The 247777-nt window shown below is 33.6% G+C and overlaps 9 protein-coding genes, 3 long non-coding RNA genes and 2 other non-coding genes across 35 annotated transcripts; 7 read left to right on the top strand and 7 right to left on the bottom strand.

The window, feature by feature from the left end:
• Positions 1–16028: 16028 nt before the first annotated feature.
• LOC105347503 (calcitonin gene-related peptide type 1 receptor) lies at positions 16029–48385 on the bottom strand. 2 transcript variants are annotated; one of them, XM_034454785.2, is made up of 13 exons: positions 47967–48385; positions 36194–36508; positions 35097–35950; positions 24104–24207; positions 22722–22813; positions 22287–22437; positions 21655–21805; positions 19859–19925; positions 19472–19538; positions 19222–19304; positions 18940–19063; positions 18674–18715; positions 16029–18553 (listed from the first exon to the last, which is right to left on the bottom strand). In XM_034454785.2, the coding sequence occupies exons 3-13, from the start codon at positions 35542–35544 to the stop codon at positions 18230–18232; spliced, it is 1653 nt and encodes a 550-aa protein (XP_034310676.2). In that variant the 5' UTR covers positions 35545–35950; positions 36194–36508; positions 47967–48385; the 3' UTR covers positions 16029–18229. The 2 variants fall into 2 exon arrangements, with proteins under 2 accessions (XP_034310676.2, XP_034310675.2); XM_034454784.2 differs by having other exon boundaries at positions 36202–36508.
• Positions 48386–58757: 10372 nt separating this feature from the next.
• On the bottom strand, positions 58758–79856 carry LOC105347501 (uncharacterized). 15 transcript variants are annotated; one of them, XR_002201689.3, is made up of 4 exons: positions 75514–76302; positions 72550–73468; positions 68801–68889; positions 58758–59273 (listed from the first exon to the last, which is right to left on the bottom strand). XR_002201689.3 is itself a non-coding variant. In XM_034454786.2 (4 exons), exon 4 carries the CDS (start codon positions 65686–65688, stop codon positions 64081–64083), a length of 1608 nt encoding a protein of 535 aa, XP_034310677.2. In that variant the 5' UTR covers positions 65689–65695; positions 66981–67144; positions 68801–68889; positions 79681–79788; the 3' UTR covers positions 63628–64080. The 15 variants fall into 15 exon arrangements, 11 of the variants coding, with proteins under 11 accessions (XP_034310677.2, XP_019930569.3, XP_019930568.3 ...); XM_034454786.2 differs by lacking the exons at positions 58758–59273; positions 72550–73468; positions 75514–76302 and adding exons at positions 63628–65695; positions 66981–67144; positions 79681–79788; XM_020075010.3 differs by lacking the exons at positions 58758–59273; positions 72550–73468 and adding exons at positions 63628–65695; positions 66981–67144 and having other exon boundaries at positions 75514–75765.
• Positions 79857–88061: 8205 nt separating this feature from the next.
• LOC105347499 (cyclin-dependent kinase 12) lies at positions 88062–97882 on the bottom strand. Of its 2 annotated transcripts, none has more exons than XM_011456616.4 (10): positions 96772–97882; positions 95775–96458; positions 95336–95506; positions 93001–93137; positions 92620–92790; positions 91755–91944; positions 91214–91375; positions 90674–90868; positions 90269–90400; positions 88062–90115 (listed from the first exon to the last, which is right to left on the bottom strand). In XM_011456616.4, the coding sequence occupies exons 1-10, from the start codon at positions 97422–97424 to the stop codon at positions 88846–88848; spliced, it is 3765 nt and encodes a 1254-aa protein (XP_011454918.3). In that variant the 5' UTR covers positions 97425–97882; the 3' UTR covers positions 88062–88845. The 2 variants fall into 2 exon arrangements, with proteins under 2 accessions (XP_011454918.3, XP_011454919.3); XM_011456617.4 differs by having other exon boundaries at positions 95336–95485.
• A 14-nt stretch (positions 97883–97896) lies between these two features.
• On the top strand, positions 97897–109068 carry LOC105347500 (inositol polyphosphate 1-phosphatase). 2 transcript variants are annotated; one of them, XM_034454790.2, is made up of 7 exons: positions 97917–98043; positions 99541–99624; positions 101752–102037; positions 103058–103175; positions 103839–103985; positions 104819–104987; positions 105182–109068. In XM_034454790.2, exons 3-7 carry the CDS (start codon positions 101822–101824, stop codon positions 105678–105680), a joined length of 1149 nt encoding a protein of 382 aa, XP_034310681.2. In that variant the 5' UTR covers positions 97917–98043; positions 99541–99624; positions 101752–101821; the 3' UTR covers positions 105681–109068. The 2 variants fall into 2 exon arrangements, with proteins under 2 accessions (XP_011454921.3, XP_034310681.2); XM_011456619.4 differs by lacking the exon at positions 99541–99624 and having other exon boundaries at positions 97897–98043.
• Positions 109069–109413: 345 nt separating this feature from the next.
• LOC105347497 (uncharacterized) lies at positions 109414–129014 on the top strand. 4 transcript variants are annotated; one of them, XM_066073186.1, is made up of 8 exons: positions 109414–109430; positions 120354–120651; positions 120890–121053; positions 123548–123671; positions 124229–124395; positions 125238–125580; positions 127559–127813; positions 128107–129014. In XM_066073186.1, the coding sequence occupies exons 2-8, from the start codon at positions 120564–120566 to the stop codon at positions 128442–128444; spliced, it is 1479 nt and encodes a 492-aa protein (XP_065929258.1). In that variant the 5' UTR covers positions 109414–109430; positions 120354–120563; the 3' UTR covers positions 128445–129014. The 4 variants fall into 4 exon arrangements, with proteins under 4 accessions (XP_065929258.1, XP_011454917.3, XP_011454915.3 ...); XM_011456615.4 differs by lacking the exon at positions 109414–109430 and adding an exon at positions 109895–110054 and having other exon boundaries at positions 127562–127813; XM_011456613.4 differs by lacking the exon at positions 109414–109430 and adding an exon at positions 109895–110054.
• Positions 129015–135044: 6030 nt separating this feature from the next.
• On the top strand, positions 135045–149296 carry LOC105347496 (uncharacterized). Its single transcript, XM_066073185.1, has 15 exons — positions 135045–135645; positions 139930–140096; positions 142108–142210; positions 142486–142571; positions 142748–142909; positions 143099–143192; positions 143505–143583; positions 143853–143983; positions 144460–144686; positions 144843–144900; positions 145152–145366; positions 145603–145690; positions 145887–146001; positions 146649–147709; positions 148611–149296. Exons 1-14 carry the CDS (start codon positions 135525–135527, stop codon positions 146860–146862), a joined length of 1860 nt encoding a protein of 619 aa, XP_065929257.1. The 5' UTR covers positions 135045–135524; the 3' UTR covers positions 146863–147709; positions 148611–149296.
• Positions 149297–156213: 6917 nt separating this feature from the next.
• LOC117684083 (cell adhesion molecule 1) lies at positions 156214–161280 on the top strand. 2 transcript variants are annotated; one of them, XM_066073757.1, is made up of 5 exons: positions 156214–156333; positions 157113–157395; positions 157524–157663; positions 158353–158572; positions 160641–161280. In XM_066073757.1, exons 2-5 carry the CDS (start codon positions 157308–157310, stop codon positions 160730–160732), a joined length of 540 nt encoding a protein of 179 aa, XP_065929829.1. In that variant the 5' UTR covers positions 156214–156333; positions 157113–157307; the 3' UTR covers positions 160733–161280. The 2 variants fall into 2 exon arrangements, with proteins under 2 accessions (XP_065929829.1, XP_065929830.1); XM_066073758.1 differs by lacking the exon at positions 156214–156333 and having other exon boundaries at positions 156879–157395.
• Positions 161281–162520: 1240 nt separating this feature from the next.
• Positions 162521–163767, bottom strand: LOC105341318 (uncharacterized). Its single transcript, XR_010710309.1, has 2 exons — positions 163433–163767; positions 162521–162793 (listed from the first exon to the last, which is right to left on the bottom strand). It is a non-coding gene; the product is annotated as an uncharacterized protein (transcript).
• A 4409-nt stretch (positions 163768–168176) lies between these two features.
• Positions 168177–175514, top strand: LOC136272430 (uncharacterized). The gene is made up of 4 exons (XR_010710433.1): positions 168177–168334; positions 172585–172878; positions 173221–173357; positions 174286–175514. It is a non-coding gene; the product is annotated as an uncharacterized lncRNA (long non-coding RNA).
• An 8144-nt stretch (positions 175515–183658) lies between these two features.
• Positions 183659–186588, bottom strand: LOC105346234 (uncharacterized). Its single transcript, XR_010710160.1, has 2 exons — positions 186528–186588; positions 183659–183927 (listed from the first exon to the last, which is right to left on the bottom strand). It is a non-coding gene; the product is annotated as an uncharacterized lncRNA (long non-coding RNA).
• A 5385-nt stretch (positions 186589–191973) lies between these two features.
• Positions 191974–204205, top strand: LOC117684085 (uncharacterized). The gene is made up of 4 exons (XR_004597952.2): positions 191974–192125; positions 198904–199187; positions 199528–199664; positions 200634–204205. It is a non-coding gene; the product is annotated as an uncharacterized lncRNA (long non-coding RNA).
• Positions 204206–214352: 10147 nt separating this feature from the next.
• Positions 214353–216547, top strand: LOC105346235 (uncharacterized). Its single transcript, XR_010710250.1, has 2 exons — positions 214353–215323; positions 216053–216547. It is a non-coding gene; the product is annotated as an uncharacterized protein (transcript).
• Positions 216548–217837: 1290 nt separating this feature from the next.
• On the bottom strand, positions 217838–219366 carry LOC105346236 (brorin). The gene is made up of 2 exons (XM_011454730.4): positions 219063–219366; positions 217838–218143 (listed from the first exon to the last, which is right to left on the bottom strand). Exons 1-2 carry the CDS (start codon positions 219322–219324, stop codon positions 217884–217886), a joined length of 522 nt encoding a protein of 173 aa, XP_011453032.3. The 5' UTR covers positions 219325–219366; the 3' UTR covers positions 217838–217883.
• Positions 219367–222234: 2868 nt separating this feature from the next.
• Positions 222235–229900, bottom strand: LOC105346237 (inhibin beta A chain). The gene is made up of 2 exons (XM_011454732.4): positions 229341–229900; positions 222235–224324 (listed from the first exon to the last, which is right to left on the bottom strand). The coding sequence occupies exons 1-2, from the start codon at positions 229642–229644 to the stop codon at positions 223528–223530; spliced, it is 1101 nt and encodes a 366-aa protein (XP_011453034.3). The 5' UTR covers positions 229645–229900; the 3' UTR covers positions 222235–223527.
• Positions 229901–247777: the final 17877 nt, after the last annotated feature.

The following is a 247777-nucleotide window of genomic DNA, read 5'->3' as shown; positions in this document are numbered from 1 at the left end:
TTATACAGGTGAAGGAAAACCGATCTCGCTCTTTTTATCCAATCCCTGTAAAAACACTATCGTGTCGTACTGAGTGTTTCTATTGGTGTGATCTATATCATCTTTAAATGACGAATTAAAAAAAAAAGAGAATATAGTCCAATAGCAGACATTTTCTGGGTCGTGCAATCGCCTCTTTCAGCGCTAGAAAATTTATCTCATCCTCCATCTCAATGCTCATTTCTGGCTTCATTTCTTACAATATATTAGAAATATTTTGAATTTTGAGAAACAAATGAAGTGACAGACAGACCGTTGTGTAGAGATTAAGTTAAAATGATGATTTTTGCAATGAAGAACAGAGAGAGAGAGAGAGAGAGAGAGAGAGAGAGAGAGTCCTTTATTCATCTACAAGAATAATTTGGATTTGTCTCTCTGTTTGCCTTTTCGTGTAGTGCAAAAGTATTCGGTTACTAGATAGAACATTCACAATGGGTAAACATGGTGACTTGTCTCGACCAATAGAAGAATTGTAAGCCCCGAACACACGTTTAAATGGTCATATCCAATGTGGAAATAGCAGAAAATTTAACCCGGAAGTTTTGGATACAATTTCTGCGTTTTATTTTCCTTCTTTAAAACATGAGTATGCATTTAATGATTGTAAAAATAGAAAATCCTCATCCCGCTAAAAATTATATTGGCAACGATATATATAATCGACGCAAACCCAAATTCAAAATCTCATAGACACGCGTCATTGATATCTTTCTGCCCTGTTAATATGAAATGCTATGGGCCTTAATGTAATAGGCGATACCTGATTTTTTTTTTCCAATAATGGATGTTCATCTCGATATACTTTATTTTATCAAATTAAATATCATTTAACAAATATAGTCGTATTTATTTACATATATTATATTTTCGATATTTACTTTATTTAAAGTATATCGGAAACGCCAGTTGGCTCAGAAACAAGTTCTCGTAAGCCTATCATATTAAATAAGACTTTTTGATACGCTTCCGTAGATAAAGGCGGGGATAATGGAATCATTCATTATATAATTATACTCTGTTGGGATAGTGAAAATACCACCAAGGGGACAATATTCACTGTCTAGGACAAGGTTTTCCCACACGAGTATATATAGAACCATCATGTGTCAAACAGCCACGTGACGTAGGCATGTACATGTATATTTCATTGCTAGCCACCCAGGCATGGCTCTTTGAAATCAACAAGATTTGTCTGGATTTTGAGCTAAGACTAGCTCTAGGTAATCGGTGCATATTTCGCTTAAAACCATGTCATTTTTAACTTTTTTTGACGCAAGAAATAGATCGCTACATCCTGTTGAAAGTCCAAGGTCTTTTAAAAATGGTTCTAGTGAGTAATTATAACCTTTTTAACAGGAGCTTGGACTTAAGGTAGTTGTGTCAAACAGCATTATGACGTAGGCATGTATATTTCATCGTTGGCCACTCAGCCATGGGCCTTTGAAATCAACGTAAAAATGGTATTTTAAAGACTAAATATTATTTTTTTTTAAACCATTTATGATAATTTTGTAGAAACCAACGATTTATTGCGCTCTTATCCTCACTCTATCAATTTGGATCGAATTAACGAATATTGTTTCTTCAAAGTGGATGTATAATTTTGCAAAATTTTGAAAAACAGATCATACATATATGAAACGTACATATACTATTCAGCAAAAGCTTTTAATGAAATTATGGAAGAAAATGACTGGTTTCCAAGGTTACTTGATAACCATTACACAGTGGCCATAACATACTCACAAACACATGCAGAAATGAACAGAAGACCTCCTTCATTGTTCTTGACGTGAATGACTGAGGAACTATCTTGTATTGCACAAAAGTGACAATATTCTGTATTCAGGACAAAATGCTTCGAAATACGCCCTCCTTCTAAAAAGAAATAAATATCCAAGCAGTATTTAAGTGGTTCTTTGTAAACGTGCTAATTTTCATTTTTTTTAACGTTAAAATACTTACATACTTATATTACTTATGATTAACTGTAAGAGCCGTGTGTAGGCCGTTCTGGTTTGTGTTTTTGAAGTAAGATGTAAAACTAAAGTTATGTTCAACTGTTTTAAGAGCTTGAAGGCTTTTTGAAAGAGGTTGTGAATTATTGCTACTAACGTTTTACGCAAATTAAAAGTACGTACCAATCAAATTGAAAAACTTGATAATGAAAATATTTTATATTTTTGAGTGGGTTGCTTTTGGGTTTGTTCGGTACTACATGTACATGTAACAGATAGTGCTAATTAAGAGTACGTACATGCATCAATCAAATTTGATAAGCTAAAAAAAAAACGCGAAAAACTATTCATTGTACAAATGGTACCAAACTTTTAATTACATTAATACTAACTAAAATAGTGCCTGTTTGGGAGAGTTACAGTTGAAATTGATACCCCCGAAAAAAACAATTGTCAACCGACGTGAAGCGGAGGTTGATAACGTTTTTCGAGGGGTGTCAATTTTAACTGTTGCCCTCCCAAACAGACACTATTCATTTCATTATTATTGAATGTCTTAATCTTAAAGAAAACATAACTGACTTCTTTAGGAATGACATGATTCTACGGCGAACAGTACGCGCATAATTTACGCGCATTTAACAATTCGCCGTGTTACGCGTTGCCAAATGTGTTGCTACCGCTGAGAATAATAGAACGGATTTTAAACTGCGTCTAAACCAATCGGATTTCAATGATTAACAAGAAAGTAAAGTATGATAATAGAAATTTTGGGAGGGGGGGGGGTGAATTATAGTAAACAAACACAAAACAGCAGAAACATAGGACTTTGTAAGGCTTCGCTCCTCTAGATCTGTGTTGACACTAGTCGAAATAAAAGAATGCAAAGAAAAAATATTGGGATCTGCTACTACCACAACAAAAAACGCTGAGTAACCCGTGGGGTTTATTACTGCATAAACAGGACTTCAATGTGTACAGGATAAAGAAATAGTTATATGCTGTTTATACATGTAAATGTATACTAGTATCATTTGGCGCTCTGACCTAGACATTTTCAAAAACATGTGGTTGAAATACATGTATCATAGCATTTGTAACTCTGTTTGTCTAACGCCACGGTGTGATTTTTTTCTAATGTTATGATAGATGACTTTTTTAAAATGTTGGAAGTAAAATATGCATCATTTTATATTAATGGATTGCTTTGATAATGATGGCGTTTAATGAATGAGAATAATAAATCAAGGAACTTAATCAAAGGATTGAAAGTACTGAAATTCAATATGCATGCAAAGATGTCTGTTTACTTTTATTGATATGATTTGTAAATGCTCAAACCGAGTTGACATTCCTCGTACGGGTTAACATTAAATCTACACTTTTTTCGTACAAATTATTACCAAAAAGAACAATGCAAAGAATAAATGAAATGTATCGAATACTAGCTACATTTTATAATTCGAGTATTCGGTTTGTTACTATAAATGATGGAAAGATTCATTTATTTTGAACGAATTCCTAACGAAGCACAAGTTACTTCTCGATTGTTATCCATATTTTGACAATGCAATATCTTACCTCAATTGTAATGAATAATTGTAGTATTTGTTATAAATGGCTAGAAAATGATTGAAGGAGATATAATTATACATGCATGGTTTTTTTTTTCATTATCAACTCTGTACTGAGTTTTGGTATTTTTCTAATGATGCACAAGTTTTTGAATCAAATATCACTTTCTCATAATAGATAAATGAATAATGAAAAAATGAATTTTTTGGATTTGAATTTTTCTTGAAAAAAATGATGAAAGGTTGAAAACTGGTTCACACTCAAGCACTCAACGCCCTGAACAAGTCTGAACAAGTTGCAGGTGCTCCGTAAATTATAACTTTTCAGCAAGTAAGAATCTGTAGCTTTCATGACGTTCGTCCGATTTTTTTCAGACCGGTGGCTACAGACCTGCAGCTAAGTCTGTAAACGGGCGAAACGCCGATATGACAGCAACTAAGTATTGATTGTCGTCACAATACGCCTAATCTCAATATTTCATAGGTTAACAGTCTCATTCAATACAAATGAATGTTATGACTATCTTATGTCTCGACTTGACTGAAAATGCTGAGCGTAATGCTTTGGCCGATGACGTTTAAAAAAATTATGTTTCTGCAGCGCTCGTTGTTTTCATTCCTGCACAAACCCCAAAGAAAGGGGGGGGGTTAAACTATGATTATTTTTTCTGTTCCTAAAGTATTTAATAACCAGAAAAGTAAGTTTTTTTGTGTATTCTCCATATCATATTTCTAGCAGCTCTTCGTGCAATAATGCATTACATCTACATGTATAAGCATCGACACATCGTTAAAACAAAGTCAATATGAAAAGATATACTGTACTACCACATAGTTATATATTATATTATGATTAAATAAGTTTCATTGGGGGTATACTCAAAAAGACAGACGTGTACAGTAAGTAGGTAAGTAAGTAAGTAAGTAAGTAAGTAAGTAAATGATTTATTATAGTGACATGTGTTTTATAAATATATAATGTATAAGATATAATACCTTAATGAATAAACACCCGGCCCATCGGACATATATGTCACTTTATAAACATGAGTATACAAATAATATTAAGTTTACGCATTGTTATTTTTTATACAGGATAGACTGTCTGCACATAAAAGCTGAATATACAAAAAAAATTTCAGTTTGTTTAGGAAAGTAAGATAAGAGAAAATCAGTGCAGTCTGAATCTGACATGTCTAGTAATCGATTATTAAAGCCAATATTAGTAAAGAATTCGGTTTTAAATTTTGAAAAAGATGAAAATGAAATTCGTCTTCTATTCTTCTACAGATCATATACTACATAGCCAATCGTTTACTTCCTCCCCCCTAAATCGCCCTGTTTCTATTCTGATAGGAAGAACACCAATTGTGCTAATATAGATCTATGAGGTTTGGGTATGTCCATTGTAACGTATTTTTCTAAATTAAAATCACTTTTAAAAGACATGTAAGTTCTGAGTTTTGAAACACTTTGTAGTTCATTATGCCAGTCATTCACAAATTTCTGTTGAAGTTTGATCTCGTTTAAGTTCAAGATAAATATAAAGCTACTAATGAGCATTTTCGAGTCTTTAAATATATATCAAAGGGTCGGGGTACAAACAAGAGCTTCCTGCTTCTCAATTTCCAGTACTTTTAGTACTTTGATTTTTATCTGTGTACCCGTCCTATCGTATTATTCGTCAAGAAAGGTATCCTCCAATACAAAATCTATGTGCATTCAAAGACAGAAGGGGAATTACCGACAAAGTCTTCGATGTATATTTATATATCTATCGGGGTATAACCGAATCATCACGTTATTGTGTCAATATATCAGATTTCATTTAATGCATGGCGTTCCTTCATACATGCCTAACTTTCAATGCCTTTTAAACACGGCAAATTCCTCAACTACGCAAATTGCAGTAATTATATCATTGGATTGGTTGTCGGTGTTCATTGTGTACATTAATGCACCGATATAGATAGTAAATTCTAAAATAAAAAAATGTTTTATTTCTGCAAAAGTTTTTGACGCCCTTTACGAATATATAACTTATAATGGCTATGGGTTTTTTTTCAAAATCTTTCGTGCACTGAAAAAAAATACAATTTTACATTTAACACAAGAAGATCAAATTTTTTTTTAGAATTATTATAAATAATCTTTAAAATCTTGTCAATATTAAAATGCAAATAAACAAGTGTCCTTCTTTTAACTTACGGGTCAATATTTGATAGCTTCCTGGTGAGTGAGGAGAAATAAAATGGAACGAATTTTGAATTATTTCACTAGGTGATTTAAAAGTGCAAATAAAACAGCTTAATGAATATTAATGAAAAGGATTTATTGGTAAAAACTATTCATACGACAAAGATTTTAAGAAAGATGAAAACTTTGGCTTTAACTTGCATTGTTGTTTTGCTCTCTCTCTCTCTCTCTCTCTCTCTCTCTCTCTCTCTCTCTCTCTCTCTCTCTCTCTCTCTCTCTCTCTCTCTCTCTCTGAGCGAGTGTAAAGCTAGATCAGCATATATTTTATTGTCTTTATTGTCTTACACGGTAGCATTTCTTTGACAAAACATGTCACGTATGCTAAATGACACATATAGAAATGACACCCATATAATCTCCTTAGACCACCAGAGCGACCCTCATACATGAACGTTGTGTGCGTTGTAACATACTTGTCATAAATAAAAACTATAAACAGAAATTTAATTTTATTTGCAGAGAATTTTGACATATTTTAAAAGCAATAAAACCAAAAAGGGGTTCAGAGTTATTAGGTAGTACTTAGGCGAAGGGCGGACGAATTTTAAAACTATCCAGAAATAGCCTCTTCTTAAACCGCGTAACAACCCAAAATACGTATGATTTGCAAGGGTGATGTAATATTGAATAAAGGAAGAAAACTACATCGCGGAAGATAACATTGTGTTCAAAGTATCAAGATTCATTTTTTAACAAAGTAAGAGGTAAATATATCATAAATATATAACTAACATTTTATGCCTGCAAAATAAAATCGACATTGTACTCCAATTTTTCAGAGTCAAATCTGGATTTGGTGAAATAAATTATATCAATGACTTTATTTCTTTATTGATTCACTTTATTTTCTCAAAGTAGCAATAAAATCACCCAGGTTTAGCTCGCGAATTCATAAATCAATTCTGATTGTTTGTGTTGTTAAGTCCCTTACTTTATATTTTGAATGATGCCTTTATTAACGAAGATGCCAAGATGTTTTAGCTTTTGACACAAATTGAATTTGTTATTTTTACCCGCTACTGATTTTATTTTGTTAATTATTTGTTGTAAAGTTATTTATGTATTACTATTATTTATTGTATCTTTTAATTGAACAGATTGTAAATATGAACGCAGCATAAATTCATTATTATGTGGTTATAAATTTTGCATTTTAATATCGCTGATTCATTTAGACTTATAAGTGAGAGCAATGTTGGGCTTAGTAACACAGGTGAGCAATTTGACCCATGGTCCTCTAATTCATCAAATCATATATGTATGTACAAAATTTCAAATTCACTAATTCCTCAAACGTTTATCCTAGTTAATCTGAACAAGACACATCATATTAAATGTTAAGAATCCATCAAACTTTTACAATTTAATACCTTTTACTATAAATGCCGCGCATGGAAAAAAGAGAACAATATGTTTAATTTTTATATTTGTATTTTTTAATAACTTTACATAATCTGATACTTGACAATCTATTTTTATTTATTTCCCTGAACCTAAAATACGAAATGGACACTTTTGTGTCATGAACATTGAAACCAGTTTTGAGGATAAAAATACTAAAACTTCCTCTTATATATTACGTTCGTGTGTGTGGGCGCATAAGAACCAGGGGGCGCGATGCTAAAGTAACGTGAATCGAAAGTTATATCTGAATTCAAAATTGATGACAAAGATTTTTTTTCTAAATATACATTCTCTGTGATAAGAAGTAAATAGTTTGACTTTAAATATGGATGGTCAGGAATCGTAACTCCTCGGTCATTTCCGCTGGCGAACGTTAGCAGATTAAGGATCTTATGACCTACAGAAACTAAATTTGATGCATGTTAAACAAATTGTAATTATGAATTCATTTAATTCACAAAATATTCAATTTTTGTAAAAGAATTAACAAGTCAATGCTGTTTTGGAAAACACTAATCATTGAACAATAGGAGTTGAAGACTTTTTGAGAGATGACAGATCTGAATTTCTATGTTTAGACTTCCGGTATAAATCTTGTTTAATCTCATTTTTGTATTTTTCGTTCTATTCTTTGTTTGTGTATGTTTTTTTATGTTTTGTATTTTTTTGTTTTTTTTGTTTTTTTGCTTGTTTGGGTTCTTTTTGGATATTTTATCTAATTTGTACTATGAGTTCCATGTACATTGTAGCCTAACAGAAGACTATTAAGTAAATGATATAGTACAAGGTACATGTAATTATGACAAAATTCATTCGATGCACACTATCAAGACCTATTCCGATTTTCTCTGGTATATGATTTTACATATATTCTAATCAGTTTTTTAATAAAAAAAAAAAGCTGCACAAGGAATTAACTTAATAATAGATAATCGAGTAGAAAAATGAACAGATGCAAATTACACGATTACAAATTCATGAAAAACTCTCCAAATAGCTATTATATATCATGCATTGCATGACATTATGACGAGCCAATGCAGAAAATGAATGACTTTCTCTTTATTAAGAAAGACAAAACTGGGCGTTGCGTGATATCTATTGACATCATGCAAACATGTCCTCATATTGCATCTCATCTGTTCTCTTTTTTTGCGCACATACTCTCTCCAGAAATGTTTCCAAGTTTGTATTCAGCCCCGCATGTACATGTATTAGACGTGAAGATCTTTATGTCAATTTTGGTCAACTTTTGGCAATGATCAATCAGCAGTTGTAAGCCATAACTATTGTTTTCTTTTCCAGATTTACGCAACCACTTTCTTCATATCAATACACAACAGATAGGGAGTCCACAATCATCTTTAAACCAAAATGTTAAAAGGAATAAAAATTCTTACTTTAAAAAAAAACCTGGAAAACCCCCTGATATTAATGATATTTTTTTTAAATTTTGTGACGTTGTCCACATAGAATGCGAATAGATACTATCTCTGTTTTTGTATTAATGTCAATCGTTGCTGTTTAACTATGTTTTAAGTGTTAAAATTAAAATGAAATGTTCTTTCTTAGAACGTTAACAGTGACTCGTTTTTTTTGTGTTTTTTTAAGGGGGGTGGGGGTTGGGGGGTTTGTTTGTTTGTTTGTTTTTGTTCCATTATCAACGTCAAGACATTCACAATCTCTATTCCAATGACATAAACAGAGTATAGTTGTAACGTTTATCAAACTTTTCTTGGAATCAGCTTGATGCGTGACATTGATATTTGACCCTCTCTATCATAGCTAATGTCTCAAAATGAATATGATATGTGCTTTATTACACGTAGATCATGTCTGTAGATCCAGATATAGACACAGTTTCCTCTTACTTTGTTCTTGTAGCAAAATAACACTATTTAATGTAAGTTCTATGTAATTATATTTAGATGCTTGTTGTCATATCTCTGTATAGAGGAAATAAAGAATGATCTCCGGTCCTATTTAAAACAAAATCTAATTGGTTTTTTTTAATTTTAAAAAATGTTTCACAAACGTAAGTTAAAAAGTCAAAAGAACCATCACTCTAACTAGTTGTTACAAATCACAACAACATATCATGCTGCCTGTGAGTGAAAATAAATAGGATAAAAAGATGAAATATATATACATTGTATCTTAATATATATGTCATCTTTCTTCAAAATAACAAAACAATTAATCTCAAATATCCAAAACACTTTGAAATCTGTTGAATCATGGCGGCCAGATTTGACCCTTATTGTAAATATAAAGTTCAATCTGAATTGATTTCATGAATGAACCATACATTTTAGCTTTAAGGAGGTTGGATGGTCAAAAAATTACCCATCAGATCTGCCTGAAACTTTTAATTTTTAAAATATTTTTTGCCATAAACTATTTTTTGGTATTTTGAGTTTAAGATTTGAATGTTTTCCTATATCTTTATATATACCTCTTCTTCTTAAAGGATATAAATATAGTCTAAAAATGGCCACAACCATCCAGCCCTCTTGAAAATACAGACTTTGATCACTAGTGTTTAAATATTTCTATGATTTATCCTTGGAAGAAAATCATGACACACCTTCATGTCATAAGAAAGCTTTGTGTAAAGTAAGGGCTTCCAATGTTTCTCCATAAGAAAGATATAGATTGCACCCACGGACGGACGGAAGGACAGACGGACAAGAACAAACAAACTTTGTTTGGGGGCTTAAACTAATAAATTGTTTCTGTTTTAAGTAACACGTTGTTTCATTTTTTTCCCAGTGTGGAGTGAGCAGAGGTAATTCTTAATAAAATAGTTTCATTAAACAATGCAAAATTATGTAAATTAATTTGAGGGTGTTTCTTATGGATATGAGCAAACCAGTTTTTCAAAAAAAACATCAACTAAAAATTATAAGGGTTTTAACAGAAACTTTAAGGTTTAGAATGGATTTTATTCCATTTAAATTCATCACTTATAAAAGTTATCCGAAATAAAAACGAATGTACGTCGTTAGTTTTGATCAATTTCATTTAATTGATCGTCATCATCACCATTTAACAAGTTGACACAACATATATTAAGACTTAATATATAAAAAAAAAAAGTATAAAATAAAATGCCACTTGCACAATAAGTCAATATAATAAATAAAAAATTCATGAGAATTTAACATAGACATAGTCAGACATGTAATGGAATTTACTTTGTAACACAACGAAATAAAAAAAGATCGAATTGTCTATAACAGAAAACAATTCCCGTCAGCAGTCGCAACTTTCGGGCCTTTTCCGTGCTCTGCCGGAAAGGCCCGAGAAGCTACGATTTTTCCTGTTAGTAGCAATCGCAACTTCTCGAGCTTGCCGGAAAGGCCAGAGAAGTTGCGATTGCGTTAGTAGTTGATTCCCTTCTTAATACTGGGTTGGAGCTGACAGAATGCATCTCAGGCCCATTGTTTTCGATGCTCTAACGAGACTACTAGATCGTTCAAATTTACTTAATTTTTGGTTTTTCTCTAAAGTTGTAAAGATTCGCTGAAACGTGTAGATCGAAACCGGTGTAATCTGCTCCATTGTCCATAGTATCTAACACATTTATGTTTACACTGATTACATGTATATAATTAGAAACTTGCTTATTAAGGATTAAAACTTTATTTATCTAAAAAATTGAGAATCAATTATTATCTATTACATGTGTACACAAAATTGGAATACCCCGTATTTCTTTCAACAGCATTTACTGAAACACCGATAAAATAACTTCGTTTGTAAAAACGCACATATTATTATACGCTATAGATGTACGAAACATGTTATTGAATGGGAGTATTCCATCAAGTGTACCTAAATGTATGTTATATGTTCTTGTTGTGGTACACATACATAGTTATGTTAAACTTTAAACAATTAAATACAGTCCTATTCTGGTTCAGGAGTAGTATCATCTCTTCAAAAGTATAAATATTACAATCAAAAATGACATTTAGGAGCAGAATCGATACGTTCAAACCATGTATTAGCGGGCGTTAATAATAGCTCACAACGCGATATGATACAAGAATACAGATATTTCAATACATAGCAGAGCAAAACGCACTTATTCAGATAAATAACGAGTTATTCTATAAATAAATGAATGGTATGACTACCTACATTTGGGTCATGAACATTGAAACCAATTTTGAGGATAAAAATACTTAATAAACTTCCTCTAATATAATATGTTCGTGCGTGTCGGTGCATAAGAACCAGGGGCGAGATGCTTAGACTGAAATATGATCATTACCTTATACTTGAAATAAAAGTATTTATGGAAAAGTAACATGAATCGAAAGCTATATCTGAATTCAAAAATGATGACAAAGATTTTTTCTAAATATACATTCTCTGTGATAGGAAGAAAAAATTAGTTTGACTTTAAATATGGATGGTCAGGAATCAGAACTCCTCGGCCATTTCCGCTGGCGAACGTTAGCAAATTAAAGATCTTATGACCCACAGAAACTAAATTTGATGCATGTTAAACAAATTGTAATTATAAATTCATTTAATTCACAAAATATTCAATTTTTGTAAAAGAATTGACAGGTCCATGCCGTTTTGAAAAACACTAAGCATTGAACAATAGGAGTTGAAGACCTTTTGAGAGATGACAGATCTGAATTTCTATGTTAAGTCTTCGGGTGTAACTCTTGTTAAATTCTTAAATTGGAAAAAGTATGTTTCATTTTTGTATTTTTCGTTCTATACTTTGTTTGTGTCTGTTTATTTATTTTTTGTATTTTTTTTTTTTTTTTTGCTTGTTTGGGTTCTTTTTAGATATTTTATCTAATTTGTACTATGAGTTCCATGTACTTTGTAGCCTAACAAAAGACTATTAAGTAAATGATATAGTACAAGGTACATGTAATGATGACAGAATTCATTCTATGCACACTATCAAGACCTATTCCGATTTTCTCTGGTATATGATTTTACATTTATTTTAATCATTTTTTTTTAAATAAAAAAGCTACACAAGGAATTAACTTAATAATAGATAGTCGAGTAGCAAAATTAACAGATGCAAATTACACGATTACAAATTCGTGAAAAACTCTCCAAATAGCTATTATATTTCATGCATTGCATGACATTATGACGAGCCAATGCAGAAAATGAATGACGTTTTCTTTATAAAGAAAGACAAAACTTGGCGTTGCGTGACATCTATAGACATCATGCAATCATGTCCTCATATTTTTATTTTATTTTTTTTCGCACCCAGTCTCTTCAGAAATGTTCCCATGTTTGTATTCAGCCCCACGTGTATTAGATTTTTATCAATGATCAATGCAATGATCAATCAGCAACTGATAATTGTCACTCGCGCGGTTTTTTTAGAATTAGCCCGAATTGTACTACTTTCAGTACCTTGATTTCCATTTACATGTATAACTTTAAAAAGATATACTTAAGCCATTGATACTGTTTTCTTTTCCAGATTTACGCAATCATTTTCTACATATCAATACACAACAGACAGGAAGTCCACAATCATCTTGAAACCTAAATGTTAAAAGGAATAAATATGCTTTGTTTTTATATACTGAAAAAAAACCCTGATATTGATAATATTTTCTGCGACGTTGTCCAAATAAAATGTGAAACTATATCTGGGTTTTTTTTAAATGTCAATCGTTGCTGTGTAACTATGTTTTAAGTGTTTATGTTAAAATAAAATGAAATGTTTGTTCTTAGAAGGTTAACAGTGACTTGTTGTTGTTGTTGTTTTTTTTGGAGGAGGGTGTTTGTTTGATTAGTCTTTATTTCTTCCTTTTTTTTCCCTTTTTTTAATTGTTTGTTTGATTGTTTTTTGTTGTTTTTTTGTTCCATTATCAACGTCAAGACATTCACAATCTCTATCCAACGACATAAACAGAGTATAGTAGTAACGTTTATCAAACTTTTCTTCGAATAAGCTTGATGCCTGACAGTAATTTTTTATCCTCTCTATCATACCAGAGTCTCAAAATGAATACAATATGTGCTTTATTGCACGTAGATCATGTCTGTAGATCCAGATATAGACACAATTTCCTCTTACTTTGTTCTTGTAGCAAAATAACACTATTTAATGTAAGTTGTATGTAATTATATTTAGTTGCTTGTTGTCATTTCTCTGTATAGAGGAAATAAAGTATGATCTCAATTCCTATATAAAACAAAATTTTAATTAATTGTTTGTTTTTTTTTAATCCTAGAAATAGTTCTACAAACGTAAGTTAAAAAGTCAAAAGAACGATCACTCTAACTAGTTGTTACAAATCACAACAACATATGCCGCCTGTGAGAGAAAATAAATAGGATAAAAAGATGAAATATATATACATTGTATTTTATATATATCAACATTCTTCAAAATAACAAAACAATTAATCTCAAATATCCGAACCGCTTTGAAAATTGTTGAATCATGGAGGCCAGATTTAACCCTTATTGTAAATATATAGTTCTATCTGAATTGCTTTCATGAATGAACCATACATTTTAGCTTTAAGGAGGTTGGATTGTCAAAATATTACCCATCAGATCTACCTTAAACTTTTAATTTTTAAAATATTTTTGCCATAAACTATTATTTAGTATTTTGAGTTTAAAATTTTGAACATTTTCCTATATCTTTATATAGACCTCTTCTTTTTAAAGGAGATAAATATAGTCTAAAAATGGCCACAACCATCCAGCCCTCTTTGAAAAGACACAGACTTTGATCACTAATTTCATCTTCCAGAGTTTCCATTATGAATGAATTACTGTGTGTTTGATAACAGAGAGGAGAGTGATGTTTGATAACAGTGGGGAGAGTGCTGGCGAACCTCTGACGTCATGGCCAGAGCTCATTAACGCTAGCTGCTGGACTCAGCAGGCTGCATTTATCTCTGTGTTATCAGTGAATAATTTAATTCTGGTTGTAACGCGCTTTCTGATTGGATAAAAAAATTATTTTATATCGTATAAAGAATGTTGCCTACGTCATAGTAAGACATATCAATACGCTTGACGTTACGTTTGAATTTTGTACAATTTTACGTCAATTTAAGGGTCAAATGACCGTTTTTATCTACAATGAAGAGTAAAAAAATTAAATTATAAGCAATGAATTCAATATTTATTTGTTTTATACGATATAAAATGGTTTGAAACAGTTTACGCTTTTTTATAAACCGCTTCGCGGTTTATAAAGCGTAAACTGCCCCAAACCATTTTATATCGTATAAAACAAATAAATATTGAATTCATTCCTTAAATGCAGTAAAACCTGACCAGTGTTCCATTAATTCCAGACAGAATCTGATTTTTCAGAGATATTTATAGGATATATAAAGTTCATAAAAATTGTGGCACAAATCCTTTAAAGGGATTTGGACACAATTTAGATCAATTTTTAAAAAAAAAAAATTTATGTAAAAAATGGTTAACTGGCGCATTATAAATGATTGACCAAAATATTGAATGTTAAAGTCAAGTTACAAGCGAGATACAAAGGTAAGATTTGGTTGTTATGTAAACAAAGCTTGAGTCTTATAGCTGTTTACAAATAATGTAATGTAGATAATTACCATATCTTAGACAATATGACATGTTAAAAAACAATTTAAACTAATTTAATATCTTTATAAATACTATTATCAACGCGCCTTGCTAGATAGAACTCTTCTGTGCTAAGAGATAAACAAGTTAACGTATACAAAACGAAAATAGAAACTTTTTCCGCTAAATTTACAAAACAAGTTTAAGTCATTATTTTATCATATTTTTCGATATTTAATAATTAAACAACTGTGTTCAGACTTATGAATCATGTTTTAGGTAAGCGCTATGCTCTATATTGTTTTGATTTCTTTTTATGTCTATTGTTTATCTGTTTTAATTGTGTTTCGGAACTTTTGTTATCGCTTTGATTTTATAACATGCTTTTATAATTTGTGTATTTCATTCATTTTCTTTATAAGACACTTTCCATCTTGCGGCAATTCAATAAAGACAGTTTTTACTTAAATTTACGGATTTTATTTTGATTCATTCAGGTGCTGTGGAAGCAAGTTTCTTGCAATTAGACACAGGTTGATCCTTGAGCTAATTTCCCCAAACAATTAGTCACGACGGTGAAAACCAGTGTGTGTGACAAGTGGTCAACAAAAGAAAGATACATTTGATTGAAACTTACACCAATACAACACATATGTAAAAAATGACAATATTCGAGCTTTGTTTAAAAAACAAAGTTTTATGAACTCTGTATCTTGCTTATAACTTGATGTTTGACGTTCAAATTATGACATAGCATTATAAACTTCTATATTTGTTCGAATAAACATTGAAAATGAAAAAATATAAAAGTTGAAAATTTTAAGTCAAATCGTGTCCAAGTCCCATATTTCTATGATCTATCCTTGGGTAAAAATCATGATACACCTCCATGTCATAAGCAATCTTTGTGTGAAGTTAGAACTTCCAAAGTTTTTCCATAAGAAAGAATTGATGAATTTAAATGGAAAAAAAATATCCATTCTAAACCTCAGAATTTCTGTAAAATCCTTCCAATTTTTAGCTGATGTTTTATTTAAAAAATAAAAATTATGTAAATTAAATTGAATGTGTTTCTTACAGATATGAGCAAACCAGTTTTTTTTAAATAAAACATCAACTAAAAATTGGAAGGGTTTTAACAGAAACTTTGAGGTTTAGAATGTATATTTTTCATCTAAATGTATCACTAGTACAAGTAGTCCGAAATAAAAACTAATGCACGTAGTCAGTTTTGATCAATTTTATTTAATTGATCGTCATCATCACCATATATAACAAGTTGACACAACATATAGTAAGACTTAATATATAAAAAAAAATTAATGATAAAATAAAAATGCCACTTGCACAATAAGTAAATATAATAAAAAAGAAATTCATAAGAACTTAACACAGACATAGTCAGACATATAAAGGAATTTAACTTGTAACACAACGAAATAGAAAAAGATCGAATTGTCTATAACAGAAAAAAATTCCCGTTAGCAATCGCAACTGCCGGAAAGGTCCGAGAAGTTGCGATTGTTCCCGTTAGCAGTCGCAAATTTCGGGCCTTTTCCGAGCTCTGCCGGAAAGGCCCGAGAAGCTGCGATTGTTCCCGTAAGTTGTTGACTCCCTTCTTGGAGTGGGCAGAATGCATCTCAGGTCCATTGTTTTTGATGCTCTAAATAGAATACCAGATCGTTCTAATTTATCTAATATTTTTGGTTTTTCTCTAAAGTTGTAAAGATTCGCAGAAACATGGGTGTTATCTGTTCCTTGTCCATAGTCTAACACATTTATGTTTACACTGATTATATAATTAGAAGCTTGCTTATTACGGATTAAAACTTATTTATCTAAAAAAAATTGAGAATTTATTATTATCTCGTTGACAGTAAATTGGAACCTACCGTATTTCTAACAACAACATTTGCCGAAATACCGATAAAATAACTTCGTTTGTAAAAACGCGCATAATATTATACGCTATAGATGTACGAAACACGTTATTGAATTCATGGGAGTATTCCTTCAAGTGTTACCTACATGCGTTATATGTTATTGTTGTGGTACACATACATAATTATGTTAAACTTGAAACAATTAAATACAGTCTTATCCTGGTTCAGGAGTAGTATCATCTCTTCAAAATATAAAATATTAAAATCAAATAAATAAAAATTCAAATGACATTTAGGAGCAAAATCGATACGTTCAAACCATGTATTCGCAGGCGGTAATATTAGCTCACAACGCGATATGATACAGGAATACAGATACTTCAATACATAGCAGAGCAAAACGCATTTACCTTTAGATTAATAGCGAGTTTTTCTATAAATAGATGAATGGTATGACTACCTATTATGTCAAAAAATCCGCGGACATCACACTTGCTTTGAAGAAATAATAAACGATGTAGTATTTTAATTAAATGAACATCGTACTGTAAAATTGGCTTTAAAAAAAGTCCTTAGGACAAATATTTTCAATTCGTCATACATGTATAAAAATTTTCTCAACTAATGCTGAGTCAATAGATTCATGGGGGGGGGGGGGCAATTTTGGTGGATAGCTTAAATTTTACAGGTTCTTTGTGATGTAATTGTGTGTATTATCTTATACTTTAAGAAAGAAATATGACTTTATAGCCTTAATTTATAAATTAATGGAGGATGTTATTTCATTGATGAGAGGTACCCAAGAATTTCAGAAAAATTTAGCCACCACGAAATCTAATTATTCTACAGTATCTAAGTATTGTACGTATGCACTTCGAGATATTAAATGGGATTTCTAAATCCCTTAGAACTAATATGTCTTTACATCGGAGTTCATTAGAAGCAAAATATACTGTACTACAGGTGAAATAATCTAAACACGCTCAGTTACAATGAAATCTTACTATTTATATGTTACATGTTCACTGTTCGGTTTATACGACAAATAGGGACAGATTAAAACAAATAAATAGAATGATTCAATAGATCGATTATTCTATCGACCGGTTGATTGACAGATCGCTTGATGATTGATTTATTGATTAAACGCCTTTGGATTTTTACGCAATACTGTCTAGTTTTCGTTGATACTGCAGCCATCAAATAACAATTTACCAGTTTCTCATGAAAGTCTTTACAAAGAAATATCCGCCTCCATTTGTTTTCGCCCCTTTCGCCCTCGTATTCAACGGGCGAATATAAGACAGCGATTTCAACACCATTTTTTTTAAATTACTGAGTGAATAAGAAAGAGTATCTAATATATACTGTGTCTGGACGAATTCAAGACGAAGCGAAACCCTTTTTTCAGTGTATGGATAGGCGAAAATAGTCCTGCATACATTAATTCTTTGTGTACATGATCAAAATAATAAGTATTCGATTCTTCAAGAACAAAAAATAAATGATTGTTATTTAAATGGTTTATGTCACCAGTACAGTCAAATATTCACTTCAATTCCGACTCCATTAAAAATCCATTTTCTTGTTTATCGCCAGAAAAAGACGATTCGTTGGAGTTCAATGGAACAGTTTCTGCTTTCCCGTTTGACACTGGGTCATCTTTGTGCAACGAGTCACGGTTGAACGAGTCTCGAACATATGAGTCACGGTTGAACGAGTCCCGCACATAAGAGTCTCTGTTGAAATCCACGGCAGTGGAAGTTCGCACCTGCGTATACACAGTACCGGAAGTAGTACTGAGTTCGCGCCGAGGCCTGTATAGAGGTCTACCGGAAATGCGACTGAAGCAGTTCTTCAGGTGCCCATGTACCTTTGCAAAAAAAAATGCAGATAAACAATTTAAATTTATTTAATCTAAATAAAAACTCAATAAATAAATAATTTTGAGTTTTAAATTTAAAGTATTAACTATTATTTGAAAATAACATACCTCGCCATTAAAGATACAAAATATCAATGAAACGAATGCACCCTGAAATTTGAAAAAAAAATGGATAAGTGACAAATCCAATCTTTTTTATTAAGTTTTAAATTGTTATATCGAAATATAACATTAAATTATCAAACTGAAGTAGACAAAGGTTACCAAAGATAAATCTGGCCTTTACATTTTTGTATGGATAAGCAATACAAGGAAGGGGTTAAATATTACAAGGACGGGTTATCTTTCTATCTTATCACCGATGAGAGCAGTACCTGGGTATGTTGGATAACTATTCGGAGCACCTCGTACCACATTGTATTAGCGGGTCTGTAAATGACTGGGCCCCATTGGATTCCGAAAAGCGGGATGAGAACAAAAGTGGCCTTGATAGCTCGCCTGAAAAATATTTGAACATAATGATTAAAAAATTAAGAGACTTGAACAAACATTTTTTATTCGTCCATATTAAGATAATGTAAAATTCAAAATTATTTCTAGTACACTGAATAAAACAAAGTTATCCAAGCTTTACGGCGAACACTTTTGACACGCACCTGTAGCCACTAGGTTCGTTGGGATGAGACTGTAGTTGCGTCAAAAGAATATACAGGATGTTTCCGAGAAAGAACACATTGGCCTGCAGAACGAGGGGATATTGTTAAAATATTGATAGTGTGGCATATGATTCACGATGTAAATTAATATAATGTGCTTTAGATAGGCCAACGAGTTGTTATTTGCTAAACCCCAACAAATTATGAAATGGAGATATGGTAACAAGTATATTCATTGAAAATTACTTACAAACAGACATAGAAGGTTAGGCGTATAGATCAACCACTCGAATCCATTGATGTTATTGACCCAGCATCTTATGAAAAAAAATGTTCATCAAATATAGAAATAATATTCCAAATGTTCAGGAAATTGCAATGACATGTACTAAAGAAGTAGTTCTCTGGGTAAGGAGTTTTGTGCAGCATATTATTCAAGAATATTTCTCTCCTTGTTTGATGGATATCAAATTATAGGGTAGATAAATTATAGAAAATAATTGTTCCGTTATTGGTCGTTTATTGCCAGTTTTCTCGTGCTAATGACGTTAAAAAATCTTCTATTTCGGATCACAAAATCATCACACAAACAAACAAACAAACAAAACACTCAGACAAACAACTAAACACCACATACTTCTGGTCGTATTCTGACACGGAGGCCTTTATGATGGCGTACACGATGGTTGATATCCAGGGGCCACCTTTTTTTGAAAAAAAATTGATAATATTAGATAAAATATTCATAAATTTACAAACCGACTGAAAAACTGAAAATCCCATTTTGCATTTATCAACTTATAGCAATCGCAACTTCTCGGACCTTTTCGACAAGCGTAAAAACAGCTATGTCGAATGTTCCCGAGAAAGTTGAAACTGACTAAATGGTCAGATAATGAAAGATCAAATGATGAGAAGTTCAAGATATTAGAAGCGTACAATAACGACTTTAAACTGTAAAGGGCATTGACGCTTTATAGAACCTTCACATCAGGTAAAATAGTACGAACAAACAAAAAAAGGAAAAAAAAAAGTTTTTAATTATTGAATTATAAATCTTATTATTTAAATTACCAGGACTAGTGCTGTATTCATTTTCATGTTTTTAATCATATTCAAAATCTGCATAAAATTTACATTGAATCCAAACAATACGAGATATCTGTTAAAATTTCAAATATCTTTTACATCGGTATCTCTAGCAAATTTTTGCAAACTGAAAATATATCAGCACTGGGAAACTGGCGAAAATTTTATTCCCGTGAATGTACAAGAGATGCATTCATCTTAATACAAAAAAGAAGATATTTCCAGTATTTGGTGAGGAGAAAAACGCGAGAGATTTGCCGATTTACTACAAAAAGCGATGACAGTAGCGGGGCTTATGGGGCAATTATTGAACCTTAATTTGATCTTGAGTTGCTAGTCGACTCTTCGCTAGATGTTAGGGCATGCGACCGATGCCACATCAATCCTTGTAATTTGACTTATACCGCTCCAGATAATGAGCGGAGATATCGAAACGTCGTTATAGCATTATACTATTTGAAATTAACACTGTCAGCTGATATAAAAAAAGTTCTTAAGAGATCCGAAGATACGGGGAAAAATGATTTACTTATTTGATTCAACTGAAGATGACCAGGGGGAAATATGTAATTTATTTCTGAAAAAAGACTTATGGGTTCTTCATATCTTTGGGGAAAAGTTTCGGTTACCAGCCTAAACTTATAAATTTCATATAGATATGGTATTCTAGCATGCTGTCGAGTTAAAAACAACAGAAAAAGATTCAATTTTCGGGGAAACCAGAACAGGACATGGGAATCTGTAGACCGGAGCTGGAGCTGTATAACCACTGTGCTACATGTACAGAGATAGACTACCCAAATTGGCGATACGTATAGACAGTTTCACAATGGGTTGAAATTGCCACAGCTGTGACGTACTAATTATAAAAGGTAAAAGTCACGGGGTGTCAGACTGGATGGTCAACAAATTGCATGCCAGATCTACCTACGAATTCAAAAACTGATGTTTCTCGCAATAAACTGTTTTTTGGTAAAAATAAAATAAATAAATTCCAAATCTTTTAGCTTAACGATTTGGATATTTTTTGATATCTTTATACAGAACTCTCTTTTAAAGGGGATTATTGTAGTATAGTCTAAAAATGGCCGATACCACCTAATATTCTCTTAATGTTGGACGATAAAAAGGGCAGATACGAAAACATATTAAATAAAAACATATTAATTAAAAACATATTAATTAAAAACATATTAAATAAGTAGACAAAAACAAGTACATGTCTGATATAAGAAAAGGTAGTTTTATAATAGGATGTTGACCACTGACCAATTCCAATGAAGTAGTATATGATAGACAAAAACAAGTTCCAGAAAAGGTAGATTTGTGACTTTGAAAACTCACCAATTCCAATGAAGTAGTAAATGATGAGCGATTTGGGGATCTCAAACGCTCGGACGATAAGTCGATGGAGATAGAACCCCTCACAGAACATCCAGAAGTAGGTGGCGGACTGGGTGTAGCGCTTCAGGACGTACAGAAACTTGCACCCTCCCTTAAAACAAGTTTCAAATGGCGAAGTTTATAAACAAAATATAACTTTATCGTAATTGACTGGGTTTTTTTCCTATTATATCATACATGCGCAATATACAACTCTCTCTCTCTCTCTCTCTCTCTCTCTCTCTCTCTCTCTCTCCCCTAACGATTCACTCCTTGTTAACATTTTCACCTCTCAGAATTAATTTCATGATGATATGAGACACCTAAAATTGTGAAGCGAATTTTTAGAAAAATAAATAAAAATCACAAAAATTTTAAGGAGGCTGGATGATCAACTAACTATATATACATGTACCTTAAAATTTTTAAACATGATATTTAGCCCCATGTTTTTTCATTTAGTAAAGAAAAAATAATTCATGTTAAAAATTTAGATATTTCTTATATATTTATTCAGAGCTCTCAGGGGTATGAATCAAAAATTCACCACGACCAGCCAGCCCTCTTAATCAATGCAACTTTCCATGTGGTACCGTGTTTTGTTGCACAGCGCTTTCGTCTCCCGGACTGTTCATCCTGTCGGACACCACGATGAAGTCCCACAATATCGCTATAATGGCACTCGCTATGAAGGACGAGAAAAAGCAAATATGGAGCCGCACTCGTTGTTGGATCCGCAGTTGCCTTAAAGATTGTCACAAAACATAATCTCATTCAACTAAAAAAATAAGCATTGATGTTGCTATCGTCTAATACAATTTTTGTTTAATTCAATTTTTTTCTCTCGAAATTGTTTAATAAGTTTTATTTTTATATGCACATTTCCTTCAGTTTACGCTTGAAAATGCTGATTCAGTTTTATAGGTGAGAGAGAGAGAGAGAGAGAGAGAGAGAGAGAGAGAGAGAGAGAGAGAGATCAACTAAATGTTCAATATTTCGTAAGATTACACTTTTTAAAATTCCTTTACCTGAATGCTAGGAAGATAGCACAGGAAGGAATCAGCAGAGATAGACTGATCAGGTTACAGCCCAAACCAAGGTAAATAAGCACCATCTGATCCTAGAGAAATAAAGAAAATGTCATTATTTTTAATTGCCTTGGTCAATCTTTTGATAACATCAGAAACATACACTGAAACTTGATCCGAACAAGATTCTCAAATTAAAGATCGAATGCTTCGGTTAATCGATTATTAAAAGTCTTTTATTCTTCATTATGAAAGAGCAGGATTTTTTTTAAACATGAAAAGTGGTTAACTTAATTCAGAGCATGATTGAAAGAAACGGATGTATTATTTATTCAAATGAACGATTTTCAAGAACAGAAGGATTATGAAAAATTTAATAGTAAAATGGAGATGAGTTTGGTATGTACCAATTATTATGCTATTATGAAACATAAATCGCGTCATCCTTGAGTAAAATGGAGCCTTAGTTTTCACGGTATCAGAAAACGTTTCAATTACTCACTTTAAAAATATGATAAATTTTCAAGAAAACCGACAAATTTGTGAAAAAAATTGTGAAATGAGTAATGATAGCAGTTCATCAATGTTTAAGAGTTGTCTTCCTTATTAGATAATCGTTGTACCTTAATTACTGCTCTATAATCCGGGCTATTGACGGAATATGTTATTGATTGACGTAATATGTTACAGAAACACACGATAATGCTAAAATTTTCGAATTAATGATACATAGGAATCAGTATAAAATGAGCTTATGAGATCTAGAGTATTAGAGAACCGACGATTCCTATTAAGCGGAAGCCAACGAGTGAATTCAATGTAAAAATCTTCTGGCGGCCATGTTCAAAACACGTTGACAATAAATCTCGTCATTTATCACTCTAGCTTTAAATCAAAAGAATTCGATTTATATTCGTCCAGTAACGACTTCAACAAATGCTTAATCACACGAGAATCTCCCAGGATTCCTACGTATTGAAAAATTTTCTGTAATAATTTTTAAACACACTTTGACCTTGGCAACAGGAAGTTGTTCTAAACTCGCCTTGACATCGACTTCTTTTAAACCGACCTTGAGCTTGACCCTTTAACTAATTATGAACACATATTGGCCTTATCTTCAGTGATTTGTTTTCAACTCGCCTTGACCTTGATTTAAACAAATGTAACGAGTTTGGAACGCACTTTCTGTTATTAGTTTTGAACTTGCCTTGAACTTAACCTCTGTAGTGTTGCACTTTATCTTGATTTTGACCTCTGTAATTAGTATCGAACACACCTTGATTTCTGTGATTAGTTTTTAATCTTATCTTGACCTTGTCTTCTGAATTTGATTTTAAACTTACCTTGATATTGACCTCTGTAATTCGTTTTGAACTCACCTTGACCTTGCCGTGGACACAGGTGCTATAGTTGGACCATTGTTTGCCTGTGTGGGGGTGGACGTACCAGGTACCATTCGGCCAGCACACTTTGTAGGCCGTCTCTGCAATGGGGATTAATTAAGGTTGTCAATTTAAATTTCTTTCAATCAAAAAGAAATAATCATAAATACAACTTATTATGTCGTTCTTACGACTAGGTACTGGTACGTTCTACAACTTAACTCGTGAGATCGACTTAGAATCTTGTAGGTAGACTTAAAAATAATTTCAGTTGGCAGCAGTCATCGCCCATTCATATGATATGTCTCAACATTTTAGCTGGTTTAATCAACAATATATTTTCGTCACCACATCTTTAAACTTATAATTTTATATTGATATTGAATAACTGAGAGCTTAGCCACAAGCTGATCATCAAGCATGCAATATTTTTATTTCATAAAGACCTTTGAAACGTTTTTAATCTATATGAACGAGTACGGGAATTTGATCGTCAAATTCCACTTCAGTTTTAACCTTTAAAGAAACGTTTTCGAGACCTGTAAGCACCTATTTGATTCATTATCTACTTTATTCCCCCTTTAGATATAAGTCAACAAATGACATTGCTTTACTGAGCGTGCTTGTGAACGCCACTGTTTAAATCAAACGGTGAAAGGTTTCTCTTTATACGATTTCTTTAAATGAAAAAGTTCTTCAACTACACATGGTCCATAGGGGCCATAAGGCGGAAAGTTGATCACAATTTATTGATTACCAATCCCGAGCGAAATTGTATAGAAAATGGCGACACTACGAGATTAGCGGTAACTACGTTACGCAACTCTGAAGTATCGTAAAGAGGCAATTGACACACTGTAATTCGATTATAAATATCCAATTTGCTGTCATAGGTTTTTTTGAGACATTCTATGACGGATTCAGTGACATATCTCCGATCAAGGGAATGTAATCCAAAAATATCCCATGGGAACATATTAACCTCATGAATAATCAAAATTAATTTTCAGCAATTTTTTAATTTCTCAAAGGACGAGTGTCTTTTCTTTTGCGCATAAAATTGCGCAACGCACATGCATGTGAAGAAATGCATTTCAATTGCAAAGCCCAAAGATGTTTGCTAACTTTCTTATTATACATGTATATATAATTTTGTAAAGAACTTCCAAAGCTTAATTTCGAAAGCTTAATTTAATTAATGAATTAATTAATGGGTGTTCCGAAGGTTTGTTGATCTGTACGCCTCCCCGTTTTAAGATTTGGGCACCAATGTATTATATGTCGAAGATTCCTTGCACAAATTGGATTGTAATTGTCGGTGTTAGCACAATAAAGTGTCCTAAATAAGTGTCAAAATTGAGTGTCAAGCAAACGTCACTGCCGACCTTGGATTATGCATGATTATCAATATATTATAAAACAACAAATTTGGACATTAGGAAATGATGACTGATTTGTCATGGCTATTGCCTGTCATTTTACACTTTTTAAATAATTCAGTCAGGTCTTACAAGTTCAGTTTGATTTTAGTCACAATGCTATTTTACAAAATTTTAATGTGGATATTGTATATATAGGATTGTGGCAAATTCTAAACAATTCCTTCAAATAAGTTAAGGCACTCTGTTCTTTTGTCGTTATAATCATAACTGTTTAACATGTTTTTAGGGTTTTGTTTTGTTTTGTTTTGTTTGTTTGTTTGTTTGTTTGTTTGTTTGTTTGTTTGTTTGTTTGTTTGTTTGTTTGTTTGTTTGGGGGGTTTTTTTTGTTGGTATAATACTTTCTCATTTATTACCTGAAAAAAAGATCATTCTAATTCCTTAAACAATGTGTTGTATTGTGTCGAGAGGAGCACCGCCCTATCAGCTATCCATGAATCCAAAATTATGGTACTATTCTCTTGTCTGTTTCAGTCTTAAAGAGGCATGGTCACGATTTTGGTCAAAATTTTGTTTTCCGTTTTTCATGTAACATGTAACAATGCTTCAGAAGACATGTCTAATTATAGTTGATTATAAACTTTGAGTGTCTGTCTTCGAAATATAAGTGAGATACAGAGCTCACAATTCTTTGTTATGTAAACAAAACTCGGATTATGTTTTGTTTACATTTAGAATGATAATAAGAAAATTCAGGTTTAGACATAAAATGAATTTGAAAATTCTAGGAAATGTTTATTTATATTCAAAAAAAAGACTTTTCACCGGTATTGAACCAGTATAAACAAAAACAAGGCACATGCCTTGTTTACAAAGCAACGAATTGTGAGCTCTGTATCTTGCTTATAGATTTAACTCTACGACCGACACGACACTCAAATTTTGGTTGATCATTAAAAATGTATTACCTAAAGCATTATAAACAATAAAAATAGAAATATTAAACCTTGACCAAAATCATGACCATGTCCCTTTGATTAACATTTGGTTTGGTATACCAATTTGCCATATATAAGCTAAATTAATAAATGACTATTCCATTTCCTCAAACAATGTGTTGTAATGTGTCAAACTGAACACTATCCTATCAGTTAGCCATAAATATATTTACAGATATGCAATCATTGTTGATTTTTTTACAGACAGTTAATTAACTCAAAAGCTCAATTATCTTCTATTTCTTTGCACTGCACTTGATGAAATTATGATAAATTGAATAGAACACACCCAAGATGTCAGGGATTTTTCGTGTATATGATAATGGTAAAATAACGCCAAAAAGCGTTCTTTTCAAAATTAAAACAACAAAATGATATATTATAGGCCTCAAGTGAAAGTTGCTGTAAATTGTCTCATTTTTGATTCAGAGAGAGAGAGAGAGAGAGAGAGAGAGAGAGAATAAAAACACTTTACGTAAAATCTGCATATTATCTACTCAGCTTCTAGCGTTCTGTTTTCGAGAAAGAGAGAAAAAATAAGTAAAGACGCGTACTCAACATTCTTTAAGTGCTCTCTCCCATTTTCATGTAGCCCCACTTGTTACTGCTGAATGGCATTGAAACGTGGAAGCATTCTCGGTTTTTTCTTTACTTTTCTATAATTGCAAAGGAATCCTGTTTTTTTTTTAATAACGTCACGAACCCTTGTAGCTATACAGTACTTCATGTTACAGCAAAGTCGTACTTTTGTCACGTGTCTTATTCATTCTCTCACTCTTTCTCTCTCTCTCTCGATCTGTGTTTATTTTCTCTCTCTATCTCCTCTTCTTTCTTTCTCTCTCTCTCTCGCTCTAACTTTATCTCTCTCTCTGTTTCTTTGTCTCTCCTCCTCTCTCTCAATATTTCTCTCTCTCTCTCAATTGTTCTATCTATCTTTCTTATATACTCTCTCTCTCTCTCTCTCTCTCTCTCTCTCTCTCTCTCTCTCTCTCTCTCTCTATGCAACTGATATGAGATAAATAGTATAATAAACTTTGAAAATTATTATCATTTATTAACATGTCATGTCTCTCTCTCTAAGAGGATTTAAGGCACTGTTAAAACAGACTTTTATATCGTTGTAAGGATCTTGAAAAGACAGGCATCACCTTCACTGGTCTATAAATCAGCTAGTTGACTTTTGATGCAGAAGGAAATAGTTATTGAAAATGGAAGCAGTTGCAAAAAAAAAACATCTGCTTTTTCCCGTATAACACAACTCATCATCCCGCGATTTCCGTTGAACTTTTACACGTGCAAACAGCGGGAATCAATTATTCATAAAATTTAGTATTGTAGAATTTAGTTAGAATTTCACTTTATTGTGCAATCAATCTGATTTGCGAGGGGAAAAAGAAATAAACAGAAGCAATAAAATGTCACTTTTTTTAACTATCAATACAAGCTTGTTTCGTATAAAAACTATGATTTTTGTAAAAGAGTACTGAGGTTTTGTTGAAGCCTTTTGCCGAGTAAGTGCGTTTCGATGAACACAAATTGTAACTTACCGTTTTCAAAGTATAAAATTACACCTATGTCATTAATGAAATATTCCTTACTCATTTTGTTTGTTATTTGAACGATTGAAAGCCAGACTTCATTAAAACACTCTCAGATCATGCAACATTTTATGCCATTTTTTTTCGGTGCGAAAGTTTTTATTTAAAATCCTGAATGTTTGTTAGTCTGTTATTAAAAAGAACTAGTTAAAAAAATTAATATTCAGTGTACTAATAAAAAAAAATGTTCTCAAAGTTGTGTCTTGAAGAATTATAGAATATATATCATATGGTTTTAAAAAAGAAAATAAAAAAAAAATTCAAGAGCAATTCAAACTCAAACTTTAGTATACAAATAACTTTTCTTTGAAACATTGCTCCAATTATTATAACCTTTTAGTTATTAATGTGTTTTTTAATGTTTATAATTTGTGTCCATTTTGCGTCCTATTTTAGCAATCAAACGCGTAACAAAAGCAGTACGTTGATTTTTTTCCAGACGTCAACGATTTTTATTTTTCATAATTGGTGCGAAAAACTGAATTAAATTATTAAAGTTATATTACCAAATATTTTTAAGGCACTTTTTTCCAGAAAACAACCAAAAAAAAATCACCAATGTAAGGAAAAAGCCTTTGAAAGTATACTACCATGGAGTACCACGATAAAGTGATGCAGATAAAAAATCAAAGTACTGAAAGGACTCATGGGAGTTGAACTTAACAGATAGATGCGTTTCAAGAAAATAAAAAGCTACTGCATGCTTTCAGGTCCTGGAAATTCTAAAACATGATTGTATCTAATACATAGCATAAATATATGACAAAAATTTTTACGTATATAGATAGTGCGCTTTAAATACGTTTGATATAGCTGTTTAACCTTTAACCTTTATAATAGCAGCGTAAAAATGAAAATGATTGCCATTGGGTTTAACATATAACATAAAAATATCACTAATGGTTTGTTAGAAAATATCAGAGTTATCGAAATCGATGTCAAGATTTGCGGATGGAAAACACACGCACATATCTCGTTGGATAAAAAGCATATTACTCGGGCGTTCCTACATGTATGCAAGACATGCGAATGTAATACAAATGTATTAAGATTGAGAATAAACGGTTTCTGTACTGATAAAAATAGAATTTCTTGATACATCATACAGGTATATTGACCAACAAAAAATGCATAAAAGACTTGAATGTTTGGTGTGAAAAACGATAGCAAAACAGTGGAAGACCTTTATATTTCAAAGATTTCTGATGCTAAACGTCACTCTGAAAAGCGCAATAACTCTTTTAAAAAGGTGGGTTTTTATATACTTCGCATAACATTGATTTTCTGTTTCGTCGTTTAATCTTACTTGGTGACTTAATAACCTCCAAGCCCCCTCGAAAAACTGGCTACATTATAATATTTGCATTATATTTCTTTTAAATTACGGGTTAATGTGTCTTTCCATTTATTGCATTATATTTCTTTTAAATTACGTTTTAATGTGCCTTTCAACAGAAATTGCCTGTGTTTCTTGTACTTAAGGGGCCTGGATGATCGTTGACACTTTGGACTGTATTAATCTCTTTTTGAAGAAGATCTTCGTATAAATATTGTTTTAAAATGCTCAAATTTTAAACCTGAAATACTGTGGTCTCATCAATATTCGCTGAATACCAATTTTCGTGGATTTCGTGGTTTAGTTCATCCCCGAAATTAAATGTTCATTGAAGTGCAATGCCAAGAATTTATGTATCCTTGAAACTGTAATTGCACTTTATCCACGAATTTGATGCCCTTGAATATTAATTAAACAACAGTACCGTAATTTGAGTTTTTCTTTTCGAAACAATTACAATTATAGTTTGAGGCTTAAAGAAATATCTGAAATTTTGATTAAGATCTTAAAGTTAGTTTCTTGACAATATGTTCCTTCATACAACGTTAACAGCCCTACGGTTCTTGTATATAAAGATTAGCCTCTTGATGGATGATAAAACAGAATTTAACAATTGTAATCATCATTCAACGTAATTGTTTCCTTCTGAAGATCAGAAGCTGTTCGAAGTCCAGCATTTCTGGAGAACTGTTGATTTCCTGTCGGATTGTTTGACACGAATTCTTTAGAACGTCCTTGTAAAAAGGGATCAATAATCTCAATCATTTTGACTTGATTGCTATTACTCTTTTGTAATTAATAAAGGATTGAGTTGTACAAGCAGCTTCTAGCAGCGAGACCTGCAGCTGTGGGGATAATGAAATGTCTTGTTTTCTATAAATGCGTGTTCTCTCCAATACTTGTGATTTTATTGTAGCATAATTTTAAGTTGAATCTAGTTTTTTTTTCATTGTATGCATAAAAGTATTCAAATAATGTTTCCTTGTCTCAGTTTTAATTTTTTTTCAAAGTATATTTCTAACAATATTTTTGTACGTCATAATCAAATTAGAATATAGTTACATACACATTTGATTTTTCAGTTTTTAATGTAAAGAATGGTTAATACTGGTATTTTGATACTTAGTCAAAATGTGAAAGTCATATATTGAGATACAAGCAAGACAAGATACAAGATGAGATACAAGCAAGAGTTTTAATGTTTTTGTTTTGTAAACAAAGCTCTCGAGTCTAAATGTTATATTTTACATATGCGTTGTATTAATACATGTAAAAGTTTTAGTTGAATGTTACTTTCTTCTGTTGATAATATTATTGATAAAGAATATGAACAGTTTTATCTTGTTAGCTACGAGTCATTTTGTTAAAAAAGTGATAATTTCTTTACTTAACAATTGTAAACATAATATGACCCCAGCTTTTTTTACTTTAGAAATAAACAGCGATTTAATTTTAAACATTTCATCGGGATATGAACTTTGTTGGTCACGTGATCAAATCTATGAAGCCCGAAGGGCTTCACACAATATATTTTTGTAGATTTTTAATATTAAGTTTTGTTCTACATTCGTAAATCGGGGTACATATTTTACATGTACCACATTTTTTATAATACTGTCAGTTACCTCCTGGTTTTTAGTTCTTCCCTTGCTCTCGAATATTTATGCAATTATCCATAGTATTAAAAAAAGATGTTCTTGAAAAATATAGTTCAAGGTACTGGTACTCCTAAGATGAAGATATGGTCCTCACAAACCACGTGCACTGAGACAAAATCATTGATTGTTTTTTGTTTTTGTTTGTGTGTTTGTTTTTTGTTTGGTTTTTTTGTTTTGTTTTTTTTTTTTTTTTTCGGGGGGGGGGGGTTTGGGTTTTTGTTTTTTTTTTTGGGGGGGGGGGGGTGTTCTATTGTTCATGTCTATGTTATTTTTTTTTTACATGTTTCCGGATTTAAGAGTTATCGAACCTTGCTAAAGACAAACACCATTAAAGATTAAGGTTAAGGTTATTCGTTCGTCATTACGGTTGCACAGCTTACGCTCTTCTGTTAACATAAACTTGATCAAGATTATAATTTAAAATTTATAAAAAACAAAAAAAAACTACGACTAAATCAAGAAAGTCATAGCGAGTTTGTTCTTATAGATTTTTAAAAGAGTCATAACACAGTCGACACAGTCATAATTTCAGGAAATTAATAATGGTCAATTTCACCATAGTAATGCAATTATAAAAAAAATGCTTAATTTATCTGCATACACCCACTCTTACCCTCCTCATCCCTGTATTATTAAATGAATAAGAAAAAGCAATTTCATAATCGAAATAACTTTAACATTAATTTCATTCAGATATTCATTTTGCGTTACTCAACAAACAGAAAATGGGTCTTATTCAACCACAATTTAAAATCCAGCGTTTCCTAGTAAGCCTTCTAAGTGAGTGATGAAAAGATTCAATTGCCAAAAACTCTTATCAAAATCGGCACCATAAATTTCAAATCGAAACGAGATCGGAAATGAATTACTCGAGTGTGCGATAGAGGTTTTTCAATGTATCTTATCTAAGGTGTTGATATTGCAGACATTGCCTATGATCCCGCGAAATAAACTTGCAAGCAGACGGCAAAACAAGAAAAGAGCGGCAGAGAGAAATGAAAGAGCAGCCAGAAATCCTGCCGACAAAACGAAATAAACATTTACAAATCTATTTCAGCATGTCAATTTCGTTGGAAAAACATACCAACCTGAAGATTCGGTTCTTTTCCTTGGTATCTTTGTAGATATACAAGTGAATTGGTGTCATTTGTTCAAATCTGTTTTGTGTATGTTTTCAAGACCACAGGCTTTGAAAGAATTGTACATTACTTGGATTAAGAGGGCTGAATGGTTTTGGTCATTCTTAATACCATATTAATCTCCTTTAGAAGGAGAGTTCCGTATAAAGATACATTGTATAAGAAAAATGAGAAAATTTAAATTTAAAATAATTGTAATTTTCCTTTACTAAATAAATATTTTAACGCCAAAAAATACCATATTTAAAATTTTTAGGTAGATATGTGTATTTTATTGACATTCCATTCCCCTTAAATAAGAAGACTGTTATAATGGATTATACATTATAAGTAGTGCGTGTAGTTACTGTCAGATTATTGAGAATCAAATTGAATAAATTGATTCCTAATAATCTTTTCTATAAAGAACAGTTCCTTGAATTTACATGCATCTTCAATCATGTTTTACAAATACATAGCGTAATGGAATTTAACCGGATATGACAGATACCGTAGAAAATTTAATATAATGAAAAATAGGAGTGAATCTATCTTTTTCTTTTTTTTTCTTTTTTGTCTTTTTCTTTTTTTTTCTTTTTTTTTTTTTTGGTCTGAAACAGGAACTATTCAAAATTATATTGCATTAAGCTTCATTATCAAATTACTTTCCAAGCTCATTTTAGAAGGTGAGGATTATTAAGAATTCATCAATTTGGAAGTTTCCTGACAGAAGTTTCTAAATGTTGACGTCATAATTCCTACCAAATAGTATTAAATCTCTAAACTATCACTCTTTTCTTGTTTTAAAACTCCATTTGTTAATTCTCATATTCCGAGTTTCTTCGTATATATAATACTGTTGCATGTTCATTTCTACATAAAAAAAATAGGATTTAAAAGTAACAATCAAATGACGTAATTCATGAAAGTGCCCGACCGGTTTGTATCTCTTATTGCGTCCAATTTCATCCAGAAAGCAGGAATTAAACACAAATCCGTTTCCCTCTTTTTTACCGTGTTAAGACGTCTTTAATAAATCCATAGCACGTGATCGTCCAATTAAACTGTCAATCTTTTTGTTCCCAGACACAATTTCATCATCGAATTAAGAAGCAGACAGAACATAAACGCCATTACAGCTTCTACTTGCGCATTTTCATTTTCATTTTATCTTTTAAAGGAAATCTATTTCTAAGAATTTCTTGACTATTTCTATTTTGGCTCGTTTTGGTCTGTTTAAATGCCAAGGTGGCGTATACTTTCTTGGGTAAAAAAAACATGTGTTACGATCAAACTTAATTTGGCAAACATACATGTATATCCACCTTACCAAATTAAGGAGGCTTACCCATTAGATCTACCTTAAAATTTTAGAGATGTTTCTTTTGCTATAAACGATTATTAACATAAGAAAAAATCTAAACATTTTAGCTTTTAAATATGACTATTTTCTTATATCTTCACACAGATCTAGAATTCTTCTTCTGAAGGAGGTTGACTTAGTCTAAAAAATGTCCACGGCCAATTAGCCCTCTAAACAGAAACAAGACATCAAAACCATCTGGCATGATCCGTAACTGAATCAGAATAGCATTGGTTTTAGTTGCGAAAACCTGTGGCTAACAAGGTGTGAATTCTAAACATGTAAATATAATTGTTTGTGACCAAGAGTCCAGTTTAATATCGACGTGTAAAAACGCAGAGTAATCCTACACCATATTCTCCGTACAATTAATAGCAGTTCAACTCAATCAGGTTGGACATGCAAGTCTTTTTTTTAACCAAAAAAAGGAAGAAAACGAAGGATCCGAATAATTTTTTTTAAAAGCAGAGGACAGAGTATCGCGTTCCGTAAAGGAAATTGAATCTGAATGGCGAACACAAGCTTATTAGATCTGCTGAGAATTTGCATGTATAATAGAAAGACGTGTATACAATGACGATGTCGTGAAAAAATTGTTTTGATGGATGGGAAAAACGAAGCTAGAATGCTCATTAAGGAAACCTTTTTAAGATACTGAAACGGTAATGGCAAGAGCATCAATTTCTCTCTCTCTCTCTCTCTCTCTCTCTCTCTCTCTCTCTCTCTCTCTTTCTCTCTCTCTCTCTTGTTGCCTTTACAATCGAGAGACGTACATGTAAATAGATGATAATAATTTTCAAAGTTTATTTTACTTTTTATCTCATATCAGTTGCATACAAAGAGAGAGAGAGAGAGAGAAAGAGAGAGAGAGATATTGTTTAGAATATTTGCAGTAATTTTTTTTTCTTTCTCTCTTTCGTGATTCTTAATGCACAAACGTGCATGCTTCCATTATTGTAATGCAATTTCTTATTATCGAAAAAGTAAAGAGCTTTTATGGCAATTACAGATGTTTTGGCAACTTAATGGAAGACAGGAGATTATTGGCAAAATGTACATGTAATAGCCTGTTTGATTTTTTGGGGGACATCTTTTTAACTCCGATAATATGCATTATCCTTTGCTTGAAACTTAATTTTATCTGTCAAATTCTTATTTGGTAATCCATATTTTGGAATTTCATCTGTTGTTCAATTTATCTCATTTTCTTATCTATACATGTGATTAGAGTTTGCTATGTGTGGAATCTGTGCGCTCATTGGTTTTGTGTGCATCCTCATACTAACGAATTTACCTCCCCGTGAATAAAGATTTAATTTTAAAAATAGAATTAAATATCAAATTCATTCGTATTTTCCCTACAGTTTACATGAGCGAACCTTACATGTTATTGTATACTGCACAATTGTTTGTTTTACATTTTTTTTTCTCAGAATTATAACTGAATCACAAGTCTTTGTTCCAGGGAAAATAAATGAATCCATCAAATAGCAAGTGTTAAAGTAAACTTCTTAAAAAAAAACGAAACAAAAACAATTACCTTGATCGCTTGCATGTTCGACGTACGACGGACATGAGATATATGCCGTACTTCCGGCCGAGGTGTCGTCAAAGCAACCGAACCCATCCCATGTCCGTGGACAGTGCGACCAATTCTGTGACGCAGTCGGCAGGTTCTGCTGACGTAGACAACATTTGGTGGCCGTCTGGCAACACGTCGTCCACTTTTCACATTCACTTTCACTGAGAGGCTCACAAATCTGTGTCACCATGGAACTATTATCCAAATCGGCCCTGTACACAGATCCGGGTGGATATGAATATTTAAAATTTCCCTCGGGCCCAGCTTTCAACACCGGTCCAGCTCTTGTAAAATCAAAACGGAGTTGGGTTGCTTCGGGCTTAAACATGTACACATAACAGAAAGAACACGTGAGGACTTTGAAGAGGGGGACATCGTAGCTCATGTGTTGATAGCGACAACTCATTGTGGCTAAGTGGAAGCGTTCTAGTCTTGAATCACCCAGGAAATGTCCTCATTCAAAATGACAAATTATCGGCTTATCAGGCCGAATTTTTTGATCTGCCTGCCATTTTTTTTTCTCTCCTCTTCAGGTGAACAGCATGAAATAGCAAATATACAGGACACGGGAGATGGGGTAGAATTTTACACAGTGAGAAGAAAAAAAATGTGTTCACTCTCTGTCGCTGTGAAGAATTAGGAACTTAAATCACTTTGACGAGCTTGGCAGCTAGAGAAGACCGCAAACTCTGGTTTGCTTTTTTCTCTTTCTCTGTGTTCTGTCACTTTGCTCCGATTGTAGAAGTGTTTGATGTATATACTACTCAATAAATTCTTTCTCCTCTTATCAGCCAAGAAAATGCGTTCTTCTACTGAAAATTGAAAATGGCACTTTGCAGGTTTTTCTTTTTAAAAAGCAAAAATGTCAAAACTTGTAGACTTAATCCAATAAATGCGTTGCAATTCACAATGACAAGCTAAGAAAAAACCGCGAGAGAGAGAGAGAGAGAGAGCACTTGACGTGAAGAGCATAAATACATTCGCGAACCGTCGCACTTTGACGAGCGCAAGTTCTTAGACACCTTAAATTAAAGAAAGTAATCACAAAAAAGTACCCTCTTACACGTGCCAATATTCTTCGATATGTCTCTGACTCAAACAATGCTCGGAATCTGTACGGTCGGGATTCTTTTTTTTTCTTTCTAAAGTTGTCGTTGGAATTGCATTCTGACGAGCTGGAATGTCGAATTTGCCGATAACATCCGCCGATAGATTAAAAATGCCGGAACCGCTTCTCGGATTCTGTTTTGTATCTTAATTTTTCTGCCTGTCTTGTCCTATTGGAAAATGTTCCATCTTCATTTTTTCCCCTATTTCTCTTTTTCTGATAATAATTATTCTTTATAATCCCATTGCCGAGGATCAAAGAGCTGTAATAAAGAAAACAATGAAAGAAAAATAAGGATAAGATATCCCAAAGTTGCTTTTGTCATCTGTTGTTAATGATTTTTCTAAATTGGAAATGAGAGGGGGTCATTACTAAAAATAATTTCTTAAATGATATGAAGAAGCTTGATCTTTTGAAGAATCGAAGCAGAAATCCCTAAGCAATTGAATATAGGTTTGTTTTATTATGAATAGACAGCTGATACTCCAACAAGTCTAAGTAAGTCCATTCGTCATTCTTTCTTCATATATTCAGGTCAACGTCATATGCCCTTACATTATCAATTTAACTACATGTGTGCGAACAACAGATGTTGCTGTCAAAACATCATAATTGAAACGATTAAGAAAAATAAGAAATGTTCATCTTTGTTGATGTTATCTAATCTCTGGTTTGTTGTTTGGTGTGTATTGTGTTTCTTTTTTCGTAACCGTATTGGGTTGGAAACTAACTGCAACTTATCGAACCTTTCCGATAGAGTTCGGAAAACACGTGTTTATCCGAGCTTTGCCGGAAAGGCCCGAAAAGTTGCGATTGGGGGAAACTTGTTAACATTTTTTAGAATTTCAATTGAATGAAAAAATGACAATAACAGACCATGAACCATCTCAAAAACCCATAAAACGAAATACTAATTCAAAGCAGAGCAACACGGACCTCCAAATAGATAGAGGTAGGATCAGGTGCCTACATATTGTAGGAGGAGTGGGCATCCTCTGCTGACCGGTCACACCCGCCGTGTGCTCTTTGTCGTAATCGGGAAAAAAAATCGGAAAAGTCCGTAGACAATTTGGTTATTAATTATGGTCTAACAATTAGTATGAAAAACGTCAGTCAGCATGCGACCCAGTGGAAGATTGTATTTGCTGACAAGGTCATTGTTTCGACCATAGAATTTACGGAAAGATGACTTCAAGCGAGACTGTTGATAGTCCTGTTTTATCAAGTTGTTTGTCAGTAGCTTGCTTCGCCTTAAAAACTGTTCATACGAAGAGCATGCCCTTGCCTATCAAATCAACTGAGAGACAAAAACACCATATGCAGGTGATGAAGGTATATTGCTACATAAGTAAGGAAAGTTGACTATAGAAAAATTGAATTCAGTTTTCCCCGGCTGACTTTTGTCTTCGTTAATGTAAAAAAAAAAGCATCAGATGTTGACTATCTATTTAGATCCCTTTACGTTCTTACATTGTTTGTTTTTTTTCGTTTTGTTCAGATTTTGATTAATCTCTTTTTTATTAATTTGGTTTCTTTTTTGGTAGGCTGGTGTAGTGGGGTTTGGTAGGGTGGGAGGTTTGATTTTGTGAGCTAGGTTACATTTGAATTCAAACAAATGTTTCAATAGAATTTTTTGATTAATTATTGTTAAGTATTAATGTCATTGACAAAGCATTGAAATTTCAATGGATTACAAAATAATTATAGAGACACTAAATAGTAAAAAGATGACTTCCATATGAAATGTTCCCAAGTCAAATGCACATTGTTTGTTTGTTTATTTGCATTTGGAGTCAGAAGGGGTCCAGAAGCCCCCCCCCCCCTCCCCATCCCTCGGGTATTTAGATTTATTAAATTTACATAGTAGAACAATTTAAAATATGCTTTTGAACCCCATCCCCCCACCATGGCCAACAAAATTCTTCTTCAGACCGTCCACGTAAAAATTTTGGGATCCGCGCCTGTTTATAAAGCTTAGAACTCTACTTAAGCTGTTAGACCAATGAATAAATCGGCTCGATATCAAAAACTGCATTGTTCAATTCGGTTGAATGAACAATTATACATTGACAATATGCTATTAAACACGTTTTCATAATTCTAATAATCGATACACATTAATCGATTATGATACATTTGTCTATATTTTAATCAAACATTCGAGCTATCCAACAATCGAATATGAAAATAACAAATTAGAGATTTTAATAACCAGTCTGTGTTTGATTTCCGTTTAGATATTTACTTTTGGAATAATGGTAACGATAATCAATTGTACATGTTTTCATTTAAGGTTCATTCTAAGTTCGAAAAATCTGTAAGTGCAAGATCAAAACGCGACCTTTGAGTATCTTTATCGTTACAATTTGAATAAAAGTTAGTATCGGAAAGGTAATCCGTAATGCTTTTTCTAATTAAAAGTTGAATATTAAAAATTTTAAATTATCAATAAAAAATGAAAATAATATTTAAAAAAAAAATAATAAATTGAACAATTTTCCTTATAATGACATAAGAAGTATCTTAGATATTTTTCGCACGAATAATAACAGAAGAAGAAAACCATTTGGAATATCAAGTAATTTTACCTTAAACAAAAGTCTTTGCCGCGTTAAAATTCGCGAATCTGCGAATCGCGAATTCGCGTTAGACTGGAATCAAACGTGGGCTCGTCTAACTTTTATGGCCCCGGGGCCAGTAGCCTGTTGCTTTTTGATCGAGCGACATGTTCAATATTGTAGATAAATAGAAGCGAATCATATCTCTATGCTGTGATGAACTGTAACAGTTATAAAGAATATGTCATGATTTAAAGACGTACATTTGTCAGGTGTTTTTTTTTTCAAAATTCAACTTTGCGTTCAGTTTATACAGAACTCCATTGATGAAGTCATTTCCTATGATTCAACATTCTAATGTATTAGTTCAGCATTACGTAAGAGCTTTTTAGTTTTTTCATCCAATTTATTCTACAAAAGAAATTTACTTAACATGTGTTTGTCTCCTAAAACACATATTTCAAAGCCGAAAACGACATTTCTTTTCTGCACTACCGGAAGTACATAAATTTGGATGTCGCACCCGATGTGTTTATATATCCATGAGGATAAAGCTTTAAATTGTGCTGATATGTAACCCATGTATAAAGTACTTTTCATGTGTTTGTCTTGTAGAAACACACATTTCATAGCCAAGGTCGACAAGACTTTTCCTCAATACCAGAAGTATGGACAATTTCAGTTGAATATCGCACCGGACGTATAAACCTTTGACGAAGATAAATTTGTTTGCCTAGAGCTTTAAGTGCTGTAAACAATCTTGTACGATACAGTGCATGTGTAGTTTGAATAAAGTGATAACCATGATATTTTCTTCTTCTTACTTAATAATAATAGATAAACATTGGTAATGTCAAAATTCAATAGCAATTATAAACAATTATGCAAAAAAAGAAGAGAGAGCCAATTTAAAGCCCAAGTCCATTTCTTCTTTTTCACATGAATGTAAATGTGTATTACTTGAATATTGTTCATCAATTGTTTTCCTTCAAAATAAGTTTTAACTTAACTGATCACATTGAAAATTCACGTGGAGCACATTTGACGGATGAAACCTCTGATAGGAGCTGATATTCTCGAAGCCAAATCAGAGTCAAGCACGATATAGAGTGGTCGAATAACTCAGTTAAAATAATTGGTAGATTTTGGGGGTTTTTTATAAAAAAAAATTCGCAATTGAGAATCAGAGGGATTTCGCCAGACCAACGCTAATCAAATAAATCCAAATTGTCTGTCAATCAAGAAATAAAAGTCTTGTTTGCATGAAGCCAGACAAAGGAAACTGGATACTTCTTTTAAGGAAAACTGCATGAAAAGAGAACCCGGTTATTTAAGTATCATCAACAGTAATTTCTATTTATAAGAGATTCAGCGTAGGATCTGGCTTTTGATGACAAAAGAGTGCGAACCTGGAGTGGTACTTTTATGATTTTTATTTGCTTAAAAACGATTTATTCTTTGTAAATCAGGCCATATCTTATCCAGAGTAGAAGAATGCGGGACCAGTCAGGTTTTTTCTAAATTATTTAATTTTTTTTGGGGGGGAGGGGTCCATAAGTCAAGACAAAACCTATTTTATCAGGTTTCATAAAATGAAAATGTCGGATGATTATACAGATAAAATGATATATCAAAATTGTCAGAACGTATATTACACTATTATTACTATTACTTATTACTATGGTTTTTAATAATGGTATATCGCTTGCTTCCATTTTCATAAATATTTTAAAATAAAGAATCCAAGGATACCAAACAAAAAAACAAAAAAACTGAAATTCAATGAAAAATTTAAAATGTGTCTATTATTAGAAACAAATAATTACGAGTTGCTTTCACCTCCTTCTTGAGATAATGGAAACTAGAGGATGTTTCATAAATATAAAGGAGTTTTTGAATTGCTTTCATATGTTTTATTCTTGTGTAACCGGAACTTTTTGACAAAGTTGCCCTTTAAGTCATAAATAGCTACATTATACACGTGCAATAGAAAAACTAAGTGGTATTCTGGCAAAACGAAGGAAGGCTTTTTCAGCCCACAAAGTTATTTTTTTTTCAGGAAACCCTTGACACGCTTGTGTAACCCGGATGAATCAAATCCATGATTTAGGATATACTCTTGGCCATCTGTTGACTTCCGTTCATACAAATATTGCGTAATTTTATTGGATTTGAATTTCATACGTGGAATCCAAAGAATGCCATAACTTTTGTTTGCAATGCATTATCAGTATGAAATACGAGCATTGTCTAGTTCTTCCGCCATATCGTTTTGAAGCTGTTCTCTTCCTAACTTTTCACAACATTTACTAGAGATATTTTCTTTTTCTTTTCGAAGAAAAAAAGTTTATGATTCAATGCATTGACAATATAGATCTTAGACTTTAAGTACGTACGTGAATCGAACCAACGTCTAAAGTTTAGAGAAGTCACACCACTGCACCATACGGGCAAATCATAAAAACAGCTGTAGAAACAGAAGGAAATATCTTTCATATAAAAGAAAAAAACATGAAAAAAAATTTGAAAATTGCATTATAAATTTGTGTTACATAATCAGTTTCGTAATGTCTATGTTACTCATTGAGAATTTAAGTAATATAATGTATTAAATCTGTCGAATCAAAATAGTGCTTTAGATGATGCTGGGTTTCACCTTCGATCGCGATTTCATTTTAATTTTGAAACACCTAAAAATCCACGTTTAACTTACTTATCTTGCTATCACAATGACTATATCGACCCATCAAACGCATTATCTCGATATGAGCTGACTTTAAACTTTAAATATTAATATTGAAAAGATATATTCACACATATTTTAGAATAATGAAAGTGAATTGAACGGAATTCCTTAAAATTACGAAGGACTTTCGTATAATAAATTATTACCGGAATATAAACATTTTCTCTCAAAAATATTCGTAGAAAGCAACACTTTTTAAAGAATGACTTTTAATTAGCGTGTAATTCCATCTCAATGGAACGGAACGGAATAATAAATGGCAACCAAATTTACTAATGCATAGTCGAATAACAGGGGCGTTTTATGAAATTCTCATTCCATATCTTTTGAAGCATGCCAGCGTAAGAACCCGAGACCTCAAAATGAGTTGTCGCTACATGTGTATATCCAACTCATTCATAAATCTCACCCTCTTGGCTCTATTTGTATCTAACAGTCGCCGTATTTCCACATATCTTATTCCCCTCTCTCGCTTATACCAGGAAGTGGGGCCAGATGTTAATGCGTAGCTAAACATCATTTGGTTGAGTTATAAACCAATTTACACGCTCAGAGAGGACAGAAACGGAACGCTATATATCGCTTCGCATTCCACACATGGCACGCGGTGATCATAAACAATGGAATTATCTAAGAATTTATTTTCTACACTGATTTATTTCAATGTTGTTGTTTTCTTTTTTTGATCATTCGCAATGAAAGTAGGAGCTTTGGGTTGAATCAACACAAGATGCAATTTTTCAATGTTCAAAGAAAAAGAAAAGATTAATGTGTAAAGGTGATGCCCATTAAATAAGAATTATACTAACAAAGAGACGGACGGACACACAAACATTTAAAATAAACGGTTTGTAAATTTTACCCCCCCCCCCCTTCCACCTCCGACGCCTTACCGATGAGCTATCATGGTGTCTTATCAAATAATGGAAACTTTTACGTATATCTATTTGTGATAATGCCATCATATCAGTCTTTAAATTAATCAAAATAGTGAAGCTAAGATGGATTAGGTATGCGATTGAACACTGTTCAATCAACAGCTGTTGCGCAATCTTCAGAGAACTCCAAATTCTCTGTTTACCATTTAGAAAATGTATTAATCGTCCTTTTTTAATCTCAAGTTTTAACCGTGAATCTTTCAAATCCGACATCTAAGATATCGAGTGTTTTTGTGTTTTAGTGCTTCTTACACATTCATAGTACGTACGACATTTCACATGACCAAGTCAAAATTTGGGTTTTTTTTTTAAATAATGGTTCCTCCACACCTTTGGATAAAAGTTTTGCATGAAAGCTCAATCTTCAAGTTTCGATAAAAGTATTTATTAGAGATATTGATTTTTAGCAAGCGTTGGACTTAAAAATGACAAAGAATGCTGTATTATTTTTGGTGGGGGGGGGGGCACTATTCCTAATATCTAAACTCCCTTCTGTATTCGAATTTTGGACCTGTAGGTTAACTTGGTATGTTATCACCGTTTTGTCCATTGCGCTTTAGAGAAAGACATTAAAGTTTGGCGATGTAAACAGTTTAACAATGAGTTGAAATCGCAATATCATAAAAAGGTTAAGGGTGTCGAGGCCCCTTCGTTAAAGTCTGACATTAGCAGATGAATTATTTTGAGACCATAGCATCTTACTGCAAAGAATTATTTTTTCGAGTAAAGATTGGTAAAATAGTATGCTTTGTCCAAGGATCTTCTCAATTTTACTTTTTGCTTAATTACTCGTACCTGGATGATTACGTTGAAAAATTGTGCGAGGTATTCAGAGTGACTTCCGAGTGGAGAAACGATATCAACGTTCGCCAATCATTATTCTCCGTAGGAAATTAGTTTTCGTACATGCGAATTTTTCAAAGTGCAAAATTATAATGTTTTATTAAAGAGATCTTGGATATTTTTCCTTTCATCAATTTTAATTGTACTTCTTTCACAGGTATATGTAGTTTTATTCAAAAAGTTTTAATGTGACGTAAACAATAACTTGGGACAGACTATATAGTCAACATAGCGCAGCGGTTCGTGCCGCTTTGTATTCATACGCGTCAACTTACTATCTTCATTGAAACAAGCCTCGCAACACAATTCAGATGAATATAATGGACTCTAAGAAAAAAGGACATTACAAGAAATAATTGACTCCTATATCTTATTAAAACCTTGTACAGAAATGACCGCTATTTCACCCTAGAGATTTTCCTCCCGGTGTTCGAGAATAATATCGGATACTTCTTTTTTTACAAATTAAAACATACGGTCATTCGATGATGCCGTGGGCATTCTTCCTTTTCCCTCTAGTTCTTCGCATTCAGTGTTTATATAGGTTAGAAATTGGATGACATGCAACGAATTCCGGTTTGTTCTTTTTTTTTCTTCAATGTGTAAAACTTGCAAGATTTTTTTCTTATTTTTGAGATTGTATACCTAAAAGAATGAGTTTTTGTTTGATAAAATAAGGGAAATTGAATTCAGAAATGTGTTACTCATCGAACACAAACGACAGAAACCCCATGTATAAAAGTATCATATGAAGAAAGAAGCAATTTGCCGTAGTCATACAATATACAATTCAAGCTAAGATATCTCGGCATGATAGATATTATTATTGCATTGTAGGATATACATGTATAATTTATTTAGGTTATGTATTGGACATGGCACAATCTTTTTTCAGCGAAAAAGTATTTTTTTTACATGAACAATGGTCTATTGTTAAAAAAATTCAAGATTATCAAGAAAAAGATAAATATTTGTCAACATACCTCGTGCACATTTATAAAATCAAATTGGTGAAATCTTAAACAGTAGTTTATAGGATTTTTTTAAAAATAAAATTACAGAAATTTGAGGAGTAATTGATAGAATTCAAGGAGGAAAGGTCAGCATCATTATTCAGGAAATTGAATTTGAATATGAGGCCCCGACTTCACATTTCTTCAGTTATTGATTTTGGTATGTACCACCAATTATCTCTTCACTTACGACTTAAATACTATTTACTTGGGACGCCTATTCCACAAACAGGATTAAAATTTGCTGATTAGCTGTTATTTATTTATTACATTTATATACAATCGTGTAACGAGTTACGTATGCTAGTGGTCGGATCAGAGAGAGAGAGAGAGAGAGAGAGAGAGAGAGAGAGAGAGAGACTAAACGAGGATGATTTCGATTTTCGACTTTGTATCCTTTGCGCTTAAAAATAAAAACATATATTAGTTTTAAATTAAACAGATAAATTGAAAACCAGCGAGACAGCAATGTGTAACAGTTTAAGGTCAAGGTTATCGTCATTGGTCAAGGTCAGATTAATCTTTATTGAAAAGTGATGACAATTAAAGAGCATGTGTTTCATGGTCGCGTTTTCTTCTTAATCTGCACTCAGAAAGACACTATCAGGATGGGTTTTTTTTTACTCTTTCTGACCACAGGAATTGTCCACTCGAGAAATCGATCTGACACCAGTCTGAATGAGTCCTGCGATATCAGCTATCGAAGCACAATGCATGTTTCTGCCCATTAAAAGCTATCTCGAGGTTTAATGAAAATTTTTAGCCTTTGTAATCCCCGAGAACAGATTTCCCGCAATGGATCCAGAGAAAATGCGGAAGGGAAAGTGCTTTCGAGTAGAAAACACACACACTCTTGAAGTGGCGAGAGGTTCGCATTATAGGGAAAAAACAAAAACTTGGGGGGGGGGGCATCTAAGCAACAGTTCATTACATTACTTCGCCATCAAAGCTACTCGTCTTTACGGGGGGGTTAATATTGACTGTTTTTGAATTAATGAAAGGTCTTAACACTACACACAATGTCCACAATGATCCGCCAGTTTGATAAGATATCTTTTTATATTATTACCATAAAGCCCCATTTCAATGACCAAATTTTCATATTTTTCACAGCCCGTGCGGAAAGCACTCTCCGACCATTCAAAAACAGCGTAACAAAATTAAAAGTATTAAACATACTTTAAATATTTGAGTGAGGACAAATTGATTTGGGACGTATTTAATCAAAGTTTTGGATCAACCCTTTTCAATTGTTTGCTCTGGAGAGATTTACAATATGCTTTATATCCCATTGAAGCAAACGGTTACATGGTGCTCGTAAATTTCCAGTTACTGTGGAAAGTTTAATCCGGAACATCTGTATAAAGCCTCCTTAATATTAACAACGATAAATTATGACCGCGCGCGTTGTGTATATTTCCCACCTCCGTCCACTTGTATATTTAGTTATATTAAATATTTTCTCGGGGAAATTAAAATATTTTTCCGAACCATGTTTGGCTATCATCAAGGCGCTTTTGGGACACCCTAGCTTGGGGAAAAAAATCAAACCTGAGGTTTTGATTTAGATTTCTTTAGTAAAAATCGATATCACAGCAAAAAAGTTCTTTATATGAGTGCACAGGGGAATGTTACACCTTGCAATCGAAGGGTATAACTGTCAAACAGCTTGACAAAGCAGGTAAAACAGGTGTTAGGAACTGCCTTTCATATTGTTAGTCATACCGTTTATTAACCTGCATCGACTTGATTTGACTGGGGTCGAGATGACCGACCCCTGAAATTTTTGGACTTTTTTAAAATTCATTAAATTTATTTATTCTCTTTACCGTTTGATCCAACCCTCCTCTGGAAACAATCATCCGTAGAAAATCATCGATCCGTGCCTTTATACTAGTATGTATATAATACATAAAAACAAATAGTCATTATTTCAAACCAACATTATACATTATTTTTCGTACTTTTTTTTCATACAGGTTGTTTAATTTTGAACCTCAGTGTAACTTTTGCACTTGTAACATTAACAATTAAATTTCAATTTTAATAAATAAACAATAACATACTTATACTTAACAAAATGAATCAAAACGATTAAGGGACAGTATGATTGCAGTGACAACATTGATATATGGGCGAAGATTTTAGCTCTGACTATTAAGAATGGCCTGAAACGTCAAACTTCTTTACATAGACCCGATTCTGTACATTACAGGCACGTAGCATTGGGGAGGGGGAGGGGTGCAGGGGGGGGGGGGTCTGGCCACACTTCTTTATTGCGCAGAAAAGATTTTTCTTAATTTTACATAGAAAAAATGAAATTAATATGGAGTTGCCCCGCCTCCCCCCTCCCCCCCCCTCCCCCCCCCCCCCCCCCCCCGGATTAGGATTTTCAGGATTTTGGAAATTAAAGTGGTTTTTATTTTTTTTTGCTTGTTTTTTGGATGAGTCGCCCCCCCCCCCCCCCCCGCCACTTTCAAAAACGATGCTACGTGCCTGCATTTCCGGAGGATATGATACATAGGAAAAATCGCAGCTTCACACGGGACCTCAAGCAAAAGTCACGTGACCTACACTTTTTGGTCTTTGTAACTTTTTGTTCATAGAAGCATAACAATTCTATAGGTAGTTTATGATTTTAAAATAGAAGAAAATATATCAAATTGTGGATTCAATCTCATCGATTAAAGAAATGAAAAAAAAAATGCAAGACGACATTTTTGAAAAATTTATGTATGTACTACGAGTGTTAAATGCCAGCAGTTGAACTAATATCCTAGACTTGTAATATAGCATCAGCTGATTTTGAAAATAAGCTCTTGGAATATATATGTAAAAACTATACAAGTGTTTAATGTCAACTTATATCATTTACAAGAATCGGATGATATCTTTAGACGATTCTTGATAACAAAGCATATTTAATCAGGCTCTTATGCAAAGAGCTTGGCGCAAGAAATCAAGTTGGCCCTTCAGGTGACAGTCTGACATATTTGGTGTCCCCATAAGATGCCACGATGACAGCGTTTGAAGTGTGTAATTGATAAATATTTTGGTAGCCCTTAATACACCGTATTTCCCGTCAAAAGTCGAGATAAAAGCTCCCAACAAACAAGCCTTACCCGTCGACTTCGTGTGCTTTAGAAATCTTATCTCTGGGGTATAATGTAGATATTCAAATCGGATTTCGTGTTAATTACGGTTCCTTAAATGTTCAGGTAGAACTCTTGAGATAGAAAATGGGCGAGTGTGCAAAAGTGAAATCTAACTACTGTCCACAATTACATGTATATGTATTATATTACACATTTGAAAACCAATTATGAATTTTAAAATTAAAAATTAAAAATGAAATTGCTTGACGCTTGATTTAAGACTACAAAATGGGTATTCATCTTTTTGCTTCTCTTACTTATATTAAAAGTAAAATTAAATTATTCTTTGATTGCCATTCCATAATAGTATTCGGTATGGATTTTTAAGCCTTTTTTTAGACTTTTTTGGTATACTAAAATTATATTGTTATATTCAGATAAATAAATTCCGACATGTTTTAAGACAGATGTACATACATGATGTATTTTTTTTTTAAATGACGTTGAAATTCAAAAATTATATTTACCTGTGGGCAAAGTCTTTTCCGGGTCCTCCTCTTTGCCTTCTCACTCAGTCCTAGCCGCTGACCACTCTATATATATACTACGAGGAAATCTTTGCACATTAAAGCAACCCCCGGCGTTTTAAAATCAGCGACTAGAATTAACTGTCGGTCTAACAGCAGTGAAAACTTTTCTTCTGTCTTATCGATCAATCGATATAACGCCCTTTCTCTCTTTCCTTTTCTCTCAATCCCGGTTCCCCTTCTTTTATCAAGTAAGGGTGGAGGCTTATAATAAGTAAAACGCTTTTCCCCAAGGACTGTTCTCCCGCCAGCCAAAATTTACTCTTCGGATCTGTGTTAAATGTTTTTCAAATTCCGATTAAGTCGGCGACATTTTTTGGTCATTTATATTTCCTCTGCTTCATGATTTATTTGACTGATAAGGGACAGACTTGCAATTATAATGACCGTGTCGGTAGAAATTCCACTAAATAAATATTGACTTAGCAGGTTCCCGTTTTACTTTTGAGTAGTGTTATCAGTATTTACTTATTTACCGACAAAATATATATATATTAAAGCCAACCCACATCACATATTAAAATCCCTGGGAACCATCAATTCTTAATAAGATCTTTCTATGTATACATGTTTTTCACTTGGCGTGGTTTTTTCGCGGTAGTCTGTAAATAATTCTTTTGCTTTCTTTTTTGTTTCGTCTTAGTCTGTTTTCTTGTGTAATTTTAGGAGCAAATATTTCAAGCATTTGTGAGGAGAGAGAAAGGAAAAGAGAGGTGAAAAGAGAGAGAGAGAGAGAGAGAGAGAGAGAGAGAGAGAGAGAGAGAGAGAGAGAGAGAGAGAGAGAGAGAGAGAGAGTTCTCTGTTGGTTTTTAACTTTTTTTTTCCTCCCGCAAATTAGCTATATTTTGAAGTAAGCCTTAAAATCAGAAAAAAACATAGTTCAAGAATGCTTTTAAGCAGAAGTTATTTTCCACTTTCAGAAAAAGAAAATAAATCAGAGTAGTACATTGAAAGACTAATAAAAAGCTGCCCACATGCTTGTCAAATGTTTACATAGTAATTACATAATCACATTATAAGTTTGCATACAAAACTATAAACGAAACACCAGCTTGTCCCATTAAACGGAAAGGGTTATCAAAAAGATCGTGGACCAACGCCAAAAAACAAACAAACATACAGAAAAACAAGACAAATGTAACCCGATGGATTGCTAAGAATTTCAATTTTGAAATATCTGTTATCAATATTTTCGGTAAGTATGGAAAAATTTTAATGTAACTAGCTCGAGTGAAAGATTAAGGAGACTCTAAAGTCAACAAATTAACCATCAGATTTACAAAAAAAACTTTCAGATATGAATTGTTTTTCTACGTTTTTTTACTTAGAAGGCAAAAAATCTATAAATATTGAATTGGTTATTTTACTATATTTTCATATAGAGAGCTCTTCTTCTAAAAGAGATCGACAAGGTCAATAAATGGCCACGGCCATCGAACCCTCTTAGTATAGGCTTACAATGTTTTTTTATTTCATGAAAAGTGACAACGGCACAAACAAAGCACCAGCGTAAACGTCAGAACAACAGGCGTGCGGAAGAGCTAGAGTGTTGTCCCTTGGCATCTAAGCTCTTTTTTTATGTCTTGACGCCTAATCAGTATTCTAACAAAAACAAAATTGTGTCAGGGAAACGGTGCAAAATCGTCAAAAAAAAATCACTCGTCTATTTTAAGGGTCCTCGATACCTTGTGACGTTTACTTTCTTCGACAGGACATCACAGCATGGCGATTTCAACACATTGTGAAAAGTGTTTGTACACCTATTGTCACAATGGATCTCTTTTTATGTGGCGCAATGGGAGCAGCCTTGGTCTGCTGACCCACAGGTTCCGGATCGAATACTGCAAGGGGTTATTGTTTTTTCTGATTAGCGATAAATTTTCAGAAGTTGATTTTTTCTCATAGACCAAACTTTTTTCTGTCATTTTCAAGTCAAACGCATTTTAGAATTCCATCTCTAAGAAATATAAAAGTTTCTGCTTATATGATGAGATACTTTTTCCTAAGGTTTGGAGAACCCTTAAAGCGCGATCTTCTATCGTATTTTTTTTTATTATCGACAGCATATATCCCTGTGATAGTATTAGGTACATTTATTTTCTCCCTCGTTTCACTCCTCCAAAAATAAATCTTTTCTTGTCTAATTTAAAAAACAACAACAAAAAGAAATAGGTTAGGTGCGTTCGTTACAAGATCGCATTTAATGACAATTTGACACAAAACGTATATATATTCGCATACCATATAGACAAACATGTAAATTGTGCAATACAGTGTACAGTGCGGGCAGGGAGGGTTACTATCAACTACTAACAATCTTGTAACGAACGTGGCAATGACCAAAATCACACATGAAAAACTATTTATACTACGCGCCGAGTCACTCGTGCGTGACGAAACTACTACTAATAATAGAATAAAGATTTCCGTAATGTCGTAAAATCAAAAACGTTAAGAAATTCATGTATATGTATTATTCTTCCGTCGTTGATTATGCTTTCTTGCTTTTTTTAAGTGTTTGATACGCCTGAATAAATCAGTTTTGAAAACTCGATATGATACGTCGGATTTTTGGAAATGAAACCGTTTTTGTTGGTAATTTTTGCCAAATTTAATAAGATAGTATTTAATTTACGATGCAGAGAATACATTGTATATCAACGGAATCTACCAAACACTACGAAACTCTGAATTAAAATGACGTTAAAAAGAGCTAGCATTGTGTAAATTTTGCAAAATAGATTTTTCACAAAATAATTTTTGTTGATATTGATATTCCATACCGCACATTCCATTGTATAATTTTGGAGTGGATGAAATCCCATTGTGATCACAAATGAAATTTTAGATTGTCTGTACATTAATATCAAGGTCTACGGTAACATCTCTGTCTTTGTAAGAATTCTTATTTGTTTTTGGATATAACCATGTTTACGTCGTTAAAACGGCATGCCCAATTCAGAAGAATGTGTTTTGAACAACACTTTTTGAAACATATATTTTGTGGAACCTAGCAGAACAAAGATGGTAAAAAGAGAGAAAAAAAGTGCATTATGCACGTTTTTTTAATTTTATTGTTTTCTCAGTTTCACCAATTGGTACATTAATGCTATAACGACATTTTCAAAATAAATATGTTATCTTTCTTCTGTTAGATGGAGATAGTTTGTAAAACTAACTTAATTTTAAAAATAATGGTATATAAAATACATTTTCTTTTTTACTTTCAAAAGGATATTTTTTAAAAATATTTGTACTTAATCTAACAAAAAAATCATGATATATCTGCGTTGTCTCTGAATTGTATTCATAAACACATTCATTTGTGTATTGGGTTGGTATTATACATTTTTTGCTGTTTTTGAGGTCAAAACGATGATTTAGCTACCCGAGAAGTGCAATATTCACCGAGCCGAAGACGAGGTAAATATTATACCTCTCGGGTAGCTAAATCATCAATTTAAAAATGGGCACGTTAAAAGTTTGTGTTCATTCTATAACGTCGTAAATTTTGAATTTACTGGTTGGGTATAAATGCAAAGTTTACAACATGACATCAGTTGTCATTTTGTAAAATTTGTATCTACACACATCCGGTAAATTCAAAATTTACAACATGCCAACTTTATCATGTTGTAAATTTTGTATAAGTTACACCCACCCAGTAAATTCAAAATTTACAACATGACAATCCATAACTTTAATATAGTTGAAAAATCATTAACATTCAGGGTCATCACGATTTGTTTTGTTTTTTGGTCTTAATTGGTTAACTTCTTCCTCGATCAAGAGAGAATCATGCATCACGTTTTATCAATTGATTACGTGGGGAAAATGACAACTTGCTTTGCAGGAAGAACGACAGAAAAGAAAAGTAAAGCAAAGCTTTGTCATAAATCTACGGAGTTCTCGAAAGGCGGACAGACCTCTTGAGACATTGACGCACTGGATGATGGGGTTTTTTTTTTTGTTCGTAAGAGAATTTGAAAATAGAAAGAAACTGCATGTTAAAAAAGAAACAAAATCTTGAAGTTCAAACGCCCTCGTTTTCGTGATCCTTTTTCAACCAGGCCGACACCTGTTATATCTTCGACTAACGCCATTAAACCCGTTTTTTATGTGTTCGTTTAATTTCTTAAAGGTTAAAAGCTCCTCCGTGTCTTGGCGAGTTCTCACGAGTAATTACTTACCATGATAATCTATTTAAGTTCAATGAATAAAAAAAAATGAAAGACAAAATTACAGTATTACGCCCTTGTTATGTACACGTACACGTATTTATCACACAATCGTGTCGGAATGAGCCAGTGCTCACTTATTTTGCAACAGTAGTAATATAAAATATAAATTTCTCTTTTTTGTGAACTTTAAATGCTGAAGAAAAATGGATAAAAGGTGAAGTTTTATTTTTTTAAAGCAGTTTTAGTGGTTTTATGTTCTGATTGAAAAAAAAAACAAAAAACAAAATAATTTAAGCTTAATGCTTGTTGATAATTATTTAATGATATTTTAGAATTAAAACCTGTTAACTAATTGATGATATTAATTAAAAAAATAATATGCAATGTATCTTTTGTTCCTACTTTGTTAAATCTGAGTCAAAAATCTTTTCTAAGAAACACATGTACTTAAAAACTGTTTATGAATTATTGAAAGATATTCTAGCAAATTACCAGGTTCCGGTTTAATCAAAATAAAGTGAGCCCCCGTAATGTACGATAGACAACTCTAGTTATAAAATGAGACAACAGGCGAATGCCTTAGATACAGTGGCTGCATTGTTTGCATGGATGAATGGAGTTTTTTGTTCACTTGGGCATACCGATATATATGTACATTTAAATTTGATTTGATTAATTTAAAAACATAATAACAAAAACTCAATAATTTCAACAGCTTTATGCAACAAGCACTGCCTACATTTATACCATTTCAGTTGTTTGGGTTTTTTTGGTTTTTTTTTTTGGGGGGGGGGGGTATTTTTTGGTGGCCTTTATTTTTTTGGAAGGGGGGGGGGGGGAGTCGCAATGAATTCAAATAGAATGACACTTGTTTAATTAAAAAGACATACACTTTTTGAAAATAATATTTTTTTTTAAAATCATTTGAAATTGGAGTGGATTATTTCCTATAAAAGTTAATTCTTTCTGTTGTGTATACGTTACTTCTAAATTGGCCAAACCATGAATTGAAGTTTGTTTTTTTTTTTATATTCGTACTCATTTTATTTAAAAATATATTCTTTAACATATATCTTTTTAAAACAAAAAAATGGTGTGCGGGTCTTTTAGCGCTTCAGTGCTTGTACTATGACCTATATGTACTATTAGTACTTGTATGATTCAACTTACGAATAAATCGCTTGTCTTTCTATCAGTTTGCTACCTTTTTGCTCCCATGTAATGCTATTTTTCGTAATTAATGATTTATCTGGCATGCAGTAAGATTATTTAAAACTCTTTATGTAGACAAGATCGATCAGACGTACAATTATACATCAGATTGGACAGAGTAATTTTATATCTTGCAAAAAAAAATTTTAAAAATAGCATTGTTCAATGACGTAATTAGTAAGATATTGTAGGTGACGTAAAAAAAAAGATTATTTTCAGACAAACACTGAAGTAAAATGCCTAATTTTGTTATATTTACTATAAAAATATCGATATATAGGAAACATGTACGTCATGGAAGAACAAACAAGATTATCCCTATTTTAACCAAAATATCATTTTACTTTGAGAAATGGAAACCATGTAAAGCTAGACTTTTGTAAAAACATTGCACTTAAAAAGATTATTTTTTTTCTATAGAAAAAAAATACAAAATAAAAAATGGAAATTTAAAAAAAAAACTAAAAGTAAATTTAAATCTTATACCTGATTATAGACTCAGAATATTATGTTCGCGATAAGATATCATCACAAAAATCTGCTCTAATTCTAAGGGACGGAATTCTTAAAAACAATAAATTAATAACAGATTGATAGAAAAGAATAGATATAATTATAATTAAACAAGGCTTTTTTCACTTATATACAAAAAATATAAGAAGAACCATTGCATTGGCTTACTGTTCACATAAAAAAGAATTGTGAGTTCTGTATCTATCTTGTAACTTAACAACTGCGATTTAAAATTTGGTCACTAATTAGAAATACCTTTATAAAAAAAAGCCTTTTGTAAAGTTAAAATATTATATAAATTTTGAAATTTTCTCACTGAAACCGTGCCTCTTTAAGATTACTGGTATTTCATCGGGCTACAACAGATGGCATCAATCTTCTCTCTTTTAAATTGGAAAACTGTAAATTAAAAATGTTGAAACCCTGGTCGTATGGTCTCACTTGAGACCATCGTATCAATCAATACTACTATTATATTAAAATAATAGACTCGATTTTGTGGGCTTTACTACCGAGAAATCGGATGAGTACTGTCTTTTGTTTTATATAGGTACTTGAAGATTACGAATTTGGTTTTTTTTTTCTCAATCAAGCTTCGCTAATTAATAATCAAAGAAAAATTCCTTTAAAAAATCCGGAAATCATCAGAATTTTTTGGATTTTACAATCCTGCGCATGCGCATTGCATTCACGCTAAATCACGGGAGGCTCTTTAGTTTATGTTTCCAAAATATCACATTTGTATGGATAAACTCAGAAACGATATTACAAATACGTGTAAATTTTCATTGAAAATTTGTCATATATTCATCAAAGGAAATACGGGAGATAACTCTAACTCAGTGCATTTAATATGAAAAATCCCGAGAGTTCCGAATGTCAACATGGTGTGTAAATTCAAAGCGAGAAAAAAGTTGGTGAAAAGTGTTGAATTCTTCATTAGTATGAATTAAATTTTTAGATGAAAGATATGTACATCCTCAAAATGGTTTTTTGTGAATAATTAGACTGTTATTTACGATGCAGCTTCATTAATTTTCTCCAAAATCGCTGGGAGCGATTCTGCAATTGTTTGCTACAGTAATACGGGTGTATATATATAGAAGACGTTTTAACTGTGGTGAAGGCCCGTCCCGAGATTTTTCAGTAAGATTTTCTAACTAAGGAGAGTGTAGTGAAATTAATAGCATTATTGTAGGCTTAAAGCTTGGTTATGTAAATGTCAACAATACGGCGTGTCGATGCATCTATTTCGTAAATGTCCGATATCATATGTTACATGCCAACACGTGCATGCACGGGTCAAAGTCTAGTAGCATAAAGAAATGCTAAGTAGTTCATTTGGGCGATGATTTCATGACAACTGTAATCTGCTTTGGCATTGATAAAGACGAAGTTACATGACATTGCGTCACATGTAATCTGATCAGAACCTTATTACGTCACTCATAATGCACCCCAATCAATAGGCGTGTGTATGTACACGTGCTTTTAATTGAACGCGCTTCTTTTTCAATAATTCTCTTTCTCTCTTTCACTCTCACTCTCTTTCACTCTCACTCTCTCTCTCTCTCTCTCTCTCTCTCTCTCTCTCTCTCTCTCTCTCTCTCTCTCTCTCTCTCTCTCTCTCTCTCTCTCTCTGATCGAAATTGTCTTAGCGGATCAAAACTCTTATTTTAACCAGATTGATATTATAGATTATTCACGAAAGGTCGAATCGATGGTTTTTTGGTCGAGATTTGATGGAAATGTCACTCATGAACAATGAACTGCTACTGAGATTTTACTACTTTGGCAAATTGCGAATGTAATTTTCTGTGACGCTTCGTTACCATGTCGACCCATGAACATGATTTTAAACACGAATCCTAAGCCATTATCATTTATCCTCGCAGTTGATGTTATATTGTGAAAAAATGATGAATAAAAATTCGTTCTACAAAACATATATTAAATATGTTTTAAAACGGAGTTTATCTTTGTGCCTATTACACTATGGGTTTGATATTAGGTATATTTAAACGAAAGTCAGTTAGTTTGTGTACCTAGAAAAAGTACGCATGCGTATTCAGTCTGATGTTATGAAGGTTTAAGTGAGAATCGCTCAAACTCGGTAGTGTTATATCATGGGTAACATTGTAAGTGTAAACATATACATGTGATCTTCTGTAACCAATTATGCATCAATTTAATTTAGTCAATAGAGTTTCTAATTCCATTTCTATTCAACGATGAAGATTAAACGAAGCTATGTAGTTTAGACTTTGTCTCTGCAATCCTTTGGGTCCAAAAGCTAAAGAGCATGCATTTGTGAGCCTTTTATATCATCTCGGCAATTTCAATTTAGGGTGTTTTTTTTCAAGACTAAATAAAAATTCAAAATAGCCCAATAATGCAGAAAAAATATGTCATCGTTCCATTGTATACAGCTAGGGTATTGTTTTCTGGCGGGAATTTATTATGGAGGCTGGTTGGATAGCAGATTATCCATCAGTTCTACCTTAAAGAGACAGTACGGCGTATCTTATCGAAAAACCGACTTGAAAAAATTTTCCGATCGGGTTCGGTATTTTTGTACTACTCATGAATGTATAAACTTTCAGAAAATTACAAAGTTCTCCATGCAATAAATCTAATTATTTCATTAAAATTAATAATTACGTATAACCTATCACATAAACATCGCATGCGTATTTACTGTAAACAAAACACATGCAGGGCTCGCGAAGAATCTCCTGGACAGGTCTGTTGATAAAAATATGTCTTTTCTACTTCTCATAGGTAATAACTGTTCAAAGTTTTAAAATAACCACAATTATTATTTTGTAAGCATGTATTTCTCGTGTTTATAATAGGAGTTGCTACAACCTTAATCTATTTTTATAAATGAGGCCCCTTGAGGGGTTATTTGACATATTTATGTCTATTCATTTTAAAATGAACCTAAATTGGTAAACCATTTATAAATTATCGAGTAAGTAAGAATGTGTTTCATTTAGAGAATCGCTTTAACCTCGTTTTCCATGATGACCGTAATGGGACGAAGATCTTGTAGTTTTCAGCACGTGTCAATTACTGTCAATCAAAGTCCACGTGGTACAAATAAACGATATAAGGTTATTCCGGTTTGTACGACCTTTGAATTTCCGGAAGCTCATAATTACGTTAATTACGTTAATTAAGTATGTGAAAGGGATTTTATTGTATTTCAACTATAACAATACACGTTATTTCTTATTTCCTAGCTATACAATAGGTAAATCTGAAGTTATTCACACTTGTGTTTTCAGCTGTACTGTCTCTTTAAATTTTTAATGAATTTTAAGTTATAAATAAGTTTTTCATAGATAGATATTCCATACATTTTGCTTAAAATTTTGTGAACATTTTAATCTATTTTTTAATCGGAGCTCTTCTGCAAAGGAGATCAATATAGTCTAAAAATGGCCAGAACTATTGAGCACCTTTAAAAGGAAACATTACAAGGCATCATGAAATCTCGGAGTGACACTTCAACACGTAATTTATGATATCCTTCTGTCAGTTTAAAATATAGATATATCAATAAGGATAAAACATCTAAACCAAATAAATATACATCCACCCCCCACCCACCCCCCCATCAAAAAAATGAGATAAATAAAAGCTAACTTGAATTTATCATAAATAAAAACACACATAATACATGTAAACAAAATAAATGTACATTCATCCCCCCCCCAAAAAAAAAAAATAAGGTTAAAAAAAGCTAGCTTAAAGAAGATGGGGGAATAAGATGGCGCATCTTAAATCTTTGGTTTAGTCGTAAAATGCAATTTCAAATTTAACATTTTTTCAATTAAATACAATATGATTTCCGACTATATTCAGTTTGAAATATTTCAAAAAACGATAAGAAAAAAATCACCAAATCTTTAAGTTTTGGTGGTATCGAACACACAAACTAAAAACCCAAGTTCTATAAAGTTACCTAATGCCTGGTGCTCTAACCACTGAGCCATTTCATTCACAACAAAGTGCGATGTTTAAATGCTATATGAGACGTTGGCCACGAATGTACGGACTAGTATTATTTTTCTAAACCGTTCAATTGTTGAGCTACAAAATGACAGTTTTAAATGTCATCTTTCCACATTTTTGTTGATTAAAATCGGTTTAAATTTCATTTAACCGCATTTAGACTATGACAAAAATATGGAGCTCAGACCCACTCTATGAAAGAAAAGGCTTTGAAGTTATAAAAATTACACTATTTGGAGGTTTTGACACCCATACGCCAGTTTTAAAATATTTAAGGGTTACAAACCGATGTTACGTTAAATATACATTGGTTTTAACTAATTATTTTTTTAAAAAAGTATCAGATTTAATGATATTTTAATTTTGCAGTATCTAATTATTCCTCAAATGGGCATGTTACACGCCTTATTCACCCATCTTCTTTATCAAAAATAAAAACACACAGATGATTGCATTATATTTGAATTCATATTTATTTTGATAACATACATAAAAATACAAAACTTTGAATCAGTCTAAGTAATGTTTTTAAATACAACATAAAATATAATATTTCTTTTGGCAGTGTGAATTTTTCCTTTTAACTGGAAACTATTGCAATTGAAATATAAACGTTTTCTTCTCTGAAAAAGAAACAAAACCTATGTTATTTTGGAAGGGCGGGTCCTTATTATACAAAAATAACGTCACATCACAACCAACGATGCAGTGATATAAAAATAGACTTTTAGTTTTAAGAATTTCATTTTGAATCTCATACGGTTACACAAACAAGGCAGATATATTCAGAAGAAACTGTTTTATGAAATTCAAATACAAAGTACTATCAAATTTTCCATGACATCGAAACAACGAACACGGGAATTTGAATTAGAAATATTGTAAAGTGTTAAAACAAATAAATTTAATATATGAAATTCAGTTATTATCAATTTTCAAGGAACCATGACATCGAAACAACAAATACGAAAGCTTGAAAATAATCATAACTGTGTTAAAACGATCCGGTTTGGTATTATGTGGAAATAATTCGTCCTGCAATCTTCAAAAGTGTTGTCCGTCGGTCCATGATGTTAGAAGCTGTAGTAGTCGTCGTCTGCCGTTAAGCTTCGTTTTCCATACATTGCCCGCCATTTTAAGTATTTGGACGCGGTCCATGCATTTGGGTCCATTGGCTGAGCTTGCAACTTCCGGGCGAGCAACATGTAGCGATTCTTCGGGATCGGGATTCCGAATGGTTGTCCATCGCAATCTGTGAAGAGCAACGTCATCAAGCAAACGGCAAAGATCAGGCAAAATGATTTTCTGTTCATCTTCTTCTCTAAAATCAAAACATTCAACGTTAATTATTTATCTCTAATTTTTTTGAGAGAGGAAATGATTATTTTGGATTATAGAAATCATATTTTTCAATGTTTTGGTTCATCTTCTTTGTGTTGTTTTGCTTTTTTATCATCATGATCATATATTTCTATTCTTATTTCTTTAAACGTAGACACTTTTCATCAATATACACATGTAATGTATTCTGTCAATGACCATTATACTGTTACGAAAATTAACAAATAAATGTCCCAACCTTTGGTTCATATGGTAAAACAAAGCAAGCTTTAAGATCTTAATGCATGTATTTTTCAAACATATGGTACATGTACACTAGATTTTGGTACATGTTGGTATTTGTTTTTAATTGTCAGGCTTCAAAACCAATCCGTCCGCGGACTCTAAACTTATATAAAACTTGAAATGGACCAACACAACCATCGTCTTATCATGCCTCTCTCTCTCTCTCTCTCTCTCTCTCTCTCTCTCTCTCTCTCTCTCTCTCTCTCTATCTCTCTCTCTCTCTCTCTCTCTCTCTCTCTCTCTCTCTCTCTCTCTCTCTCTCTCTCTGATCCGACCACTAGCATACGTAACTCGTTACACGATTGTAAATAAATAACAGCTAATCAGCAAATTTTAATCCTGTTTGTGGAATAGGCGTCCCAGGTAAATATTAATTAACTCGTTAGTGAAGAGATAGTTGCTGGTACATTCCAAAATCAATAACTGAAGAAATGTGAAGTGGGGGTCTCATATTCAAATTAAATCTCCTGAATAATGATGCTGACCTTTCCTCCTTGAATTCTATAAATTACTGTTAAAGATTTCACCAATATGATTTTATGAATGTGCACGAGGCATGTTGACAAATATTTATCTCTTTCTTGATAATTTTGAATTTTTGTAACATTAGACCATTATACATGTTAACAAAAATTACTTTTCCGCTGAAAAAAAAGATTGTGCCATGATATTCCGAATCGTCCAATACATAACCTAGATATATACTAGTACCCTACAATGCAATAATAACTATCATCCTGAGATATGAAAGCTTGAATTGTATATTGTATGTCTCTCTCTCTCCTCTCTCTCTCTCTCTCTCTCTCTCTCTCTCTCTCTCTCTCTCTCTCTCTCTCTCTCTCTCTCTCTCTCTCTCTCCCAAATTACAAAAATGACATATACATGTATACATGCACATTTTCTTAAATCATTTGATATTCATATACATCTCAGGGTTCAATTGATGTTCATGATCATTTAATAGTATGAAAAAAAACAAAACAAGAATTCTCCTTTGAAATGCCCCATCTAGCTTACCAGGTTTCAGTAAAAGGCTAAAAAAGATTTTTTTTAAAAGGCTACGGGGATTTTGCATTGCAGACGACACGAGAGTACCCGGATGATTACGTTGTATAAATGTGCGAGATGCCCCAAATGGAGAACACTTCTAATTACAAATTTCCGTAAGATTTTCTTTATCGTTTCTGTTAGCTTCTCTGAGTTAAAACAGACGATGTGTCAATGAGGAACGTTGGATTTTTTCCATTTTATCGATTTCAATTGTACTTAATCGACAAGTATGTTTGATTTCATTGAAAATTGGCAAAAGGACAAAAACAATAATTTGGGACCGACCCGACTATAGTAATTTTCGTCGCTCTTTCATCGATTTGAAAAGAAAAAAATAATTAATACTGTGAATTCCTTTTTATACGTGAGCTCTTCATTCAGCTGTTTTGTATCAAATTGCGAGAATATATTACCACTATTTTTTTATAATTTCCTATACTTAAAAAATATCTGAAAATAAAAGCGAGATTTCAAAATCCGTGAGGGTTGTTTATCGCGATTTTACGCGGAAATTAATTCCTCGCGTTTAATTAGGAATCTACAGTAGTCGATATATATATGATAAATATAAATTATGCATACCGTAAAAACCTTGGGGAAAGTCGCCTTGCTTGATGGCTTCTGGAAAGACCTTCAGGAATGAATGGATATATGGAATCGGGTGTCATTTATAAATGAGAGATCTACATGACGTAATGGCTTACAGACAACAATCGTCTTACACGAGCTATACTGTGAAGAATACCGTGTATCCGTGAAAATCATCAATTGTGGTACAAAGTTTTGGACACGTCCGTGGATCATTATGTATCATTATGTATTCTTCTTATATGATCATTATCGGATAGAAATCTATAAAACACAATATGCTCTCCTTAATAAAGACTCTGCAATAGGTGAGGAAGATACACGTGCGTTGGTGCTTTTTTTGTTTTGTTTTTTTTTAGGGGGGAGGGGGGGGGGGGGGGTTTGGGGGGGGGGGGGGGGGGCGGGGGTATGTTTGGTGTTTTGTTTTGTTTTGTTTTCTTGATTGTGTTTTTTTTTGTTTGTTTTTTTTGGTGGGTTTTTTTTTTGGTTTTTTGGAGGGGTTTGTTATTAGAGCCATTTTAACAGGAGCTTGGACTTTGGGTAGTTGTGTCAAATAGCAATGTGACGTAGGCTTGTCTATTTCATTGCTGGCCACTCAGCCATTGCTCTTTGAAATGAACAAGATTTGTCTGGCTTTTGAGCTAAGGCTATGCAATCGGTGCGTATTTCGCTTGAAACCGCGTCATTTTTAACTTGTTTTGACGCAATAAAATAGATAGCTTCGTCCAACCGAAAGTCCAAGGTTTTGTTAAAATGGTTCTATTATTTTAACACCGACTTTGCATTCATTGAAATATATGAGGAGATTTATGAACACTAACCAACTGGTAAATCAAAAAATACAAACGATATCTAGAATTTGTTTCTTCAGTGTCATACTCGAGGAGATTAAATTGACTCAAAGAAAAGTTGTCTAAGGCAATCATATAAGCTGTGGATGGATTTTTATTTACAAACGAAGGACATAGTTTTTTCAGAAATTATATTTCATATTGGAGATATTTTTTTAAATATGTGATAGATTTTAGTTTTATTATGAAAACTATTAAAAAACCGTCTAAACATTGTAATATTTTTATTTAATAATTCCTGCATATGTGGTATTATTCGAATATATATTTAAATTTTCCAGTGTCTTTGTCTGTGATAACACTACGAATCGATTTTTTATGTATAGTCCAATGCATTTCATTAATGACTGTTTTAAAATATTTAATCGTACAATTGCTGAAAATTATATAAATATAAGTAATAAGGAATCATTTTTTGAATATTATGAGGAGATCGAATACGGTCGGGCGTACATATTGAAATCTATCATAATGTCATATGTGCTTTATTGGGTTTGATCACCCCGACCGTATATGATCATCTCATATTACTTAAAAAATGTTTTCTTATACATGCGATACCATACAATGTGTGTGTGTGTGTGTGTGTGTGTGTGTGTGTGTGTGTGTGTGTGTATGTATATATATATATATATATATATATATATATATATATATATATATATATATATATATATATATATATATATATATATATATATATATATATATATATATATATATATATATATTATACACACACACACATTGTATGGTATCGCATGTATAATGCAATATAATAGCATTGAAACAGCAAAAGGTAGCATCTATTGATTCTGTCATTGTGTGTGTGTCTGCTTGTGTTTCAAAGAAACTTAAGTATGTCAGACCGTTGAAAATTTGACAAAAATTATTATCATTGCTCGAGAAACGTGTCGTCTGAAAATGAAAATAAAACAAGAGGCCCAGGGGCCACATTGTTCACCAGAGCAACAATAGCCACATTGTATAAAGGTGGTATGGGACACCTCCATATTGTGACGTACTGGTGCACCACACCACCTTAATATTTCGTTGTATGGAAAATTGGTTCCTCTTTCTGTGTAACGTTTTGATTGACTAGGTTAAAAAAGATTTTAATTATTCGCCAACATACGTCAGATTATATTTTGGAAATATTCGCCCCCATTCTATTTTCTCCTCTTTTCCCTCGTTGTCAGCAGGCGAATTTTAGACTGGGCGAATTCCAATGTTCTAAGTTATCTCTTAACTAAACAAGTGTATCTGGGTGAATTTAAGATGGGGCGAAACCGTTTGTTGGTGTAAAAGGGCGAAAATAACAAGGGGCGGAAATAACCCTCTATACAGTATGCATTTTTTAAACAATATTATCGACCTATAGATCCATGCATGTGAATCGCCAAAAAAGGACTGTGTTGTTTACATTATCTTATTATCAAATTAGATAATTTAAATTCCTACGCAGTGATTCACATGAAACAAAATTCTGATTGGTTTAAATGAAACAACTTTTAAGTTAAATCAATAACTGATGTGCACTCAAAGGAAAAAAAAACTCTGTTTGCTTATAATTTTTAATTTCACAAAATATTAAATCATCCCAAAAACCTTTTTGTAACATATAAACCCATTAGTACATGTACTTTGGCTTAAAGTACGTAATCATGTTGGAATACACACTTACACACACATACTCTCTCTCTCCTCTCTCTCTCTCCTTCCTCTCTCTCTCTCTCTCTCTTAAACAATGATTACAGTTTTTCAAGGAGTCGAACATATATATCACTTACACACATATATACACAGCAGAACTTGAAATACTATTAGTTGATTCGAGTTTATCGTTTGATAAAATTAATTCACGAAACGCATATTTAATTCATGTTCAAAATTCTTTAAACAAATATTTGAGGGAAAGAAAAGGAGATATGCGAAACGATTTGATGCATAGAACACTTGGACGTTTCGGTTTTTTAAAAGTTAATTTAAGGTAAACCTACGTGCACTATTTCATTATGAGTTTTTGGCTTTGAATTTCGTGTTCATGAAATAAACCTCTTGGCATCTCGAGCGACGAAGAAGACTTTTGTTAAATGTACATGCTGGGTTTATATGATACCAAAAGATGCGGAAGCCAGCATCGTGAATCATTTTCAAAAGTATCAGCTGATTGGCTGTGTTTCCGTCGCCATGGAATTCCAAGTACAGTTGAGAAACGTCTTCTAATTGGTGCGTGTTTATCATGTTAGGCACGCTGGACCACTCAGCGCCCTCTATATCCGCTTTCAGGATGGCAATCGGTTCTGATTGGTGGTTCAGTTTCGCCCGGATTTGCGTCAGTGGCGCCACGTAACCGGCTTGAAACTTCCGGTAGCTGTCCCCAAGGCCGATCCGGGAAAACCACACACGTGGTCCGTGTTGATGAGTATCGAAGGGTGTGGTGGGGTCAAAGGCGTACACTTTACAATTATACGTAGCGGCTACTTCGTCGTCAAAAGACAAATCGTTGAACACTCCGAAAGAATACACGATGCATGGAGGCTTCATCTTCAACATTTGGTCGTGGCAAACGTTCCACCCCCCATCCGTGATTCGGCCGATTCTTAATATATGCTGACAGAAAAATTGAGTAGTTTCGATGTAACTGAAATACAAGTCTGCAATTTGGTTGCCATTCAATTTTCTTATGTTATCTATGGATGGTAAATCTACTTTCGCAACTCCTTTGGATTTATCCCTGAGGTCTGGCTGGATAAAGTACACTGCGTAGCACTTATTAAACTTGTTCGTGGCACAGTGAATCAGCTGATCAAACCACGTGATTCGTAACCCAATGCTATATAACATTCTCAAGCGTTCCAATAACAGTATATACACTTCCGCGTCTGTAGTTTTAGGATCAAAATGAAGTTCCAACAAGAGTTGTCGAACTTTCTTTATGGAATTATCTCGCACCATCTTGTCTATAATCTTGAGTTCAGACGTGGAATTAATGGACAGTGTCAGAACGTCAACCGTACCTTGGGTATTGTTGGTTTGCTCTATCCACGACTGAAGAGTATGATTGCTCGACAGTGGAGTGTTATACACACGGCATTTGTAGCGCGATTTCATGTCATCTGAAAACGTCTGCTCGGGAAACGCTTTGTTGGACAGAAAAACGGCGCAGTTTTGTTTGGGACTATAAGCGGGGTCCCCACACACATACCAGCCGTTTCGTTTCACTTCACCTGCTCGGTCCTTCAAACCACAGAAAATTTGAATGGTTGTGACGTAACGATGGTAAAGACAAGTTATGACGTCAACGGAGAGGGATTCCAGTTCCTTCCTGTCGGGTATCCTTAAGGGGAGATCTCCAAACCCTATAAAGTTGTCCGGAATTGTCAAGACACAGTTTTTGTCATGAGCGATGGTGTATGGTCTGATTAATTTTTCGTATTTTTTCGCATCACTTGGGTCAAATTTCACTTCTTTTGGAGGGTTGTTTTTATGTGTGATGTAATCTGCGATTTTCAGTTTTGGTGCTTCCTGGTCATAACTTTCAGTGTTTCTCGTGTAAGTTATGAAATACATAATGGCTAATATCATTGCAAGGAGGAAAACGGCCGCAGTCTTCTTCATCTTGGAACTACAAAAAAAGAATCGATTTCATTATTAAGATATGATATTGGTATTAATTATGTCTTCACTTATTTTTGATTTTACATGAGTAATTAGAATCAACAGATTTTGCTAAATCCTTGAAAATCACCGTAAACAGACCGATTTCCATTTTGCAGCTTCTTTTAATCTAAGGAAAAGTTCATTCAAAGAAAATCATTAATATTCAGCACGACGTAGAAACGTCAACATCTCCCGGAACCAGTTAAAGGTAGCAAACGAGAGAAGTGAAAAGAGCGAGTTTGATTGAATTTGTGAAAGAGATCAAATGTTGCAACGCTTGACATACCACAGTAATCGTGTACTATATATTTTTGGTTTTCATCGCAAATTTAAAATAAATTCAAATGAAACCAACAATTTTTCAAAGGGCAAAGATAATTTAATTGCAAAAAAAAATAACTAAAACATATAGAACTGTAATTAAAATTCTGGCTTGAACAGATGCCATACAATTATTGCAGATATCCAATGTGCAATGTGTTAAATTAGAAGTTTAAAATCAAAGATTTCTATGCTTATCTAAAGTACAGTGTTAGGGAATTCGTCTGGAACTGCATCCGTCGTGTGCAGTTCGCCATTGCCGATATTTTTTTGACGTAAACATCGTCGACATTGTTGACATCTCGACGTTGACGATGTTGAAACGATATCGAGTTTACATCGTCGACATTGCCGATATTTCTTAGACGTTGGTCGACGATGTGGACTCGATGTCGATTAACAATGCGTTGTTGACGTTGTCGAATATGTAAACAAGAAAGAAGGAACACAATGTCGACTCGATGTTGGTAAAGCATTGCGATATCGACGATGCCAACGGTGTACACAGGATATAAGAGGTACGATGTAGACACGATGTCGATCAACACTGCAATGTCGATTATGTAAACAAGAAAAAAAGGAACACAATGTAGACACAATGTTGGTCAGCATTGCGATATTGACAATGTCGTCGATGTAAATAGGATAAGAAGGTACGATATAGACACGATGTCGACTCGATGTCGGTCAACACTGCGATGTCGATTATGTAAACAAGAAAAAAAGGAACATAATGTAGACACAATGTCGACTCAATGTTGGTCAGCATTGCGATACTGACTATTTCATCGATGTAAATAGGATAATGAGGTACGATATAGACACGTAACGACTCGATGTCGATCAACATTGCGATGTCGACGTTGTAAATAAGAAAGAGGGCACTGCAATGTCGATAATATTGATAAAACATCGTGCAATGGACATACTTCTGTTTCCGAAGGTCCTTCAAAATGCAATTCCAGAGAAATAGAACCAAGTGATGAAGAAATCCGTATTAATCATAGGATTTTAAAGATGGACAATAACAAACAACAAAGCGGCACAGACGAACGTGGCCGGTAATGCATCGGGCCTCCGGGCTGAGGATTGACTAAATAAATACAATTCAGAATAAGTATATATAAGAATCTAGACAATAAGAAAGGGTAACAATTGACATTAAAAAAATGACATCAAGTGAATTGTGTGCCAGATTCACAGGTATTAGGCAACTAGACTCGATGAGTCTTTGATTACCCGGACACAAAAGGCATAATTATAATAACGCAATGTTGTTTTAAGAGATTAACAGTTCTTAGGAAAAACTTCTGTTTGATTTGTAATTACAATTAAATGTAGAGTCTGCCAGGTGTCAATTACTGATTCACTTTGTAAACATTGATACGGTGTGTTCCCGTTTTGCACACATTTGATAATTGGGTATAGTACAATAGATGTGAATTGTGTTGTGATAGCAATTATAGTCTGCTTTCGGTCAAAGATTATATCTGGATTTTTACCTGTGTTTTATCGGGAACAAACCATTGATACGTGTGACAATAAATGTTGTATTTAAAAGTTATAGTTCAAAATAAAGTTAATTACAGTTTAGTCAATTTTTCACTGTGGTAATATCCCCCCGGGTCTGTTGTACAATACAAAATCCCCGTAGACATCACATTTTTGCTGTGTATTGAAACCTGATGAGCTATAGGGGGCGTTTCAAAGAAGAAATCTTGGAAATCTGTCATACTTTTGAATGAACATCGTTTAAACCCTGAGGTATTTATAAATATCGAGTAATTAAGCAAAATGTAAATCGAGGATATCTTGGGACAGAGTATAATAATTGCTCTGTAGGGCAGCACAGTTCGATTGTTTTTGGTCTGTAATAAGAGGAAATTTCCATTCTGGTCTTTTATATTACTTTACTAAGTTCTCTTATAGCTAGATATGTTACAGATCAGTTTTAAAAATTAGAAATCTTTGATTTTAAAGTATAATGAATGTGTGAGTGAACCGATGGAGATATATATATATATATATATATGTGTGTGTGTGTGTGTGTGTGTGTGTGTGTGTGTGTGTGTGTGTGTGTACGATCTGGTTCATGTACCGATTGTCCTAGAGCTCGAGGCTAATCTTAGCATGTAAATGAATAAATACAATCTGCATTTCGATAATTAAACTAGTCTATGCGTATGTTCAATTCAATCCGTTGCTTCATTACCAAAACAGGTTCTACGGAATCAATAAACTAAATATCAAGCAGCTGCAAGCTATAATTAAAAATAATCCATTCATAATAGAAGTACATGCATACACAAGTATATGTTATATTCAATCGCAACTTCTCGAGCTTCGAAAAAAAACCACCAAGTGTTTTCCGAGCTCTATCGGAAAGACCCGAGAAGTTGCGATTGTATGTATATTTTTAAGTATATACAAGGAAGTCAACATCATGTGAACATGTATATTAAGTTAATCTTCAACACATATAAAACATAAAAATTGAATCAAAGATTAAGTCAATAAGACCGATGTTAGGTAAAAAAGAATAAATCAGTCAGCAAATTATGCAATGGGGGTTTGTTTTCTTTCTGAACAATTAACAAAATCAAGTAGAAAAATGATTTTTTCCGACCTGAAAGAAAATTCATTTTCTGTTTCGTTTTTATTTAATAAACCGAACCGTACATATAAAATTACTATTTTACTTTGTGAAAAAAATTCTTGTTCAAGCGGGCAGAATAATCTACCTACATACCTTGTCTTGATATCAAGAATTCAGCGCCAGCTATTAACGTACATGTGTATTGGATTGAAAGTATATCCGACTACCCCATCCATACAGGCCTACAAAACAGAGACAAAAACCCGTCACATTTTGCCTCAAACTGAGCTATCATTATAGCCATCTTCGCTAGCCAAGGCCGGGTGGCGATCCGCTCTGCTACTCTTTTCTCTTGAAAGGTTACATTGAAATAAATGTTAAAACGAGTTTGGTCCCTGTGCATCCAAAGGGGACCAAGAGATGAAAAAACACACACACATGCACACAAACACACGTGTTAAAGTCTGCAAACAAAACTCCTACAATTTCCTTTTTTTTTTCAATGGCTCTCAATAACCCGGAACTTTTCTCTCCTTCAACATATTCCGGCATGCGTCACAAACGAGCAATTATAGTAAGTAAACAGTTTGTAAACAGAAGGCCGACCCGCAGGCCTTCTCACAAGATTTTGGTCAGTCACGTAACATCATTTTTGAAAGTGGGGGGAGGGCAGATTCATCCAGAAAATCTTCACAAGGAAGCAAAAAAAAAACATAGGTTCCGTGAAGCGTAATTAGGAGTATTGTGTTTTATGTGGAGTGGGGTGGGGTGGGGGTGCAAGTTTTCGTAGAGTCTTTCGGGACGCATCAAATCCTGCTCGGTAGTTAAATAAATTATTTTTTTTAATTGTATTTCTCGCATGGTTTTCGACAACTCCCAAAATTAAATATTTGTGTTTGAATTGATATATGAGCAATAATTTCTCTTCTTAAATTATAAGAATCATGTTACTAGCAATAAGAGCACACAAAATGACAGATGACGTATATTCATGAACGCGCTAAAAATACAATTGTGAATTGCAACCACTATTGAAATAAAACCACTATTGAAATAAATTATTTCAATAGTGCTTGGAAATGCATTTCATCAGAAAAATCATCTTGCAACCACAATTGAAATAAAACCACTATTGAAATAAATTATTTCAACAGTGGTTGGAAATGCATTTCATTAGAAAAATCACTTTGCAACCACTATTGAAATAAAACCACTATTGATATAAATTATTTCAACAGTGGTTGGAAATGCATTTCATTAGAAAAATCACTTTGCAACCACTATTGAAATAAAACCACTATTGATATAAATTATTTCAGTAGTGGTTGGGGACGTATTTCATTAGAAAAATCACTTTGCAATCATATTGAAATACAACCACTTTTGAAGTAATGATCTTAATAGAGGTTGGGGATGTATTTCATGATAAGAACTACTTTACAGACACCATTAAAGTTCCACTACTATTAAATTTATTTTTTTAAATCGTAGATGGGGATGAATTACTTTATGAATATAACTATGTAATCACTATTGTAACACATTTGGAAAGAAAGAAGTTGTATATCATATTTGCAAACTTTTTTGAAATGCAAGAAATCTAACAAATAATATCAAATACACAATTATGTTACAATTTTCACTGCTGCGTAGAAGTAAATAACCAATTCTCGCAGATAAACATGCATATACAATAGTAGTAAAGACTACAATATAAATGTACTTATTTTAGGATTTTCATTGTTGTGCAGAAATAACCAACCCTCGCAGATTAACATATAGAATTGTTTTCATATTTTTTTTCTTTACCTTTTTCTTTCTATAGATGGAAATTGTAAATTATTTTTACTAGACGACAACGTTGTAAATTGCAAGAAACCCCTGGATATTAAAAAGTAATTTATAGCTTATATATCATTGTAGATTAATGTAATAATGAATATCACTATTAAGATATATAATTTTAATAATGGTTGGGGATTTACTTCATTAAGACCAATATTGAATGAAATAAATTATTTCAATAGTGGTTGGGTATGCGTTTCATCATAACCACTATTGAAATAAATAATTTCAATAGTGGTCAGGTATGTATTTCATTACAACCACTATTGAAATAATTTATTTCAATTGTGGTTAAGGATGCGGCTCATTACAACCATTATTGAAATAAAATATTTCAATAGTAGTAGGATATTATTTTAATGACTATTATTCCGACTGTGCATAACACTTTCTGTTCCAGATGACAGGTGGTATGGGAAACATTACCATATAGAGGTAAATCAAAGAACACCATAATAAAATGGAATTCATCATCTCATAAGACATACTTCTTTTCTTAAGAAACTACCCTAGCAAAAAGGAAAGTGTTACAAACAGACATAATAATAGACATAAAACTGAAATGCATCACCAACCACTATTGAAATACTTTATTTCAATAGTGGTTGAAATGAAAGGTATCCCCAACCACTATTGAAAGAAATTATTTCAATAGTGATTGAAATGAATCGCATCCTTTACCACTATTCATATAATATATTTCAATAGTGGTCGTAGTGAAGTACACCCCCACCCGCTATTGAAATAATTTATATTAATAGTGATATTTATAATGATATTTATCAACAAATAATTATTCAATATACATGGGGTTTGAATAGAAGTTCTGGCATTTACAAAATGTTCACAATTGTGCAAATAATATACATTATTATAGGACATGATATGTATTTAGAAAGAGAAATGTAAAGGAAAAAATATAAATTCACAAAGTAATATTAATAAAGAAATTCATTCTAAGCTACGGTTGAAAGAAATAATTATAATAGTAGTTGTACTTCAACAGTGTCTGTAAATTGATTTTCAAAATGGAATACATCCCGGAACACTATTTAAATATTTTATTTCAATAGTGGTTGTATTTCAATAGTGGTTGTAAAGTGATTCTTCAAATGAAATACATTCCCAACCACTATTGAAATAATTTATTTCAATAGTGGTTTTATTTCAATAGTGGTAGTGGTTGCAACAATGCTCTCTTGCCTATACCTTTTGTAAAGGAATTGTGATTTCTATTGCAATACCCTAAACATGTCCCGAGGATATATTCAATATCAAAATATCTTATAAAAGCACATTCAGTGAAACAGTCAGTCCGGATTGTTTGTGCGTCTTCAAGCGCCATAATGGAATTTGGAGTTTTTATTTGATCGAGACGTCATGCTTGTTTCAGGGGGAAATCTTTGATTCACCAAATAATCTAAATGCTTTCAAATTTCAAGGCCTAAAAAGGTTACTACATGTATATGATCGACTTACCCCTTTTCAAAACCCTTGAAGTTTTAAGTCTTCCGGATAGATTATAAAAAGTGTCGGTTTACCATCGCCATGTATTGGTTTAAATGGACAAAACGCAAGCAATATCATGATTACGCAATTTTCCTGTGCTTGTTTTAGTATTGCAAGTAAAAACAAGTTATATCGAAATAAGAAATAGCCAGTAATTATACGAATAGGTCTTTCAAATACATTTTGATATTTTGTTTATTATGCGACATCATACAAAATATCTATACATTGAAATCAATTAAACAAAATGGCGTCTAACCATAATTAAAAAGAGAAGGAAATACAGATTAGAAATAAAATGCACTGGAAGCTTGTTATGGTGATTTTTTTTTCAAGCAAAGGAGTACTCAGACCCCCTCCCCGTTATAATACAAACCCCAGAGATAGCATTCTAATTCTATCCACTAGTCAACCTCAATTTTCCTGCGAATAAATTACCATAATGCAGATATAATGGCGACCTACATATCCGAATAATGGAAATCAATGGAAACCATGCTACAGTAAAGGTTCAAATGAAAAAAAAAACAATAAAAAATGATAATAACCTTTTGTTTAAAGAATGCACGTCCTCCCACAACATTCAGAAAGATGGATGAGCACTGGTCGTGTCAATACCAGTTTTGACGGATTGATAATATTGACCCGTTTTCTTATGAAGGTAGGCAATGTTATGGGTGATTGAATTCCGACATGCCGACTTGCCCAGTTTTTAGCTTTAAATACGAGGCATGTCTTTTAACGGCCCAGTGACGCTAGTCTTTTTAAATGAATAGGGTACGGGGTCGGGTGACAAATGTTGACGCTCGCCTTCAAATTGGCAACAACAGATATTACTTTAATTAACTATTTAGTAAACCTTGTCTCTTTTTCACATGTGTGCCAGGCAATACAAGCTTCGATATTTTGTCCACAAAATAAACATGCATGCGGCATTTCAATGATAATTTACAGCTTGCATTTTACAATCCTTTTTATAACGTGGTGAAAATCTCTCCAACCTTTTGGTTGGTGTATGATATAATAGATTGTGCAACAAAAAACAAAACAGAACAAAACCCACTTCATTTATTTCATGCAATGAGCAATTGCTAAACTTTCCAAAAAGTTTATATCTTGAAGGGTTTTTGAATTGACAAGAGAGACTTATAAACCAAATACAAGAATTATTCGATTGCATAGTGCAGAACTTTGGATCCGCCAATTAAATAACAAATAACAAATATTGGGCTTCTTTGCCTCGCCCTCCATTCCTTCTAAATCGCTTAACTGTTTACAAAAAACTGCCAAGTCAATCGCAACCTCTCGGGTCTTTCCAACGCAGAAAAAAAACAACATTCCACGTGTGTTCCGAGTTCTATCGGAAATTCCCGAGACGTGTCATTGTCACGAGATCGTTACACCTGGTACGAAATATTCTCTTTTCCAACGTTTAATTCATTGTATGATTAACGAATATAAGGAGACCTGCAATGAAAACATTCATGCGATTCACTGAAATATTTTTATAGTGTTTAGACATTTTAATTTAAGATAAAAATATTTTTAGAAAATTATTTTTTATCAAATTCGCCTTCAAAGGAACTTCAGAGACCAGTTACGATTTAAGACTCAATGCAAACAGTTTTTTGACCGTAATAGTGGTGATAAACGAGTTATATCCTAAAATCAAAACATTTACACGTGTAAATACCGTATACTTGCGTACTGACCATCCATGCCCACAAACCTGCATGTTTGACCATTTCCAACATGCGCGGATCCAGAAATTTTTTCCAGGGGGGGTCCGAAGGATAATTGTGTTTGCCAGGGGGGGTCCGAGGCATATTTTCGCGATAATTTTACTATGTAAATTTAATAAATTTTCATTTTCCAGGGGGGGTCGGGACCCCCCCGACCCCCCCTCTAGATCCGCGCATGTCCAAATTTAGACATAAGATACATGTAGTTATAACCGTATATGCATGGTGGACCTCAAAATACAAAACCACGTGACAGAACACGAATACCAGTCAAACAAGAGTAAACCATGAATGGGGTAATACTGAAATGTGTGGATGAATGATTGAGTAGTAAATGATAACTCAAAATAATACTTAATTGTAATCAGCTGTATCCCTGTTATATGAGGAATCCATGAATTGCGCTGATATTTATTATTACCTTAGTAGGGGGTGGTAATGTACCCCCCCCCCCCCAAAAAAAAAAAAAAAAAAACCCCAAAAAACCAAACAAACAAAAAAAAATTATAAAAAAAAACCCTAAAGGCACAAAACTTTATGGTGGTAAGAGATTCGTTCATATTGTGACGTACTTCCTATCAAAATAAACAATAAAATTCAATATAATTTTACAGGTTTTTTTCTTTTCCATAATTGTTACCTAACAGCGTTTACTTCAAACCTGTAAGTCATGAGTTCGAATCCCGCAAGGGTCTTTCATAATTTATTTTCCAAAAAAAAATTTAAAAACACATTTTTTAGTCAAATATAATAAAATGAAAAATTCTAAAAAGCCGGTGGGTGTATTTTGATTATAATATAGTTTTATCAACATTAATATCGACAGATGTCCCATTACACCTTAAATGTCATGCATCAAGGCTTGTTTCAAAATCATTATGTTTCATATTGATTAATTCCGTTTTAATGTCATTTGCGCTAGCGCGAATAAAGGTCAGGATTTAGATAGGCTTTCGTCTGCAATCCTTCACACATCCTTAAATAATACATTACGGTATTTTCATATTCTGTGTTTTAGAGCTATATGTTGAAACCCATCTTCGTTAGCCAAGGGTTTTCGGTCCACTTTGCTCCCGGGAGCAAAGTGGACCGAAAACCCTTGGCTAGCGAAGATGGTTGAAACCAAAAAGAACATAATGCGTCGATCTACAAGATTAAAATGCATTTTTATTCAATTTTAAACAGTGTGTCATCTTTTCCCCACTTAGATCCCCATTAAATATTCATGGTTCATGTTCATAAAACGCTAAAAATAGCATAGATCTACACAACTGCAGTATACTGAGTATATGAATTTGGCATTGGCGATTTAATATTCTCTAGACTTGATTAAAAATTGGTGGCATCGCGGAATTAAGTACTCGCAGAGTAGGAAAAAAATAAAAACTACAGTATGTGTATATCAACCCTAGCATCCTTTATTTTGTATTCTCTATAGGAAGCCTAGTTACTATTTCGATCCAGAATTGGTGTAATTTATGAATGTTTGTCTTGTTCAACGAACAATGTCAGTTTGTTCAACTATTTAAAGAGGGTTTAATTTACTCAAAATAATCTATCAGGTCCAAAGTCATCCACACTGGCCTTAGTAAGAAATAATTTTGCAACATTACGTAGATCCTAAGGATTTTAACCCTCTCAGAAAATTAAACATAAAAATCATATTAGATGTCTTAAATTCTACGCTATATTTACAGATGTTCATTATTAATGGCACACCAGCTAGCACACTCCATTCATAAGAGCGATATATTTATTTATAGTACGTACGTTTTTCACACAGCATAATGATGGTAATTTGTGCGGCATCAATCAGATTGGTGCAGCATAGCGTCCAATGTTCAGCAGATGTATGCATCCCTCCAGCCGAGGATAAAGCAATTTACAACACCCACGGGTTAAAACGATGACCTTTCCCCCCACATATGACTATTATTCACACTCCCGCGAATATCACCGTTTTCCTTTTTCTGCATACATATATAACGTAGATTCCGCTACTTTAGTTTTGCCTTCTGCATTTTCTATGTGATAAATGTATGGATGTTACAGTGTATAATCTATCACGCAAAGTTCCGACATTTAATTGCTTCCTGTTTTCCAATCGCAACCTCTCGGGCTTTTCCGGAATTTAAGTTTTTTCCCATAAAGAAGTGTTTGTTAAGATGGGCGCTAGACTTGTTTAGTACATGTACATGTATCAGTGATATAACATAAAATATACTAAACAAAGGAAAAATCAAACTACGCCAACACGCGCATGTTAGAATTAACGGGAGTAATGAAAAGTAAAAAAGATTTTGAGAACCCAATGAGTCGGGACACAGAAATGTATTTTTACATGGATGACAAAATCAGGAAGACGAAATAGGAAACGAAGTAAAAACAATCTGATTAAAATAAGATTTTTGATCCGCTCCACAAAGTAGCGACATCGATTTTGTCGGATCGGATCAGAGATCTTATTTTAATCAGATTGAAGTAAAAACTTCATAGTTTTAAGAGGGCTAGATGGTCGTTGCCATTTTAAGTCTATACTAATCTCCTCGAAAAGAAGAGCTAGCTCTGTATAAGGATATATAGGGAACATTCAAATTTTAAAGCAAAAAAAACAAACATTTAGGGTTATTTTTTACTAAATGACAGATTATGGCTAAAAGTGCCTTATATATATATATATATATCCAAATCACAAAAGTATTTTCTCAGTGTCCGGTAAAAATATAATAAAAGAAAAAAAGCAAAAAAAGCAACACTAACTGCAAAACATAAAAATATAATAAAAGAAAAAAAGCAACAACAGTTAGTGTTGCTTTTTTTCTTTTATTATTATATATAATATCCCGTTTATTATTTAAGAGGACTGGTTAGTCGTGGCTATTTTTAGACGAAATGATTCTCCTTTTAAAAGAAAAGCCTTGTTCAAAGTTATGGAGAAACATTCAGATATTTTTTTTTATTTACTTTATGTTCATTTATATATACCTGCTAAACAAATCATTTTCAAGACATTATAATATTTGACCATAAGAAAATATAAAATTTTTCCATCAATCACCACAATACATTATATTTATCTAGCACAGAAACGTTGCATTGTATTACTTCAACACATACTCTCTCTCTCTCTCTCTCTCTCTCTCTCTCTCTCTCTCTCTCTCTCTCTCTCTCTCTCTCTCTCTCTCTCTCTCTCTCTCTCTCTCTCTCTCTCTCTCTCTCTCTCTCTCTCTCTCTCTCTCTCTCTCTTTGGAAACACATATCGCAAGGGAAAATTAATTGTGTTTTGTTTCCATGAATATTTATAATTCTCAATCTATTGATCGCTGATTGAGAAACAATACTAATTAATTAGTTTTGAAAACAAAGATCATGTTATGAAACTATGCAGCTGTTGCAGTTTCGTGCGCTCAAGTATTAATGTCATTGGTAAAATTTTGATGATCCAATCGAAATTGGCCCACGGTTATTTAGCACATGCTAAACTGGCCGATGGGTTCTGACGATAGCTAAATGACGTTTACTCGTTGGTCGAATATAATGTGGCCTCAATTTGTACAAAAAAATATACCGCAAGCAGAATACATGTACATGTAATTGCGAGAATATTTGTGACGACTATTCCCGGCTAAAATTATATTAAAAAGTATATATTATATAATCAGTTTTTTAAAGCAAAAGATTATAACTTTAAAAGATTTTTCACAACCTCGGAGGGAGAGAGTTTCCGAGAGAGTAAAATACGGATCAGAAACCTTCGGCTCGCAAAGATGGCCACGTCCTTTGTTACCATAGAAATATTCGGGGGAAATAGTAGTATCTTGGTCTGATATGTTGTTTAAAAAAAACGGGAGACAATATTAAAGCTCTATGTAGCATAATCTTTCCTCCTCTTTTGATGTCTAGCTGTTATAATTACTTTTTCGGAGCCATGCAAGTAAAGCCCAAATATGATGAAATAGGCGTCGGAACCGGGGGAGGGGGGGGGGCTTCTTTTTTTTGCAAAGCAAAACTTTTTCTCGCAGCAAACACAATTGTTCTTAAACTTACCTTAAAAGATAGAAATATTAATAGTGCTAATATATAAATAATGCCTGTTTAGGAGGGTACCAGTTGAAATTGACACCCCTCGAAAACCATTGTCAACCGACGCAAAGCGGAGGTTGACAATGGTTTTCGAGGCGTGTCAATTTCAACTGTTATCCTCCCAAACAGGCACTATTTATTTTATTATACTAAATGTCTTAATTTTATAGATGTTTTTACTGCTTTTATGTAGAAATGACGTTAATTTCACGGCGAACCGTACGCGCATAATTTGCGCACATGTAACAATTCGTTGTGTTACCCGTTGCTAAGTGTGTTGCTAACGCTGAGGGTAATAGAACGGATTATCTGCATCTTAACCAATCAGATTTCAGTATTTAACATGAAAGTATAATAATAAAAACTAGACTTTGACCCGTGCGTGCACAGGTTGAGATTGTATCTGATAGTGGACATTTACGAAATAGATACATCGACTCACCGTATTGTTGCCATTTACATAATAAAGCTTTAACCCTACAATAATGTTATTAATTTCACTACACTCTGCTTAGTTAGAATAATCTAACTGTGTCTCGGGACAGGCCTACACCACTTTTAAAATGCCTCCTATATACCCGCGTAAGGTAGCAATGATTTTTAATATTAAATGCACTGAGTTAGAGTTATCTCCCGTATTTCCATTGATGAACAGAATAATCATTGAAAATTTAAACGTACAATGTATTTAAAGTATTGTTTCTGAGTTTATCCATGCAAATGTAATATTGTGGAAACAAAAAACTAAAGAGCCTCCCGTGATTTAGCGTGAATGTAATGCGCATGCGCAAGATTGTAAAATCCGAAAAATCCATATGATTTCCTGATTTTTTTAAAGGAATTTTCGTTGATTATTAATTAGCGAAGCTTGATTGAGAAAAAATAAAAACAAATTGGTAATCTTCGAGTGCCAATAATTTTTAAAATATATAAAACAAATGACACTACTCTTCCGATTTCTCGATTAAAGCCCAAAAATTCGAGTCTATTATTTTAATATAGTAGTATAGATGTTTTCATGATTTTGGAAAACACATTTTTTTTGGTAGGTAAGATTTTTTTGGAGTTATAGGTATAAACTAGCCCCCCCCCCCCTCCCCCCCCCCCCCACGGATTAGGATTTTCATGATTTTGGGAATTTTTTTTTGCTTGTCAAGATTACTGATGATCAGTATAGCCCCCCCCCCCCCCCCACACACACACACTTTTAATTTGCTTCCGATTCCACTGCATCTTTTACTTAAGTGCAGGTTTATATATCATGGCTTTTAATGCGACGACACAAAAGTTATTTCATACAAATAAACATGAGATTAAAATAAGCATTATATACATTTTTTTTTAATATCGTCGGTCCTAAAACACCCCCAGGCCGTGTAGACAAATTATCATACTGCGCTAGCGCGGGATATTCAATTTTTCTGCACAGCCTGTGAACAGGACATATTCAAAAATGAGCATTCAACAGGCACGTAGCATCGGGAGGGGTGGGGGGAGGGGGCTGCCCCCCCCCCCATCCACTTTTTCTCGCAGAAAATAATTTTCTTAAATTTATATAGTAAAAATTGAATTATCATGGAGTTGCCCCCCCCCCCCTCCCACCCCCACTTTTTTGGGAGTATGTAAAAAATTGAAATGGAAATGAGAGAAATCGAAGTTATAAGTTATAGATATACTACGCCAGATGAGTTTGCCCCCCCCCCCCCCCAACTTTCAAAATCGATGCTACGTGCCTGTTCAATGCTTGAGTGTGTAACACAATTATTAAAATCAAAATGTAATTCGATGGTGAAAATAAATTTCTATTCATTTCAATATCACATTTGACTTTGTATCTAAGTACATATACCTTACCTTGTAATGGCAAATGGTTCAGGATAACCAACAAAAATGGTACCTAAGTCAACTATATTGGATAGATGGAGTAGTAATTTCCACTATGGAATTATAACCAGAATACAGTTGAGACCCCTCTCCCAAACCCTTTAGCTTGCAGTTTTTCATAACTATATAAATACATGAAATTCTTCCTGCTTAATATGTAACACGGTATGACGAATAGCATCTTGACATTAGCAGGAAGGAAATAGATATCTTAAGTTTGCCCATCATAACCCCCCCCCCCCCAGTTTTCTTTAATTTACATTTATAAAAAATAATTATCATGGGGTTGGCCCCTACTCCACTTTTTAGCGAGGATATAACAAATGGAAACGAAAATAAGGAAATCAACGTCTCCCTCTACCCCCCCCCCCCCCCAACCGCACGAATTAGAATTTTTATGGTTTTTTACGTAATTCCTTTTTTTTCTTATCAAAAGTTTATGGAGGAGGTTCAACATAACATCCCCCCCCCACTCCACAGTACAGGTTCACGTAAGAATCAGGCAAACAGTGATAAGTCATATATTTCATATTGAGATGATAATTTAATTTGAGACAATACAAACAAGTGTTCTCAAAAAAAGATAAAATTTTTAGTGAATCATGCATAATTGCGAAGCTGTGTTACTTAAAATAGTTTCACTCTACCACAGTCTTTAAACACAATGAAAACACTATGATACAAAGATTTGACAGGATTTCCCGAAATTCAATGTCAATTCATTTATTCAAAAAATTTAGTATGAAGAGAAGACAATGCCCTCTTTTTTTTTCTCATGTTACAGAGGTACTATCACATTGGTTTCCATGGCAACCATGACCATAATTAGCCATACAGTCTTTAAAATTAGAGAAAAACGACCACTCTTATGTCTCTTTTTTTAAAAAAAGCAAACATAATTATATGACTGTGTGTTATGAATAAATGAATAAAGGAGATTCTATAGAGTCTATAGAGATTCTATAGAAACCCTCAGGGGGGTCGGGTGGGTAGAGGATGGGGGTGGGTGTGAGTGTTAATAAATTGTATAGTTTCCGTTTTATAGAGGTGCTATATTTACAAATTTAAGTCTACATTAGTTTAGTAGTATTGAAGAAAAGGCTTAAAATGTTCAAATGTTAATTAATGCACAATGACTGTCTCAGTGGGGATGAACAAACACAAGGATTGCAATTTAGGTCAATCAAGACATGGATGACCAAATTATAAATACCGGCAAGTCAAAATTTATTTTATAGCTTTGTTCAGGTTAGCTAAATCTAGTTTTAGTATCATAGTTTACAGTTTTTTTTTAAGATAAGCTAAAACCTAGTTTTTTGCTTCAGATTATGGATAAGCCAGTATAATAATTTAGAGCTTTGCTTAGGTAAGCTAAAACCTAGTTTTTGGCTTCAGATTATGGATAAGCCTGTATCATAGATTACAGCTTTCCTTCAGGTTAACTAGACATGCTCAAGTCTCTGTGTTTAATAATCAATGCTCTCTTTAATTAATACCTTTAAATAATGTCATTTAAGTATGGTAAAGAGCAGAAATTATAATTTCTGAAATACAGTAAATCTTGCAAGAAATATAAAAACATTAATACAGCATAGACACTTGAGCGAGTCTACAGGTTAACTAAAATAGTCTTTTGACTTCAAATTAATAGAAAGAGCAGTATAAGGTTTAAAGCTTTAGTTCAGATTTGCTAAAATTTAGTTTTTGTCTTCAATTTATACATACACCTGTAGGCTCTCATCTGCTTAGAGCCACAGAAATTAAACATAAGCACCAACCCTTTGCATCTCATAGCTTCTAAAACAATTTGACTTTGACTAGCGATATTCAATATATACTAGTTTGACTTACCTTGAATGTAGATTCATCCATCACCTTTCAGATTCCTTTCACTTGATCAACACTTGGAAGGACACGTAAATCTAAAGGCATTCTATCACTAAATGATTGATGAAAAAAGAGATTTCGAACAATCAACAACAAAAAAGATTTCCTCGTCATTTAATATTTATTAACTTATATGATTGGCAAGATAGTAGCATTTCTGATTTGTTTTCCTTTATAATTATTAAATCTTTGATATTAACAACACTAATCTTTTTTATTCAATTGATGAAAGTATCAAAGATAATTAAGGTGGAAATGTTTTGCATCAACTGCTGTTTGGTAATAAATTAATATTGTCCTATTTTGCCCCAATTCACACAGAGAATACAGAACCCATGATGGGGTCTTGATAAGGGGTGGCCAGAGGCCATGTATCCTTTTATCAGCCTCTCCAAATGGATAATTTCATCTCTTCATTTGCAAATTATTGAAAGCCTTGAATCATTTATCAAATAAGCTCACTGAAACCTTCCCTTAATTGTTAATTTAAGATAAATTTAATTTTTTTTTTTTTAATCTGATATCAGACATGTTTTGCACCAGATGGATTCGAACCATCACCAGCAGGACTGGTCACCCGAGTGATGCAGTTAAATCTGTTACAGACATTCCCCCATTCATTTTTAGTTCCATAAGCCACGTAATATAAAATATTTAAACAGAATGACGCAGTAAAATATGGGACAAACTCTCTCCCCCCCCCCCCCTTCCCTATGATCATAATTCCATATGTCCATGCAATACAGAGTCTGTGAAGTCTGTGACAAAATTTCCCTTTTCCTTTTGGTTAAATCAGTCAAATACAATGCAATACAAATTATGGTACCAAAGTGATGCCCTGCAAAATCTGTGACAGAATCGCCCTCATTTCCTTTCCATTTATCCGTCTTCAAATAGATAAAAGAACTGGTTCATTTCCTGTTCTTTTCATTCTAAGAAAATTTCAACATAGACCAATCTTCATTAAATTTCATTCATGATACTATTACTAAATACATGAAATATGGTCATAAATTTTGCTGGGCTCAATAAAATTAGGTTTTACAACATAAAAATTTTTGGACCATGGTGCTACCAACAATGGGTATTTTTTTTTTATAAAATTGGATGGAAATGTGAACTCAAAAACTGATGCTGAACAAGGAACATATATGCCCATCACAGTGTGTTAACTTCTTTGCCCTTTTTACTCTTTTACACATAGCATATGAGACTAACTGTTTTAACACGCATATTGTTGAAATAAAGATGTCCTTTGGTTGAAGATGCAGAGTCCTCCATGACTTTTGATGCAATCTAAACATTATCCAAATGTACTTGTTCTACTCCTAGTTAAAACCCACTCCATTTCCAATTCCTATCCCCTCAAGCAAATATCAAAATTTCATAACACTTGTAAATCATTCCTCCTTGACCTCCCTATGATGCACACATTGAAGCTGAACTTTCTAACATTGCAGGCAAGATTTTATAATATGGATTTTGCTCCTTCAACACGTTTGAGAGAGTTGAAATAAGAACTACATGATGCGATTACATCTAGGTGTAGTCAGCATTGTCATCCGATAAAATGTATAACATTGTCATATATTACCTCGTCATGTATTAACAAACATGTATTAATACCAACCTCTGCAAAATATTGCCTGACAAATCGATCTCTCTAAGCAACCAAAAGATTTTTACACAAGAAAATTATCCAATCAATTCAAATGTTGGAGATATATTCATATTTACACAAATTTTTGACCAACTGTTGTCAGACAACAAATTCATTTTATTTTTTTGCAAGTGGGAGGGTGGTTTCCCGTAAAAAATCCTGATCATAGAAAAAATGCCCGAGTTTTATAACCTTCATACGCTAGGCCATTTAGTTATATCCTTCCTTCCTTTGAAGAGTTCATAATCCAAAGACTAGATTTCATATTGAACAACCTACCAAAGACAGATACATCTTATCCTTTGACTTGTACCTTCATCCCCATTCCTGCAATCCAAAACTTTCATTGTTTTAAAACCAAACATCCTTTAACTAAACTGTAGAGCCAACTAGGTCAAAGTCAAATATTTTCTACACAACTATTGCAAACTCAATAGTTTTTCAACATTCATATGAACTTGCAAAATTCCTCTACAGTTCCGTTCGTTCTTGAAAAAACAAAGACTGAGGAAATAACTTCAGATGATATTTATAGATTTTAATAATTCTCTTTGGAAAATTCAACAGTGATAATCATTATTCTGTTTTATGAAATGTCAAATATCCAGTTGGCGACTATGCAGTTCTCACCCGTCTTTAATAATGACACAGGTTTAGCTGCTTTTGATTGGCTATTACCGTTTTTATAAAAAGCACTCCGAAATCTACCACCAATAACCACAAGCAGCAGCTAGTATGTTGTCATACAAATCTGCTATCATATACAGTTACTCCTGCTTTGGACTGCAGACAGAAGTTCATTTACTTTATCTTTTGTGAAAAGTTCCAATATTAACCATGTTTAACTAAGATCATACATCTTCCTTAGACTCTCAACTTTTCCTAACCCTTTCACCTGCAAACCACATGACATACTCGATGGCAATCTATCGAACACTCTTATATTGAATACATTCCAAGTTAAGACCTGATTTCTGCCATAAAAACAACTTGAACCTACAATTTGAATGTTTCAGAGCAATTCGGTCGTGTGCAACACCAGTATCCCACAAAAGACCACTAAAATCAAAGATATTCTAAGTTTAATCATGAATTCACAATGACCTTAAAAATTTGATCAACTTTCATTACATTAAAATACTAAATTCTGTTGGAAATATAGGCCATATTTTGGATTATAAATCAGAAAATTGCAGGTATTATCTTTTCAAATGAAGGATTAAACAACAAGCTAGTCTACATGAAACCTGTCTACTCAATAACTTGTTCAGAGTATGGATGTATATAAAATTACTTCGTTGAAATTTGTTAAAATTTTATCCGTGTCCTTCATACATATTGTACGGTATTTCAAAAGCAATGTTTAAGCGCAAAATCAACATTAGATGGTATTACCTAAATTACACTTGAACCAGTACACTCAATAATCTGGGAAATTCTTCAACTCCCATCTCAATTATTAAGCTAAAAAAATGCCCATCAAATTTCCAACCTGGGCATGATGATCGTTTAAGCATCTATGTGATCCCCGAATCTGTATCAGCTGCCACCAATTGCATCAATAATCCACCTCAAAACAGTACCGCCCCTCCTTTATTTAAATTAATGAAATAAGATTCTCAACACAAAACAAGGAATTCAAATTCATATTTCAAAAGGTTTGCTGCGACCGAGATACAAATGGCCAATGCTTGGGTTTGAACCTTGAGTCGGAGAGTTACCGTCAATCATCCAATCAAAATAAAGGATCAACTAACTTGTCAGGAATCTGAAATGCCCAGTCCCAATAAGACTTCCATTTTCAATTATTTCAAATCAGGTGCCCTCCATGAAAATTTGGACAAAGAAAATCTCCACAACTTCACTGAAATATAAACTTCATGAACAATTTCACATAACATTCTCCACCGAAATGTCTAATCTACCTCAATTAATTATAACAACCAACTCAAACAAAGAGATATCGACTCTGCAAAGATATCTTAGCGCTCAAATTTTTAAAGTCCATTTTACTATAGCCATGTTTTGTAGGAACAAAACATATCCAGTCATATTGGTACTTCTCAAGTTCATCCTTTTCTGAATAGCAGCTTAACCATACATAAAAATTTAACAAATATAATCTCCTCTACCTCAGCAAAATACAACCTTCATTTCACAAATCTACCTAAAACAACTAGGACAATAACCAATATTTTTTAGACTGCTGCAGCTTGGCGTATAAAAAAAGGGACTTATAAATGTCCCAACTACTTACATTTCATGTAGGCTGCTCCTCGGCCATCTTCTTCTTTCTTCAGTATAAGAAGTTCTTTTTTTTATTGAATTAACTCATAGCAATAACATCCTGTTAATTTTTTTTTTTTTGCATGAAGTTGATATTTTTAAAATTCATCTTACTGTTTCTTTTTACCCCCAAGAATGATTAATAAGAACATTTCATGTTTAAGAGTTATCCCCCTTTTGTTCATGACAAATCAACTTCCTTGGCAAGTAATGTATTTATGAATACTTTGCATATTTTTTTTATATTATCATTAAAAATCTCTCTTTTTAATATTCTTGCACAAAAACCTGTTTAATCTGATCAATTATTAGCAAACCTTCTTAAAAGCAAACAACTTTCTTTAAAAATTCTGTCAAAAACAGGTTTTTGGCAAGCAAATTTTGTTTTACATCCGGAATCAAATTCATTTTTTTTTTAGACGGAATCTTCGATCTTAGTACGTATCGATTTGTACAAACAGGATCAAGGAAAAAAATATCAATGAATCCTAATGTCACAAATAAAAATGATCATATTAAGAAAAAAAAATAAATAAAGGGAGATTTTGTAGACCGCGACAATCTCCCCATGCTTAGACAATAAATCCACTACCAGGTCTAGAGACCTAGATTAGTGGCCAAAACCCACCTTAAAAACGTCAGCATCAATGTGTGCAGGCCCCCTTTGTACTCGGAGCTTCCGTACCTACGCAGTTCAAGCCAGTTTGTCCATTTATCAATATTTTCTGTCCTATTCAACATATACAATGTCTTCAATCATCAAATGATTAACTCCCAGAATGCACTGTCACAATTCCCACACAAACACCGAATTTAACACATTTGAATATCCTACGAAAAAATCAGGACCTTTTACTTTCATTCTTTTTGGGCATTTGTCTTCGATTTCAGAGTCCTCATTTCTGCATTTTCTGTTTCCTTTTAGTCTTCAATGTCTTTAAGGTCTGTCTAAGTTCAAACATCTTTTCTTCCGAATGTGCAACGAAATATCATTACAAATGTACAATTCATCTACTGTTAGCCATTGTATCAACTTCTTTCAAGCAATGAAAATTTTCAACACAAATAATTTACTACCAATCTTAAAAATTCATCAATATAAACTTACTTGAAAGATAGAAACAATGGCTTTACAAATAGGAACTCTAATGTACTTTGAGATGACATGTACTGCATTCTTAAAATATATAAAGATATTTTCAAAAGCATTATATTTTAAATTCCTATTCACCCCTTCCCCTCCAAAAAAAGAAACTTATTAATGAAAGTAAAACACTTAAATTCCTTTTTCTTATGATAACAAAGAACCTCATATTTCCCCTCATGAATTTGTCTCAATAATTAGGCTTATGTAATTTTTTCAAGTTACTAAATGAAAGTGAACATTTTGAATACCATTTCATTTTAAGAATATTAAAATTTGGGTATTGGTAAAATTTCATTTTTTCACATTCATGAATTCAATAAGAGTACACAATTAAAACTGGTTCTAAGGATTTTTGTTTCTTAATCAATTAAAAATATTTCAGAGAGCCAAAAATAAGGTTTTCTTGAACCTGGGACAGACTACAATAATAATCATATCTAACTAAACTTAAATATTTCAAGACTTGGTATTTAAGAAAATAAAAAATTAGAATTTTACTCAATATGTTACATAATCCCCCAAAGATTCAAAGTCCAAAAACTGATTCATTGAACACATTGAAATTTGAAGAAAAAATATTATCAGTGAAATAAATTACCTCCCTTGTTTTTTTTTTCTTTTGGCATTGTTATATGAAAATATACAATGTTAATATTTCTTTTTAAAGTTTACCTTATACACTGTACTTGAGAAGTAAAATGGATACATTAAATCAATTGCATATACTCTTACAGGTACAACTTATATGTGAATGTGAATATATATACCTTTAAAATAAAGCATTTCAATAGAGAATGCTTCATTGAACAATGCATAAAATATTCATTCAGTTTGAACAGTCTCATTATGTACAAAATAAGAACAAATGATTTTTTTCTTTTGTTTTACAATTACTCATGTACATAACACAATAAAGTTTCGATTAATTAAAAAAGATATGACAATATCCCCATTCTAATACATGTACAATAGCCAGCCATATTTTCAGAGCAAAACAAATTAAAAAATTTACAGCTTTTTAATAAATTATAAATCAACTTACACAAGATTGCACTACAATTGTACAAAAAATACAAGAATTTATCAGATTACCACAAGCCAACATGTAACTTGCCCCAGTCATCAAATTTTATCATCGGCATCTGGTTTTGTTCTTTGTAAATTATTCTTTCTCCCAATATTATTTTTACTCAAAAGTTAATTTTTTGGTTTCTAAAATATACCCATTTTCTACCTAAAGTTAAACAAAATACAGAAGTATCTGAATATGTATATTATTTTTTAATGGAAATGACGTTTAATTTACAAAGTACAAAAACAGCGAAGATCTGCTTGTCCTCCAAAGCATCCCTGATAAACAAGATTGAAGCATTCAACATTATGAGATTTTATTTCAGCACACAGTAATACAATAGAGACTGAATTTCCCTGCAAGTTTTTGAAATACACCTGCTTTTGATGGCCGTAACATTGCAATTATTCACAATGGATCATTTCCACTTGTTCTCTTTGAACTAGGATTAAGCATGGAAACTTTTTTTCAAAATGAAGTTTTCTCCAGAACCATATTAATTAAGGAAAACGGATGCACACAGAATAATGACACTGAACCTTCAACACAATCACTCATTCTCTCTCTCTCTCTCTCAACAAAGTTTTGTCTCTGAGGATATTTCCAACACTTTCACACCAAACAAAATGCATATTTTACTTGTACATACTTTTAATGCAATCTATGAAAATGAACTTGAAGCTCAATTTCTGAGCCCAAAATTTCCCCTCCCAACCATTCATCTTTCAGTAAACAAAGCACTTACAAACACTATCATCTCTATATATAATTTTATCTAATTGCACCCATTGGAAATCACAGATAATTGAAAACAAACATCATCTAAGAACTTTAAAATGGGCATTTTTTTTTTTGAACTGAAATAAACAGCTGTTTTTTTAGCACCAATGTTTGAAATAGGGCTTATCAACTAAATCCAGATAACTTCTTTAAATGCATTTACTCCTAATGCAGGCAGTAGTATCATGCATCAATTAAATACCAGACTACTATACAAAGGAGGAAAGAACAAGCTTGTTTTTGCAACAGGAACAAAAAAAAAATACATGTACAATGGATAATTAGTTAAAGATTTACGGTAAACTAATTCCAGCTACCCCTCCCCCCTCGGTGATTCCCACTTCGGCTGGAGGAGTGGGGTGGGGGAAACCCCCCAACAGGTTGATCCATCAGTGAAGGAATGCCAGACTTTGAGGATGGAGCTGAAGAACCACCAGAGGAGGCTGCTTTGTTCTTCAGTATACTCTTGGGAGGCTTGGGGCCCCCCTGAGCTGCTTCCGCATAGGATTTAGGGGGAGGCCTCCCCTCCCCTGAATACTGTCCATAATAGCCAGCTCCCCCACTTGGAGGGGGGTTGAACTGTCCACCATAGCTTTCTCCTCCAGAAGAGAAACTCCCCCTTGCGTTTTCGTCAAATACTGCACTCCCTGAGTAGCTGCTGGATCTAGTGTAGTCGACTCGGTCTGTGGAATAGTAACTCGACTCAGATTTACTGTAGGAATCTGTGTGGGTCATGCGGGTTTCCGAGGCCGATATTTCTGTCCCTCCCAAACTCACACGCATTCCTTGTTGAGCCAAAAGCTGTGCCAATGCAGCCTTCACACCAGCATTTTCACCGCCTCCAGAGCTGTTGCTATTATCTTGGCTGTAAACAGTAGAGTTACCCTCTGTTAACCCTCCCCCTTTGTTCCCCCCAAACATATTGCTAGAACTATGATTACCATAATCGGGCCGAAAGCCTTCGGCAGAGTACGCAGAGCTTTGGTTCCCTGAAGTGTCTGCCCTCCCGGGCACTGCCTGGTCAGCTACACCCTGATCTTTGGAGAACCGAGCTGCAAGCATGAGTTGAGCATTCAGGTTACTCATCAGCTGCTGAGTTTGCTCGTCCAGTGTCACATTCACACTCTTGGCTACATCAGGCACAGACATGCCCTTCTGTAAAAGTGCAATCATCTGAGTTAGCTGATGCCCTGCCTCTTTCCCATCTTGATCCGTGGCAGGCGGTGCCTCTACTGGCGGTTCTTGGGCAGCCACGTCCAGTCCTGGAATTCCGGAGGAACCACCGGCTTTCTCTTTCCTGTTGAATATTCCCCCCACTGGTGCTTTGCTGTTGCTATTTGCCCCCGACTGAGGCTTGCCTTTGGGCGGAAGTGTCCTATCACTCGATAAAGACCGTCGCATGTCTTTGACCTCTGTTTTTCCAGCGATGGACTGTGCACTAGCTGAGGCCACACTTCCCTTGGAGCTGTTTCCCTGTGAAACTGATGGATCCTCTCCTCTCTTCTGAGCCTCTTTCATATGCTTCTTCCGATTCTTGCACCACATTTCATGGCAGTCCTGGTCTCTAGGCAGACTAAAAGGGGCAAAATAAAAAATGATTTAAAGTACATTTTCATGAAAAAAAAATATTTCTTAACAATAATCAAGAAAGCAAAAATTTTAATTTGTTACATCATACAAAAGCAAAAATCTATCTAGGAATTCTAGATGGATAGGTTCAACTTACTCTGGTGGCGGTATTCTACTGGGTTCCACCTCCCGAAGCCAAGGGCAGATAAGTGCAGCCTCAGCTGTGATTCTACGAGAGGGGTCCAAGTCCAACATCTGATCCATTAAATCCAGAGCAGTCTTTGGCAAGCTTTAACAAATCATCACAAGCATATAGGAAAAATTAATCTTATATTTATAAATTACCTAATTTCTCCGCAAATAATTTTTGCTCGACACCTTTATGGATATTTTTTTTTTAAATTTACAGAAAAAAGAGTGTAAATTGCACTGTCAGTGATATTTGCATACCAGCTTGTAAAATAGTGATCCTAAAATTTACAATTTAGCAAGAAAACTAAGAAGATTGGTATCTGAAATCATCAGCAATAAAATAATCCTGATTGAGTGTAACTAGACTTACAAAGAAAACTCCTCCCTTAGCCTCCTTCTGTACTGTTTCTTTGGCTTGAATGTGTGGAACAATGGCAGCTTGATCACGTCAGGCCACACGGCGGGACAGGGGGAGCCACAGGTCTTACTGATCAGCTCCAGTTGGGCGAACTCCTGGCCTGCCTGGAATATCGGCTTCCGGGTGAACAGTTCTCCCAAGATGCAGCTGAAATTGATTCAGAAAAAATTGTTTTTAATCATCAGGGAACATTTTTTTTTTGGACCATAAGGTGTGAATGTCCAAGAAAGACTATCAAGATTCTTTATTGTTACTAACAACAAACACATACTCCTATATGATTATATAGAAATGATTTCACTGATTATATATTTTTTTTAAATCATTTCATCTCAACACACAACATTTAATAACAATTGAAGTAAAAGATGAATGACAAGTTCACTCCCTAATCAAAAATGGCAAAACTAATTCAAAACTCCAAAACACAATTCATTTTAATTGTTTACTTTTAATCTGTTGTTAAAGGATACAAAGCATATTAATGTTTACCCGATACTCCAGATGTCGATGGCTGGTCCGTATCTCTCCTCGCCCAGAAGTAGCTCTGGGGGTCGGTACCAGAGCGTGATCACCTTGTTTGTGTACAGTCTGTCCTTGTCCTCGGCGTCATACAGACGTGCCAGTCCCCAGTCTCCCAGTTTTATCTGACCCCTGAAACAAATCACATTATGTTACCGTGATGGTCGCCATCTCAAGGCGGGAACCAGAATCTCCTTCCTAGTGGTAAAAAACCTTGCAAAAACTGGGCAAAAGTTTGAACCCATTTCCATTATGTTGATTACATATCCATTTTTTTTTCATCCTTTACTTTTACCTGTATTTAAATCAAAATTACTAGAGTTACATGCACGAGAAAAAATTTGAAAAATCTGAAATTCAGAGAGACAGACATGGTGATGTGAAGAAATTCTCCTCCTCTCCATACCATCTTCGAGATGGTTTTATCATTTTAATCCAAGGTGGCATTGTCCAATTCAAAGTACTGTAAACAAAATCAACAACTCCTTTTTAAAAAGAATTCTCGACTTACCTGTTATTCAGCAAGATATTGGAACACTTGATGTCTCTATGCAAGAAGTTCTTCCTATGGCAATAGTTCAAGCCATCCAGTAGCTGTTTGGTAAATGAGGCAATGTGTTCCTCCTTTAAATGGCACATCCCAGACTCCAGAATCCCCATCAGGTCATGATCCATGTATTCAAACACCAAATAGAAGGCACCTACAAAGTTCAGAACGAAAATGACTAACTACATTGGTCATATTGATTGTCATAACTAGTTGATGTGATGAAAAGGAGAAGGAGAGGGGTGTCTTGTTTAATTATATTGCGCATGTTTTATTTCACATTTCTTTCAAATTGTTAAATCACTTTTGTGCATAAATTCTCCCCAGATTTGTTCTGCATACATTCAAATGAACATCCCTCCATGCACTCGAAAAAAGTGTTTGCCTAAGTGGCAATAGTTCTCAAAGAGAAATTTTCAATCTGTTACTGAAATGCACAACATTTCACCAAATATCTGTCTCCTGGGTCTAGAGTTCTAAATATGTGACAAAATTCACATTTTAACAAGCATATATGATTAATATACATGTGTATAAGCACTAATCTCGGAGATTTCAACATTGAGAGTCATACCGTAGATTCCTAATAAACCGTGAGAAATGAATATTCCCGTAAAATTGCGAGAAGCACCCTTCACTATTTCTATTTCTAAATTTATTGTCATTATTATTTGAGAATTGAGAACTTTAAGAAAAGGGAGAAAAGGTCTGCATTTGCGAATTTATATTCTCATGATTTTGATACAAAACAGCGGAATCACAGAATTGAGTACTCGCGTAATACAAGGAATTTACAGTAACCATGAGGCCTACATTCCTGTGCCCCTACCTTTGTCTTTCTTGAAGTCGAGTGCATCCTGCTTGTCTGTGACAATCTCCTTCAGGTTGACTATATTGGGGTGGTTCAGCTGCCGCAGGATCTTGATTTCCCGTACAGCCGTGATGGGAAAACCCTCCTTCTCATTTTCCAGTCGCACCTTCTTCAAAGCCACCAGCTCATCTGAAAACAATTGTTTTATAAAACATACTGCTCAAATTCAAGACCATATAATAATAAATTTCAAACTAATTTCTCATTGAGATGTAAGCGATTTTTTGAAACTTAAGCTTTTTTTAACAAAATTAAAAACTTTCATATTCTATTTCTTTCTGGATCTTAAATATTTGTATACAATAGACCATGTGGTCAGTTGACCTTTGACCTACTCACCTGTGAAGGTGTCTTTTGCCTTGTACACCTGACCATAAGTCCCCTCGCCAATGATCTCGATGATCTTGAACAGGTCAACACATCTCTCCCCCCAGTCTCCTTTGACCCTCTCATCAAGACGTCTTTGTTGACAGATTCTACAAGAGGGGAAAAAATCCTGTGATACATTTTCTACTTTCTATAAGTGTTACATTGTACCTGTGAAAACTATGTACTTCCTACTTTATTTTAGTACAATGACACTTCTAATACACTCTTTGTGTAGCCAAATTGCGTGTCTGAAGAAACAAGAATGTTGCTCAACATAAAATCTGGCATTTCTTTAGCTGTCTTGCTTGAGTGTATAAACCATTAGAGATTCACCACCTCAAAAAGAAGCAACACATTTCAACATTGGTAGTTCTATACTGCTAAAAGTGGACAACTCATTATTGACCAACTGTTTCTTATGAGATATATGGTACAACATTCAGTCTTTCCAAGCCATAATCTTAACAGACTTAAGACCAATTATAATATTAAACTTTTCTCTTATAAACTTTAACTTTTCTATGGCTAATTGTTCCTGCTGAGCAAAATGATAAATATTTAGATAGAAAACAGTTACTTTCTTCCCAGAGTGCACCAGACATCCCCCCCCCCCCCCCCCCAAAAAAAGAAGAAATTCACAATGTATTTCTGAACCCATGGAGAGCAAGAAAACATACAATAAACAGATAATATAAACATTAAAAATAACCATCTATCCACAAGGAAAAAGTCAGTGTTATGTTTTCTCTGTGGCAACTATTCTGTGATTTCACTGTCTTACAAGACAAGATAATGCTGGTATGCACATTAAAAAACAAAACAGCAATATAAAGAGGGGCACCCTGGTGCTTGCTATAAAATCATTCAATACTGTGTTACGTCATGTCTGATAAGGTTTCTACAAGCTGGTTTTCTCCAAGTTTTATCAACATTGTAGTTTTCATAAATTAATATAGAGAATTAGAGATCTGAAACCGAGACATGACTATCTCTCTGCAAACATATGGTTCTTGCCAGGCAGATCAGCATTTGTATTCTATGTAACGATTTATTAGAATTACTTGGTGTTTAATTATGTTAATCATTCTCATTTTGCTCCAAAATAAAAACCCAGAATAATTTGTCATCTTTGAAAGAGATACAATGTACCTTTTCTATTTGGTTAGCTTGGTTTGACCAAATTCATATAAAACATCCTATAGAGATCTACAGAGGAAGTAAAATCGCTGTCCGTTTTTCGTACTTGACGGTAATTAATACAGTGTAGCCCAATGCCAGACCCAGGGCATTCATAGAGAACACTCTAGCGTGAAAGAGGGCCAACTTGATCTCGCTGTTTGTATATAAATGTATAAATCATGAAAGAGATACACACCTCACTAAACAGCTGAGGTACAGAACATGACAAAAAACAATATTACCCAGACTGTCGCCAAACTGAATAATAACCTATCACGCCTTCAACTTAAAGCTGAACACCGCTCGTAAATAGGCACTGTCCGCCATATTTCTCTTTAATCACTGCTGTCTCTACAACCCTTATATAAGGGACAGACCTCTAAACAGTTCAAAGTACTTCGCTGTAGAGGTCTCACCTGTGTGGACGTACATTTTGCCTCGCCGTGTTACTCGGTCGCGATGAAATTATCAAATTTTACGCACCTTTTTGAAGCCAGGAGAATACTAACATCAAATAAATTAGTCAATGCATTATTTACGAACAGAAAATGAACATAAGATAAGAAAAAATGTATAAAATCTAAAGACCACGAAAGGAATACTACATGTCGGCCACAAGGTTCAGGTGTGCAATCGGGTGTAACGAAATCGAAGGGTTTATATACCAGGTATCTGTGTGACGGTGCCTATTTACGAGCGGTGTTCAGCTTTAATGACTGACCTTGAACTGAAATACTAAAATTTGACCTTGACATTTCAAATAACAAGTCTATATCTTATTAAATCAAAAATAAAAGAAAAAGGTCAGAGTTAAAAACAGCAAGACTGAAAAAAAATAATACACACCCCTGATCTATTGAGGTGGTGGGATGGGCCATAAACAAATAAATAAAGATACCTGGAGTTATGATTGACTATCTATTCACATGACAAAAGGAAAGCACGCACAACTTAATTTAAATCTGGTAAAAGTCTTATTAACATGAGGAATATTTACAAGACTCAAGATATTTATCTAAGAAAAATTCTGACCCTAACATTTTAAAATTGAAGCCCGCTTGTTTGCAGTTATATTTTCTCCTAAATATTCGTGAAGCTTTTAGATTAATATTATGAAGATGCTTACTTTGGCTTTTTAACTTTTGGGGCCAATTGTTGGGACATGTCCCTTTTGGGTGTGGGTTCTGGCTCGGGGTCAAACTCTGGCTCCGGTTCGTCCATCATTGGCGGCATAGGGAGGTCGGTGATACGCTTGCGGTGCTGAAGCTCCTGCTTTCTGGTAACGAAACGACCATAACTTTGAATGAAACAAACTGACCTGTAGCACATCTTCTCTATTATTAAACAAACTACACAAACTTAACCTTCCTTAATTACAAAAACCCTTATCTCTTGAAAATCATGATATCAATTAAGAGCGATCTCTTATCTTTAATAGAAATTCGAGGACCAATATCACACATATTAAAACTCTTTTGCTGTATAACATTTAACTCAACTTTATACTCCTTCATCAGAAAGACTTATTATAATTTTTTAATTCTGAGATGCAACGTCAACCATACCTATATGGACTAGGAGTACCCATGCTTTCTACTGGAGAAACTCGAGGCAGGGGTAAACTGGGACGTGGAACAGGAGGTAATTCTGGTTCTGCTCGGTGCTCGCGGTAATCTGGTCTCCGGTCCTCCATTTTACGCACCGGGGGCAGATCTTCTCTATGGTAGGGCATCTTTGGCGGCATCTCACGAATCTCCTCTCTGCGAGGCTCCATTCTTCTTGGTTCGAGGTCCCTCTCCTCCCGTTTGATGTCGGACTTCATTAAATCATCTGGTCCCCTGCTTCTTCTGCTGGAGGAATAGGGAGGCGACCTCGACCCATAATCCCCTTTACTGGAATTAATAGCGGATGAGTTCCTGTCTGATTTGTCTTTGTCTGAGGAATGATTTTTATTGCTGGATCTTGAGTCTTTAGAATCACGTCCTTTGGCAGCAAGCAGGGCGGCTTCCTTTGCCTCCCGTGCTCGTCGATGTTTTGAAAGCTCTGCGGCAAGAGTGTTTGTTGCATACTTGGAATGCGAGAGTTTATTACTTGAGCCTCGAGATGGACTTCGAGAAGAAGACCGCCTCTGTCGATTTGATGTGGAATATCTTCCCGGAGATCGTGATCGCCTTGTTCTGCGAGGACTAGGGGAACGGCTTCGAGAAGATCGCCTGTATTTGTCATTTTTTTCTGGGTATCTACTTGAACTGAAATATAAAAAGTCAACTTATTATTCAGCAAAACAATATTAAGAGCAGTTTTGATTCTTACGTTTACAAACCAAATTTTACACTGAATTTGCTGAAATTTATAAAATCTTCAAGCTTTGAGAGCAAATTCCTCAACTGATCTACAACTTTATCTTAAAATCTACATGCAAAGACAGAGGAATACTTTTCAAACTAGTTGTTAACTATTTCATCTTATCTACGATACAGTAAATAACAAGAGCAATATATAAAACATACAAAAAATCAAGGTGATGCAATTTCACTAACACGCCACATGTACTTCAAGTACCTGCTATATTTTGATTTTCTATTGTATGGACTTGGTGACCGCGATCTGTAGCGTTTCCTTGGACTACCCACAGGGCTTGCATCTCTGTCTCTGTAAGCTTTCGGGGGATTCGCGTACGCTCTTGGAGGTTCCGCAAAATGCCTGGCAGGCTCCCGAGGATGTTGCTCTGGGGAATAAGGCCTCTTCTTCGTTTTCCTTGACGAGGAAGAATAAGATTGCGGCGGAGGACTGTCTCTAATCACTATTGGAGAGTTACTTTGGCTTCTGTCGTATTTGTACCTGCGGAGTTCAGTGGCAGGTGAAATTTCATGATGGACGTCCCTTGACCGCGAAGATTGCGTGGCTGGCGGTGGTGTCGTGTTTATTTCAGAGTCTGAACTAATGTCATCGTAATCCACAATCGGCTTTCCACGGGTCTGATCATTCACAGAGTCTCTTTCTTTAGATCGCTCTTTCCTTTTGGATTTCTTCTGCTTTACTTTCTTTTTCCTACTGCGACTTGAGTCACTGTAACTGTCTTTCTCGCGTACGTCTCTCGAGTCACGAGAATCCCTTGATTGTTCGTGGTAGTCGTTTGCCACCATGTGACGATATGATCTTGCATCATATTCTCCAAAATATGCCGAATCGCCTGCCGGAGGCTTGCGAGGCATTTTATCTTCTTCAGACAATGTAGTCTCAGTTGCGGATATCCATGACGAAATTTAGAGTTACCTCCTCCTGAATAGAAATCGAAGAAATCTCACTTCCTTATTTGAACGAATATTGAGCTGTATTCCAAAATTTCAAGTAAAGATCACTTTAGTAGAAACTTTCCCATCCGCACAACACTGTGTTGTTGATGTCAAGACGAACAGAACGATGAAATTTTTCTTCAAATATGGCGACGTAATATTGTCGTTGTCAGATATTGTACTTTACCAATGTTAGCAAAATAACGTTATGGTACAAGAAAATTAGAATAGTCTTTCCACGAATCGGTTTATTACAATCAGTTTTACTTTTAAACTGTATTTTGAGATCTTGATGTCTTAATTTTACAACGATATTTTCTGATTTTCTCCTAAGTAATTTAGGTACCCTAACACATAATTTTAGTTATATGCCGAATTGCATTGTGGGTCAAACACACAGTTTGATGACGTAGTTCTCACGGAAGTGATAGCAAAAAGTAGTTTATTCAACAATTTTGACATTTCCTTGACTTTTTAAAGATGTAAACAGAATATGTGCTCTAAGAATTTAGACAGATAGCATTCACACAAAGACACGGTATGTTCATATATGATTTAACACATGACTACATCAGCTGTTTCTTGTCTCTGATTATGTTACAAAGAAAAAGAGTGTTATCATTAAGAATTTAACATGATGATGTATTTTGTTTTTGCCAGGGAAATTTTCATTAAGTTTTTGAGGGCAAATAATTATTTCGGATAATTGTTATTATGGAAATCTTTTGTATTCATATTTGCCATGGTTGTTTTATCGTTTGCAGTATGTCTGTCCGAAGATATTTTATTATTTATAAATGCAACACACTTTCTTGAATTATTCGTTATTTATAAGTAACTCATGATTCAAACGCTGTTTATTCAACAGTATAAAAAAATCCCAAGATTTTCCCTTTGAAACGCCCCCTCTTAAGCTTGTCAGGTTTCAATACAATGGCTAGAAATAAAATGTCTACGGAGATTTTACATTGCATCAAAAATGAAATTACCCAAATGATAATATTGAAAAATTGTGCGAGGTATTCCAAGTAACGTCCATAGGAGAAAAGATGTAAACATTTCCCATTATCAATCTCCACAAGAAATCTGTTTTCGTTCTTGTGAGTTTTGCAGAGTGAAAAAATGATCCTCGATGCTCCCGTTTTAATGATGTTTGGCTACTCGTTTTTAATAATTTTAATCAGATTGAACTGTGTCAATAATTAAGGATTTCTTGGATCTTTTACCGTGCATCGATATTTCAATTGCATGAGTGTAGTTAATTTCACAGGTATTTGTATATTTATGAAAAATTGTCCAAATGTGCTGCATATAAATATCTTGGGACAGACAGTCACAGGCTATAAGAGATTACAAGTATAATGCGGATAATTATAATCATGTTACATGTAACCTAGCATAATTTTATTGACTTTTAAATATTCATCAAAGTTAATTTACCCGTCTGTAAAAAAAAAAAGAACCTTGATTGAGTTGATGCTGAATAATTTAATTGTTTTTAAAGTCTTGGGTTGATGTGTCAAATATCTTCTGAAATCAGTTTTAACAAAAAAAAACACGTATATCCGATTTTTCCGTGTGTCACAAAATTTGCAAAAATTAGGAAAGTCTAGCTGTATAAGTTTTAATTTGCGACAGTAATTTTTGCGATATAAAAAATTAGACCATCGCGAAATTACTGAATATAAGGTAGTTTTCTAATAAACATTTACACCAACATCATTTCCTTTCCATTATTTGTGTTAAGTTCAACTAGCTCAAACTGAAAGACCCAGGGGTTTTTATCACAGAATTTGAAGAGAAATATCTCAGAGCTAGCTTAATTATTAACTGAAATATACAACTTAATTGTCCCCATTCAGGGGATAGGGTGACAAATAGTTTGTTATTATATAGGGAAATTTTTTAAAATATTTTTTTTATATGGGGGGGGGTGGTGGCTATCATTCTACTGGTACAAGGTTTCCCATTAACTTTTCTTTACAAGTAAATTATTTAGCACTTATTGTAAAGAAAAATTAATTCTCATGTGCAGACAATAAATCTGCCTCACCCTTCTTCAGATCAGCAATTTTACGAGGGTCTGATTATAACTACTACCTGGAGTTCAGACTCTGAGGTAATTTACTTTAAACCATCGAAAATCAATCAGAACTAACTGATATTAAACAATCTTTATGTTTGTACCAGTATTCCAACATTTGGTAAAAATTGTCTGTCAAGATGGCAAAATATTATTCGATATCAGATTTTATTGATTCGGTCTCTAGAAATGTGGTCAGGTAATGAAGTATGTCACCGAAAATTAATTTATTGAAAGTACATTAGATCAGATCTGATTAAGCATTCATTTAGAATCACATTTATTCAAAGCATAGAAATTAATCTTAATTGTAATTACATTGTATGTTCAGCATGCATGCAAAGACATTCCCTTATATATTCATGATCTAGCTTTCTTAGTTTTCTTCGTACATGTATGTTAATTTTTCTCAATTAAACAACACCATACACAAAAAGAGATAGAAACTCTGGGGGTTTTTTTTTTTAAATAAAGCTATATAAATGTTTAATTACATCTACATGTACTTTAAACAATTCATGATTTTTTTTCTAATTTTTAATGAACAATTTAATCTACTTGATCTGTCAGCCATTTTTGATGAAGCTAGGACTATAGAGTAGGAATTCTGGGATGCGCTGTCAACAAAAATATCAAAACAAATGTTAGCTAGCTCTATAAAGAATCCCTCCCCCCCCCCCCCCCCCCCCCCCCCTTCTGAGCCTAGTTGGGAAAACTCAAACTCTGCTTTGTTCATGCATGCATCCTCATTATTTAGTGTCAATGGCAATTAAGCCAGCTAGGCTTGATGTTAGATCGAATAACAATTCAATTGCAATTTGACCTACAAATTTCAAATCAAAATTATTGTGATTCTCTGAACTGCGATCTTAATTGAAATTAATTAATAGAACTAAAATTAATTGATAATGTTATGTGCATGGTATTTCTGTGAAGAATATCCCATCCACCACTAGACAGGAAATACATTAAATTATCTCAAATGACAGAAAAAGTCCTCTAACAGGTGTAAAAGAGGTAGTAATTACCTGAATCCAATGTAAAAAATTTTGTAATATTTCGTGTAAAATGTTGGTTTTAGGATACTCAGTTTTATTGGTCTATAAGGCAGAAATAATGTTTCTGAGAGGTAATTATATTATAAGTCTACAAAAATCTATGATCTTGATGTATTGTGATGTATGCATGTACCCTGTATAATTGTTATTGTACATGTATGTAAACTGAGAGGATTTTGGGGCTTCTGAGTACATGCTAAGTCAAAGTATTGGTTTTTGGATTATTTTCTTTTTATGAACTAAATGAACTCAAAGTTTTTTCTGATTATTTGGTATGGGCTTTATGTATTGACATTTTGATCGATGCTGAGAATTGTTGCCCATGCACAAATATTATTTATTTAATTAACTGGTTTTGTTTGAATTCTTATTCTATGAGCATGCAATTCCTGCAATAAACATTCAGTAGTTAAAAGAGCCCTCATGTATATTCTGTGTTTGTTTCAAATTCAGCTCTCTACCTCATCAGGGACGCATTTAATATATATTCTTGGAACTGCAATTTATGAAATTACTTTAATACATTAAATATGCATAATATGATTGAAATGTGATAAAATCTACTTATTAATAATATTATTGGGAATTTACCATTCTATTGAAATTTGGCCTTCTGGTGAAATTTTCGATTATTTATGGTATATATTTACAGCTATAATTTCTGGAGCAATATACTAAGATAATAAAGTTACACATTAGCCTGAAAGATAAAATTTCTTTGATACTTTTACTAACGATATTAAATTCCACACCTAGCTAGCTCATGATAGGAGAGGAACTACTTACAGGCACGTAGCATCGTTTTTGAAAGTGGGGGGGCCAGACCCATCCAAAAAATCTTGACAAGCAAAAAAAGGGAAATTTAAAGTTTTCCAAAAATCCTCAAAATCCTAATCCGTGGGGGGGGGGGGGGGGGGGGGGGGGGGGGGGGGGGGGGGGTAGACTCAACTATACTTCCAAAAAAAAATCCCCCCCTGGCCCCCCCCTGATGCTACGTGCCTGACTTACTGCGTAAAAATTGTGAAAAGCTCATGTTGCAATGTAAAATCAATAATCTAACACTATACAGAATATAGCCTTCTTTTTTTCGTTCTTATCTTTCCAGGAAAAATATCCATATTTCGTGGAGTGAACAGGAGGGAACAAGAAACGTTGCGTCAAGAATCTGGGAGAAAATGAAGGTTCCAGCACGGAGTTTACTTCAGGCGCTGGTGAACGCCTCCGAGAAAGGTGCCAAAATTGCCAGGGTCATCCGAGCAGAGTCCGCGTTACTTGAATTGCTGGTTCAGGAGAAAGCTGGGGACCAGAAAAATCGCCGATTTGTTCAGGATTTTAAGACCTTGGCCGATGTTTTGGTGCAGGAAACCGTTAGACACGATCTTAGTGCCCAGGTAAACAAGATTTATTTATCATTCTGGATTAGATCATAAAGATTCATGCATATCACTTTTTCATACAAGCAGCAGATTTTTTTTCTTCAATTCTTGCACTATCCAGCTACTTTTTCTTTGACATGCATATTCCCCTATTTCCCTGACAAGTGGTAATCTCGACAATGAAAGTCACTTTTACCTGTTTAATTTTTCAACTTTTTTTTATTTTGGTCTTGAAAGATATGTGCATGGAAAATTGTTTGGTAAAGTTAATGAAGCATTCATTGTGTGATTTATTGAATAACATAGGTGATACATTTAGAACCATTTTAACAAGAGCTTGGACTTTGGGTAGGTGTATCAAACAGCAATGTGACATAGGCCTGTCTATTTCATCGCTATCCCCTCAGCCATGTCTCCTTTTAATCAACAGGATTTATCTGGCTTTTGAGCTAAGACTACTTATTTCACTTGAAACAGACATGTCATTTTGAACTTGTTTGACACAAGAAATAGAGAGCTACGTCCTACTGAAAGTCCAAGGTCTTGTTAAAATGGTTCTATATGTGTCAGTGTATTATACTGATCAAAGTACTAAGTGGATGTTCAAAATTAATTATGATCTCTATAATTGCTTGGGTCTTATGTGATACATTTATTTACATGTATTTATTATACTAATAATTTGATTTTGATCTGAACATATTTTTATTGTACAAAATTACAACTGGGATTGGGCACAAGTTCAGAAACTTAGACCGCCCTCTCCCATTATTATACTTATCATAATGTTAAACTAAAATCGCCCCAAAAAGCAATTCCAAATTAATACCGTAAATTTCAACTGTGAAAATGAACTTATTTCCACTAAAAACTGCATCAGCTTCACTTTTCAAATTGATTCTCTCAAATTTTTCCTCTTAATTGAACAAAATGATATAATAAGAGAAAAAACTGCAATTAAATTTTTAGTGTGCTATTATTTAGTAATTTACTAATACTGGTAGGTGTAATGACATTAATGTATGTTGGTTTTAGTTTCCGGGCATTGGCGCTAGTATTTATGGAGAAGAGAGCAACAAATTCACCAATGTTCTAGGCGAGTCAATTTCTGTGCAGGTACTTCAAGACCAAGAAGCGACAGCCCAGCTCTTATGTAGGTATAAAAAAATATGCAAATATTGATTTTCTCAATGAAATTTACCACTGCATATAATCCCTCATCACTCAGGTAAATGCTTCCCATTCTGTCACGTAATACAGAATAGGAAGTATGATTTGTGGATTCTTCACCTTTTTGTTCTGATTTGTCTTTGACATGCAAATAACCCTTGTCAAAGTCCTGCTGTTAGTATAAAACTTTTTATCTCTACTGTGATTCGTCATTACTTTTGAGCATCAATTTTTGCAGATTTAATAAAATCACAGTTTCAGGGATACGTAAATTTTGTGGACATTTATGATCCTATCAACACGATATGTTATTAGAAATTGACAGACTGACTAATATGTCTAAGGTTCTGTACTAAAGTAGCATTAGGTGTTGTTGAGATGAAGATTTATGCTCACGAACATTGATGAAACCACACTAATGAGATCTGATAAAAATTTATAAGCAGCCAACTCCGATAATTATTGAAACTTTTTTGAAGGCCCTGGGGCCATAAAACTTAGACAACCTTAGTCTCACTTTAACAAAAGGAAGATAGAGTGGGAAAGGGAGACTGAAATCAAAAGTGAGCTCGTCTAAGTTTTATGGCCCTGGAACCTGATATCTTATGTCTGTAAGAATAATGTTGCACTGGTATATTGCCTGTAGGTTCTGTGCTAGATGACAACATGGCTGCTGCCAGGTTGCTGGCCAAGGTTGCTCACGAGGAGGTGCTGGTAGACGCAGGTCCGGAACTGGATGATGTGGATGTAGACCTGGATCTGGAGGATCTCGGAGTCTGGATTGATCCGATTGGTAATTCTACAGCTTTCATATTAAGAAAGAGGGTTTGATGGTTGTGGCCACTTTAAGAATACATTGTACTGTATACAGGGAAATATTCGCCCCCGTTTTATTTTCGTCCCTTTCACCCTCGTTATCAGCGAGCGAATTTAAGACTGGACGAATTCCTATGTCTCAAACTATCTTTCTTTATTCACAATTTTGATTGGGTGAATTTAAGACGGGTGAACTGTTTGCAAGTGAAAAAGGGCGAAAATAAACAAGGTGAATATAATCCAGTATACCGTATACAGTAATTCTGCGATTCAAAGATTTACCATCAAATCGCGAGAACATAAAAGCGCGAATGCCGAAATTTCATCTTAGTTTCTGGTTTTTACATGTGTCCCAAAATTAAAAGCGAGATTTTAAAATTCGCAAGATGGACTTCTCATGATTTTACGCAGATATTAATTCCTTGCGTTTAATTAGGAATTTACAGTATAAAAGAAGAAGAGCTCTGTAAAGGGATATAGAAAAAATATCCAACTTTTAAAGCTGAAATATTTGGAATTTTCCTTTACTTGATCAAAAAATCATCTCTAAAAATAGAAAGTAGAATTGAACACTGTGAATAATGAAAGTACCCCTCACAGATTTTAAAATTTCACTTTTATTTTCTGAGAGTTTAGAATTATAAGAAATTAGAATAAAAGTTCCACATTCACGATTTTATATTCTCGTGTTTGATACAAAACAGCGGGATTGCAGAATGAAGTATTAGCATAAAAAAAGGAATCTACAGTGTCTGTGGGATTCTGTAGCAGTAAAACTGTAGATATTAGTAGAAACTTTGAATTTTTCAGATTCCACGGCCCAGTACATCGATGGTCTGTGTGGTATAATCAATGACAAAGGCCTGGTGTCGTGCGGTCTGCAGTGTGTGGTGGTACTCCTGGGCGTCTACAGTAAATCCGCGGGGCTACCCCAGCTAGGGGTCTGTAACCGACCGTTTGCACAGAGCACGGGAGAGAAGTCAGTATAGTCTCTACTTTTGACATGATTGTTTAAAAATTTGTTTAAATGTACTAGTTTTGAAAGTGGTATTTGACACTTAGTTACAGCTATGATATTTGCTGATGACAGAATATATTAAAGATTGGAATAAGCTGACAAAATCTTACAGTGCATGAATAACATGTGGACTGTTTTTTCTGTTACCTTAATAGATGGAAAGGGGATCTGATGTGGGGTGTAGCAATAGGAGAGACAAAAGTTTTCTCCCTTCCATCTGCAAAAACCACCAACAACAAGCAAAACCTAGTAGTGCTGATGAGTCAGAGCGAAAAACCAGACGTCCAGAAAAAATTCAGAGCCTCGTGTTCTGTCCAACATGCGGCGGGTGCAGGATACAAGCTTCTCTGCGTCAATCAGGGTATCGCGGATGCTTATGTTCTGTCCAAGAGTAGCACCTATATGTGGGATTGCTGTGCCCCCCATGCGATTCTTCTGGCACAAAATGGAGGAGTCATTAGTTACAAGAGTTTATGTGACTTCAATGGTGACCTTTCATCTTGTTCAGAGTTAAGCTTGAACCAGCAGATTACTTATCACCATGACAACCAACCTGGTTCTGGTTCCCAAAGATGGTGCAACCGAGATGGCATTGTTGCATATTGCTCTTTGGAGGCATTACAAGCAATAATAAAAGCAAACAGAGATAATTGATCATTCAACCAAGGAAAGACAACTGGTTTTTAATTACCATATTTTGCCATGTAGATCATTTTACCTTTTCAAAAAGTAGTTTTATATAGTATGTGTTTTGTGTGGTAAAAAAAAAGGATAGTTATCAACTTCTTGTGAAAAATACATTAGAGTTCATCCCAATTTCACATTGTAAATTCCATATAAGCCTCAATGATAAAACTGTACATGTTAATTTATTTATGTACCGTAAATGTTGAAAAAATTGTATGTACTGTACATACCAGTAAATATTTTTGAAAAATTAAATTTACACCAAAAAAAAAGCCAATAGAATTTGAGGGGAAAAAAATTTTGTTTAGCACTCTGAACAATATCCATGTATTTTAGGAATTCTTTCATATTTTTGTAGAAATAGCAGACACAAACACTTTGTTAACAGTAGAATTGAAAAATGGAATGTCAAAGTCAGGTTTTTGTTTGTAATAGCAAAATTGCACAAATTTTATTCAATTTTCAAAGATTATAGATTATTTTCATGGGTTCCTGACTGAGCCAAGGTTATCCAAATCTAAAATTTGAATATTATATTTAAGTAGTGTTGCTGTATGGTTTTTTTTTCATCAACGCCCAATTTTTCTTAATACAGGGCAAAATACGGTAAGTTGTTTGGGTTTTTTTCCCAAACTTAGTTATGTTTGCAATTTCAGTATACCTCTTTTACCATACAGCATTTACTCATGGTGACAATGGTATTCCAGATTTTTGTTTGCAATGAGAAGAAATATTCACATAAAGGTATTGAAAATCTGATTCCTTCAAAGATAACACTCCAGAGTGTAGATTTACAGTTTAGTATTACTCGTATTTGAAAATAATTAAGATACGATTTTTGTGTTTACACATGGTCTGCTTTCGTTTTTACTCGTACTTTTTTTCCAACTTCTTTTTAAATTTTTATTTTTTTCCCCTCTTGACCAGTATTTAAACCCTCCATTAGGTGTGTAGTTGGTCCATTTCAAAATATATACAAAATATATGTATTTACTAACTAGTCATGTGATTAAATCATGTATTTTATTACTGCAATTTTTCTGCTTTAGTTATATTATTGATTTTAGATTATTCAGTTTTTATGGTGCAAGTTTTGTTCACAAATAAAGTGTTCTCATTACCGTACATGTATATGATACTATGACATCATCATTTGTGATGTCATCAGTTATTTTTTACCTATCATCTGTAACAGGATGGGAGAAATAATGACGGACCAGACCTGGATTGGAACCCGTGCCCCCTGAATCTCTAGTCAGGTGCTCTACCAACTGAGCTATTTGGCACCGGTATTCGAAACCAGTCTGACTGTCATAATTCTATCTGTATTTCAAATGTGTCTATCATTATGTATCAATGTCAAAGACAGTTACTCGCACATGATAATAAGGAGGCAAGAATTTTGATACCTGTATATATGAAATTTAAGTGGTTTAAATTTTACTACCCCCCCCCCCTCCACATACACGATCTAAATGTTTTTGGTTTTAACCCCCCCCCCCCTTTTATATAGACATTATTCTTGCATTGATGGCACTTAATTGATAGGTAGGTTTGATGATAAGAATCAGATTTAATAGGTATCTATGTCCATTTAGAGACTAAAAATATGTGTAGAAAATATTACTCTAACAGTATTTTATTATATGAATACAGTCAATTGGTGATATTTCATAATAATATTGATGTTTATTTATTATGATAGTATTGATGTATATTGTTGTTGTTTTTGTCTACTATAACATTTTTATCAGTGGTTATATGCAAAGCAAAAGAAAGCATGGCAGTTGCAAATTATTTCATTTTTGTTAATTAAGAGTTGTACAGTATCTGTGTTTTGATTTTATGATTAAGGTATTTTGCTGGTGTACGTGATGCTACAATGACGGACTCGAGCAAGCCTTGTTTTTTTTTTAATACTCGCACATTAGTTGCCATAATATTTGTATTTAATACATGTACTTGTTAAAATAACGAAATGATTATAGGCGTAAGGGAGGTAATTCGCAGTGAGAGATTGTGATCTAGCTAGCTTTTACAGAATAAATAGCTATAAAAGAATATAGTAACTGTAGAAAAAAATTAAGATGGGGGTATAGAGTAAATGGAGAAGGTAATTGATGAAAGGGGTAATTCTTTATTTTAATATTAAAAGACATAGATGCCTCCTCCTGAGAGAGAGAGAGAGAGAGAGAGAGAGAGAGAGAGAGATTTTATTTAATTGCCCTTGTAAATTAGGAAGAGATAGGTATAGGCAAAAGAGTAGATAATATTGCTATTAAACTACATAAGATTTTATTGAATTCACATTTGCCAATATACAATATGCATCAAGATTTTTTTTTTTTGTTCATTTGAATTTTTTCACTTAATACAATGGGAGCCTTATTAATTTACCAGAAAAATAAATGCATATCAGTGTACCTTGAAAACACACAAGTAAATACCTCATTATAATGTTATATTTTACAAATTTTAAAAGAATATCATCTACTGTTTTTTAACTATCTTCTTTTTTAAAACACTGCCATTGTTGCTCTTATATATATCTTTTTATTTAGCAAAAAATAAATTTAGGAAAAAGTAAAACTTCTTCAAAGTCTGATTTATATAAAAGAGGTTTATACAGAGATTAAAATGAATGTACCATATAAAAACACTTCCTATAGATTACTTTAAGGAATCATTCTTTGAGAATTATGGGATTAAAATTTTGGTTGGGGTGTGATCAAATCGAATAAAGCCTGAGAGCTTTATGAGCGATGTGCATGATCATGCCCTAAATGAAATGATCACCTCATAATATTCAAAAATTGATTTGTTATTACTCATATTTACATAGTTTTCAGCAATTTTAGAAATATTTGAATATAAATAAGCAAACCCCGCTTGTGCCCCAATTGTAAGTGATTTGAATTTATTGGACTGTATATATAGTACAAAATTGGTACATAGTGATATCACAGGAAAAGACACTGAAAAATGTAAATATATCCAATTACTGTGATGTATGTCATTTTAATGTAGCTGTAGCTATATATTGCTTGCGTTTTAGCTGTGTAGATGCTTTAGTAATGTATTTATATAAACAATTCATTTTTAGTAGAATGAATTTTTAAGAAAGATGACCGAAAAATTAAATCGCCTAAGTTAGTGACATTATCCCATTTAAGCACGCTTGGAACGATGTCTCAGTTTAAAATAGTTTTACTCTATGAAAGATATATACATGTACATGTACTTGTAACCATTCAACATGCATATTATAATATATATAAAAAGTATACATATATATCCTATTGTGTATGTTCCTGTATTTGATATTTTATAATAAAAAGTTTATTATATTACAAAACAGGATGTTTTAATTTAAATATAAATATTTATCACTCCACACAAAACTTGCTTATATTGGGAATGAGAAAGTCCCCTTGCATTTCCTATTTTCTGACTTTCAATCTCTGAAAAAAAAGAGAGTAGGGAACAGTAATTTGCTTCAATTTTAGCCACTAACAAACAAGGCGGATTTTGACACTATTGTAAATATGTCAATGGAAATGCTGACCAAATGAGTTTAAAAGGCCCCAGATTAAACATTGATTGACCCGGCAGGGGTACATTGTGTATTCTAACACTCGCAGACCCTCCCCCCTGTGACACTTTTACACAAAATCACGGCCGTGACAAAGGAGGGGGAAAAACAGAAGGTCGCTAAAGGTATAGTGTAAGATGTTTATTTTGGTTGGATTCTCTCTGGCTTCAGTTTTTTCTTCCTTTGAAAAATAATGCTGTTAAGATATTTTTTTTAATTTTTAACATTTCATGCAGCGGCGGTTTTATCGATGAAGCTGATAAAAGCGCGCGTTCTGAGATAGAGAATTATTCATCAACACGAACCGACCCAATTATCTCTGCTTCATTTCGGGGGCAAGTGTCAAAGGTCGTTTTTGTTGCATAACATTTCATTTACCCGAGGGCATCCGTGCAAAGCATGGTAAAAGAAAAAAATAATGCAAGTCAATTCTGTTTTATTTTAAATCGAAAACAGTGCACTCTGCGATTTTACCGCACGTGAGGAAAAGACTTGAACCCCCCCCCCTTTTCGCGCTGACTTGAACCTCTCCAAATCTGAGTTGCTATGGAAACGAGATCATTTTGTAAGTAGGATGTTTACCTGAATCTATTCTAAGCCAACTTCCGAAGGAAACACACACGCGATCGGGGGAGTGTATGTGTATACTTTTATCTTTCTATAAAAATCATATACACATATTAATTTATAGTGTAATTGGAGGCAAGAACAGAATTTTGGGGGATTGCAGAAAATTTTACTTCAAAAAGGTAAGTATTTTATAGTTATTGTGTATTTGGGTGAAAAGTAGCATTTATCCCGTTCACGGTTCACACTTCAAAGAGAAACTCTATATCTCAAACGGCTTAGGATATCCTCTCGAGGGGAAAATTCACAGCGTTTCAAGGGATCGATGATTTTAATTAAAAACGTTGCCATCGAGGATTTCTAAAACCTAGAAGTCAATTGACCCCCGTATTATATCAGTATAGCTTGATCACTTGGGACATATATTGAAGATCGTGTAAATTCAATATCTATACACTGGACAACATCATAAAGGGATTAGCTTTATCTACCGTTTCCACCGGGGCTCTATTCCACTTGACTTGGTGTCTGATGATAAAATACCCCTCCCGTTTAATAATACGTATGTGCATGTGCGAAGGGGTCGAGGGAATGAAAGGCCTTTGTTTAGATAGAGAAGCGCCCGAGTCTGTCAGTTCCTTTGTTTACTCATGCAGAACATTTAACCCGCTGGGTGCAGTGTGTAAGAGGATGTAGAGATTGGCTTGCATGGAGAAAGGGAGCTTTGTAAAAGGAATTAATGTGGCAATATTCTCTTGATTTTTAGGTATGTTTTTATGTTAAATAGTTATTGTGCATTGCAACTAGAATGTGATAATTGATGTTTTTTCCTCTCTTATTGTATCTAATAACTGGGTGGTATTATTTTCCTTTCGATAGTTTTTCCCCATGGGGTCTTTAAGCAATGGAAAAAATAAAATAAAAAGATAAATGCTACTGTCTCAATGATTTCTCATGCTCTGTTAATTAACCTTCCATTTTATAAAACACTATACAAGTTGTTGAATTGTGCATCAATGATTTCTGCTTGGAGGACCAAATTTTCTTCTCTGACCTGAGCTCCCATCTATTTATAGATTACAAATTTTCCTGCACCCTTCCCCCAGGCCCTTCCCCACCTAACTATTAGAAAAATATTAATGTGATGTGTTCTATTTAAAGTATATTATACATTCATTAATTATAGAAATTAAGTTTGAAGCAACTAATGAATTAATTAATGATTCAAAAAGTACTGTGCCATATTCTTTTATCTATACTGTGTGTTTGTACCGTAAGAACAACTTAAGAGGGCTCAATGGTAGTGGCCATTTTTAGACTGTAACGATCTCCTTTAGAAGAAGAGTTCTGTATAAATACATAGGAAAAATAACCAAATTTTAAAATGTATGTAAAATTTATGATTTTTTCTTTACTAAATAATAGTTTATAGGTAAACAAATTATATCTGAAAGTTTTTGGTAGATTTGATGGTTAATTTGTTGACCCTTGAGCCTCCATAAAATGAAATTGATCTACAACTGGCTCTCCATCTGTGACCAACCTTTTCTCATGTCGATTTTCAGCCTCAAGTCTCAGTATTGACCTCAAACTTTTGCACTTTTCTTTGAATGATAGAAGTTGAGAACTCAAGTGAGTTCTTTAAATTTTTTAGTGATGTATTAAGTTGAGAACTCTATTGAGTCCTTTAAATTTTTTGGTGAAGTATTAAGTATACTCAGCTTTATATTTCTATCAAAAATTTATCTTTGAGCGATTACTGGTTCTTTTAAAGCTACGGATACTATTTGCATCAAGGAGAAAGCGTTAGTTGAAAATTCATGAAAGAGAATTTTATTTAGCTTATTTGATGCTGATTCAATCCGTAACTTCATTGTAAAATAAAGATAGATTAGGTTATTAAATACTGCCAAATAAGACTAAATAACCAGTGGCAAAAGATGCAAAGAATCCTAGTTCAATTCCCCTGGAGACCATCAAAGCAATTTTTAAGCTTAATTCCTTCAATGTTCCTTTTCCCCCGTTTTCTATTTATAAGGAATACTAGTACATAAAATGCTAAATCAGAGATATGTCAGATCGGCAGAGGAAGAAAATGTAGGAAACTCGCAATCAATTCCAAGAATGACCATTTTAACTTTCAAATCCGCCGTAAAAATTACATCCCTGTATTAAAATAGCCACATTGTTTCTGCATGAGCACTCATACACATTAATTTTGAACTTTATAAGATTTTACGATGCAATATACTTTTAGCAAGAAAAATTGGCTTTGAATATATACTTTACTCTTCTCAACTCTTCAGAACATTTAGGCAATGAAAGTCTGCAACCCCATGCACCCACTTGCAATCACCCCCCTACCCCCCTACCCCCCCCCCCCCCCCCCCGTGACCTACTTGCTACCTCCTCTCAACCAATATGGGACCCCACCCCTACCAAGCCTTACCCTACTACCCTACCCAACTCCCCATCCCCCCTCTTTCCAGCTCCTAATATATATACCTGACCAACCAACCAGTTTTTGGACTTCTTCTCAAACCAACCCCTTACACCATATATGTACCTCGCCCCCCTCAACACCCCAACCCCATCCCCCCAAAAAAACTTTTCATATTTCAACTTTTCCAGTAAACCAATGTTAACCCCGAGGCACTCCCTGAGATAAATCATCGGTTCTATAAGTGCCAGAGAAATCCCCACACTGATGTTTTTTCTGACACACACACTGTTCCTCCGGTTTTTCAGATAATGATTGTTTGTTCGTGGCTAGTGACCTGGGGCCTACTGGCAAACATCAATTTCTGAACCCTGGCTGTCAGATTATTAATCACTGCTGGTGGATTACCCCCCATCCCCTCCTCCCCTGACTCCCGCCTTATCTAAACATTACATTGTTTAATGGAAACGTTCTGGTCAGGTGTGTAGTGAGAGAGATGGTATATATTGCCGATTTTCTCCATTACATTGCATTATTTATAAGATGCCACAGAAACCTAGTTTGTTTGAAATTACTTTGAAACTCACTGTAGATAGAGTTTGTTACCTAAGTACTCGCAATACTGATTATTGATACTGTACTATTTGATATCCCTAATTGAATATCTTATACGGCACATCCCCTGACAATGAGTTTGACAATTTATCATTCAATTAAACAATTGTAATGAAGCTAAGAGTTTGAGTGAAAGGGAATGAGTTTATTCTTAGAGAAGAGAGAGAGAGAGAGAGGAAGTGAGGGTTGATTACTACAAGAAAAGATAGAGGATGAGAGCAGAAAAGAGATGAATCCATGAGGAAAATAGAGAATAGACAGAGAGAGAGAGAGAGAAAGGAGAGAGAGAGAGAGAGAGAGAGAGTACATCCTGAGAGAGAGAAAGAGAAAAAAAAGAGAGAGGGGGTTGCTGGGGAGAGTTGATTCTGATATGAGCGAGGAGATAGAGTTTATCAAATTTTTTTAAAAGATATAAGATTCTGAGAGAGAGAGAGACGCAAAATGAAATTCAATATACAGGAAGAAATGAGATGGGTCATTAACCTTTGATTGAGGGAGAGAGAAAGATAGAAGGAAAGGAAGAGAGACATACCTGAAGCCCATTATAATTGCCATAAAAATATTATCAAAGAGACATATATATATAGAGAGATATTTTATTCCCCCTATGATTATATTTAAACACTGTTGAAAAAAACATTGACCCAATTCAGTAGAGGGATGTTCCCATCCTCCCCCCTTTTTTTCTCCCACTGACCCGATTTTCAATGACTTCAGTGAATGCAGTAATTGTGTCCTCCCCTTTTCAACTTTTTATTTTGTTACTTTGAGAAAATGGTGGCAGCCTCCGTACTGATTGATTTATGAGATTTTTCTTCACTATAGGGCAGCATTTAAATGTCAAGTGTGTCTCCCCCCATTTGTTCTCCCCAGTGAGACCTTTCCTGACCAGCTAATTGCACCGACTTGATAGATGAGGGTTTCCAGTTTCTCAGCTTGAAGTGAAACCATTTAAAAATCCAAGTGTGTTGACAATGGATTCGGTTACATAACACTTTACATGATAGAGATCCTGTATCAATCAAACGTTTTGTTTGGGTGGGTTTTTTTTTCTCAAATGTTTATTGTGCAATTATCTCTGCTTTCTCAGTTATTCACTCTGTTTGATTTTACTGGTAGTCCCTGAATTTTGAGCTCATTATGTAACTAAAGACCTTGAATTTACAATGGCATGTCTTTTGTATTGGTGTTGAACCTTGCTATAATTATGTTCTACAAATGTTATAGATTAGTGAACCGCAGGTCTCTTGTATGTGATGAATTTCAGCACTGCTGAGGTTACTTCGAAAACTGCTTGGTATTACACGCATTACTCATCTTTTAATTAGTACTGGTAATCATTTCTGCAATAACTGGAAATCTGTTATCTTAATTGCTGTTTAAGGAGGCTGGATAATCAACAAATTTATCGTGAGATCAACCTTGAATTTTTTTTCAAATTATGAACTATCACTTGGTCAAGAAACATTTTGAAGTGAAAGCTCTAAAATTTAAATCTAATTTCTATAGAAACATTTTAACAAGACCTTGGACTTTCGGTTGGATGTTGCTATCTATTTGTTGCGTCAAAACAATTTAAAAATGATGCGGTCTCAAGCGAAATATACACCGATTGTGTAGTCTTAGCTCAAAAGCCAGACAAATCTTGTTGATTTCACAGAGCTATGACTGAGTAGCCAGCAGTGAAATAGACAGGCCTACGTCACATTGCTGTTTGACACAACTACCCAAAGTCCAAGCTCTTGTTAAATTGGTTCTATTTTTCTAGGCTCATTCGCTGCTCTTCTTTTGTAGGAAGTTGTATAAAAAGTTTGGTTATGGCAATGTCCACCAAGAGTCTCTCTGATTATCGATGGATAGAACAAAAATCATTGAAATAGACCAAGTTTTCCAAAAAATTTGTCAAAAGCGGATAAATTGTGAATTTTAAAAGGGCTGGATGTGATCAAGAAATTAACTATCAGATCTACCATAAAATTTCGGACGTGATTTTTAGCCATAAATTATTAATTTTTTGAGTAAAGGAAAATTCCTAATATTTTTATAAGTTTTTTTCATAAATTCAAAGCTCTTTTTTAAAGGAGGTTGATACACAGTAAAAAAAAATGGCAGGGACCATCCAACCACCTTAATTGATATATAGATCAGCAATGAATTTTGAGATTTTAGTTTATATTGAAGTTGCTGGATGTACACTTGTCCCTATAAGAGTTGACATCATCAAAAACTCGTCTAATTTATTGAAACAAACACAATTAACTTAAAATTTAAATCCTCAAGGATGGGTAATAGCTAAGAAATATGAAAGTAAATGGAATATGTTTATGATTTTTTTATAATTTTGCTTAAGAAGAAGTAGGAGTAAATTTGTTCAGGATTTGACGAGAATTCATGGCTTTAGCTTTTTGTCTCTTTAATGCTTTTATACTTGATGCACCTTTTCAAATTGGTAAAATTATTAACACAGAAAATGCAAAAATGATGTAATATTGTGGGTTTTTTTTAAGTTTTACTCAAACAGCTCTGCACTTTTGAAAAATCCATTAAAAATTATCTTGTGGAGTTGTATTTAAGAAATTAAGAAGCTCGATCATGCACTTCATGAAATGTTGAACTTGACTGTAAACCTCTGACTAAAGCTAAATACACTGGAAGATGCATCGTCGGAAACCCACGGTCGGTCTCGCTTCTCTGGTAAGAGAAGCAAGACCGACCGTGGGTTTCCGACGATGTAGAAGATGGGGAAAAGGGAAACTTGTATGAATGAGATAAAAGTATAAGTCTGTTCCTAAATTGAAATTGGATGTTTTCAATTTTTAAAACAAGCTACAGCCACAGGAAAACGGTTTTAACGGGGCTTTTTCGGCACATTTTTTTTTTCTAGCTTGGCATACATATCAATTAAAAGCAAAATCTTGCCAGATGTTGTAAGGGCTGCTCTCAAAGATCACACTTCAGAATCTTGTAGTGCTTCCCTCTGCCAGATGCCTTTCTAACCTTAAACCTTAAGATACACACCACAAATTAGATTGCTATATTTCTATGGAAACCCATCTTCAAATGATTTTTTGGACTCTCCACATGAAATCTGACTGTTTGGTATAAATTATCAGTTTTCTTTGTTAGTGTGTGTGTGTTTGTAATACATTTGGTCTCCCCCTTGCTGTGCTATTGAAACTTGCATAAGAAGATATAATTTAAAAGTAGTGGCAGAAGGAGTAAGCATTAATACATGTAGCTAGGGGGGAGTCATTTTTCTCAGTTTCAGGGGGGAGGTGTCATTGTTTTTCATTATCTCTGGATGGGTCTAAGTATACATGTGTACACAGATTATGCATAAGTTTTATTTATGATTTGGCTTATGATATATTTCTGTTCAAATAAAAAATTCTGAAAGGGGAGGGGATGAGCAGAATTGAAGAGGGGAGGGGGGATGACATCAAGAATCATTGTTTATCCCATTCCCTGGATAAGTTCCACCAATGTGTCAGGATTCTGCTAAGTTATGATTTATATTCTTCGGCATGTTATTCGATTCAGGTAATTGCCGACAATGGGCGCCCACCTGATGTGAATCTATAAAGACTTTGATCGTATAATGTTGTACATGCCAAAAATGTGTTCTTTTTAACATACACAAATGTAAAAGATAGATGAAAGGTGAAACAGCATTGCATGCATGCAGTAACTGTTTTTGATCGGCAAGTCACACAAATCCTTCAAATACTTGAAAGAAAATTGTATTATTTTTTTTTTCGTTTTCTGAAATCCCGAATTACAATTACGGTGTTTATTGTGTAGAACTAGCACTAGTTGTACTGTACATGGTTCAAAATCACACTTTTTCAACCTACCGGTAATCAATACTGTAAATTCCTAATTAAAAGCGAGGAATTAATAGCCGCCTAAAATCGCAAGATGAACTTTATTTTGCAGACATATGTAAAGAACATGCATCTATGATAAAAATGAGGTGTTTGCGATTTCATGTTCTCGCAATTTGATGGAAAACAATTGAATCGCGGAATTAAGTACTCGGCGCGTAAAATAAGGAATCTACAGTATATTAAATGACCATACCCACAGGGTCTAGACTTGCAAACTTTGATTCAATCAGAAACAGTGTTTCTTATATTTGGAAATGAATTGATGCTCACATTTGACAAAAGAATAAGAGGTGTCAGGAATCATCAACAGACTTTGTAAAGTATAAAACTTTCCTTTGGATAAGATGTATGAAAACAGCTCTTTGTTACAAATACAATACTGTATAAATAGTCTATTCTCTATAGATTATCACATGTAATTTTCTGAGAAGTCATTCCCATGAATGCATCATTGTAATTTTTTTTTACAGTTCCATGCAACAAGGGTTTTATATTTTGTTCATATATATATAGGATGTAAAGGGAGAGACCGATGATCTAATCTATATATACAGTGCATTATGAATTGATGGTTGTTAATTTTTTTTTTTCAGAAGTATTCTATGCTGTTTTTTTTCTAATTCTTATTTAATTTCTAATACAATGTATATATCTGCCATATTTACAGAATACTAAATATGCCAACTTTTATCAGGATGGGATATATTAACATTTTGGAAAAATTAATCAACTATGTTAAATTGTCTGGAATATTTCTTGGTGTGAAGTTGTCCGTGCATGAATGTATTTTTTTAATTTTCTAAATGGTCATAGAATATATATTAGTATCAGCAAACCAGTTATCATTAGGAAATAAAGTTGCTGCAAAAAATAAGTTCAATGACATCATGGGTTATAAATGCGGTGAAATAAACCTTGGCGACTGAAGTAAAATTTGATATTTTTTTATTTGAACCTTTGTCTCTAATGAGTAGAAGGCTAAACTGGTAGTCCGAATTAGGGGTTTTTCCTCACTACGCTGATTCGTAAATACTTTCATTTTGTAGAGATGTTTTTCGTTCCTGTAAGGTTTTTGTTCTAATTAAGGAATAATGAATCATTCTTTGAGTATTATGAGGTGATTATTTTGGTCGGGACGTGGTCAAATCCAATAAAGCCCTCTAAAGGGCTTTATGATAGATTTGACCATGCTCCGACCTATATTATCACCTCATAAGATTCCTTAATTTACTTATATTTATATTATTTCTAATTTCTACACTTTAAAACAACATTTTATCAACCACTATTTTTTCATGTAGCACATGCAATATATTAAAATTACTACGTGGCGGTGCAGCCAACATGGTTTTCGGTTATGCTATAAGACACGCCCATTTTGTGTCACTCATCTTTTATGAAATTAATATTCGGTTTTAGGCTTCAAAATTGATTCGTAGCGTTATCAGTAGGACAAAGACAGTAGAAAATGTAAATATCATAGAAATGAACTTTAGTACCTCAGTGGATATAGAATAATTGTCAGAGTGATTTTTTTTTTACTATTTTCTTTTTGTATCCCTCAATACATGTATTTCAAACTTCGGATATCTCATACTTTTAGAAGGTAAATTTTCCTGATAACCAGCAAGCTTGACAGACTGCATGTATTTGCTGCAGGTGAACAGAACTTTGATGCTTCATTGAAGAGCATTATATTTACTTAAGGCCAATATAAAGACACTTTGATATATTAAACAGATGTAGAATATCTGGCTGAAGAATGTTTTTAGGTTTTTTCTTCTCTTTTTTTTTCTGTCTATGAAGATGCGTTGAGTTTCAAACAAAGATATATTCCCAGACTGCTGCATGGGGAAAATGTCAAAATAAAAAAAAGGCTTCATAGAGGTGTAAGTTAGATGGAAGCTTGAAGTTGAAGAACTGCCAGTGTGTGTGCGAAAAACCTACTGTAAATGACATCATATCTGATAGGTTGAAATCAAAGATTCGAATCTGACGGAGATTAAACAGCTCATCGTTGTGAGCTTGTAAGTCGCAGCCAGGGATCTGGATTTGGGTTGGCACGGCTTCAAGAGAATGCTGATAATATTAGCTCAACACTGGGGAAAAATTGCTTTGGGTCAAGGAGGTACATGGATGTTTCTATATGCAGAACAGTTTTGTGCCGCAAAAAAGTGCTGTTTTTGGAATGGATCGTGATCTCAGAGGATTTTGATAAATATTAAGTTAAATGTATCGTCGACTGCTTAAATTTGATTGTTGAATAAGTTGAAGAGACATCTCTCTCTCTCTCTCTCTCTCTCTCTCTCTCTCTCTCTCTCTCTCTCTCTCTCTCTCTCTCTCTTGCCTTTCTGTTTTGAAACTGCAGACCTTGCTCAAAGAATTTAAAGCTCTGCATATCAATTTTCAACCAATGACCCATCATGATGAATCTCTCTCTCTCTCTCTCTCTCTCTCTCTCTCTCTCTCTCTCTCTCTCTCTCTCTCTCTCTCTCTCTCTCTCTCTCTCTCTCTCTCTCCCCCAGTTTTTTTACAAGCATTAATGCAGAATTGTTTTGCATTTGATTTCACACACCTGCCAGTTTATTTAATATTGGGTTAACCCTTTGGCACAGTTATGAGCTTTGGATTATGATGTGGAGCCTATAAGTCTTTAAGAAGCAGTTAAATTTAGGTCTCAAACATGTTGTGGATTATACGTGTTAAATATGATGGAGATTTTATGCAACATATAAGACTTGTTTGTGTATTTCTGTAGGTATCATTATACCACCCAGAAAATTTGATTAATGGTGTATAGCTTTTGATGCAAAAATCTTCAGATAGTGATGTCACTGCGTTCATATTTTTTGAGATATAGTTGGCCTAAGCTGCCACAAAGAAAAGTGATGTATGTGCCTAAAGTTTATATGAGTAAATGATATGCTGGGATACCATTTTGTTGCCAGACTCATGTGTTTGACACTCAGGTTCAGGATCAAAACAAAAATTAAGTGAGCAATCTTTGAGAAAGTGATATAGAAATATTCCATCTGTTTTCAATTTCTTTACATCCCAACTTTATCTGTGTCATGTTGCATCACTGTATATTTTTTCAAAGGCTTGTTTTTATCAGAGCATGCAGTTAATTGGAGATATAGGGACAAGACATTTTCACATAGTGAGGAAAAGCAGAATATTTCAATTGAATCCTGGTCACTGCACCATATATAGATCAAAGGAATTTGGAGCATTATGTGTATTAATTCAGATAACAAAAGTATATGCAAAGCCTTAGACGAGGGGATTAAACTAGAGAACCCAGCAATTCAACAGTTGGGTGCTCTACCACTTGGCTTCCCTGAGGGTTGATATCCAGATATCATGTAGGGAGTTTAAACATTTTCCTTAATAATGTGGTGCTCTCCTTGATATCTTATGAGATATAGCCAGATATTTATGAAAACCTTCAATTGAATGCATCTACATTGTACTTTACTATGCCAGTTTGACTTTAGTTATAAATTAAGTTAATTTTAACCATTTTCTTTTATTTGTAGGTGCACTGAATTGTCCTGAAATCTATGATACTGCTACTTTGGAGAATTTATACTAAATTAGGCATCCACAATGAGTGACTCTGAGCCTTCTGGGAGTTTTTGATCTGACTGGAACAAAAATTTCCAAAGTCCTACAGAAATGAGAAACAATCACTGGAGGAACACAACATCTTGTTTGACCTTGTCCTTGACATTTGACCTTTGATCGCCATGAAGTCGTTCTGTGAACTTTCATGTACTCTGTTATTTCTGTGTGGGTGTATGTTTATGTCTGTGGAATGTCAAAAGAAAAACAAAGGTTAGTATATTGCATCTAAGGAATGAAATTAATTAAATTTTCCAATTCATACAAGTATAAACTGGGTTGAGGCTAGTACATGTATAGACTCTTTAATAAACCATGTTAATGATGATGTGATCTGAGCAAAACTTAAAACATTCATTTCCTAATGTATGGACTTCAGCATTCAGATGAAAAATCTTTAAAAAATCTAATATATCTGTGTATATTGATGCAACATATCTTTTCATGACAGCACCCCGCTGGAAGCCGAAATCCAGGCCGTACAATGGAGACACCATTATCGCAAAATCCTCGGGGAGCAACATAAAGCTAGCCTGCCCTGCCTATGGCTACCCTAAACCGACCACTACATGGTACAAGGAAGATGTGCTGTTTGATGCAAGTCAAAGACCAAAGGTGAGATTGACCATTGATTACATTACATTCAGGACATCTCCTTTAGATGAAGAGAAGGAGATGGCTTTGTTTGGGGGGGGGGGGGTCTTGGTCATGTAGTAGGAGAGAATTGAGGAAAGCATTATTTTTAATAAACTTTCAATCAAGAAATTTTAACAATCCTTTATTTTGAAGGAGGAGGGGACATGTTTGGTGGGGGGGATGGGGGGGGGGTAGGGTTCAGGTTGTAATAAGATGAGAGATTGGATGGGGGAGCATTAATTTTAAGAAATATGCAACAAGCTACCATCGTCAATCTCATCAGGAGAAGGAGACTTAAGAGAGGGTGGGGGGGGGGGGGGGGAGGGGGATGGTCATGTAGTAAGTGACAGATTGAGAATAGAATTAATTTTGAAGAAATGTTCAAGAAGCTGGGGGGGGGGGGTCATGTAGTAAGTGACAGATTGAGGATAGAATTAATTTTTATGAAATGTTCAAGAAGCTTGGTTACCATAGCTCATCATCTTATTACCGGTAACCATTTAAGGATAAAGGAAGAAGAGGGTTCTATTATTTCTGTCCTTTGGCATTTTTGTTTACTTATATTTGTGGGTAATGCCAGCTTTATATGATGTACAGGTATGATATAAGTACATGTCGTTCTTTAAGAGTACCACGGTACAATTTATTAAATTTGATGTATGATGCAGATATTAAAAAAAATGGAAGCAGCTAGCTTTTCATGCAAAGAAACAGTTAAATACAGGAAAATTTAATCTAAAATTCCAATTTTTTATCCATCATGTGCATGGTGTCTGTTTTGGCTAATTTAGTCAATCACAGTTTCTACAATGGAATGTACATGAAGTCTGTGATCTCTCACCATTAAGCATTAAGTCCTCTCAAGTATGGCTGCTATTTAGTTAACTCATGTCTACAACCTCTTCATCCATGTTCTCAAAGCAGTTTCTGTCAACACAATGTAGTCTAACTGCTTTGAATCAGAATTCTGTTTGCACCATATTGTCAGAAATGGGCGTTTCCAAATAGGTGTTTCCAAGCTGGTATAAAAAAAAATATTCCTGGAATTCGCTTCAAGCTCACCTTGTCTCAATTTCCTGAGGGTTTCCATTCTCTCTGTTGAAATAAACATGAGATGACTGGCAAATCCTCTTTATTTACTTTATCTCACACATCTAAGTCCTAAAAATCTTTTGAACATGAGTGAAGAGGAAGATCCAAGTGAACACTGACTTCTTCGCTTAGGTTTTTTTTTCTGGATCCTTGGTCGAGGATCAAAATGAGATACTTAACATACATTGGATTAAATCAATTGATGATTGGAGGTGCTCACTGTTAACTTGCCGTTGTTTTACTTTAACAGCTGTGCTTTTATTAAGACTAGTTATTCGACCTTTTCTTCTTTCTTTTTTTTTCTGAGTTTCATGGTTTATTTATTGTGTTAATGTGTTCATCTGAGCTCTCAGAATGACTTTCCTGGCTCATGTATGATTGCTCGATACCAAAAGAATGTATTCAGTTGAGTTATGAGAAGATTCACTATCTCTCTCATTATCAGAGAATGCATTCAATTATGGTTTTCATGGAGCGACTCATAATTGCTCAATGCCAAAAAACAGGGTTCAGTTGAGCTCTCCAGTAACAACTAATGAAAGATATAAACATATCATAAGCTGCTCTTTGCGTTTTGTTTTCCAATTTTTACTTGCTGACTGTATATTGTCAGTTTTTACAAAGTATTTATCCAAAACATGTTTTATTATCAGTTATGTTCAAATTACAAAACTTCTTTTAATTACCTTTAAATACCTGTTTTATCAGGAAATTTGAATAATAAATCACTGAAAAATTGTTTTTATATTTAATACTATAATTCTCTGAATCCATTTCAAAAATCACAAAAAGTATAATTATGTTGTATGCAGGGAGATATTTGCCATCGTTTTATTTTCGCCCTGTTCGCCCTTATTGTCAGCGAGCAACTTTAAGATTGGGTTAATTCAAATGTATCGAATCATATTATATCTCTCTTTGAAATAAATCTGTTTTCAATTTCAAAATGGGGCAAAACTGTTTGCATTGGTGAAGAAGGGTAAAACTACACAGGGTGAAAATAACCTCTTATACACTAGTATACACGTATATAATTTATGAAATGATAGCACAAAAAAATGAGCACCTGCAGTTATGTTATACAGTATATGGTCTACAAGGATAATAGGCGGCCTGAGTACTGTATATTCCTTATTTTCGCAATTACTTCATTCCACGCTTCCACTGTTTTGTGTCAAATTGCAAAAAATTTAAAATTTCAAGGGACAATTTTTTTGTTAAGAATTTCCTAAACTGTCTAAAAATTAAAAGCAAGATGTTAAAATCTGCAAGTGTTGCTTCTCGCGATTTTATGTGAATATTTATTCCTCATGTTTAATTAGGAATCCACAGTATTTCACCATGAAAAAAATAAATGTATGACACGATTCTTTTGTTTCAGACGAAAGCTCGTTATAGTTCCTTGATCCTTAACGATGTTCAGGAGGCGGACAAAGGAAAGTACAAGTGCGTCGTCCAAAACACCGAAGGCAGCATCAACTTCACGTTCATCGTCGATGTTATACGTACGTACCAATAATCATTGGGGGTGGGAGGGGATTTAATTATACATTTATTTCAATCATATTGATAGAAAGATGAAATAAAAAGCTATGCGTGTTTAAAGCTATATTTATATTTATAGCCAATTTTCAAATAAAGCTAAAACATATTGATTTTTTTTCATTTACTTATAAATAGTTTTATTTAGTTTAATAGTTTAACAAATCATATCAGAAAATTTAAGGAATATCTGATTGATATAATTTGTTGACCATGCACCTAGCCTGATCTTTAATTACTGTAAACCAATTTTTATTCGTGGCAACTTTATCTTGCGATTAAATGCTGATAAACTGGTTCGCGACGACAAATGTTCACGACCAAGCCTTATCCAGACCAGTATTGTAAGTTATAAAAAACTATGGAAAAAGGATTGGTTCGCAGCGAGAAATATTTGTGACAACAAGGCTCTCGCTGACCTCGCGAAAAGTTCTCGCACGCGAATAAAAGTTGGTTTACAGTATTGTTTCAATTGAAACAGAAATCAACTGTTCAATATATCTCAATCTCCAATGTATAGGGACATCTTGGCCACTGGTGATACAGGAACCAAAGAACGCCACGGTAATGGAGGGTGAGAAGGTGGAGCTCGAATGCCGCGCCCTGAACGACCCAGACGCCACCACCCAGTGGATCAAAAGAAACAGTGACTCGGGCTCAACGAGCGGTGCCGCACCCAACGAAAATGTAATTACATCATGACAGCAGTTCTGTTTTACCATTTATTGCATTTATATACCGGTACTCTATTACAATGTAGTTTTGTTGCATTGATAATAATTTATTTACAACTTAATCAGGCACTTACATCAGTATGAATGTAGTTGTAGCTGGTTTATATACAGCTTTGAAGGTAAGAAGGAAAGAGGAAGACTCTGGCATCCCTCCCTCACCTAAACCACACAATTAATACATTACGGTTCCAACCCCATCAAATTATTATTCCAAGGGAATTACAAATTATGAATTGTTACCGCATTCAGCCATGATCATATTTAAGGTCAGACGACACGTTCCTCAATTTTAGATAACTTTTTCCAGGAATTTGTTAATGGTTTACTACTACTTGGACAAGCTTTCTTGCAAAAAATTGGGGTACCTTACCAGGCATTTCTGCAAAATACTATAGTATGCAATTTCCTATATAGTCTTCTTAAAAATACACTTGACCTGCTGATATAAAAATAAATACATCTACAGCACAGCTAAATTCACGATATTAGAACTATATCTCCACCGGGGCGGGGCTTTGAACTCACGACCTCTAGAACCTATAGGCTTCTTGCAGTGAGTGACCACAGTTCTAACCACTCGACCATCTAGACATATAACCAAATCCAAGTAAATTTTGATCATTTTCAAAGTAATTATAAAATTTATTAATATTTTTATTGGAACTCTTTATTACGAGGAGATACAAAAAAGATTCTCGAGGAACCGTTGTCTGACCTTAATATCATTTTACACGCTGCTCATCTCACTTGTAAAACCATGTCAGTTTGAGCAAATATTTTGTTTGTCACTTTCAGAGTCTTCAAAATAATGGTCCAAAACTAGTGATCGAGAGTGCTAGAGTGGAAGACACAGGCAAATACATATGTATGGTGGGTAACTACATTGGAATAAAGTCGGTGGATGTCTGGGTGACGGTTAAACAGACTACCACTACATCAACTACCACCACCACCACAAAACCACCGACTACCACCACCGCTTCTACCACTACCACCACTCCAGCTCCTACCACTACCACAACCACTACCACTGTGGCTACCACCAGTACACCGCAGCCAACCACTACCACCAGTATGGAGGTGATCTACATCGGTCCTATGGTACCGGATACAACAGATGACGAGGATGTGTACGAAGGTAACGTCTTGTTCACTACCGTAAGATTTTTTGGTCTCTTTATTGAGATCGTATTTGAAATGCCATAAACTAACTTAGATTGAGGAATTTTTTCTTCTAATGTGTGTTTCTTGGTGAGGATCAAAAGAAATTCTTAGATATGCCCTCAACCTCAGATTGCAGATGTGTATGTGGGTTTTGTACTGAAAATTAATTATTTATAATGGGCAAATTTTTGCCTATTGATTAAGATATCAATAGAGGTTCTTTAAGATATGCCCTCAACATTCTCATATTAAGGATGTGTATGTAATTGTCAATATGAGGTAACATATTTAACTATTAATATTCAATACATTACATAAATGATTGATGAAAATCAGTAGTTTTTAGGTCACCTGAGTCACTCAGGTGACCTATTGCAATTGGTCTTCGTCCGTCGTCGTGCGTCTGTGCGTCGTGCGTTAACAATTTTACATTTTTAACTTCTTCTTGAAAACTACTAGGCCAATCGTTACCATTTTTGGTGTGAAGCATCTCTATGGTAAGAAGAGTTTAAATTGTGAAATTCATGACTCTGCCACCCCTGGGGTGCTACGGGCGAGGCCAAATATGCAAAAAAAGCCAAATTTTCAAAAATCTTCTTCTTTACTCCCACCCATGTGAGGAAAAAACTGGTTGCATGGTTATGATGTCCATGAAGCCTTCTACCAAAATTGTGAAATTTATGTCCCCTGGGTCAGGGGTTCAGGCTATAGGGTGGCGCCAATGTGGCCATATAGTGAAAATGTATTAAATCTTAGAAAATCTTCTTCTCTACTACCATATATATTTTTAAAAAACTAAATGCCTGATTATGATGTCCATTAAGCCCTCTACCTAAATTGTGAAATTAATGATCCCTTGGTCAGGGGTTCAGGCTCTAGGGTGGGGCCAATGTGGCCAAATAGTAAAAATGTATTAAATCTTAGAAAATATTCTTCTCTACTATCATATATATTTGTTAAAAACTAAATGCATGGTTATGATGTCTATGAAGCCTTCAACCTAAATTGTGAAAGTCATGACCCCTTGCTCAGGGGTTCAGGCTCTAGAGTGGGGCCAATATGGCCAAATAGTAAAAATGTATTAAATCTTAGAAAATCTTCTTCTCTACTCCCATATATATTTGTTAAAAACTAAATGCATGGTTATGATGTCCATGAGTCCCTCTACCAAAATTGTGAAATTCATGACCCCTTTGTTAGGTGTTCAGGCTCTAGGGTGGATCCCCTTTACCTAAATTGTGAAATTCATGGCCCCTGGGTCAGGGGTTCAGGACATGAAGGGGGGGGGGGGCAATATGGCAATATAGTGTTAATGCATATAATGTTTAAAAATTTTCTTCTCTATTCTCACACATCTATATAAAAAAAACTGACTAATAATTATGTTTACCAGGAAGACCTCTACTGAAATTTTAATTTTCATGTCCCCTCAAGGATGGGTATTGACTCTAGGGCAGGGCCAAAATGGATGTATAGATGTTAATGCATATAACGTTAAAAAATTATCTTCTTTACTCCCACACATCTGAAAGGAAAACTGAATTCATGATTTTGTAGACCAGATCTTTTAGTTTTTCACCAAAATTGTAGGTTTCACAGTTCTTTTTGAAATGTGGTCGTCATTACAAATTTATACTTTTTCTACTCCAGTATGAAACCTAATTAATTAGATGCATATATGAGACTCCATGACAAGTTTGTGTATGGGATATATGCTACTCAGGTGACCGTTAAGGCCAATTGGCCTCTTGTTTTTCAAGGGTGTTGATTGTTTAGTGATCTATTACTAGACTCTCCGTGTACACTATGATGCAGTATTTCTTATCTAAACCTCTTTCTTATATAAGATGATGAGGGTTTTAATGTGAGCTGAACTTAAATATATTACTGATTCATGTATTAATGAAATGGAAGTCGGTGTCTGAGTGGGTATGATTTATCTTCTCTACAAGGAGGAAGTGGAAATGATGTGGAAAAGAAGAAGAAAGACAAGAAAAAGAGAAAGAAGAAGAAGAACAGGAAGAAGAAGAAAAACAGGAAGAATAAGAAGAAGAAGGAGCGACAGCAGGAGAGAGAGAGGAAGCAACAGCAGAGGGAGAAGAAGAGACAGGAGGAGCTGGACCGGATGAATAAGGAGACCGTTCACAAAGGCAATGGTGACTTCCAAGACGTGAATTACCCCCACATCATTCATCCCAACAGTCAGGGTACATTACAGTTATTATTAATGTGGAGAGAGAGAGAGAGAGAGAGAGAGAGAGAGAGAGAGAGAGAGAGAGAGATTACATCAGTATATGGAGGTGTCTCATACCACTTTAAAGTATGAAGCAAAATGACATTAGAAATTTCTAAATAGTGAGCCATCTTTGAACAGAAAATTTATCATGCTCTTTAAGCTCTTTAAGGGCATGCATATATGTTGAAATGACTGAATTTATAGTTGTTATAAACACTTCGTAGATCTTAGATGTGTTCTATTCTGTGTTTTTATCCAATTTAGATCATTTTGAAACATTTGAAAACATTGTCCCCAACCTTTATACAACACCACCTACTGAAGATGACAACGAATTCTTCCCGAACGGAAACATCAATGGTGATCTGGGCGATTCGGATAATACGTTTATCAATGATCGGCTTCCCACCAATAACGATCCGTTCAGCGAATTTCCGGAAGGGCAGCAGCAAGAGGAAGAGGGCATGAGTGCATGGACAATTTACATCATCGTCGGTCTTGTGGCAGGCGGTGTGCTCCTCGTGGGGCTTGTGGCGATAGTGGTAGCGCTTTGTTGTAATCGCATCGAAGATCGCAACGGATACAAACATACCTCAGTGTAAAGTGAAAGTAAACAAATGAAAGTAGAAGAGCGATCGAGGAGAGATCTGCAGTTATAAAGATATATTGATATATAAAACTTGACAAACCTAACAAGGTTGGTTGTTGACTCAATCTCTCTCGTGCAATGACACAAATTTCTGTGCCTCACAACTCAAATCAGTATTGGAAAATTCGAAAGACTCGAAACTTTATACATGTATTATTATGTCTATGTACTGCCCTCACTGCACTGCCGCAAACTATGATTTATTTTGTCTTTGTCAAGCATGCCATTGGGCAAAACATTGTCTTTTGGTTTTTTGTCTCGTTTTTAAGATTATTATATCTCGTATAATTTATGATTTACCTCTGTATTAAACTTTCGTTTCATTAATTGTCATTTGGTGCATGTTGTTGAATGTCATAAACAGTCTATTTCAGTGCAATAATTTATTAATATGATATTAAGGCATATTTTCTACCCGTTCTACTAAAAGTGCAAACACCATGAAAACTCAAAGCATTTATTTTCTCCCTTCAGACTTTCATTGTATCCGAATATCATTTTAACATCTATAACTTCATTATTATTCTATTTTACATAGATTTGGCCACATAAAATTAATTCTCTGGTTCTCAGGCCAAATTTTCCAAAATTAGATGAGGGAGGGAGGCTTTTTTTTTTCTTTTTTATTGGTAAAAAAAACAGATGAGGGAGGCTTTTTTTTTATTTGGGAAAGAAATTAACTACCTAAAATTTAAAAAAAACAAGATTTTCTTTATTCAAGCAGCTGTTTTATTATTTAATAAGGATAGCTGTTAAATATTTTAACAGATAAAAACACCCCAATGTATGTTTGAAAATACAGCTCAACTTTCAAAGTACAACAATGATATTTAATATTTAGATCAAATGAAAAAACATCTATTCTTTTATAAGTGAACTGTTTGTTTTCATTTTTTCTGCTTCTTTGCTCTGGAGCATTGAACATCCTTCCGTTTTTACAAAGCTGTCGTTGTGAAACAACACAATCATGACATATTGGGTACTATCCTTCCTCTTTTTGTCTTTGTCTTGTGTCCAACAGTGATAGCATATTGGGGGGAATACACCAGAGCTGTACATGTAGTAGGGGGTCTCAATTGGAGATGCACAGGCTAAATTTGATCTCATATAAACTTTCTATAATTTGTCGCATATTGAGGGTGCTTTCTCAGGATTATCAGGTTTTAATTCCTGAAGTTTAGATCAACATAAAAATTGATAAAGTCCAATGATTTTTGTAAGCAAGGTACTTTCTTGGGCACCAAGTTTAGTAGCACTATATAACTTATAAGACTCTGGGTTTCTGGCAATCTATGCAGGTTCCCATTTGTTTCACTGTTTTGCAGTCAGAGCAGATGACATATATGATGTTTACTCTAAAATACCTGGCACTGGATCCGGAAAGTTGTGTAACTGGCTAGAGATATCATTATGGAATCTTGGGGCCAATCATATCCGACAGTTACTGGGACCACATTTCTTCACAGTTAAGAAGAAAGTCCTGAATACACAGCAGTTATCGTCAAACCCCCGAGTTTATAATGGTTAAAATCGCGGCGTCCAAACTGTTCTTGTGCTTGCCAACTGACAAAGAAACGAAGGCACCAAGTAATTTTTCTGGGGAGGTCCAACTTTCCCAATCGAATTTTATCGATTTCACGCCCATGTACAGGTTTAACAAAAAACATCCATCGGAAAAACTCTCAATTATAGTCCACGGTAGAATTAACAGGGTTCCATGGCGGATACAAATCGAAACAGCAGACATTTTGATTCGTTTTGAGTCCAAAATTTCCATCGACCCCATTTTTACTAGTATCGTCTATATCATCGGGAGGTTTGGATCATAAAGTTTTTACTTACGAAAGTAAGCGACTCGATGATTAAGACTAAACCGGAAGCTGCGTATGAGAAACGAAAGTAAAACTATATGCAAACCGAAAGCGGAAACTTTTTTTTTCCGGATTGGTCTCCGCATTATCAACTTTTTATTTTATTGAAAATGCAATAAAATTTGCAATGCGGCACCCTCAAAACGGATGCGCGCGGGCCTGAGAACCGTAATTTCAATTTTATTTAGCCTAATTTGATCATGCAAATAAAAAAAAAAGATATTAAACATTTTTATATCATAGGAAATTATCACAGTATGTTGATTAATAAATGTCCATATTTTGACCAACTTTATGTTTTGGTGCTATTGGAGATTTTATGAATGAGTCTTCACTTAGTTAGATATTGTATACACATGCTGGCATCGATTTGCGCTTCTGGAGGAGCAAAAGTTATCTTTCTTTACTAAGGTGCATCTTCCTACTGAATTACCAGTTATTGGAAATGATGACCAGTCCAAAGCAATGAAAGTCTTTGCATTTTACTCTGGTCTACTACATGTATTAGAATTATGTTTTGTAAAAATACTTATTAAATTCCCTTTTGAAATTTTTTATTTATAATTTTTTTTTTCGAAGAAAGAGGGTGTTAAAAATGGTGTATATATTGTTTTGAGAGGGAGAAGGAAAGAATTTTTATCCTGCAGTAAGCAGTAATGTACTATATAAGCAACGAAATCAGTCAAACTGCAAAATGACGACATTTAAATGAAATGGTGATATTATGATTAAGACCTATTAGAATTCAGGGAGTCCTCATCAAGCTAGTCCATTCAAGCACATGGGTTCCACCGCTGCACACATAGAACCATTTTAACAAGAGCTTGGACTTTGTGTCAAACAGCAATGTGACATAGGCCTGTCTATTTCATTGCCGGCCACTCAGCAACGGCTCTTTGAAATCAACAAGACTTGTCTGGCTTTTGAGCTAAGACTACGCAGTCTGTGTATATTTCACTTAAAAACAGTGTCAGTTTCATCTTGTTTTGATGTAAGAAATAGATAGTTACATTCTACCGAAAGTCCAAGGTTTTATTAAAATGGTTCTACTTGATGTGACTCTACATCATGGTGGGAATGTCCCATAAGGAGGGTAAAACCCAATCTCTTTCTCTCGTTTGCTAGACAATTCTTACCTGGTTACAGCCTTAAAATCTGTTTTATTATAACAAACAGTTTGATTGTCCTACAGTTATTATAATTCAGATTTTGTGACCAAATTAGTCTTAGTGTGTGTGTAAGTGTGTGCATAGGAATAGTTTAAGTGCATGTGTGAGTAATTCTTAAGGTACAATGTCAATCTGTAAAGAGAGATAACTTCTTCTAATGTAAATTACATGTACAATAAAACTTTGTACCATTGTACTGTCAACAATATTCGTCAAGATGGAAGGTTTCGGAAATTCTTTGGTTTTCATTTACTGTCCATTTTTTTTTTTTTGGGGGGGGGGGGGGGGGGGGGAGGAGGTGAATAATAATCATAAAAAAAATTCTAATTGATATTGAAAAATTTTTGCTTCTGTAAAATAGAGGGATGATGCAACTTAACCAGTACGAAATGTATGTTTTAGCAGTTATGAAAAGACTTGTGTTGTAACTGTATTATAGGTATCGGAATAACTTAAAGGAAAGTTTTTGCTATTGTATTATGAGTTTATTGTTGTTCATCTTTGATATAAACAATATCCATTCACTGTAATTATGAAGCTTGTCCAATACCTCAATTTTTTTTACGAATTTCAGACAAAACAACAAAACACCGCAAAGTTTTACTTTAAATCTCTCTCGAAAATTCTAATTGAATGATCAATTAACATCAGTTTTAGAGATATATTTATGTTATTTATTTCTTTAATATATTAAAAGTCATTTTGAGGTTAGTTTGAAACAAATATTGTTCAGTAATATCCTTTCAAGATCAAAAATGTTTAGGATTAGTTTGGAGAATCTTGATATTAATTATCAATTATATCATAAATCATTTTGTTTTGTAACTCGTCATAAAATCTGCATGGCGATGTAGTTTGTCGGATATATCGGACGTATTAGAATTTAAAAACATTGACACTTAGTGTACGATATGCTGCTTCTTTAATACCATTTTATTGGTAAAATCAATCTGATGCCAAGAATCCCCCCCCCCCCATCTTGTCATTTGAATGTATAGAAAGTTATTGAGTGTAATTAGAAAGAGTCCGGTGTTACTACCTTATTGCATGAAGAGGTTTTATATTTACCATAGTAATAACTTTAATACTGACATATACAAATATACTCATTCGATTTTGTCCATATGATATTCACTAATTTTATCCTGTTCTTTATCCATTATATATATTGGAACACTATTCTTTATGTTGTTCATTTCATAGATATCTGAATTTTTTTTTAAAAACCTCAGTTTTGTATTTTGTTGATTTTTATTTTTTTTTCTGCCAGAAATCAGTTGTCATCTTAAAGTGATTGTGGTTTTACATTATTTTTTAGTCAATCAGAAAATTAAAAAGTATTAAAACTGTAAATACAATTTTGTGATTTCTTAAGCTGAGTTAGATTTAAGTATATGAAACAGATATCTCAAATACCATGTGTATTGGATATCTCAAATACCATGCATATTGGATATCTCAAATGCCTTGCACATTGGATCACTAAAAAAATACCATGCAAATAGGATATAAAATTATTTTAAATATCTTTCATAATGGATATTTCAAATACCATGCATATAAGATATCTCAGAGACCTTATATAGTGGATATCTCAGGTGCCATGCAAATTGGATATTTTAAATACCTTGCATATTGACTATCTCAAATGCCCTGAACATTGGATGACTTAAATACCATGCATATAGGATATCTTAAATATCTTGCATAGTGGATATCTCAAATACCATGTATATTAGATATCTCAGATACCCTGTGTAGTGGATATCCCAGACGCCATGCATATTTGATATCTCAAACAAGGTGTATTGGATATCTTAAATACCATGCATATTTGATATCTCAAATGCCATGAGTATTGGATCACTAAAATACCATGCCTATAAGATATCTTAGATATCTTTCATAGTGGATATCACAAATGCCATGCATATTTGATATCACAGATACCCATATAGTGGATATCTAAGATGCCATGCATATTGGATATCTTAAATACCATGCATATTGGATATCTCAAATGCCATGAGTTTTGGATCACTAAAATACCATACATATAGAATATTTTAAATATCTTTCATTGTAGGTATCTCAAATACCATGCATATTAGATATCTCAGCTACTCTATATAGTGGATATCTCAGATGCCATGAATATTAGATATCTCAGATACCCTATATAGTGGAAATCTCAAATACCATGCATATTAGATATCTCAGATACCCTATATAGTGGAAATCTCAAATACAATGCATATTAGATATCTCAGATACCCTATACAGTGGATATCTCAGATGCCATGCATAATAGATATATCTCAAACAATGTATATTGGATATCTTTAAAACCTTGCATATTGAATATCTCAAATGCCCTGAACATTGGATGACTTAAATACCATGCATACAGGATATGTTAAACATCTTTCGTACTGGATATCTCAAATACCATGCATATTTGATATCTCAGATACCCTATATAGTGGATATTTCAGATGCCATGCATATTAGATATCTCAGATACCCTATATAGTGGATATCTCAAATACCATGCATATTAGATATCTCAGATACCCTATATAGTGGATATCTCAGATGCCATGCATATTGGATATCTCAAACAATGCATATTGGATATCTTAAATACCTTGCATATTGAATATCTCAAATGCCATGAATCAAGTTTCATGCATATTGACACAGTATAACTAAATATCACTTTTTATAAATGTCCTTAATCATGAATCTTAGACACCTGTCAGATACTATGCCTATTTTGTAGTATAAATCTTAGACATCTGTCAGATATTATGCCTATTTTTTAGTATAAATCTTAGACATCTGTCAGATACTATGCCTATTTTGTAGTATAAATAAGGTGCAGTGATCCCATGTTAAGGAAAAAAATACCACTGTGAAAAATTACTGATTTTCCTTTATAAACTTGGCAAATGGCAACAATAATATCTGACTTTGCTTCGCAAGGTATGATGAAGTTGTGTGTAATTTAAAAAGTAATTTATGATTCTCTTTGAAATATGTATATCCCATCAATCAAACTTGTTGTGAAAAAAACATAGGAATGATAAACCTTAATTTCCCTTGGAGTAGAAAATTTGTGACTGAACAGGGAATCGAACCTTGTACCTTTGCAGTACGAGAGAGAGAGAGAGAGAGAGAGAGAGAGAGAGAGAGAGAGAGAGAGAGAGAGAGAGAGAGAGAGAGAGAGAGAGAGAGAGAGAGAGAGAGATTGTAAATGACAATACAGACTAGGAGGCACCGACAATGTCCTCATAAAAAATCGGCACTGATTATTGCACCATGGGCCAAGCGGAAAAAACATCTTCAGATTTATCTTAATTTACAAACAAGATAATAATTAGAATTTGAACTTAAAAGTGCATATGTACTAGCAAAGTTGGTAGGCGTTAACACCATTCTATCAAACGCATTAGTACAAAATCCTGTTTACATAAAAAATTATTGTAATCTGTTAAAAGTCAATTACTTGTTTTAAATATTTAAATCTGAAAACCAACAGGTAATAGTATTTAAGGCAAAGACTCATGTAAACCGCACAATATTTTTTTAAAAAGTTAAATGCTAAAACAAACGTTTAAATGTGTAAATAAAACTTGAATTGCCCTGCGCGGTGTCTTTGGATTTGAGTTGTGGGTAAATAGATTTCATTGACTTCACTTGTGGTGATTTATTGGACATCGTAAAAGTCCAGTCTTAGGTATACACTGTGGAGAGGCACCGTAAACTCGAATATCCGCAAATACTTAATAGACAATCTTTGGTGGACGCACTCACTTCGGACAGCAAAGCCTACTGCTGAAGAAAGACAGAAGACAGAAAGAAAGAAAGAGAGAGAGTAAAAAGTCTGAACAAGGAAATGCTAGAAAAAATATAATCAATAATTGCTTTAAAAATACTTCATCGGTTTTTTTCCCGCGTTTATTCTATACTCTTCATTGACAAATCGCTGAGATGGACTCAAAAGAAATTGTTTTCCGAAACTTGAACATAAGTTTGAAGCAAAAACATGTGCTTAAAAACATCAGCGGTGTGGCTAAATCGAAGGAGGTATTGGGAGTGTATGGGCCAAAAGGTAAGAAAAATTTGCAAATTTTGGGGTTAACATGTAGCTTTGGCGATGTCAAAGTGTTCGAACCCCCCCCCCCCCCCCCCCCAAAAAAAAAAAGAAGACAGAATTAGATCATTTCGAAAATAATCAAAATACAGGGTATATCAATGTATAGAGTCATGTGTCTTCTACATTAAGGAAGGAGTCTTTTCTGGTTTTCGACTTGTCAAACGTAAATTTGATTAATTGTTCATTAAATCAAGATGAAAGGAAATTAAAATACTATATTTTTCTTTCTTTTTTACTATCATACAACTTGGCATAGAAAAATGTAATCAATGTTTAGAATGGAACAAGGACTATATTTTTGGCGTAATATTGGCGTAGGAAAATATCACATGTTGCGCAATTCAGAATTGCTGCAGATTATATATATATATAATGAGTCTGTTTTAGCATTTTAAAAACAATAACAATAATGTTGGATTTTTTTTTACTAATGTGAACTAATAATATGATACTTGGGTTTCAGAATATGTTTTTAAAATATGATTTAAGAAATGAAGATAATAATTTTTCTATTGATCGACGTATCAAAGAAAAAATTGACCGGAAAACTTCATCAATGCGCGTAGCGCATTGATGAAAAAGTTTTCCGGTCAATTTTTTCTTTGATACGTCGATCAATAGAAAAATTATTATCTTCATTTCTTATCATTTAATAAAACATTTTCAAATAAAAAAATGTGAAGTGTCATTGATCAAAAATATAAATAATGTAAATGAAGCGGCGCGTATGAATACAAAACAACAACAGCAACAATATTCAAAATGGATTCGCTTTCAGCTGATGCAGAGCTACTGGGCTGAATTTAATGGATTAAACACAAATAGAGAGTTAAAATCTGAACCGGCTGAATTGAAAACGGAAGGAAAATACATGCGATAGCTTGTGATATCATTCACTGTGCAGAAAAACTCGTATTAAAACTAGTTTTCATGTGAGATCGCTGGAATATGCAACTGGACATAACCATCCAAGGAAAAGCGATCGTGGACGAAAATAGCTGATATGTCGACAAAGAATAGTATGTATAAGCGACTTTTGTAAACTTTGTGGTAACTAGATAGCCAGTGATGTACTTAAATGGTATATATCTGCCGCTTGGAATTCACCGAAGGAGTTGATGCATTACTCATAGCTTTTCTTTACGACGCTTATTTTGATGACCGATCATCTACGTGTGTAAATTTAAAAATTATCGTTACCAAATTTGAACAGCAGTGTTACCGTGAAAGTTTATATGCCTATATGTTCGTTATGATATTGAAATCCTTAAAAGGAACAGCCAGCCTCGCTGTAAATGTTGATTGATCTCAAGCAGACGAAATCGTGAGAAGACGCTTAATTTTCTATTTCGTGAATCAAACAAAGTGTTTTGTTTATTTTTTAAGGTTAAACTTTCAAGTTTTTATATTCACAAGTTTGCATTTTGTTTGCTGACAATAAAATAGACACAACTTTACATTTTGTTGACAGTGTTTATCTTGGAAATTCCCTGTCTATAAATAGTGTTAGATCAGAGCAGTTGAGAAAAGTAGATCCGGCGAAAATTTTATTGATGCAGGTATCAAAGAAATTTTTCAACCAATCAGAAGCGCCGATATCTCATCAAACGAATAAATATTAAATGATTTGCCTATCAAATAACACTTTTATAAGCTTTTTAAAGCGCCCATTCTATACATTGATTTTTGTGAAAAAATCACTAAAATCAGATTTTCTCTCTTATGAAACGGTCAATATATTAGCTTTTCTGTCAATTTATATCTTTATATAAAGTCTTCATAATACATAAAAATTAGAAATATTTTATTATTGGAAGCATAAAAAAATAATCAAAATTTCTTCAAAATTTAAGAAAATTAGAGGAAATGCGGGCTAAGCAATATCAGTTTTAGTATAAATATTTATTCCAATTTAGTAGTATAAGCTGATAGACACTCTCATGGTCTATGATTTCATTGAAGATTTGAATCTTCAAATCTTAAACAAATGTCTACAGAACTATAAAGAGCTACACTTATTTTTATCACTCTTTACGTTGAGGAAAAAGGTAGTGACCTTGACCTGACCTTTATCCGAAAGCAAAAAGGTCAAATTTAATTAAACTGATAGAATCATTAAGTAATATGATCCGTTTGACTGTGTCAAAATTTCATGCATTTCTTATTATAAGAAGTATGTTTGATAATGAAAAGACTCCTTCCTTAACTTGTGGTTTTCTAAAACTTTGCGGGAACGCAAATTCGTGGATTTTGTTGTTGAATTGATTCACGAAATTGTTAACACGAAATCAGAAGTATAAGGTAGCAATATAGTTAAGGTAAGGTTTGCGGTTACAGGGAGATAACTCACACATTTTCATTGTGACGTAACACCAACTACCCTTTATTTCAGTTATGACGTCAAAATTTATATGACGTCAAAATTGATTTCAGTTTTCTTTATTTCGCGGGGTTTTTTAGTTTCAATGAAAAAATAAGAGGACACAAGCATTTTATCAATTTCCACGAAAACGAAATCCGCATCATATGGTTTTGAATAGTGTTTTAGAAACATCAGATTACACATATTCTAAGATACGTTTTTCCTGAAATCGGTGGACTTGGAAAGGTTTCAAATAAGATGTTTTCGTTTACATAATAGTAGTCCAAAATTAAGACTTTTGTTGCATTTTATTCTATTTTTAGATAGTTCATCAGAAATTATTAAAAGTGAATCATGATATTAATAGTGATATTATTTTCGAACATTTTAAGCATAAATAACCCCCATAATAGTCACATATAAAATGTACATATTTTCACGAAATTGTTTACATTTCATCAAAATGAAAATTGGAAATCATGAACTTTGACCTTTTGTAGTTATAAAACGGGACGGGCAAAATTCATTTGAATTTCATGAGAAAAAAGACTTTAGTATAGTAAACAAAATGGTATGTAACTTTGGTACAACCTCTAAAAAATGCAATCCGCAAACCTTACCTTAAATGAAGTTGAGAGGAAGGCAACAGCTTACCCATTAAATTTGATTTTAACTTTAAATATGATTTTTTGGGGGGCAATAAACTTTTTTTTATTAGTGTAGAAAAAATCCAAATGATTTAGCTTTTTAATTTGAACATTTTTCTACATCTTTATAAAAAGCTTTCTAAAGGAGGTGAATATAGCCTAAAAATGGCTACGGCCATCTAACCCTCTTAATGCCTATTACAGTTTAAGGGAAACTGTGCCAATTTTGTAACATGAATAAGATTTCATTAAAAAAAAAGATGTTCTATCTTGTCGCAAGTCCATTCACAATTGAACAGATATAGAAACACACACTTCTTAGAAGAAAGAAGATGGGTGAACTGCCCATATCTGGATAGATAAGATACTATAAAATTAAAATATGAACAAAACTCATAATTTCTTTTTAAATTATTAAAAACAATATATATTTATCTTAATATCGATTTATAACCTTTAAATATGTTAAATTTTTAGAATAGGTTGATTTAAACTGGCGTATGCGTGTCAAAACCTCCAAATAGTGTCATTTTTAGAACTTCAATGCCTTTTTTTTATAGAGTGGGTCTGGCCTGCTCCTTATTTTTGTCATAGTCTATATAAGGTTGAAAGGAAATCAAACCGATTTCAATCTACAAAAACGTGGAGAGATGACCCACTATACTTTAAAAATGTCATTTTGTATCCCAACAATTTAACGTTTTAGAGAAATACTACAAGTTCGTAAATTCGTGGTTGAAGTTGCATTTAGCATTTCACAAAAAAGTATGTTGTGACTGAAATGGCTCAGTGGTTAGAGAATCAGACATTTGGTAACATTATAGATCTAGGGTTTTTAGGTTGTGGGTTCGATACCACCAGAACTTAACAAAAAAAAATTTTTCTTATCGTTTGTTAAAATATTCAAAACTGAATATAGTTAGAAATTGTGCTTTTGTAAACTTGTAATATAACATCATCTAGTATATTTGGTTGGAAAAAAAATTAATTTGAAATTATATTTTACGATAAAACCAAATGGGCATTTGCGCTGTTCCCCCATCTTCTTTGAGTAAAGGATTGCATTTTTCAAAAATAGCCTCCTAGATATATACAAGCTACATTGAAACGCAACAAATTCATGCAATAGTTTTGAAATTTAAATTGAAAACTTGTAAATGACTGAATGATGATGGTAATATTCTTTGATTAAAAAAAAATTAAATTCATATTATTTTCTCTTTTGTGTAGGTGCTGGGAAAACCACTCTGGTTGAAACTCTTGCAGGGCAACTCAAACCATACATCGGTGACGTTCTATTGAATGGAACCCCAATCGAGCACGCGCAGACGGAAGTGGTTTTGGTGCAGTCTAATGACCTTCATCTGCCATTGTTGAACGTGTTCGAAACACTTAAGGTAAAAGTATTTTTTAAAGATTTAAAGCATATTTGTTAGGATCTGAAATTCAACGAATGGTTGTTTTATATAGGAGAATAATTTGCACGTGGTTTGAGTTCCAGTCAAAGAGAGTAAGCTCTCTTACGTTCGGTTAATTGCCAATCATACTTCCCCCCCCCTTTTTTTCACTTTTGTATTGTCACTCTCCAATGCATGCAATGTATGTATTATATGTATTATTGTTCAATTGATTCTTCTCCACACTGTAATTTATGCAGTTCAGAGAATAAAGAAATTTTCATTGTCACAGTCCCAAACTCTAACATTCTAAATTAGTGAAAAGAAAAGCGGGTTGTCGTAGTGAATTCCGCGGGCCAAGATAAACAAAGTGTTATCAGGCATTAAGTACATGCATTTCCTGTCACATCATTTTAGATATCTACGCATCCCTTGTTGAATTCCCATTTACGGATAAATAAAGAGACCATTGCACCTCCCAATAAATTCATTTGACATTTGCGTGTCAAACTTCGTGGGGCGTTTGAGTGAAATGACCACTCAAGTGAATTATTTAACGTGAATTCGCTTGAAAAGCTTTCACGTAAAGATAGAGAGAAAATCAAATTCATCTTGACTTTAACACGAATGTCATGTTAATCTACGTCATGTGATAATGATAATCTCATTGAAATATTCACGTGATCGACCCGATTTTAATTTTACGTGATTTTTATTTCACAAGTATTGTGCCTTGCGTGAAATTCACGTGACAAATCAGTCTTGGGGAAACTACTGGAGATAAAAGCAGCAAGTAAATCGTGTAAAATATCAATAGACAGACAGTCTTTAAACATTGTACGTTTGTTGATAGGATTATCAATCCTCTGTACAAACGAATTCAGTATAAGCAAACCTTTGTTAAATAAGGACGATACGCCACGGCCGCCTGTACAGACGGAAAGGATTACGGCCATTTAAGTGCGTCAGTCTCTTCGAAACGTTTGATTTACAGGGCGCGACAAACGCTTGTAAACTTAGAAAGTCAACAGGATTTAGAGACTTCTTGACCAAATGTTGATTAGTGCTTCACGCTTGTTGTGTTCCTCCGCTACCGTGAGAAATCGACCATGCGAGTCTCGGAGATAAGGCGTTAAGTATTCATAAATGTTTACGATGTACATATGTATACGGAAACTTTTCGCTCCGATTTTGTTATCTTTGTAGCGTTTATCATACAAGTCGTTGAAGTCAACAACCCATAAAATGAAAAATGTAAATAAAGACATTTTCTTATCTGTATCAATTAAAATGCCATGGTACAATTATTTTTCACATAGTTTTCTACACAATCGCTCTTTGCAAACTCCGGAAAGAAACGCGTGCAAAAAGGACTAATTACCTCTTTTACGTTAAATAACGAAACTGTTGACAGTTTAATTTTTTTTTAGTGTAACAGAGTGGCCGATAGAGCGACCACAAATTTGCTGCACAGTATGAATATGTAACCGTCTTTTTGATATGATTTTTGAAACCATTAAATTATCAGTAAACATTACATAAATGCAAAAGCACAGAGAGTTGGATTCGACTTAAAACGAATTATACAATACCTACAGTATTGAGGTTTTCCGAAGCTCAAATTCATTCCTCTTACCATAATACCACTGCAATTTACTTGGTTTTTGCATGGGCGAAAAAAGTATATGATTTCGTATGAATGTTTATCCACAATTAACGCTTATATGTGCATTAGGTTCACAGAACAATCGGTTGCTTTGCTACTATATCTCTTACATATCCAATAAAAAAAATCAGTCTCACAACAAATCATTTCTAAGATTTGACCGAAAAAAGAGCGGTCGTTACGTTAAGGAGTCTATTCAATTGCTGTTTGATAATGTTTGATAATGATGTAACTAAGAAATGTCAATCCCGAACATTCAAATAAATCTATCAATTTTTTTAACCAATTTCAAAGCAACAAAAGAGATTTTAAAAAATTCGAGAGCAAACACTTTTATTTTTTCAGTACACGGCGTATCTAAGACTCACTGAAATCTCTCCCAAGGACCTAGAACTTCGAATACGTCATGTGATTGACTTATGTAATCTTCACGCGTACAAAGACCTAAGTAAGTACCACAGAAAATTGATGAAAAAAATATTACCCTGATGAGGACTCAATTATGACGAAATACATGTGCCAATTTAATTTTTTAAAGATCGTTAGTTTTGCCGTAAACGTAAACTCTACGTCATGATTTACTTTACGTTAATATTATACTAAGTAAAATTTTCGAGTTACATGCACCCTTTAGTGAAATAAGACATTAATTTAATCCATTGTAGTGATTTAAATATTTTTTTCCGTAGTAGAGCAAGGTTGCTTTTCAAATATTTTTTCCAGTGGTCCAATTTCTTCCTGTTCCTGCACGAAAAAGGACGAGTCTGGCATGTGAGTTACTTCTAAACCCCTCGGTGCTTATCATTGATGTGAGTAAGACTTTGCATGCCATTATGAACAAGACTCCCGGAATCATTTTCGTCTGACTTAAACTTGAATTTACTTATAACAAATTGCTAGATAAAAAAGATATACCATAATTTTTGTATTATACCGTATTTCCGATAATTCATGATCATATACAAAAGTTGTTTTTTTTAAATAGGACCCGGTTGATCAAATGGACTTCAAGGATGCACTGGACTTTCTTAGATTATTACGTCATTACGCCGAGAAATATGACAAAATTGTGGTGACGTCATTGGCTGCCGCTCCCAGTGCGTTCTACAGCGTCTTTCATAACCACCTCTTCTTGTACAGCGGCCATGTAAGAATGACCATCATCAAATTCTGAAAATAGAAGTAATTCGTCATTTGAAATTAAACCACGATTCGATGACCATTTTGATCAAACTGTTTATGACGAACTTCGGTCAAGTAAAATCTGAATTGGTCGAGATCTCGTTACTTCTTTAGAAGAAAGATAAAACTTTTTTTCATTTTTCTCTTTGATTAGATAGCCTTCTATGGCTCTGCAACGGAGCTTCCGAATTTCCTCAATGATTTATGTCTTCCTACGCCACTGGGATACAACCCCGCGGACTACATGCGTGAGTTTCAGTTGATATATGTATATCATCTCAGTATAAGCCAAAATAAAACAATGGCTTAATCTCAAATAATAATTATGAAATTTTTAACGATTTTTCAATAACCTTTACATAACATTTCATGCGACGCATTAGTTGTTTTTTGCAAGTGTAAACAGTCACACAAAAGAACTGAAACGAAATAGTGAAAGGTTAAAATGCTAAATCCAACTCAGTGAGAAGTTAGTTACATGAAGTCATCGTAAAGTATCTGTGCTAGCAACGATTATGTTATTATGACAATAAATATTATAACAATTCGATCGTCTTTAGTCGAGTTACTGAATGAGAATACCCTGAATGATCGCTCACCAATACAAGAGAAAATCGTACAGGAAATGTACAGGAGAAGGTACATTGATATTAATTTCTAAATTACAACTTTAAATATCAAGATAAGACTGATGTGAATTTTTTAAGATATGATAAAATATTATAAATTTAATTCAAAAAGTATGTGCTTTTTTGCAGTTAAGCAAAATTAATGAAGATGTGTAGCATGTGTTATTATGAGAGAGAGAGAGAGAGAGAGAGAGAGAGAGAGAGAGAGAGAGAGAGAGAGAGAGAGAGAGAGAGAGCACTTCTTGTTCAAGGTTTATTCAACTTCGATTTATATTTTAGACAAGAACCCGGATGGGAGTGCAAGTCTTTTATCAACAAATATCCGATTACCTGCCATCACAAACACAGCTCACCGCCCCCTAGCGGACACCATGCAAAGAAATATGATACGACTGTTCATCTTCATCACGGTAGAACATTTTTTGCAAAAACTTTATTTTTTGATTGTCTGTTTTCCAGATTGGTTTTAAAGGGGTATAATTGCCTCGGTTTTTTTTCCTGTGTGCAATTAATTTGAAGGATTACGCATGGGCATAAACTAGTTTAACTGAATTTGCATCATTATTGATATGCATTGGATATGTATTGGCAATCTCTCACCAGAGGGCGTATTACGCTGCGCTACGCTACAACTATAAGTGGAGCGAAGCAGGAACGATAACTCTGGGTAGAGATTGATGTATTGGTGGATACACTACTTGTATTTTTTAAAAGTATAATTTGTGAATACATTATTAAATGTTTTATCCCCATATATATTTTATCTTGTGAGTTTAGATACATAACCAAGATGACACCCTTTAACTTAAGAAGAGAACATTCAAATTTTGCTGACCATCTTCATTACAACCGTTTATTTAATTATATTCTTGATTTGTTTCTACAGACGAAGTTGAAGTTTTGGTGGAAAACTCCACACTCCACCCTAGCGTGTTTTCAACATCGTTTGGTCATCAATTCAACATCCTGTTGTGCAGAAATTTTCACAATGCTCGACGAAGGATCCTTAATCCAATCAGTCTCATTCAAAACTTCTACATTTTAGCAGTTTGTGTTCTAATATGGTGGAGACCGGAAAGGATAGAAACGGAAGTGATGGACCGGATGGGACTTGTACGTCACTTCCTGTTTGCAATAATTTGAATTTCATGGCGTTATTGGCTTTGTTATCTCTCATCTGGTAGGAATTAAATAACAATGAAATAGCAGTTTAGCAAATCATTCTTTTTTGTTTTGTTTCTTTCTTACATCAGGTCGTTCTTTTTTCAGTTTTTCTTTACCGTCGTGCAGTGGGCTTTCTTCGCATTGTTGGATGCTATTTTGACATGTAATTTTCAAATTTAATTTCAAACTTTGAACATATTACTGCCAAAAATAAACAAATAATATACTATGAGCACGTTTTGTTAAAGAGTACATCCATTTTTTGTCGATTTGAACATATAATAAATACGATCTATCTAATAAATAGGACTGAAATTTCGAATTAAAATTGTTCATACTAGTAGAATGATTAAAAATAAAATTAAAAAACGTTAACATTAATTTAAATTGGACTAAATGTCGATGTTCTTGCAGTTCCCAAGGAAATCAAGGTCATTAACCATGAGCGGAAGTTTCGCCATTATCGTCTGTCTGCTTTCTGTCTGTCCAAGTTTCTGAGTGAGATTCCGCTGGCCATCATACAGCCCTGCGTATATGTGTCGGTCATCTACTGGGTCGCCAATCTCAATGGCGTCTACGCCTTCCTAGCCTCGACTGGGGTCCTCATTGTAGACGTGTTGGCGGCGCAGGTTTGTAATCCTTCATCGTAGGTTTGTAATCCTTCATCGTAGGTTTGTAATCCTTCATCGTAGGTTGTAATCCTTCATTGTAGGTTTGTAATCCTTCACCATCAACACGGTTTCCATTTAGTGAATAATTAAAAATGAGTTCAAAAAGCTTTCAAAAATTTTTATTATAAAAGAAGTATTCGTAAAATAGAAAAATAAACCTTTTTATGAATTATTTCTTTCGACTGCTTTGACAGAGTATTGGAGTATTCATTGGGTCGGCCCTTCAACCTCCTTGGACAGTAATGATTGTCTCCCTTGGATTGCTCTCTATGATGTTATGGGGTAGGATAGGTTGATCCTTTAATTTAATTTCTTTTCGTTGACTATTGTAAAGCAGCAATAGAACGATGCAAAATTGCCAAATTTATTCAACATACTTAGTACTGATTGAAATTAAAAGAATTCGCATTGCCGAGTTGCTTTTTTGAAGACATTTAGACAAAATGAAGTTTGTTATCTACATATTGTTTGTATATAGGTGGCGCTTTTAATACTCCTCCATCTTGGTTGAGTTGGGGAAAATATGCGTCGTTTTTCTTTTACGGACTACAAGCTTTAATTGCTCTTGAATTCAAGGACGCTCCACCAATCAAGTAAGTACCCGCCACTTATACATGTACATGTACACAAATCAAGTTAGTACCCGATACTAGTATTTGTACACAAGTCAAGTTAGTACCCGATACTAGTACATGTACACAAATCAAGTACGTACCCGATACTAGTACATGTACACAAATCAAGTAAGTACCCGATACTAGTACATGTACACAAGTCAAGTTAGTACCCGATACTAGTACATGTACACAAATCAAGTAAGTACCCGATACTAGTACAAATTTTGATCAGGTTTATTGCCTACAACTACATATTGCAAGTAATTAATTTATTTTAGTTCATGGTTTCAAAACAGTTTATTGACCCCCTCAACTTCAAAATTCGTGCAGGATTTTAGATGATATATGAATGATTGTACATGTAGAAAAATTATTTTGATACAATAATCATATGTGTATTTTTAAATAAATGAAACCTTAGTTATAACATTATTGGCCTTTACTATGATATACATTTTCTATGCTCTGTGCAAGGTAATTTCAGAATTTCTTTCTAATTGTATCAATTTATAGTTGATTTAGTAAATTCGCTTTTAGAAAACAAAATTCTCTTTAATATTGATGCACAACAAATGATGATAAAACCACAAAATATAAGCATTTTCTACTGTGTTTCAATACAGATGTTCACCAAACAGCACACTTCCGGTTTGCAATATGGTTAACCCAAACACCAACCGGACCGTGCAGGAATTTGATTCTGACGTCATTCTAATGGTGCAAAAAATCACGTGGCCAGTTTGGCAATACGTCACTGTGTTGCTGGTTATATTGGTGGTCACACGAATTCTCTGGTACATCGTGATGAGAAGGCAGAAACTGCACTGGCACTTATGAGAGAGAGAGAGAGAGAGAGAGAGAGAGAGAGAGAGAGAGAGAGAGAGAGAGAGAGAGAGAGAGAGAGATTTCACACTGTACTGTGTATATTAGATGTCCCTTTTGTTACTTTATTTAGACATTAAATCTACTTAAAAATGGAATGTAAAAGAAATCAATTCTGTGTTGCTTTATATAGTATGACTCTTATCTTCAATGCGGAAATAGGTGAATTTATTATATCTTGTTTCACACGGAAGATTTTGTCGGAAATAAAGTCTACTTTTACAGCACCTTCACCCCCACACAATGAACTTATAGACTTCTTATTAGGTAAATGCATTCATTTATAATGCACTCCCTTGCCTTTTATCAAGTTTAGAAATAAGGTCAGAGTTTTCGAATCATATATAAAGACCCAAATCAAAATTAAGTTAACAGACTGCACAATTGTCCATTTTGAAAAGTGTTTAGGTTATTTCTCAGCAAAATATCATGATGGCCGTTACTGGAACCTTGCTGTGCATGATGTCAGCAGTATTCGCAACAGGTCTTTTGATGCTGTGTGATTCTGCCGTGGTTAAAACTCGATCACCTTTATACCATCCACCCAGTACAACTCTGCTAACTGGAACACTTTATTATTTTGGCACCTATCCTACCATGCCAACTCGACAAAACTACTGTATTCGCGACGGGAAGAGGTACTCGGTGGGATAATCTATTCATACCAACCCTTGTGCTTACTGTTTCTGTACAGTAGGAGGATATATTTCCTGTCGGAACTATGATTGCAATATGCAGTACCCTTGGTGTGATGACTACTATTTTGAGAACCCAGACGACTGTTGTGTGAGATGTCCAATAGGTAAGTCAGGCAAAGATCCAGAGATGGAGGAGTCAGGGGTTTCCTTTTGAAGATGTTAACTTAGTAGTTCCAGGATCTATGAGTTAATACTTTAACTCTGAAACTTTAGGACCAAATTTGATTTGGTATATAATATTATACATAATTTCTTACAGCCAAATAGTATATGACAAGGTTTTAGAAAATGACCGACTTTTGCATATCATCGCCAAGCATCTGAATAATTTAATGGCATGACCCATTTCTCCATCCAATGACCATTCGCTAAATACTATATTAAGTGATGTTTTCAATCATTAAGAATTACTCTCAACTTCACAGCAACGTCAAATTTTCGATTGACAGCTTAGAGAGCCGTAAACAAAAGCGAGATATATTTGATTGGCGCAGAACATTTGATTAACCAATGAAAAAGTGGGTTACGTTCTAAGTAAGTTAGATCATATTTATATAAGAAAAATTTCAGCGATTAAGAAGGGGATTGGTCGTTTTGTTCCTTCCACCTTCCTAATCGCTCAAGGTTTACTATGATCTAACTATTATTACAAAAAGTGATGCTTTTAATTGTTAAAAAAATTGCGAAGACGGAAACTTTTCAATGGACGACTTTTATTATTAAAACAAGAACAAAAGAGAGAAATAATATGATTGGCGCAAAACTATGGCTTAATATATGAAGAATTCGGTTTTGTCCTGTGGGTTATATCACTTTGCTTCCTAAATTCTTCTTTAATTTCTAAAATTTTACTTAATAAGAATCAGATCTTACCATTTTTCAAGGCAAGGTGTATTGAAATTGACTTCACTGAAAGCGTAAAGTTATAAGCGTGTTTTCTGTAGCATTTTATTATTCGGGTTTCGCTGAATTATCATTTTATCATTTTTGTTTTTAAAAACTCAGGCTACAACTGTACAGCCCCAGATGGGGAGTTCGTGCAATACAAAGAACTATACTATTTGAACAACGAAGAGGTGTGTCATTGCCTGGGCAGGAAACCAAATGAAACCGCTGTGTGTAAACCAGTCAATCCTTCTACAAAACATGCTCCAATTATTGGATGACAACTATAATATTTTTGAATAAAATTAATTATTATATTAAAGCGAGTTATTATACATGTATGATAATGCAATCACTCACTACTGTCTTAAATTGTCAAAAAGGTGTAGTAATGTACGCTAAAGGAATATTTATTTTTTCAGATATAAATAACATATCTGAACATGTTTTGAAATGTATCTTGGGTGAAAAATTAAGCCATCTTGCAAGCAAAATAATGTAACAATGATGGTTGGTAGTAACTTACTTGTTAATTTATAAAGTATTGGAGTTTCAAACGATTCCTAATTGCATGTCATTCTTACTAATGATTCGCTCTACTTTTTTTGAAGTTAAATTAATGTTTGTTAAATAAAATATCTAAATATTTCTAAGAAATGTCATATGTAAAATCATTTTCTACATTGGCACTAAGGAAAATGAACGCTAGTTAAATGAAAATATTCATCTATAGGATATAATAGTTCGGCGAACCGTACGCGCATAATTTACGCGCATGTAACAATTAGTTGTGTTACCCGTTGCCAAGTGTGTTGCTAACGCTGAGGGTAAAAGGATTATCAGCTGCGTGTAAACCAATCAGATATCAATATTTGACATGAAAGTATGATAATATATAATATATAAATTATATTTCGTTTCTATACTCTCATGATATTGATGTCGCATGCTGCTTATTCAAGCGTAAAAGTTTATCAGCAAAATGCAATACTATAATATGATGCGCTATGTTAAAAAAATTGATGTTTATGCAGCTTGAAGTAGATTTTATTATTTGCAACAAGAAGTATGAGAAAATCAAAACCTCATTTTTTAAAACCACTTCTGAGCAGTTTTGTTTTGTTTACAAGATTATTAAAAGAGCTGGATGGCCGTGGCCATTTTTAGATCAAAAAAGGATAAACTTTGAGTAGAGCTTTATGGAAAAAAGATTTTACAGCTTTGAAAAAAATTTGATTTTTTTGTACTAAAAATAGATTATTCATGTAGCTTTAACGAGGACGAAAACAGATCGAGTACGCACGCTTTCGCACAGCGTTTCATTTGTATTGTGACGTCATCTTTTCGCTTGGTTGACGCCATGGCGTGATAGTTTCAACTGCAGATATTCAGCATAATTTGTTGAAAATAGCTCGTTTGATGCGTAAAATTGATATTATATTGTGGAATAAACATAAATGTCTCGAAGTATAAGCTTTATTTGAGCTCGGGTCAAAAATGTAAAGAGTGTTCAGCAAGCCTAGCCCTCTGTCACGATTTCTTAACCCGCCTAAATATAGCTTAATTTCTATATTTCAAGACAGTAACCATGTATTTTATATCAATGACCCTTAATATGTGATGTTATATATTTATTTATTACTTAAATATGTCTGAATGTTTTAATAATACTATATATAAGATCACCATTTCCGCCTAATGTCAAATAAACAAAATAGCCATTATCTGACAAATCCGGGAAATTGGGCAAACAAAAACAACTTTGATAAGACCCCTGGAACAAACCAGGAGGTAAAAGGTTTTTTTTAATTGACCATTTGATGTCTTTTAGCAATAACTTTAATGTGTAGGACAGAAAAAGAAATCTCTTGTGCAGAAGTTGTAAAAAAAAATATGCAAAATTGATACACAAATGATATCAAACATCCTTAAAGGTCCTATGTTAAAAATTTACAAACTTTGAGATGACCCATTTAACAGACAGTGTGGTAAATGTGTTTTTTTTTTCTTATCTTAAAATAATAATTATATAAGTAGAAATTCATGTAAAAAATTTCATTTAAAAATCTAGGGCAGAACAAATTAGACCCGTCCTCGTTAAAAACCATATCTAAAAATTTAAGGTACATGATTCACCGTACATCTGTTGACTAATTTGTTTACCACTTGGCCTCTTTTTATTAAATGCAGATGTGCATTTGGGGTACAAGTCTTTTCATAGCTTTTATATGACACCGGGTTAATTTTTTAAAAGATCTTCTTCAACCATTGTTCTTTTCACACCCAATAAAATATCTAAAGTTAACTGATGACGCTTATACAAGACGCCTGTTTTAATAGTTAAAAGTAAATTTTACGACTTTTGCTGAGAAATGATTCACCTATACCAATATGTGTTATTAATAGGAGTAAAGATTAAAAACAGCATATGTAAAAGAATAATTAAGCTTCATATGTATTAAGTAAATAATGGGATAGCTAAGTCGAATACTCAGGGGCTAAAATCGAGCACAGTATTAGTTTAAAGGTTAGTTTTTTAAAAAAAAATTCTAATGATGCTACTGTCACATACAACATCACAACGAATATGTGAAACTTTAATTATCTTTGCTAAATGTATTTCGTTTCAAAATTGTTCGTAAATTATTTGAATCAATATCTTTCACCAAATAATCTGATATTTCTTCTCGAATATGTGTCTAAATGTGTTCAGAAAAAAATTTTCTCATTCCAAAACCAGCTACAAGTTTTACCTCTTTGTACTTTTAATTTTAAACATTTTGAAGAACTTACGCGGCAGGCAAAAATGATGACGTAATGCACATAAAATTAGGTGGAAATCCTTACTCACACGTACTTGTTCACGTTCAAATGCCTTACCCCTCTAATAACTTTGCATTCAAATAGAAAAAGTAGGAGTTACATCAGCTACTTAATACAATATAATTCTTATCTATTTTAAATGCGCGAATATGTGCCTCCACTTGATTTACCAGGAACTGCCATTTTGTCGTGAATAAGGACCACTGCTTCTACAACTACACCTCCACACCTCCACACTTCAGCACATTGGAGTGGTGGACTTATTCCGGGACGTCATTAATGAAGAGGGGGGGGGGGATCAGCGGTACAAGAACGCTACCAAGGGGAACTCCTGACTGGACAGGGGCATTGTTGTAGCTCTTCCCATCTACCAATACACACTGGCTTCTTCCACTGAGGAAGTCCCTGATCCATTGTAGTGTGGACCCTCTAACTCCATAATACTGTGTCTTATAAAGTAATCTCTCGTGTGATACTTAATCAAAGGCTGTAGGGAAAGTCCAGAAGGATAAGGTCTGTTTGGTTTTCGAGATCCATACTCTTTGGCAAGGTCATGGACTGTCAGAATCAGCTGAGACTCGCATGATTTCCGTGTTGAGCATCAGCGAGTAATCCATGCTGTTCCAGATATTTTGAGATGCTACTGCATATTATATGCTCTAGGATCTTGCATGTAACTACTGTACTTGAAACAGTCTGTAACTGCCAGCTTTAAACTTGTCTCCATTTTTGAAGATTGGAACTATATTTGCATCTATCCAGTCTGCTGGTAGTTTTCCTTATCTTAATGAAGGCCCGGAAGAATGTTGTAAACATAAGAGCTAAGTTTTCTGCTTGTTCCTTAGTAAGTCGAGTTGGTATTTCATCTGGTCCACTTGCTTTTTGGATGTTCAGGTTACGTAGCAGTTTACACACTCCGTTATCTGTCACTGTCATGTTATCCATGGCAGGGTGTGGACTTGGCCCTTTGTCTGGAATAGTGCTCACATCTTCGTCGCTGTTTAAAAATTAAGGAAAACTGTTGGTTTAAGATGTTCACCTTGGACTTGCTGTCTGACTATGTTAGCTAGGCCTCTGTGTCTCTGAGTGGTGCAACTCCCGTTGTTTAACATCTTTTGCTCTTTATGAAGCTCCAGAATCGTTTTGGGTTATTCGTTAAGTCACGACTGAATATATCTTCAGTATAGTCCTTATAAGTTTTTTTTGACATTCTTTTTCTGTTAGTTTTTTAGGCGTTGGTATCTTTTGATGTCCGCCTTATTTTTGGTGCTCCGTGCTTTAATAAAGCACCTTTCCTGTTGTCTTGAAATCTTTATCTTTTGTTATCTTTTCTTGGTTGAATCTTGTTGACGAGAGTTTTAATGGTACACTATCCTTTAAGATCTTCAGTAAATTCAATTTAATGAAGTCCAACATATCCTGGATAGGGCTCTTTCGAGTGGAAATTGGTGTTCATGCTTCTCGTCATTTTTTCCAATTTGCTATGATTTGCCTTTTTCCACAGTATATTTTGTGCTGTGTTGGCTTTTTGATCTTTGCTGTGATTATTTGAATTACAAGTGTACCTGAGGTTTTGTTATTGCAAAGTATTATAAGATAAAACAAAATAATAACAAACAATTTTTTTCTTCATTGTTGTTAGAAATAAATTAGCTATCTATAGGATGATATTTCAATGTGGAATCTGTGTCAATTGGTTTGAACTGGGGGTGGATCAACATCGGAAGTGACGTAATCATTACGGAATGCTGGGAACCTGATATGTGCAGACAGCCGTGAAGGAGGTCCACTGGTGAGTGTCACACTGACAGGAAGTGTAGCTGTTCAGATGGTAGGTCTCCCCGGCTTTGACAATATGCCCGTCTGGAGCTTTGCAGGTGTAACCTGTCAACAATGCAATTGAATGAAAAGATTAACCATTACTCTGAAATTACAAAGACATTGCATGACCATGCGCGGATCCAGAAAATTTTCCAGATGGAGGGGGTCCATGTAGGTAATTGTTTACAGAGTGGAGGTGTTGGGGTGCAGAAAGTCTTTTTTCTGAAGATTAACTATATAAATTTTAAACGAATTGAACTGTTATAATTTTCTTACACCCTATCCCTCCGTCTTCTTGATCCGCGAATGGTGACAACGTAAAATGTAGAATATTGTATGGCCGTAGATTAAGTCCGGGGTTCGTGCTTATTGAGGCTTTTCGTCTGTGATTGTATAATGGAAAAGCAGATTATTCGGCAAACTATCACGGAATGAATCTCTGAATTTTATCTTAATCACTATTACAACGCACTTTGATAAAATTACGCACTTTGAAATTTTTTTCAAAGTGCTTAATATTTTCGAAGTGCGTTGCCACATACCATATACCCTTCAATTAGGATAAATATAGTCACAAATATAGTCACGTGCTTCATTAGTTTCTGTAATCATTGTGCGTCTATTATAGTTTGATTTTAACATACTAGTTGGACTGTATAAAACTTAACACCTGTAATAACTAATGCTAGACAACATATAACATTGACTTGACAAATAGTCCGACCACCACTTTGTAACTAACGAATTTTCATTTTTAAAAAGTGTAAATGAAATCGATTTTTGTGCGGCAATACTTGCAATTTTCTAACAAAAAACCAAGAATGCAAAATTATAAAAAAAAAAAACAAAACTAATTTGTTAGACAATATCTCAGGTTTTAGCACACTAACAAATGAAGAGAAAATAATCCTAAATATATAAAAGGGGTTTGTATTGCATTCTACAAATCAGAAGAATTGAATAGAATTATTTTTAATGACTTATGAGATTACAACTTCTCATTATGTCATAGATATTATAGAAAATAATCTAAAACAGGTATTTTAATCATATTTTAAGTTAAATGTTTCATATGACCGCCAAATAATACTTGATACGAGATATATATATATATATATATATATATATATATATATATATATATGTGTGTGTTGCGCTGGGTCATTGTGGCAAAGCAAAAGCAAATTATCATAACTTACTGGCAACAGATACATGTAGTAGTAAAAAACAATAAAACTAGATACAGCCCTTAGAGCCTGCTTATTCAATATTTACCGTTGGGGCACCTGGGGCAACATTGATCCTTCTCAATTACGGGGTCCGCACATAGGGTATGTAAACAAGGAATAGTGAAGCACATCACCTCTCCACTGGTGGTGCACTGACAGCGTTCACAGGGGGTGGGGTTAAACCACACCGAGGGGTAATAGGTACCACGATAGTTACATCCTGGGGCTGGGGTTGGGGACAACCTCAGAGAAATTAACGAGTCGCATATAGCGTAACTCAGGAAGAGTGCAAGAACGGCGAGTCTTATCATAGTGGTCTAATGGTATGGAGGATAACAGTGAAAGATGTATCCTTATCAAGCTGAGGAGTAGTTCTATGGTATGATAATTGAACGCCTCGACAACAGGTCTTATTTTACAACATTAATTTCATTTTCAATATTTGTGTTGTGCTTGTATCATTGTGTGGCACGATTTATCTTATATTATGAATATTCCTGAATATCATAATATATGTTATTTTACATGTGAATGTAGCCTTACATCATTTTAGTTAATACATGCTTATCTACATTTATATGGATATTAAAAGAAAGAACTTGTTGCATTGTTTAGTTCAATCCTTATCTTTAATGCGGAAATAGGCCAATCTAACTTGACTTACCAGGAATATTTTGTAGGAAGTAGCCTAATTTACTACACCTACACCACCACACAATCAACTTATGGACTAACACTGGAGTCCTTTATTTAAAAAAAACCCACATTACAGTGCACTCTTATCAAACCAAGAAATAAAGTCCGAATTTTCAAATCATATATCAAGACACATCTAAAATTAGTTAAAGCATATAGTATTGTTTATACTTGGAAAGTGTTTAGGGAGTTTCTCTGCAAAATCTTATGATGTTTGTTCCTAAAACCTTATTTTGTATGATGTCAGTAATCTCAGCAACATGTCTTGATGCCGTGCGATTCTGCCTTGGTTAAAACTCGAACACCTTTATATCATATAAATTATGTTACCTATCTACCCAGTACAACTCTGCTAACTGGAAGACCTTATAATTTTGTCACATATCCCCCATCCAACTCAGCCAAACTACTGCATTCACTAAGGAAAGAGGTACTCGGTGAGAGAATCTATCCACACCTACCCTTGTACTAACTTTTTATGTGATTTTGGAGTAGCTGTGTTGTTAGGAGAGGACTTTTACTACCAGAAATATGAATGCATGATCAGTACCCTTGGTGTGATGACTTCTAATTTGAAAACACAGACGACTCCTGTGTGAGATGTCTAAGGCGTAAGTCAGGCAAAAATCAAGAGACGGAGATATGGGTGGGTAGTAAGTGTCGGGGGAGGAGTTCCGTTGATTAGATACCAGATCTAGAATATAATACCCAAATTGTGAAACTTTACGTTTACTTTTGATTCGAAATAAATGTTTAGAACCGTATACGGTATATCCGGTAATTTTCACGATGATCTAATTTTCGTTTTTTTGCGATCTCTTTAATGTCGCAAATTATTGAATACGCCGAAATTATATCATGTAGTATCCGGCTGTATTTTTATAAAAACTTTTCATATCGCAAAAAATGACTGACGCAAATGTTACACACTGCCCCATTTTCGCAAGTTTTGTAACACGCGAAAAAACCCCGGATATACGATAGTTTCTAATGAGGTTTTAGAAAATAACTGACTTTTGCATTTCATAGCGAATAACCTTAGTATTCTTTATACCATAACTTTTTCATCCAATGTCATGACCAGTTCGCTAAATATCATATTAAGTGATTTAGGGTAATAAGGAAGTAGGACTCAAGCAAACATCAGTTATTATAAAAATATTCTAAGATTCCAAGCTACAGGGAAGTATTTATTGAAACATTTGTACATATGAGATGTAAATATAAGATTTTAAGGGATGAGACTTGATCAAAACTGGATGAAACATAATTAAGTAAGAGGTAGTTTTTTTCCTTTTAATTTTTAAAGAGTTGTGAAGCTTATAAAAAATATGTATGTAAATTCATATACAGTGATTAGGTTGTTGCATTAAGTGTTATTGAAAAATCAGAGAAGTTAATAAAAAAAAACATAGTAAAAAGTAAATATTTGCCAACCACTAAGGGAACATTGGTTTCGTTAGAGGGGCGTGAATACTACTTTAGTTTATGTTGCACAGTTTTGTGCCGCAAAAATTGCAGCATTTAGAATGGATCTTACTCTAGACAAAGTCCTGTTATTTCTAATTTCTTCAGTTACATCTTCAATTTATATGTGTAATGTTTGATTAGAAAGGTAAATGAGTGATGCAAATATAGAAAGCAACAGGGAGAAATAATTATGTAAATCCTGGTCACTGCACCACATAGAGGAAGGAAATTTTAAACGCATAATGGTCATTGATTCAGAAAAACCTGTTAAGGGTATATATCTAGGGCTCAGCAGTTCATCAGTTGAGTTCACTACCACTTATTTTCTCTTGGGCCGATACCCATATGTAGAAAACTCTTTATTAGTTATCAAAACAATAAAACAGATATTGCTCACCGCATAGTGTTCCTTACTTATGTTTGGAGTTTTAACATTTACATTTAACGTGGTCCTCTCCTTTTTTGATATCTAGATGCAGCCATATTCAACACATTCAATTGAATGTACATTGAACTTTCTTAACAGATTTGACTTTAGTTATAAATAACGAAATTTAAAGCATTTTCTTTTATTCCTTAATAGGTGAACTGAAGTATATGGAACTGCCATATTTGTAGAATTAATTAAGGTGTACACAATGTGTGACTCAAAGCCCTAGACGAGTGTATGATCAGACTAGAATAAACCCTTCCACAAAACCCCTACGTATGTAAGCCAATCTTTGGAGGATCAATAATCTTGTATGACCATGGCCTTGACATTTGATCTTTGATCATCATGAAGTCGTTATGTGAACTTTCATATACACTCTTATTTCTTTGTGGGTGTTTGTTTATGTCAGTGGATTGCCAAAAGAAAAACAAAGGTTAGTATATAACTTCCTTTTAAAAATGGAGTATCAAGTGAAAGAGAATTCATCTGTTTATCTCTCTGAGGTTAAATAATGTATCAAAAGAGATAATCATCTATCATCGATAATGTTCTCACACGTAGGGACCTCCTTGCCTCTGGTGTTAGAAAAGCTACAGAACGCCACGGTGATGAAGGGGGAAAGGGTGGTGCTCAGATGCCGCGCCCTGAACGACCCAAATGCCACCAGCCGTTGGATCAAACGTAACTCGGACTCGGCCAACGTAATTATTTTGACAGTTTATGCAATGTTCATAAAATGCTAGTCTAGACAGATAGATATTAATACATGGCAAAATCTGTAATACACGCCATATAAACCTAAGACTCCAACATCAGTCCTAGGACCGAAGCGTAGAGGGCTGATATTGGCCGAGGCCATGTATTAATATCGATAATAATGAAAAAAAAGTACAAAGGTAATCCTGAATGTTGAAACGAAGATTGAAATAAAGGGTGGAGTTAAGGGTTATGGAACAGAGAAATGTGTGTAATAAAGACGCGTGTGTCTGTTAATATCAGTGATATAAAAACCCTGTATTTTATTTTAAACATAAAGAATTACATTATTCAATTTACATGAATGTTTACCTGGTTTAAACGGATTTTAATTAAAGGAAGAAGGAACATGAGTGAGACCCTGGCAATTATCATGGATGACCAAAATGACCCTCCCTCCCTCATCCAAACCAAACTACCTTTTTTCCAAACCAATCGCATTATTATTCCCAGGGATTTACCAATATATCCCACTATCCATTAATTATATTTCTCTGTTATTTACTAACTATGAATTCGTTCCACACTTGACCAAATTAAGGTTTGTTTATAACTATAAATCATACCATATGCTGCTCATCTTATTGTAAAATTATGTTAATTTCTGCCAGTTTTTCTTAATTTTTACCTTCAGGTTATTAAATATAGTGGTACAGAACTAGTGATCGAGAATGCTACAGTCGCAGACACTGGCATATACATATGTATGGTGCGCAACCACATCTGGTTAAAATTGGTGGACGTCTGGGTGACAGTCAAACAGACTACCACTTCATTAATCACCACCACCACCACCACAAAACCACCTACTACAACCATCACTACTACCACTGCCACCGCTGGATTGCAGATATGTATGTGTGTTGTGTATAATATATAAGTCACTGGGGTACAAATTTATGCACTTGATTAAGATTAGTTGAGATTCTTTGAATGCCCTCAACAACGTTAAAAATTGAGGATGTGTATGAGTTGACATATATTATTCAATACGAATGTTCATCTGTTGATGAAATTCAATAGAAATATTTAGAATATCTTTAACATGCCTTTCCTTTTAAAAGGTATTGATTTCTTGATTATTAGATTATCTACATACTGTAGACCAATCCACACTTTCCAAAAGTTATGTCCTTTGATCGCCATCTTTTGGTGAAAACCCATATATTTCTCACAGTAGCCTTTGTAGTTTAGAGGTTTGTTACTTTTTCATTTGAATTCAAAAATCTGTTTCCTTTTTGTATTTTGAGTTTCACAGGATGGGGCAACCCGAAAATCGAAGGAATAAATCTAATTTAGAGTGATTCGATCACAGAATACATGTACCCATCATTTGGTGCATTAAGAAGGGGAAAATTGGTTTCCCCCTTTTGACCTTTCGGTTGACCCTACAAAGGAAAACAATATTTGTAAAGAGTGGATTGGACTTTATTACACATTATTTAAAAAAAAAATCCATATTCTCCCAAAAACGCTTTGTTAAGTTAACGAGGGATTTTGGTAGCAGTTTGAATGGCTGTCGTAGGAAATTAGAGAGATTGTGTGTAATTAAGTTGCAGCAAACTACGTACTAGTATCTATAATTATAGATGAAGACATAGGACACTAACTCTAATAAACCATGCACACAATACCTGCACTGAGTAACTGCTTGCAAATGATAACAAATTAACGGATAGCGCAAACTGATTTTGAGTCCCATAGAAGTGAAAAAGTACAAATCAAAGTTATCTGTTTTGCAACGAATTTATATATAGTTTTAAAATTAGCAATAATAATATTGTTAAAATGATTTTTTCCGTATTATGTTTTCAACAATCCTCCGGTTATTATTGGTTTCCAAAGAGGGTATCTATTAATATTTAATGCCTTATTAACACAAATTATAGTCATGTGGAAGATCACAGGGACATATACGAAACCGCTATGGTTATTTTAACGTAAATATCGAAGTAAATTTATAATAGTCATAAGAAATTTGTTATAACTGTTTACAGCATTGTAAAAATATAATTAAAAGCAACAATAACTCTAATTTTCGATAAATTATACTGAATTGAAAAAATGAGAGTAAAGTGACACTCTTTGGCGGAACAAAGTCAGTGGGAGTCGGTATCAGAATGACAACTAGCAATGAAATAATTAATTGCGCCCATGGGAATAGGGCTTTATGGCATTTTTGCTAAAACAGAGAAATGACGCCATAAAGCTATGACGTTGAGATGTGCAATATCAACGAAGATGTTTTTGTTCAACCACGTACCTATCGTTTTCACACTAACTGTAAGTCGTAGTTGAACCTATATAATAAAATCTTATTACCGTACTTTGCCATGTATCTAATTCGGGTTTTTATCTTTACGTCAACTGGATTTAATAAAAATATTTAACGAAATTTTATTCGAAGTCAGTTTCTTTACTTTTTGTATTTATTTCCACAACAACGAAGAAGCTCCAGACGGGATTGTCTACATTTACACATCTGCAAAATAATACATGTATTCACATATCCTATGTCTATGTATTTTATCTATATTAAGTGACTATATAGAAAGTGAATATGCATATGGTTTATCCGAAAATCATTTACAGTGTTCATAAATATTAGGACTCGACACATTTTAAATACATACAATGCGCAAATTTATTTCTTGAATCCGCCATTTTAGCTTTGATGGAAAGAACTTTTCAGAAGATGATCAGGACAATATTACTACTGGCGTAATGGCGGAAAGTGCAGGATGAGTTCATTGTGCATTATATACAGACACACATCTTGAGTCAGACAACTTTGGTTTAAAATAGTACAATAAATGTGTACGAATGTTTATGGTGTGCGAACAATATTTTTTTTCGTCAAATGATATTTTAAAATCTGCAAACAGTTTCAACAATACAGGTTTAATCATTTTTATTTCTTAGGTTACAACTTACATCCCCAGATGGCCAGTGAAGTACAAAGAAAATATACACGAACGAAAACGGAATGTGTCATTGCTTGGACAGGGAATTAGATATAAATCGCTCTTTGTGAACCAGTCCAGCCTCAAACCAAACACGTTCCGATCGTTGGATGACAATGGTACCACTGATATAAATAGACATGACGCAAAAGATCCCATGAGTGTTGCTGTGCAATATACATATGTTTGACATCTTCGTTTCTGGAACCAGTCTTGCAAGCTAACTACCGAAGGTGTATTCTTGGAAATCATTACGGTTTTCTGACAAATTTATATAATAAAGAAATTCTCTCAGAGATGTTACATGTATTCAAATGTATTTTGTAATCACACAAAACTATGTAATTAGAATACCCACCACCTACTACATAAAATGATATACACTGAAAGTAATTATGCAGATTATGTACATCGCCATTTTGTGGTATTCACAAATGCTATTTGTTTTTGTTTCAATTAAGGAAATAAATTTTGAGAAATTTCTCAAAACTTTACAATTTACGAACCACTTTTATGAATCATTTTAAAGAATTATAATTTTTTAAAATAAAAAAAACAACATAGTTTTGTTTGATAGTTTCTTGATCATGTACATGTATACCCCGGTATTGTTTATTATAGTTTTATAAGATGTTTTTTGCAAGCATTGAAAAATTGAAATGTACCAAATAGAAATATCCGTCACTAGAAAATATATATCTAAGAAAACATTAAAATTTTGGTCCCACCTGCCAAAACCATTAAAAACAAGTGCAATAGTACCCCCATCCTTGTCAGTAGGTTTAGTGACATGTTTATGATTTTCCTTTTCTTTTGAAAATATGAGCCATTTATTTGTATAAAAGCCACAAAATCGTACTTGTACTATGGTTTAACCGGAAATTTATCACGCTAAAAAGAGAGTGTAAAAGGAGAACAAAAAGCCACTATAGTAACCTTAATATCAAAATGAAGTCAAGCAAAAATATCACTTATATTGGATGAATATACTGTCCCTTTTTAATCCTCTTGTAAACAAAATAGGAGTGTGAAGGGGATGCTTCTATTACTTATTAGGTTTGTGATCAGCTGTCCACGAAAATGTCAGAATGCAAAATTTCCTTTAAAGGCGGTGAGAGGACCAAGGTGCGTAGCATCGATTTTGAAAATGGATGGGAGTAAGACAGTCCGACTTTGGAAAGCCAAAAATAAAAAAAACCCACCCAAAAAACCAAAAACCCACTAATCGTCAAAATCATAGTTCGTGTGGGTGGATTGGGGAAGGGGATGATGGTAGAGTACTATGCGTGGTATATATTAATTTTAATGTTAGGCTATATTTTTAATTGTTTTCGTATAATTGTTAACATGGTCCAATATATATGATGGCATTTCGTTCGAAATCTATCTTCTATTTGTTATTAATAAATCAAATAAAAAAAAGTGGAGGTGCATGCTATCACGATCTGTATGAGTCATTTTTATAATTTTCTTAAAGCATCACAAACTTGTCAGATATAGGATCTACATGTAGATGTTAATCTTTAAGATGATATTTTAATATAAGATAATATTCAAATATCTTTGAGATAATTTTAACATAACTGTTTATAAGCACGTTTTTCGGTCATGTCAATAAGTTTAAAACTACATCTCTTAACTAAGTCAGAGTCACGCCTCTTATTTGATTCCAAAAAATATTCTCAAATATAACAAAATTTATCCATTTTCAAGATAATATTATTTTAATATCATATTTATTAATTATAGTGTACAGATATTTATTACCATGCATCTGCACAATTAGCAAAAATGCAATACAGTATAGCCTTAGTTTTGGCTTTTAGATAAAGCAAACAGTAACCAAAAACTTAAGTTTATTGAATGTGAAAATAAATAAGACTTTTACTGTATAATATTACAATACTGTGTCTGGGACGGCTGGGGCGGACTAGGGTGGATATCAACGTTGAAAGCGACGTAATTACTACGGAATGCTGGGATTCTGTTGTGTGCAGATGGCTTTAAAGGAAGCCCCTATCTGGGTGGCACATTGACAGGAAGTGTAGCTGTTCAGATGATAGGTCTCCCCGGCTTTGACAATATGCCCGTCTGGGGCTTTGCAGGTGTAACCTGTCAACAATGCAGTTAAAGAAAGTAATCTAATATCCTCATTACTCTCCTGGGAGAGGGGTGTTAAAGTTGGTATTTCTGCATGCCGGATGAGGATGACTGAGTCTGGGTCGTTGAGACCTTTTTACTGTAGTTTAACCATTTAAACATACAAGTATTTAATTTTTTATTATCCCCCCCCCCACTTGATTCTAGATCCGCACATGTTGACAACCTAAATCAAAATTTAGAATGACGTAGATGCAGTATAAGGTTATTAAGATGCTTTTCGTTTGAGATTGAAAAGTTGATAAATCGTCAAACGATCACAGTATATACCTCTGCCTTATACGTTTTTTACAATAACTTCATTCATTGCAGTATAAATATTATTACGTGTTTATGTAGTAATCATTGTGCAACAGAAAGTGCCTACGATGTACTTATGTGTCAACATGCTGGTACATATTTAGACTGAAATAAAACTTAACACATGTATTCGATGGATATATGTTAAATGTATATTTTGGCCCAGGTCTTTGGGAAACGAAAAAGCAAATAATAAAATTTTTGCAACAAGTTTAAAATAATATTTTCAAATTGAATAAAGCTCTTGGAGTGCCCCTCTATCATGTACATGTAAATATGTTTGATATTTACCGTTAGGGCACGTGGGACAACAGTAATCCTTTTCCTGAACGGGGTCCGCACATGCAGGTTGCCAGCAGTCATTAAACATACACATCACTTGACCACTGGTGGAGCACTGGCAGCTCTCACAATGGCGGGTACTAAACCACCCAAAGGGGTAAACGGAACCACGGTAGTAACACCCTGAGGGTATTGCTGGCATCAACAACTGTTGAGTTAACAAGCCGCACTGCCCGTAACTCAGCAAGAGCGCAAAAACGGCGAGTCCCATCATAGTGGTATATGGAGGATAGCAATGTAAGATTGATCCTTTGTTGCCAAATATATAATGTAATTTTTATCTTAAATGCGGAAATAGACCAATTTAACTTGACTTACTAGGAATATTTTGTCGGTAACGGTCTATCTTAACTGCATCTGCACCACCACACAATCAACTTGTGGACTTACCGTGCAGTCTTTTATCAAGAAACACACTAAATTGCACTCTCTCGCTCTTTATTGAGTCAGGGAATATAGTCCGACTTTCAAATTATATATAAAGACACACAATTAAAAATTATTCAGCAGCAAGCACTATTGCCCATTTTGGAAAGAAGTTTGGTAATATATCTGCAAAATCTAAAACAATGTTTGCTACTGGAACCTTGCTTTGCCGGTTATCTTGGCAACATGTCTTTTGATGCTGCGAAATTACGCCGTGCTTACACCTTTATACCAAATGAATTACGTTCCTTATTCCCCCCCCCCCCCCCCAGTACACTCTGTTAATTTTACAACGGAACTTTGGGCATGTGGCATTATCCTTCATGTGGTGGCCTTTATTTTGAACATCTAAACGATTGTTGTGCGAAGTGTCCAATGCTCAAGTTTATGATCCAATGAGATGGATAGGAGTGGTCAGGGGTTTCCTTTAAAAGATGTTAACGTATTAGCTACCTGGTATATAATTCAATACTTATAATCGGAAACTTTATGACCAAATTTGATTCGACATGAAATAGTAAACATATTTCCTTACAACGAATAGTCTATAATGAAGTTTTGGAAAATGACCGACTTTTGCATTTCATGGCAAAAAACCCAAGTATTCTTTATTATATACATTTTTATGTTAGCCACTTGTTCAACCAATGACCGTTTCCTTAATATTATCTTATGATACTTTTAATCGTCAAGAATTCCTTCATGATCACAGCAACGTAGAATTTTGGATTGACAGCTTGGATAGCCGTAAGCATTTGATTGCCACAGAACATGATAAATAGCCAATAAAAAGTGGGGGTATATTCTAAGTAAGTTAAATCTTTTTTAGTAATGATTTTTAGATTAAGAAGAGGCTTGGTCTTATTGTTTTATTCCTCTTCTTACATGTTTGAAGTTTAGAACGATCAAATTGTTACAAAAAATGATGCTTTTAAGTGTAAAAAAAAAAATGGCAGAGAAGGAAGTTTTTCAATGGACGACTTTTATAAAACGAGAACAAATGAGAGTATTCATTAGATTGGCACAAAACTATGGTTCAACTAATGAAAAAAATTGGGTTTTGTTCTGTGGGGTTAACTATTTCGCTCCTTATGTTCCTCTATTAACGCTAAAATTGTTCTTAATAAAAATATTATCATTCCATTTTTCAAGGCAAGGGGAAACGTAATTTACTTCTCTAAAAGCGTAAATTTGTCATTAGCGCGTTTGCTATATCAATTTTTCACTGGATTATTATTTTATTATCTTTCATGTTATCTTTTTTTTTCAAAGTCAGGGTACACCTGTTCAGCTCCTGATGGGGAATTTGTTCAAAACAAAAGATTATACAATAAAACAACAAAGCTAGAGGTTTTCCATTGCTTCGGCGGGGAACCAAATAAAACGCTATGTGTAAACCATTGGGACCCCCTACCAAACATGCTTCAGTAATTGGATTATATGTCTTAATAAAGCTGATAAAGTGTTGAAGGTTTGTTAAACATGTATGATATTGCAATCACTCTCCGCTGTTTAAAAATATTAAAGAGACAGTACAGCTGAAAACACATGTGTGAATAACTTCAGATTTACCTATTGTATAGTTAGGAAATAAGAAATAACGTTTATTGTTATAGTTGAAATACGTGAAAATCCCTTTCACATACTTAATTAACGTAATTATGAGCTTCCGGAAATTCATGGGTCGTACTAACCTGAATAATCTTATATCGTTTATTTGTACCACGTGGACTTTGATTGACAGTAATTGACACGTGCTGAAAACTACAAGATCTTCGTCCCACTACGGTCATCATGGAAAACGAGGTTAAAGCGATTCTCTAAATGAAACACATCCTTACTTACTCGATAATCTATAAATGGTTTACCAATTAAGGTTCATTTTAAAATGAATAGACTTAAATATGTTAAATAACCCCTAAAGGGGCCTCAATTATAAAAATAAACTTAGGTTGTAGCAACTCCTATGATAAACACGAAAAATTCATGCTTACAAAATAATACTTGTGGTTATTTTAAAAACTTTGATCAGTTATTACCTAGGAGAAGTAGAAAAGACATATTTTTATCAACAAACCTGTCCAGGAGATTCTTCGCGAGCCCTGCATATGTTTTGTTTACAGTAAATACGCATGCGTAATAGTATAGAAGGCTGAACCCCGAACACGTTGCGATGTATTTATATGATAGGTTATACGTAATTATTAACTTTAATGAAATAATTAGATTTATTGCACGGAGAACTTTGTAATTTTCTGAAAGTTTATACATTCATGAGTAGTACAAAAATACCGAACCCGATCGGAAATTTTTTTCAAGTCGGTTTTTTGATAAGATGCGCCGTACTGTCTCTTTAAAAGGCAGGAGTTGGTAAAAATTGATTTTTTTTTGTAAAAAGACACATAAAGTAAAATTTTCGTTTAGCATTCCACCTTAAATTATAAAGTTTTGGAATCTTAAAAGATTCACATTTGCCAATGGTTAACTGCGTATTATCCTGATTAATAATTCGCACCACTTTTTGGGGAGTAAATGTTTGTCGTCTATACTACGTACAAATAGAACCTTTTAATAGGCGTAAATTTAAAAAAAGTTTGAACATTATGTTTAGACTGACCTTTGTGCAATTAAAGGGGTAGGGCGGGGTTCATACATTTATATTGCACGGTTCAATGCCTTAGAACTTATATTAATCAGAGATCTAGAGGAGTGAAAGATAGTCCTTTATTTTGCTACGTAGCACACATGGCCTGTCGCCAGGATCAAAGTTTCTGTTTGGGACGTTGGAAATTAGATGCTTTTAATTTAAACATCAGACCAGTTAATTTGTGTTTTCAGACGCTATAACAAGTCTAGTCAAAACTATGTTAAGTTTTCAATTAAGTTGTATCAAGAGCACGTGTTTAACTTTCCCAATGTTATAGTTGGGTTATGAAGGCTTTCAGCATCAGGTGACATAACACTCCAGGGCTTTCCTGTCACATCGGGGCAAATATTCTGGTTTGTCACCCTCGTGGCCATGCAATATATGTATGACGTTCACCTTTATGTGACCTAAGAGGTCAATATATTACATTTCATTTTCTCTTCGTTGTACGAGAAGTAGATGGTCACATGATATATCGGCTTTTCAAATTGGCTTAAATTAAAATCCTTGCTTTATGACACTCAATTCGATAGGTTTGTCTCAATTCGTGGCTGAATCATACAATAAAACAGTCATAGCTGTTATTGCTCGCCTTCAGCTCCATGGATATTGTACCTCTCGGGTAGCTTAATCATCGTATAAACCTAACAGCAAACGGATAATCAAATAAAATGTTGCTTTTTATAGGATAATTCTTATTTAACCAAAAAATCAATCACTTTACACTACTATGCTTATTATCAGGTCAACAAATAATGTCCGATATTTCGAATAAAGACAAGATTAAAGCATATAACAATAATTTTAATAATACTTTTTTTTAAGCTAAAACGATGATAAAATTTCTCTTACGACCACTCTATTCTTTAACCTAACTTCTGTCAGCTTGAATGCATGTTCTACTTTCCTGGGCTACTTTTTCTTTTATGATATACGAGTACTTCCGTATTTTCCTCAGAGGATTTCAGTTGTTTGAATAATTGAACCTCTGAGTTCTACCTAGAGAGTAAATGTGTTAATATGAAGGGAGACCTATAAACAGTCTGATATTTTATTCAAGGAAAATTCAGACTAAATGAACAAATTATTAGATTAATGAATTCAATACTCGACTTATTATCTATCTTGCAATTGAAAAAAGTATACTGTAGTATGTATTAGGGTGTAAACGAAAATTATAAGTGACCAATTTGAGACTTGGATTTCTATATTTTTTTCATAATTCTTATTGCTTATTTAATCTTTATATTTCGTAGTTATAATGATACATGTACCTACACTAGCGGTAGAAAATCAGCTCATAATAAAATTGTCAGATAGTTCAGCATTTATTTACATGAATTTAACTGAATTTATAGCCACCCCCATTCAAAAATAATTAAGTAAGTAAATACATCTACATGAAGTAAGAATCTTCTTTTCTACAAGCAAGATGGTTGGCACTGATATATCTAGTTAATGCAAAGCTTTTTCACATGATTCAACTTCCTTGGTTGTTATGTAACATCAACAAAGATACACTTGTGATCTTAGTTATTATGATCAGCCTGTTTCCTTTAGATAACACTCTTTTTTGAAGAATCCTTTCTTTGTTCTTAAGAGGGCTGGGGGTGGCTGCCATTTTAGACAATATTAATCTCCTTTAAAAGAAGAGCTCCATATAAAGATAAAGGAAAAGATAAGATTTTGAAAAGATTTTGTTTGCTAAAATTTGATTGATTTATATATAGGATTCTAAGGGAGTAGGGCTGGACCTGAACTGGATGAATCATCTTTAAGTAAGATATAGTATGTTTTCTCGCATGTAAATTATTCAAGGACTGTTCAGATTTTAAGTGGTATATAAAGTGATCTTTTTATATATGATGTCAGAATTGCAGTAAAAGGAGATCTAGTTCACAAATGTAATTATAAGGATTGGAAGCAATAGATTTTAGCACTTTCACTACAGTATTTTAATCATTAATGTTTCATAGACACCGCTTACCCTAAGTAACTGACATCAAATTAGAAACTTTCATTGTTTGAAACTTTGCTCGAATCACTTTTGGTATTTTCTCTCTGTATCTTACCCAACTATTACAAACCGTTTATTATCTCATAGTTCAAATATTTCCAGATAAATATAAGTTAGACTGTATTTGCTAAAGGTGAACAGAACATTGATGATTTATTGAAAAACTTTTATTTACTATTCCAATATGAAGACACTGTGATAAATAAACAGATGTAAAACATCTGGATAAGAATGCTTTTTTTCCTTCTCTTTTTTTCTGCCTATGAAGATGCGTTTCAAACAAAGAGGGAAAAATGTCAAAACAAAAACTTAAGGCTTCTCAGAGTTGTAAGTTAGGTGGAAGCTTAAAGTTGAAGAACAGTGATGAAATGACATCATATCTGATAGGTTGAAATCAAAGATTTGATCGACGGAAATTAAACAGATCATCGTTCTGAGATTGGTATACTAGTATGTTTATTTTTTGTAATTATGTTTTCTAAGGAAATTGGATTTCTGAAATTAAGGAGCGGGATGGGTCAAATGAATTCGATCGTATTTGAACTGGTAGAGTTTTAATTATAAAATATTTTAAAATATATACTGTATTGACGATAATTTTACAAAATTAAGTAGCTGCTTTATGGTAAACAGTACATGTTCACAAGTGGCTGTAAAGCTGTATTATAAAAGCTCGCCGGAAATTTTTTATCAACCAACTTCAGTAAGTGAATCTGTATTGAACCGACATTCAGGACGTCATACCCATATATATCCCGTAATAATTGCTTAAAATAAAGAAAATATTGCCAATTTTCCTCTCAATGATAAGCTTTTCCCCCTATATATTGCCGACAATGCAAAATGAAACACTTTTCAAAATAATTTATTCGCATTTTCATTTCACGACAATAAACTTTATCTTTGGAATGTTTATTTATTTTAAAAGGGGGAGGGGGGAGGGTGGGGATTGTCACTTCTAATGTCTCTTATTAATCAAAATCTCAAAACTTTTGTCTTTAAATAGTTTGTTTTTCTTATTGATAACTTTGCAAACTCAGTTATTTAATTATGGCCGCTCCGTGTAATTTTTCGCGGAATGGGGGTGGGGGGGGGTCTTGTCCCAACCTTGTGGTAGCGATAAGTATGCTTTTGGGATATTTTCTTTATTCAGCCAAGCTCTATACTAAAACAATTTGTAGCATGTACTCTAATAAAAATGTGTGTATATCTATATACATGTATATTCAGAAAAGTCATTTTAAGTAATTTTTCCAGTTCTAAGAAGATATCTGAAGCCGATCGAACTCTTCACTGGCATCTTTTATACATTCTCTTGATAAAATATACACCAAGCTCCTAATTTTTTCCCGAAAAATAAAACTTCCTAAGAAATGTTGTTATCCAGAAAAAAATATGATTATACTAGGCCTATCTAATATATATTTTTTAAAATTTATTCTGTCCCTATTCCGGCGATTACGGCATGCCTTTACCTGCAGCTAACCCTTTCTATCATTGACGTCACTGTTTCCATATATGGTCATGGCAAAATTCGACAAACTTGCAGACTTTACAATTGTCGATTTGTAACATGTCAGGCAGCCGTTCAATTTCAGAAAACGGAAATACCAATGCAGAGGCTACAGATGGGAAGTGTGTATTATAGTGGCAGGTCACAAAATTACACTCATTCATACTCAGACTCACACATTAACACGATCGAATATTCGGATTTACAGGTTTACAGGTCTGGATTTTTTAACACGATTACCCTCCATACAATTCAGGTCATTGCACTATCAGGCACGTAGCATCGTTTTTGAAAGGGGGGGGGGGGGTGGTGCACACTCCCCAGACTCATCAAAAATTCTTGACAAGCAAAAAAAAATTGCCCCCCCCCCCCCGATGCTACGTGCCTGACTATATATTAAAAAATCATTTTAACAGCATAATGTGTATTAATTCAGATAACAAAAGTGTATACCAAGCCTGCTAAGGGTATTAAACCAAAGAGCCCAGCAATGCACCATTTGGTTGCTCTACCACTTCCCTTCTCTGGGGGCCTTTACCCAGATATAACCAACTCTTTGTCATTTAACGAAATATTTGATGTACAGTATGTAATGTATTTTACTTATATTTGGAGTTTTAACATTTACCGAAGTGGTTCATACCTACTTTGATATCTGGATGTAGCCAGATCTTTTTAAAAACATTCAACTGAATGTAAATTTTACTTTGCCTGCTTGATTCAGCTATAAATTAACTTAATTTAAACCAATTTTTAGACGGGGTCACGTGACCCCGTCTATTGGTTTACTGTCAGCCGAAGCCTCAAACCGGAAGGCACGCGTAGAACACATGGATTGAGTCTGCGCGTAAGAAAACAGTGCAGAAAGTTTTCATGCATTTCAGTAAATATATATTATAAAAACACGCATTAAATCTTTTTAAGTCCTTTGTGTGTAAACCAAATTTTATTTAGAAAATAAACAAATAGTTTTATTGATAAAAATATTCCTGCTTGGGTTCAAATGTGGAATGAGTTACGTAACTGAATACACAACGCCGTTGACGATTCAGTTGGTGTACAAGCTCATTAATCAATAGAAGAGGTTGAAGGTTGAATCGAAAGTAAAGTTCCCTAACGCAACGTGCCATTTTTGAAAAGTCGTGAATTTTTTTTGACAATCTTTCACCTAAATACTACCGAACCTCATGCGCAACCCAAAGTTAAAATCAGGACGGATTATACAAAGATGTCTTACATATTAAATAGGTGTTTTATTGGCTTCCAGTCTACTTGCGGTATGACTGCTGTTCGTCTCTGAAGGAATTTTGTACATAGAAAATAAAAACAAGTCCGAATTTGTCTTCGCGTTCGTTGGTTCTTTAAATAAATAAACTGGATTTAAATTTGGAACAATGGACTGTAAGCAAAATCTATATACATGTAGATTATACATTTTTGGTGACCAATACATCAAATAATATATACAATCTTATCGATTGAAGAACGAAGTTAAATGTTAATGTAACATGAGTAAAGTAATGCATTACCATTACCATTACTTTGTGAAAAGTCAATAAGTTTTAAAAAAGTAATTTAAAAGCTAAATAAAGAGGTTTTGCAGATGTTTCATAAATAAAACATGCTTAAACATATTGACAGGTTCATGTTCCTAGTCAGGTTCAAATTTAATGACTTATACAAGATTCCTGTTGCACTTGTAGTGCCCAAAGTAAGGTTGGTCCCGAAACATGTACACGCTAATTGCGGAGTTGCCAATCTCTGTTATTTGTGTCTCTGATTTTCGGAGAATAATTTTTAATGAACGGAGTGGTTGTATCTTAATTTGTTTAGGTGATGTTCGAGTTTACACAAAAAGTAGTAAGTGGCGAACGGATTTATTTTTATCTATTATTTTTGCATGAATCGCTGCAAGAAAATCATGTCAGATAAGTCGGTCTAAAAAATCAAAATGGCGACCGTGAAAAACCTTTTAATGTTAGAGTACTTGGAATCTTATTGTTAAAAGAAACATTGCTAACGTCAGGTGCCTGTGTTTGTTATCGGTATACAAATATTAACTTTGTTTGTTTATTCAGCAGTTTGAGAGTTTTCGAGGTTTATATAAACCTTGTAAAACGGATACCGTCCGACTTGTGGATATTCTCTTGTATCATAAAATTGAATAAATCTAATGATGTAAATTATTTCCATGATATAGTTGTTTTGATGTTCCCGGTAAGTAGTAATTTTTAAAATTTTTCCTTGGGATCTTATTGTACATAAAATACCGTTGTGTCAATTTTCTACAATTATGAAGACCGGAATTGAGTAAAATTTAGGCAAAGTACAAAGTATCAGACAATTGCCAAAAAAGCCGAATTAACATAGATTGAAGTAACTAATTCAAACTCATAATTTTTGGAAGCATATTCGAGGAAATTACAAGTACAATTACAAATTCAAACTTTCAAGACCCTGTCTTTCAGTACTCTAAGTAATTTTATTATTATTCCTAGGTGCACAGAATTGTCTTGAAGTATATGGTACTGCCACATTTAGAGAAATAAGTGATAGACTCTGATTTCTCAGGAAAGTTTTGATCGGATTTGAGTAAAACCTTCCTCCAAATTCCTACAGACTTTGAAACCATCACTGGAGGATTGCACATGAAAAGTCCTTTCCATCTTGTATGACATTGTCGTTGACATTAGATTTGATCGTCATGAAGTCGTTTTGTGACATTTCATGTATTCTGCTATTTCTTGGTGGGTGTTTGTTTATGTCTGTGAATTGCCAAAAGAAAAACAAAGGTAAGTATCTAAATTGAGGAATGAATCAATAACAACCCAATTCATTCACTCAAGTATGAACTGGGTTAATTCGGTTTTCGCTTTATAAAATGATTTTTGAGCTATCAAATACTAGTTGTTTTTCTTCATGATAATTCATAACTTTAAAAATTATATCTTAAATATTTAGGAATATTTTTTATGGATATTTTGTTGACCACGAAGCCTCCCATTAAGTATAGTGTATCAATTGAAAGAGAAATCATCTGTTCATCTCTCTGTCGTTGGATATTGTTTTGAAAGAGATAATAATTGATATTCGATATAATAAAAATCAATTGTTCAGTGTCTCTCCACGTGTAGGAACATCTTGGTCTGTGGTGAAAACACAGAATATCACGGTGGTGGAGGGGCAGAGGGTGGTGGTCATATGCCGCATTCCAAACAACGAACCAGATTCAACCTTCCAGTGGATCAAATATGACTCAGACATGATCGTGGTAATTGACAGTTAATGAAATGTTTAATTTACGCTAGTGTAGCGATAGATAGATAGATAGATAGATAGATATATAGATGATGGATGGATGGATGGATTAGATAGATAGATAGATAGATAGATAGATAGATAGATAGATAGATAGATAGATAGATAGATGATGGATGGATGGATGGATTAGATAGATAGATAGATAGATAGATAGATAAATAGATAGATAGATGGATAGATAGATAGATACATGGTAAAATCTGTAACACACGCCCATTTACCCGAGACTCCGAAATGAACCCCAGGGCCGAAGGCCAGAGGGGTGATATTATTCGAGGGTTGATTTGGAAACGATTCAGATTTTCTCATGTATTGTTGTTTTATTATATATTTGAATATATAACTCGTTCTTTTTTCGTGTGAAAAACTTTATCCAGCTTAACGCTATAATTTTCTCATCTTGATACTGGCTTATGTTCAACGCTTAAATGTATTGTGACGTCAAATATATTAAAATTTTCATTCCATGAAGTCATAGTTCAAGCTGCAGATTAGCATTGAAAAAGAGAAAAAGATCCGAGGTACACAGAAAGGTATCCTAAATGTTGAAAAAAAAGGGTGAGACAGTTGCAGGTTTGTAGCTCACAGTCTGAAAAAAACCTGGGAGCTACAGTTCTGTAAATGTTAAAAACGTTGAGCAAATTTTCTCGTACTAGGACTTACACTAGCTTCGGACTCATTAATCTCACTTCCGAACACATTCTGTACAAACTTTCGATTCGAAAAAAAAATTGTTGTGGACATTTTACTACAGACATCGTCATTTGCCTTTGATAATCTTAAACATAGCACCACCAGCCCCATCATATAAAGGAGTGTAGTTCGTATACATATCAAAATGTCACTCTTGGCAAGTGTCTCTCAATATTCCTTTTCAGATTGAAGGTTTTGGTCCAGAACTAGTAATTGAGAGTGCTACAGTCGAAGACACTGGCATATACAGATGTATACTGTTCAAAGACGTAGGGTTTAAAAAATTGGACGTCAGGCTGACGGTCAAACAGACTACCACCTCTACCACGACCACCACGGAACCACCAACTACCACCTCTACCACGACCACCACGGAACCACCAACTACCACCAATTCTACCACTACCACCAAGTCTATCACTATCACTGCCGGATTGCAGATATGTATGTTTGTTGTGTATTATATACAATTTTGTGTGATACATTTTTGCCTTTTTATTAAGATTAGAAAAGATTCTATGAATGCTCCCAGCTACGTTAGAAATTGAGGGTGTGTATGAGGAAACATATATCATTCACTACAATACAATATAATACAAATATTTGTCTGTTGATAAAAATCGATAGAAATATTTATTTCTGGACCTTAGCACAAAGACAATACATTTCATCTTTCTAGCTTTCTTACAGATATCAAGACAGCAGACAAAAATGATTCAGATATTTGCCCTCATATATATACAAAACCAAGTAAATGGTTTTTTTGGCGTATTTGTCTTGGTCGTTTAATCAAATATGTCTACTTTGGATGAGTAAATGAATATCAGATAGATATCAGGCAGATATAAAGTACATGTACATCAGATGTATTTTATACATGTAAATTTTTTGCAACCAATTCAAGGAACATTTGATATAAAAAGAATTAGCATGCATTCTCCTAGTGCAGGAAATGTAGAGTTATCACCCTTAGATTAACAATGCAAGAGTTATCCATACTTGGTAAAAATGATTAAAAACTGCCCTCACACACCTAGTTTTTAAAGGGTGTTGATTTCTTGATAATTAGATTGTCCTCCACATACTACATTGTATATTACACATTCTTTTTTTAACAAAACCACTCTCCTAAAAACCCGTTGTTAAGTTAGCAAGAAATTTTGTTAGGATTTTGGTTGGCTGTCAAGGGATTTTTTTTCAATCAACTCGCAGCAAACTATATATACATGTGAGTATCCATAATTATAAATAAGTTGTTTTGCCATTTAATTACAAAATCACTACACCTGAGACACTGCTTACAACTGACAATGAACTAACTGATAGAGCGAACTGATTTTGTAAAGGAGAAAATAACGAAATTTAGCTGTTTTTCAACGAATTTATTTATAGTGTTAAAAGTACGCAATATTGATAAATACGAGGGTTGTTCGGAAATTATTGAGACAGATCGATTATTTTCTTTTCTAAGTGACGAATTTTGGTGAAAATTGGCATAGACATTGACGAAACACCAACAAATAATAAAACAAAGTAATATTAAAAGAATATTTAATATTTTGTTTACGACAGTAGATAAACAAGTCGGTGGTCGGGGTACCCGGCGCAGCCATGAACTTGGAGATTAAACAACTTAAACATCTACATTATAAGTGTCCGTAGAATTACAGTTAATGATTAAAGAAATCAAATTAAATATGTTCATTTTGCTATTCTTTGCGACTAACTGTTGATTAAGTTTCACTGATGTTAGAGTTGAAATACGGATATGGTACACATATATTTACCAAACAATAAAAATCTGACAACGACTTTACATTGAATTTTGACGTCACGGCGGCGCAACGAAAACCATTAAACTGGTGGAAATCTCAGAAGAAGACCTTTTAAAGCCACGCAATTGCGTAAAAAAACTATACGATGACAAGACAAGGTATAGAACTTCAGTTCATCATATTTTTTTTTCACTGATTGTTTAACTAGAGTTAGGCCAAAGGGATTAATTAACAACTTTTGACACACTAACTGTTGTCAACAGTTCTAAAATATGTAAAAAATGACTGCAGGAGACATTCACAGTAATTAGACTTTCGGGTAAAAATAACTCGATTTTTTCTCTAAAAAAACAAGAATGAGAGAAAATGTAAATGATGACTTCTTGAAATTAAAACAAAAGATGAGAAATAAAGAATAATTCTTATTTCAGTTCATTTGTAAGGTGTTTAAAACACGGGAGCAATAAGAAGCGTTAAAATGACGTTGCGAAAAGTTTGCGGTTGCGCCGGGTTACAGGACGAAGGCACGTTGGTCAGCTTACTAGGAATGATCTATTCATGCCATGAACAAGAAATTTTTCACATCGATAAACTCTATCCTGATTTACGTTTTGGTAAAATTTCAAGAGTTTATCTTTTTTACTTAAAGAATAAGAGAAAATGTCTCAATAATTTCCGAACAACCCTCGTAGTATTGTTTAAAATTGTTCAATAAAACACTCCGATTGATATAGGTTTCCAAAGAATGCATTTATATTTATCACTCCGATAAACACAAATGATAGTCATGTGAAAAAAATGGAGGTAGCGAACTCGCTATAGTTATTACGAATTTGTTACACGGATATAACGATTTACGTATTTATCGAAGTTAATCTAATGATTCCTAGAAATTTGTTATAACCGAATTTTACTATAATATAAAAATATAATTCAAATCAACTCTCGATAATTTTAGATAAACTACCCTGAATTATAAACAAAAATGAGAATAAAGTGATTGACACGCTATGGCAGATCCCAGTCAGTGGGAGTTTGTATCAATATGACAACTTTGAATGATATAATTATGTCAAATGATTATATAAATTGTGAATATGGTTTATCAGAAAATTATTTGCAGTAAACATAAATATAAGGATGCGACACATTTTAATACATAAAATGCGCCAATTCGATTCTTGAATCCGCGATTTTAGTTTCGATGGAAAGAAATTTTCAGAAGATGCCCAGGACAAGGCTACTGGTGACATAATGGCGGAAAGTGGTGGATGAGTGCATCATGCATCCTATTGACACGCAGTTTGTGTAACAATTTTTATAGTGCTAGAATTATAGTCACAGACACTGGCAAATACACATGTATGGTGGGCAATGACTTCGGATTCAAAGCAGTGGACGTCTGGGTGACGGTCAAACAGACTACCACTTCTACCACGACCACCACGGAACCACCAACTACCATCACCTGTTCTACCACTATCACTGCCTGATTGTAGATATGTTTGTGTGTTGTGTATTATATATAATTCAGTGTGATAAAAAAAAATTCCCCTTGGATTAAGATATGTACAGGTTCTATGAATTCCCTCAGCAACGTTAAAAATTGAGGATGTGTATGAGGTAACAAATATTACTCACTACAATACAGATGTTTTTTTTTTATTGATGATAGATAGATAATACATGACAAAATCTGTAACACACGCCCATTTACCCAAGACTCTGATATCAACCCCAGGTTCGAAGGCGAGAGAGCTGATAATAGTCGAGGGAAATGTGATAAATCAGTCCAAAAACTAGCGCAAGTTTTTATACGCCGTAAATTGCAACATTAAACTATAGCTCCCAGGTTGTCAAGCAAATTTTTTTCAGACCAGGAGATACAACCTTGCAGCTATAACTAAAGGTGAAGTAAAGGGTGATGAAACATAATATGTAATAAAGACGATGTATTATTGAAGGAATAATCATTCTTTGAGTATTATGAGGTGATAATTTTGGTCGGGGCGTGATCAAATCCAATAAAACCCACAGAATGATTCCTTTTTACTTATATTTATACAATTTTAAGCCGTTTTAGGATTAAATATTTAAATATAAACAAGCAAACCCCGCTGGCGCCCCAATTTGACGTTATGGGTTATATAGTACGAAATCGATACGTAGTGTTATCACAGGCAAATACACTGGAAAATGTAAATATTCACTGAAGTAAACATCAAAATTGATTATATATTGTTATAAATAGTTTCTTCCCAAAATTCCCAAAAGCGCAGTGGGTTGGATGACTAACTACGGATCTGTTAGTCATGAGTTGGAATCCAGCTGGGGCGTTTTAAATTTTCACATTTCCAAAAATCTTTAAAAAGTATTTTTTTGTCAGTTATCGTAAAATTTAATAATTCTAAACCGGTGAAAGTATTCTATTTATAATGTACTTTAATGCACATTAATATCGACAAATGTCCGCACCATCTTAAAATCAGGGATGCAAAAACCCTCTATTTTATATTAAACATAAAATAATTACCTTCATTGCATTACATTTTTACTTGTACTTTTGTGTCAATAATACGGATAAGTGTATTTACCTCGTTAATTCATTTACATGAATGTTTAGCTAGTTTAAACGGATTTAAAAGTAAGACAAAACATGTCTTATAAGTAAGACCCTGGCAATTCTCTTGGATGACAAAAAAGACCCGGCCGGCCCCCCTCATCAAAATCAAACTACCAATTGTTCTAGCCCCATCATATTATTATTTCCAGGGAATGTCCAATATATTCCACCAACAGAGGCACTTGACGTTATATTTTTTTCTCAAAATAAAAAAAATATACATGTACTAAATAATACACACGGTACCCATCGCCGCCATCTTTGATTTATTTCAAATTGTCACATCAGGTGAAATTTCTTCTTAAAACTCGTCGGTAAAATAATCTTGCGATCCTCTTCGTCTCCCGATCGGTCATTCTACATCTAAAGCTTACAACCGATTCAACCAAAACGATGTATTACACTTGTCATTAAAAAATCATCCCACAATCTGCATCTACTGCGTTAGACTAACTGAAGGCTAAATGTACCTCTTTTTTGAGAAGTACCATCCAAAACAAGTATTTCTCTGTTATTTAACAACCATTCTGACAGATTCAGGTTGGATTCTGTATTATACCATATGCTACTCAGCATGTCACTTTCGGCAAGTGTTTTTTTTTAATATATATTATTTTTCAGTTTATTCTAAGTATTGGTCGAGAACTAGTGATCGAGAGTGCTTAAGTCGCCGACACTGGCAAATACAAATGTATGGTGGGCAACAACATTGGGATGAAAATAAAATCGGTTGACGTCTGGTTGACTGTTTAAAGGACTACCACTTCTACCACAACCACGACCACTACGGAAGCACCGACTACCACCACCACTTCTACCACAACCACTGCCGGATTGAAGATAAGTATGTATGTTGTGCATAATATATAACCCACTATCAGACAATTTTTTACCACTTGATTATAATTAGTAGAGAATCCTTGAATGCCCCCAGCTACGTTAAAAATTAAGGATGTATCAGGTAACAAACATTATACAATACGAATGTCCGTCTGTTGATGAAAATCAATAGAAATATTTAAAATTGTCCTGACTTGCCTAAGGTTTTAAATGGTGTTGATTTCTTGATAATTAAATTATCCACATATTATAATATACATAATTTTTTTAACAACACAACTCTCCTAAAAACGATTTGTTAAGTTAACGAGTGGTTATGTTAGCATTTTAATTGGCTGTTGTAGGAATTTAGAGAGATTGTTTCTAATTAACTTGCAGGAAACTATATACTAGTATCTAAAATTATAAATGAAAATATTTTGCTAATAAACTACTAAATACATGCACCTTAGTTACTGCTTACAACTCATAACGAATTTACAGATAGCGCAAATTGATTTTAAGTCCCATAGAGGTAAAAAAAATTTCAATTTAAAGTTATCTGTTTAACAACGAATTTTCAAACAGTTTTTTAAAAAGTTAGCAATATTAATAAACATTATTGTTGTGGTAGAGTGTTATTTTTAATTTGTTTTTATTTAAATGATTAAGTATCAAATGCAACCAATAATTTCTACAATTCGCGTTTTGAATATCCGCGATGACTTTCCGTAATTAATAAAAGCATACAATAGTTTTGGTTTTTATTTTACTTATTCAGATAAGTCCTGAGGCTAGTTATTGAAATCCTTGATTTTCATTGGTTGAGGGAGATTCCCGCCAAGTTCTTGGTACTGGTCAGTCAGAGCGAGAAATATTTTCAGCCAGTTGTGAGGTCAATCTTGGTTCCTGGGTTATTTGACTTTATATATATATATATACATTAATAAATTACGAAAGATTCCAGGACATTGACTGTAAGTTGACTTCTTTTTCATACTAATTCTTTATTTTCCATTAATTAATCTGTTTTTTTTACCTTTAATGTAATCTAAATGCAATATACTGAGTTTCACTTAGTAGTGATCAAATTAAGCTGTGATTGATTTAAAGTACATGTATATGAAGTTTGTATATCGGTTTTATATGTTTATTAATAGGGCTATTGGCCATTCAGTATTTTCACCCATTAATCGGGCCATACACCTAATTGGAACCCTGATCCATAATCAGGTATACATGTATAGAAATATGTATTATATTTATTATGAATAAGAGCTGTATAACTCGTATGATTATTATTTATGATTGTGTACGTGAACTTATCAACGATCAAGTTCTTATATAAATTTATACGTGTATATCACTTTGATATAAGGGGAATAACTCTTATGATTCTTTTGCATAATTTACTCAGTATATATTGTCAACTTTTAAAGAAATTTATTCATGTATAATTCTATGAAAATGTCATTGTATTAATATAATATGTTTATTGTTATAATGAATGCTTATACGCTATTGTTGACCTTTTACAGGGTTCATAATGAAATTATAATAAATCCATCGAACCTGAGACGTGGAGTTTTCATTTATACATATATAAAGAAAACGCTACTACATTGTTTAAATGAATTTTTCCGCATAATGTTTTCCATAAAAGAATCCGATTATTATTTGTTTCAAATTGGGATTTATATTTAATGCCTCATTAACACAAATGGTAGTCATGTATTAGAAAAAAGGATTTATACGAACTCGCTGTTGTTATTCTTACGTACAATTTATACATCGAAGAAATTAAATTCACTGGTCTTAAGAAATTTTATAACTGTTTACAACATTGTAAAAAAAATATAATCAAAAGCAACAGTATCTCTCATTTTCAATAAATTACCCTAAATTAGAAAAAAAATGAGAGTTAAGTGACACTCTTTGGTGGAACTAAGTCATTAGGAGTTCGTATCAAAATGATAAATACATGTAGCAATGTAGCAAATAATTATATAGATAGTGAATATGGTTTGTCCGAAAATTCTTTAAAGTTTACATGGATATTCGAATGCAACACATGTCAAATACATTGGATGCGCAAATTCTTTTCTTTTATCTTGAATCCGCGATTTTAGTTTTGATGAAAAGAGCTTTTCAAAAGATGCTCAGGATAAGATGGTGGAAAGTGTTGGGTGAGAATAGCATGCATTATACAGACACACATCTTGGGTCAGACAACTTCGGTTTAAAGGGACTTGGACACGATCTGAGCTCAAAATTCAAAATTTTATTTCTCCAATTTTAATTTTTAGAATTGTTAATCTGGGTACTTTTAATGCTTTGTCAAAAGTTGAAAGTCAAATTTGGAATTATAAGCAAGATACAAAGTTTGAAAATCTTTGTTTTGTAAACAAAGTTTGAGCTTTGTTATTGTTTACGTATGTGTTTTATTGGTATAAGTCTCAATCAAATGTTGTTTTTTTTTCTGCTATCATATTATCCATGAACACACTGAATCAATTTTCCTTGTTTGCCACGATTCATTTGGTCAAAGAAATGGCAATTCCATCCTTTACATTATTTGTAAAAACGAATATTAGACTCGAGCTTTGTTTACATAACAATGATTTCTTACCTCTGTGTCTCTCTTTTAACTAAACTTCTAAAATTCAAAGTTTGGTCATTCAAAATGAGCAAGTAAACCATTTTGTACATAAAAAAAAAAAAAAATTGATCTTAAATCGTGTCCAAGTCCCTTTAACATATACAATAATGTGCAAAACATTTTTATGGTGTTAGAATTCAGAACAATATTTCTTTCCGTCAAAATAATTTATCTGCAAATTGTTTCAATAAATACAGGTTAAATCATTTTTATTACTTAGGTAACAACTTACAGCTCGAGATGGCAAATTTGTGAAGTACAGAGAAAAATATGAACCAAAATAGAATTGCCATTGCTAGGGCAGAGAATCAAATGAAATAGTTGTTAGTGAATCAGTTCAACTTCCAACCAAACATGCTAAAATCGTTTGATGCAAATTACATCACTTCATTCAAATGGCAATAATGAAAATAAAACTGTAAGTATTGTTGTACAATGTATCTGTTTGACATCTTTGCTTTTTGAACCAGTCAAGTTAACTACCTAACTTAGGTTTATTCATGGAAGGCTTTATGGCTTGTGGAATAAATTTATACAATAAATAAATAAATTCTCTCAGAGATGTTACATGTATGCAAATGTAATTTTTAATCGCACAACACTAAGTAAGTAGAGTACAACAGACAGTTACTGTGGTTTCATTAATATTCAAGAGTATCAATTTTCGTGGATAAAAATTAAAATCAAAGTTTCAAGGATATGTAAATTCGTGGCCAATGACCCTTTTAATACAAAATGTTAATAGAAATTGCACTTCAATGAACATTTGATTTCGTGGTTCAACTTAACAACGAAATCCAAGAAAATTTGTATTCAACGAATATTCATGGAACCACAGTACTATATTTAAAAGAAACACACTGAAATAGATTATGCAGATATTGTACATCGAACTCTTGTTAAATTTGCAAACGCTAGATTTTTTTTTCAAATTAAGGAAAAAAATAAATGCATGTAACTCGTTTCATTATGCAATGTAATCTGCTCGTTTGTGTTGTTATAAACTTAAATTAATACGAACAGAGTTGTCTTTCTTGCTCTGTTATTTAAAGATTCAAAGATATCATGCAAGACTGTCCTACTCTTATTAGGTTTGTTACTGACTGTCCACGGAAATATGTCAGAATCTTGAAATTCCATGAAAGGCAGGGAAATGTCTCAGGCATCGATTTTAGAAGAGGAGGAGGAGGACCTACTTTCAGACCTACTTTGACACGTAAAAAAATGACGAGAGAAAAAGCTAATCCTCAGAATCATAATTCGTGGGAAGGGAGTTGGTGATGGTGTACAGTGCATGGTTTATATTAATTTTAATCAGTATATTAAACTGTTTCCGTATAATTGTTAAACATGGTTTAACAAATGTAGGAGAATTTCGTTCATATGTGATTTTTTACCACAAAAAAAATGAAAAACAGCTTACAGCATCACAATATTATCGAATCTAAGATATGATTTAAATACTGCACCTCTTATATGATTTCAAAAAATGTTTTCATATGTAACGGGAGTTACCCAAAGATAGTAATTCTACTACAATATTCGCTAAAAATAGCATAACATATTGATTTTTACCGTGCTCCTGCATGATAAGCAAAAAATACGTTACATTACACAATGTAGTATTAAACTCATAATGCAAAATTGCACTCTATGATAAAACAGAACAACAAATAAAAAAATCCCTTTGTTATTGTTTATTGAATGTATAAAAAAAAACCCAGCTTTTTACTGGTATAACTGTGTCAGTGTCAACTTGGCCGAACTGGCCATCGGGTGGATAAACGGTGGAAGTGATATAATTACTACGGAATGCTGGGATCTTGTTCTGTGCAGACGGCAGTGAAGTCGTACATCAGGTGAGTTTCACACTGACAGGAAGTGTAGCTGTTCAGATGATAGGTCTCCCCGGCTTTGACAATATGCCCGTCTGGGGCTTTGCAGGTGTAACCTGTCAACAATGCCATTGAATGAAGAGATTAATCCTACTCGGACGAATTACTCTGCCATGTTGTAAATTTTGAATTTACTGGGTGGCAGAAAGTATACAAAATTTACAACATGACGTAACCGGTAAATTTAAAATTTACAACATGACAACTCTGAGGTAAATTACGACAGTGTACAACCATACGTGAAGTCGAAAGCTTTTTCGGGGTGGGGTGGGGTGGGGTGGGGGTGGAGTTTAAGTAGATATCTCTGCTTACTGTGATGATCACCATCCTACTAAGCAGAAATACCTACTTAAACCCCAACCACCCACATCCCTCCTAAAAGTTCCCTCCTAAAAGTTTTTGAATTCACGTATGGTCAGGTATGGGTCTTCCAATTTTTTATCATTAATATACACTAGGCAAAATTGCTAACGCACCACCTTCTACTTCTTTGATTGTTTTAGATCTGAACGCAAGAAAGATTGATAAGTATATTATTTTAACAGTTTATAATAATACAGAAAATGAAACATCATTTGTTGTTATCTTATTGACCAGTTGCTTTGAGTACTGTCTATGAAACATTGATACCCCCCCCCCCCCTTATGTGATTCATATATCAATATCAGGTGTGGGCTCCATTTGTTCGTATAAATGGGATCTGTCTGTCTTTCCGCCTATTATTTACGCGACGCTTTGGAATTCTTGCTCGGTCCCTCACACTTCCGGTCTGCGCAAATTTCCGGTACAACCTTGCAATTGACGTGTGGTGCCTTTTAAACACTTTGGCTACCTTAAACAAGATTTTTGTATTTGATAAGCATGCTGTGTCATGTTTTAGCAAATATCACCGGTAACTGTATAATTATTAATGTTTTTCCTAACCTCACTAAAGGAGCATTCTGCAGAGACCATACCAACGGCCAACTGTCCTGCCACGCTCTTCTGCGATCAAACGCGCCATACCCCGTCGGGTTTTTGTGAAGTTTTAGTAATGCATGCATCAATAATAAGATCATAAACAAGTTTAGCTTTTTAAAAAAGCTTACCGTCTTTAGAACAAACTCTTAACAGCAATAAGATATCAAAGATAATTTAATTATTGTTTATATGAATGTTGTCTTCTTCTCCATGCAATAGCGTGCCGAACTTTTTTAAAAAAAATATGTGCCTTTTAAGCGTACGCGCTTAAAATTGAAAATTATTTACAGCGTGTTATTTATTTGAAATCGACTGTAGCAGGTAAAAAGGGATCTTAGGAAGGGTTGTATCACTGTAGTAAAATCAAGGTTAATACAACTGCATTCAGTATCATTCAGTTTTACTGATATTAGTTTCACCGTTTCTAATATACAAACTTGTTCACTGATATTAGCCATACCTTATGAAATTGCTTTGGTATTTGTATAATCAAAACAAAGAGAAAAGAACCAATTATTTCAAGAGATTTTACAGAATATTGCTTTTAACTAATTAACAGAAAAATGAATGCCTGAATTTCACTAAGAGCCATTCTTATTGTTCTTTCGTTTTCTCACTTTTTAAGATTTGAAATCTACAAAAATTGTTAAGTCGTACGTAAAAACGACCATCAGAAAATTATCTCCCTTGTGCCGAACAGTATATCAACCAATAAAATAATTGTAAATTTTCACATCATGTATTTTCTACCAATCAGAAAGGAGAGGAAGTGCATAATCCGGAGACTGTAAATTATTTCAACTCTTTATACCGTCTTCCAAGGAAGACGGTAAAAAGAAAGTAAAGATTTATCTTTCCAAAAGAAGTGTGAGCACGATTTGAGCATTTTTAAAGAACAGTCACGCTTCGGTTAACATTGCATCCATTTATCCGTTTGGACATTAAAATGTCTTACTTATAATTTAGGTGACTTATTTAAACATTAAATATATCTTTAAAAAATGTAACATATATATCTATATATCAATAAATATATAACATTATATATTTTTTTAAATATTTGAGAATAGTGTACATGTAATTTAGTAATGAAATTGATTTGGCACTCAAAGCATTAGGGAAATAGACAAAAGGATGATATACAAATATAATTGCTGAAACAAATAGATTAAAAAAAAATATTCATTTCTTGTAGACTGTTTTTCAAGTTTAATCACAATAATATAAAATGCAGAAAAATCCTATGTTAATACACGGGAGTTTGGTGGTCTCATTCAGATTAAAAATTGAGTATTCCAAATTAGAAGCATTGAGAAGAATTTAAAAACTTCTGAGCTTAAAACATCTCATTTTTTCATAGATATGAAAGAAAATGATATAAAACATGTATTCAATATAGAGTTTAAGTAGAATATTTGACACGATTATATACGATACATGCATTTCACATTTGAGTACTATGTGACTGCCGTCACGAGAAAAGGGTCCTCACATATATATAGTTACTTTATTTGTATATTCGAGTACCCATATTATATAATTCTATATGTCAGTCCAAGTGGCAACACAAAAGCATATACTAGTAATAAATTTTGTAGCAAGTTAAATGAACACACACACACACAAAGACACATGAAAGTGTCCCTCTAACATATACTTAAAATAACTTTGATTTGAACATATATTCAAGACCTACCGTTAGGACACGTTGGGCAACACTTATACTTTTCGTGAACGGGGTCCGCACATAGGGGGGGGGGGGGAGATGCAGTCACCAAACGCATCGTCATCTTGTGGTATTCACAAAATAATGCTCTTTGTTTTTGTTTCAATTAAGGAAATAAATTTTGAGAAGTTTCTCAAAACTTTACAATTCACGAACCATTTTTATGAATCATTTTAAAGAATTAATTTTTTTTAAATAAAAAAACCCATAGTTTTGTTTGATAGTTTCTTGATCATGTACATGTATACCCCGGTGTTGTTTAATATAATTTAATAAGATGTTTTTTTGCAAGCATTGAAAAATTGAAATGTACCAAATAGAAATATCCTAACAGTCACTACAAAATATATATCTAAGAAAACATTAAAATTTTGGTCCCACCTGGCAAAACCAATAAAAGAATAAGTGCAATAGTACCCCCATCCCTGTTGGTAAATTTATTGACATGTTTATGATTTTCCTTTTCTTTTGAAAATATGAGCCATTTATTTCTATAAAAGCCACAAAATCGTACTTGTACTATGGTTCAACCGGAACTTTATCACGCTAAAAAGAGAGTGTAAAAAGAGAAGAAAAAGCCACTATAGTAACCTTAATATTAAAATGAAGTCAAGCATAAACATCACTTATATTTGATGAATATGCTGTCCCTTTTTAATCCTCTTGTAAACAAAATAGGAGTGTGAAGGGGATGCTTCTATTACTTATTAGGTTTGTGACCAGCTGTTCACGGAAAATTCAGAATGTAATATTTCCTTTAAAGGTGGGAAGAGGACCAAGGTGTGTAGCAGCGATTTTGAAAATGGATGGGGAGTAAGACAGTCCGACTTTGGAAAGCAAAAAAAAAAACCCACCAAAAATCCAAAAACCCACTAATCGTCAAAATCATAGTTCGTGTGGGTGGATGAGGGTAGGGGATGGTGGTAGAGTACTATGCGTGGTATATATTAATTTTAACGTTAGGCTATATTTTTAATTGTTTTCGTATAATTGTTAACATGGTCCAATATATATGATGGCATTTCGTTCCAAACCTATCTTCTATTTGTTATTAATAAATCAAATTTAAAAAAGTGGAGGTGCATGCTATCGCGATCTGTATGAGTCATTTTTATAATTTTCTTAAAGCATCACAAACTTGTCAGATATAGGATCTACATGTAGATGTTAATCTTTAAGATGATATTTTAATATAAGATAATATCCAAATATCTTTGAGATCATTTTAACATAACTGTTTATAAGCACGTTTTTCGGTCATGTCAATAAGTTTAAAACTACATCTCTTAACTAAGTCAGAGTCACGCCTCTTATTTGATTCCAAAAAATATTCTCAAATATAACAAAATTTATCCATTTTCAAGATAATATTATTTTAATATCATATTTATTAATTATAGTGTACAGATATTTATTACCATGCATCTGCACAATTAGCAAAAATGCAATACAGTATAGCCTTAGTTTTGGCTTTTAGATAAAGCAAACAGTAACCAAAAACTTAAGTTTATTGAATGTGAAAATAAATAAGACTTTTACTGTATAATATTACAATACTGTGTCTGGGACGGCTGGGGCGGACTAGGGTGGATATCAACGTTGAAAGCGACGTAATTACTACGGAATGCTGGGATTCTGTTGTGTGCAGATGGCTTTAAAGGAAGCCCCTATCTGGGTGGCACATTGACAGGAAGTGTAGCTGTTCAGATGATAGGTCTCCCCGGCTTTGACAATATGCCCGTCTGGGGCTTTGCAGGTGTAACCTGTCAACAATGCAGTTAAAGAAAGTAATCTAATATTCTCATTACTCTCCTGGGAGAGGGGTGTTAAAGTTGGTATTTCTGCATGCCGGATGAGGATGACTGAGTCTGGGTCGTTGAGACCTTTTTACTGTAGTTTAACCATTTAAACATACAAGTATTTAATTTTTTATTATCCCCCCCCCACTTGATTCTAGATCTGCACATGTTGACAACCTAAATCAAAATTTAGAATGACGTAGATGCAGTATAAGGTTATTAAGATGCTTATTAAGCACTATTGCCCATTTTGGAAAGTAGTTTGGTAATATCTCTGCAAAATCTAAAACAATTACGCTACTGGAACCTTGCTTTGTCGGTAACCTAGGCAACATGTCTTTTGATGCTGCGAAATTATGCCTTGCTAGCTCACACCTTTATACCATATGAATTCCGTTCCTTATCCCCCCCCCCCCCCCAGTACAACTCTGTTAACTGGAACACCTGATGATTGTGCCATATACAGAAGAATTTTACAGCCGGAACTTCGGATGTATGTTGAAGTATCCTTCGTGTGGTGGCCTTTATTTTGAACATCCATACAACGATTAATGTGCGAAGTGTCCGATGAGTAAGTTTAAGATCCAATGAGAGGGATAGGAGTGGTCAGGGGTTTCCTTTAAAAGATGTTAAGGTATTAGATACCTGGTATATAATTCAATACTTATCATCGGAAACTTTATGACCAAATTTGATTTGACATGAAATAGTAAACATATTTTCTTACAGCGAATAGCCTATGATAAAGTTTTGGAAAATGACTGACTTTTGCATTTCATGGTAAAAAAAAACCAAGTATTCTTTATTACATACATTTTTATGTAAGCCACTTGTTCAACCAATGACCATTTGCTTAATATTATCTTATGATTCTTTTAATCGTCAAGAATTCCTTCATGATCACAGCAAAGTAGAATTTAGGATTGACAGCTTGGATAGCCGTAAGCAAAAGAGAGAAAATTTTTGATTGCCACAGAACATGATAAATAGCCAATAAAAAGTGGAGGTATATTCTAAGTAAGTTAAATCTTTTTTAGTAATGATTTTTAGATTAAGAAGAGGCTTGGTCCTATTGTTTTATTCCTCTTCTTACTTGTTTGAAGTTTAGAACGATCAAATTGTTACAAAAAATGATGCTTTTAATTGTAAAAAAAATGGCAGAGAAGGAAGTTTTTCAATGGACGACTTTTATAAAACGAAAACAAATGAGAGTATTCATTAGATTGGCACAAAACTATGGTTCAACTAATGAAAAATTGGGTTTTTTCTGTGGGGTTTACTATTTCGCTCCTTATGTTCCTCTATTAACGCTGAAATTGTTCTTAATAAATATATTATCATTCCATTTTTCAAGGCAAGGAGTAACGTAATTTACGTCTCTAAAAGCGTAAATTTGTCATTATCGCATTTTCTATATCAATGTTTTATTTATATTTTGGTGCTAGGTTTTCACTGGATTATCATTTTATAATCTTTCATGTTATCTTTTTTTTCACAGTCATGCTACACCTGTTCAGCTCCTGATGGAGAATTTGTGCAAAACAAAAGATTATACAATAAAACAACAAAGCTAGAGGTTTTCCATCGCTTCGGCGGGGAACCAAATAAAACGCTATGTGTAAACCAGTGGGAACCCATACCAAACATGCCTCAGTAATTGGATTATATTTCTTAATACAGCTGATAAAGTTTTGAAGGTTTGTTAAATATGTATGATATTGCTATCACTCTCCGCTGTTTAAAAATATTAAAAGGCAGGAGTTGCTAAAAATTGATTTTATTTTATAAAAAGACACATAAAGTAAAATTTTCGCTTAGCAGTCCACCTTAAATTATAAAGTTTTGGAATCTTAAAAGATTCACATTTGCCAATGGTTAACTGCGTATTATCCTGATTTATAATTCGCAACACTTTTTGGGGAGTTAAGGTTTGACATATATACAGTGAACCTCGTACATGTAGAAACTTTTAATAGGCGTAAACTTCAAAAAAGTTTCAACTTTATTTTTTGACTGACCTTTGTGCAATTAGAGGAAGAGGGCGGAGTTCATACATTAATCACGGTTTAATGCCTTAGAACTTATATTAATCAAAGATCTAGAGGAGTGAAAGACAGTTCTTTATTTTGCTACGTAGCACACATGGCCTGTCGCCAGAATCAAATTTTCTGTTTGGGACGTTGGAAATCAGATGCTTTTAATTTGAACATCAGACCAGTTAATTTGTGTTTTCAGACGCTATTACAAGTCTAGTCAAAACTATGTTAAGTTGGGTTATGAAGGCTTTCGGCATCAGGCGACATAACCCTCCAGGGCTTTCCTGTCTCATCGGGGCAAATATTCTAGTTTGTCACCCTCGAAGCCATGCAATATATGTGTGACGTTCACCTTTATGTGACCTAGGAGGTCAATATATTACATTTGATTTTCTCTTCGTTGTACGAGAATTAGATGGTCACATGCTATATAGGGTGTTTCAAATTGGCTTTAATATAAATTCTTCGCTTGATATGACTCAACTCGACAGGTTAGTCTCAATTCGTGGCTGAATCATATAATAAAACAATCATAGCTGTTATTGCTCGTCTTCGGCCCAGTGAATATTGTACCTCTAGGGTAGCTTAATCATCGTATTAACCTAACAGCAAACGGATAATCAAATAAAATGTTGCTTTTTATAGGATAATTCTTATTTTAACCAAAAAAACAATCACTTTACAATACTATGCTTATTATCAGGTCGAGAAATAATGTCCGATATTTCGAATAAAGACAAGATTAAAGCATATAACAATAATTTTAATAATACTTAATTTTTTTTAAAAGTTAAAACGATGATAAAATTTCTCTGACGACCATTCTATTCTTTTACCTAACCTCTGTCAGCTTGAATGCATGTTCTACTTTCTTGTTCTACTTTTTCTTTTATAATATACGAGTACTTCCGTATTTTCCTCAGGGGATTTCAGTTGTTTGAATAATTGAACCTCTGAGTTCTACCTAGAGAGTAAATGTGTTAATATGAAGGGAGACCTATAAACAGTCTGATATTTTATTCAAGGAAAATTCAGACTAAATAAACAAATTATTAGATTAATGAATTCAATACTCGACTTATTATCTATCTTGCAATTGAAAAAAGTATATTGAAGTATGTATTAGGGTGTAAACGAAAATTATAAGTGACAAATTTGAGACTTGGATTTCTATATTTTTTTCATAATTCTTATTGAATCTTTATATTTCGTAGTTACAATGATACCTACACTTGCTGTAGAGAATCAGCTCATAATAAAATTGTTCAGCATTTATTTACATGAATTTAACTGAATTTATAGCCACCCTCCCCCCATTAAAACATAATTAAGTAAGTAAATACATCTACATGAAGTAAGAATCTTCTTTTCTACAAGCAAGATGGTTGGCACTGATATATCTAGTTAATGCAAAGCGTTTTCACATGATTCAACTTCCTTGGTTGTTATGTAACATCAACAGAGATACACTTGTGATCTTGGTTATTATGATCAGCCTGTTTCCTTTAGATAACACTCTTCTTTGAAGAATCCTTTCTTTGTTCTTAAGAGGGCTGGGGGGGGGGGTGGCTGCCATTTTAGACAATATTATTCTCCTTTAAAAGAAGAGCTCCATATAAATATAAAGGAAAAGATAAGATTTTGAAAAGATTTTGTTTGCTAAAATTTGATTGATTTATATATAGGATTCTAAGGGAGTAGGGCTGGACCTGAACTGGATGAATCATCTTTAAGTAAGATATATATGTTTTCTCGCATGTAAATTATTCAAGGACTGTTCAGATTTTAAGTGGTATATAAAGTGATCTTTTTTATATATGATGTCAGATTTGCAGTAAAAGGAGATCTAGTTCACAAATGTAAGTATAAGGATTGGAAGCAATAGATTTTAGCACTTTCAATTCAGTATTTTAATCAGCAATGTTTCATAGACACCGCTTACCTTAAGTAACATCGTCGGATACCCACGGGTGATCGCGTCTTTTACTTATCACCGGGTGATAAGTAAAAGACGCGATCACCCGTGGGTATCCGACGATGCTTAAGTAACTGACATAAAATTAGAAACTTTCCTCATTTGAAACTCTGCTTTTAATAAAATGGTGATTATGATTGTTTTCATGAGGCTGTTCCTCCCTAATTTTTTTTTTGGATGACATTTTTTGTTTGTCCTGTACGTTTTGTTTTTAAATATTAACCTAAGCTTCAGGTCTCTTTAATTTGAAAGGTCCAAACACTTTTGATATTTTCTCTCTATATCTTACCCAACTATTTCAAACCTTTAACTATCTCATAGTTCAAATATTTCCAAATAAATATAAGTTAAGACTGTATTTGCTAAAGGTGAACAGAACATTGATGATTTATTGAAAAACTTTTATTTACTATTCCAATATGAAGACACTGTGATAAATAAACAGATGTAAAACATGTGGATAAGAATGCTTTTTTTCCTTCTCTTTTTTTCTGCCTATGAAGATGCGTTTCAAACAAAGAGGGAAAAATGTCAAAATAAAAACTTAAGGCTTCTCAGAGTTGTAAGTTAGGTGGAAGCTTAAAGTTGAAGAACAGTGATGAAATGACATCATATCTGATAGGTTGAAATCAAAGATTTGAATCTGACGGAAATTAAACAGATCATCGTTCTGAGATTGGTATACTAGTACATGTATGTTTATTTTTTGTAATTATGTTTTCTAAGGAAATTGGATTTCTGAAATTAAGGAGCGGGACGGGTCAAATGAATTTGATTGTATTTGAACTGGTAGAGTTTTAATTATAAAATATTTTAAAATATATACTGTATTGACGATAATTTTACAAAATTAAGTTACTGTAGCTACTTTATGGTAAACAGTACATGTTCACAAGTGGCTGTAAAGCTGTATTATAAAAGCTCTCCGGAAATTTTTTATCATCCAACTTCAGTAAGTGAATCTGTATTGAACAGACATTCAGGACGTCATACTCATATATATCCCGTAATAATTGCTTAAAGTAAAGAAAATATTGCCAATTATCTCCTCAATGATAAGCTTTTCCCCCTATATTTTGCCGACAATGCAAAATGAAACACTTTTCAAAATAATTTATTCGCATTTTAATTTCACGACAGTAAATTTTATCTTTGGAATGTTTATTTATTTTAAAAGGGGGGGGGGTGGGGGTTGTCACTTCTAATGTCTCTTATTAATCAAAATCTCAAAATCAATGTCTTTAAATAGTTTGTTTTTCTTATTGATAACTTTGCAAACTGAGTTATTTAATTATGGCCGCCCCGTGTAATTTTTCGCGGAATGGGGGTGGGGGTGGGGGGGGGGTCTTGTCCCAACCTTGTGGTAGCGATAAGTATGCTTTTGGGGATATTTTCTTTATTCAGCCAAGCTCTACACTAAATCAATTTGTAGCATGTGCTCTAATAAAAATGAGTGTATATCTATATACATGTATATTTAGAAAAGTCATTTAAAGTAATTTTTCCAGTTCTAAGAAGATATCTGAAGCCGATCTAATTCTTCACTGGCATCTTTTATACATTCTCTTGAGAAAATATACACCAAGCTCATAATTTTTACCCGAAAAATAAAACTTCCTAAGAAATGTTGTTATCCAGAAAAAATATGATTATACTAGGCCTATCTGATATATATTTTTTAAAATTTATTCTGTCCCTATTTCGGCGATTAGGGCATGCCTTTACCTGCAGCTAGCCTTTTCTATCAGTGACGTCACTGTTTCCATATATGGTCATGTCAAAATTCGACAGACTTGCAGACTTTACAATTGTCGATTTGTAACATGTCAGCCATGCAATTTCAGAATGCAGAGGCTACAAATGGGAAGTGTGTATTATAGTGGCAGGTCACATGCAAATAACAAACAGCATTTTACAGCTGCAATCATCTGTATAACAAAAATTAGATTGAAGGCTTGCGGGGTCAACTCTAAAGTATTTATGCCCGAGTTTTATAGGTTATACGATCAAAATTACACTCATTCATACTCAGACTCACACACCAACACGATCGCATATTTGGATTTACAGGTTTACAGTCTTACACTCCATACCGTAACACGATTACCCTCCATACAATTCAGGTCATTGCACTATCAGGCACGTAGCATCGTTTTTGAAAGTGGGGGGGGGTGCACACTCCCCAGACTCATCAAAAATTCTTGACAAGCAAAAAAAAAAAAAAAAATTGCCCCCCCCCCTCCCGATGCTTCGTGCCTGACTATATATTAAAAAATCATTTTAAGGTCAGACGACACGTTCCTCGAGAATCTTTTTTGTATCTCCTCGTAATAAAGAGTTCCAATAAAAATTATTAATTTTATAATTCCTTTAAAAATGATCAAAATTTACTTCAAATTGGTTATGTGTGTACTTGGTCGAGTGGTTAGAACCGTGGCCGCTCTCTGCCAAAAGCGTAGAGGTTCTAGAGGTCGTGAGTTCAAAGCCCCGCCCCGGCGGAGATATAGTTCTAATTTAGTGAATTTTGCTGTGCTGTAGATGTATTTATTTTATATCAGCAATTCAAGTGTATTTTCAAGAAGATTATAAAGGAAATTGCATACTCTAGTATTTTGCAGAAATGCCTGGTAAGGTACCCTAATTTTTTGCAAGAAAGCTTGTCAAAGTAGTAGTAAACCATTAACAAATTCCTGGAAAAAGTTATCTAAAATTGAGGAACGTGTCGTCTGACCTTAACCAGCAATGCACCATTTGGTTTCTCTACCACTTCCCTTCTCTTGGGGCCTTTACCCAGATATAACCAACTCTTTGTCATTTAACGAACTATTTAATGTACAGTACGTAATGTATTTTACTTATATTTGGAGTTTTAACATTTACCGAAGTGGTTCATACTTACTTTGATATCAGGATGTAGCCAGATCTTTTTAAAAACATTCAACTGAATGTAAATTTTACTTTACTTTGCCTGCTTGACTCAGCTATAAATTAACTAAATTTAAACCATTTTTTAGACGGGGTCACGTGACCCCGTCTATTGGTATTACTGTCAGCCGAAGCCTCAAACCGGAAGGCACGCAAAGAACACATGGATTGAGTCTGCGCGTAAGAAAATAGTGCAGAAAGTTTTCATGCATTTCAGTAAGACGTCGCGCACGGTGTTGGTGTTAAAATGTCTTTTCAGGGTGCGTGCACAGTATTTAACTATTTTTAAAAACAAAAAATTAGACATATGTAATTGTATATACCGATCTGTTCGAATGAATGCGGACTTCAACAAAACATGTCATAAAATGTAGGAATTTTTTTTTATATTTCATAAATCGGTGTTAAAAACTGAAAATTTTACTAGAAATGGCATGTAGATAGGTAACACTTTTTAGGTACATATTTCAAATAAACTACATTATCTCGGTGAACTTTCATTTTAGGAGGGAAAATTTGGTGGAATAATTATTTTGATAATGTAACAGATATATGTCATAACGTTTTTGACGTAATCAATGCCAGGAATCAACGCGGGATCAAAGAATTCTCAGAATGAAGTTGTAGATGCGTAAAAAATCCCCGAAAATGGCCAGGGCAAGATGAGTTCATTACCAAAATAGAAATTGTGATTCAGGAACTTGCAATGATCTACTGAAGTTTTTTTTTAAATATATGACTTTTTTAAAAAATTTTAAAAAAGAGAAATTTTCGTAATATATATTTTGTAATATTTTAATTTTCAATGATAAAAAAAAATCGTTATGCTGGAGTTTATTCAAGACACGTGTCACAAGTGATACATTTCACAGTCGAACGTTATGCGTGGCATGGCGATTACAAGTATCATACCCATTAAAAAAAAAATGTTGGCTATATTTCATAATAATAGAAATCATTTTAGAATGTGCATTTTCATAGGTTGTATAGCCATTAAAAAGAAGCAAATGTGTCCGCAAATTTTCTTAATAGAAGCATTTTGAAATGTCAACATGAAATGTCACACTTTCATAAAAACACATTAAACTACACAAGCAATGAAAAGAGAAAGTAACTTAGACACTTCTTTTAAAAAGTCGCGCAGAAAATTCACAAATGAATCGAAGTTAGAAATCTCCTGAACAATTTGATGCCAAATATACAACCATTGCGAATAAAAATAATTGATTTTTAGAAATAAAATGATGTCAACATTATATGTCACGGGTACGTAATATGACGCAAGGACTTAAACGTTACGGCATGCAGTATGTGTGCGGATTTTCTTTCTTCATAAAAACAGTTTTAGTAAAAATTATAAATACCTACAAATTTTTTTGTGAAGAAGGTAGCAAAAGTATAAAAAAATGATAATAAGATGTAGGAATAATAACTTAAAGACAAAATTGATGACAAATATCTGAACTTAACCGGTCGAATTAATTTATTTTTACGAATAAGATATAGACGTCATGGGTACATGTAAAATGACGCAATGACGTTAAACGTGATGTGACGATGAACATGTATTTTGATTATTTCAACGGGATCTTTGACTGCTAATCTACGAATTAACATTAATTAAGAAAAAAAGAAACAAACAAGGGTAGAACAGACTCGGGAATGGAGGAGTTTTGTATATCATTTTTGAATCAAGAGCTATTCTTGACAATATATGACTAATTTCAGAGGAAACTCATTTAAGAATAAGAATTGAAAGCTGTGAGCGAATCGCATACTTTTGAGCAGTGATATTTCTTACAAATATTTATGTTTTGAAGTTTTGAAATATAAAATCTCTTACATGTCGAAAAAATCAATTTAAAGGTCTTATTTTTTAATTTATTTATATGTTGTGGTTAATGAAATGTACCATTACGTTATAAGTGAAAATGACGTTTTTGACGTTTTTTACGTTACCGAAATTAACACCAACACCGTGCGCAACGTCTGAATATACATTATAAAAACACCCATTAAATCTTTTTAAGTCCTGTGTATAAACCAAATTTTATTTAGAAAATAAACAAATAGTTTTATTGATCAAAATATTTCTGCTTGGGTTCAAATGTAGAATGAGTTACGTAACTGAATGCACAACGCCGTTGACGATTCAGTTGGTGTACAAGGTCATTAATCAATAGAAGAGGTTGAAGGTTGAATCGAAAGTAAAGTTCCCCAACGCAATGTGCCATTTTTGAAAAGTTGTGAATTTTTTTTTGACAATCTTTCACCTAAATACCGGTACTACCGAACTTCATGCGCAACCCAAAGTTAAAATCAGGACGGATTATACAAAGATGTCTTACATATTAAATAGGTGTTTTATTGGCTTCCAGTCTATTTGCGGTATGACTGCTGTTCGTCTCTGAAGGAATTTTGTACATAGAAAATAAAAACAAGTCTGAATTTGTCTTCGCGTTCGTTGGCTCTTTAATTAATTAAACTGGATTTAAATTTGGAACAATGGACTGTAAGCAAAATCTATATACACGTAGATTATACGTTTTGGGTGACCAATACATCAAATAATATATACAATCTTATCGATTGAAGAACCAAGTTAAATGTTAATGTTACATGAGTAAAGTAATGCATTACCATTACCATTACTTTGTGAAAAGTCAATAAGTTTTAAAAAAGTAATTTACAATCTAGATAAAGAGTTTTTGTAGATGTTTCATAAATAAAACATGCTTAAACATATTGACAGGTTCATGTTCAATATCAGGTTCAAATTTAATGACTTATAAAAGATTCCTGTTGCACTTGTAGTGCCCAAAGTAAGGTTTGTCCCGTAACATTTACACGCTAATTGCGGAGTTGCCAATCTCTGTTATTTATGTCTCTGATTTTCGGAGAATGATTTTTTATGAACGGAGTGGTTGTATCTTAATTCGTGTAGGTGATGTTCGAGTTTACACAAAAAGTAGTAAGTGGCGAACGGATTTATTTGTACCTATTAATTTTGCATGAATCGCTGCAAGAAAATCATGTCAGATAAGTCGGTCTAAAAAATCAAAATGGCGACCGTGAAAAATCTTTTTATTGTTAGAGTACTTGGAATCTTATTGTAAAAAGAAATATTTCTAACGTCAGGTGCCTGTGTTTGTTATCGGTATACAAATATTAACTTTGTTTGTTTAATCAGCAGTTTGAAAGTTTTTTAGGTTTTCATAAACCTTGTAAAACGGATACCGTCCGACTTGTGGATATTCTCTTGTATCACAAAAAAGAATAAATCTAATGATTTAAATTATCTTCCTTGATATAGTTGTTTTGATTTTCCCGGTTAGTATTAATTTTTAAAAAAATTTCCTTGGGGTCTTATTTTACATGAAATACCGTTGTGTCAATTTTCTACAATTATGAAGGCCGGGATTGAGTAAAATTTAGGCAAAGTACAAAGTATCAGACAATTGCAAAAAAGCTGAATTAACATAGATGGAAGTAACTAATTTAAACTCATAATTTTTGGAAGCATATTCGAGGAAATTACAAGTACAATTACAAATTCAAACTTTCAAGACCCTGTCTTTTAGTACTCTCAGTAATTTGATTATTATTCCTAGGTGCACAGAATTGTCTTGAAGTATATGGTACTGCCACATTTAGAGAAATAAGCCGATTTCTCAGGAAAGTTTTGATCGGATTTGAGTAAAACCTTCCTCCAAATTCCTACAGACTGTGAAACCATCACTGGAGGATTGCTCATGAAAAGTCCTTTGCATCTTGTATGACATTGTCGTTGACATAGATTTGATCGTCATGAAGTCGTTTTGTGACATTTCATGTATTCTGCTATTTCTGGATGTTTTTTTGCTTATGTCTGTGAATTGCCAAAAGAAAAACAAAGGTAAGTATATAAATTGAGGAATGAATCAATAACAACCCAATTCATTCACTCAAGTATGAACTGGGTTAATTCGGTTTTCGCTTTATAAAATGATTTTTGAGCTATCAAATACTAGTTGTTTTTCTTCATGATAATTCATAACTTTAAAAATTATATCTTAGATATTAAGGAATATCTGATGGATATTTTGTTGACCACTAAGCCTCCCATTAAGTATAGTGTATCAGTTGAAAGAGAAATCATCTGTTCATCTCTCTGTCGTTGGATATTGTTTTGAAAGAGATAATAATTGATATTCCATATCATAAAAATCAACTGTTCAGTGTCTCTCCACGTGTAGGAACAACTTGGTCTGTGGTGAAAACACAGGATATCACGGTGGTGGAGGGGCAGAGGGTGGTGGTCATATGCCGCATTCCAAACAACGACACAGATGCAACCTTCCAGTGGGTCACATATGACTCAGACATGATCAGGGTAATTGACAGTTAATGAAATGTTTAATTTACGCTAGTGTAGCGATAGATAGATAAATAGATAGATGGATAGATAGATAGATAGATAGATAGATAGATAGATAGATAGATGATAGATAGATAGATAGATAGATAGGTAGATAGATAGATAGATAGATAGATAGATAGATAGATAGATAGATAGATAGATAGATATTTAGATAGATAGGTAGATAGATAGATAGATGATAGATAGATAGATAGATAGATAGATAGATAGATAGATAGATAGATAGATAGATATTTAGATAGATAGATAGATAGATGATTAATGGATGGATTAGATAGATAGATAGATAGAAGGCCAGAGGGATGATATTATTCGAGGGTTGATTTGGAAATGATTCAGATTTTCTCATGTATTGTTGTTTTATTATATATTTGAATATATAACTCGTTCTTTTTTCGTGTGAAAAACTTTATCCAGCTTAACGCTATAATTTTCTCATCTTGATACTGGCTTATGTTCAACGCTTAAATGTATTGTGACGTCAAATATATTAAAATTTTCATTCTATGAAGTCATAGTTCAAGCTGCAGATTAGCATTGAAAAAGAGAAAAAGATCTGAGGCACACATTAAGGTATCCTAAATGTTGAAAAAAAGGTGAGATAGTTGCAGGTTTGTAGCTCCCAGTCTGAAAAAAAAAACCCTGGGAGCTACAGTTCTGTAAATGTTAAAAACGTTGAGCAAATTTTCTCGTACTAGGATTTGCACTAGCTTCGGACTCATTAATCTCACTTCCGAACACATTCTGTACAAACTTTTGATTCGAAAAAAAAAATTGTCGTGGACATTTTACTACAGACATCGTCATTTGCCTTTGATAATCTTAAACATAGCACCACCAGCCCCATTATGTAAAAGAGTGTAGTTCGTATACATATCAAAATGTCACTCTCGGCAAGTGTCTCTCAATATTCCTTTTCAGATTAAAAGTAATGGTCCAAAACTAGTGATTGAGAGTGCTACAGTCGAAGACACTGGCATATACACATGTTTACTGTTCACAGACGTGGTAAAAAAATTGAACGTCAGGCTGACAGTCAAACAGACTACCACTTCTACCACAACCACGACCACCACGGAACCACCAACTACCACCAATTCTACCACTATCACTGCCGGATTGCAGATATGTATGTTTGTTGTGTATTATATATAATTCAGTGTGATACATTTTTGCCTTTTTATTAAGATTAGTAAAGATTCTATGAATGCTCCCAGCTACGTTAGAAATTGAGGGTGTGTATGAGGAAACATGTATCGTTCACTACAATACAATACAATACAAATATTTGTCTGTTGATAAAAATCACTAGAAATATTTATTTCTGGACCTTAGTACAAAGACAATACATTTCATCTTTCTAGCTTTCTTACAGATATCAAGACAGCAGACAATAATGATTCGGATATTTGCCCTCATATATATACAAAACCAAGTAAATGGTTTTTTTTTTTGGCGTATTTGTCTTGGTCGTTTAATCAAATATGTCAACTTTCGATGAGTACATGAATATCAGATAGATATCAGGCAGATATAAAGTACATGTACATCAGATATATTTTATACATGTAAATTTTTTGCAACCTATTCAAGGAACATTAGATATAAGGAAATTAGCATGCATGCTCCTAGTGCAGGAAATGTAGAGTTATCATCCTTGGATTAACAATGCAAGAGTTATCCATACTTGGTAAACATAATTTAAAAAATGCCCTCACACACCTTAGTTTTTAAAGGGTGTTGATTTCTTGATAATTATATTGTTCACATACTATATTACACATTCTTTTTTTAACAAAACCACTCTCCTAAAAACCCTTTGTTAAGTTAGCGAGAAATTTTGTTAGGATTTTGGTTGGCTGTCAAGGGATTTTTTTTCCAATCAACTCGCAGCAAACTATATATACATGTGAGTATCCATAATTATAAATAAGTTATTTTGCCATTTAATTACAAAATCACTACACCTGAGACACTGCTTACATCTGACAATGAATTAACTGATAGAGCGAACTGATGTTTTTCAACGAATTTATTTATAGTGTTAAAAGTATGCTATATTAATAAAAAGTATTGTTTAAAATTGTTCAATAAAACACTCCGATTGATATAGGTTTCCAAAGAATGCATTTATATTTATCACTCCGATAAACACAAATGATAGTCATGTGAAAAAAATGGGGGTAGCGAACTCGCTATAGTTATTACGAATTTGTTATACGGATATAACGATTTACGTATTTATCGAAGTTAATCTAATGATTCCTAGAAATTTGTTATAACCGAATTTTACTATAATATAAAAATATAATTCAAATCAACTCTCGATCATTTTAGATAAACTACCCTGAATTATAAACAAAAATGAGAATAAAGTGATTGACACGCTATGTCAGATCCAAGTCAGTGGGAGTTTGTATCAAAATGAAAACTTGGAATGATATAATTATGTCAAAACATTATAATTATATAAATTGTGAATATGGTTTATCAGAAAATTATTTGCATTATATATAAATATTAGGATGCGCCACACTTTTAATACATAAAATGCGCCAATTCGATTCTTGAATCCGCGATTTTAGTTTCGATGGAAGAAACTTTTCAGAAGATGCCCAGGACAAGGTTACTGGTGGCATTATGGCGGAAAGTGGAAGAGGAGTTCATCATGCATCATATTGACACACATTTCGGGTCAGAGAACTTTTTAAAAATATACAATAAATGTTCAAAGTTTTTTTAATAGTGATTGAATTCAGAAAATACCTGTCAAATTCTGTCAAAATAATAATTGTTTTATTATTCTTCAAAACATTTAATTTATACTACATTATGTACTTTGCTCATGTTTGGAGTGTAGACATTTACATATATAAGTGGCCCTCTTGTACTTTGATATGTGGGTGTAGCCGGATATTTATAAACACATTTAAGTGAATGTAAAATGTACTTTACTATGCTTGTTTGACTCACTATAAATTAACTAAGTTTTAAGCATTTTCTTTCATTCATAGGTGAACCAATTTGTCCTGAAGTATATAATACTGCCACATTTGGAGCATTATGCGGTCCCCTTTGAGTGACTCCGAATCGTTAAAAAGGTTTTGATCGAACTTGAATAAAACCTTCCTCCAAACTTCTACAGAATTTGAGACCATCGCTGGACGATCGCAAGGAAAAGTCCTTTTTATCGTGTATGACCTTGTCCTTGACATTATACTTTTGATCGTCATGAAGTCGTGACATTATTCAGCTATTTTTGTGTGGGTGTTTGTTTATGTCTGTGAATTGCCAAAAAAACCAAAAACAAAGGGCAGTATGTCAATTAGGGAATAAAATCAGTAATAGCCCAAATTAATTCAATTATAATATAAACTGGTTTGATTCGGTTTTCGCGCTATAAAATGACTTTAAGGCTATCAAATACCAGTATTTAATTAACTTAATATTACGTCTTGGCTTAATACATCATATATAAAAAATTTAAGGGGCATGGTCACGATTTTGGTCAAATTCTATTTTTCTGTTTTTATAATGTACAATGCTTAATAAATGCATTTCTAATGATCAAATAAAATTTGTGAGTCAGTCGTAGAGTTAAAAGCAAGATATAAGGGTCTCAATTCTTTGTCATGTAAACAAGGCTCGTGCCCTTTTGTTTTGTTTACATATGTTCAATATACCAGTAAAAAATCTTTTTAACCTGATTTGCCTATTCTCTTATTCATTTTAAACATAATCTTATTCATTTTAAGCATAAAGAATCAGTTTTTAAAGATTAACCCATCCATTTTAGGTCTAAAACTGGAATTTTTACCTTTAAACTGTGAACAAAAGCTTTGTTTACTTAGCTAAAATTTTAAGATCTTTAACTTCCTTATAACTCATTTTTTGAATATTGTATCAAAAGAGATAAAAATGTATCATCGACATCATAAAAATCAACTGTTCAATATCTCTCCACGTGTAGGAACATCTTGGACTCTGCTGATAACACCGAATAACACGGTGATGGATGGGTAGAGGGTGGTGCTTTTATGCCGCACCCAAAACAACGACCCAGATGCCAACATCCTGTGGATCAAACGTTTCTCAATATTAATGCTAGTTAAGATAGATAGATAATGCATGGCAAAATCTGTAATACACGCCCATTTATCTGAGACTATCGGCCGAAGGCCATAGGGCTGTTATTAGTCGAGGGTTGATTTGGAAGTGATTCAGATTTTTCATCTTTTGTTTCTTTTTACTGTATATTTGAATATAAAACTCGTATTTATTTTCGTTTAAGAACTTTATCCAGCTTTACACTACAATTTTCCCATCTCAAAACTGGCATATGTCCACCGCTTAAATGTATTGTGACGTCAAATAAATAAAAAAAGTCATAGTTCAGATTACAGATTAGCAATGAAAAAGAGAAAAAGATGCGAGGTACACAGAAAAAGGTGATCCTAAATGTTGAAATAAAGGGTGGGATAATTGCAGGTATGTAGCTCGAGCTCCCAGTCTAAAAAAAACCCGGATAGATCACCTGGAAGCTACAGTTCAGTACAATCATGTTAAAAAGTTAAAAAAATTTCCAACACATTCTGTACAAATGTTTGATTCGAAAAAAAAATCTCTTGGTCACTTAACTACAGATATCGTCACTTTACTTGCATCTGATTATATTTAACCTAGCACCACCAGCTCCATAAAAAGAAGTAGTGTAGATTGTTTAAATATAGAAATGGTGTCTCTCGATCTTCACGTGTTTAACATATTTCATTTTCCAAGGTGGGTTAACGTGTTTAAAGGAGTCTGAGGCAAGTAAAGCAACGACATGAGTAGTAAATTGTCTGAAAAATTTAATGAAACTAATTATTTTCACCAAATTTGCGTGGAAATAGGATAAACAGTCCAAAATCAGCGCACGTTTTTTGTGTCCCGTGAATTGAACTATAACCTTCAGGTCGTCCATCATTTTTTCCAGACCGTGAGATTCAGACCTGTAGATAAATAGAGGATATCACACTGTTGTTTTGATCTCGGTCCTGGTATCAGCCCGAGCGGTTGGTATCGGCCCAAGCCCGAAGGGCGCGGGCTGACACCATCCGAGGGCTGATACCAGGGACGAGATCAAATCAACAGTGTGATGTTGTTTATATCATATATCTAAAATCAAAGACTTTTATTCTCATTTAAATTCCAAATAAGGAATATAATTCATCATGAAGAATCTATAGATTTTTTTCGGATTTACAAAAAATTGTTCGTTTTTATTCCTTCTTATATGTGTTAAGAACTGTAAGAGTTGTCGGACTTTGTTGACAAACCATCGTCATTTGAAATACAGTAGAAGGGAGTCTGTCGTCTAAAATGAAGCACTATCTTCTAGAATTCAAAATTATCGAGAGAGAAACTTCCATCCTACGCAGCTTTGTAATGAGTCAAATAATTTCACTGGAATTTCGTAACTTTTCTGTCAGATTCCATTCATTAAAATCCATACTGTTATAGCAAGTTGTTTGAGAACTTTCATAAGGGCGTTTATTACTTTAACCACTTAATTTTTACAGTCTAATCTCTGGTTTTCTAAGATTAAGTCTCGTTCTACCCTTCTCTACATCCTCCATAATTTAAATGTTGATTGGCATTAAATAAAGCATGCTATTGTTCTAAATACACAACCATTGAGTAGGTTACCTCCCCTAACTTAGAAACATATCACTCTTTGGAGCTCTTTTTGGATTATTATTTTTCAATTTTCAGCAATATATTAAAATATTCCGACATGAAAGGTGATGCTTTGAATTATCTTTTTGTTTTTCTATCGTTATTTTACAAACTAGTCGTAATTTAAAGCAGAGATATTTGGGAATTAGCAATTTTAAATTTGAGGGCAATACACCCCCCTTGACGACGGGCTGAGACAGAGAAATATCAGCCCCGTGGGCGATACAGCCCTGGCTTCCGGTTGCTGTCTCACCTAGTCCAAAACACGTGTATCAGGGCTGATACACTACTAGGTATATGATATAATTAAAGTAGAATAATACAGGGTGGTAAAACATAATATGTGATAAAGACGTTTGTTAATATCAGGGATGCAAAAACCATGTATTTCATATAAAATAATTTCATTATATACATTACATTTATATTGTACTACATACTTAATGTCATAAATTAATATAAGTGTAATTACTTCTTTAACCCATTTACTTCAATGATTAGCTGCTTTAAACGGATTAAAAAGTAAGAAGGAATATTTTCTATGTGTGAAACCCTGGCAAGTATTTCTTGCTGACTACGACTTTTTACCACATATCAAACCATATTCTGCTTATCTTGTTGTAAAACCATGTCACTTTCGGCGAGAGTTTCTTAATATTAATTTTCAGTTTATTCAAAGTATCGATCGAGAACTAGTGATCGATAATGCTACAGTCGCAGATACATATGTATGGTGCACAACAACATGGGATGAAAATGAAATCGGTTGAAGTCTGGTTGACGGTTGAAAGGACTTCATGTACCACTTCTACCACAACCACGACGAAACCACCGACTGCCACCACCACTTCTCTCAATACCATCGCCGTATTGCAGATAAATATGTGTGTTGTGCATTATATATAACTCACTATCAGACAGTTTTTGACCAATTGATTAAGATTAGTAGAGATTCTTTGAATGCCCTCAGCTACGTTAAAAATTAAGGATGTGTATGAGGTAACATAATTATTCAATTCGAATGTTCGTCTGTTGATGAAAATCAATAGAAATATTTAGAATTGTCCTGACTTACCTAAGGTTTTAAATGGTGTTGATTTCTTAATCATTAAGAATTATCAACATATTATAATATACATAACTTTTTTTAACTACACAACTCTCTTAAAAACGTTCTGTTAAGTTAACGAGGGGTTTTGTTAGTATTTTAATTGGCTGTCGTAAGAATTTAGAGGGATTGTTTCTAATCAATTTGCAGGACACTATGTACTTGTATCTAAAATTATAAATGAAAATATTTTGCTAATAAACAACGAAAAACCTGCACCTTAGTTACTGCTTACAACTCATAACGAATTTACGGATAGAGCGAACTGATCTTAAGTCCCATAGAGGTAAAAAATTACAATTTAAAGTTAACTGTTTTACAACGAATTTTCAAACAGTTTTTTAAAAAGTTAGCAATATTAATAAACATTATTGTTTAAATGAAATTTTTCCGCATAATGTTTTCCATAAAAGAATCCGATTATTATTGGTTTCAAATTGGTATTTATATTTAATGCCTCATTAACACAAATGGTAGTCATGTATTAGAGAAAAGGATTTATACGAACTCGCTGTTGTTATTCTTACGTACAATTTATACATCAAAGTAATTAAATTCACTGGTCTTAAGAAATTTTATAACTGTTTACAACATTGTAAAAAATATAATTAAAAGCAACAGTATCTCTCATTTTCAATAAATTACCCTAAATTAGAAAAAAATGAGAGTTAAGTGACACTCTTTGGTGGAACGAAGTCAGTAAGAGTTTGTATCAAAATGACAGTTAGCAATGATATAATTATATCAAATGATTATATAGTTAGTGAATATGGTTTATCCGAAAATTCTTTAAAGTATACATGGATATTCGAATGCAACGCATATCAAATACATTGGATGCGCAAATTCGTTTCTTTTATCTTGAATCCGCGATTTTAGTTTTGATGGAAAGAGCTTTTCAGAAGATGCTCAGGATAAGATGGTGGAAAGTGTTGGGTGAGAATATCATGCATCATACAGACACACATCTTGGGTCAGACAACTTCGGTTTAAAGGGACTTGGACACGATCTGAGCTAAAAATTCAAAATTTCATATTTCCAATTTTAATTTTTAGAATTTTTAATCTGGGTACTTTTACATCTTCGCTAGCCAAGGGTTTTCGGTCCACTTTGCTCCCCATAAACCCTTGGCGGATTTCATTACGAAAACTCGGTGACAAGCTTCGTTTTATGATTGGCTGCAGCTGCGAGTAGCTGATCCAATCGCAGTGCTTGTAAATATAAACTTAAAAAGAAAACATATGTGTGATCTTTGGTAAAACATTCGGTGCTTTTAATAAGTTGAGACACAAGTCCTCGTGTAGAGTGCCTCCCCAACGATGGTCTAACCAGATCGCGTTAAAAACCTATTTATTTTACTGGGATTGACCATAGTTCTAGAAACTTGTCGAGGCTCGCGTGAGAGCATGGGAAGTAAACATGGCGAAAGTTGAAGTTGCCTATATCTCGTTTGTATATACGTTCCTGCTTATGGTTATTGCTTTTAAAGGTTCACTGAGCTCTGTTTTATTTAATTTCTTTGGTCCGCAATATTCACGACAACGATACCTGATTTTATGGCATGAAAGCTTTCATATAAATCGGCGACTTTTTCACTCCCGGTACAGGTCCTTACAAAACACAATGAATAAAACATTCCGTGCTTCCCCTAGGTTAAAACTTAATTGTCATTTAATAGCATCGTTAATTATGTTCCGATATTCGGTAGTCAACATGTTTTCAAGTTGTATTAATGTTGTAGTGTGTATATTAACCCGTTGTTTAATTCGATTAAAATGTAAATATGCAAGGGGCGCAACTCAAGTTGCTCGCTAGATAGCGCCACAACATCGCCGAGTTTTCGTAATGAAATCCGCCAAGGGTTTATGGGGAGCAAAGTGGACCGAAAACCCTTGGCTAGCGAAGATGGTACTTTTAATGCTTTGTCAAAAGTTGAAAGTCAAATTTGGAGTTATAAGCAAGATACAAAGTTTGAAAATCTTTGTTTTGTATACAAAGTTCGAGCTTTGTTATTGTGTACGTATGTGTTTTATTGGTATAAGTCTCAATCAAATGTTGTTTTTTTCTGTTTATCATATTATCCATGAACACACTGAACCAGTTTTCCTTGTTTGCCACGATTCATTTGGTCAAAGAAATGGCAATTCCATCCTTTACATTATTTGTAAAAACAAATATTAGACTCGAGTTTTGTTTACATAACACTGATTTCTTACCTCTGTATCTCTCTTTTAACTTAACTTCTAAAATTCAAAGTTTGGTCGATCATTCAAAATGAGCAAGTAAACCATTTTGTACATAAAAAAAAGAAAAATAAATTGATCTTAAATCGTGTCCAAGTCCCTTTAACATATACAATAAATGTGCAAAACATTTTTATGGTGTTAGAATTCAGAACAATATTTCTTTCCGTCGAAATGATTTATCTGCAAATTGTTTCAATAAATACAGGTTCAATCATTTTTATTACTTAGGTAACAACCTACAGCTCGCGGTGGTAAATTTGTGAAGTATAAAGAAAAATATGAACCAAAAAAGAAATTGCCATTGCTAGGGCAGGGAATCAAATGAAATAGTTGTTGGTGAATCAGTTCAACCTCCAACCAAACATGCTAAAATCATTGGATGCCAATTATATCATCACTTCATTCGAATGGCAATAATGAAAAAAAATCTATAAGTATTGTTGTACAATGTATATGTTTGACATCTTTGCTTTTTGAACCAGTCAAGTTAACTACCCAACTAAGGTTTATTCATGGAAGGCTTTATGGGTTTTGGGATAAATTTATACAAAAAATAAAGAAGTTCTCTCAGAGTATCAATTTTCGTGGATAAAAATTAATTTCAAAGTTTCAAGGATATGTAAATTCGTGGCCAATGACCCTTTTAATTAAGGAATGAATTCAAAATGTAATTGTTTTATACGATATAAAATGGTTTGGGGCAGTTTACGCTTAATAAACCGCGAAGCGGTTTATAAAAAAGCGTAAACTGTTCCAAACCATTTTATATCGTATAGAACTAATAAATATTGAATTCATTGCTTATGATTTATTTTTTTTACTCTTCACTGTAGATAAAAACGGTCATTTTACTTTTAAAATGACGTAAAATTGCACAATTTTCAGACGTAATGTCAGGCGTATTGATCATACGTTTTTGACGTTAGTCTTACTATGACGTAGGCAGCATTCTTTATACGATATAAAATAATTTTTTAGCCAATCAGAAAGCGCGTTACAACCAGAATTAAATTATTACAAAATGTTAATAGAAATTGCACTTCAATGAACATTTAATTTCGTGGTTCAACTTAACAACGAAATCCACGAAAATTTGTATTCAACGAATATTCATGGAACCACAGTACTATATTTTAAAAAAAATTACACTGAAATAGATTATGTAGGTATTGTACATCGAACTCTTGTTAAATTTGCAAACGCTAGATTTTTTTTCAAATTAAGGAAAAAAATAGATGCATGTAACTCGTTTCATTATGCAATATAATCTGCTCGTTTGTGTTGTTATAAACTTAAATTAATACGAACAGAGTTGTCTTTCTTGCTCTGTTATTTAAAGATTCAAAGATATCATGCAAGACTGTCCTATTACTTATTAGGTTTGTTACTGACTGTCCACGGAAATATGTCAGAATCTTGAAATTCCATGAAAGGCAGGGAAATGTCTCAGGCATCGATTTTAGAAGAGGAGGAGGAGGAGGACCTACTTTCAGACCTACTTTGAAACGTTAAAAAATGACGAGAAAAAAAGCTAATCCTCAGAATCATAATTCGTTGGAAGGGAGTGGGTGGTGGTGTACAGTGCATGGTTTATATTAATTTTAATCAGTATATTAAATTGTTTCCGTATAATTGTTAAACACGGTTTAACAAATGTAGGAGAATTTCGTTCATATGTGATTCATATGTGATTTTTTACCCCCCAAAAATGAAAGACAGCTTACAGCATCACAATATTATCGAATCTAAGATATGATTTAAATACTGCACCTGTTATATGGTTTCAATAAATGTGTTCATATGTAACGGGAGTTACCCAAAGATAGTAATTCTACTACGATATTCGCTAAAAATAGCATAACATATTGATTTTTACCGTGCTCCTGCATGATAAGCAAAAAATACGTTACATTACACAATGTAGTATTAAACTCATAATGCAAAATTGCACTCTATGATAAAACAGAGCAACAAATAAAAAAAATCCCTTTGTTATTGTTTATTGAATGTATTAAAAAACGTTTTACTGGCACAACTGTGTCAGTGTCAACTTGGCCGAACTGGCCATCGGGTGGATAAACGGTGGAAGTGATATAATTACTACGGAATGCTGGGATCTTGTTCTGTGCAGACAGCAGAGAAGTTGTACATCAGGTGAATGTCACACTGACAGGAAGTGTAGCTGTTCAGATGGTAGGTCTCCCCGGCTTTGACAATATGCCCGTCTGGGGCTTTGCAGGTGTAACCTGTCAACAATGTCATTGAATGAAGAGATTAATCCAACTCAGACGAATTACTATGCCATGTTGTAAATTTTGAATTTACCGGGTGGCAGAAAGTATACAAAATTTACAACATGACGTAACCGGTTAATTCAAAATTTACAACATGACAACTCTGAGGTAAATTACGACAGTTGACAACCATATGTGAATTCAAAAGCTTTTTCGGGGTTGGGGTGGGGGTGGGGTTTAAGTAGATATCTCTGCTTACTGTGATGATCACCATCCTACTAAGCAGAAATACCTACTTAAACCCCAACCACCCGCATCCCTCCTAAAAGTTTTTGAATTCACGTATGGTCAGGTATGGGTCTTCCAATTTTTTATCATTAATATACACTAGGCAAAATTGCTAACGCACCACCTCTTTGATTGTTTTAGATCTGAACGCAACAAAGATTGATTAGTATATTATTTTAACAGTTTATAATAATACAGAAAATGAAACATCATTTGTTGTAATCTTATTGACCAGTTGCTTTGAGTACTGTTTATGAAACATTGGTACCCCCCCCCCCCATTATGTGATTCATATATCAATATCAGGCGTGGGCTCCATTTGCTCGTATAAATGAGATCTGTCTGTCTTTCCGCCTATTATTTACGCGACGCTTTGGAATTTTTGCTCGGTCCCTCACACTTCCGGTTTGCTCAAATTTCCGGCACAACCTTGCAATTGACGTGTGGTGCCTTTTAAACATTTTGGCTACCTTAAACGACATTTTTTTTATTTGATAAGCATGCTGTGTCATGTTTTAGCAAATATCACCGGTAATTGTACAATTATTAACATTTTTTCTAACCTCACTAAAGGAGCATTCTGCAGAGACCATACCAACGGCCAACTGTCCTGCCACGCTCTTCTGCGATCAAACGCGCAATACCCCGTCGGGTTTTTGTGAGGTTTTAGTAATGCATGCATCAATAATAAGATCACAAAAAAGAAAGTAAAGATTTACCTTTCCAAAAGAAGTGTGAGCACGATTTGAGCATTTTAAAAGAACAGTCTTGCTTCGGTTAACATTGCATCCATTTATCCGTTTAGACATTTAAATGTCTTACTTATAATTTAGGTGACTTATTTAAACATTAAATATATCTTTAAAAAATGTAATATATATCTATATATCAATAAATATATAAAATTATATTTTTTTTAAATATTTGAGAATAGTTTACATGTAATTTAGTAATAAAATTGATTTGGCACTCAAAGCATGAGGGAAATAGACAAAAGGATGATATACATATATAATTGCTGAAACAAATAGATAAAAAAAATGATCATTTCTTGTAGACTATTTTTGAAGTTAAATCACAATAATATAAAATGCAGAAAAATCCTATGTTAATACACGGGAGTTTGGTGGTCTCATTCAGATTAAAAATTGAGTATTCCAAATTACATGCATTGAGTAGAATTTAAAAACTTCTGAGCTTAAAACATCTCATTTTTTCATAGATATGAAAGAAAATGATATAAAACATGTATTCAATATAGAGTTTAAGTAGAATATTTGACACGATTATATACGATACATGCATTTTACATTTGAGTACTATATGTGACTGCCGTCACATATAGAAAAGGGTCCTCACATAGTTACTTTTTTTGTATATTCGAGTACCCATATTATATAATTCTATATGTCAGTCCCAGTGGCAACGCAAAAGCATATAATAAATTTTGTAACAAGTTAAATGAACACACACACACACACAAAGACCCATGAAAGTGTCCCTCTAACATATACTTAAAATAACTTTGATTTAAAAATATATTCAAGACCTACCGTTAGGACACGTTGGGCAACAGTTATCCTTTTCGTGAACGGGGTCTGCACATAGGGGGGGTATCAAGCATTCAGCAAACATGCACGTCACTTGACCTCTGTTGTTGCACATACAGCTCTCACAGGGGTTGGTACGAAACCACCCCAAGGGGTAAAAGGAACCATGGTAATAACATCCCGTGGCAAATGTTGGGACCAACAACTATGGAGTTAACAATTGCAAGTTGCACTGCCCGTAACCCAGCAAGAGCGCAAAAACGGCGAGTCCTATCATAGTGGTATATGGAGGATAGCAATGAAAGATTGATCCTGTGTTGCCAAATATATAATGTAATTCTTATCTTAAATACGGAAATAGGCGAATTTAACTTGACTTACCAGGAACATTTTGTCGTAAACAGTCTATTTTTACTTCACCTACACAACCACACAATCAATTTGTAGACTAACATTGGTTCTTTTAATCAAGAAACAAACTACATTGCACTCTAAAATATAATAGTCCGACCTTTCAAATAATACATATAGACACAATTGCCAATTTTGGAAAGTGGTTTGGTAATGTCTCTGCAAAATTTAAAACAATGTCTGCTACTGGAAGCTTGCATTGCATGATGTCGGTAACCTAGCAAAAGGTCTTTTAATATTGTGCGATTCTACAGTGGTTTAATCTGAAAGATTTGTGTGCGTTTATCAAGACGTTGTGTGTATTTGTCATGATGCGGTTTGTATTCATCATGGTACATCATATAATGTGAAACATACACGCATTATTTTCATTTTGTGGTGGGGTTTTTTCAAAATATTTTTAAAAACACAATTAAAAATTAGTTAACAGCATGCACAATTGCCCATTTTTGGAAAGTTGTTTAGTAATGTCTATGCATTAACAATATATGTTGTTGCAAATTATATTTATTTACTGGAACCTTGCTGTGGATAATGTTATGGCCCTTGGCAGGCCAGTATGGTCGAATAGCAATACTCGTAGTTATTAAATCTTAGAAAATCGTCTTCTCTTCTCCTATAAGCATTTGAAAAAAAAACTAGATGCATGATTATAATGTTCATAAAACACTCTTTCTTAATAGTACGAACGTCATGGCCCCTCTAGGTAAAAAGTTTGAGGCTTTTGAGCAGGGCCAATATTATGGCCATATTGTAAGAATTTTTTTAGTCTTAGAAAATCTTCTTTTCGGGATGATAAAATTGAATCCATGAATTCGATGTTCATGAATCCACTCTGTGAATCTACCTAACTTTTAAAATTTATAACTTCTATGTTAGGGATTCGGGCCTTTGGTAAGACCAAAATGGCCACATACTGAAAAAGTAAAATTTTTCTTGATCTATACACGTACTTTCACAGCCGAGAGAAATAAACTAAACTAAATATTGCCCTCTTCTTAAATTGTGAAATTCAAGAAGAGGGCATTTTTGGATTCACTTGGCAGTCTTTTTGGGGGTGGGGGTGGGAGTGTTTCGGGGTGGAGTGAGAGGTGACAAATATGACCACATATTGCACATATACATATGTATTTTAGTAGGTCAATTAGGTCACTCGGCTAAACCATTGCCGTTTTTGGCCAGTTGTTAGCGTGCAGTTCTAAATAGATCTTGAAAACTACCAGGTCAACATTAAACTCTCTTGCCTTCCTAATACTTTATAGCTGAAGAGGATAAGAAAGTGTGACTTAGGTCATGGGTGCAAACATTAAATAATAAAAGCGGGGGTAATAGCCAGATGAGTCTTGGATTATGAATTATGATTTAGAATCCAAAATGAAGCTTTAAATTCAAACATGCGAGTCCCTGACATGTATATCTACTAAAGTACATTGATAAAGAAAATGCATCGTACTAATACGTTATTTGTGATCCCTGGGTTATACTGTCGGAAATAAATAAAGGCAATTCTATTGGACGTACGCCTTCACACGATAAACGATGATCAAGGAAGTGAACTTTTTTCTATCAGTGCGCATGCCCTCCTATATCAGGAAATACTACTGTATGCACTCCCGAATTATATACATGTATATAATTAGAAAAAAGAAGTCCAACGTCTTATCATTGACAACGACCGACGCTCAACTGTATATAATATTTATAGTAGTGATTACTTAGTAATTACAATGGTATGCTTTAAGTTTCGTTGCATCGTGATGATGTCTCCATTCTTCGTCCCGGGCGTTCTCAAGCTATGTGATTCCGCCGAAGTTTCAACCAAAAACTCTTCTTCTTCCTATGGCCTACCAATCTTGCGAAATCAGCCAAACTGGTGCTCTAATGGAGGAGAACGAATACCTATGGGATCTTTGTTCGAGATCACTCCTTGCACCTATTGTGTCTGCAAACCAGGAGGATACTGGGACGAATGCAGGAGACAGACATGTCCCAACTATTATTGCGATTTCTTTGAATTTCCTAGCTCTGATCCATGTTGTCCAGTTTGTCGTGCTGGTTGGTATAATTATCACATTAGCAGAATTTAGAATCAAGTATTCTGAGGAAAAGTTTAAGAAATGTTTTATTTTTTTAAATTGATGCAAATCATATTTAAACTCGAGGAAAATAAAATGAAAAAAAAAAAAACTAAACCAAAAAAAAAAATAAATAAATAAAAAAAAGTCCCCCCAAAACCTATAAATAAAACAAAACAAAGAAACCCCGAAACAAACATAAGTAAACAAAAATATATTTTCATAAGACAATGTCATGACGGTCAGATGCAGTGTAAAATTTTATAGAGGAGGCAAGTTGTCTGAAGTTGACGAGCAATTCCTATATGGCAATTTTGCATGAAATCTAGTTTTTTCATACTAATTTAAAAGTATATTATTTGAAAGCAGGGATGTCACTGATTAATGCTATGCATGCTCGGATCCAGAAAAATTTTCCCGGGGGGAGGGGGGGGGGCGAGGGATATTTAACTTTGTCACGGAGGTTCTGGTGCATATTATTGGTAATTTTACCAATTTTACCGCGCATGCAATCACTAGTATAATTACACGCAAAACATCATGAACACAATCATTATAATTTTTGCTCGGATGCTCTTATTGAAGATTATTATTAAATTAATAATAATTCTTAAATAACTTACACAGTTCGTGTCTTAAGCTAGTTGGATGCTCATGATCAGTAGTTATTAAATATATAAAAGATCTATAATAATTTTATTTTACATAGCCTACAACTGTACAGCCCCGGATGGCGAGATTGTGATGTACAAAGAACCATACTTCATGAACGAAAACGAGGTTTGCCATTGCTTGGGCAGGGAACCAAATGATACCACTGTGTGTGTACCAGTCTATCACACAACTAACGTTGCCCCTGTTGTTGGGTGAAAAAAAGTCGAATTATTGAGAGTTGTATTATCAAAATATACAGATAATAAAGAAAAATCAAGAGTTGTTGAACATGTACATTGTACTTTTACAATGAAAAAAAACCCCCGGAGTTTGCTGTTAGTGATTTTTATTGATTTAGATAATTATAATTTTGTTGATAGTTCTCTGTGCGCATGTGAAAAAGGTTCAAGACATTCATTGTCATTTTTGTTGTAAAAAGAAATTGTTAGCACAAGTAATGGTGTTTTATTTTTTTTTTAATAATTCATGATCAGATATCAGACATAAAATCATATATCACTGATGGATTGCTTTTCATCGTGTGTTTCCCCCCCCAAAAAAAAATCATCTAAGAGATTAAAATGTTGTGAAACTTTATCGTTTGTACCTGTGCAATAAAAAAAAACTATATTGTTCACATGGACTTTTATTTATTTAGATACAATACTTTCATTATAATACTTTAGGAGATGATGTAATAAATTTTGGAACATTTATATTTTATTTCTCTTTTCTATTACTATAACTTCATCGGAACCGGGGGGGGGGGGCTACTAGGGGGCTTAGTCCCCACCTCCGCCCATTTTTTTTCAAAATGATCAAAAACATTTTTTGGTTGTCAAGAATTTTGATCAACCCCCCCCCCCCCCCCAAACTTTCAATTTTCTTCCAACGACACTGTTCTATGAAATTCGAGCGTAAAACAAGGGATTTTTTGGTTAATGTATTTATTCAATGTATCATTTATTTATTCATTTTAGCATTTATTAGTTAGTGCATCGAATTTAGAGAAGTATTTGTAGAAAAGTTACAAACTGCATGCATTTATGTACAATGAACTGCCAATACTGTATAAGTTGTCCCGCTTATCCTTCACATTGATAACAAATTGGAAGTTTTTTTGGGCTTGTTGAGAAAGAGTTTGTAAAAAGTATATATATATGACACACGAAACATAGGTTTCCGTTCAAAAAAAAAACATGGTTAAAATATACATGTACATCGTACAATCAATATGTTATTTATATATACATGTTCATGTAATAGTATACAATATTATTGTTTTTTGTGATTTACTAAAAACAACAAATTGTTTCAGTTTGCCTGTAAGTAATCTGTTATATATATTATCTCATGGAATCCCTTTTTATCGCCCAAGATCGAAAGAATCATGTAACGTTCTATCTTTTATGCGGATACATCTTATTTACATAGTGGAACTTATTACTTAGCGAGTGTGAGAATTTGGCGATAAACAATGTCACGTGATATGTGAATCTGCTTGTCTTCTTCATATACATTATACATATCCCTCTATTGCACCAAGGTCCAACCATTCTATAACATTGAAAGGCCACAATCACAAACCGGAGAGAAACTGCACCGTTACTGGGTATTCAACATCATGGAAAACGCGTCAATTCTCACAATTAAAGACTTTCAAGGTTATCAATTTAAACATAAATCGGCTGGATACTAGTATGTGTCGTTTTTATTCAGTCTTGTTGTAAAGTACTCAAAATCATCGTCTATTTTCTTTATTCTCTTTTGCATAAAAAGAGACGGCTCAGATACGTTAAGGGATATCATCCTTTGTAATTTGAGTTATACAACAAAACAATAACCCAAAACTATTTTAATTGCCCATCGTATATATACAATTAAATCTATCGGCCTTTTGCCGGATAATACACTGTGTCAGGATCAACCGGGGCGACCTTGGGTGGATCAACATAGGAAGTGACGTAATAGTACGGATTGTTGGGATCGACGTGAGGTACATGTACTGGGTCAACAGCCATGTGGGTACACACGGCCATGTAGGAACCAAAATGGCGGGTATCACAGTAACATTTCGTGTAGCTGTTCATATAGTAGGTCTCTCCGAGATTGAGTAGATGTCCGTCAGGGGCTTTACAGTTGTGACCTGTCAAACAAATCAATAAAGAGATTGATTTTTATATCGGCTAATCCAAGGACTATTCCGGGAGAGGGGAGAGTCGAATGTTTACGATACCTAAATGTGAATTTAATAAGTCTAAGGGTTATCCGGGCCCTTGCTCCTGTTAAGGTCCGCGCGTGTCTTATCCTGAAGTTAACCAAGACTGAATGACTACATTTTTTTTTAGAAATATAAATCGAATGCGGTCTTGGTTATTCAGACGCTTTTCTTCTGCAAACCTCTGTCAAGAGTTATCGTTCCCGCTACAACTTTGGTACACGTAGCAGGCCAATATGGAGAGAAAATTTATCATGTCTTGAATGTCTTGAATGGAACCCTCCTGACGTTTACCATTTACGTTTATTCTTAGTCCGTGGATACAGCCCCATGTTTTGGTATTGTAGTCATTTAGCACGAAGCGTATCCGATATATTTGAGTTCTGTTATGGTTTTACATGTAAATAAATGTAATAGGTACTACATAATTTAGAATTGAGTATAATTATTTTCATTATATCACAAATGAGCTTGTAACCTCATTATATTATCATTTCATAGGCATACTGACACAGAACTAGCAAGTAAATGAATGTACAATCATGTATAAAGGAAAATAATCATGGAAGGTTGTTCAAAATAAAGTTCAAGTACCATGTACATGTGTGTGACCTCTGATTAACAGATAGTATTACGATAAACTAAACAATATAATATCATATGATATTATAAATATGAAATATACGATTTACACTTGGTCTTGGCTATGGTAACAAAGCACAAAAAACGTTTATTTTCAAACATAAAAACGTTAAAATTAATATGTTATATCTAGATTTTGCAGTTTCTTCATCAAATGTAGAAAAGTAATATTGGTCATGAAAATTTCTTAGAGTTTCATATTTACCATTAGGGCATGTGGGGCAACATTTGTCCTTCTCGTGAACGGCGTCCGCACATTGAGGTGGTGCGCAGTCAGCGATTGCGCACATCGCCTGACCGCTGATGCTGCACTGACAATACTCACAGGGGGTGGGTTTAAACGACCCCACGGGGTAATAGGAGCCTTGATAGTAACATCCCGCGGCTGAAGGCGTGGTCAACTCCAGCGGAAACAGGTCGCACTGTGCGTAACTCAGCAAGAGCGCGAAAACGGCGAGTCCTATCATAGTGACCTACGGGAGATATGAGTGAACGATTGTTCCTTATCAAGTGGGGGAGTGGTTCTATGGTATTATTGATATCTTGTTATGGTCACGTTCTTTTATCAGTACACATGACGGGTTTGGATGTTTAGAGAAAGAGCTAGAGCCACGAAGCATCAAAAATTTCCCTATCATAAAATATCACCTTAATTTGGTGAAATATAGGGTAGAATCTTAGCTTTCCATTACTGTTTTTCTTTTTTCGATATCTATCATACTTTTTTATAAACGGAGTTTACAATATGGCATTGTTTTGATGATAAAATGTAGAACAGACGTCATTTTTGTTTAGTAACGTCATGAAATGATAAAACTACGTATGACATGAATCTAATGAAGGGCAAGCTACCCATTATAATTATAATAATTCTATTATGAACTAGAGAAAAAAACACATGCAAAAAATTATTTTAAAAAACCGGAAAAGGGTAAAAGATCTATAGATAGTTAAAACAGAGGCAATGAATCTATAAAGTATGAACAAAAATGGCAAATCGGTTTACTGAAGTATAATTTTGGGAATGACGGAAAATGTCAACAATTTCAATCGCAAATAAAAAAAAATCACCAATGCTTCTAAATAATTACAAAGTAAAGCCGCCGTCCAAATAAAAAAAAACTAAAATAAAAAATAGAATCCACATCATCAATATAGACTCTATCATCAAAACATGTTGTTTTTTCGTTTTATAAAAAAAACTCTTAAAAATCAAAACATGGGTCAACGCCCGTAGAATGTCAAAAACGCAGGGTGTTTAAAGTTGAAATGCTTTAAAGTTAAGACTTCAATTGCAGCAGATAGAGCTATGCCTCTAAGCGTTATGACCTTGAAATGTAAAAAAAAATACCTGTTAGTTGTTGGTGCTAAAATCATCACCCCTAACCCGATTTTTCGTTTCTGCCGGTGAAATCCAGGAAATAAACAGAGGTATGATAGCGAAGAAGGAGGGATTAACCAGAAATGAAGGGTGAATTATCATTTAAGAAGGACAGAATAAGCGAGATGTATCATGACGAATAACAACGCATTCAGAGTTTAATAGATCTGATGTTTCTCCTAATGAATTATCAAAGATCCTATAACTAAACAATCGCAATTTGTAAGGTCGAAATAAATGTTATTATTAATATTGTAATGCGAAGAGCTCTTTGCTGTTATATCTAACTCGGAGGGATTTAGCAATCGATTATCGGTTCATATAAATATCTTCAAATTTATTAGATTCACTTCAAAAATTCAAATTGACAAGTTATAAACACAGTTATCAATATAAACCAAATTATGTTTGATAATTTTTTTTTTACCAAAAAGTATCGGGTTTCTTTTTTAAAATTTAACATAACCTCATTCCCTTAACAAATACGTATATAGTTTTGCTTATCATATATAATTGAACTGACTTAATTTATTAAACATGAAAAGTATATAGATCTCAAACCTAGCAATAATTAGCTCTAACTCCCAATTCTTTCCGTTAAAACAGCTTCTTATAGCTCATGTTCAAGGTTGCTTCTCGCCCTGCTTTGTCTTCACAATATCGATATCAATTACGTGTATTACATTGTAAGTCGAACAAAGTTTATTATGTTAATCTTTGATTGTCAATCAAAACTATATGATACAGATATTCGTTAGAACATTTTTTTTACATGAAGGTAGGGTGGGGTGGGGTGGGGGGGGGGGGGGGGGTAATAAGACGGAGTAAATCCAAAACCCCATCTCTCTCTCTCTTTCTCTCTCTCTCGCTTGATATGCAATTTCTTTTCTTTTTTTCTGTGTACTTTATTCCAAAGTGGAATGATTAATTCTCAATGAAAAACACTCATCTCCTCGCAAAATAGAATCCACCAATTTATCATCCCACCTGATTTTAACCAAGTGGTTTAGGTTATTAAAAAGAGCAACATTCAATTAACGCAAATGTTTATTTTAAAGCCTCAATTTCTTTGGTTTTTTTCTCGCAGCAGCCATTCTTACAAGTTTTGTACTTTGAAGAGAGAAGTGATCTCCTGCTCGCTAGTTTATTGCTTCCCAGGGGGTGGGGGATATATTCTCTGCCTCTCTGGGTAATATTTAGAAGCGAGGTCTATTTTTTTTTTATTTCCTTCGCAGAGTCAGCATCATTCTTTCTTCCATCACAGCAGCTATATTGCAATTTGCCTGCACTATTAATGTTTTTTAATTTAGCATTATATCGCTGCGAAAGTTTGGTAATTATTCAATTTAAAAGAGCTTGACTTTTCCCGAAATACAATAAGAAACCTCTTCAGCCGCTTACCTATTATTACGTTTTATTTCGGTTATTAAGATTTCAATAATTTGCAACGCTAGTAATTGATGCTGCAGACATCTATATACAATGTATGAACTTTGTAGTTGTATGCACACAATAACATTATGTAATCAAGTATTATGATGCATTTATCTACTAAAGATGAGCTCATATTACGACAACAAAAGAAGGCGAACCAATATCTTTGCAGAGCAGTAGAAACACCTCTAAAAAAATCATGGCATTGACGCCCCCACTATCAGATAATTAAACAGCTTTTACCGATTCTCAGACAAAGCATGCAACTTTTTGCGGGGATCTGACATTTTGGAACAATGGTTAAAAGACTATGGGGATATTCCTTGTACATGTAATCATTTATACAGTCGACCCACAACGTGGGAGGGGTAGGTGGTGATCGAGGGGACAAAGCAATACAAATGACATTGAGCCTCTTACAATTGTGATTCTTGCATGTTAATTGATCCAACAAAAAGGTGATAACGAAGTCTATGCGTTCATAACGGTGTGACATTTAGGGGTGGAAGGGGGATCTAGGTAAAAAAAAAATGGTGTCGGCATGTAACTATGCATAAATATGCAGTTTTTGAACTGAATTTTATTTTTATTGAACTCCATACATGTATATACATCAACGCCATGTTGTTCAGTTAAATAGAGATACTTTAAATCTAAAAATCAAAATATTTTTGCAGTACATTTTTTAATTTTATGTTACATAGGCTATAAAATCATCTGCAGTTATAAATAATTATACATGTGCTTTCTGAATCTAACATAAAAAAGTTCATTTAATACCTTCATCCTCAAGCTCAAAGTAAATTAGACAAAAAGGTCATAAAGATTGATTTTTCATGTAAAAAAATACATAATTTGGACCAAAAAATGAAAAGGTACATTCATCGATGTCACAACGACGACATTAAGCATAACTATCACCATGGCAACATACATTTATGACTGTGACCTTGAACATTCAGAAACATCGTCAATGATGACGTCATCGATTCATAAAACAAGCAAATTTTTACCCTGGCCTCGCTGAACACTCACATTGTTGCCAAAGTCAAAACAAATAAATAATGGCGGCTTAAGATGTGGAGATCAAAGAAGTTTCCTACAAAGTTTTATGTATATTTAGAAAACATTGAAATCAGACAACAAGCTTGACGTAAACAAAATGGCTTAATACAAAGACGTACACATTATGACGTAAACAATATTCACTACACGGGACGGAACCTAAATATAACACCGGTTTACATGTTCATGTAGGCATACACGTATCATCAAATCATACCCGTATTGCAGACCTCCGATTGGCTTCCCTACCTTAGACAGAATTAAAAAAAAACCCACAACAACAGAAATATCTGCCATAGAAACTGCTTTTACATTGTCTTATCTGTAGTTTTACTTTCTGTTTCTATTCCTTACCTGTTTGACGTATTAAAATCTAAAGTGTAAAATATTTCTTCTGACTTAAATGTTTTGTTTAATTACTATTTTCTAAATGTACATGGCCTAATCTAACACCTTCCAAAATCACACATGCAGTTCACCCTTCAAAAAATTTCTTATATTCAGATATTGTTTAAAGACTTTGTACATTACCGAGTAATATTTTTAATAAAATCCATTTTTTTTTTTCAATTCAGAAGATCTCAGATAATGTGACGAGCATTGGGAATGTGTTAAAATATGTTGCAAATTAACAAAGATATACAAAATCAAAGTACTGATATGTAAAGCATCTGTCGAAAGCATACTGTAGCGACTTTTTGTAAATCAAATTACACTTAACAATAATAACCATTGACTAGAACTTAAATTACAATTAATTTAACAACAAATTAACTTGAAAATCCCCTTGTCATGAGCAGCCACATTCGGTAACAATCATTTTCGGAAGTTCGTTGATTATCACGGCTCCGGTTTTGTCAAAGTACATGATACGTAACGATTTGTGCTTCCGGTCCGTGCAGTGATATGTGTAATTATAGCCTCGGTTCCAATCCGAGCCGCTATTGCAGCCTCCGCTACAAACATTTGTTTTAAATGAAGGAGGGGAGATAACCCAGTCACTCCATCCGACTTCTGCAAAGGAGAAAACAAGCGGCAGCTTACAACACTGATTTGTTTGTTCACATCTATACGTCTCTCTTCGGCTCCGGAACTTTACCTTTGTATGTATAAGTAGAAACGGTCTCGTGGGACTAAGCCTCCGCTTCTTGCCAAGTGTTCGGGACCTCATGCGCTGTCGTTTTCTTTTGCTTTTATTTGTTTTTGTGCGTTTCCGCTTTCGCTTTGTGCCATGTAAAAGGACCAATTTGGCAAACCTTTTGCAACCCCTACAGCGGATGTGCAATTTGATGCTCGCATTATCAGACAACAGGGCTCTCTGAATTAGATATTTTGGCAAAAACAGTTTAAACCAATTTGTTCTAGAAATTCTAGCCTTTTTCCTGGATATTTGTTGAACGATACGGCCTCTGTCATCCACAGTGCTTAAGATGAGATTGATCCGCTGTGACTTCACTTTTCTTTTCTTTTTCTTATTCTTGCGTCTTTTGAATTTCACTTGTACTAGGACACTCGCACTCTGAATTTCATGAGTTCGGTTGTCTCTCGTCAGCGAGAATTTGAAGATGTTGTCACTCGGTAAATTCTCTAGAAAAAAAAACACAAGAAAAGAAAATTACTTTTTTAATGTGACTATGATAGGCTTCGAAAAGAATTCATATAGTTTGGAGGGCTGGATGGTCTAGGTCACTCTTATATTCTATTATTCTAACTGAGAGGAAGTGCTGCTCTGTCTGTGTACATATATACAGAGAGAGAGAGAGAGAAAGTTAAAATTTCAAAGCTAAAATATTTGGTTTTCTTATCCACTAAATTAACAAAAAATATTATAGTTAAAATTCTACCGTAGATCTGATAGTTAATGTATTGACCATTCAGTCTAGAACCTTAAAATCAAATAAATAACCACAGAATCAAAGGCTCCCCAACACATGTAACGTTATGAATGTATGGCGTTTGAATGGGCTTTATCGACAAGTAGGCGTAATAGAAATAGCGAGGGGGGGGGGGGGGGGGTAAGGGATTTTTTTTAGGGGGGGGGGGGTTATGTATAGGGGTAAGGGGTTTGATGGATAGGTAATTGAATTAAAAATGGCGAATCTGTCTGATTCTCCTGATAATCTGCATATGATATCATTAGTAACCATTTGAAATTAATGGTAAGCTTTAATGTTTGGCTTGTACCGTCAAGATTTGGCATACTAAAGCGTTCGTCTTTAAACACAGGTGTATACGAGGCATTTATCATCAAATCGCTTGGGCTTTCTTCTTGTAATTTTTTTTTTAAAAAAACCAAACAGCGCAATAAAAGTTTCCTGATGGGTTTTCATCGAAAAGGAAAAAAAAAGAATTCTGTATATATCTTATGTAATCCTTCCACGTTGAGAATTAAAGCACTATATTATATATATTGAAATGCTTTTATCTAAATGGTAGACATAACAATGAAATCAGAAGAGAACAGATACATGATAAACCGAGGATTAAATTCGAGAATATTGTCCTGGATTTAGTAACATTGGCTTCTGGCAACAGTGACGTTGCATTAATACTGTGGTTTCACCAATTTTCGTTGAATACCAATTTTCGTGGATTTCGATTTTAAGTTGATCCATGAAATTAAATATCCATTGAAATGCAATTTCTATTAACATTTTGTATTGATGGGGTCATTGGCAACGAATTTACATATCTTTGAAACTGTGATTTTTACTTTATCTACGAAAATTCATACCCTTGAATATTAATGAAACCACGGTATAAAAATTATATTTTGAATTTGTGTTTTATAGTTTTTGTGTCGATTTATTAATATTAAAATTTTCACCCAATTTTTGGTGGATCGAATTTTGTCTTCCCGTTAGCTTTGATGTAATCACGCAGTATTTAGGTTTTTTTTTTTTAAAAATGAGTTCATGTAAAACATATCAATTTGCGGTTATCAAAATATTTTTAAGAGGCCTTGGTTTTTATATCATATCAATATTGAAATATTTTGGTGTAAAAAAATTGATCAAAGACCAAAACACGTTGTTCTGTGGAATTTTTTATTTGGATTTTTTGCACCAGAAACAAGTTTGACTTTTCTTCTGAAGAGAAAAAAAAAATAAAAAAAAAATTGTTTTGCTTTAAAATGTTGCAAGTATCAGTTTTCACGATAAAGTTTTGGAGTATCGTCTCAAAACGACTTGTATCAGAATTTGTTAATTTATCTACCATCACAAATCATTTAAAACAGCATCTCTTTTTTGAAATTGAAAATTCGACCCGGAATCGATCGTATCTGACATCGCCGAACACAAGACGTTACAATAATGTAACAAATTACTCCTGCATGCTTGAAAAAGCAATCAATTACGCTGGAACAACAAAGCTCCTTCTAAATTTAATTTCGAGAGCTAATTTTAATTTCTTCAAACAATTGAACAAATATCAGGATGAACTAGACAGGGATTTAAAAAAAACCTCAATTTGGCATAGTCGCAGGAATTCCAGGTTATTTATAGAACACATGTTTAAGATATACTTCAGATAACTGGCACGGAAAACATCCCCGTTCTAAAGTTGATTGGCATAAATTGGATCTATTGGAAATATCTAATTGAACGCATTTGCTTTTGTGTGGTTGAATGTATACATTTTAAGATCTGTTTAAATTGTAATCACATAAAATGATTTCATCTCTGCGAGAGATTTATTTTTACGCAATTCATATTTTGTCAATAAATTTAGATGATGCGTTCTGAAAAATAACGGGAAGTGACGTCAGGCTTCTAACGAGTAGGATGGACCAATCACATGTGCTGTTAATTGACATGCAGCTTTTCAATTAAATCCAAAAAGACTTGAAACTCACAGAGATAGATGCGAGTTGAATTATTATGTAATGTTGCTCTTTTCGACCCCGTTTTTTTCCAACCCATTTGCCCCAATTAACATTTGGCAAATTTAAAACGGTGCTATTTGAAAATGATAGTAATATTTGGAATTCCTATTTTATCATAACTTTCTTTTAGAAATTTTAAACGGAGCGAAAAATTTACAATCGTGAGACCCAGAAAAAAATTTACTCTTTGACTGTGTAACATTATATAAATTGACACCCCTCGAAAACCATTGTCAACCTCCGCTTCGCGTCGGTTGACAATGATTTTCTCGGGGTGTCAATTTCAACTGTTACCCTCCCAAACAGGCACTATTTATTTTATTATACTGAATTTCTTAATTTTAGAGATTTCTTTTCTGCTTTTATACTGAAATGACGTGAATTTCACGGCAAACCGTACGCGCATAATTTACGCGCATGTAACAATTTGTTGTGTTACCCGTTGTCAAGTGTTACTAAGGCTGAGGGTAATAGAACGGATTATCAACTGCGTCTTAACCAATCAGATTTCATTATTTAACATGAAAGTATAATAAAATGATTTATCAAACAGAACTGTCTACTTATTTTACATGTAATATTTTCATTTTTGTTACAAATACATAAAAATACAAAGGTAAAGTTTACTTTCATGAAATTGAGGACTCCAGTATCAGCTAATTTGTAACGTCGATAAATTGCATGTGCATGTATATCTGGCATTGTGAACTATTTCTGGTATATAGCAATGACTATACACTTTGAGTGTTGACTCATTACATTATACCATGTAAAGCGGATTTAACGAAACAAGTACATGTAAGTAACGAAATTCTGCTTAGACTGAACTAAATTTAATTGGCTGAAGATTTAAAACCTGCCATTCACTTATCAGTTATAACAGATCTTTTTTTTAGTGCCCGTGGCAATTAAGATGTATCACATCCTTTATTCTTATTTTGTTATTCGTAAAATTAAAAAAATTAAAATGATACGCTATCAAAATCGAAAATCTATCTTAGTTACCCCCCCCCCCCCCCCAAAAAAAAAAGCTTTAAAATTGAACAGTCTTCATTTACAACTATTGGATGAATTAACAGACCACACGAGTTTCAGCTATCTTTAATCGTACATCGGATTGTGAGTTTTTTAAATGAATAAATATAAAAACAACAGATAGTATACATAAAGTAAAAAATCAAATAATCATAATACACCTTCGCATGAAACATCAGTAAAATGACATTGAACTAAATTGAAAAAAATAGTTGTTTCAAGTAAACTGAAAAACTTAAAAAAAAAATTTCATATACAAAGTTGAATCGAAGATTATGAAGAGCCAATATCTTATAGCGACCATTAGTGTCAATTACTGTTTTGGATAAAAAAAACCCTCCTAATTATGATGAATGGTGTTTTGAAATGCTTAAATTGACACATATGTTCTCTCTCTGTGAAATGGAATCTGTCATTGCGGGCTTGCTCAGTTAGATTGTAAAATTAGAATGTATTTCAGTTCAAACTCCGGATTAAATTTTCAAGAGTCATTATCGTCGATATTTAATCAGTACATGCGCGGATCCAACAAAAAATTGCCAAGGTGAGTCCGCGGGATGATAATAAAATGTTTCCGCGGGGGGGGGGGGGGGGGGTCCGAAGGGGGTGGGGGGTCCGAAGCATTTTTACGGTAATGCTACATGTACCATGTAAATTTAAGAAAGTAAATTCCCCATGGGCGAGGGGGAATTCCAGATTAGATCCGCGCATGCAGTATTTCAACTCCTACTTTAGATGGAGATTCAACGTCCTGTGTTTTATTGACGCCGCAGGGGTGACCACTGTTATGTTTGGGGGTGAGACTATGGGGTGGGTTGGGGGGGGGGCGGGATGAATGGCGGATCAGAGTTAGACGCTTAGAATATTTGTCATAAACTGTTTCCCTCACTATAGATACAGTACATTGGGAAAATTCGAATGCTGTGGTTTTTAATTTGAAATTTAAACAATAGTGAAATTTTGAACGGCGTAATGAGATTGACAGTAACCTTGATGGATGGTAATAAAATCGTCGTAGGTTTACCAATGTAAGATGGGAAACAAAATAGTAGAAACATGGGAGATAAACCAATCTATAATAAATAAATCCCCCTGTGAAAGAAAGTTGCCTCGTCCAATTTTTAATAATGTTAAGCCCCAGGACCAGATTTTGGCCCTATAGGTCTACAATGTACGTAAGGGCTGTTTTAACGAAAACTGCCGAGTCCACCCTCTACAATGATACCCCCAAAAATCGTTAATTTCATTTACGAAAACTAAATTACACCTTGTTCAAATATAGGGAAATAAATAATTGCATTATCGTATTGAGTAGACATCACATTAAAAAAAAGTATTAAAAAGTGAATCGGTTTTATACTTGCATGTCTATAAGAGATACATGTAATTTATAATAGCATTGGTGTACATAAGTATCAAATCATATTCGAATCGACATTTAATTAGCATTTGGTATTTGTCATTATTACATGAACAATTTGAGTCTTCCAAGTTTGAAGCTTTAGAGTCACATAACCGATATTTTCAGACCTATGGTTTGAAAAAATTAAGTAAGGAGACAAGCTTTTATGGCCCCAAAAGTGACTCAAAATAATATTTTGCGAACAAAAAATGTTTTATTTGCAATCTGTTAGTTAGTTTTTACAGTTATTTATATCTATACGTCTTGAACATCTACTCACCAACAGGCTCTGAGAAAGAAATGATTTCTTCAATTTCGGAAACGAAACCGGTGTCAGTTTCCGTTTCAGTCGCCGGCAATGTAACGTTTGGAGTTTTGGGCAACGTGTTTCGCATCGTTTCAAGGGGGCGTCCGAGGTTCCGTAATATAGAATCCCTGATGGATTGAATGCTACGACTTCTGTCCAACCTTGTTTGAAAATCTAGTTCACTTCCGGGAAAACTCGTCGCCTTGACACCGAACAGGACGAAATAAAACCAAAGGCAGTACGCCCCGTACAACTGGGACACGAGTCTCTCTTTCATTTTTTTTTTAGGAATGTCGCTAACAAGAGGTACTGGAATATTTCAGAGTCTTTTTTTTAGCAAAACGAAAAGAAATAAAAATCCCAACTATCTTTCAGAGTCTTTTTTCGCCTTTAATAAAGTAAGCCCGATTTCAAAGTAAACAGAGAAAGAGCTGCTGCATTCATCTTGGAATAACTGAGCTCAGGACGAAGGCTAAGCTAGTGTTGTCTGCTCAGCTCGCTCTATCCCAATGAAAAGATGTCAATCCGCGCGCGCTTTTAATAGACGTCTGCTGCTTTCGCAGAAGAGGGGAGATCGCGCTGGATTTACTTAAAGGTTACAGTAAACGATTCCTGTTTACGTTCGCTGGAATGTTAGTTACCAAAAAAAAAATGAATATTTGTTTATGCATTAAAAAAATCATCGGAATAAAATAAACTTATCAGTAATATATTACATGTACATATTTCCATTAAAATTGGCTTTAGTAAAGAACCTATAACCTTTGCGGGTTTTTTTGGTCAAATTCAATAAAATCGGGCTTTTGATTTATATATCATACTAAAGGTGTCATGGTTTCGAGATGTGTAGCGTTAATCATAACATTTTTACCACTCAGCAAATGCCAATAGAATGCGTCTTATGAATAATACATGTATATTCATTTTTCAGTCGCAGTGTGAAATTTTTAGATGATTGTCTTTTTTATCAATTAAGCTTTCTATCTGGTTAACCTTTACATGCTTGAAGTTACACAGATGGAAACGAGTTAAATGTCAAAAAAGTTATTTTTAATGCTAGATTACTTTAATTATATAATAATTCAGGATCTGACCGTATAAGAAAGAAGATGTTATTGAAAAATATCAATCATGATTATTTCCAAGAAAATAATATTCTGGATAGGGGTTAACTTGGTGATTAAAATGGTGATATGTCAATTTGAAATACCTTTTAGATATTGAAAAGCTCGGATATTCATGATCGTACGCATAGATCCTATGGCTTATCGCCTTATTGCATAATCTGGATTAATGATATAGATACAGGGTTATCGATTTAAAAGAGCTGGGTGGTTGTGATCATTTTTAGACTAAATTGATCTCTTTTGCAAGAAGAGCTCTGAACAAAAGATACACGAATACTTTGAAATTTTCAAAGAGCTAAGCTTTGCTAAACTATATGGAATTTTTCTTCACTAAATAATAGTTTATACATGTAGCTAAAATTACCATATCTAAAAATTTATGGAACGTCTGATTGGTTATTAATTGACCACCCGGCATACTTAAAGTGATGAAGGCTTTTTTTTTTTTTAAATTAACTCCTAAAAGCATTGTCAAAGCAATAATCGGAACATTTTTGGTGCGTTGGTTACCTCGCAGTTCCGAATGTGCGAGATTCCCGATGAGTTCCACAAACAGATATACACAGAATCTTTCTAAGTTAATTGAATAATGGAATATATAACCATCTTATTAGCAAGGAGAATTTTCTGGTGATTTTTTTTATTCGGACGTGGGGAGAAAGGGGGAGGGGGTATCAAAACTATAGAGTAATCGATTGCCTCAATTATATAACAATGAAGTAGCATGATTCTTAATGTTCACTGGGTAACATGTATGAAGTCACAGTAAAATTCGCAAAATATACAAACAAACGAAATATTCACACAATTACAGAACGGTAAGAATTTGTTTTGTATCAGCCAAAGCTTCCACATGCATACATGTTTATAAGTTCTTAGATGAACCTTTGATCTCTAAAATCAAGAGTTGCAGATTTGGGTCACCTTATTCTGTAAATAGTTTATTTCAATCCATATTTCATAAAATTCTCATATAACAATTATTTTATTAGCCCAAGAATATCATCATGCTCGTTTTTTAGACCACATAAGAAAATCAAAACGTGATTTGTGAGAGATAACCTGATTTAAACCCCAATAAAACTACAAGGGAAAATATTAATTATGATTCAAACAAATCAATTCTTGACGTAAGTTATTTCTGAAAGGAAAAAAAGAAGAAAAAGAAATTGCCCGCCTATTAATTTTACGAGAAGACATGAAATTTCGGCAAAAATTTTTTAATGTAATAGTGCACATGCAATTTCTTCTTCCCTATTTCTTTTTACGAGTCTGGAAGTCTACTATACGATTCTGCCGAAGTAAATGTCAGCTTTAAATTGTCTGATTTTTGCGAGGAGGAAAACACAATTCGAATTAGTGCAGGAGGGTAAAAGTTTTAAAGATCCTATCGCAAGGATGAGTAGAAGACAAGACGCAATCAAACGTTGCTTTCAAGGTTGTCGAGAGGAGGAAATACCTGAACGCTATAAGCTTCCACGCATACACACACACACAATCCGGGACTGGAATTCAATTTCAAGGAAACAAAGCAGACACTTCACGGAAGAAATCTCAATTCGTAATTTTTTTAAAACTCGTTTTTGTTTTTTTTTAAATTTTCACCACCTTAAATTTTAACTAAGTTTTGTTGTTAAGACGACAAAAAAAATCTTAGACAAAAGAAAACAGAACATTTTAAAGGTGGAAACCAAACTAATTTTGAATTCTCTGTCTGCATGGTGTGTTTCCAGAGAGAGAGAGAGAGAGAGAGAGAAAGAGAGAGAGAGAGAGAGAGAGAGAGAGAGAGAGAGAGAGAGAGAGAGAGAGAGAGAGAGAGAGAGAGAGATTCTTAGGAATGGTTTCAGAAACCACAATCACCCCCAAATAAAATGTTTACTACGAGGAATTCAAAATGTAGAATGCCTAATTCAAAATAGCTTTAGTGCAAAAATACTCAGAAATGTTTGACCTTCTTGAAAACTTAAGCTTGTTTAATGCTAACAATTTCAAAAATGAAGAGCTTAAACATTGACACTCTCACTTTGTGTAAACAATAAACATTGTGATCTGAAAAGTTATGTAAGAAGCATATTTGAGTAGGAGTGGGGAGAACAGAAACCCACATAAATGGGTGGGTGGGGGGTATTAAATTGATAGCCTTGAAATTTTGTCATTATTGCAGCAACAACATATAAATATAGTTTTTTTTTCGGCTGATAACCTCGTTTTCTTGACATATCTCGTTTTATATTTCTGGCCTTGCGTAAAAGTCCTTGAACCGCAACATAGATATATACATATATTTATATCCAGACAGCAATAATACACAGACAGACAGACAAAACTGGGCATCTCGCTTATAATATAAAACGGAAACGGACAGTTATTGAATTTTTGCTTTTTTTAGCTTAGTGCGCGCGGTAAATACGGCAAAATAAACACTTCTGCGGTCGAGGGCAGATCATTTTTTTCTGGGTTTAAGTTATATTGATGACTTGTTTATGCACCAGAGGAGATAGCGCAAATTAAAACGGTTGAAGTTTTGAATTGTTGACATATTTCACTGGTGAGTTGGTGTTTCAGTATTTTGACGATTCAGCAACCATGGTACTAAAAATATTAAAGATCTTAAAAAACATGCTTCGTTATTTTCTTGTTTTGATGTGCAACGTAACATCCGGTACCCCAATCTGTCGAAAATCTTAATTGTTCGAGATGCTTTCCGAATTCACAGAATTCTGTATAGTAAGGTTTACAGCGTAAAAATCTGATATAACAAAAACAGCACTAATTAAATCTGATATGTTATAATTCAATTAATACTTTAATCAAAAATCAATGCACTGCCTTTCTTTGAACATTTGTGAATGAACTAATTTTTCTTGCTTAACCCCCGTTAATAAATCAAGGTCATGCAGTATGGAATGCATTTCTGAAATGCGAACTGATTTTTTTATGAAAACGCCGCGAAAAAATAAAAGGCATTTTCGACATATCGTTTTAAGTACTTTGAAAAATTTCCGAAAGATTTCAAACTTAGATGAACAATGATAGACTTAAGGTTCAAGAATATCTTTTAGTCTGCTGAATTCCAGATTGCAAGTTTCGGTCTTATTCCTAGATGCCAATTTAACCCACAACAGATTCCCTTACTTGACGCGTCCGTTGATATATTCTAATAGTTTAAGTGAAATTTCATCATTCCTTCATTATTTTGGGTAGAATACGCTCTCAAACAGCGCCAACATCTGGATTTTTTAACTTGGTGCTAGAACGTGATTGTAAACTGTAATGGAATACCAAAAAAGAAAGTTTAAATTAAAACCAATTCAGTTTGTGCGAACGTGACCAGGAGGTGCAAACTTTTCAAACGAAGTCCAAAATCCCTAACCTTTCTTCCATTAGAAAACCAAAGCTGCGTTTATTTTAAGGTCAATCCCTTTCAGTAAACTAAACTAGTGTCAACTTTACGAGTAGTTTATTGTCAACATGGGCTTATCAGAGGACCACTCGGCACACCTCGGCCCTGGTTATGTATACTGGCTTATTTTCGCCCCGTGTTCATTTTTGTGATCGGCTTCGGCCGATCACTGTTGTGTCCATATGAGGCATCCGGCAAATGCTTTCACGTGCGCACACATTCCGCTTGCATAAGTAGTTCCTATAAAAACTTGAAGCTTTGGTTTAGTATTTACATGTATATAACATTTTACTCAGTTTTATTTCAATTCATTTACCTAAAGAGATGCAAACATACATTTAATACAGTTCGACCTGTTAATTCAAGAATGTACATTTTGTCTCACGCGTAAGAATTTCGATCGAAAGATTCATTCAGTAATGCAGTTGACCTCGATGAACAGACCTCGATCATAAGAAGATGCTCCATGAACTGACCTCGATGTTGCATAATGGTAGCTAGGAAGACGGCTTGATTTATAAACAAGGTTACGTTATAATGCGACCTCAATAGCAAGTTATGATGGCATTCAATGTTTTTCAGTCGCATTAAATTATTTTAATACAAAGTAACTCTCTCTTTGTATACGTGTTAATGCTCTTTGAAGAGCCCTACTCAGTATTAGGAAGAAATAGAAGATACATTGACATTTAATAATTGCGTTAAAATATAAAACTAGACCCTTCTACAATCGCAACTGAACGGTCTCGCAACGTTTTGAATCTGCCCAGATACAATTGTGTTAAAAGGAAGATCATTTGAGAATTTTGTCAATTCGTCCAGTCATACATTATCCCGCTGGCAACGAGGGCGAAACGTCCAGCCATAAATTCGCTCACTGACAACGAGGGCGAAAGGGGCGAAAATAAAACAAGGGCGAATGTTTGCCTGTTTACAGTATCTCATCTTAGTGTCGGAATCGGTCGAGGTTTGCTGAATGATAATGAACTGAATTCATTCAACAACATGTGTATATACTTACTCAGGTCTTTTCAAATACATGTACATACATGTATTTTCAGATCTTGGACCTCTTATCCAGGCAAGCTTAAATTCGCTTTTCGCGATGACGAACGAAATCTAGACCCGAATGAGATAGAAGTGAAATACATTTTTAAATTGCTTATCATTTTTAAAAAAAATCTATGTTACTTCAAAATAACAGGAAATAACCTTCTTCTACCAAAACAACATTTAGTAAAAATACATTTCAAATATTATATTTAAAGCACGACGAACAGCTAATATTATGCTCATTTGCTGAATATGGGATCTTTTAACTTAACCCTTCCCCCACTCCCCCACCCCTCCCCCCCCCCAAAAAAAAATATCTTTTACACGGACAATTACGAAGGATTTCTTATGGATTTCTTTGAAATTCTTTGGGTTATATATTCTTTGTTACATAATCATTTTTTTTTCATTAATTTATTGAACTTTGAAATGATATAATAGAAAATAGAGAGAAAAAAAAAATGAGAAAATGTTAATTTGTTTCAAATTGTGAAAACATCTGAGTGTTCGAGTCATTTACATAGTTAATGGCGCGTTCATACCACGTGCAAATGAAAACCTCTTCACGTTCATCATCAATTCGTTCTGTTTCCATTTGCCCAATATACTTGTCAGGGTTTGTTTGGAAGGGTCTTAAATAACCATTCCTATATAAAATTCTTCGGAAAATAGTTCTTTTTTTCCTCCTATTAGAAAAGTGCAAAGTCTATGACGTCATCACTTCCAACTTTCGGTTTGTTTATTTATTGTTTAGGTAAATACAGGAATTTTTCCAGTTACATAAGATCGCTTATGTGGAGTGGAATGATAGGAACGGAGTAACGAGGTATATGTTAGCATTCTTGAATGTTAATTTCTTCCGGTTGAGAAAAAAATAACCCAGAGTGATCTGTACCTACTGAACCAAAATCGTGCCATCGAAGATAGACGAAATCCGGAAAGCTGTTGTAGAATATATCTGATCTTATTCTATTGAACACGTATACAGATTTCGTGATACATTATTCCTGATATTAAATCGTAATATGTTTGACGTATCGTAAGAGAACGCAAGAATTATGAGCACGATTACATAAGACTTACATTGTTTAGTTTTTGAGTGTTTTATACAATATAGTAAGTCGAAGCAATTTACGGGAACCCCGTTCTTTGTGATTGCTGTCTGCCAAGTGTCAATCTACACTTCAATATAAGAGCAAAGAAAAAAAAATTTAAGCAAAAATCGGTTAATGAGTAACTGTTAATCATTACGGTAGTTATTTCTACTATATTTTTTTTGAAGCAGGGATCCCATACAATGTATGTATCTGTTTTTTAAGATATATTTCGCACAAAAAAGTCAAAGGACCACACATAATCATTCGTAATAGTTTTTCTTATGGTACAATTTAAGTTTTTAAAAGTGACGCCCAAAATCGCGTATGTTTTTTTTTTTATATCTTTATACAAAACTCTTCTTTTTAAGGAAATCAAAATATTTTAAATATAATAGCCATGGCAATTTAGCCCTCTTAAAAAACCAGCAATTTACTAACATCGTATCTATTTAAAATATGTAGTCATATTCGAGAGACACACATGTATTGACTTGTAAATATGACGAAAATAGTTTCCAATGGGAAATCCAATTACATATTTGTTTTTCTTTGAAGAAACGTGTGTGCATAGAATATTCGAGAGACACATGTATTGACTTGTAAATATGACGAAAATAGTTTCTAATGGGAAATCCAATTACATATTTGTTTGTCTTTGAAGGAAACGTGTGTGCATAGAATTAAGAGGGCGTGTGGGTCAAGGCCGTTTTTAGACTTAATTGATCTCTTTCAGAAAAAGCTTTCTACAAGTTGCTGTCCTTTAAAAAAGGACTACAATACGTGGACCATTTGCATGTGTTTCCAACGAAAACGTGAAAGCCTTAAGATTATCAGAGATTCCACCGACTCTAGCCCTCTGCTTTTAACCACTAAATTTGTACGTTGTATTACGTATACATGTATGTATAGCCCTGACTTTTTATCTCAGAATTATAGGGTTCATACTTCTAAAATAATTATGATCTATCTATGAATGAAGTTTGCATGTTTAATATCAGGCATTCGGTGAATTCTACTATTTGCGCACACATTACGATTCGCACTACTTTGTTAACTAGGCAGTGACAGCTTTGTGTAAAATAAAAAATTCATATTTTAATACATTTTTCTTGAGATTTAAACTTTTCTACATTGACATAATTATTCAATCATACTTAAATGCTTAAAAAATTCAATCGGGAAGTTCTCTAGCCTCGCCTACTATAAAAGTAAAGTTAAGTTACATGTGTCAGTATTCGGAAAACAACAAAACATTGCAAATTATGCTATTTGATGCATGTTGTAGTTTCGGCATAACATTAACTTATTTCAAAACACTGATAGTTCAAATCACATGCCAATCATTTCTTTAAAAGGAATACTTTTTTCTGTACTGTTTACCGACAACTTTACAATTACAGCGCCTTTGAACTTATGTGTGCATATGGCACGGAATCCCGATCCCGATTCAGATAAACCTGTGCTAGCCTGGTTCCCTGAGCTACCCATTACGCACAGAAACCAGGCTAGCTCATGCGCAGGCTGAATTTCCCCATAGCATCCGGTTTAACCTCGCTTATATATTTTCTGCGTGGACCTCAGGGTCCACGCAATAAATATGCATAGGAAAATACTCGAAATTTAAAATTAAAATATATACTATTATTAGGATTTTTCTTTATTATTAGTAAATAATAGTTGATAGCTAAACAAAAATACCTACAAATTTAAGGTAGATCGATATCTGATGGGTAATTTGTTGGCTGTTCAGCCTCCTTAATATGAAGGCAATCAAATGTAAATTTGAAAAAGTTTAGAATGGAAAAAAAATCGCAAATTTTTTATCTCTTTTGAACAGATCCTCCATTAAAAATTCCACATTTTTACAACGTCTGAGAAATGGAAAAAATGACGATTTTAACTTTCATCCTCTAACGTAAAATGTTTCCAAAGTTTAATGAGTTTTAGAAAAAAAATGCTGAAAGAAAAGAGGTATCATGTTACAAAACATAAGAGCATTTCAGTAGTAAAGCACATTGCAGAAATAATTGTGGTTTTAAACTTTAAATTACGGAAACCATTATTTTCAACAAACTATCAAAAAAAAACCAAACAAAACAAAAAAAAACAAAAGACAAGAGGAACAATTCAAGTACCTTGCTTAACCCACTTACATCTTAAGATGGAAAACCAAACCTCAATATCAAATACTGATAAAACTAAGATACAATATTGAAAAACCTCATCTACAGCTCCTTTTAACAAGGAAAAAAAGTCGGTAATCTCAAACATTCTTAAAAATACAGCACTAAAAACGAAATTAAAGTCCACAAAACTACAGTACATTTGCATGTATTGTATATGAATTTTTAACATAAAACTCATATTAAAACAACACCAAAGTTAATTCCACAAAACCGTAAAACAAAACCACATCCTCAAAAACTCAAAACCTCAAAAAACTCGAAAGCATGGACCAAAGCACTCAAGACACTGAATAACAAAAATTGCTCCCTTACATGTAGTTAATGTTCTAAGACTTTCTACATTAGACGTTACCTAATAATCCATGCTAAACATCTTTTACTTTAAAAAATTGCACTATCCGAAAAACAGAGCACCAATCGTAATTGCCTAAAATTCAAAGTACAAAGTACCCTTCATAATATGGTTCACAATTTTTTTTGGTCGTTCAGATTAAGTTTGCATGTATAGATTTTTAGCGGTTGTCACCTCTCTCTCTCCAATCCTACTTGCACAAAGTGCAAAGTGTCAACAACAAAATCAACCGTGACAACAAAGTACATATTAGAAGAAAAACACAATCTTAACATGATTTAATAAATTCGTACGAGAAGACAAAAAATATACACCCCCCCCCCCTCTTAAAATAAACATCAAACATTAAAATATCTCTAAAATACAAAAAAAAACTATTTACCCTTATGACAACAACCGCCATAAAATAGCAATACAACCACCACAACAAACAACCTCTAAGATTAACATCTATGGAACGCCATGGCTGCCTTATGTTAGATGATTTCATTATATGCTGTGGGTCCATTATTATATGCTGTGGTTCTATAATTATATGCTGTGGGTCTATAATTATATGCTGTGGGTCTATAATTATATGCTGTGGGTCTATTATTATATGCTGTGGGTCTATTATTATATGCTGTGGTTCTATAATTATATGCTGTGGGTCTATTATTATATGCTGTGGTTTTATAATTATATGCTGTGGTTCTATAATTATATGTTGTGGTTCTATTATTATATGCTGTGGTTATATAATTATACGCTGTGGGTCTATTATTATATGCTGTGGGTTCTTCATAATTATATGCTGTGGGTTCAATAATATGCTGTGGGTCTATAATTATATGCTGTGGGTCTATAATTATATGCTGTGGGTCTATTATTATATGCTGTGGGTTCATAATTATATGCTGTGGGTTCATTATTATATGCTGTGGTTTCATTATTATATGCTGTGGTTTCATTATTATATGCTGTGGGTTCATAATTATATGCTGTGGTTTCATAACTATATGCTGTGGGTTCATAATTATATGCTGTGGGTTCATAATTTTATGCTGTGGTTCATTATTATATGCTGTGGGTTCATACTTATATATGCTGTAGGTTTATTCGAAACTAGCTATTAGAATCCGGATTTCTCGTTTTGGAGTTTACATTTACAAGCACTTTCAGCTGACACCAATGGTCGTGTGACCTTGACTGAGACCCATATGCTTTTCAGAACTATGTTGTCGCCGGGCGCATAGTGTTTCACAAACACATCTTGTTTCAATTTATCAATAGCATACTTTCAGACAAAGCAGAAAATGTGTTTGTATTTTAAATCTTTTATTTTTTTTACTACAATAAAAAATGATTAAAATACTGAGTATGCAAAATTGATTTCTTGTTTTATTTACTATTATCAACTAAAATAATTTAAGCTTTACTATTAATCGTTGATGTTTAAGATTCTTTAAAGGGAGTACACTATTAAAAATCAAGTACATGTACAAGCTTGAGAATCTATGCCGTCATTTGAGAGTACGTTACTGAAAGTCCAAGTAGCTCGAAAAATTCTATGTCTCGGCATCTCTCTTAGCGCAGCCGTACGTGTTTGCTCACGAATTCTATCAGGACACAATTTTATGGTGCGTTACCTTTTCTATACATGTACGCAATGTTGAAAACACTATCTGTTATTTGTTTGAGGAACTGAAATAGAGATGTGCATTCAGCCTCGCCCAATGCCCGGAAATCCAACATAGATTCGATTTTGCGGTATTTTATGCCACTGTCATCAAGGATTTGGGGGTACATAGTTTTTCACAAACACATCTTGTATTTATTTTGGTTAACTTGGCTTTTTTCCCTTTTAAGAACTACTCATAATTTATCAAATGACATGCATGAATTTAAGATCAGAATTTTCTCACTCTCTTTATAAAAATATTATGGCGGATCCATAAAAGAAATACAGTAACGGTGCATTTAGGGGGCAAACAAATTATCAAATTAAAATCAAAATATGCATACCAAATACGAAGTCTCTTTCTCCTATGGTTCAAAAGTTATGGCGAAGGTTAAAGTTGACAACAGACAGACAAACAGGACAAAACCAATATACGATTCGGACGCATAAAAATTTGTCCTGATAGAATTCGTGAGCAAACACGTACGGCTGCGCTAAGAGAGATGCCGAGACATAGAATTTTTTGAGCTACTTGGACTTTCAGTAACGTACTCTCAAATGACGGTATAGATTCTCAAGCTTGTAGTTGATTTTTAATAGCACACTCCCTTTAAAAAACCTTAAACATCAACTATTATTAGTAAAGCTTAAATTATTATAGTTGATAATAGTAAATAAAACAAGAAATCAATTTTGCATACTCAGTATTTAAATCATTTTTTATTGAACCCACAGCATATAATTATGAACCCACAGCATATAATAATGAACCCACAGCATATAATAATGAAACCACAGCATATAATTATGAAACCACAGCATATAATTATGAAACCACAGCATATAATAATGAAACCACAGCATATAATAATGAACCCACAGCATATGATAATGAAACCACAGCATATAATTATGAACCCACAGCATATAATTATGAACCCACAGCATATAATAATAGACCCACAGCATATAATTATAGACCCACAGCATATAATTATGAACCCACAGCATATAATTGAACCCACAGCATATAATAATAGACCCACAGCATATAATTATAGAACCACAGCATATAATAATAGACCCACAGCATATAATTATAGAACCACAGCATATAATAATAGAACCACAGCATATAATTATAGACCCACAGCATATAATTATGAACCCACAGCATATAATTGAACCCACAGCATATAATTATAGAACCACAGCATATAATAATAGACCCACAGCATTTAATAAAATCATCTAACATAAGGCAGCCATGGCGTTCCATAAACATCGCTCACCAGTTCATGAGTTACATTGCTCTGTGGCATATACCAAAAGCATTACTGTGGTTTCATTAATATTCAAGGGTATCGATTTTCGTGGATAAAGTGAAAATCACAGTTTCAGGGATACATGTACATGTATGTAAATTTGCGACCAATGATCCCATCAATACAAAATGTTAATAGAAATTGCATTTCAATGAACATTTAATTTTGTGGATCAACTTAAAAACGAAATCCACGAAAATTAGTATTCAACGAATATTGATGAAACCACAGTACTCTTCCAAAGTTACAGCATTAGAAGTATTTGCAATAGAGATTTGAGATTTCTGATCCGCGTACATGTGTATATCGTGACTGTACAATTCGTTTCTATTCTGAACATGAAATGTAAGGCTTAGCCCTGAATTCAAATTTGCGGAAGAATTATTGGTTACTCAAGGCTCGCATTGAAACAGTAAAAAAAAACCCGAAATTGTACCAAGATGAATTGCGGAATTTAAAGCAATTAGCTCTTTATTAAACTAGAGTGTTTACAATCATGATAGTTTATCAGGGGTATGTTAACTATCAAAGGATGCAGTCTTATCTACATTTTGTACTTTTAAAACGAGATATGGTGCAGTATACACAGAATGGCAACAGGAATTCGAAGCAAACCGTTCTTCAATGTTGTAAACAATCTCTAAAAGAAAAAAAAATGAAGAATTTTTTATCCGAGTCTTAATTGGGTAAAGGTAAACATAGGATGTAACTGTTTTCAGATTTTGTTTGGCTGAACTGTTGCAATTGAAGGTCGGGTTCGGAGTGTGTGAAATCTGTTCACTATAATTCCGGAAGATGTTCGTGACAGCTGATTACCGCTAATTTTGTTCGTCTGCGACCTTTAACGAAAAATATTAGGCAAAATTCTACAAGGTCATCCATGAAAATTAATATCCCAGACGCTTGAGAAAGAGAGACCCTTAAAGCGCAAAATGAGACTGAATGGCAAACGTGATTAAGGACGACATTTCTAATATTGATTCCCGGCACCGTTTGTGACGTCACGAGTCAAGACCTCACTCACTCAATGAAATTTACATGCTAACGAAAGAAAGAAAGCGAGACGCTCTCTCTTTGAAGAAAGAAAATGAACAGACTTCGTCTCACTCTATAGGCAGCTAAAGAACAGGTACTATTAAATGCACGGAATCAAGCCATTGTTTGGGTGAGAAATGTAAACCGACAAATGCACTCTTTGTTTTATGCTATAATATCATAAATATCTGCAAAAGTACTTTATCCAACTCATGAATACGCCAGTAAGAAAAATATGTGAATTTTATCGAAGTTTGACTACGAGCACTTTACCAAATTCTTTGATTTAAATAATGCATTTAACAGCTATCAAAACTTAATAGAGCATAGGCGAGGTGGCACAGTTTCAATGCTTTGAATACAGCGAAGCGTTTATCAAATTAGACCTCAATAAAATTGGCTTGCTCGAAATTCACTCATAATACCCTTTCTCTCCAAAATAGTGTTACATCACTATTATACTTTCATTTATTTCACCAAGGATTATATTATTTCACAGACAATTTGACTTGAAGTGATTTGAATGAAGTGATATTATGGAGACCCAAAGTCAACATATTTTATACTGTTATAAAACTTTCTGATACGAAACAAACTATGTTTTTCTGAATAGATTCATGAAGATCATACATGATATATGGTAAAAAAAATATTAACTATACTGTAAAGGTTTTCAAATTGACGAATTTTTTTTGAATCGTATCAAATTTTTTTATTTATGTTGGCCGCGAGGTTAAGTTGGCCGTGAGGAAAGGTGGTTGGCGCATGTTTTATGTACATGAAACTGATGGTAAGAGACGATAGACGTTAAGTATAAGGGGTACGGATCTAGAGTTCATCAAGGATGCTGACATGCGCGCGTGAGTGCAGAGGTACATATGTACGTAGATGTTATGTTGGGTGTATCATAGAACAAGGTGTAATAGACCGTGTAGCAAAATGGTGCCCTATATATTTTGGAAATTCTGTACAAAATGTTCTAAAGACATCGATTACTGCCTGCACCTTATCTCGCACCTTGTCTTCTATAAAAAAGGTCTACTAAAGCTCCAACAATTTCGTCCAAATATCATTAACATACCAAGAACGGAGAAAAAAAAGATTGCGTCTTGGACTGAATGGTTCCGTAATAAAACGTTTTGCCAATAATTTGTTGCATTTCGAGTTAAACTGACGGCTCATCGTGACCCTTTTGACATTATCTGCTGTAAATCTCAAGTGGGAAAATAATCTCCAAGGTCTTACAGACGAATTTGGTTGATGTGATGAAATTGAGTGGGATAAGATTCACCGAATTTCTTTCTCTCTCTCTCATTCTCTCTTATTCTCTTTCATTCTGTCTGTCTCTCTGTCTCTCTCAGTCTGTCTGTCTGTTTGTCTGTCTGCCTGTCTCTCTCTCTGCCTCTCTCTCTCACGTTCTCATTGTCTCTTTTTTAACTGTCTATCATTTTCCGCCTCTGACACAGTCTGTATGTCTGTCTCTTTCTCTCCTTCATTCATTCCCTCATTCTCTGTGTCTCTCTCTCTCTCTCTCTCTCTCTCTCTCTCTCTCTCTCTCTCTCTCTCTCTCTCTCTCTCTCTCTCTCTCTCTCTCTCTCTCCTATTTAACAAATGGCCGTGATGAGTGCACACTAACTGTAGATACAAATCTGCAAGGTTGTAGAAAGTGTGCATTGCTTATTTGACAGATATCGACTATCTCGGTTCAAGAATCTAGGTTCAAATTACCCAGATGCAGAATTGAAAAAAAAGCGCTTAGACTAGCTATCATTCCTCTAGAAATAAAATGAAAAACGAGAAAGCATATACCTGTTATCATACACGTTTTCGGTTTCGAAAATTCCACCATCCTATTTGAATTTTTTTGTTTTAAACACCATTTTTTATGATATATAAATATAAAAATATGAACTATAAAGCGCCCCTGCAGCTCTGTTGTCTTGTAGATGAATTCAAAATATTCGTAGCAAATTATTTTGAGATTAACTTTCCATTTAAAAACTGTACTTTACAGCAGAGAGAGAGAGAGAGAGAGAGAGAGAGAGAGAGAGAGAGAGAGAGAGAGAGAGAGAGAGAGAGAAGGGTCAGAGAGTCAACATTATATATACATGTAGAAAGAGAGTAAAAATGAGGGAGCGAACGAGGACGAATCAACTTCAAGAGAAATTAACTGGTGGTCGAATGATAGTATATCAACATAAACGACATATAAACTTTCTTCGTAACAAACAAGCTAAGATCATTTTTCAATAATTTGATGATTGTAATGATTTAAAAATGATCAGAATTATGGATTAAAATTTGCCAATACAATAAACCTTTATTCTATATCTATACTGTCTTGCATGCTAGTTTTGCCGTTGTTTAACAAAAGTGGTCGATAATTATCGGTACCATTACAATGTGCCTTGTGTGCATTTTGAATGTGTTTTTGTGTTTTTTCCCTTGTAAGATAATGTTTTTCTCAAATATCGGGCTTGATTTAGTTTTTTGGTCAAACGGTGCGGTTGCGTACCGTTGTTTTTATACCGCCGGTGTTCCATGCTGATATTGAATATATTTGAATATATTTGTAGTTGTATTTATATATTTGTTGTCTTATTAAAGTAAAATATTACATCTAGTTGTTATATAGCTCTGCATGTAGTTGTCTTCAACGTGATGTTTCGTTTGACACATATTAGCATTATGTTGTTGTTGTCAATCTACTGTTGTTGTTTCCAGCAATAAACATCATAACAAGTTTTATGTGTAGATATTAACTTACAGTTTATTTTGTAATTAAGTGTAATATTCAAAACATTTGAATTAAAATTAAAGTAAGACATTCTGCATTATGGTTACTTGTTTTGAATATGTAATATGTAATGTAATAATGTAACAAAAACTTTAAACTGTAAACCAATCTTTATTTCGTGCGGAAAAAAATTTGCGCGGTTCGCGAGAAAATTATTGTCGTCAGATTTTCTTGCCGCGGATCAGTCCTAAAAACGTTCTAAATTATATATTAGTTTATCTTAATTGGTTTTATCGCGGAAATAAGTCACTGCAAACAAAGTTATCCCATTTGACTCGGAAATTGAACTCGCTTTGAATGAAAATTTGTTTACAGTAAACTTTCACATTACCATTACTCAAAAGTAAACGATAGTTTTTTTTTCGAACAGCAGTTTGTTGCCTCGAATGCTAGCATGATATTGTTGATACAAAGATGCAATTGCGTATTTAAAAAAAAAATTCTGTAATATTTTTCTTACATTAAATTGTCAAAATTTGAAACTTATCCTAATTGTTTGGTAAAAAGTTTTAATTGATTATCTCTTAATTTTTTATGCAAAATTAATACTGCACTAGCTCTTCTTTGAGCGTCTTTAGTTACAGAATCTAACTTGCGCTGATACGGTATAAAGGAATTTCAAGTTTATTATTTTACTTTTGTTGTCATATATTGTTACATTTTAAAGAAAAGTACAAAGACGGATCATGTGAAATTGAAGTGCTCGAGTTCTCAAAAACCTGTTCATGATCGTCTGGAACAATGTACCGTCTGGAGGAGTGCATACGTCACTAAATGAGATTTAAGGGGGTCCAAATCACTCTCTGATGAGACTGAATAAAGCGAGGCATCGTTAAACAAATGCAAAGTGAATTCTCAGAATTCATCAGTTTTGACAACAGCAATTTCTTTCTTCTTCAACAAATTCATAAATCTCCCAGGTTTTTTTTCTCCCTGCCGAAAGCCAATATGCACGGACTCTTTAAAAGTACAAACAAATTTCGGAAATAAAATAACTGGAGTTTGTATGGAAGAGCGAAAAGAACGAATTCTTTCTTGCATCCTTCCAATAGATGCCAATAGATCTGTCTTGTGGCAAGATTTCTAAATACCATTCCATACTAAAATAAAACGGAATCAAGGGATATTGGAGAAAAACAATGGCTTCTTGCAGATTGATGGGTGTTAAACGTTTTGGAGACCATATGGACGAAAGCTAAACACTTTTTACATTAGGGATTTAAAAAAAAATTGCTTTGTAATTCATACGTACCGACTCCTACACGGATTCAAACACTTTTTTTCATACGCAATATTGCTGACATTTTGAAGCAAATGTTTTGTGCTTCATAACTATAATGTATATAGAAAAGATTGAATTTTAACTAAAAGGACGGGGTAAAAACTATTGAAAAAATAATCTCTCATGATTTGCAATGGTATATGATTTTATTCATCTCGCTATGTGTTTTCTATCCCCTCGCCAAGACTCTGGGATCAAAAACGTACAACTCGTTGGATAAAAACCATACAATGTAATACCTTGACAAATCCGGCCTGGCGGGATCTGCAAAATGGCGTCAGTTCAAAAAGCATCTACCTCCAAAGAGAGACGACTCTATAAAACGCAAACTGTCTTTCAGGTTATGCAGGGATTATGCGCGTTGCGTTTTTGATAAATGTAAAGAGAGGAACTACTAAGTTATACGAAAAAAAGTTCTAAACGCCTTGGTTTGGTTCATAAAATATGTTCCAAACTAATGCAGGAATTTTCTTTATGCATAACACAAACAAGTGAAGATTTATGTTATGAGATCTTCAATTGTATCACATATACAGTGCATGCGCGAGAAGAATGTATTTAAAACGGATATGAATCCGTGCATGCGTTTACCGCACTTTATACTGTTTTCCCGAAGAAAAAGTCCAGCTTTGAAAGTATTATTTTTGTCAGAAGCAGTATATCTGATACATGGTTAGACTACATGTATATGAAATACTATTATATCTTTTTTCCCCTTTAATAGTACTATGGAAAAAACTCGATAATGAAAATTCGATATTTTTTTTCATTATCAGAACGTACCGAATCGACATGCTTGAACCATGAAGCCTCAAACCCAGAGAGAGAGAGAGAGATTGAGATTTAAATGTTTGATCTTCTCATTAAGTTCCCAGCTGGGCAAGTACATGTAAAACAGTGGACGTAAACAAAAGCATCGCTCAGCGTAATACTAAAAACCAACAAAAAGTCTCTCTCTCTCTCTCTCTCTCTCTCTCTCTCTCTCTCTCTCTCTCTCTCTCTCTCTCCCCCATGAATATAAGTGGATATATGATTTACACATATATTTCGCTAATTTCAAACACATGCACTCAATATATATATTTTTTGAAAT

The sequence above is a fragment of the Magallana gigas genome, chromosome 10 (genome assembly GCF_963853765.1).
Source record: "Magallana gigas chromosome 10, xbMagGiga1.1, whole genome shotgun sequence".
Taxonomy (NCBI): Eukaryota; Metazoa; Mollusca; class Bivalvia; order Ostreida; family Ostreidae; genus Magallana; species Magallana gigas.
The sequence above is the reverse complement of the archived record's forward strand: the minus strand, read 5'-3'. Positions and strand labels throughout refer to the sequence as shown.

Excerpts from the sequence above, each read along its gene's own strand:
- LOC105347503 (XM_034454785.2), bottom strand. The coding sequence starts at position 35,544 with ATGAGTTGTCGCTATCAACACATGAGCTACGATGTCCCCCTCTTCAAA. Across the intron at positions 21,806-22,286 it reads GCGCTGTGCAACAAAACACG|GGAGGGTGCAAGTTTCTGTA; the intron begins GTACCACATGGA and ends ACTTGTTTTAAG. Across the intron at positions 19,305-19,471 it reads CTAACCTTCTATGTCTGTTT|GCCAATGTGTTCTTTCTCGG; the intron begins GTAAGTAATTTT and ends CTCGTTCTGCAG.
- LOC105347501 (XM_066072914.1), bottom strand. The coding sequence starts at position 75,552 with ATGCCGCACAAATTACCATCATTATGCTGTGTGAAAAAC. Across the intron at positions 68,890-75,513 it reads CATTATGCTGTGTGAAAAAC|GCCTGTATGGATGGGGTAGT; the intron begins GTACGTACTATA and ends TCTGTTTTGTAG. Across the intron at positions 65,696-68,842 it reads ACTTTCAATCCAATACACAT|TTCCAAGATGAAGAAGACTG; the intron begins GTACGTTAATAG and ends CTTTTTTTGTAG.
- LOC105347499 (XM_011456616.4), bottom strand. The coding sequence starts at position 97,424 with ATGCCTCGCAAGCCTCCGGCAGGCGATTCGGCATATTTTGGAGAATAT. Across the intron at positions 95,507-95,774 it reads GGTACTCCTAGTCCATATAG|TTATGGTCGTTTCGTTACCA; the intron begins GTATGGTTGACG and ends TTTCATTCAAAG. Across the intron at positions 90,869-91,213 it reads ATCGACATCTGGAGTATCGG|CTGCATCTTGGGAGAACTGT; the intron begins GTAAACATTAAT and ends AATCAATTTCAG.
- LOC105347500 (XM_011456619.4), top strand. The coding sequence starts at position 101,822 with ATGAAGGTTCCAGCACGGAGTTTACTTCAGGCGCTGGTGAACGCCTCC. Across the intron at positions 103,176-103,838 it reads AGCGACAGCCCAGCTCTTAT|GTTCTGTGCTAGATGACAAC; the intron begins GTAGGTATAAAA and ends TATTGCCTGTAG. Across the intron at positions 103,986-104,818 it reads AGTCTGGATTGATCCGATTG|ATTCCACGGCCCAGTACATC; the intron begins GTAATTCTACAG and ends TGAATTTTTCAG.
- LOC105347497 (XM_066073186.1), top strand. The coding sequence starts at position 120,564 with ATGAAGTCGTTCTGTGAACTTTCATGTACTCTGTTATTTCTGTGTGGG. Across the intron at positions 123,672-124,228 it reads GTTCATCGTCGATGTTATAC|GGACATCTTGGCCACTGGTG; the intron begins GTACGTACCAAT and ends TCCAATGTATAG. Across the intron at positions 127,814-128,106 it reads CATTCATCCCAACAGTCAGG|ATCATTTTGAAACATTTGAA; the intron begins GTACATTACAGT and ends TATCCAATTTAG.
- LOC105347496 (XM_066073185.1), top strand. The coding sequence starts at position 135,525 with ATGGACTCAAAAGAAATTGTTTTCCGAAACTTGAACATAAGTTTGAAG. Across the intron at positions 143,193-143,504 it reads CAACCCCGCGGACTACATGC|TCGAGTTACTGAATGAGAAT; the intron begins GTGAGTTTCAGT and ends GATCGTCTTTAG. Across the intron at positions 143,584-143,852 it reads CAGGAAATGTACAGGAGAAG|ACAAGAACCCGGATGGGAGT; the intron begins GTACATTGATAT and ends TTTATATTTTAG.
- LOC117684083 (XM_066073757.1), top strand. The coding sequence starts at position 157,308 with ATGAAGTCGTTATGTGAACTTTCATATACACTCTTATTTCTTTGTGGG. Across the intron at positions 157,396-157,523 it reads TTGCCAAAAGAAAAACAAAG|GGACCTCCTTGCCTCTGGTG; the intron begins GTTAGTATATAA and ends TCTCACACGTAG. Across the intron at positions 158,573-160,640 it reads CACCGCTGGATTGCAGATAT|GTTACAACTTACATCCCCAG; the intron begins GTATGTGTGTTG and ends TTTATTTCTTAG.
- LOC105346236 (XM_011454730.4), bottom strand. The coding sequence starts at position 219,324 with ATGATAGGACTCGCCGTTTTCGCGCTCTTGCTGAGTTACGCACAGTGC. Across the intron at positions 218,144-219,062 it reads TTGCCCCACATGCCCTAATG|GTCACAACTGTAAAGCCCCT; the intron begins GTAAATATGAAA and ends TTTGTTTGACAG.
- LOC105346237 (XM_011454732.4), bottom strand. The coding sequence starts at position 229,644 with ATGAAAGAGAGACTCGTGTCCCAGTTGTACGGGGCGTACTGCCTTTGG. Across the intron at positions 224,325-229,340 it reads TTCTTTCTCAGAGCCTGTTG|AGAATTTACCGAGTGACAAC; the intron begins GTGAGTAGATGT and ends TTTTTTTTCTAG.